At 42.9% G+C, this 215,335-nt stretch overlaps 2 protein-coding genes across 2 annotated transcripts; one reads left to right on the top strand and one right to left on the bottom strand.

Annotated features, from left to right (window-relative positions):
- Positions 1 to 2,486: 2,486 nt before the first annotated feature.
- On the bottom strand, positions 2,487 to 201,835 carry LOC145404654 (uncharacterized). Its single transcript, XM_080276185.1, has 22 exons — positions 201,733 to 201,835; positions 197,342 to 197,418; positions 194,030 to 194,140; positions 191,039 to 191,197; positions 118,716 to 118,785; positions 116,277 to 116,356; positions 66,056 to 66,100; positions 63,807 to 63,884; positions 56,505 to 56,625; positions 52,423 to 53,372; positions 49,372 to 49,527; positions 42,429 to 44,201; positions 40,880 to 41,059; positions 38,230 to 38,355; positions 37,292 to 37,485; positions 33,999 to 34,140; positions 32,423 to 32,548; positions 29,942 to 30,041; positions 8,678 to 8,759; positions 4,597 to 4,822; positions 4,263 to 4,406; positions 2,487 to 2,832 (listed from the first exon to the last, which is right to left on the bottom strand). Exons 1-22 carry the CDS (start codon positions 201,833 to 201,835, stop codon positions 2,584 to 2,586), a joined length of 5,292 nt encoding a protein of 1,763 aa, XP_080132311.1. The 3' UTR covers positions 2,487 to 2,583.
- Positions 201,836 to 202,665: 830 nt separating this feature from the next.
- Positions 202,666 to 209,449, top strand: roh (reduction of Rh1). Its single transcript, XM_080276539.1, has 4 exons — positions 202,666 to 202,734; positions 204,875 to 204,907; positions 208,058 to 208,260; positions 209,306 to 209,449. The coding sequence occupies exons 2-4, from the start codon at positions 204,879 to 204,881 to the stop codon at positions 209,371 to 209,373; spliced, it is 300 nt and encodes a 99-aa protein (XP_080132665.1). The 5' UTR covers positions 202,666 to 202,734; positions 204,875 to 204,878; the 3' UTR covers positions 209,374 to 209,449.
- The last annotated feature ends 5,886 nt before the right edge of the window (positions 209,450 to 215,335 follow it).

Here is a 215,335-nt window from a genome sequence, read left to right on the forward strand (position 1 = left end):
GGATATAAACCTGCACAGGCTCAATCCGACTGGAGCGTCTTAATTGCCCACTAAACCACCATATACTATAATTTGGTTATATGGCTACCACCCAGCATAGTAAATGGTTTCCTGGTTACAGGAAACCATTTGGCTCATCAATCAGTGTAGTCACCGGTAGATAAAAAGAAGTGGAAAGAATGAAGCAGAGAAAGACAGAGGAAGAAGGATGGAGAGAAGGACGGAAAAGAGAAAAGGGCCGGCACCCGAGAGCAGCACTACATAGAGTTAGTGGATGATGAGTGCCCCTACCAACCACAAAACTCAACGCCAACAGCATCTGGTGTTCCTAGGCGTTCACCCATCCAAGTACAGTACTAACCAGACCCAATGCTCCTTAACTTCACCAATTGGACAAGAAGCGGTGCATTCAATGTGGTATGGCCGTTAATGTAGCCAACTGCCTGGCAGACCAAGGTTACTCAGCTGTTACTTTTACTACTGCTACTACACTGATGTATGGTGCAGTAACCATACTGACAGAGGTATATACAAAGAATGTGGTTTCCACATTCTTTGGTCATACGTTTCAAATCTGCAAGTGTGTCCAGCATTCAGATACTTTTTGGTGAGTCTACATAACCACGTAACCCTTGCATTATGTGGCATAAGATACCTACATACAGAAGACCACTCTTACTCCGATACAATTGAAATACAAGTTATATAAGAGTAACTGCTGGGGATAAAGACTGATTAATATGTTGGTGAATCAAGTTGTCACGGAAGTATTTTTTTTACAACCCAGGATACGATCTGGATAACAAAAAACTGACCATACAACTGTTTTGAAGACATAATTATCTTCGTATATATTTACACTGCCACACCAGCATCAAATATATTAGAAAAAAAAAAAAACTATAATAATATGTTTAGCACCTAAAGTTCTATTACCAACATGTTATATAAAAGCCCTGCAGTTAAGCCAGTAAAACTTCTGTCTAACATACTGCATACATAAGAAAAAATAAAAAATAAACTTCACCAACGTATTCCTGATAATCAGTAATCAAAATGGTAATGTGATACTTTGTATGTACAATTTTCTACAGATGAATACTTTAACTTTTAACTAATATCGAACATGTACATATTTAGTAACACTGTGTATATATATATATTCGAAGTTCAACAAGCCAACAGTGTAAAAATCTCAGCTTGACTTACAGTTATCTTCACCAGCATTTATATCAACAGCTCCTTCACAAGGCACTGTATTAAGTGTCTAACTGGCCACTGGAGCAACAATATTTCATGCACAATTAACATTACAGAAGATGACCTGTGTGTGTCTGTGGGGTACTTATTAATATAGCAACTGTAATATATCAGCTGGAAAACTTTTTGTTCAGCAATGCATTTGATTAACTTAATAATACAGTACACACTGTGCCAATACTGTAATTGTCTATGTGTGGCATATTACTGAAGAAAGATAACATGAAAGTTCTTAAAGAACAATAAGATTCTATGTGCCCAAAATTTTTTTCCTTCTTAAAACTAACTTTGATTCTTCTTCACGTCAGTATCTGGGGCACTGAGTGGTCAACTAAGTTCACTTGTTCTAGAATTCAATCACACAGCCTTTTGTAAAGGGAAAGGGTAACTGGGACTAGCTAGCTGTTGCTGATTCTTAGACTTTTGGTGTTTAAGGTGATGACATAAATGCAGAATCCTCTTCCAACTCTGCACTGACATACAGTATGATTGTAGCAACTCCACTTTGTCTGTGTTGCAAGCAGTCTGCAGGACAAAAAGGGGCCAACCTTTCTCCTTTGATGCATGTCTCAAATTAGATAAAGACCTGTGTTCTGGATCTCCTTACCCTATGTAAAATGTGTAAAATTGGATTACAATGATAAGAATACCAATAAAAATACAATAAATGCTTCAGTTAGCAAGACTCCTAGAGCATACTAGAATAACCTTAGGTGCATGAAAAACATAATCTCTGTAATATAAATGCTAAAAATGTTAGGTTAGACAAGTTAGTTAGCAGAGTGCTATGTATAGCCTCATACCATCACCCACATATATCATCTTTAAGTTTTCAACACCAGTAAATCCTTCACAATGTATCAGGGTCACTATGATGAATACAAATAATAAAAACTAGCTGTGTACAGAATAAAGTCCCATTTTCCTCATGTGTAAAACACTGTGTACATTATATACATTCTCCTTCTGTTTTCCTCCTTTACATTTCTGTACCCTGTTCATCCCAATTATCAGTGGGAAACAGGGAAAGGACAATGATTATGATGAATTACATTTACACAGTATCCATTATCACAGTTTTTTATCTTGAGAAAGAACTGTTTCTCATGCCATCAATGGCACTGCACTGCACAGTATATGTGGCATTTGCTATTGCAAAGCATTCAATTAAACAACAGTAGTTTTACCATACTGAAACTAAGGAAAATAATTTCACAGTATGTTCTCTTAGATACTGAGAAGGAAGAAACATGTGGTGTATCATTCTACTAAGAATAAAGCTTTGCCACTACAACTCTGTCTGTTAATAATCTTTTGCATAACCTACTCAAGTACTTGTTTGTTGGCATTTTCATCATCTTTCACTGGAGTAAGAAGATTACTGAGGTATTTGGTGGTGGAGATTGCTGGTGTGGTGGTGATGGCAGGGATGGGGTCGGGAACAGGAGTGATGGAAGGGGTGATAGTGGGAAGGCTCGGGGTGGTAGAAGCAGCTGCCAAAAGGGGTGAAGAAGTGCGTGAATCTGAGTCAACGTGCCCACTGACTTCTCCAGTGCTGACAAATGGGTTGATCTGTGTAAGAAAAGCAAATCCATTACATTCAGCAAACATAATACACTAAGTTATCATTCATGATGTTCTTTTCTGCTACAAGTCCACAGCAACTAAATTACTGAAAAACTGCATCCCTGTACTGTATGAAAGTTCCACTGCTACCTTTTATAGTCTGCCAGTTTAACCCAATTTCAGTCCTGAATGTTTAAAAATAATGTGATATTTTGGAACACATCTGATTTAAAATGAGCACTGCTTGAGCTGAACATCAATAAAGAGAAATGTGATGCTGCCACATAGCTGTGATGTACTGTTGAGGCCCCAGAGGTTGATTTCACTGTGTTTGTACCAGACAGCTTTTTTTTTTGTTTAAGTCTCCAGCAATTACAGTTATGTATCTTTGTTAGGGGGAGAAGCTGAGGGTTGTATTGCACTGCTACAACATGGGAGGTGCTGGGGGAATGCAAATTTAAAAAAATATTTATTTCATGTTAGAGGCCAGATTTGACACTAACTGTATTTTGAACGTGGTGTCATTCTGGAAGAGAGACTGTGATGTCTGTGATGTGTCTTTGCAGAGGATGGATGGATGAGGCCTCCTCCATGGCCATCAGTTCTGTGTGGATGTGAAAGTTCAGACTATTGTGTGGAGTTTTCTGTGTGCATGTGAGCCTCGTTTCTTGTACATGTACAATGAGCATGTTGTGAACAAGAAAATATTTGTCAATTTGTAATTTTTGTGTTCAAGCCATCAACATTTGGGTGTGATGTGTTTATGCAGCATCTTCCAGGAAGTGTGCATCAAGTGTAGGTCTGTGTATTATGTGTAATGATTGTGTGCAGCAGCTGAGTTGCTGTAGCAATGCTTCTGTGAGTTGGGGGAATGTTGGAGGGGGCGGATATATTGTAGTTTCGAATGATTGGACAGGTGTTTGTGTAGGTGTTGCATCTGTCACATACCCATGTACTGTGGTGTTGTTTGATATATGGAGATGTGGTGCATGTGAGAAAGAACCATTCTCTGAAAGAATTATATTGAACAAATTTACGCATTCATCTTGTGTTTGTCATGTGTATGGAACAAACCTGGCAAAGGTACTGTGTCTAGCCCAGAATTGCTCTCATTGTCCCCAGCAAGTGTGAGGAGGAGAAAAACGAATGCCAGAGAGTCATCTCCCTTTGAGTAAAAAAAAAAAAAAAAAAAAAGCTCATGAAGCAGCTGCCCTCACAAGGGAGATAGCACCCAGCCAGCCTGATCAAGTTCCTCCTGGCAGGACACAGAGAAGGCTAGGCAAGTTTTGTTCCCAGGTCAAAGGCATAGCTGCTGCTCCTCACCTGGGGTGCACAGTGCCACCTTAGGATGGCTCTCCTCCAGCACTTCCTGGGAGGATGGAATACATTATTAAAGATGTTGACTGACTGACAGACATACAGTGTTACTGTCTCACCTTACTGGCTGCTTGAGCTTTAGCTTGTGCTTTTTTCTCAGCCTTCTCTGTGGTCTGCTGGGCCATCTGAACGGCAGGAAGGCGAGCCTTAGGCTGAGGGCTTGATTCATCTTCCAAGAATCTAATAAAAGCCTGCGACAGTGACTGTTGGGAGAGGCAATAAATCAATCAAAGTTCATACGTTATTTTGGGCCTATATACAAAGATACGGCAAAGTAACGACACTAATTCTTAATGTACCAGATTTTGTACCAATGATGTACAGATTTTGTATCAATGATGTAAAGAAAAAATAGTACACAATCCTTCCAAGGATATCTCATCCATCACTTACAGTGTGGTCGAGGACATCCACTTTTGATGTGACTCTAACATTGCTCGCAGGTGGTGCAAGGAAGTTAGCAATAGATGATAGCCACGAAGAGCCTTGGGTGTCCAGTCCTGTTCTGGCCCGCTCCTCCCCAGAGAAATCCAGTACCTCTGCTATGACACGTAACACTTCTGACCGCTTGTCTCCTGGGGTAGCAAAGTACCCCACCAGCAGGTTCCGCACCAGCTGCCTGAGGGTATACCAACACCATAAATTAACAAGACAAGTCAACAATCTAGTATAAGGTCAACAATCTAGTATTTAATGTATGTCAACAATTTAGTATTATATACAAGTCAACAATCTAGTATTTTATTCATAAACAACCTAATATTTTATACAAGTCAACAGTGTAGTATTTTACACCAGTTAATGCTACAAGATTTTATACAGCAAAGAGGAGTCATACCAGTCTGACTGTTAATACTGGTATCATTAATTCTCTCTTGGCTGAGTCCAGCTAGTCTATCTATCTATCTATTGCCAGACGCCTCAATCCCGTTTGGGGTGGCCACAAACAAATCGCCTCCAAGTCGCCCTGTCCCCCGCCATTTCACTGCCCTGCTCCCAACTCACACCCCCCTCTCTCATATACCTCTCCACCCCATCCCTCCATCTCATCCTTGACCTCCCCCTCCCTCTTCCCCCCTCCACCTCACTCACATACACTCTCTTCGTCAGTCTTTCACCCTCCATCCTCTCCACATGGCCAAACCACCTCAGTGTGTTCCTCATAACGCTTCCTATCACATCCACACCAACACCACAACGCTCCTTTATATCCGCATTTGTCAGCCTGTCTCTCCATGTGACTCCACAGGCTCCTCTTAAATAACTCATTTCCACTGCTCTCACTCTTGACTTGTGTCCTTCCAACAACGTCCAAGCTTCACTTCTGTACGTTAGAGTTGGTATCACAATACTGTCATGTAGTAACTTTTTCACTTCCATGCTCACTTCCCTGTTTCTTATCACTGCTTTCAAAGAACCAGCAACCTTTCTTCCCTGCTGTACCCTTTCAAGCACTTCACCCTCCAAACCTCCATCCTTACTCATCACACTACCCAAGTACTTAAACGTACTCACATTTTCCAGCTAATGCAAAGCAATATTATTCACCTCAAAATGAGCATCACTATGTGACCAAAAGAACTGGGAATAGTGTGCTGTGAAAGAGATTTGGTATGAGAAGCATTAGGGATGTGATATAAACCGGTAGGTCACAACTGTTTGGACATGTAGAGAGGATGGGTGAAGGAAAATGGCTGAGGATGGGCACAGGTATGAGGAGGTAAGAACGCCCAGGAGCAAACCAAAAGTCATAGAATGAGGTGCTGCATGGAGGCCTCCGGGACTAAGGATTCAGTAGCAAAACTGCACAGTTACTGAAAGGTGAAAAGACCTACACAAGCCAATAGGGTGGGGTGAAAACAGATGGGAGAGGCCTTCATGATGCAGTGGACTGATGCAGCCTGATGACGATAACCATGACGATTATTATGATGATATGCTCACCATCCACTCACTCAATGCAGTCCTGCTTTGGGTGTCTGCCCTTTCCTCTTTTCCTTCCTTCCTCTTACCATCTTTCTTTCCTTCATTCTTTCCTCTTCCTTCTGCCTATGGGTGACTTACATTCACTCCTCTGTCTTTCTTTCCTTCATCCTTTCCTCTTCCTTCTGCCCATAGGTGACTCTACACTGAGTGACAAGACAAATGGTTTCTTGTACACCACAAAACCATTTACTACACTGGGTGGTAACCATATAACCCAATTCCAGTGCCTGGTGGTTTTGTGCGTAATTAAGGCGCTCCAATCAGACTGAGCCTGTGTAAGTTTATATCCAAGGAGTGGCTGGGGTTTATTGTTCACATAATACCACTCTGGGATGAGTGAGGCTGGTCACTCTCATCTTAAATGTCAGGACCAACTTGCCCAGCCCCGGGCTCCTACGTTTCTAATGGGGCGGCATAGGATTGGATGATGGGTGGATGTTACTACAGTAATACTATTATAAAGTTGAAAAAACAACTTGAAAACTATATTTTTTCAGATGCTCAGGAGCATTTATTATGCTTTAAATTTGTTTTGCTCCTGATTGGGCCATTAATGTTAATGCAAATAATGGAAGCTAACAGTATACAACTTTACACACACTTTCAAGGACCACATACAAGACTGAGATGTGAAGCACCACCACAATAAAGACACTTACAACACATACAGGGACAGACTTTGGATAACAAAATGAAACACTCTCCCTACTATAGAAACAATATATCACATCCGAGTTGTCCTGGATTCCCCCTGCATGGGCTCCCATCCTGCCTAACATCCATTACAACTCCTTACAGACCATACAGAAAAATGCTCTATGTACCATCACTCATGGAGCCAATACTACTCCCACTGCCTCCTTACACTCTAACACAAAAGCCCTCCCTGTTGGAGAATATCCTGATAAGAGAGGCATACAGTTCTAAGCAGCAGCCTATGCTGACACAGAACACCCCTGTACTGAAGTTATATGACAAAGCCACACAATACAACCAGGCAAATAAAACCATCACCACACACACACTACCAGAACTTCTTCAACAACATCCCACCCTCAGACATTCCTACACTGAACAAGATCCACCCATCACATGTATCCTTAACCTGTTAACTGCTCTATACAGCCTGGGCTGTTCCGAGTGCGACTGCTCAATACAGCCCTGGCTGCGCGGGTGAATTTCGAATATTGTGCCATGGTAACCAAGGCCAACCCATGCAAGCATGTTTGAATCTACAAAACTGAAACCGAAAACCATATCCGACTGGGAATGAGATACTTCAATGTTCATCCATGGCTTTACTATGGTAAATATTGAGCTAATATTTCGTTACTACATGTGTTCTCTCAATTCCTAAGACAAAATTTGGCCTTAGGGAAATTTCATTTTTTCCCCTATGTCTGCGCACCACAGACACTTCCAAAAAACCGCCATGCGCAGTTAACGGGTTAAAGAGAGCTGACAGAGTTCATCTAGCTAGGCCTAGAACAGGACAGTACCCACCCCTCCTATGTTATTAGCTTAAGATTCATGGATGACGTTCCCCACTTGCAGACTAAACCCACGCAACATAACACGCATAATGGAGCACTGCACAGTATATGCAGCTAAGACAAAGATGCAATAACAGTGGTGTAGGAACCTATGGGATAATCTCATACTGATGGCTGTTTATCTGCAGTCAAAAGGTCTGCTGGTCAGGCTGACCAGGATTAGGCAACAGTGACAACAGCAGCAACACATATATGGTAATACTGGAAGGACACAAACAGTGAGGGTAGAAATGAGATGCAGCTACAAAAAGAGATATATATAATAAGGACACAAAAGAGCACTGCTGTGTGGATGTGGATGTCTATCTATCTATCTATTGCCAGACGCCTCAATCCCGTTTGGGGTGGCCACAAACAAATCGCCTCCAAGTCGCCCTGTCCCCCGCCATTTCACTACCCTGCTCCCAACTCACACCCCCCTCTCTCATATACCTCTCCACCCCATCCCTCCATCTCATCCTCGGTCTCCCCCTCCCTCTTCCACCCTCCACCTCACTCACATACACTCTCTTCGTCAGTCTTTCACCCTCCATGTGGATGTGCTGGGAAATATTAGAAGTACCATGCAATACTTTGGCCATGTGGAGATAATAAAGAATGAAAGATTGGGAGAGTGTGTATGCAAGTGAGGTGGATGGGAAGAGAAGGAGAGTGAGGTGGAAAATGAGAATGAGATGAAGGGATGGGTTGGAAAGGTATAAGAGGGAGGCTGGTGTGAACTGATGAGATGGCTGCCTGATGGTGGAGGAGTCAAATGGTGATGATCAGTGGGCATCCCTGCTGGGGTTAGGGCATGAGGTTGTGCAGGGACAGATAGATGCAATAAAAATCTGATAACATGCAGGCCTCCCGTACTGTAATAAATAAATCATATAAAGGTCAAATGTAAGATATAAAATAAATGTCAGTCAAGAATTAGCAAACAACCAACTCACTTTTCAACCTTTCCCTCTGAGGACGTACGCAGACAAGCCACTTCATCTCGTGCTCGTTTGGCCACCTCTTCCTGTGATGTCACTGTAAGAATCACACTGATGAGTACAATGACTAATGCAGTACAATGAATGAGGATACTGTACTGTCCTATCACTCTCATCCTCAACATGGTCAAGTAAAATATGACAAATGTACACATGTCAAAAATGAACACATTCAGCCAACAGATGTCTTCTGCATTTGACTCTGAATAATACTACACAATCTGATTCAGCTAAGGATATATCTTTTTCAGACTAAGGACATCATTTTAAATTGTATTCTGGCCATTACCAATGATTTTATTCAGTGGTGGCAAGACTTCTACTGTTGAAATGGTGAAATAAAAATAATGTACATAAATATTTACATAACCAATTGAAACACAAGCCTCTCTCTTTACTCACAATGACATATTCAGTAATACATAAATGGCCACATTTAAAAAGTACTTCAAGTATTTTATCAAAGGTAAATAAAATCATGACTCTGAAATCACTTATACCATATTTCTAATCTGTGGCAAGAAAAATACTTCAACTCTAAGAATCATTATATGCAGAGACTAAGTACATCTAGTGTATAATTATTACCAGCATCTGATTAATGAGCTCTTTTGCTATTTTGAATATATGAGGCAAATATACTGAGTGAAAACATAAACAATCAGTCTCGTATGCCACAACGTGTAACCAATGTCAATTCAACAAGTATTACTACAATAATGGTGATATAAAATGCATATATCAATTCACTAAATATTCCTATACATCAAAACAACACATAGTATGCATAAGCCATCAGAATCATGTTCTTCACGTACAGACCGGGTGGGATCATTTAAAGAATGTCCCTGATTTCTTTTTGAACACAGGGATTAATAAAACCATTTAGTTTTTTACATAAACTCTCTCTCTCTCTCTCTCTCTCTCTCTCTCCCCCATTTGACAAAGAGGTTGCCTGCAATGTAAACTGGCCAATCAAGTTGTCATATTCTTCAGGCAATACCTGTACAGGTACACAGACAGTGGGTATTTCCACCCTCTTGCTACCAGTCCTTTTATAGTTACAAAACTACCAATATGCACAAAATCATCACAAAACATAAATATGCAATCATTCAAATACATCAATAGTGTACAGTTCTATTGGTAAACACTTCATACATACATACATATAATCAACAAAATCAACATTTTGTAAACTAAGAACATTTCAAGATCAGCTGAGCTATGCAAATTTCCGTGTCCTCTATATTTATCTCCAAAAAGAACAGTATCCTCAAATGCGAATGAAAATTTTAAACTAATCAAATACAGCTGTGCAATATATGTGTACTGTAAAACCTCTTCTGACTGCAGTTACTGAAGTGCCAGGTTAATTTTGTTTATGACAAGGGATATAAACTTTTATCAGGTGATATTACTGGTCTTACATATATAATAAACCATATAATATGACCTGGGATTGATAACCCAAAACCTTGAAAATAATTTATATGAAATATTTTAAGACTTTTAACACTGTGAAAACTAATCTTACCTTAACCTACTTTATTTACCATACAGTATTATATCCCATTCTGAACCCAGATTAGAGTTCATTTCTTAGGTCCTGTTGTTTGCCTCAGATGCACCAGCAAATACTGTATCACCCTTCACTCAGCTGCTGTCATTGTGATATCAACCTTTTCAGTACCATGACATCAAATATTACTCTTGCTACCTCCAAACAGTTTTACTTAGGAACGTCCTATCATACTGAAGGACTTCGTGAAGGCTACATCTAGCTTCTACAGTTTGAAAAGTTAATCCCCCCCACACACACACACACACCATGCTGCTTATCAGCTAGAGTCAGTCCAACAACTATCAAATCACTGGGAAAAAGCAGGGGTCAGCCCTTGTCATACACTCCACCATACAAAAGTCTTCCACTCAGCTCAAACGACTGCCAGTTCCCTATCCTCATCACCTTTCATACTTCATTTTCCCACTCTTATTTCCCATTTCTATTCATCTTCTTGGCCTACCATGCCTCCTCCCACCTTCTAACTCACTCATATATAAATGCTTTTCAGCACTCTTATTCTCTCCACATAACCATACCATCGAACACACTCTCCAACTCATGTCCATAAACTTATCTTCACTGACATTTTTTCACAAATCACATTACTCCTTATCCTATCCACTCCCCACACACCTCACACATTCCTCAACAACCCCATATCTACTGCTTATACTCTTGATTTTTCATTTTCATGCCACATCAAGGTCTCACACCAATTTGCTAATGTAGGCACTAACACCTTTATGCAGGCTTCATACAGCCATCACACACATCCATTTATATCAAGGCCTCCATAGCACCATTCACTTTCCATCTCTGTGCTATTCTTGTTTCCTATGCACATTAACTGCAACTTACATCACTTGAGTCTGCTAAAAAATATAATTTTCCACAGTTTGTTTTGGTGCAAATGGGTGCTTAATGATTATACAGATCATGCAGATGCATCTGGAACTTTTTGAGCCACTATCCCTATATATCTTTCCTCCTCTACTCAGGCTGCATTTTTTTCTTCAATCCTTCCTGAAATCTGAATCTTGAAACACTTGCCCAGACTAGACTGTTATTGATATTGATACAAAAATCTGCACACCCAAACTTTTAAAAAATACATTTTCAACTCATCATGCTAAAAACATAAAAAATATATATACTTTTTTCACTGGACTAAAACCCAGGAATTTGACTGCCTAATACCTAAACCATGAAAGATTTGACTTTGTATTAACATACATGTACTACAATATGTTCTCTTTCGTACTGAGGAAGTAAAAAAAAAAAAAAAAAGAAAAAAGAAAAAAAAAAGTATGACCGAAAGTACCAACGCTGCAGTATATGGATTCTATCACCTTCATTATTCATAACTCTACTCCTTCCCTTATCACCTCATCTTGCTTTCTTCACCTTGCTCCAGAACAGTTTTTTTACATTCCTTACATCTTCCACTCAAGTTTCTTCAACACTCTTCAACCACTTTTACTCTCTCTTACTAATCTCTTCACCCCATTCCTCTCAACATACAGCTCTCTCTGGCATCTCTCCACATCCTCCATTCCTCTGCTTTCCACCCAATAAATATGCTATTCTTCTCTTCCACTACTCATTCCACCATGCTGCTCCTTTCACCACTGTATGTCTTCACCTCAACCCACACACTATCTCATATGCTGTACAGACTCCTTGTGAACATCTTACATATACCTTCCAACTCCTCCATCTGCTCCAAATCATACTTATCTAGTTGCTCCTCATCTTTCTGCTTGTACTCATACTCACCCATTTTCCTCTTCCTCCAGTCTTTCTACTGTCTTTGCAGCAATTGTTTCCTGCCTTCCTCTACCTATGTTCACCCACTGTTTTTGCAACTCCATCTTTCACCAATACAATGCAGTGAATAGACAATCCACTCCCCAAACCACTATACACTCTCGAGTCAAACACAAATCTTCTCACTTGATCATCCATACTGTCATTCAGATATTGCCTTGTGCTGACTTTTGTTAATCTTACACTCTGAAGACTTTCTCAACATGGGAGGTATGATACAGCTTTCAATAACCCCATCATAATTAAGTGGCTATTCTGAAGCTGGTTAACAAAACAGTAACAAGAATAAACTAAAATGTACTTCATTGTTCAGAAAGTCTTAACATATCTTAAACTTTCAAACTACAGAAAATCCTCATTACATGCTGTCTTTTTTTATGGGTGCTAATAACTTCAGAGTAAATTCTATCTATCTATCTATCTATTGCCAGACACCAAAATCCCGAGAAATTTGTTGTCTGGAAACCAATCACCAACATATTACGAGGTCTGACTGCATTTCTGCATTTCCATAAACAGATGGCATCCTACTCATGACCATGTAATTCACAGTCCATTCCTACATCCACAAGGCTGAAAATTATTAACCCACTCAATCATGTGACATGTTTTCTAGTTTATTCTCGCTACTTCAGATGAATTTATTCAGCTTAGACTTTTTGAACTGGAGGGGTTAGATACAGCATTCATTAATCCATTTACTATAAAAAATCTCAGCCAGGTTGAAGAAAATAGTCTGGAAAAAGCAAGAATACAGAACAAAATTACATCACTACACTGATGGGGAGGTAACTACCATTCTGCACTGAGACAAATTCAGTAAGTACAAATGTTCAAATTACTACAGGAGACATCAAAAGTACAAGCAAACTAAGCCCGGGAATATCTTTTTTATTTTTTTCTTGCCATCTGATGATTTAATTTACAACACAATAGAGTTTTTGAATCGCAAGGGTTAGATGTACCCTTATGAAACCCTTTCAATATTAGAAGCCCTTCTCAACCTGAATAAAATTATCTGGCAGCAGCAAGGGTAAACTAGAAAGGACATTATTCAGATTTAACAGGTTACAGACCAGTTAATACTGTACTTCCTTCATTCACACAAGCAAGCACTGATGGGAGGGGATGCACAATTTCTTAATTCTTTTGCTGCTATGGACTTGCTTAGGAATTTATTCTGACTTAGAGTGTTTTAGTAGGAGAGATTCACATTTCAAAGGATAACTGAGACAGTTTTGAGCCCTATGAATACTTGAATTTACCTCATCTAAAAAAATAATTTGTGGTAGCCCATGTAAAATATCTTTCTGCATCCACAGTAGGAAAAAAGGGTTAACATTACATTCAATGAAAGAATTACTTTGATAATACACAAAACATAAGCAATACCATACAGTATAAAAGAAAACTCACTGCTAAGTAGTGATGCTGTTGCAATGTGGCAAAAAGATGTCAGGCAAAAAATGAATGAATAATTATAAAACAGAAAATAAAAGTATGATAGTTGACAAAAGCGATGAGATAATTCAAAATGAAAAATAACCTGAAATATCAAATCAATACGGGGTAATATATCCGCCAAAAACAGAAATATAATTATTACTTGTAAGGTTTACTTAAAAAGAACACCACAAGCATTTCATATAAAAACCTACGGAAAACAAAAATGCTGTATAGTATGGGGTAAAAACACAAATACTGTAATATAACATGGCATAAAGATGGTGTGAAGCAGAAGGTAGGCTTGGTAGGGTAAGGGTGAGGGGAAAATGAGGGAGGGTGTGCAGGGGGAAGGGTGGGTATTACACAGCCACTGGCCCTCATGCACCCACCAGTACCTGATGTAATACTCACCCCCACCACCCTGCGCCGTGCACCACCTTTCCCTGTTGCCGCTGCCACTCTTGCTGCATCCTCTAGCTAGGCATAAGCCAGGTCAAGTTGGGCTGCCATCATGCTTAATGCTACATTCCTCTCTGGGATCACTCTGTTTCAAGACTTCACGAGAGATGCCTCAACTTCAGTGTACAATTAATGAACCATCCACAACATTATATACTGTATTTTTCAACAAACTATACACTTACTGACCATAAATATAACCATGAAATTCTATTAAAATGAATAATACAAAACTGAATTTAAATGTACTGACAACATTAAAGCAGTGAACACTAAAAAGAATTCTAGATGATGAAAATCCTGCACACAATGATAAATAAGACAGATCACTCTTTTCTTGGGTAAAACCAGAAAAAGTTACTGTGTACTTGTACTTGAAAACTGAAAATATTTAGAATTATGCTAACTACAGTTTATAAGTAATTTGCCTTCAAATGTCATCTTTTACCTATTTTCACATAATGTTAATACCTTAACTTTCAACATATAACAACTTAAAACAGATAAGTAAAAAAAAAAAAAACATGAATGAGGAAGTGGGCAGCTCTCGTGAACACCAGCCTACAGCCATGCGTCAGCTCAGAGGTACAGGTAATCCTCATTTAAAGTTACTCTACATTAAAGTTGTTTCATTATGAAGCTGCTGATGAGTTTCCACCTATTTTAAACTTACGCTGCTTATGATGGACTATGAATTGTACTAAAGTTAGATATGCATGTCTTTTATATATTTATCCCCTCAGTCACGAATGGACTAAAGAATCTTTTTGCATATGCACACTGTAGACTTCAAGTGAAGACTGCCTGTACCAACATGCTAGGCGCCAGGTTCCATTGGTCAGGTTGCCTGTCATGCTTGCTTACTTACCCACATTTGCACTTCTGACCTGATGACAGCACCTTAAAGTTCTTCACTACTTAAACTTACACACACTGAACCAACAATGTAGGTGGCATACTCATAAATAACGAGAAGAATCAACTATCCACTCTGAATTACAGTACTATTTTGCTTCTCAGTACCCACAAAATTTCAGGAGAAAACTGAAACAGGCAATTACATGCAGCTGAAGATTGAGAACCGTGCCTGATATTTTAGGGACATGGAAAATCAAGACTACTGTACTAAACCTGAAAAGCATGCCTCATAAACTACTGGAAACTAACAATGTTTTACATACTATCACTTGGTTTGCTGACAATAGCAAATTCAACTCTTCACATGTGAAATATAAAAGAATACCGGGCATTAACCAGTATATTATATCTATAAGTGAGGAAATAACACTCAAAGGGTTAAAGAATCAAGATAATACAATACTAACACTGTAGAGGGTCATGCTTTGCTCTGATATTTCAAAAAATTTGCCAACACTTCTCAGCCAGGTATGGTGATGAATGGTGTTGCAAGAAATATTTTTATGTGATCATTATATAAGATTAAGCACAAAACAAATAAGTATGAGAAAGAATGACATTGAAGGAATAAAAAACATAGAAGAATTAACAAAATGCTGGCAGACAATTATTGGCTAGCTTTTACTTGTAACAATACAATATCACATAGGAATAATATATCAAAGGTACAAGCCACTGGAAAGTAATGTTTGAAATGCTGTCAAATCCTAGCAAAAGTAGACGGCAAAGATTCAGTGATCAAAGAATCAAGAAAACATCCAATTAATACTATTATCAATACAGAAAAAGTCCAGCAGCAAGTAGTCCTTTCATCTTACATTTCATTCAACTCAGGAACAGCTTTGTATACTGAATGCATTATTGAATTATATATGCAGCCTTTTCAATCTGAAATCTCTCTCCTAAACTATTATTTAAAGAAAAGGCTCCAAGATACCAAGAACAATATACAGTATTGAAGGAAAAGGCTCCAAGATAACACGGACAAATATATGAAAGATGTCACTGTAGTCAAATGACCGGAGTTTTTACTTCCTGTATTGGAATGGTATGCTTCAGTAAAGCTTCAACTATCCACATAAGTGTTTTGTGGGATTTCTTAAGTAGGCAGTCCGCTATATATGTCAGGGATGTGTTTCAAAATATCATGGCTTCTAATTTAACAGGCTTTGCAAACTGGCAAGAACTGGCATATTTTTACATGCAGCAACGCAAAATATGATGCACACTCATTCCACAGTATATATACTGTTGATGGAGAGCCAAAAATGACAAAAAAAAAGTCAACCTATAACAAGGACTTTATATGCATATCGTGCAAGATCAAAAAGTTAAATTCTGATATGGAGACACTGCAACATCAAACCATTCAAAAAGTTAATTATGTGATAATCTACTGATTTTTAATGATCGGGAAAGTAAGAAAATAAGTAAGTTTGGATACAAGAAAAATTACATGACTTGTACTGCTAGTGGTACCTGAAGGGCAAGTCTGTATTATCAGACAATGGAAAATTAGTGCTTTGCTATACAGTATTATTTCCAGTACCATATGTCAGACTACATTAGTACTTCATTTTTTTTTATGTGTTCAACTCTGGGCATAGGCTTCACAGCCTGCTCTCAAGGCACAGTAGTCCTCCTACATACCATACACCTCTCTATATGTCATGGCATTAACTATCTTTCTTCTAAGTTATAAAGCACAGTGCAGTACTGCTACTTTTTCCTTGTCAAACTGGGTTATACACACATCTTACATCAGACTTTCAAGATGTGCAGATAAAGCATTAACCTTGGGTAATGCATACTGTAAGCCTGCACACACAGACATCGATATCTCATTATAAAACTCCAGTCAAATCCCAACTTGCCAACTTAAGACCCATGACCTCAACTATAGGTATGCATCCTAACGACATAGCCTACTGTAAAGACAGTGACATTACAGAAGTTTAATTTATTATTATTAGTTTCTTTTTTTGTGGTTGAGAAGATAAAGAGAAATACACTGAGGTGGTTTGGACATGTTGAGAGAATGGAGAATGAAAGACTGACTAAGAGGGTGTATGTAGGTGAGGTGGAGGGAGGGAGGGAGAGGGAGGGGCAGACCGAGGATGAGGTGGAGGGATGGAGTTGAGTGGTATATGAGGGAGAGGGGAGTGAGTTGGGGGGAGGGTAGTCAAATGGTGGGTGACAGAGCGACTTGGAGGCATTTTGTCTGCAGCCACCCTGCAGCCACATGCAATTAAAAGGCTAAAATGTGTCCCAATACAGTGCTCCCTCCTGTGACGCAGTACTGAGTAACACGGATTTGTATTTACGCAATAACCTACAGTGTGACCAAAAATATATATACCGTGGTCACAAACAGATATACCGCAGCAAGTTGTCGAGCATCAGAGCTCTCAGACGGCCCAATGAAAGTCAGATGTCGCAAGTGATGACGTCAGGAAAGCGGTGCACTCTGACTGGTCGCATGACATCACATCCATATGTACCCCCATTGGCCGCTAGGGGCATCTTACATTGTTTTCTCCTGTCTCGTGGCTGCATCTGAGGTAGCTACTCCCACAGTACAGAGCACTGTTACCTAAGCATTATGCCTCGCAGCCGACTGAAGCCCCAAAACAAGTGACGGCGCTTCACCTACAGCCAGAAAATGGACATAGTATGAGAGTTGGAGAACAGGAAGAGACAAGTTAACTTGGCAGACAGGCACAAGGTTAATGAAAGCACCATCAGGACAACTTGGAAAGACCGAGAAAAGATCAAGGCATACGTCAAAAGCAACCCCCCAGTGGCAGGACAAGCTGCAATATTGTTCTTGAATACAGCACTGAAGACCATGGAGCGACTTCTACTTCGGTATGTCAAGAGGCAGAGACAGAGAAACATCCCTACTAACGGCACCATGCTACATGATAGCCAAGCATTTCTACATTCAGGTATGCAGACGGCTAAACCAAGAGAACCCGACACCCTTCAAGGCCTCAAAAGGTTGGTTAAATTCTTTTATTGCGAGGAATGGGTCAAGGAATGTTAGTTTAACTGGTTAGGGGGCCAATGCTGATGTTTCTGCTGCTTCTACCTTCCTTGCATTTCTTAGAGATGTCATCAGAGACGGTGGGTACTCCTAGGACCAGATTTTTAATGCTGATGAGACGAGGTTTTTTTTTTGGGGAAAAAAAAAAATGACTACAAGGACTTACATCCAACGGTGTAAGCAGTAAGCCTGTGGTTACAAGGCATCTAAGGTAAGACTCACTCTACTCCTAACCTGTAATGCCTCTGGGATCTGCAAAATGAAACCACTTGTTATCTCACAAGCCAAGAAACCACACACCTACAGGAACTGTGACATGGACAAACTCAACATGCACCAGATGAACAAGATGGGGTGGATGTCGGGAGAAGTCTCTCAAATGGTTTGACAAGCGCTTCACAAAAAAGCGGACGATTTCTGCAAGTGGCACAACTTGGCATTTAAGATCCTGCTCCTCTGAGACAATGCGCCAGGTCACTCACCATTCCTCGATGATCATCACCCCAACATCAAGGTTGTGTTCATGCCTCTGAACACAACCTCACTCCTTCAGCCACTTTACCAAGAAGTGATCGCTGTGCTGATGGCAACCTATGCCTCGAAGACCTTCGCTATGCTCCAAGCTGCCACCAACACCAATGAAGATTTGGACGAGCTGGCAATTTCATCATATTCATCATGTTCTGAGTCACCCACCCCTGGCACGAGCCACGACTCACCCTCGCCACCTGCTATTGCTACCGCCACTGTCATGAAGCACTCTAGGAAGGCACAGTCTGTCATCAACTTTTGGAAGTCGTTCACCATCAAAAATAGTGTGGACACCATTGTTGAAGCCTGCAGTGAGCTGACACAGGCCACAGTGCATCACGCCTGGCACAACATTTTGCAAAGTTTGCCAGGCCGCAAGCTTGACTTAGAGACCGAGCCACAGGGTGTTGATGCAGCGGTTGACACAGCAGTGGAGACAGCAAGGATAGTCGCTGGCATGGAACAACTTGATGCTGCTGACATACAGGAGCTTCTTGCCCCAGACCCCATCATCATAAGTTGCCATGTGTTGTGCAGTATTCCATTATGTGGGATATGTTGTGTTAGCTTATTCTACAAACTAAGCATGTGTCATCTGTTATTTCACTCAACCCAAATCTAGGCTGTTACTAAGGAAAGCTGGGTGCTTTCCTCATTCAAACCTAGCTAGGTGAACTCAGTCAGCTACATTTATGTTTCAGTACATAACATATATCACACATGATTTCTACTACAGCAGACCCTTATTTTATGACGAACCAGTATGCAATGATCACTTATGACAAAAAAAAGTTAGGGACTTTTTTTCCACTTACAATCTCATTTTTGCTGAAAAGATCATTATGACCATAAGAAGCCTCACTGGTTAATGTACAATCACTATTTACGTAAACGTCACCACACAGACTTGAATTTGTTTGTTCCAAGACTGCCTTTGATCTCGGTCACTACTGGGTGTGTCAGAGTCAGTGATGGAACAATAATGTGGTGATGGAGTTCAAGCAGCAAGTGAAGTGCAGTGAAGTGAAATAACTACAAGCTTAGGTGAAGTGGAAACTAATTTTTAGCCATGTTGTCAGTAGTAAGCAGCATGTGATGTGTAGTGAAGCAAAATACATAGCACAAAACAGACATAGAAATACCGTGCAAATACAAGAGCATTATAGAGTTCTTTATATTTAAATGGGAAAAAATGGGAATGAGAAGACAGCCTTAATAAATAAATAAATAAATAAATAAATAAATAAATAAATAAACAAACATGGAAAATGTTAGAATGCTTAATACAGTGGCCCTTCAGTATGGCACTCCACTGTCCCACAACCATGTGCATGTGATGCCACTTGGTTTATGCATAAACATACATGAGCAATGGCCTGCCACAAGCCAGTCTCTCTTGTACTAAATATGCACAGCTAAATGCCTGCTTTCAGCTCTGCTGATTTCGATGTATGCATCTCACTCTCACTTTTAATGAATAAGAAATATTCTTAGTGCCTTAAGCTCCTTCTGTGGATAATAATACAATTTATTGGCACTCCATTTTCATCTCTCTGTCTCTCACTCTTAATGAATAAGATATGTTCTTAGTGCCTAAAGCTCCTTCTGTGGATAATAATACAATTTACTGGCACTCTATTTTCATCTCTCTCTCTCTCTCTTTTCACAAAGTATGGTGAGCATTCTTGGTAACTGAGCTTAAAGATGCACTTGCTGAACTAAGAGAACATGAAATGATGAACAAAAGTGGTAGAGTTCCATGCATGGCTTCACTGTACGAGTAGTCAAGAGTACATGTACTGAGTTGGGTAATGGGACATGCCAAGGTGAGCAATTCAAAGGTGAACAAACCTTTTGAAAATTTCATCGTCAGCTGATTATCAGAGTGAAAAACAAAGGTAGTGATATCCTGCCAATCGTGTCATCCATATCATTTATAAAGGCTCCAACATGCTCGCATGCATCAGCATTGGCTACCTAATGATGGCTTAACCCCTTAACCGCGGGGCGTCACTTTCGTGATGCTCGGGCACAATGGATCATACCGCAGGGCGTCACTTCTGTGATTCTGTGTTATTTTGAATTATCCCGGGCTTTCAAGTGGTGGCTTGTATCATCTGTCAGTACTGCCAATGTCCAACACTAGTCAGCACTCCAAATCTCATCTGTACTCCCATCCATTGTTGACATTTTAGCAATTTTACCCCCTTCCTAACTCCCCTCCCTACCTGCCCTCCATTATCCTGTCCTCTCACCTCCCAGGCCGTGCTGCGCTAAGCAAATCTCCACCGGATTTTTCCACAGATTTCATCCATTGAAATAAGCCCTATGCCCTATACTTATACAAAATAATATATACCAAAAAAAAATAAGGTAAGTGATAGTGTTATACACCAGGAATTGGCTACTTATCACCTGACAACACCTCACGGGCATTCATTCGCTACATTACCACGGTAATTTCCCCTTTGAATTATGCCTTGTAATCTATGTCTGTAATAAAAATATATATCAGAAAGGAAGGGAGAAGCCTAAATGACATTTACATTCACCTGGAACTACCTATTTCTTTACGTATTGCCGAGATTTTCTACCAATAATTTATTAGCATGTAAGTTAGCAGCTGTCAGCCTCGGTGTCACTGTCAACCCTTGCCTTCTCAGATAAGCTGCGGCATTTAGTTCCTTGTCATCTGCTGTGGTCAAAACATGTCGCACTCGCGCCCGCCATTTCTGCCGCTTCTGCGCCCATTGCAAAGGGCCCCGTGACCTCTACACCCATAAAAAGTCGTGAGGGAAGCAGGAAAGGACTAAGTGACTCTGCAGTGGCACATGAATTAGCAGAATTGTCTATGGTGATGATGGATAGTGATTTTGACCCTTCGGGTGAATCGTGTGATGAGCCAGGTGAGGAAATCGTGCCAGAAAGTGCTAGTACGAGTGCTTCAGTGTCGGAAGTTATCCCTAGCTCCAAGGGAAAGGAGCCGTTAGTGCAGCAAGGGAAGGAATTTGGGAAGGGAGTGAAAAGGCGGTGTGTTAGCCCCAGAACAATGGCCCCGTGTGACCCAGCCCACCATGAGTCCCGAGTTGATTCACCTCCCCGTTCCCCCAAGCCCCGCTTCACTCATTTCTTCCTCTTCGTCTGCTGAATTATCTCCGGAGTCTTCGTCGTCGGAGTCACCACCAGCATCAACAGTGAAGGCAGGCCGTAGAGGAAGAGGTAAATCCCGGACAAGTAAAAGTAGAGTTGGTACTAGAGTAAGGGCTGCTAGTGCTGTACAGCAACTCAGGGCCAGTGCGAGTGACCTTGAACGGGGTAAATCTGCCTCACAGCCACCCACCACCCTCACTCACCCTACACCACCACGACAGGGAATCCTGGACGCCTTCGCGTGGACGGAAGGGTCCGACTTTGTGCCAGAACATTTAGTTTTTGATGAGAGCTCCTCAGGAGTACAGCCTGCCTTCACTCTTGACAATAATGCCGAGTGTGTGGACTTCCTATTGGCCTTCCTAGATGACGAAGTCATGCAGCACATATGTGATGAGACCAACAGGTATGAATCACAACGTGCTGCAAGTGGTACAGGTGCAGCCAAGATGCAACAGTGGTCCATGCTGGGAGTGCAGGAGCTGTATGTGTTCTTTGCCCTCATGCTTCTCATGCCACACTCAAAGAAGCAGGAGTTGGAAGAATACTGGTCCATGGATCCCTTACTACCCTCACCCACCTTCAATTAGTACATGGCCAGAGATTGCTTCTGGAACATCATGGGAAACCTGAACTTTGCCGACAACAATGTACCTTCCCAAACCGACCCACTCTGGAAGATCCGGGAGATTCTGAGCAGAATGAAGGATAAGTTTATGTCATTCTTCCACCCCTTTCAGAAGGTTGTCATTGACGAATCCTTGGTTTTGTTCAGAGGACATCTTCGGTTTGTACAGTACATTCCAAGCAAACGCCATCGCTTTGGAATCAAGTTCTTTGTACTGTGCGACACAGTTATGATGCTCTACGATAGCAACTTGCATAATGTTGGTGATGCAACACGATGTAGGATAGGTGAGCGTATGAGTTCCTCACTCAGAGACGGCCAGTGGGAAAAGAATGAAATGGGTGTGCATGAGGTTAGTGACGGGTGCAGGGGAAGCACGAGCGTTTCTGCGCATCCTGGCAGGCGGGCAGGCTCAGCTGGCCACGGGAATGCGCTTGATTAAAACCTTTGGCCCATCACTCCTGGACGAAACATCATAGGACCCATTGTAAAACAGGGGTTTGGCCATCATTAGGCAGGGTAGGGTGGCATTTCTACCCCATCACTAATCCAGGGTATCACATATAGGGGTATAGTAAATTGGGGTTTGTCTACACAGTGCCACCCGCACAAGCCGCCAGTCAACTGTTTGAGCCAATATGGCCGCCCAGTGTTTACATGTACATTCACTGTGATCCTCTCTCTTTAGATACAATTTGTGCATGAAAGGTCATTGAAACACCACTGCTATAGCAAAAATACAGCGTAAGTGTGTAACAAATAGTTCCCTGTGCAATATTAAGGGATGTGAATTTTTTTGTGTGTGCAATATACAGAAACTTGTGACCTGGAAACCAAGTCCTCTGTGCATACACAATTCCTTGCAGTCAGCTGTTTGAGCCAATATGAATGCCTAGTGTTTATATTCACTGTAATTATCTCCTTCTTGATTCATTTCATACATGAAAGGCCATTCAAAAACCTATGCTATTGCCAAATAACGTAACAGTGCAAGTGCTTAATGCTGTAATTAGTGCAGTGTGCGATAGTAATTGTGACAACTTTCTGTGTATGAAATGCTGAAACCTGTGACTTGGAAATCATGTCCTGCAAAGATGCTATCTCTAACAGAAAGCATGGTGCTAATGAGGGCATCGAGGGCAAGCCTAAAAGTGTATTATTTATTTAGTTTTTTCTTTTTTCTCTCTCTCTCTCTTTTTTTTTTTTTTTTTTTTTTTTAAGGGTATGGAGTTATAAGCTCCCTCTCTACCCCAACTGAACCCACATTACATTGACTTTGCTGTACAACATATCGCTATGTGATGAGTTTTCACTTGACATAATCTCTCTGTATAGCATGGCGTGACTGTAATGTGCCACTACACATACGTAGCGTACTCAAACAACCAGCTTTGGTGGGTCAGAAACTAACTTTTACACTTATTACTGATGGCAAGCATCAAGTGAAATGCACTGAAGTGAAATAACTACCAGTTTCAGTGAGTTGGTAACTTTATTTTTTTATTCTGTTAGGTGGGCGACCCTTGGCCAAAAATGTATCCCCAATGAACCCATGTTATAAATGACTCTATACATGATAATGCGTTATGCAATGGAATTTTTTCAAATCCATCCTCATCAAGGACATACTGTACACATATTTTACAAAATGTGGTGCCTCTTACTTTAGTGGTCTGTATTAGAATGGTGTACTGTACTGCTATCTAGTGTGTAGTTTGGCCTCCTTACCTTAAATGTTCTAGATTACTGTAACCTAGCTTACAATGACATTTGGCTGAACTGAATCTTAGATGCTGTTTGTCTATACCCCAGCTCTTTAAAAAAAACATTCATGTTGCTGTTGTTGGGTAAACCTGGTCTGTCTGGCTGAGCAAACCCATCAATTGCAATGCCGTACCACAGTGAGGCATGGGGAAGAGTGAGAAGGTTTGGTTCCTGGATGAACGCTGCATCTGCGTTTCTCCACCCAGTTAACAAGAGCACCATAGTTGGTTCCACATCACCCTGTTATTTGGTTGTATGGCTACCATCCAGCATTGTAAATGGTTTCCTGAGTTACAGGAAACCATTAGTCTTGTCACTCAGAGTAGAACCAACTAAAATGGAAAGAGGAGTAATAAAAAGTGACAGGAAAGATGGGAGAAATAAGATGAGAGGAAGGAAGATGGAAAAAGAATGATAAACGTGAAGGAAGAAGTAGGCAGTACTACATCAAATGAGTGGATGATGATCACCACCACCTATCACCATCATGGAAGATAGTAAAAATATAATATCAGCATATATTGAGGGGAAAGATGCATTTTATGAATACACTGTTGTTACTTGAGGGAGAAAAACAAATAGAGGTGTGTAAAAATGAGGGTAAAGATTAATTTATGCAATTACTCAAAACACAAACACACACACACACAATTATACATATATATATATACAGTAGCCTCGCGTCCAACACGGTAATATTGTCATGCATGGGTCACGTGTTGGACCAAAAACATGTTGGACTAACAATAGAGCTTATGGGGAAAAATAAATTATGTCAGTAACCCTAAGAAAAGTCACCCTAAATACCTACCATATACCTTTACATATATTGGTACTATTGTAATTATAATAAATGGTACTGTGCTATGAATGATAACTAACCTTTTAGGATAGTGTTGGTGGGCTTGCTGGGAATGGAAGGTGGCATCCAAGGCTGTAGGTAGTCCTACTGGGTCCCCGGAGGATGGCTGCTGGCGTCACTAGCGGGTAATGGCCGTTGCTCCTCCTCAACCTCCCTCATAAATCCTTCGAAATCACACTCAGAATCACTATCTTCGTCCACAGCCATGGAAGGTCCTGCTTCTGCCTGTCCTAGCACTCTGTAATCCTCGGCAAAGGGCATGCTTCTCACACTGTTGCCAGAGCCCCGTCTCGTGATTGTGGAAAGTGATCGTTGTCGCTGACTCGGTAGAGAATAAGGAGATGCAACTTTGTTTATAAACTGGTACACATGCCGATGAGAAGGGTTTCAAAACGAATGATATTTATTCCAAAATATTAATATGTATTCAGTGTCAGGCTAAATGTTCAATGCTGTAGTATGATACATTCTCTGTCGAGTCGCCTGGGTTTTGGTCACACTGTTTTGCCCGTCGTATCCTCGGCAGGAATCCATCCAGATGAATTCCAAATGCCCGTGGTATCGTCGGCAATTTTACCACGTTACCGTTCCAATTTACCATCGTATCCTCGGCAAACCTGGTATGAAGTGCCGTGTGATAGCCTTCGGCTACCAGGATCTTGTCTTGGTTTTTTATTATGGTCCTCATGTTGGCTTCATTCATGTCGTAGGCCTCGGCAATGACAACTTTCCTCTCCCCTTTCTTCTTCCTCTCGATGCTTTCTAGCTTGGTGCCCTGAGGGAGGTGCCGACGCTTCTTAGGGTTCTCAGAAGGCTTCCTAGGCATCGTGAGCAGGGTAAAATGCAGTAACAAGGGCAGAAAATGCAGCAAGAAAAAAGCACCTTCCAATGCGAATTATGCGACTGAGTGGCACTGTGGCGGGAGAAATTTAAACAAAACATAACGTGACAGCAGAAGCGTTTTTAATTGGGCGGCATCACAATCACGTCACAATAGCGGGTGGGGAAGGCTACTTGATCAGAAGTTTTCATTGGCTATCATCATCATGGGAATGTGCAGTATGACTGTGTTGGACCGGGGCTGATCGTGCTAGAGGCGAACTCTGCGGATTTCACCCACTTCTCGGAGCTCTGTGCGTGTTATGCTAACACACTCGTGTTGCAGTAATTAAATCGTATTAAATAATACTAATTATTTGCTCTCCGTGCTGGACGTGAATCGTGCTGGACTAACGCGTGTTGGACGCGAGGGTACTGTATATATATGATGATGTGTGTGTGTATTTACCTATTTGTAGTATACAGGAATTGTGTGTGTGTGTGTGTCTGTGTGTGTGTGTGTGTGTGTGTGTGTCATATATTACATTATATAAGTACATACAGAAAGAGTGCTAGAGGGAATGCTTTCCATGCCCATATTGCACAATATTGCATTCTGCAATTACTAGTATGTCTAGACACTCAACAGGAATGCCCAGAGTGTAGCATTAAGACAAGGCAAAACGAAAGAAAAGATTTAGCCTGATTGGGATAATCTATGATATCTCAAATACCTGGAGAAATTCAAGTCCCTACTTCAAAAACAAGCCAATATGAAGCAAGGCTTACCTGTATTCATTAAAAAAAAAAAAAAAAAAAAAAAAAAAAAAAAAAAGCTTTTCTTCGTGTGTGCAGTGTAACCCTTCAAGAGCATGCAATGTGCAGTGCACTCAAAGACACACAAGACATGCAGATTAACCAGTGATGTCAGTTACAGTGATAACAGCCGAGTTAGTGGTAGTGGAAGTAGCAGTGATAGTAGAAGTATGTGGGCATGTTGGTGCAATCTCACCAGGCAGTCTGAGGTGTGAGGTCGCTCAGCGTTACCTTGTGAGATTACACCAGCAATGACCCAGCCACAGGTGCTGGCATGGCGCCAGGGCTGCCATCACCAGTGCATGCAAGCTATGAATGCCACATAATTGCATCTCAATCTGCGCAACTTCTTGTATCATATACCATGTGTACACTCAAGGGAAATTCTGTGTTATATAATCATTCATCACTTGGAGCCACTAAATGTGACTAAAATACTTGCAAAGCAAATGTCAGACAGTCACGTATCTGGTAAATGTGTGCAAGAGAGGTGAGGGTTAGGGGAAAAAAAAAAAAAAAAAGGGATAGGGGAGTTGATTGTTCCTACACTTCCTCTTCCTAATCACACCTCTCTCACAAGCAGGTATCAGACAAGTAAGTGTCTGGCTACTGCTTCAATATCACTTGGCTAACATTCAGTACAGTAAACCCTCTATAATCTGGATTAATTGGGGGGAATCCCATGTTGAATTATCCAAAAATCCGAATTATTGGAGCTCATACTTGCCCCTACCCCCAAATCACACCCATGCTCACTAAAACATGGCTTTCTCAGAAAAACATTGAACAGTACAGTATATTATTACTTTATACTCAAAGAGCGCACAATACAATAAATAAAATAGTGTCAATCCTTGATAATGAAGTCTTGCAACACAGTAGAAGAGTACAGTACACTTAACTGTACTGAAGGTACAGTTCTTAAAAATTACATTTATTACTACACTTATCACTACAAAAACTGTTCACATCCACTTATCACTGGAACCCTTTTTGGAGCTGTCTTGCTTAATTTGAATTTCTACCTAAATTAAAATTATTTGTCTGGTGATCAAAAAAAGATCCAAATTAACTGATTTCCGAATTATTCGGGTTAGAATTAAAGAGGGTTTACTGTAGTTCAACGTGGTGGGCAGGCATACAAAGCAGAACTTTCCTTGAGTGTACCACTCTTGTACTACTAAGTAACTGTATTTTAGATATCTTAACCAATCTCTTACTTACTTGTACTCTAGCGTAAAACATTTTCTTTAATTTCATCATTATCAGTCTATTACTATGCCATTAACATGCAAGAATATGTAAATACAATATACTGCTGACTAAAAGCATGGTGTAAGATACATCATGTAACAGAGTTTTTTATGTGCATGTGTGGAGGGGATGGTCTGGTTATGGCAGTCACCACTTGCTGGCCTCAAAATTACATGCAGTTAGTCCATATCAATGTTAAGTGATTAGCTGGGTTAGGTTAAGTTTGGTTAGTCATAAAGCCTGTGAACAATAAAATACTAAAAACCAAAGAAAGTATTTTTATGGGGAAAAAAAAAATAAAGAAAAAGAAAAAAAGAAAGAAAAAAAAGGGGACGTATACAAATAGACTCTATTGTTAGAACCCGAGTACTTTCCCTACTGCCTTTCTTCAAAAGACTGTCATACAATATTGTAAAAAATTAGTAATACTGTAATGATAATAATAATAATAATAATAATAATAATAATTATAATACCTGTAATAATACCAGAATAATAATAAAAATAACCATAAACTAATTTTTGAAAGACTATATCAGCACTTGTTAACCTGACAACAAACAGTCGAGGGAAGACTAAAATGACTTGTTCTTCAAGTAAAGAGAAAAAAAAAAAAAATGTGGAGCAAAGTATCTGAATGCCATGTTAAGAATATAAAATATAGCTAATGAATTTTCCATCTAAGTTCAATACTGATGCTATACAATACTTACCAAACAATAATGATGTCATGTCATCAAATCTGCCTTCTTAACTAAAAAAACATCATGTACTGTATGTCTATACTGGTGTTACATATTAAAACCTACAGGTATCATTCAGTTTCAAACAATTCTACTGCTAATAATGCAAATGAACAAGAAACTATCCAGCATATGTGCATCCTTACCAGTAACAGTTTGAACTCTGATACTATATTTATTAAAATGAAACTAAATTTAAAAATAAAAGTGAAAGCAACCAAAAAATTACAGATTTTAAAAAAATCATATACTGTATTTCAAATCCATCATGAATCTGCGTAACTGTTAAACCAAAAACAACAGAAAATAAAAAAAACTGAAGCACCATATAATGCCAAAAACATAAATCATAAAAAGGATCAAATTAATTCATATATAAAGTGAAAAGTGCGACCAACTAAATCAACACAACTCAGCTTTAAAAACTAGTAATAATAAGAGAATTACAAAAGCAAGCATGTGCCCCCACAAATGGGCAAGTGACATAGAAAATAAAACCGAACAAATATAAATAAACTGGATAAAACAAAAAAATGTGGAGCAGCAGCAGGTGAGGTGAGGTGAGCGTAGTGAGTGTGAGGGAGGAGTGTGGGGAGTGAGAGCCTCAGGTGGGTGGGTCGCAGTACAACACAATACCAGTTAGCAATTTGAGGCCTAACTCAGCCCAAATTTACCAGCTGATATTTGGTCGTGCTGTGTCCTCCTTGGCTTAGCTTAAATTGTGCCTATTTTTAATTACTGTCTCCTCGCAGGCAACGAACCAATCACCATGAAGGACTGAAAAGCCAGCAACCACATGCCCCGGTTGAAGCTACCAACCAACATGCTGCCGGCTTGGCTTGTGCAAAACATGTGGATTCAAACCTTTGATGCTAGGCAACTCACTTAAGGAAAACTGAAAAGGAAGCCTATACCCATATATATGTAGATATATATAAATATGCATAATTTTTACTTCATGCTGATGATGATGTAAAAATGGCAACCATAATAACTGTGAACATAATACCAATATACAAAGAAAAACCTCCACTCTTTTACAACTTGTCATGGATCAAGAAGATAGAAAAAACTGTAACTAGAGTATAATTTACAATACAAAAATAATGATACCAGTAAAGTACTTCCAGCTACCTACAATATGCATACATATATATTTTTAAATTCTTTTTAATTACTTACGATAAGCAAGGAAAACACACAACTGCAGTAAATGGGAAATCTATAATCGCTGGTGATTCTTAATTCACACAGTTAATAAGTCAACAACTGATAAGTCTTGAAAAGCATGCCAAATGCACACAGCATTTACAGTGAAATTCACAGCACTATAATACATGCAATCTAACTGGCTGAGATAAAACTGTAATATATAAGTGTTGGACTGACCTTGCGCCCTGAGAGCAGTAATCATTTGCTCCTTCCTGGCCAACTGTTCCCCCAGTCGTCCTGCGGCAGCCAACCCACCCTGTGCCTCACCCAGCTGACTCTGGTGCATACACACATAAACAATACTTAGCATATACACACAGTCATCATACAAAGTCATGAATGTGTCTAAAAATATCTCACACTTCTCATAAAAGTTACAGTAAGTCCCCATTGTAAGCCACCTTTCCTGACACTGTTTGCTACAACATGAGTACACTGTAAACTACAGAAAAACTGCCAATTAGTTTCTGTGCTTCCTTTACAGATTATTGCAACTTTCCCCCAATATATTGAAACAACTGTGTGGACATAGTGGTCATATTTTGGAAAACAGACACATCTGTTTACAAGTACAGTAATATAAAATGGTACATATAAACATACCTACCAGTACATATATTTAAAGAGTAGACCCTCACTATAATGGATAACCATATTTCACGGCATGTAAGATGCATTTTTTTTTCCTAAAAAATACACTGAAAAGTCCCCATACATCTTCAAAGATGAAAGTCCCGAAGTTAGAATGGATATTGCTTTAGCTCTATTCAAAACAACCACATACAGATAGTTATCCTATAAGCTGCCTATCATTGGTAGAATACACAATAATAAACATTTACCAGTAGTTGTTTCACTTCACTGTGCTCCACTTACTGCTTAAACTCCCACACGACAGTACTATTTCATTACTGACACTAACACACCCAACAGTGACCGAGTCTAAAGGCATCTTGGAACAAACAAAAGACTGTAAGCTTCCAAGCTGGTGATCATATATGCAACAATGCGATCATGTCTCAAAAAAGTCCCAACTTTTTAGTTATCATATAAGCAATTTATTGAATACTGGTTCATTGTAAAATGAGGGCCTACTGTCTTAAACCAACTTTTTGAAACTGAAATACAGTAATCATTCGTTTATCTGGACGCTCCGTCTCCAGTCATGCTCCATACACGGATGTTAGGCCTTGGCTCTATTTGGTCCGTATCTGGATTTAGTTGTTCGTACCCAGACGAAAAAGTTCCAGCATCGGTCGCCAGCCAGCCTAAAATGTCAAAAAGATTGGTTGGACGGCTCACTGGCCTCTGTCTATGTGTAGGTAATAGACTGTAACCAAAAAGCAGAGCAAACATGGCTATCCAGCTGCCTACCGAATGGTCAAAGTCCCCCGGCTGGCCGGACTGATCAGAAACTTCCGTCAGCAGGCAAGTAATACAGACCCTAACCCAACAGCAGAGCAAAAAAAGGCCGTCAGCTTCTTCACCTAACGGAAAATTCTGCCAGCATGTGAGTAATACAGACCCTAACCCACCAGCAGAGTAAAGCCACCCATCTGCCTCATCATAAAATGATCGGTCTACCCCCCTTTCCGATCCCTCTCCTGCCCTTGTCTCCCACCCATCCTCCATCACCACGGGTGACTTTTTTTTAGCTTTTGGCGATTGATGCAAAAACTACTGGTCACATCAAAATTCCGAAAACACCACAAGAAAACTCGTGAAATTCTGCATCTAAAAATATTGCTTTGCTCTTGCACGGTGCACAAAAATTTTGCACCAGAATGTGGGGTAGCTGTTTGAAGCTATTTTTACTCTTGGACAAGTATGTTGCTACTCCTCGTCCTGCCCTAAGGTGGGAAAAAAGGTCTAGATGATGATGATGACGATGATGATGGTGATAATGATAAACAAGGTCATTTCTCACTCCATATCTGTACTTTTACTCATTAGTTTTGTGTGTTTTTATTATCTTACAACACAAACACCACTGAAAATGATGGTATACAATTTATAAGAATATAACCAATTTCTGTGTGCAAATTAGGCCAAATTATGGTGCCTGGTAGATTAGTCAGTAGTTAAGGCGCTCCAATCGGATTGAGCCTGTATAAGTTTATCTCCACGGGGTGGTTGGGGTTTATTGCTCACGTAATGTCACTCAGGGATGAGTGAGGCTGGTCACTCTCATCTTAAATGTCAGGACCAACTTGCCTGGTCCCGCGATCCTGCGCTCCTCATGGGGCAACATAGGATTGGATGATGGATGGATGAGCTGCAGACATTTTGTGATTTTAGATACAATTTTGATGGTCTTGGCCAAGTATGCATATGTAATCCCTCTACATGTTGATACTACAGTACTGGACATAGTTAAAATCTAACTGGACATAGCTACTCTACTGTACCAAGTTCCTAAGGTATAAGTAGATTCTAATCTTTATCCCTTTACTTTAGAAGTCTCTTCTTATTGAATCTGCCTCTATGGCAGTAGCATGAATACCCTAAAATATATCCTTAGGATGAAGGGCTTAATGGAGACTAATGCTAATCAAGAAGATTAAAACCATTTGGAGGCTGCAAGAAAAAAAAAAAAAATCAAGGTAGAGAAGGTGCTAAAGAAGAAAGTATGATATATATATATAAGAGGTACAGTACCTTGAGTGCATTAAGTTGTGTGGTGAGCGAGGCTGTTCGTGCCTGTTCATCTTCCAGCTGCCGTCGCACGCGCTCTGTTGCCTCGCTGATTTCACGACTCTGGTTTTTCTGGAAGTCCTCTAACACCTGGATCAAAAACACCCCCAAATAAGTGAGTATATAAATAATAAAACAAGTATGAAAATTATTATCAGAAATGTTAACTCCTAACTATTTTTAATGAATTACTTCTGTCCAAACACACAGATTCATTGCCGGAGAAACTTGTCCCATGATGAATTATGATAATTTCAGCATTAAGCAGAACATGGAATGAAACATTATAATACATTAACCATCACCATCTCTGAAACCTCAGCCAAAATTTCAGTTACTTGCAACTCTTTTAGCTACCTACAGTTGTCGATATATAACCTCAGTCTGTCTGGCCCAGCAAACCCATCAACTGCACACAAGCAACCACTCCTTCAAAACTGTTCCATACAGTGAAATGATGCCCCCATGTGGCACACAGTGCCTCACTGTGGTGAAGCACAAGGAAGGGTGTGAAGGTTTGGTTCCTGTATGGATGCTGCATCTGCTTCTCTCCACCCAGATAACAGGGGGACCCCAGTAGGCTCCACATCACCTCATTTTTTGGTTATATGGTTTCTACGTAACAGTGTAAATGGATTCCAGGGTTACAGGAAACCATTAGGCTTGTCACTCAGCATAGAACTATCTGAGGCAGATAGAAGAGTAATAAAAAGTAACAGGAAGGATGGGTGGAATAGGAAGGGAGAAGGGCAGACATGGACAAAAAAGTGAGAATGGTGAAGGAAGAAGCCGAAAGCACTGTACACCAGGAAACCATTTCCTATGCTGCGTGGTAACCATGTAACCAAATTATGGCGCCTGGTGGTTTAGTGGGTAATTAAGGCGCTCCAATCGGATTGTCCTGTGTAGATTTATATACAAAGGATGAGTGGGGTTTATTGCTCACATAATGCCATTCAAGGATGGGTGAGGCTGGTCCCTCTCATCTTAAATGTCAGGACCAACTTGCCTAGCCCCAGGCTCCTACACTTCTCAGGGGCCAACATAGGGTTGGATGACAGATAGATAGATGGATAAACTTCCCTTCCTAGGAGTTTACTTTACCAGATAATTAGGCTTCCAACACTCTTCGCTACACCAGTAACAATGCAAAACCAGGTTCACATATGACACATTCTGCCCTCATTTTCTTCCTGTCACTCTCATCAAAAGACATTTACTCAATTCATTCCCAAAGGATGGAAAAAGAATATCCATCACACTCTGACATTACAGTCTAAGACAAAAGTCGTATCCCGATTTTTGGTGAAGACATCTGATAAAAGGCTAACCTTTAGGGCATGCCAGTCTCGAATGCGTTACTGGGGTAGGACTCTCAGATTGTTTCATGACTGACATTAAATCATTGGACAAAGCAGTGACACGACTTTTGTCTTAGACTGTACACAAGAAGTGGGGAATTATAATGATATCTGAATGAAGAACCAAAGAGACTGTAGATGCACATAGACCTGTGTGTTATGTGGGCACAAACACTAACCTGCTGTAGGGTGGTGAGTGACTGCTGTGTGGTATGTGCGGCTTCCTCAGCTGCATGGAGGCGATGTATGGCATCATCACGCTGCGCTGTTATGTCTCTCACCTCATCTTGCAGCGTCTCCACCTGCACACTTGCACGATGGCTATAAACACAGTAAAGTCAACAGTTAGTCTGAAATTTCACATAACACAGACGTGACAGACTATGTAAAATATAGAACTATATTTGCACATTTGTATGGTTGTAACCTACTATAGTAAATGGTTTCCTAAGCTACAAGAAACCATGCCACTAACTGTAGTAAATAAATGGTACACTTCAACTATACATTTATGATATTCCCACAGCCTAGCCACCCACACATACTGATTCATATAGAGATGGTATCAACATAACAACCAAACACCACACTGCTGACACAGCCTGTGCACTGCAACAGGACTACCTCGGCACAATGCACACTTGAGTCAAGGATAACAGGATCCCTCCAGCCAAATCCACCACCACACTTACTGGCAGTAACTATGAACCTGGTACTCCCTTCAAATCACACTTAACAAAGTACATGTGTCACATACTACCTCCACTAAGACCTTTGAAGTAACATACGATACTGAGACCATCATCAAGAGCCACATACAAGACATCACGAGGCTGTGCACCCCCAGATTCAATGCACTCATGCGTTTGGATGGTGAACTAAGTGAATTTTTCTCTTTGAAAGTTGGGTTGAAACAGGGATGTGTCATGTCTCCATGGTTGTTCAATCTGTACATGGATGGGGTAATAAAAGAGGTACAAGGTAGGATAGTGGATGTTGGAGTGGCCCTGGTGAGAGAGGATAGTGTTTGGAAACTCCCTGTACTGTTGTTTGCAGATGATACTGTGTTGTTGAGTGAAGACGAAGGGGAGCTGCAAGGCTTGGTGGATGAGTTTGGGGGAGTGTGTAAGAAACGGAATCTAAAGGTGAATGTAGGGAAGAGTAAAGTGATGGTCTCTGAGAGAGGTGAAGTCAGTGAATGTACAGCGAGGTTGGATGGTGAGGAATTGGAAAATGTGAGTACGTTTAAGTACTTGGGTAGTGTGATGAGTAAGGATGGAGGTTTGGAGGGCAAAGTGCTTGAAAGGGTTCAGCAGGGAAGAAAGGTTGCTGGTTCTTTGAAAGCAGTGATAAGAAACAGGGAAGTGAGCATGGAAGTGAAAAAGTTACTACATGACAGTATTGTGATACCAACTCTAACGTATGGAAGTGAAGCTTGGACGTTGTTGGAAGGACACAAGTCAAGAGTGAAAGCAGTGGAAATGAGTTATTTAAGAGGAGCCTGTGGAGTCACATGGAGAGACAGGCTGACGAATGAGGATATAAAGGAGCATTGTGGTGTGGATGTGGATGTGATAGGAAGCGTTATGAGGAACACACTGAGGTGGTTTGGCCATGTGGAGAGGATGGAGGGTGAAAGACTGACGAAGAGAGTGTATGTGAGTGAGGTGGAGTGGGGAAGAGAGAGGGGGAGGCCGAGGTTGAGATGGAGGGATGGGGTGGAGAGGTATATGAGAGAGGGGGGTGTGAGTTAGGAGCAGGGCAGTGAAATGGCGGGGGACAGGGCGACTTGGAGGCGATTTGTTTGTGGCCATCCCAAACGGGATTGAGGCGTCTGGCAATAGATAGATAGATAGATAAATAAGGGTGTGAGGATAAATTGTTTATGAACTACTGTACTGAGTGCGCAGGAATAGCATGGTGATGGGAGGGCTCTCACTGTGTGGCCTTGGGCGCCAAGGCCTGCCTCCCGAGTACTCACTTGCAGTAGGATGCAGCCTGCGTCGAATGGTAACGTAAGAGTTAACGGAGCCAAGCTCAAGCAACCGGATAATGAACAGGTCTGGATACTGCACATCCGAATAAATGAGGGATTACTGTATACATAACTGCGCATTATAGCATCCACAACCTTTGGAGCCATGGAACAAATTAAATAAATAAAATACTGCGAGTGAAAACTCAGTACACCTGTCTTCACAGATCCAAAATACTACTCAGCACACCACCCAAGAGAAATGAATGTCTGATTCTTAAGAATTTAACTTCATGTCCCCCTTGCTCGCTCGCAACATGGTTTTAGAACACTACAATCCACTAACACCTTCCAAACCAACTTCATTCAAAATGCATCAGATGTCTGCACAACCTTCTTCAACTGAAAAAACAACAATAAAGCCTTTGATTATACAATGGGTTCAAAGGGGATATGCTTTTAGCCAAAGGTCATCCATCCAACTAAGTCTATAAAGTTTCCAACTCAATGAAACTGATAGTTGTTTCACTTTACGACACTTCACTTGCTGCTTACCACCAAAAATCCATCCATCATCCAATCCTACACTGCCCCATGAGGAGCGCAGAAGCCCAGGGCTAGGCAAGTTGGTCCTGATATTTAAGATGAGAGTTAATTCTAATACTGTAATTAGTTTCCAACTCACCTAAGCTGGTAACTTCACTGCACTTCACCTGTTGCTTCACTCTAACACCACATTACTGTTCCATCACTGATACTGACACACCCAATGATGACCTAGCTCAAAGGCCATCTTGGAACAAACAAAACACTGAATGCTTGCATGTCAGTGATTCATCCATCCATCATCCAATCGTACTTTGCCCCATAAGGAACGTAGGAGCCCGGGGCTAGGCAGTTGGTCCCGACATTCAAGATCAGAGTGACCACCCTCACTCATCCCTGAGTGGCATTACATGAGCAATCAACACCAACCAACCCTTGGATATAAACCTTCACTGGCTCAATCCGACTGGAACACAATAATTACCCACTAAACCACCAGGCGCCAAAATCTGGTCATATGGTTACCACCCAGTGCAGTAAATGGTTTCCTGGTGTACAGGAAATTATTTGGTTTGTCACTCAGTGTACAGTCACTCACAGGCAGAAGGAGGACAAAAGAATGAAGGAAAGAAAGACAGAAGAAGGAGTGTAAAGTCACCTGTAGGCAGAAGGACATGGAAAGAATGAAGGAAAGGAAGACAGAAGAGGATGGAAGGAAAGAAGGATGGAGAGGAAAAGGCAGACACCCGACACAGCACTACATCGATCATGCAGGTACATATGTGACCATACATCGAAAAAAAGTTCTAGCATATTAGTTGTTTTATCAGCGATTCATCACATGCTGGTTCCCTGTACAACAAGGGTCTGCTGGGTATATACAATATTCTTAACTACAAGAGCATAATACAAATTGGTAACACTTGACAAACACAAAACAGCATACTGTACTTTGCATTTGTGTAAAAGGTGGAGTGGTTGGCAAGCTTTTCCTCCATCTTAGCCAGGGTGGTGCGAAGTGTTGCCTCCCTTTCCTCAGCCTTGAGAGCCTCACCAGTGTAAGTCTCTTCCACTGCCACCAAATGCTGCCGCAAACGCTCACATTCAGCAGACAATCGGCTCTCTCGCTCACGGACTGTGTTTAGCTGATGATGACAATCAGGCAAAGGTACTGGTATTAATCTCTTCTCCATCATGACATATTAGTTTAGTTTATTCTAGATACAGTACACTGTCATAATCTACACAGGATATGTTCCTAATACCAATTTAAGTACATGATCTTATTATGGATGAGTATGCAGTAATATAAACTTAACATCTCTCTTAGTAATGGAACTTATAATGCGACCAAGTACACTGTTGTAAAAATTGATCACATTGTGTTCTAAATAAGACCCAAAGGAAAAATATATCTTTAATTAGCTGTACAACAATTTTGCTCCATTTATATGTCATATTGTAGTCATAGTGACTTGAAATCATGGGGACATACATACTGTAAAATCAAATTAGTAGTATATCTTCTACAATGCAACTCTGAAGTTGCCATAGGAAAAAGAGATGAAAAATTACGGCCACATCTAATACGTGCCAAATTCATTCACAAAATGCTTTCATCAAAAATGTACTGCAGGGCTATTCAAGAGAGTTCGTCACACAGTGCATCAGTGCTGATGAAATTTCACTCATTCTATTTTCTCATCTGTTTATTCTTTGGTTTTCCCATCCTTTACATTAAGTTTCCCATATATGGTATTTGCTCACACTACCAAGTCTTTCCAAATAGAATTTGCCACATTGCCTCTAACATCAACAGTGTTTTTTAATATACCTTATTCAACCCACACCCATTATATATACTGTACAACAATGTATGTTATTCAAACCTCCTTAGCTTGGTCCTGGTACTGTGTGTTGAAGTGAGAATTTGCCACTCTCAGCTGATCCCGCTCCCCTTCTACGCTACTTAGCTTTGTTCGCAGTGCCTCAATCTCCTTGCGTAACCCTGATATCTGGAAAGGAAAAAGTAAAAAGTAAAGGTTGAGGCAGATAGCATGAGGTACTTAAGCACAATACTAAATTCTGTAACATATGCTTTTGAGTCCTTAGTGGGTTATTCACCCATTATCTTGGGATACAAGGCTACTGCATCACCCAGGTTAACAGTTTTATCCAACTGGTGTTTCCATAAGTACTCATTGAACCTAGCAACTCATAGAATGGATGGGCATCTGAGTTGAGTGGTGCCAACTGTCCGCACCCAGACATGAATCAGAGGATAATGCCATAGCCATTAAAAATACAACAAAAATAAATAGATAAATAAAACTAACAATAATCACCATTATTATCTCATCATCATCATCCAACCCTATCTTGCCCAAAAGAAGCATAGGAGCCCAGGGCTAACCAAGCTGGCCCTGACATTTAAGAGTGACCAACTTCACTCATTCCTGAGTGACATTACATGAGCAATAAACCCCAACCATCCCTTGGATATAAATCTATGCAGGCTCAATCTGATTGGAGTGCCTTAATTACTCACTAAACTACCAGGTGCCATAAATTGGTTATATGCTTACCACCCAGCACAGTAAGTGGTTTCCTGGTGTACAGAAACCATTTGGCTTGTCACTTGGTATAGAGTCACCCATAGGCAGAAGGAAGAGGAAAGAATGAAGGAAAGTAAGACAGGAGAGGATGGTAGGAAGAGAAGAAAGGGCAGGCACCCAATAGCTGCACTACATCGAGTGAGTGAATCGTCAGCACCTCACTACAGTACAATAATAATCTCTCTCTCTATCTATGGCCAGACACCATAATCCCGTATGGGGTGGCCAAATGACTTTGAGTTATTTGTTTTACGGAGAGGGGCACTAACCCTCCACCAACCCACTTGCTGACAGGTAGGGAGCACGTATGGTTTGGTTATATGGTTACCACCTAGCGTTGTAAATGGTTTCTTGGCTTACTGGAAACCATTTGGCTTGTTACTCAATGTAAAGCCACCTATAATGGAAAGAAAAACAATAAGAAGTGACAGGAAAGATAGGAGAAATAGGAAGAGAGGAGGGCAGACACAGAAAATAAATGATAAAGACTAAGGATGAAGTAGGCAGCACTATCAAGTGAGTGGAAGATGGTCGCCACCACCTACCACCAATAATAATAATAATAATAATAACAATAATAATAATAAAAATAATAATAATAATAATAATTCTACGATAAACTGTTACCAATACTAAGTGGAGGTTCTCTCTTATACCCTCAAATTATTCTCCATCCATCCATCCATCATCCAGTACAGAGAGTTTCCAAACACTGCCCTCTCTCACCAGGGCCACTCCAACATCCACTGCCCTACCTTGTACCTCTTATTACCCCATCCATGTACAGATTGAACAACCATGGAGACACGACACATCCTGTTTCAACCCAACCTTTAAAGAGAAAAATTCACTTAGTTCACCATCCACATGCACTGCAGCCTTAGCACCATCACACATACTCTTCACAGCATTCAACAACTTCCCATCTACTCCATATATTCTTAATACTTTCCACAATCCTTGTCTATCCACCCTGTCATATGCTTTCTCCAAATCCATGAAAGCCACATACAACTTCTTTCCCTTCTCTAGAAACTTTTCCACTAAAGATCTAAGAATGACTATCTGATCTACACAACCTCTTCCCTTCCTAAAGCCTCCAAGTTCTTCTCCAACTAATTCCTCTATTCTTTTTCTAACTCTGTTAATAAGTATCCTACCAGACACTTTTCCTATTATACTGAGAAGACAAATGCCCCTATGATTACCACACACTTCTTTTTCCCCTTTTCCTCTGTACAAGGGAATAATTATACCTAACTTCCAATCCTCCGGGACTCTACCTTCCTCCCAGGCCAATCTACACATCTTCCACATCCATTCTACTACTATCTCTCCCCCATGCTTCAGCATTTCACCACACACTCCATCAATTCCTGGGGGTTTCCCCAATTTAACTTTCTTCATTGCTTCCACAATTTCTATCCTGCTGATTTCTTCCTGTCTTCTCACCTCCCTCCTTCTCCCAGCCATTCCCCAGCCACTTATACTCGCATTAATTTCATCCTCTATGTTCAACAATTCCTTAAAGTGTTCTCTCCATCTGCTCACTTTTTCTCCCTTCTCCACTAGTAATCTACCATTTTTAGCTTTCACTCCCCTGCTAACCTCACTTCCACCCTGTCTTCTACTCTCTTCACCTCTTTCCAGAACATTTTCTTACAGTCCCTACACTTTACACTCAAATTCCTTCCAAATTCCTCATCCACTCTCTTCTTACTCTCTCTTACTAATCTTTTCACCTCTCTCTTTCTTTCTACATATAACTCTCTCTTCCGTGAAAGTTGATTCTGCAAATGTGGAGGGCCTGGTGTACGTGAAAAGTTAAAGTCAATATAACTACGACACACTAGTGAACACTGTGCTTGGATCAAAGGTTACACTCTTTGCTATTAACACTTTACTACCGAAGGGCTTTACTAACCTCAGTCTTGTGCATAATGCTTTCTGCTGCATTTTTCTGCAGTTCTGAGTTGGTTGTAGTAAGTCCGTGTAGCTGCTCCCTCAGTGCGGCCATCTGTGCTCGGACTTCAGTTAGCGTTGCCTCACTTTCGGCCAAACTGCTTCTCAGTTTTGTCTGCTCCTCACTATTCTGCTGTTTCATCTGATGACATGAAAAGGATGAAATCAACTTAATACAATAAGAAAAATACAATATGACACTAGGTACTAAACAAAATACCTTTTCAAAGCACTGTTGTTAACTATAAGATCCAGACGTCACCTTTTGCTCCCCAAACCTCGCCCCCACAACATCCCGGAGAGTGGTTAAAACCTTGGATCTGATCACCTCCCAATCATCATCTCTAGCTGGCCACAGACTGTCATCTCTTCCCCCTTGCCCACCTCACACCAGCTTCCAGAAGCATATCCACACTCAGATCACTAGCTGCTCCATTCAGTCCTTAAAGACAACACACAGCTGCATGCATGGCCTCCTGACATCCACCCTTCTGAATCCTATCTTCCTCGTGAGGACAGGGTCCACCTGGCCAGAGTGAGATGTGGGCACCATCCAGCCCTCTTAAGCTACCAGAAGAGGCTGGATGACTCCATCGCTGATGCCTGTCCAGGATGCAACACAGCACCCCATACTATTAGGCACATTATGGAAGACAGCATTACACACAATCACCTACGACAACAACACAATGTACACTCTTTGAGAGCTCTGTGGGAAAGACCAGTCTCGGCCATGGCCTTCCTAAGGGACTCGGGGCTGTTCGGCCAGACTGCCTAGGGAACAACTACTACTACTACTACAACACCCTACAAACCATACAGAACAAGGCCCTAAAAATAATCACAGGCTGCATAGCTACTACACCCACAGATCACTTACATCAAGAAACCAAAGTCCTCAAAGTCAAGGATCATCTAGACATGAGAGGCACCCAAATTCTTGCTGCAGCCTCCACAAACCCACAACATCCACTACACTACATGACAGCACATCCACACACACCAAGGATCATCAAAACAACACCATGCATACGATATCATGCACAAATACTGTCATCTCTTCCCCCTCGCCCACCTCAGACCGGCTTCCAGAAACATTTCCATACTCAAATCACTCACTGCTCCATTCAGTCAATGAAAGACAAAAACACAGGTGCATGCATGGCCTCCTGATATCCACCCTTCTGAATCCTATCTCCCTCGTGAGGACAGGGTTCACCTGGCCAGGCTGAGATATGGACGTCATCCAGCCCTCTTAAGTTATCAGAAGAGGCCGGATGACTCTGTCGCTGATGTCTGTCCGGGATGCAACACAGCACCCCATACTACTAAGCACATTATGGAAGACTGCATTGCACACAATCACCTACACCAACAACACAACATACACTCCTTGAGAGCTCTGTGGGAAAGCCAGGTCTCAGACATGGCCTTCCTCAGGGACTCAGGACTGTTCGGCCAGACTGCCTAGGGAACAACTACTACTACAAGATCCCAACATTCGTTATTACCTGTTCAAGAACCTGATTGAGACGTTGGATCTCTGCATGATAAGAAACACTCTCTTGGTGTTTCTGTGTAATGGCAGCAATCAGCTGGTCTCGCTCCCCCTGCAACATCACTGTCTGCTCCACTGCTGCTTCTTGCCCTGCTTCTGCTTCTTTCCTTCCTGCCCCTGCTGCTGCCAGGTCTGCCTCTACTTGTTTTCTCATGGTTTCTGCATTCTCAAGTTGCTTTACTAGAGTGTTCTTTTCTTGCAAAACCTTTTCATATATTGCCTTTATGCTTCTGTTCTCACTATCTGCTGAACTTGCCGTTTCCACTTTCTCTTTCTCAAGCTCCTCCACCCGGCAATGAAGTTCTGATAATCTTGCCTGTTTTTCCTCAAGTAGATGATCTTTTTCCTTCAGTGCCTGAGACAGTTTCTGAAATGTTACTTGCTCCTGCGATTTAAGCTCTTCGTTATCTTTCTGTAATTGTGCCACTAGGTTACTTTCAGCAGCTACTGTGCTCTGGAGATTAGACAGACTTTCTCTAAGGTCCATAAGTTCTTCATTTGCCTGCTTAAGCTTGGTAAGAGCATCATTCTTTTCAGCTTCAGATAACTCCAAAATCCCTTTTAGCTTCTGAATATTAGTTTCCTTGCTACTTACATCACCCATCATTTCTTCCACCCTTTCTCTTAGTTGAAAAATTTCCATTTCACTCTTTTCTAATTGGTCTTTAACAAGACTCAGTTCTCCTTCCTTTTGAGTTAACTCTGATGATTCTCTAGCTGTTGTGTCTGTTATCTGCTTCTTACTGAACTCTAACTCTTCATGCAAATTAGCATTCAGTTTTGCTAGCTCACTTATCTTCTCCTCCTTTTCTTTTATGGAATTTTCTAAAGCTGAGTATCTGCCTTTGATTTGTCTGAATATTTCATTTGTTTTTTCACCAGCCTTTATTTCAAATATCTCAGCAAACTGGTCTATAGTCTGTGAGAGAGCATCAATCTTGTCATCCTTGTAAATGAGTTGTGACTTAACACTGTTTAGTTCTTCCTGTTGTCTGATTTCTTCACTGTCTGTACCTGATGATGCTGAAAGTTTTTCTCTTAGGGTGGACTTTAGCCCTTCTAGTTCTCCTTCAAGAACCTTAATAGTGGCATTTTTCTCCTCTACAAGTGCATATTGAGCCAGTAACTGCTGACCAATGGACTCTCTCTCATGCTGGGAAAGGGTCATTTCTGCCTGCATAATTTCCATGCGTTGCGTCACGGAAGACATTTGATCTCGTAAAGTATCACGTTCATCTTGTAAAGTGACTGTGGCCAGGTCCATTTCTTGTGTAAGTGACTCTATTTGCATTTCTAGAGACTGTTTCTGACGTCTGAGTGCAGCTGCCTCAGTTTCTAGGTTGACAAGGTTGCCAGTGCGGCCTTCAGCCTGACGCAGCTGCCCTATAAGGCTCTCTCTATCTCCACGCAGGCTGGCTACCTCTGTTTCCAGATTACCTCTAGCCTCTGACAAAGCTTCCACTTGGGCATGCAATGCCTGAATCTCCCCAAGCCTTTCAGGTTCATTTCCTCCCTCTTCCACTTCTCTCACTTCTTGTGCCTCCCTAGCTTTCTCATCACATTGTTCTTCCTCTGTCACAGCCCCTCCCTCTACATCACCTCCCTCTGCATCTTCCTCCTCAATGGTGGGCAGGCCACGACAGCTGCCTTCAGGGGGTGGTCGCACTCCTTTCTGTACTTCCTCAAGTTGGTCCCTCAGGTCCTCACACTCACGCTCTAACTCACTCTGTCCATGAAAGAAACAAGTTTTGTACTTGGAATGAATTACAATACTGTAAAACACAGAGAAAAATATAACCTGATGAACAAGATTTTCACTATTACTGTAATCCAGGCAACTCCATTTTGCTCTACAGCAGATAGTGACAATTATTTCACCAGTTTAGGACTCCAGTAGCAAGGAATGACTGGCAAAATAAAGTATAAAATGCATTTAGTTTAACCATTTCACTGGCATCGTTGTATTTATGTATCAATATGAAAGAACTAATTAGGCGGGTTCTGAGCCTTTGGATCAATGAATCATTAAAACTCAATTACAATATAAATCTATATATCTACTGCCAACCACCTAATCCTCCAGTTTATCTTATGTAGCCACAGCAAACTGCTTCTGCACATCTCTTGGTTACATTTTAGCCACAATTTCCTGAACAGATTACTGTATGTCCTGATAGTGTAAATTGGAATAAATGAGTAAATCTGAGTTATAGACAGCATTTTTTTTTTTTTTTTTTTTTTTTTTTTTTTTTTTTTAAACACCAGGTATCCCCGAAGGGCTAAGGCGTTGCCCCTGGGTAGAGGACTTTTGGACTGGAGTGTGTAGCATTTTATGACTGGAAGCCCTTCCTGATGTCTACCAATGACCCTTGGGTGGATTCGATCCTGCGACCCTTCGGTCAGAGTGGAGCGCTCTAACCCACTGAGCCATGGCTGCTACAGCAATGAAATGCAAATAGACAATCTTTTTGCAACTTGCTGTTGATGTGGCTGCATTCAAAAAAGCAAAAAAGAAAAAAGAAAAGAAAAGAAAAAAAAGACAAGCTTATTATCATTATCTTCCTATTCTATTGCCTATGGCTTCATTGGGACTGATTCAACTTAGGCGAGACTTCTCATAGTGACATCTTTAACTGCCTAACTCAGACTGTGGATTGCCATGTACAGTTTTCATATCTGCTGCACCATGCATGACATCATACTGAACTTTTAGATGCCAAATAACACGAGAAATAACAATGTAAATCTCTGATACTGAATTAATATGAAGTTTCTATACTTCACCATGCATTACAAGATAAATGGACTCGTAAATGCTTAATAATACAGCAGAACTAACACTGTATGCACTTATCCCCTTCAGCTTAATGATTCCATTCTATTTTTGCTGCTTCCTGACAATTTTATTCAGTTTAGGGGGAAGTTTTCCATGGTAAAAGGGTTGTTGTTGTTGTTGCAACTCGAGGCTTATCTAAACATGAACCCAGTGGAATAGAGAAAACTGGCCAATTCAACAGGCCACTCCCAGAGACCTTTGGTTAGCGCTGGCAGTGTAGAATGACTATGAGCTGAATTTTGTGTTGATACTGAAACAGAACTGCCACCAGGAGTTTATGCTTCCCAACTACTGTTCTATACATAGAGCACCCTAATTCAACAGGGGTAACAAGATACAGTACTGTACAGTTAATCCTTGAGTAACGCGTGGTTCAGTGACACGTTTTTGTTATAACATGATCAGCATAATGTGACAGGTCATAATCAACATGGGGAACATCTCGAGCTTACGTGGGAAGTGTCAACTGGCCCTGTGACACAATTTGATGCCATATTTAATGCCAGTTCATCACAAGTTATTTACAGGCCAGACAGCAGGCCCCTCCACTGCCGCAAGATACATCCACCTCTGACAAATGATGCCACTGCATCAGACAAGGAGGCCAGCACCATTGTTTCAGCCCTGGACTTCAAAGGATTCGACTTTGATGTTGGAGAGGGAAGTGCAGGAGCAGTAACATCTCAACAATGACAACAATATTGGGATGGGGGGCAGGGGGAGAATGCCACAGAGCTATGCATCAACAACACACGGGTACCCAGCCTAACTTTTGTTTTTGTTATTGCTATTTTAATACCAACCATGTTCATAACTACAACAGTTATATCTCGTTCAGTGTTTTACCTGAGGGTGGGTATAAGTAGGGGATAATTTATGCGGGTAGGGTGGTACGAAGGGGTAAAAGTAAGAGTTTTGGAAAGTGGCCACAACACACTGTACCATTATACAGTACCCTCGCGTCCAACACGGTAATATTGTCATGGATGGGTCCCACGTTGGACCAAAAACGTGTTGGACAAACAATAGAGCTTATGGGGAAAAATGAATTATGTCAGCAACCCTAGGAAAAGTCACCCTAAATACCTACCATATACCTATACATATATTGGTACTAATGTAATTATAATAAATGGTACTGTGCTATGAATGATAACTAACCTTTTAGGATAGTGTTGGTGGGCTTGCTGGGAATGGAAGGTGGTATCCAAGGCTGTAGGTAGTCCTAATGGGTCCCCGGAGGATGGCTGCTGGCGTCACTAGCGGGTAATGGCTGCTGCTCCTCCTCAACCTCCCTCATAAATCCTTTGAAATCACACTCAGAATCACTATCTTCGTCCACAGCCATGGAAGGTCCTGATTCTGCCTGTCCTAGCATTCCGTAAGCCTTCACTGCTGCCAGGATCTTGTCTTGGTTTTTTATTATGGTCCTCACGTTGGCTTCATTCATGTCGTAGGCCTTGGCGATGTCCACTTTCCTCTCCCCTTTCTTCTTCCTCCCAAAGCTTTCTAGCTTGGTGGCCTGAGGGAAGTGCCGACGCTTCTTGGGGTTCTCAGAAGGCTTCCTAGGCATCGTGAGCAGGGTAAAATGCAGTAACAAGGGCAGAAAATGTAGCAAGAAAAAAGCACCTTCCAATGCAAATTATGCGACTGAGTGACGCTGTGGCGGGAGAAATTTAAACAAAACATCACGTGACACCAGAAGCGTTATTAATTGGGCGGCATCACGATCACGTCACGTTAGCGGGCGGGGAAGGCTACTTGATCAGAAGTTTTCATTGGCTATCATCATCATGGGAATGTGCTGTATGACTGTGTTGGACCGGGGGTGATCGTGCTAGAGGCGAACTCTGCTGATTTCGCCCACTTCTCGGAGCTCTGTGCGTGTTATGCTAACACACTCGTGTTGCAGTAATTAAATCGTATTAAATAATACTAATTATTTGCTCTCCGTGCTGGACGTGAATCATGCTGGACTAACACGTGTTGGACGCGAGGGTACTGAACATGCAAACATATTGTCTGAGTAACGTTTGAGTAGCATGGTCCTTGTCCAGTCCCTATCATCTGTGTTACTCGTTGACTGACTGTACTATACTGGCTTTTACTGATACCTTTCCTTTTCCTTTTTTTATGTTTCCAAAGCTGGGTATAGACTTCACAGCCCATTCCCAGGGCCCAGTAGTCCTTCTCTATACTATGCACATCCATGTCACCAATTCAGCGCTGACACCTACAATCCATATTGAATATATGCTAGGGCTGCCTATTACTGAACTGGTGTACAGTACTGATACAGTATTAGCAGGGGTAATTTTATGACACGTCAGTGGGTGATCTGGCACAGTAATCCCCCATTTATCTGGACATCCATTATCCGTATGATCCATAACCCGGACGCTAAGATATGGCTGTATTAAACCATCATACGTTAATTTTTCCATTTTATCTGAATAAAATGCTGGGATCCAGTTGGAAATTATGGCCGCACAAATATTTTGGCCCACACGGTCAGGAATAGCCCGGTGGTGCCGCGCTGTCTGGCTCGGTAGTTCACCCAGCATCTACTACAGACCCCCTCAGCTGTTCCCAGTTCCCACGCATAGATTGTGCAGTGAGCACTTCCTCTTGTACCGTTGTTATGGTGGCTTTTGTGGTTGTTCCCTACCTGCTTCAGGCCTTGCATACCTCTTTCTAAAGTGTGTGACAATGGCCCCTCCACCACAGAAAAGGAAGAGGGTAGTGATGACACTGGAGAAGAAGCAACAGATCCTGGGTAAGGCTGATGTGGAATGGTCGACTTCCCACATCTTCAAGGAGTACGACCTAGCCAGTTCAACCATACATGACATGGTAATTGCTTGGCTGTGGTTTATAGGTATGTCTGACCAGATAGAATAGTGTAAAACGACAGGAACAAGAGTAGTACGATGTACTGTTGGGGCCTTTTACAATGGCTTTCAAAGTTAGGTTATGTAAGAAGGGGGGCCAGGGGAAAAGTCCATTATCCAGACGGATCCACCTTCCGGACATGCCTTTGGGTCTATTATGTGGGATAAATGGGTGATTACTGAATATCAGTAATGTCTGGGAATATGAGTAGACAAAAATTTTCAACATTCTTTTTACATAATGTGCAGGAGGTTTCATCATTCCTTTTCAACTCGAAAATAATACTCTCTAGCTTATAACATAGATTCACAATTCTTACCCTACAATCTGTGATATTTTATTAACCCTTTCATGTCACAAATAGATCCATGGGTCCATTCTGAGAAATTGCATTTTTGACCAAAAAAAAAAATCAAGGTTTCTAAATTTTGACCAAAAAAATTAACAATCGTGCATAAGGAACTAATATGCATCTGTCTACAAAACATCAGGGCTCTACTTACCATACAAGAGCTGTCATAACAATGGGAAGTTGCGTAACAAGTGGTGTGTGGTAGCACGGCAACAGTACGTATATGTTTGTTTGGTCACAAACAAATGCATTTCTGCATGAAAAATTATACAGAAACACTTCTACTAAACCTAAAATCATAAATCTGTGTTTATTTTTTCTCCACTGGATTGTCTAATACCCAGGAAATGCATAAATAGTGAGAGACATACTACAAGATGAATTCAGGCTTGGCCCCTCCAACACACATCATTTGTGGCTCTTCCCAGACTAGAAATATTAAAAACTTGTGATGTGCACGTGTTTGGTGGTCACAGAGGGTGTCTGGGGAGTGGCTCGTATGCTGATACCATTCACCAGCTTCCTACCAGTTTTGAAACTCGCGCAAACATGGAGCCACAATCGTCGCCAGGAGACCCTGACTGATAAAGCCACGATAGTGGCCGGGAGAACTGAAAGGGTTAAAATCACCATCTTCACTACAGGTGTGAAAAAAAAAAGCAAAATTATGCATAGGATAATTACCATATGGTTGGCCACACTATCTTGTGGTAACTAGAATAAACTCCCAGCATAAAATGTCATCAGAATGAGAGGGGTTAAGGGCACACACAAAATAACTGTAAGAGTCTTAGTGACAATACGCTCCCAACTCACCCTGGCCATTTCTGCCTCGGTAATCAAATCTGTTTTCTCACGCAGCTGGTGTGTGAGTGATGATACATGGTGCTCCAGGGTATCTCGCTGCCACACTGCCTGACTAAGTAACCGACCCAGTGACCGCACAAAACCCTCATCACCACCATCATTGCACTGAAAGAGGGAATATGAATACCAATGTTTTAATCTCACCTATCCGAGGATGTAATATTTTACCTCACAAAGTTGTCCAAAATGAGATGTGCAATATCAGAAGCACATCTCTTAAGCAGCATGTTTTGACATCCTTATTTTTTCCCTATTAACCTGAATTTGCAACTTACATTGCCTAACCCATAATTTGTAACATTTGTAGCCCATGGACCCCAAGTGGTGCACAAAAACATAATTTTCTTACATCACTAAAAACTAGTACAGGTTTTACAACCATGATAGGAAAAAGAACAATGTTAAAGTATGCTTTTTTTTTTTTTTTTTTTTTTTTTAAATAACAAAACAGAGAAAAGAAAAACAAATGAATAAAAAAAAATAATAATAATCCATACACCAGATTATTGGTGTCCTCTGTTCATAAAATATCTGTAACAGTTAGACTTGAACAGCTGTAGGTTGAAGTTTGGAGGGAAACAACTCTGGGGAAGTGAGTTCCAAAGAGATGCAGTTCGTGGAATGAAAGAATTCTGACAGGCAGAAGTTCTGCAATATGGCTGAGTGACATTCCGGCCACGAGCGCTACCAGATGCCCGTGTAGCACGAGGGAAGGCATGGAGAGGTGGCACCATAGACACAACTTCATCTGAGCATTTGCCATAAAAATATCTGTAAAATAATGCAAGGGAGGCAACATTCCTTGTTACTTGTAGGGGAGGTAGTTTATTTGTAATGGCAGGGTTGTTAATAATTCTAACAGCTTCTTTCTGAACTTTGTCTAGTTGTTTTAATGCAACCTCTCCACATCCATTCCACAAGGGTGAGCAATATTCAAGCTGAGAGCGCACATGACTCTTATAAATTATAGCTAACTGCTCGTCTGTGAAGAAGATACGGACTCTGTACATTAATCCAAGTTTCTTTGAGGCGGTTTTAGCAAGTGATCTAACATGAGAGGTCCAGCCGAGGGTATTGTTAAGTGAGACGCTGAGAATTTCAATACTTTTGGAGATGGGAATATCAATAGTACCGAAGGTAATATACGAATCTGGCAATATCTGTCTATTAGTAAATTGTATATATTTAGTTTTACTAGCATTAAATGAGACAAGGTTGTTTTGTCCCCATTCACTGATCGTAGATAGGTCCTGATTTATAGAGATGGCTGTTTAAATTTGTGCTATGGCCGCATATGTTGGTGAAGAATAAGGCCGCACTTTCACTTCTCCGCTGACGAGCATCATTGGAAATTGCAAGAGTCACTTGATGGTGACCGGGAGGACCCTGTGCCGCCAGCCCTACCCTGCCAGTGGTGGCAATCCGAGGTACCACCTCATTTGATAGTAACATTGCAGAGGCCATTGCTAATGAGAGTGAATAGAAGGTGTGATATGTTGTGCACATGTAGGATGGTGTAGACAGTTGAAGGTAGAGGTATTATGAGAGCATGCTGGCCTACTCTCTGTGTAAATGAATGCACGGAAAATGTTAAGCAAAGGGAGATGATCAGGATCATGTCCTGAGGGCTGGTGAAACGGGAGCTCTCCCTATCACCAGCTTGCCATCCAACTCGGGAGTACTGTCCTGTTCGACTGGTGCTATGTCTAATATAAAGTCAATATAGCTTGTAGTTTCATCATAACAGGGTTAATTTCCAAAGTTTCTGACCAATGTTGAAAAAAAAAAAAAATTCTATTTTCATCAGACTCTTTCAAGCATGTTGAGATGAAAGAGCATATTTAAAAATGTGGGTAAGCCAACTGTTAGACAAATATCAACAATAGTATAGTCAGGCTGAAAATATCAATAATTTCAGGAGGGGACTATCTATCTATCTATCTATAGCCCGACGCCCTAATCCCGCAAAGGGTGGCCGCAGACAAAACGCCTCCCAAGTCGCTCTGGCACCCACCATTTGACTACCCTCCCCACAACTCACTCTCCCCTCCCTCATATACCTCTCAACTCCATCTCATCCTCGGTCTGCCCCTCCCTCCACTTCACCTACATACACCCTTTCAGTCAGTCTTTCATTTTCCATTCTCTCCACATGTCCAAACCACCTCAGTGTATTTCTCTTTATCTTCTCAACCACATCCACATCCACCCCACAATGTTCCTTCACTTCTTCATTCGTCAACCTGTCCCTCCACGTCACTCCATATGCTCCTCTCAAGTAACTCATTTCCACTGCTCTCACTCTTGACTTGTTCCCCTCTTGCAAGGTCCACGCCTCGCTTCCATACGTCAGGGTAGGGATCACAATACTAACATGCAGTGACTTCTTAACTTCCATACTCACCTCCCTATTTCTCATCACTGCTTTCAGTGTACAAACAACCTTCCTTCCCTGCTGTACCCTTTCACGCACTTCATCCCCCAAAGTTCCATCCTTACTCATCACACTACCCAAGTACTTGAATGCACTCACATTCTCCATATCCTCACCAACTAACCTCACTGCACACTCTGTGACTTCATTCCTCTCGAATACCATAACTTTACTTTTGTTTACATTAACTTTCAGATTCCTCCTCCTACACACTGTCCCAAATTCATTCACCAAACCTTGCAACTCTCATTCATCTTCACTCAACAATACTGTATCATCAGCAAACAGCAACACCGGAAGCTTCCAAATGCTTAACATAATGTCTGAATTAATGGCATATCTGTTACACTTAGCCCTCATAATCCTGACTCCAGCTTGCATGTCCAGCCACTAGTATTTCTTTATTACCTGCCCATTAAAAATACACATAAAAAACAACAGACATACAGCTAATCTACTGACCAGTATGTTGGAAAAGAGTGTCAAATTTTCGTCAGCTTTTTTACCAATAAAAGTAGACATAAATGAAAAATTTACACCTAGAATATAAAACAAACAAAACCTACCTGGTTATGGGAGGACAGAATCTTCTTCATCTCTTCAACCTCCTCTGCTCTGGTCTTGCGAAGGGCAGCCAGTTCTCCATCAGCCTGTCTCAGCTTGGCTTCCAATTCATTCAAGCTGGTCTTGGCTATGGTCAGCTCTTGTGTGTTGGCCTGCAGACGGGACTCAAGGATCTCATTACTTGCCATGGCATCTTCCAATGATCGGGCAGAGTCCCGTAACTGCTGTTCTAAGCTGTTTTTCTCTATTTCAGCAGCAGATAGTTTTTCTTCTAAAATTTGTCTCTGCTCATCATTTTCTTCTTTACTCTCTTTTGATGTAAGAGACACATCAGACATTTTATTCATGAGGGATCCCAACTGCTGGTTTAGATTTGTCACCTCCTCTTCTGCCTCCCTTCTCTTCTTCTCTGACAGCTCATATGACTGGCCAATTTCTGTCTTTGATACTTTGAGTTCATCGAATTCAATTTTCAGTTTTTCCAAAGCTGCTTGTAGTTCCTTCTTACAACTGCGCTCCTCCTCATACTTCCTGTGGAGATCTAAAAGCTCCTCCTGCTCTTTATTCTTTTCTTCCAACAGAGAACACTGCAACTGTTCTCTCTCTCTCACAATCTTGAGTTCATCATCAAGTTTTGCCTTGTCAAAGTAAAGTTCATCTCTTTCCTTCTTAAGCTCTTGAACAGTTCCCTCCAGATTTTCGACAGTGGATGACTTGGTATGCAATTCTATCTGGAGATTATGTAGCTGCTGTTCCATCTTTTGTTTGTCTGCTTCTAAATGCAGCAGCTGCTCTGCATGCAACTGCTTTTCTGTTAGCAGACACTGATATTGTTTTTCCTGCTGTTGCTTGTCTGCTTGTGCCTGGGCAAGAAGCTGTGTCATCTCATTATGGGACTCCCTCATGGCTTGAGCCTCCTCCAAAGCTTGAAATTTCTTCTTCAATATTTGTTCTGAAATGAAAGATATACAATACATAAACAAATATCCAAATACACTGCAAATAATTATCATCTTTGATGAAACTTTTATAACTACTTCCTTTTACTGCAACAGTATTAATATCACATTACAGTACAGTACAGTATAAGGTACTATTATTACCTGAGTATTAACATCACATTTTATGGTACCGGTACTATATTTCTTCCAGAGGATTTTTGCAAAGTTTCTTTGTTTGTATCATATTACTTTTAGATGTGAGTGTCTTGCCTTGAGAGTAAATGTAGAAGAGAGTAAAGTGAAGGTAATCGAGAGAAGTGACTCCCAGTGTAATGTTACAGTGACTGGAGAGAGACTGGACTTAGTGAGAAAGTTCAAGTACCTGGGTACAGTGATAGAAAAGAGAGGAACATATGCAAAGGAAGTGGAAAGTAGGGCGATACAAGGATGGAAAGTAGCTAGTGTTATGAAGGCCTTGATGCGAAATAGAGGCTTGAGTGTTGCAGCTGTGCAAAGCTTACATGAAGGAGTATTAGTGCCAACTATAACATATGGATGTGTAGCATTAAAATGAAAAGTCAAGAGTAGGAGCAGTGGAGCTGGGACTGCTGAGGAATGTATGTGGAGTACAAAGAGTGGGTAGGATACGGAATAATGTGATTTGTGAAAGATGCGGAGTGAGGAACTCTGTGGACACCAGAATCGAAGAGAGTGTACTGAGATGGTGTGGTCATGTGAAGAGAATGGATAACAACAGAGTCATGAGAAAGCTATATCTGGGCAAATCTGAAGGTGGGAAGAGGGTAGGCCAAGGAGAAGGTGGAGGGATATGGTGGATGAGTGTGTGTGGAAGAGATAAGGAAGTCAGCAAGCCCAGGGGACTGACAAGAGATCGAGCTGGCTGGATGTATGTTGTGAGAAGAAGTGCATGATCAGGGATTTGGCAATCATTTTTAACATGACAACGTTTGGACTGACCCTATCAGATACGTTAATGTGAAGCTACAGAATGTAGTGAAAGTTTTTGGGCATATCAGATAGAGCCAGGATTCCAGGGGCTTGAATGATGAGCGAAAGGAAGAGTGGCCCTTTGCACTGGGCAAACTTGGGCTGTCTGAATGTTGCTACTCCTCACCCTGCCCTAGGACGGGTAAGGAGGTCCAGATGATGATGAAGATGGGCTATGCATTACCATAAAACTACAGTACAATCTCTTTGTGATTAACACTTCCCAACTCGACTGCCTACTCACAAATGAAATGGGCATGATCTAGAATAAAGAAACAAAGTTTGTTTAAATTTGGTCATGACTAGCCCAACAGACCCATCAACTGAAGGTACGCACTTACCCAAGTCAGCCCATCCCATAGGTCCCTTACACCACAGATGTTGTGCATGTTCTTAATGTGGCATGTACTATATACAGTGCTCCATTATACGTGTTACAGTGTACAGACCTATTCTACAAGCAAGGCAAGGGTCATCTGTAATTCCGCCCAACCCAGATCTCAGCAGGTAACTAAGAAGGACTGGGTGATGTCCTGATTTAAGCCTAGCTAGGTGAGCTCAATCAGCTAGGATACCTCTGATGGGAGACTGTTTGTAGGGTGGCTTGCAATACAGCATTCTGATTGAAGTTTTGTACTGCCCTGCATGTGGAATGTGTATGTAAGTGTTTCTCTACTGCAAGTGTTGGAGTGTCTGGAGGTGGGATGTTACTGAAATGGGTCAATAGTGTTTAAGTGGTGACTGTATATGTGTATACAGTAATTATGTTGTGTGGCACTCATATAATGACAAGAGTGTTGAGCATCAGTGCTGGCTGCTGCATATAATGGTGTGCCTTTCATGTCAAGATATTCACTAACAGGGAGAACTTTTGACTTCACAGTGTAACTGAGCTGTGGGAGTGATATTGGTGCAGCCAGTGATGATACCAAGAGCACTGCTCTCTATGATCTGCAAGGTGCTGTAGTGGTTGTTGACCAGGATGGGTGGCCCCCACCCCCCTCAAGCTGAGGAGGCATAGGACATCACTGACCTGATGCACTGTCTGCAGAGTAGGGGGAGAGTTTCTTAATGTTGTCCAAAATCAGTCCCTGTAAGAGCCCAAAGTGTGTCGAGTCTGGGGATTTACTGCCTCTTGATGATACTTTGAAGATGAGTCCAGTGTTGTATCACTCCAAGGCTCCTACTGGTGGAGGTGTGTGGTACTGGCATACTGTTAAGTGTGATGCTAGGTGTGTAACTGTTCACAACTGCTGCTGTTGACAGGTGTATTGGGGGATATAGCTGGAGAGATCATCAGCCTGCTGTCCTCAACCCATGTCTGAATTGTACAGAGGTTGTCTTGTTGCGGTGTGCAGGCTGTGTCTACTACAATGTGGTATGTGGCTATTATGGTAATGTCATCTGCATATGAGGAAATGTTTGTGGGCAGTCAGGATGCCTGGATATCTATGAGGGACAAGGAGATGATGGTAAAGTATGTAAGGATTTTACAAGCTGTGTATGAGGGGACAAGAACCCAGGTCATAAGCAGCATGGGATTGACAAGACACATTTTTAGCCAGAGCTGGTTTACATTGACTGACAGACACATTTTTAGTTTAAAATGGTTTACACTGACTGAAAGACACATTTTTAGTTAGAGTTGGTTTACATCAGGGGTTTTCTTTAAGTCCTTCATAATACAATACAATTTAAGCCCTTGATAACATATAAGCCCTTTTAAGACTGTGCAGCAAAGAGTGGATTGTGGATGTCAACACTTGTTAACGATGAATATAAGGGAAAAAAATCAATAAATAAATGTTTGGTGGTATGGTGGTAGAGCTCTCGGGTCAAAACACAGTGTTGCTAACATCCTGTGGTTTGAGTCTCAGAGGTGACAGGTTTTTCTATCATGTAAAAATACCACCCAAGGCATTCGTCAGTCTCCTAACCTGAAATGTTCTGGACTACAGTAATCTAGCCTGGAGCCTGTGCAATATGAAGGGGATCATATAAGATTCAAAGTACCTGTTACCATTTGCCTTAACTGCATAGTGTATCCCAGAAGTCTTAGGATGCATGTTAATTTATAAATTAATGTAGCATAAAAGCAACAAACATGAAACCACTTCACAATTATATTCACTAACCTACTGCTGCTTGGTTCTGAGTGTCCAGTTCCTCCAGATTCTTCAGAAGGCGTTGGTTCTCATTCTCAAGTGCCAAACACTGCTCTCTCAGCTTATTTACCTGATCTGCTTCCATCTTTGTCTGTAACATTTATTATTCAGATAAAGACAAGTATGACACTGTGCTTCAGCTAGCTAACATTAAAGCAGGGAAATATGCTAAGGTCATTCAATCTCATACATTATTATAATTCACTCATATATCAGATGACCATAGTTCATTCATTCATTCATTGCCAGACGCCATGTATCCCAAACGGGGTGGCCAAGGACTTAGAGTTAATTGTTTTACAGGGAGGGGCACTAATCCTCCACCAACCCCACTTGACACGTAGGGAGAACGTTATGCCAACAGCATCTGGTGTTCCCAGGCGGTCACCCATCCAAGTACTAACCAGACCCAACATTGCTTAACTTCAGTATATTAACACAGTCAACCCTCACAATAACGAATACCAATATAGCGGATATTGGATTTAAATGCCACAAAGCCCATTGACCTTTCATTGGTTATAACAAACAACAAACAATGTCCATTAAATGGGATGTAATGGGTCATAATACATGTGTTTCCTACCCTTTTTACTCCAACCTGGTCTGTAACTGCCCTCACCCCATTGTAACTGCTGAGTTGTAATAACATACTATGGTAATACAGTAATACCGCGATCCCTTGCTTACAGTGCACTTGGTTACGGTGGTTTTTGTTGCCACTGCTAGATGAAAATCTGCACTCCTACTGTATCTGCTCTTTTTTTTTTTTTCTGTTAAAAAAAAAAAAATCTTTGTTATCAAGCACCTGTGCTGGTTTCTACTGACAATGACTGCAAAATCCATGGTTTCTGATGGCTCTGAGGGATTTAAAGATGAGGAATTCTCATGGAGTTAATCAGAGGCAGTGGACACCCCCCGAGTCTCTGAACCCCTTACTTCAAGCCCATTTCAGATCTCATTATGGTATGTGCTTCTTCCTTACTGTGCTTTTGTCATCTTTTTTTTTTTTTTTTTTTTTTATTACCTAACCATGCCTGTGTATATTTCTAATAATTACCATAACAATTTGTATGTATTTAGTGGGTATAAACTGATGTGTCTATCTATCTCTCTATAGCCAGATGCCATAATCCTGTAAGGGGTGGCCATTTGTCTTTGAGTTAGTTGTTTTATGGGAAGGGGCACTAACCCTCTGCCAACCCACTTGTTAACAGGTCTATCTATCTATCTATTGCCAGACCCCTCAATCCCGTACGGGGTGGCCACAAACAAATCGCCTCCACGTTGCCACATCCCCCGCCATTTCACTGCTCCATTCCCAACTCACACGCCCTTCTCTCATATACCTCTCCACTCCATCCCTCCATCTCAACCTCGGGCTTCCCCTCCCAATTCTCCCCTCCACCTCACTCACATACACCCTCCTTGTCAGTCTCCCACCCTCCATCCTCTCCATATGGTCAAATCACCTCAGTGTGTTCCTCCTAATGCTTCCTATCACATCCACATCCACACCACAATGCTCCTTTATATCCTCATTTGTCAGCCTGTCTCTCCATGTGACTCCACAGGCTCCACTTAAATAATTCATTTCCACTGCTCTCACTCTAGAATTGTGTCCTTCCAACAACGTCCAAGCTTCACTTCCATACGTTAGAGTTGGTATCACAATACTGTCATGCAGTAACTTTTTCACTTCCATGCTCACTTCCCCGTTTCTTATCACTGCTTTCAAGGAACCAGCAACCTTTCTTCCTTGTTGTACCCTTTCAAGCACTTCACCCTCCAAACTTCCATCCTTACTCATCACACTCCTCACGTACTTAAACGTACTCACATTTTCCATTTCCTCACCATCCAACCTCACTGTACATTCACTGACTTCACCTTGCTCAAAGACCATCACTTTACTCTGCCCTACATTCACCTTTAGATTCCGTTTCTTACACACTCTCCCAAACTCATCCACCAAGCCTTGCAGCTCCCCTTCGTCTTCACTTAACAACACAGTACCATCTGCAAACAACAATACAGGGAGTTTCCAAACACTACCCACTCTCAATAGGGCCACTCCAACACCCAATGCCCTACCTTGCATCTCTTTTATTACTCCATCCATGTACAGGCTGAACAACCATGGAGATATGACACATCCCTGTTTCAATCCAACCTTCAGAGAGAAAAATTCACTCAGTTCACCAACCACATGCACTGCAGCCTTAGCACCATCATACATACTCTTCACAGCATTCAACAACTTCCCATCTACTCCATATATTCTTAATACTTTCCACAATCCTTGTCTATGCACCCTGTCATATGCTTTCTCCAAATCCATGAAAGCCGCATATAACTTCTTTCCCTTCTCTAGAAACTTTTCCACTAAAGATCTAAGAATGACTATCTGATCTACACAACCTCTCCCCTTCCTAAAGCCTCCCTGTTCTTCTCCAACTAATTCCTCTATTCTTTTCCTAACTCTGTCAATAAGTATCCTACCATACAATTTTCTTATTACTGTACATTAAGACAAATGCCCCTATGATTACCACACACTTTTTTTTCCCCTTTTCCTTTGTACAAGGGAATAATTATACCTGACTTCCAATCCTCCGGGACTCTACCTTCCTCCCAGGCCAATCTGCACATCTCCACATCCATTCTACTACTATCTCTCCCCCATGCTTCAGCATTTCACCACACACTCCATCAATTCCTGGGGCTTTCCGCAATATGACTTTCTTCATTGCTTCCACAACTTCTATCCTACTGATTTCTTCCTGTCTTCTCTCCTCCCTCCTTCTCCCAGCAATTCCCCAGCCACTTATACTCGCATTAATTCCATCCTCTATGTTCAACAATTCCTTAAAGTGTTCTCTCCATCTGCTTACTTTTTCTCCCTTCTCCACTAGTAATCTACTATTTTTATCTATCACTCCCCTGCTAACTTCACCGCCACCCTGTCTTACTCTCTTCACCTCTTTCCAGAACATTTTCTTACAGTCCCTCCACTTTACACTCAAATTCCTTCCAATTTCCTCATCCACTCTCTTCTTACTCTCTCTTACTAATCTTTTCACCTCTCTCTTCCTTTCTACATATAACTCTCTCTTCCGCCTCTCAACTTCTTCCACGCCCCTATTTTTCATCTACTCACTGTATGCTTTCCTCTTTTGTGCCACAGCCTGTCTCACCTCGTCATTCCACCATGGTGTTCCTTGCACCCCCCTTCGTCTTCTCCTCACCCCACACACCACATCACATGCTGCACATATTTCTTCTGTGAATATCCTGCACACACCTTCCACGTCCCCCATCTGCTCCAATTCATATTTACCCAATCGTTTCACTACTTCTCTCATATATTCTGCCTTTTTCTCATCCTCTTGTAACCTTTCCACTCTCCTTGCAACTACTCCTTCTTCCTGTCCTTCCCTTCTTCTATTTCTCCATCTTGTTTGGATCTTGATACTGGCCACCACCAAACAGTGGTCAGAAAGTCCACTCCCCCAACCTCTATAAGCTCTTGCATCCATTACATATCTTCGATTCCTTTCATCCACACACACATAATCAGTCATAGCCTTCCTTTCATTCAGTTCACCACCCACTCTTCTCATCACTAGCCATGTATACCTGTGGATCATTTTGTGCCTGAAGAGGGTATTGGCTATCACCAACCCCCTCCCAGCACAAATGTCCACTAACGCACTGCCATTATCATCTATCTCAGCAGGCACACCCCACTCACCAACTATTCCATCCACCTTCACATTCCCTACTTTACCATTCATATCACCGATCAAAAACACTCTCTCATTCCTTCCAAACTTTTCCATACACACTTACACATTTGTCCAGAACTCCTCTCTCACTCTGCTTGCACGATCTTGCGTTGGCGCATACATGCACACAATCGCCCATATTTGTATTCCAACTTTCAATCTTACCCACACAATCCTTGACCCAACTGATCCATACTCTCTTATGCTCTTCTTCCATCTTTTACTCACAACAATACACACTCCTTTTGCCCTCTCATTCTCACCTACTCCTGCACATATGCCCCATCCATACTCCCATTCTCTCACACTCTCTCCTTGCCATTTAATTTCAGTTACTCCACATACATCCACTTCCGCACCCTCAAGCACCTGGACAATCTCTCTCTCTTTCACCTGATCATTCGCACCCCTTACATTCCATGTTGCGATCCGTACTATGTCCATTGTCCGGTCCTTGGTCGTCATCATTTGATCAGTCCTTGTCCAAGGCTTCTTGTTCGTTTTTTTAGTTAGCTGTTTTCCGGGGAGGGACATTAACCCTCTGCCAACCCTTTTAGTCGCCTCGTACGACAAGCAGGGATACTGGGGGAGCATTCTTGAAACCCCCCCAACCCCCAGGGGGTTATACTGTGCTATAATATGAAAGTGAAGGAGGGAGGGAGGGAGGGCTGAGAGTAGGTGGGCCTAGCAGCTAACAGGGCATTGGTGGGGAGATGCAGTGGTAGGGAGTAGAAGAGTTTTGATTGGCTAAGAAAAGGAGGGTGACTTCTAATGCAGAGTTTTCACTGGCTGGCAGCAGTAAGGTGGGTGTTCTCTCTCTCCATTGTATTCCTCCCCCACTATGGTGCCGATATACAAACGAGCCTACATTGCATTCTGTCTTCTAAAAACATTATTATGATCAAATGGCAATGTTGTGATGGGTTTCCCTCCAAAACCTGTCTGGCCTTCTAAGCTGCTGTGGCTCTCTGACACGTACCGCTGCTCACCCTTTCCTCTCCTCTCTGGTAAGTACAATTTATGGTGTTCTGAAGTGTGCATTATTGTAAAGTACAGTAAAGCCACAAGTTTAACGACACCTTCACTCGCAGTTTCATGATTAGCAGTGGCCTGCAAATACAGTAAGTGCTCACATAACGCACGATCCTTTAGCGCGAAGCTCACATAACACGGAAAGCAAAATTTGATGTCCAAATATAGTCACAACGCGAAAGTGATAGACATTACGTGGGCAGGGGAAGCTGCCCATTTTTTTTAGAACCATACCACGCAGCGATGAGATGACAGACATCACGCAGTCAGAGGCCTGAAATTATGGTTCAAGCAGTCATAACACGGCAAATTAGGGTCATAGCATGGTGGGAACAGACATAATGCAGCCAGTGATAGTCACAGCACAGGTTGCATCAGCCTATGACGTGAGGTTGTCACATGTCTGCACAGGGTGTCGTCAGGGTCCATTGAGCATGCCTGCCCCAGTTGAGCCTACCCTCTTCCCTCACTCATGCTGCACACCCCCCCCCCACGGAACCCAGCTCCACCTCCCCCCAGCAAGCCCACAACCTCTTCCATTCAAGGTGAGGAATCCTCCAGTGTTTGTATGTAATAAAGTCTTTATTAAGTTGGTATATGTCCTGAAATAAAAAAAAAAAAAAAGAAAACTGCCAAAAAAGGTGAACTTGGGGGTGGCTTGGGCACCACAAAACCCTTTAAACGTAAACATAGCCCTATAATGCGGAAATCTCATAAAGCGGGGCATTCCATGTACAATAATCCGGTGTTATGGGAGCGCTCACTGTACAGTGCAGGTATTCCCAAACATCGGGTTTCTCACAAAAACCCCTCTGACAACAGCAAGAAAACGTAAGCAAACCGCACACAAAGAAAATGAATGTCTCTTGTTTGCCCCGACTGCCGCAGAAGAGATGCAGCACAGGATGGATGTGTTGCGGTCAGAGGCAGAGGAGGGTAGAGGTGCCAGAGGTGGCAGAGTGCAGTAGCCTCACCACCTGCCTCGAAAATTACACCCCCTATCTCTTCCATTAAGAACCTCACTCCAGCCTTCCAAGTAAGTTTCCTTGCCTATTATGTACTTTGTATTAATACTAGTTTTTTTTCAGGTGTGATCAGCAAGTTTTACATTACATACATGGGTTTTAGGTGGAGTTGGAATGAGACCCAGAAACAATTAGCCTTTCCCAAAGGATCAATGTCCCAACTGTAATGGTTTCATGGTTTGCCGTACTTTTCACAACCAAGTACAGTAGGTGCTAAACTTGGGGCTTTACTGTACAAACGACTGTTGGATTCTGCTAAGGCATTGATGAAAGTGGATTGGAATGAAAAGTCGATTAAATTGTGTTACTAAACAAGAATTGATGAAAATGTGCATATTTTACAAAGCATAATAATCAAAACTAAAAGGAATCATTACTACAAAATATAAAATCCTTTAGACAATTGTTTCTTTCCAAGTGAAGTCTGGCCTTGCTACTATGTGAAGAGTTTTATTTTGTTCTGTGTGGCAAAGTTATCCGCAAGAATTTTGACTAATGAAAGTACAGTATGGTGTACAATGTACAGTACAGTATAGTGAAGTATGCTTCATTTTTCTGATGTTTTTTTCTGTTATTTTAATGTTTGTTTTATTTTGGGTGTACCTGTACAGTATTCCCCAATAATGTCTTTACATCACCTCCACCATCAACATGAAATGTGTTTTCAGACAGAAAATTGCAGGGTACTTCACAGTACATACAGTATTTCAAGATTAGGACTGTATTTTGGCTGTTTTTCAACGATTTATACTGTTTACAATGCATGTATTTATATACATTACTGCCGGGTGAATGACAACAGGTCTCCTGGGTGGAGGGACTTTGATACTGTATTATCCCCATCGTCAACATGATATTGCTTCTATACGGTACATAAAATTACAGTGTACATAACAGCACATTGCAGTATTTTACTATAATGAATATCTAGTAGCTGTTTTTGAAATTTTAAAGTGTTCTGTAGACGTCAGACTGTAGGTAGGTGTTCTAAAGTTGGGGGATTAGGGGCCTCTAGGGAAGGACTCTTGCATAACCCAGGATTTTGACAGTATCCGGCAGGCCTTTGACCATGTTACGCTGGATAATTGGGAGTTTACTGTACAGTACTGTACTAGCCACAAAGAAGTGCTGTGACATGGATGTGAAATAAGCTGCAAAAGGGCAAAATTATGGGCCAAGTTTAAGTAAAATTGATATAGTTTATATTTTTAGTACTAGAATATGTTACTGTACTCAATGATTTCCAAACATGTACTTGGAATCCCACCTCAGGCAGGGGAACCCTCAGAAATAATGGACTTTCAGCCTTCACGGCTCTGGTTTTCCCCCCATTAACTTATTAGTGAGGGTCTAAGATACTTTTAAATCAAAGCCCAAAGGAACAAATCATATAAAAAGGGGGAAAGTTACTGAAAAACATTCCCTACCTCTTCCATGGCTGCTTGGAGCTGTGCCTGAAGAAAACTGACTTTGTCCAGCAACTCAGCTTTTTCTTGATGCAGCACCTGTGTACACCAAAGGTTGGTTTTAACTTTGCTATATACTGTCATCTCTCCATCTTGAAGGCTAAGCTGTGATAATGGATTAATACTGGAAAATGATGCTGCCACAAGGATGTTCTACAGAAAAAATGTAACTAACTTAAGGGCTGTAGTATTCGAGTAATCTTTCTGCCAATGAGGAACATGGAACAAGCTATATAAGCATGAAAATCAGGCCCAAATAAACATAATATTATTATTATGACTTAAAATGCCAGAGGAAGGCTTTAGTTTCGTGCCTACTGACATGGTCATCACGACTAATCATAAATTCCTGCTGTCCCCATCAACCTGTAACTTCACACATGACGTGATATATGAATTTACATCCAGGTCTCAAGTATACCACAGGGTTAACAGGGACAAGAGAGAAACAAACTATGGCAAACTCTCAATTATCCATTGTCGCAATATCTAGCCCAATGCAATATCCAGTGCTGCCGTCTCAGCTCTAAGAAAGCAATATTCAGCAAAATTATGCAACATGCAGCACCAGAACGGGGCAGTACCAGTGGTTCTATGCAATATCTGGCAGAGGTGTATAACCAACTGGCTCTGTAATACTGTATTACTATACTGTAACATTATTTTAATTTATGCTTAATTTTCATCTTTTATTCATGGGAAAGTTATTGGGACAGAGGTTTGAGATGGACAATAATGCAATATCCGGCTCGACGCTGAATATTGAGCTGATAGTGGGTACTATGCAATTTCCGGTGTTCTGCTTTAACCGGCGGAGGGCTTGGCTGAATTACGCTGGATAACTGAGAGTTTACCGTATATCCAAAAGTCTGACCATCCTAAAAAACAATCTCAGGTTCATTCTGTTGCAGACTTGAAATGCTAAGGGATGCAGCATCACCTCTCCACATGCCAACTTAGCGTATTTTGTATTCAACAAAATCTCACTCAGTACTGTAACTGCTTGAGAGAGAGAGAGAGAGAGAGAGAGAGAGAGAGAGAGAGAGAGAGCAAATCTGCTTGTTGAGCTTTAACAAATTATACTAAACACAGTATGAAATGACCGTATCTTATGATAGAGTACGTTTCTTTCTTTCATTATAAAGAATGCTCGAAGAGAACACAAAATACATGAAGGTAAACATCACTTTATCATAAAAGGCATGATTCAACAGTTTGCTGGAACGTGGTATGTGGTTTGTTCTAGTAGGCTATTGTCATTAGCACAAACAATACAGCATCTCCTAAGCTGTAGAATTCACATGTTTAACCTCAATACACTACTATCTTTTGTTATCTGCATCTTTTAATTTCGAAACAGAATGCGCCAGTACCCTACATGGGGATGTTCAGAGGAGTAATGTAGAAAATGAAGAGAATAAACAGTTGAGTACGAAATGTTACGAATATCTCAAGCCATTAATAATCCGACCATTATTCTTGTTACGCAAGTGACATCTTAGTGTATAGGCTATACCGGTAATTATTTCCCAAGTATTGACGCAAACCCTAAAGAAACAAATGTAGCACCGTGGACAAGACAACTCTACACAACCACTGCAAACCACATGTGACGCACATATAAAGTGTGCAGTTGGAGCATTTCGTGTAACTTGGCTAAAAACAAAAAAGCACTTTCCCTTATCAGAACTGGTGTAAGGTACTCAAAATACTCCACATACCATCAATTCATACCTGTCCACCAAACACTAGACTGTATCAGTAAATCTGCTGATATTAATTATAAAAGATGGCTGGCCCAGCACCTTCTTTGTTCAGCTTGCATTAGATTATTTGCTCCCAGGTACAACAGCAAGGTATCCTTCTCAGTTTTCTTGTCATACTACGCATGGCATTGAGTACTGTATTATGAGAAACAATGATGCCAAATACTGTATGATCATCTTTCAGCATCGGATCTACTGCTGGCAGTGACAAGATGGGAACAAAACTTCATCATATGGGTATAACATCCATAGACTGTTCATAAGGATCAGGTACGGAATATACAGTATATAGATAAACAGATAGACAGATATTGATATAGATACATATATAGATAGACAGACAGACAGACAGATAGATAGATTGATAGATATAGAAAGACTGATTGATTGATATATACATATATGTCACTGCACGAAACATACTGATAACGCTGCAACAATTACCTCTTGAGAATCACGTCCATTCCTCGATGCCTCATCGTCCTCGCTCTGGAAAAAGAAGAACACATCCGTAATATATGAGAAATAATGTGTTTATTTATTCCATCCATCCATTCAACTTTTTTCCCTGCCCCATCAGGAGCGTAGGAGGCCATGGCTAGCCTACGCAGTGTAGCCATTTAAAGCCAGGGTAAGAAGTTCCCTTAGTGTGCAATAAACCCCAACACAACCTACGATGTATAGTAAACCTTGACGGGCCCCTTCCGGCTGGGGTGTTTTAACCCACTACACCACCAGACATCTCTTCGTTATAAAGTCACCACCCCATACAGTATATTATTTTCTGGCTTGTCACTGAGTGTTGAGTCACCTGGATACTCTACATCTGGTGAGTAGATAGTGTGTGCTCCCACAGATTCATTTGATACAGTACTATGGGCGACGGGGAGGAGAATGAGCGGTAAAAAGTAAACATACTGTACGGATATTAGAATACGTAGCGTCGTCACACCGTAAGGATATTAGAATAAGTAGCGTCGTCACACTTATCCTGTATACTAGTAAGCTACGCGAGAAAGTCGTTTCTTTAGCTCACTATCAATACCAACTACGAACCCATCACACTTAAATGGTATCAGCAGCATCTTCATATCATCCATACTCCCATGGGAAGGACAGCTCCACAGTTACAAGGACTCGAAGACTGCAACACAGCAACTAGGCTGCTTGCATCGCAACGAATGAGCAATATAAATCCTAGGACTCGCTGACAATTAGACAAGTACGAGTTCCTTACTTCCACTTAATTGCAAACAATACTTACTGCTCAGCTTTTTAGGTTTGCTCTTTGGCAGGTATATCTATATAACACCCAGCACCATAACCAATGCCAGACCTCACACACGAAGACAAGTACAACCATACAAACGTGTATTATATATATATATATATATATATATATATATATATATATATATATATATATATATATATATATATATATATATATATACACACACACAAAGTCATCATTTATACATTAACTTTGCAATATAACCATGACAAATACACATGCTAATATATATTTAAATATATATATGTAATAGGTCACCATTTACACACAACTTTCCCACATAATCACGAAAAATACAGATACTTACTTGTTAATGGGGTGCATTCCTTGTGGATTATAACGCTGAGAAGTATGAACCGGTATGATGCGGTAATATTATGTACGGACACGCAAGGTACCACAGGTATCAGCACTACCGGCACCACTAACGGGGAGAATGGTAAAGCAACGTCCTTCCCCAACAGCAGCCGGGCGTGGACTGATCTCGCAACTCACACGTCACGCGATAAGAATGGCCAGGAAGAGGAAGGGTGGGGTTCAGAGGAGGGATGGGGGGAGCTGGGGAGAGAAGCGGAGTGAGGAACCTACGTACTGCGTGGGGGGTGCTGACGGGAGGAAGGCCATTTTTCACATGACAAGGGTTAAACTATATTCTAGGACACCACTACGGATGTAAATGACTGATCTGAAAATAATCCAATGGATCAAGACAGCAGCAGGGAGAGAGATGAGACTGCAGCAAAACACGCATGGGATGGGGAAGAGCAAGGTCTAGTGAAATCATTAGACTTTGAGGAAGAAAGGGATTAGGGGTGATAGCAGCCAGACAGGCAGGCACAATGCGGGAGTCAAGGAGGACAAAGCGAGACGAGGACGATGCAAAAAAATAAAAATAATAATAATAAAATGGCAGCTGGATGATGATAATGCGGGAGGGAGAGAGGAAGGGAGGGTAATGACAGTAGCGTGGGGGAGGCAGGTGGAACGAGCCAGCATCACCAGCAACTTGTTAAACCACAAGTCCATCGCTGGTCTGAGAGCAAAAAGGCAGTCAACGCTATAATAAAACACGGCAATACACACACACTATAAATATAAATATATATATATATATATACAGACGCCCTAATCCGTAAGGGGTGGCCACACACAAATCGCCTCCATGGCACCCTGTCCCCTGCTGTTTCGATGCCCTTCCACCAACTTACACCCCCTTCTCTATATACCTTTGCACTCCATCCCTTCATTTCATTCTCTGTCTCCCACGCCCTCTCCCCCCCTCCTCCACCTCACTTATATACACTCTCCTCGTTAGTTTCACTCTCCACTCTCTCCACATGATCAAATCACCTCAATGTATTTCTCCTAACGCTTTCTATCACATCCACATTCACACCACAATGCTCCTTCACTTCCTCATTTCTCTCTCTCTCTCTCTCTCTCTCTCTCTCTCTCTCTCTCTTTCTCTCCATGTAACTCCACGTGCTCCGCTCAAATAGTGCATTTCCACTGCTCTCATTCTAAATTTGTGTCCTTCCAACAAGGTCCAATCTTTCCTTCCATTCGTTTGAGTTGGTATCACAATATCACCATGCAGCGACTTTTTTACCTCCATGCACACTTCCCTATTTCATATCACTGCTTTCAATACACCAGCAACCTTTCTTCCCTGTTGTACCCTTTCAAGCACTTCATCTTCTAAGCTTCCATCCTTACTCATTAGACAACTTAAATGCACTAAAAATTTCGATTACCTCATCATCCAGCCTCACTGTGCATTGAGTGACTTCATTTCTCTCAAAGACCACAACTTTACTCTTCCCCATATTCACCTTTAGATTCTGTTTCTTACACACTCTCCCAAACTCATCCACCAAGCCTTGCCGCTCCCCTTCGCCTTCACTTAATACACTACAATCTGCAAAGAACAGAACAGGACGTTTCCAAGCACTGTCCTCTCTCATTAGGGTCGCTCCGTCATCCACTGCCGTACCCTGTATCTCTTTTATAACCCCATTTAAACTAACAACCATAGACATGACACACACCTGTTTCAATCCAACATTCACAGAGAAAAATTCACTCAGCCCACCATCCACAAGCCCTGCAGCCTTAGCGCCCTCATACATACTCTTCACGGCATTCAACAGATTCTCATTTACTCAATATATTTTTAATATTTGCAGCATTCCTTGTCTATCCACTCTGTCATATGCTTTCTCCAAATCCATGAAGGCTACATACAACTTCTTTCCCTTCTCCAGAAAGTTTTCCACTAAATGCCTTAGGATACCTGATCTACACAACCTCTTCCCTTCCTGAAACCTCCTTGTTCTTCTTCAACTAATCCTCTGTTATTTCCCTAACTCTGCCAATAAATTTTTTTTTTTTTTTTTTTTTATGCGAGGAAGAAGGAACCAAAGGCCATGAGCCCGCAGTAACAGTTCCCTCCAAGAGAAAAACAAAATACAATAGAGAGCCAAATTCAAGATCCGATCATTTTGAGATGCCTGGACACACTGCGTTTGAAAGACTGGAGATCATAGGCAGGAGGAAATACAGACAGAGGGAGACAGTTCCAGAGCTGACCTGTTGCATGAATGAAAGACTGGGAGTAACGGTTAACTCTTGCATTAGAGAGTTGGACAGAAAAGGGATGAGAGTTTGCTGCCAGACGGGTGCTACGCGCCCGTCGTAGAGGTGGAGGAATGCAAGCAGACAGTTCAGAGGAGCAGTGACCATTAAAGTAGCGATAGAAAAGAGATAAAGATGCAACAGTGCGGCGAAGAGACAGAGGTTGAAGGGAGTCAGTAAGAGGAGGAGAGTTAATGAGACGAAAAGCCTTTGACTCCACCCTATTGAGAAGAGCTGTATGTGGGGAGCCTCCCCACATGAGAGTTGTACTCCACACAGGGGCGGATAAAACCCCTGTATAGAGTCAACAATTGTGCAGGGGTAAAGAAAGAGCGGAGTCGGCTTAGCACACCCAATCTCTTGGAAGCAGATTTTACAAGAGATGCAATATGATCTTTCCAAGATAAGTCCCGAGTAAATGAAACCCCAAGCATGTTCAAGGATGATGCAGGATTAATCTGAATATTATTAAACATTAGTGGGTATACCTGTGGAAGATTTTGTCGGGTTGATAGGTGTAAGAACTGAGTCTTAGAAGCATTAAAGACAACCATATTATTTTTACCCCAGTCAGAGATATGAGCCAAGTCAGACATTAGGTGTGCCATAGCCTCATCCCTTGTTTCTTGAAGTAACTGTTGAGATGGGCGTTTGCGGGAACCGAATGGAAAGGTGAAGGGTGGAGTCATCAGCGTATGAGTGGATAGAGTTAGATGTACAGCTTAGAAGATCATTGATGAATAAAAGGAAGAGAGTTGGTGATAGGACAGAGCCCTGAGGAACACCACTGTTGATAGATCTAGGAGAAGAACGATGGCCGTCTACGACAGCAGCTATAGAACGACCAGAAAGGAAGCTAGCGATGAAGGTACAGATAGAAGGATAGAAACCGTAGGAGGGCAGTTTGGAAATTAAAGATTTATGCCAGACTCGATCGAAAGCCTTTGAGATGTCAAGTGCAATGGCAAAGCTTTCGCCAAAGTCCCGAAAGGAGGATGACCAGGAGTCTGAAAGGTAGGTGAGAAGATCGCCAGTGGAGCGTCCCTGACGGAACCCATACTGACGATCGGAAAGAAGGTTGTGATAGGAAAGATGCCTTAAAATTTTTTTATTAAGAATTGACTCGAAAACTTTTGAAATACAGGACGTTAAAGCAATTGGACGATAGTTGGAGGGTTGGGAGTGGTCACCCTTCTTTGGGACAGGCTGAATGAGAGCAAACTTCCAGCAAGAAGGAAAGGTACAAGTTGACAGACAAAGGCGAAATAGTTTGCCTAGGCAGGGTGTAAGCACAGAAGCACAGTTTTTGAGAACAACAGGAGGGACCCCATCAGGCCCATATGCCTTGTTAGTACTGAGGCCAGTAATGGCAGAAAATACATCAACTGAAGACATTTTAATGTCAGCCATGAGGAAGTCAGAGGGGGAAGTGATGGAGGAACAGCACCGGAATCGTCTAAGGTGGAATTGGAGGAGAAAGTTCTGTGAAGAGATCTGCTTTATCAGTAGAAGAAATAGCTACAGAACCATCAGAGTAGAAAAGAGGAGGGAAGGATGATGAGGTAAAGTTGTTAGAAAGATTTTTGGCAAGGTGCCAGAAGGAGCGGGAAGAATTCGAGTTGGAGAGTTGAGAGCATTTAGTATGGATGAAATTATTTTTAGTAGAGCGAAGAACAGACTTAGCACGATTCCGGGCAGAAACGTAAAGATTATGTGATTCAGGGGTGGGTTGGCTCCGGTACCTTTTGTAGGCCTTCTCCTTGTTGCGGACAGCATTAGAACAAGCGTGATTAAACCAAGGCTTTCTTGCGTTAAGAAGACGAATGCCCCTAAGATTTCCACAAACTTCTTTTTCCCCTTTTCCTTTGTACGAGGGAATAATTATACCTGACGTCCAATTCTCCAGGACTCTACCCTCCTCCCGGTCCAATCTGCATATCTTCCGTATCCAATCCACTGCTATAACTCCCCCGTGCTCCAGCATTTCATCACACACTCCACCAGTTCCTGGGTCTCTCCCTATTTTGAGTTTCTTCATTGCTTCCACTACTTCCATCCTACTGATCTGCTCCTCGCTTCTTATCTCCCTCTTTCTCCCAGCCATTCCCCAGTTACTTATACTTCCATTACTTTCATTCTCTATGTTTAACAGTTCATTAAAAAGTTCTCTTCATCTACTCACTTTTTCTCCCTTCTCCAATATCAATCTGCCATTTTTATCTTTCACTCCCCTACTATCCTCTTCATCACCCTGTCTTACTTCCTTAACCTCCTTCCAGAACATATTCTTATATTCCCTCCACTTTACAATCAAATTCCTTTCAAACTCCTCATCCACTGTATTCTTACTCTCTCCTAATCTTTTCAACTCTCTCCTCTTCTCTATATGTAACTCTGTTCCGTCTCTCAATTTCCTCCACACCTCTGTTTCCCATCCACTCACTATATGCTTTCTTCTTTTGCGCCACGGGTTGTCTAGCCTCTTCTTTCCACCATGCTGTTCCTTGCATCCTTGTTCGTCTTCTCTTTACCCCACACAGAATCTCACATGCTGCACAGATTTCTTCTGCCAATACCCCAACACACACTTCCCACCTCCCCAATCTGCTCCCAATCATATTTAATCAATCGCTACTCAGTTTGTCTCTCATATTCTGCCTTATTTTTCATATTGCAACCTTTCCACCCTCTTTGTATGGGCAGCTTCCACCTACCCTTTTCTCCATCTATTCATCCATCGCACTTGTACCTCGACTTTCACCACCACTAAATGGTGGTCAGAGTCCGCATCCTCATCCTCTGTATGTTCTCTCATCCAACACATATTTTCTCATTCTCTCATTCACACACATACTGTATAATCAATCACTGCCCTCCGTTCATTCAACTTACCACCCATTCTTCTCACCACTCGACATGTGTACTGTGCCTATGGATCATTTTGTGCTAAGAGGGTATTGGCTATCACCAATCCCCTTCTCACACAAATGTCCACTAGTGCACGACCATTCTCATCCATATATATATATATATATATATATATATATATATATATATATATATATATATATATATATATATATATATATATATATATCATCTGTGTTGCCCCAAGAGGAACGTAAAAGCTCGGGGCTAGCCAAGTTGGTCGTGACATTTAAGATGAGTGTCCAGCCTCACTCATCTCTGAGTGGCATAACGTGAACAATAAACTCCAACCATCCCTTGGATATAAACCGACACAGGCTATATATATATATATATATATATATATATATATATATATATATATATATATATATATATATATATATATATATATATATATATAAAGGACGTTGTCAAGCTACAGATGTTAAAGCTGCCTAACTAAAAACGTCACCTCTGGATTAAAACCTGCTCGGGGAGGGAGGTGGCGTACCCCTCACCCCTCTATTTTCGGCAGACCAGCGATTATTTATAGCAGGGCAGGAAGGTGTACTAAGCAAAATAAATGGCTTAGGAAATGGTGTTAGGGAGCTTCCTTAACCGAGGATAATACAACTCAATGTGTGAGCAGCACGACTAATATGGAAAATCGTCCAAGCAGTGAAGTGGTGAGTGGGGGTCATTTTAACACTGACATTTTATTCTTACTGCAACCAGGCGATTTTCTTCACCGTTGGATCTCTCAGAGTGGACACGTTAATGAATCTAACCCTTCTAATCTGAAATGTTACCTCTGAACTGAACACGACTGTGGGGATGTAGTAACGATATACATGAGGCCGTCGGATTAAAAGGGCTATTCAGGGTTACATCTTGAGCTACAAACCACCAATTGGCAGTAACCAAGAGTAGTCGTAGCAATACCATTAACTCTTCACAACAATAACTCCCCCTCCCCCTTTTTTAGGATTCTTGCCACCCCCAGGGTTTTTATTATGTTTGGGAGGCAATTTATGAGGTGAAATGATAAGCTTCAGCCTTGACCTACTGCAAGTACCTTCTGTATCTGAACAAACACGTCTGGTGGTGGCAAGACTGAAACAGAAAAATTGTTTTAACACTGACACACGAGAGAGAGAGAGAGAGAGAGAGAGAGAGAGAGAGAGAGAGAGAGAGAGAGAGAGAGAGAGAGAGAGAGAGACATGTTTTTATTTTCGTGTGGGTAGCACAAGACGATTTTTATTGAAGTAATGAAAGATGTTTAGCAGAGAAGGGATTGGTGGACACTACATCTCTGACCTCTAACATTTCGACGTCATGGTACTGAAAGTAGAACAGCGTGAAAGTAGCAAGACTATAAAAAAGATATCATCGTACACTGGCAACACCCTTGGCTGCCAACTTCTTATTTTGCGTTATCCCAAAGCTAACGTGCGACGGTTTTCCTATGCTCATTAAAATCATCAGTAGGTAGTGAAAATAAACTAACACAGTGTGTGCCTGTAGTGAAGGGGTTAACACTGAAGGTCCTGTGATTCACTCTTACTTGAATATATTTGTCTGGAATCAGCTACGATTAAAAAACAAAAACATGAAAAGGCTAATGAAGGCAGTAATTACACCCAAGCTCTCATGAGTCACTGCTGAATAACTCTCTCTCTCTCTCTCTCTCTCTCTCTCTCTCAATAAATAGGTAGCATTATTCACACCACAAGAGGGTTAATAAGATTGGCTGTAGGTGCAAGAACCAACAAAAATGATAAAGAAGACGTGTGTGTGTGTGTGTGTGTGTGTGTGAAGGAAGTGTACATAAAGCCGTGGTATCAGCAGCTACACGTATAATCCACCTCTGACGGTTATTTCGTTATCTTTTATCAGACGATAAGCTTTCACTCTGACACTCCCTACTTCTCTCTCACCTTCCCTGCTACCCTATGTCCTGGTTAAAAGTTGCCCTTTTTTCATATTAACACTCCCAGGCGACAACCATTCAAAAACCAATATCATATGACGTTACACTGAAAGAGAGAGAGAGAGGCGTTCCCTTCAACACCAGGTCTTACATGTCAATTTTTTCTACCTATTCTGATCTTAACCTTTTCAATTCCATAAAGTGTTTTTCATTACCGTACACTTCCGCTTCCACCAAACATTTTTATTCAGACTGGGAGAGGCTTTGGGGGAAGGCGAAGCTTTCATTCACGAGAAACCTTTACTAACTTGAACAAAATCGTCCGGGAGCAACAACAGTAAGCCAATAAAAGACGTCCTCGCCCTGAACGGTTATACATCGCTATCGATAAAGCCGCATTTGCTACATCAGTCACTTCATAATATTTTTTTTTTTTTTTCACGTAGCTCAGTGGCAGAAAATACAATGTTACGGCTCTACACCCGTTCCACAACACTTTTTCGTGACTAACATTTTATTCCCGTGTTAATTTATTGTTACAACTCAGCACTGAAGGTATATAGATGGTCATTTAAAGCTAATTCAAAGGTGAAAGAGTATAGTTACCTGCCTTTACCAGCGACAGCCGTTAAAGACAATGTTGTGGTATTATGAAACACAACCCTGACAAACTACAGCTTGATTGTACACCCTGTACAGTATTTCTAGATGCTGCGGAGATTTCGTAGTGCCTCATTCTCACAGACATATTCTATCTACAGCATCTTTCTATCTTCTCGTGCGTACAAACTATGTCAATACTAGGAATATATAAACATTAACAAGAACATCAAGGAGTGATCAAAAGTGGTTTCCTTTGCCACTTGGAATACAGGCCCCTGTGTCGGCAGTATCTTCAGCCCCCTTACTAAACGTACGAGTGAACATTATTATCGTTGCTGCCACACGATTTTATTCACGATCATCCAGGTGGCGGAAAGATCAATATGGGCTGCACCTACTACCCCCTCCCCCACACTACCCCATATGTACACACACACACACTGAGAAACACACTGAGGTGGTTTGGCCATGTGGAGAGGATGGTGCGTGAGAGACTGACGAGGAGAGTGTGAGTGAGGTGGAAGGGGGAGAGGGAGGGGGGAGGCCAAGGATGAGATGGTGGGATGGAGTGGAGAGGTATATGAGAGCGAGGTGTGAACTGGGAGCAGGGCAGTGAAACGACGGGGGACAGGGCGACATGGAGGCGATTTGCTTGTGGCAACCCCTTACGGGATTAAGGCGTCAGGCTATCTATATATCTAAATCTATCTATCTATCTACCTAAATACAGTGTATATATATATATATATATATATATATATATATATATATATATATATATATATATATATATATCATGAGAGAGAGAGAGAGAGAGAGAGAGAGAGGGTCGCCTTCAATCAATCTCACACACCCTCTCTATTCTCGCTCCAGGATGTGTGTCGAGAGAGAGATAGAGAGAGAGAGAGAGAGAGAGAGAGAGAGAGAGAGAGAGAGAGAGAGAGAGAGAGAGAGAGAGAGAGAGTTTTACATGTCCATGCTTATCAGCCAAATCTATATATTTCCATCAGATAGTCATGGGTGTCCGTATGTCCCCCTATCTCTTCTATTATCACTTTAACTTATACCGGCATTTAGTGATTTATCGAGAGTGGTGATCGTGTAAACAGACACACAGCTGGAGGGATAAACAAACAGATATACTGTAGATATACTGTACTTTAAAAGATAGAATGATAGCTAGAAAAATGTGCTGTGTGTGTGTGTGTGTGTGTGTGTGTGTGTGTGTGTGTGTGTGTGTGTGTGTGTGTGTGTGTGTGTGTGTGTGTGTGTGTGTGTGTGTGTGTGTGTGTGTGTGATATACAGGGTGGTGCAAAAGTAGGTTGACATTTACCATTTATTCCAACACAAAAGACACACTTTTAGTCTCGTAAGTGTTCAAAGTGTCCGCCCTCACCAATGACACATTCCTGGAGTCTGTCAGCCACACTTTGACACACAGTAATGCACAGGTCCAGGTTTGTGGGGACATAATAATGTCAACCTACTTTTGCACCACCCTGTATATACACTACATACATACATACATACATACATATATACATATAGATAGATAGATAGATAGATATGTTTGTGTGCAAGTTTCAGGCTATCAGGTCAAAACGCGTGTGAAACACTGACAGACTCTCGTGGCTGGTATGGTGTAAGGAGCCGGGAGGAGTGAAGGCCACCTGCCATGGTCGCATCCATTCCATGCCTTTGATGGTTTCCAATCATGTATACCAAGAATCTCACACAACTTGATATTTTACGGTAGCCTTGCCTCGGGTCCCTGCTCTGCACAATGGGTCACATAGCAGTGGCTGTTGACTGACTGGCCGCGCAGTATAGATGTTGACTGAAGACTGGGGTGAACAGATGGGATCAATTATTGCTTCTTACCGCCTGCACATTGCATCACCACCTACTAATACTAAACACTAAACACTATCACTCTGGTCAGATGAGCTTTTAGTCTCACCGCATTTGTTAAGAATATCAAACGTTTCATCATCACCCTGAACTATTTTCCTCACCTAATGATCGAGTTGGGTGTAGTCAAGAAAAAATGATAAAGCACAATGACGCAGCATGCCCATGAAATTGGTCAGACACTCATTCACACACCGGTCTGGCCCAATGAATCCTGCCTACACCTTACAAACCAAGTTTTTTCATTCATTCATTGCCAGACGCCATGTATCCCAAACGGGGTGGCCAAGGGCTAAGAGTTAATTGTTTTACAGGGAGGGGCACTAATCCTCCACCAACCCCACTTGACACTTTTTGAGGGGGGGGGGGTTATTTGTCGATGCGCATCACATTACCCGCCAGAGAGTCAGCCCATCGACTATCAAGTCAAGATGGGGAGTCAAATCCTCGTCATGTGCTCCTCTGCACATAATTCATCCAACAACTCAACCCTCTATAAACACCGCAGTCTCATCAACTTCCTTACCTCGCTTTCTCACACTTTCATATACCATAATATCCACCTTCTCGGCGCACCATGATTCCTCCAACCTCCCACTCACTCGAGAGTACCTGTTTTGTGAAAGGTGTAAGAAAGTAAGTCTGCTGATAAGGAGGTGTGAGACAATATCGTTAAATGGTATGATCTCTGATGTGTAAAAATATTATTAATCATTTTACTCTGCTGGAAAAAGAATCGTCCGGAGTTAGCCTGATTATAACAAGAACACCTACGGTTTGTGGAGTAGCTGGACGACTGAGACGGGATTGATAAGAATAAGAAGGCTTAGAATTAAAATGCCCATCAACTAGAAGATGGTCATTAAGGCAAACAGTTCATGCTATATTCTAACCTGCCCCAAACTACGATATGCAGCTGTAACTTTATAATCCAGGTCCCCCCTTCAGTTACAGGTACGAAGTTGGGGTAGAGATGAATAACAAGACAGGGTGGAGTACAACTTACTCATCTAACCTCTTCACTACGACAATGAACTTTATATTTTATTGTTGGCACCGTCAGATAATTACAATCAGCACAAGACCCGTAGTTATGAGGCTGTTACATGCACCGCTTTAAACGAGTCAATCTGTCATGTATTTTACACCTTATTCTTCCACCTCTATTCGCTTTTATACAGCTGGAGGGGTTGGCCACAGCCGTCACCACTGAACCTCAGTCCCAAGTTGAATACAATTATCTGGCGCAGGAAAATAAATACGTCGTTGGACTGAAGGGTTAATTTCTTCAGTACGATAATGACTTATGTAGCTACTGTTCAGTATTCGAGGAGGGGGAGGAGGAAGAAGAAAAAAAAAAGAAGGAGAGGAGGAGGAGGAGGAGGAGGAGAAGAAGAAGAAGAAGGAGGAGGAGGAGGAGGAGGAGGAGGAGGAGGAGGCGGCGGCGCCGGCGCCGGCTGGAACTTGGGGCGTTGCCTAGTAACCGTTATAGAAATAATTTTAGTGATAACTGAAGTACTGCTAGGAAAATCTTTATAAAGCTAAGTATGGTATTATTTGCGTTTGTTGTGAATCTCTAGGCTACATGGCCTCATCCTGTGGTGTGTGGCTGCAGTGCTGCTGTGGTGGCTGCTGATACAGGATGATGATTTTATTCAGATTAGGAGAACCGTCTTCTTGTAAACGAGTTGGAAACGACGACATTATCCTTTTCAGTAAGATGATGTCAGAACACTTTAGTTTGTTGCCTCTATGCAACGTCACTCAGTTTCGGACTCGTAAAGAAGGGGTTGACTGTTAGGATATTTCTAGCTTGTAATAAATACACTGGAGTTACTACGGTATGTATAATGCAATAATGTGCATCCATTAAAAAAAAAAAGTGAAAAAGTTCTCGTCACTACCACGACAACCTTTTCTTAGTTTTACCACCACAAAATAGTTCTACCTGCATTACGAAGAGGTCCACTAGTAGTGATGAGATACAACCAATTAACTGAGTTACTTTTTTTCCCCAAAGCTTCTCGTAAACCCCCAATACGATGACATTATTTTTAGATCTGCTATTTCTAAGCAGTTTTATTCAGCTCAGGGACTTATGAACTGAGGGGGTTAGATACAGCCATCATTATGATCCTCGGTATAAGTGGCCTTTGCTAAGTTGAATAAAAAAGTCTGGAGCACAAAGGATAAGCTACCTTGACACGTCACGTTAGAGAAAGTAAAGACTGAAATAAACTCATCTGGCAATAGAAAAGAAAATGATTATGGCACTAAGAAGGTTAAGTGGACTGGGGGGTCAAGGGCGAGGAGATAGTGACTCACAAGATGAATACGATGACCAGAATGATATTACGTGGAGCTGCCTGGCATGGGACTTACTGCAGCTCTCCCTTTCTCTTGTTTCTTAATGTTCTCCTGAGTGACTGTTTTAAAGAGAAGTGTGAGGTGAATGGATAGAGTAGGTTATAACTAAAGTATCGGCTCCATGGCTCAGAGACATTGACGGTCAAGCAGGAAGTGTTAGAGGAGTGACTGTCAGGTGGCTGTGTGTGTGAGGTGGGCGGGATGAGTGAGCCTGTATGCCTGAGTATGAAGTGAATGACAGAGAGCGAGACTGAGCATGTGAGAGTGAGTTGGGTGAGTCAGTGTGAATGTGGGGTATGTGAGATGTGCGAGGAGAGTATGCGGCGAGTGGGTATGTGGTTAGCACGTGAGTCAATGTGAGTATGATGTGAGCGAGTGTGTGTGTGTGTGTGTGTGTTAGTATGTCCTGTTGAATACAGCAACCCCCTCGCCGAGCTGAGTCAGACACTATCACGTGAGACTCCCACTCTGCCACCACCACACACCACCCCTCGCTTCCCTTACCACCCTTCACACACCCATTACTCAGTTCTCACCCATCCCTTGCCTAAACCATATCCAGACCTCACTCACTCCTCTCCTACCCTCGAATCCCTGCACAATAAAAAAGGGATTCGAAACTACCCTTCACCAGCCCTCACCACCCCTTACCCTTACCTACCTCATACACCCCTCACTCATCGCTCATCTAGCCCTTACCAACCCATCATACAGGAATGGAAAGAGGGACGGAACGGGAAGAATCAGTGAGGAAGGGAAGGGTGCAAAGGTTAGGGGAAGGAAAGAGGTACGGAGCGAGAAGGGAGAGAGGGAAGGACGGAAAGGAAGGATTGAGGAATGAAGGAAGAGGAAGGAAAAGGTAGAGAAGGTGTTCCCAAATGAGGGGATTCACCCCTGGGGAGAAATTTGGACATTCCAGGGGGAGGGTGATAACAGATAAAACCAATATAGCCAAAGTAACCTGTTTGATGGGTTCCTGGTTATGGCGTTCATATATTTTATGGTCAAATTCTTCTGCACTTTTAATTTATGCTATTTAAAAGTAACGTCAGAATTATGGTCCACAAATAATTATAAGTCACACTACATAAAAGTACAAAATCTCTGAAATGTTCAGAAAACTCTGTAAAAATCTCATCATACCTCAGGATATTTTGCTGTTACACGTCCAAAAGTACCACAAACGGAGAAAATAACTACACAACCTAGAGTTATTAAACTACCAAAGAGAGAATACCTCCGTCTGGGAGTTGGGGGGAGGATTATCTAAGATTTTATGGCAAATAGGAGGATGACCTGGGAAAGTTTGGGAACCTCCGGCGTAGAGGCATGAAAAAGGGAGAATGGAAAGGATGTAGAAAAAAATAAATAACCGAAAGGAAGGCAAAATGAGAGGGAAGGGGAAGGAAGGGAAGGAAAGGGAAAGTAGTGATGGGAGAAGGTAAAGGAGGAAAGAATAGGTGTATGAAGAGAGAAACGTGAAAATGAAAGGAAACTGGAGTGAAAGAAGTGAAAAGTGGAGAATGGACAGGCGTAGGAGGAAGAGTACAGAAGGAAAGATGAATTGAAAGGAGAGGAAGAAAAGTGTGGATGAGGTGGAGGGAACGGAGGAAGTAAGTGAAATAAGAGTAAGTAATGGAGAGGAAAGAGATGAAGGGCAGGCGAGGAAAGGTGTGAGCTGCAGGAAGGAAAGGTGTGAGCTGCAGGGAGGTAAATACCCCACCACGACCACCTGTTGTCACCACGCTACCTTGGATCCTGCCTTCACCCACCTCACTCGCTGCTGTGGGGGGTGGGGGGGGTGGCAGAGGAGGAGGAGGAGAAGGACGAGGAGAAGCCTTGGGCGGGCAGAGTAACGAGAGAGAGGGGGGGGGGATGAAGGAGAAACTTGTGCGGAGGGAGGCTAGAGAGGTAAAGGGAAGGAAAGAAAGAGGGAAATGGAGTTAGCAAGTAGGAAAGAGTGTGCAGACTGAAACAGAAGGGGGGAGGAGTATAAAGGAGTACAAAGGAAAGCAAACAGCAACAAACCCTATGGTCCTTTCGAGGCTGTTTGAGTAGACTATGACTACGAGATCTAATTCTATATGCTGAACGACAAGGATAGTAAAGCAAGAAGTCTCCCCTCGCCTCCAAACCCTCCAGTTAAAACTGGCAGGGAAAAAGTGAGAAAAACCACCATGCAGCATAGAAAAACTGACATGGAAATATCATAGGAAAGACTGAAAGCGAAAAGTTACATTCTATAATACTTTATCGATAAGCCTCCAGTATGAATAACCTGAAAGAGAAAGTAGTAGAGTAAAATGAATACTCAAATAATAAATAACTACGGCATGGCATGTATGGGTACGTTCAGTTAACGGGGTGTCTGTAGACAGCGTGGAAATTGCACAGTGCACAGTGTGGATGTTCAGGGGTGGTGCGGCAGCCTTGCCTGACGCTTTTAAGGTAGGTAGCAGTCACTCAGGCCCCAGTTCCGTTCACTCCACTGAGACAAGGAACTTTCCCATGCAGGACAAGTACACAAATTTACTCCTGAAGCAGTGACCCCTGGTACATTAAAAAAAAATCCCGATGGTGGTCACTTAACTTAACAGGGACCCTCAGTGATCCACAGCCCATCACAGGTCGAAAGTAAGAGTAGTGACCGGTAACTCAGGGCTATCTGTGCATATCCAAGTGCATTTAATAAATACTATATTTGCATTTAATAAACTGATCCGGGCTCTGAGAGAAAAAACGTTCATATATACACAAGTGTTTTATTCGGGAGTAAACATATTAAGCTGGGGGTTAGAAGAGGGAGAGAAATGAGTGAGGAGAGGATGGAGAGAATGGAGAGATGGAAGAGGGAGGGGAGGGGAGGGGAGGGAAAAAGGGAGGGTGAGAGATATGTAAGAAACGAGAAGAAAGGAAGGCTGGGATGAGAGGGAAAACGAGGGCAAAGGTAAAGGAAAGAGAGAGTGAGACTACAAGGAAGGGAACGGAGATACTGGAGATAGTGGAGGGGGGAACACCGGGGAATGCTATTAATTATTATTATTATTATTATTATTATATTGTTGTTATATGGATATCAGGCTAGTCAGCACACGGCCAGTACAAAAACATTCACCTCATCCTGACCTGGTCTACCTGAGGCTGGGTGAGGCAGCCTATATACGACACACACACAGGGAATGGGTGGTGGCGGCGTATATCACTCTTACACTTCACCATTACAAGCCAGTGATGCCAGATTGCAAATCCCTTCATTATACGATGATCAGTTTACCAAGATGTCACTAAGCTTTTGCCACGAGTTAACTCCTTCCAGTCCGATAACTCACGATTTTATTTATTCCACACGATTTCATTCAACACAGCTCAGTTTCGAACAACAGAGGCTACATTGCCTTCATTAATTTCTTCACAACGAAGGATCCCTCCAAACCTTACTTATATCGTCAGTAAGTGAGTTTTTAAAGAAAGCACGTCAGCGGATTATAAAGGCGGCGTCCACAGTGGCTGCTTTTGTTGAGATGGTGCCCACGGAGGCCTTCACTGAGCTGCTCCCCCTTACACAGTCACCTATGCGAGTCATCGTGGACAGCACACAAATCATTACATTTGCCAGTCGTAATTGAATAAAATCGTCTGGGGTTAGTCTAAACAATTTCTAGCTGTACCAATAACAGAGAAGATGATCCTTAAAACTGTTTTAGATGCCTCTGACCGCTACAAGTTTTTCAGAACAACAAAATCCTCTGGTGGTAGTCTGAATAAAATACCCAAGTGTACCACCCGCGGGGAAAGGTTGACACGAACATTATTGTACCGGTTACCATGGAATCTGTATTGATCTCCTTACTTCCCCAGCCAAGCTTGCCACGCTGGGAAATCTTGCCGTTGAAAAGGAAGTGTGTTGGCAGGCAGACCAACCATTAACACCTTCAGTGCTATGGCGTATTTTCTTATATTCCTGATACACATTTATAATACACTTACAGAAAAACCAGCCAGCAGTGAAGAAGTAAATTATGGACGTATATTTGATTCCCCCTCAGTTCAAAGTCTCTCCTGAACTGAATAAAACAAGTCCCAGAGAGATTATATGCCACTTTGCTATAACCTGTAAATCTATCTGCTGAAGTAAAGGAGATATAAAGGATTTAAAGTTTCAAAAATAGAAAATTGGTCATAAGTCGGCCATCTTGGATTTTTCCCTCAAAAGACGCGCATGAACCTCCTACATGGCCCTACAATCGTAAAAAACTATCTGTTTATATATCAATTGCCAGACGCCTTAATCCCGTATACGGGGTGGACAGAAACAAATCGCCTCCACGTCACCCTGTCCCCCGCCATTTCACTGCCCTGCTCCCAATTCACCCACCCTCTCTCATAAACCTCTCCACTCCATCCCTCCATCTCATCCTCGGCCTTCCCCTCCCTCTCTCCCCCTCCACCTCACTCACATACACTCTCCTTGTCAGTCTCTCACTTTCCATCCTCTCCACATGGCCAAACCACCTCAGTGTGTTCCTCCTAACGCTTCCTATCACATCCACATCCACATCACAACGCTCCTTCACATCCTTATTTGTCAATCTGCCCCTCCATGTAACTCCACATACGCTCCTCTCAAGTAACTCATTTCCACTGCTCTCACTCTTGACTTGTGTCCCTCCAACAAGGTCCAAGCTTCACTTCCATACGTTAGAGTTGGTATCACAATGCTGTCATGTAGTAACTTTTTCACTTCCATGCTCACTTCCCTGTTTCTTATCACTGCCTTCATGGACCCGGCAATCTTTCTTCCTTGTTGTAACCTTTCAAACACTTCACCCTCCAAACTTCCATCCTTACTCATCACACTACCCAAGTACTTAAACGTACTCATATTTTCCATTTCCTCATCCTCCAACCTCGCTGTACATTCACTGACTTCAAAGACCATCACTTTACTCTTCCCTACATTCACCTTTAGATTCCGTTTCTTACACACACTCCCAAACTCATCCACCAAGCCTTGCTGCTCCCCTTCGTCTTCACTTAACAACACAGTATCATCTGCAAATAACAGTACAGGGAGTTTCCAAACACTACCCTCTCTCACCAGGGCCACTCCAACATCCACTGCCCTACCTTGTACCTCTACAAAACAATATGTGAAAATTCCAACAAAGGGTTTCTGAGATACCGCGTGGAATGGACGAACGGACGTACGGACTAAAGGACCTACGGACAGTCCACTTCGTGAGAAACGAAGTGGAATAACAATTCAGCCGTGGAAATAGCTGGGTTTAAAGCTGCTGTGATCAAAATTGTACATTAACCGCTACAACCCCAACACATCAGTTTTATTCTATTCTTGGTATTTATTGTCGATTTTATTCACACTGGGACAGATTTTTCGAGAACGGTGAGTTAGATACAGCCTTCACGAACCCCGTCACTACCAGGGGGATCTGAACTTCCTTCAGTCCGATGATGTATTTTTTACAGCCGACATTTCTGCCGGGAGCAATCAGCTGGATGAAATCGTCTGGTAGCAGCAAGAGCAAACGAAAAACATCATCCGGATTCGAGGGGTTAAGCTGACTAGGGCAATGTGACAACTGCAAGAATACATGACAATAAGACGTCACTGTAATGATGGGGTTACGACGAGCTTTATCTACATGCTGGTAACCTGGATGCAGGGTTGTATTAGGCCTGGCTATACATCACACCTTCAGTAGTACAGTGCAAGCGGGTATTTTTGTATGTTTGGGCTCCCGTCAGGTTATTTCATTCAGCTTAGGGGGGATATCTCGCGGTGAAACAGAAACATCTCCACGAACTTTTTCAGACAACAAGGAAAATTCTTGCTACCATAAGAGTTTTATTCATCTGATATGGAACTTCTCGTACCACCCTTTATTTATTTATTTTTTTTACTAACACAAAAAGTGGTTGCAAACAATCTGCTTTAAGGGCTTCAATACGACGTTTTTTTCTTTTTATTCTGTCTCCATTACCCGTCTAATACAATACCATTTCTATTTTATTCCTGGTCCCGGCTAAACACTTGTCTCGTACCCAAGTTACGTGTTGTTATGTGAGTCTAGTGTGCCTCACCCTTACTTCCTCATCTGAAATTTATATCTCGGTTCTGCGTCTTATTCTTCACCTCTCTCAACCAGCCACTTACTCTCCCTCTCCTCTTCCCCTCCTACCTCTCCTCTCTCATCCTTTCCTCTCCTCTCCCCCTCCTTCCTTCTCCTGTCCCCTTCCTTCCCCCTCCTTTCCCTTTCCTTCCCTCTCGTTTCCCCTTCCTTCCCTCTCCTGTCTTCTCCTCTCCTATCTTTAACTCTCACTTCCTCATTTTCTTTCTTCTCTCTCTCCTACCTTTACTCTCAATACCTTCCCTCTCCTTCCTCGCTTGTTTCACAAGGTTTCCTCTCCTCTCCCTCACCCCTTTCTCCCTCTCTCTACCACTTCAATTTCCCTCCTCCATTTTTTTTTTTTTAAATCACAGGTTTACTATGAAAAGAAGGAATTGGTCGGACACTGAGAAGGTCCAGTGGGGTGACACAGAAGTACAGTATCCCATTACCCTTACTATACTTCACTCACTTTAACTTGGCTCAAACTTTCGTTCTCTGAAGATTATTTTACACAGCGCAGTGGCAGAAAAAGACAACACCGTGGCATTACATCTTTTCTGTGGTATTACCTCTTCATGGCTGGCATCATATTCTAATGTTAATCTATTGTTATAATTCAGAATTCAAGGCTGAAGGACGGTAATTTTAGGCCAAGGTAAAGTGGACAGAATATAGCTTCTTTCTCTCTCCTTCCCTCCCTGACTTTACTTTTCTCTTTATCATATTTACCCCCTCTCTCTCTCTCTCTCTCTCTCTCTCTTATCTATCCTGCCTTCACCTTCCTCCTCTCCACCCCTCACCTTCCTTTCTCCACTCACCTGTACACCCACACCACCACGCCTCACTTCCCCACACTTGTATCTTCACACCAGCTCACTTCCTTCTTCCATACCAGTGTGTGTGTATCCTGCCTACATACCTGCCTGCCTCCCCACATACCTACCACCCAACACACCAAATTATCGGCCTCCTACCTGCCTGCCCGCATGACTGCCTGCATGCCTACCTGCTTACCTACTAGCCTTCCTGCCTCTGTCATCATTCTTTCCTACCTGCTTACCTTCCTGCTGCCCGCTACCTGCTTGCCTTCCTGCCTGCTTGCTGTCTGCCTGCCTGGTTATCAACCAACCAACTACCTTCCCCACTTTTCTACCAGTCTACCATCCTATGAACCAACCAACTAACCAGTCAAATAACCTACCTACCTACCTACCTGCCTACCTACAACAAATTTACCAAAATAATTATCTATTTTCCCACTCCTAACCCAACCAACCAACCTACCGCACACCCATCTTACTCGTACCTACCAAATGACCAACCAACCAACCAAACTTCCTACCTCATTACTAATACCTCTACATCCATCAATAGATCAACCAAAAAATCTTTCTACATACTTATCTTCCAAGGTGCCTGCCTCTCTGCCTACCGTTCCTATCAACCTATCAACCACTATCCAGACTACCTACCAACCTTCTCTCCTCCCGGCCTTCCATCCCATCTACTAACGAAACAACCAAACCACTAGCACACTACCTCTGCCAAATTACCTGCCTACCTATCAATATACCTACCTGCCTATTTACCTGTGTCTGCCTGCCCGCCTGCCTTCCTACCTATCAATATACCTACCTGCCTATTTACCTGTGTCTGCCTGCCCGCCTGCCTTCCTACCTACCTGCCTGCCTGCCTGCCACCCACTGTGCCTCAGCAAACAGTGGCCATAAAAAGCCTCATACCCGCTGTGCTGGGGACGCAGCCTGCCTCACACACTTTACTCTCCTCACTCTCAATCCACACTTGTCACTCTCACACTGACACTCCTCTCACTCTCACACACACTATCCTCACTCACTCCACACTTGTCACTCTCATACTCACACTCTTCCTCACTCTCACTCCACACCTGTCACTCACACTGACACCCTTCTCATTCTCACACACACTATCCTCACTTATTCCACACCTGTCATTCTCACACTTTTCTCAATCTCACTCCACATTTGTCACCACCACTCCACAATTATCACACTCACACTAGCACACTATCCTCACTCTCACTCCTCGAGTGTCACTGTCACACACTCTCCTCACCCACACACTTTACTTTCCTCACCCACACACTTTACTTTCCTCACCCACACACTTCACACTCCACATCCACACACTTCACACTCCTCATCTACACACTTAACACTCCTCACCCATTCACTTCACTCTCCTCACCCACTCATTTGACTCTCCTCACCCATTCACTTCACTCTCCTCACCCACTCATTTGACTCTCCTCACCCACACACGTCACTCTCCTCACCCACTCATTTGACTCTCCTCACCCATTCACTTCACTCTCCTTACCCATACACTTTAATCTCCTCACCCACACACTTCACTCTCCTCACCCACACACTTCACCCTTTTCGGTCCCTCATTCTCCTGTCATACACTCATCACCAAGCTATTTACAATCATACTCTCAACCTCTTCTCACGTAAGTCTCATACTGTCATTATCAAACTCTCACTCTCATTTCCATATTCTAAGCCTCTCATCATGAAAGGCAAATCTTTTAATAACCATGCTCATATTCTTACCCTTATCCTGTTACACTCTCCTCTGTAAGTCTTGTATTCTCATCAAGCTCCTAATCTCACACATATTCTCACCCTCTGCTCATATAAAGTTCAAATTCTTAGCAAAAAACTCTTCCAACATAATCTCAGCAACTCACGATACTCATAATCATCACTTATAATTAAAATCATATTCTCACATATATTCTCAGCCTCTCCCACAAAGCACACATTCTCCTCATGCAACACACACTCCCATCCCGCGGCCATCGGGGTCTCAGCATGTCTCTCAAGTTAGTATGATGACTCGCAGCTGTGTCCCTCTTCTCACCAATCACTCATGTTTATTCACACCACACATGTTTTACTCACAACATATTATTCACCACAGTTACTTATACGTGTTACTCTTCTTACTCACCACACATGCTTCTCATAGTAATCATCATTCATTACTCATTTTACTCATTACTCACCATTCCTTACTCATTACTCAACAAACAATATTCTTACCACACACTATCACTGATTACTAACACTTACTATCCATCACACTTGCATCACACATTATTCATCTCTGGTCGATCACATAATTCCTCGTTACTCACCTTACTCATCACAATGCCACTCATTCATCACAGGTTATTCATGTGAGTCATAACACAAGGTTCATTCAATTATTCATCACTGGTTACTTACAGATTTTACTCATCATACACCCCTGACTCACCAAACATTTATCAAGAGTTATTCACATTCACTCAACCTCGTCATTCATCCCACACGTTACTTATACATGCTAATCAATTTACGCTCTTCACTAGAATTATTCATCACATATTTCATACATACAACAAACATGCTTCACTCTGCTCACACTATTCAACGCACGTTACTTCTTACAAAACGTACAAATAATCCTTCCTTTACTTCCGATACTACTCACCACACACTTTCTCACAACACCACATCATACCACCCTCTCACAACAGCACGCTATACCCTCCCACACCGCCACACCATACCATACCAATCTCTCACACCACACCACACCACACCACACCACACCACACCAAGAGCATTCAGTGACGAACCCTAAAGCTCCTACATCAAGCCTTTTTACACTTGGCTTCTTTCCAAACGATTTAGCTTAGCTAGGGGGGGGGGGAGTTTGAACTGAAGGGGGTACATCATCTTCCACTAAACCCTTCACTACGACGCGCCTCCCCTCAGCTGGATATAATCGTTTGGGGGCAGCAAAAATACACTACAAAGGAAGTTATGGGTCTGAAGCAGTAAAAGCAACACATCCCTATCATCACATAACATTACACACGATACAACACACAATGAAATTCTATCTCTCTCTCTCTCTCTCTCTCTCTCTCTCTCAGCAGCGTAATGTAGGACAATAAAAAATACTGAAATAACGTCACAAAGGCGAGGAAGATTGCCATGTGATAGGAATGGAAATAGCCCAGTGGATGGAGTGACAAAGGGGCGAGAGGACAACCTAATATTGTTTCCCGTACAAAAGACGCTCTTCCGGTTCACTACTCTCTCTCTCTCTCTCTCTCTCTCTCAACACACACACCATATCAACACTCCCGTCTGCCTATTTACCTTTTATCTCCCCATAAACCAATTTCCATATGCATCGCTTCAATCAGACACACACTCAGGCCAAACCACGGATTTATTTGTCGCTTTATGAATTCAGTGCCGGCAAATCTGTCTCTAATAACTCAGAATATAATCCGCTATGCACATAATATAATGGCGTATCCAGCACTGTCGGAAGGGGGGTTCTATTACATGAACATCCTCGTAACAGAATACTTAGAGGGACGGGATGAAAACAGAAAATAATATAAAAACAAAACAGCTGTATAATTTTACCTGGAATGTCTAAAAAAAAAAAAAAAAGTTAACAAGTCTCAATGCAGTGCTAGGGGAAGGATATAAAGCAGAAGTGGCCTCTTATTTTGTCATGCGACTACTGTAAGGGATATACGCTGCAGAAGAATGTAAATATCCAGCCAGAAAGGTGCATGAGATGCTACTGACGTTATGTCGAGGGGAAGTTGAAGTGAAAGTTTAAACATATATATATATTCTCCCGTATTATCTCACTGGGCTCTGGTGATCGTCAACAGTTTTCTTGTGATCCTTTTCATATTATTGTATCTTACCTTTCTCAGTGTGTCCTACGTCTATGGTATCTGTTTTTAATTTCAAGGGACTTCTTACCCATTTTTACAAGAGAAAACGTACTGAGACGACGACGACGACGACGACAACGACGATGAGCAGGAGGAGGAGAACGAATCTGTGTGTGTGTGTGTGTGTGTGTGTGTGTGTGTGTGTGTGTGTGTGTGTGTGTGTGTGTGTGTGTGTGTGTGTGTGTGTGTGTGAATGTCCTGGGAGGAAGGAGGTGAGACACCCTGCCTTACGCACAGCTGAGCCAAGGACGCATTCATGAACTTTCTTGAGCTAAGTTACGTATAAATCATTTTTATCTTACATCCACTTTCAAACATTCACCTGTTATACAATTCACAACCAAAGTAAAATGGATATTACTATGAAACATGATATTTAATTTTTCCGCCATAACGACACGGTAATCACTGTCCAACACCCTTTAGTAATGCGTCCCCCTATTCACTCTTGGTCTGCTGAACCTTGTTACGTCTTCTATTACACTCCTGATAACGTTAGACGATCACATTCACCTTGAGAAAGACACCTGGTTGCGACGGCGTAGGAAACAGCAGTTTTTAACCCCTGCAGCAAGAGGTGCTTCCTAAGTTGAATACGCATCTGACGACAGCAAGAACAACTACAAATGTCATCATATCTACGCGTATGTTCGAAGACGTCTTTTCTTACACGATTCAATCAAACAAATAAATTAAAGGAAAAGGACCATTCGAACTGGAGGGATTAGATACAGTCTTTGCTTCAAAATAATCTTTCTAAGCAATGTTTTCGACACGGCAAGAACAACAAATATTTAGAGTCATCGTAGTGCAGTTGACCAAATAAATCCCCGGTGACGATCAATTCTGTTCATTTTTGTGCCGCATGACGATCTGGCTCACATGGAAAACCTCTACTTCGTGTGTCGCGGAGGAGAGAGAGAGAGAGAGAGAGAGAGAGAGGAGGGGGAGGGTTCTGGTCGTAATGAGCGTAACCCCGTCAAAAGCTCTCTCTCTAAAAATTAACAAAATAATCTGGAGGTGGTCAGAATTCAGTACATTAGAAAATACGTCATCTAGAGCATGTATCCTCAGTGTTCCTGTTCAGCCATCAGTGCAATTGGGGACCTGGATGTACATTTGATGGTTGCTCCTCGTGCGAGACGTGGGGGACGAATGAGCCTTAGCATAAACTGACTACACAGCAATGACCAGAGGAGTGGCAAGGCGTAAATGCTAAACTTTCTTCTTTTCGTCATCAGCCTGAAGGTGTTATGGGCTGGCAATTTCCATCTGTTATTTTAGTAGCTTTCGCAGTATCGGTAAAACCAAGGGCAACATCTTTTCATTGCAACAACAAAAGCTCGTCATAATCTGCGGGAAACTCTCTTGCCTTGTGATGCTAAAATGGTCACTTGTATCGCTCCAACTAAAATCATCAAGTAAGTCTCTCATGTTAGGGACAAAACGATTTAATTCAGCTGAGAGGGAGTCATACGAGCCTGAGTGTTTATACTCTCACCAATGACTTTCATGGTAGGGACAAGTTAATCTAACATGCAGCTAATGCCGGAGGATCGTACTGTACTGAGTTAGTCACAGAAGCCTCTTAAGGTCGAAACAACTCGCCTTTAACTGGGTGTGAGTCACTGAAGCCTGAGTGTTTAAATCTGTATGTCCTGCTGAAATTAACGCCTCAAGAAAATGAAGTCAGAGAAGACCTAACATTGTCGCGTTGGCTTCAGTGACAAGCTTAGGATCAACTTCTTGTCGTAACTTCATTGGGTTTCGCAAAGACTGACATGGAGACTACGAGGCAGAGTAGAATTTGGTCGAGTCTTGTTTTTCCTGAAGAAAAACAAATCCGAAGTACAAAGAGAAATGATGGTGAGTTTCTGAATGTGGCCCTGATAGGAAATCTGATGAAGTGTTATTTGGTGTATTGCTGCTACGTCCACACGGTTATATATAACATAAGGAATGCCTCTGGTACTGAAAGCTTAAATGTAGGCTGTATCTTGCTACTTCAGTTTAAAAATTCTCACCAAGCTGAATCAAGGCACCTGCAGTAGCCACAATACAATATACAAGACGGCCTAGGGACAAAAAAATAATAATAATAATAATGTCGGAAACCAACTGAGTGATGAAACACCGATATAGTCAAAGTACACATGAATATTTCGTAAAACCTCTTACATTGCGATTTACTTTGCACATTACATCCCAGTATCCTCCGGTGTGTTATTGATGCAAGCTACGTCCATATTAAACCGAAATCAGTAACGTATACGAGAAAGCGTAAAATACAAAACAAATCGCTGAGGAAGTTGAGCTACGAAACCTGCAATGCTAACTATAATAGGGCCCGTAACTACTTCACTACGATTACGTATGTTTACTGGCTTCTTGCTTGCTCCACACGATTTTATTTAACCAGAAGGACCTCTAGAACTGAAACGCTTTTGCCCTGCCGTCCCAGTCTCTTATAAACTGTATTAAATTGTATGAACATAGCAGGAAGAGAATACGGAAAAAAGGCCTCGGGTTCAAGGGGTCAGTCGTCATCATCATCATCGTCATTATGCAGTGTCTATTATATCATTACTCTGTGCTGTGTTGCTTTACAATACCACTATATCCGTGTTCCATTGTCACTCCAATCTGCATTTCCCCTCTTCCGCTCCTCTAGCCCTATTCTCTCTCTGTCTGTCTCTCTCTCTCTCTCTTACACACACACACACACACACACACACACACACACACACACACACACACACACACACACACACACACACCAACTGGTCTTCCCTAACACGTGTTCCTCAACTATTTCATAACTTCTCACGTTCCTTCCAATTCCTCCAGAAATACAGCCACACTTACGGGCAGTCTTCTACAATATTCTTTCAACCTCACTATTAAATGCTCGTACTCTAGGCTTACTACTTCGTCATTCTCCTCTTTGGTCTGTATATTACTATCATCTCACTTGTTTACCTTCCTTTCTCCACTATTAACACTGTTCTATACTAGAAAGCTCTCAGAGAGCGCATACCTCCGCCAATGCCATTGCAAAATCCGGATCCGGATCCGAATCCGCCCCCGAATTTAATAAATTCTTTCTTGGCCTATGACTCACCCTTACACAATATTTCACTGAAATTAAATGAGAACTTTTGGAGATATCGTGTGGACAAACAAACAAAAAGACAAACATAGGTGAATACATAACCTTCTCCAACTTTGCTGGCGGAGGTAATGATATAGTTTCCCTATCTCCCTGTGTCTCTATTACTGCCATGTTTCCCATCATTCCTCTCTCTCTCTCTCCACCGTCCGCCAGCGTCACATATTGTTCCCGTAAAACTGTCACATCCGCCCTCAGCCGCAGCAGCGCCACCTGTCCCGCCTTCCTGTTGGGCCGCATCTTTCCCAACATTTTTACCAGCCGTCATAAAAACTAGTGCGCGATGAAATGCTGCTTTATTCCCGTCAGCTTAGAAGGCTTTCCATCATCTCTCCCTCAGGTAATTACTTTATATATTGCACCTTCAACACTTTAACTCGATAACCTGCATTATTTTCTCTGTCTTCTTTTTCACTCACATTATATATATATATATATATATATATATATATATACTATACGATCTTTTCATGTCGCCTGTGCTTCCTGCAAACAACAAATCCTAGTTACCATATGAAAGTACCAAGTCTTCTGTTCTTCCTGCAACAAATAAATCTTAGTTACGAAATAAAATTACTGTTACTTTTGCGTCCTGTCCCCTGCCATTATTGGACATCGTAATGGCAGGGCGACATGGAGGCGATTTGTTTGTGGCCACCCCATACAGGATTAAGGCGTCTGGCTATTGATGGATAGATAGATAGATAGATCTTTTTCCGAACCTCAGTATAAGCCTCATGTGGGCTATAGTTTGTTCATATTAAGTACTTCATTTAATGACGTATTTGTATATTCTCGGTAATTCAACAGGTATACATTAAGTTCCAGCTCGAAAACTCTCTCCTGAAGTGAATTAAATAGTCTATACAGAGCAAGAACAATATAACAGATACGTCATCAGACTGAAGTGGTTACGATAACAAATTTTCGTCCTCTAGCATCCTATTTTCCACAGGTCAGTGAGGCGGTGGCAACAAACGAATCGCCTCAGGGTCGCCCTCACATCCCTCTGTCTCATATACCTCCCCACTACATTCCTCCATCTCATCCTCGGCCTCCCCCTCCCTCGACCTCACTCACATACACTCACCTCATTAGTCCCTCGCTCTCCATCCTCTCCATATGGACAAACCACCTCAATGTATTACTCCTAACGTTTTCTATCACATCCACACCACAACGCTCCTTCACTTCCTCACTTGTCAGTCTGTCTCTCCATGTAACTTCACATACTGTACTCCTCTCAAATAACTCATTTCCACTGCTCTCACTCTTGACTTTGTGTCCTTCCAACGACGTCCAAGCTTCACTTCGATACGTTTGAATTGGCATCACAATACTATCATGCACCGACTTTTTTACCTTCATCCTCGCTTTCCTCTTTCTCATCACTACTTTCAAAGAACCTGCAACCTTCCTTCCTTGTACCCTTTCAAGTATTTCATCCTCCAAATATTCATCTTTACTCAGTACACTACCCAAGTATTTAAATGTACTTACATTCTCGCTTTCCTCATCCTCCAACCTTACTGTACATTCACTGACTTCATTTCTCTCGAAGATCTTAACTTTTCTCTTTCCTACATTCACCTTTAGATTCCGTTTCTCACTAACTCTCCCAAACTCATTTACTAAGCATTGCAGATCCTTCGTCTTCACTTAACAATACAGTATCATCTGCAAACAGTATAGGAAGTTTCCAATGCTGCCCTCTCTCATATACAGACTGAACAGCCATGAAGAAATGACACATCCCTGTTTCAATCTAACATTTAGATGGAAAAATTCGCTCAGCCCGCCATCCACACGCCCTGCAACCTTAGCACCCTCATACAAATTCTTCACGGCATTCAACACCTTCCAATTTACTCCATATATTCTTAATATTTTCCACATTCCTCGTCTGTCCACTCTGCCATATGCTTTCTCCACATCCTCAGCCCGCATACAAATCCTTTCCCTTATCTAGAAACATTTCCACTAAAGACCAAGGGATGAATATCTGATTTACACAACCTCTTCCCTTCTAAAACCTCCCTGTACTTCTCCAACTAATTCCTCTGTTACTTCCCTAACTCTGTCAATAAATACCTTACCATACATTTATATATTAACATCTTATTATAGTTCAGTAATCAAGATGGAGAAGGTAATTTTACACCAAGTAAAGGTGGACAGCGTACGATGATCAGATACACACACACACACACACACACACACACACACACACACACGAGAGAGAGAGAGAGAGAGAGAGAGAGAGAGAGAGAGAGAGAGAATTGAAATCTTACCACCCCTTGACAAATTACATACACAGTGAAGGAGTGAAGGAAACCTGAATCGCAGAAAAGCTATCACTAACATATGGAGAAAAATAGAGACAGGAAGGCAGATACTCTATATGCCTCCCTCCCTACTTCCCTCCGTTTCCCCCCCCCCCTCCCGTCTCTCAATGTGGTAATGTTGGAGAGATAGATGGGGTTGATACAGGTTAACCAGACACTCTGCACCGATACACAAAGATAAGAATCAAATACCCTGTGTACACAGGACATAAAATACATGTTATCAGCGTTACACAAGCAGAGTATGGTACGTACAACTGACTCACACACTGACACACACCACAAGCTTTTCCTGGTCAAATAATAGTAATGCAAATACTGAACACTACTATCAAACAAACAACTATTGATTCGTTACACAAATCGTACGACTGCTAACTTCACAATGTAATTATATATATATATATGTATATATATATATATATATATATATATATATATATAGAGAGAGAGAGAGAGAGAGAGAGAGAGAGAGAGAGAGAGAGAGAGAGATACAATATACAGTATATATAATAGACAGATATATATATATATATATATATATATATATATATATATATATATATATATATATATATATATAATACAAACTTCGTTAAATATGAACTACTAAAACCCGTGGTCGTTCTCCATAATTTATTCTTGCCATCTGCAGACGATTTTATTCAGCTTGGTAGAGACTTTTCGACCTGGAAGTGACACCATTAAGTCACACAGCGTTTGAGACTTTACCTAAGCTCAATAAAATCGTCTGATGGTGACGAAAATACACCAACTAACAACACAAGTGAAATTAGAAATATATGTACAACTCTAACACAACATTATTCGCAATCAAATAACCCACTCAGAGTGACGGAACCTTACCTCACTTCTGCCACCCAACTCCCCCCCCAAAAAAAAAGGTTGTGAAGTGATTAATGGAGATAGTGTTCTAAAACCGTCAATACGAAAGGCCTCTCCTTGACTAACTATATTGGTCTGAGAGTAGCCAGAAGTAAATAATAAAATGTCATTACCGCATTAAGCTTTCTCTTTTCATGTGAAGAGTAACATCAGTTGAGTTACAGGTGTATGGAATTATATTTACAAAAACAGATGCAAAACAAGCAAAATGCATGAAGAATTGCAGATCTGCATACAAATTTCAAACATACAAAACAAACTGGTATAAAAAAAAGCACAATACATGAAATTTTACACGTACGCACCTTAACATTCTAAAGCTCCTGTGACTGGCTCTCAGCGGAAATAAGTCGTCCAGAATTCGCTGGACCACAATATTAGTCATCGTTATTAAGTACAGGGAACAGTATCAACCTTCACGCTCATACTACCCACTCTTGGCTGAATTAATTTGTCTACGATGAGTTAAAACAAAATACGTGAAAGACGCGGCAATGCGTATACTCGTACACACACGTGTAAAATCTACAATAAAAAGAATTAGAAAAATACGAATAGGAATAAATGTGTTCGTCAACCACAGCGCCTTAACAATCAGCCGACAAATATATCCGTCAGAGAAGAATAGGTGGAACGACCTACTATACCGTAATCCTGCCTGGCCTGATTTCCAACAAATTACTCCAGTGGCGAATTCAGTATACTTCACATCCACCCAGGCCCTTCACATCCTTTCAGGCACAGTCAAGTCAGTTGGGGGGCTTTCACTTTAGGAAGTTATGACCATTCTTACGAGTTATTTCAGACACGTTTATAAACTCGTACAGGCAGACCAATTCTGGCCCAGTCCCGTCAATGCATGTTCGGTCAGGTCAAGTTAGGTCCATTACGATCGGTTCAGGGCCATTCAGGTACAATTAGGTAAATTCATGACATGGTTCATGAAGCCTTTGCACACGCCTTCATCTGGCTCAGTCACAACCCTTCACGTCAACTGACGTTCATTTAGGTCACAGCAGGTCAGTTCAACAATATACAGGCCACTTGACGTCCATCATTCCTGGCCCTTTACATCCACTCTGACCCCGACACCCAAAGTCCGGGTCAGTTCAGAGTCATCCGGAGCCAACCAGATCCATTGTACAATAAGGAAAATCAGTGTCACAGCGCCTAAGGAAGCCCTTCACATCCATTTCGGCCCAGACCAATAATTTCAAGTCAGCTTATGGCTATTCAGCTTCGGGTCCTTTAGAACTGAGAAGGGCTGGACGGAATGGACTGGGATGGTGGTGGTGGTGGGGCACGATAGGGGAAGTACATCCTGTGAATATGTTTGTTGAAGGTGGCATGAAGTCCACTCAGCATTTATTCAAATCTGTATTGAAATGGGTGGCGATAAACTGTCGGATGCACACACACACACACACACACACACACACACACACACACACACACACACACACACACACACACACACACACACACACGTGGGGCGTTAACAATAAAGGATATGAAAGCGTTTACATGCTTGGGTGGGAGTTATCATACCATTCATTGTTAACTCTCTCTCTCTCTCTCTCTCTCTCACACACACACACACACACACACACACACACAAACACACACCGTTCATCCCTACCTATGAAGTTTTCATTATATTTTTACCTATGTTATGATAGTCTGTCTCACCTTTTCCTGTCGACTTCAGTTAAAAGGATCGGTGGATGGAGGGCAGCCTTCATGTTATCCTTATTGTTGTGGTTTGTTTGTACGATTCCACGAACTAAATATAATGGTGTGTCGTAACCTCCGCTGAAGTGGTGGTTATGCCAGTGTGTTAAGAGTTGCGGTGCCCTAATAAAGCTGTCTTACGTAAGTTGAAATAAAATACATGCAGGTATATTCGCAGCCATGACCTTAAACTAACAGGAATGATATAACAGCTATTGTCTTTCTTACAAACTGCCTTATAATAACGAACAGGTTTCCCTTCCCTCTCCCTACCCTAACTCTTTCTCGTCCTTTCATTCCTTCCCTCATTCCTTTCCTTTTCACACGCCATCTACCCTTTCTCCCTCCTTCCCTCCCACCCTCTTCCCTTCCTTTTCTTCTCTTTACTCTCCCTCTCTCTCTTACTCTTTCTCTTCTCTCCCTCTCTACTCTCCTCCTCCATTTTCATTCTCTCTCTCTCTCTCTCCTTCCCTTCTCTCTCTCTCCCTCTCTCTCTCTCTCTCTCTCCTTCCCTCCTCTCCTCCACACTGCCTCACTCTCTTCTCTACCTTGCCCTTCTCCTCCCTCTCCCCTTCCTTTTTTCAACCTCCCTCCCTTTTCTCTCCTTCCTTTTCCTCCCTCCCCTCCCTCTTCTCACCTCCTTCCCTTCTCTTTTTCCACCCCCTCTTTGTGTGGGGGTGAGGGGGAGGGGGAGAGGATGGGGTGAGGGGAGGAAAGTGAAGGTGGGGGAGAGGTCATGTAGATTCATAAAGTAATTGTATACCAACATAATTGCACGTGTAGTTATGTGCGTATGTACCGTATGCGTGTAAGTGGATAGGGGTGTGGATGTAAGTCCTCCTAGCGATGTGGGTTAGTGTACAGGTGGATAGTAAGTTTGGGTGTGGCTGTGGGAGTGGGAGTGCATGTGGGAGTGTGGGTGTGGGTACGAAAGCGGGTGTGTGTGGGTGTGGGTATGGATGCGGGTGTACGTTAGTGAGGGTACGAATCAGGTGTGGCTCAACGAGGCTCAGAATGTGGGTGAGGGTACAGGTAAGTGTGGGTGTGGGTGAGGATGTAACTGAGGGGTCAGGGTGAAGTGTGCGTGCGGGTATGGCTAGAAAGTGATTGGGCTACAAGACTGGACTGAGTTTGGTTGTGGGTGTGGGTGTGGGAGTGGGTGTGGGTGTGGGTGTGGATGTAGGTGTGGGTGTAGGTGTGTATATGCAGATGTGGGTGTGGATGTAGGTGTGGGTGTGGGTGTGAGTGGGTACAGGTGTATGTATGACTATGTTCAAAGGTGTTGCTGGCGATGATGATGTGGGTGTGTATGTAAGGGTGTGTGTCAGGCGTGGGTGTAAGTGTGGGTGTTGCTAATACAATGTTTAACAAAGGAAATAACAAGTTGACCCGGATGTCCCTCCCTCCCTCCTTCCTTTCCTCCCTTCCTCCCTCCCCTTTTCTCTTCCTTTCCTTCCTCCCTCCCCCCCTCCCTCTCTTTTTCCTCCCTCATACCTTTCACCTTTCTCTCTCTTCTTACCTCCCTCTTTCCTCCCTTCTTCTCTCTCATTCTCTCTTCCTTTCCTTCCTCCCTCCCCCCATCTCTCTTCTTCCTCCTCCTACCTTTCACCTTTCTCTCCTTTCTTCCCTCCATCTTTCACCTTTATTCCCTCCCTCCTACCGTTCACCCTTCTCTCCACCTCCCTCCCTCTTTCAGTCCCTACCTCCTCGTCCCATTTTTCCCTATGTCTTTCATTCCTCCCCCTCCCTCCTCTTTTTTTTCCTCTCTTTCCACTTCCTCCAGTTAGTTTCCCTCCACTTCTCTTCCTTCAACCTCTCCTTCTTTTACCCTTTCTTCCTTGCTGTTCACTCCTGCCACGCTCTCACTGTGTTCGCCTCTACTATTTCTTCCTATGGCCTCCTGTGTATCAGTATCAACCCTCTCTCTCTCTCTCTCTCTCTCTCTCTCTCTCTGTGCTCAGGTGCATATTGAAACAGAGAGAGTGAGAGAGAGAGAGAGAAACCTTTGCAAATCTCCGCATCAGTCATTCACATCAGATAGGTCATGAAACGCCTGTCTGTCCCTCTCTCTCTTCCATCACCATCATCCTACAATATTAATAATTTACTGGCACTGGCTGTTTGTCTGTCAGATCTCCCCGGACTGGATTTACACAGCGATGATGGCGATACACTGCTATTTTATCCACTTCCCTTCCCGCTCCGACACAACCCGGACATGAGGTCATTCTTAGGGTTCACACACACACTATACGGTAGAACACACCACACTGACCCATGCTGGTGTGTGTGTGTGTGTGTGTGTGTGTGTGTGTGTGTGTGTGTGTGTGTGTGTGTGTGTGTGTGTGTGTGTGTGTGTGTGTGTGTGTGTGTGTGTGTGTGTGTGTGTGTGTAGTTGATTCTATGAAATGCTATGGGTGTGTCAGGTTAATATACTCTCTCCACTTTACACTGTCTAAACTGCAGCCACTCATCTTCAAGGCTGAACCGCATAAAGAAATTAACTCTAGAATATGAGGCTATTGACAGTGATTTGTGCAGACAAGCAAAGCAGATGCTGACAAACTTTGATCCTGCCCTGTGACCTGTGACCTTTAGCTGAATGTTCTCAAAACCGAACCCCTTCATCCTTGGCTTACCCTAGACCCTTCCACCAATGTTAGTCTAAATCATATAATACTATTTGAACTAACTTTGCCATGCAAGCTTTATCTCTGACCTATTGGTCTTAAACATCTTTGGTCAACCCTTCAACTGACTCATTACATTGTCACCAACTTTGGTTGAAATCGGATCAGAACTGTTTGTGAAAAGTAGTACGCTACAGATTAAAGCTCTTGAAATACATACTTATATAGTTAGTCAGTGACACAGTAACATGTTGAGATGTTTCTTAGTAACACGAAATGATATGAAAAAGTTATAGGGTCATAGATTGCTTTCTTCAGCCATTGAGTTTCAAGACAGAAAAAGGAGGAATAGGCTATCTTTGTCAAGTTACAAACAAGCAGGGTGGATGCGAGGTTCCTGGTGCTGCTGCCTTTACATGTCACACCCTGGTCTGGTCTATGATAACCTGTTCAACATAAAACCTCTCATAAAACTTGCTGTGCTTTTTATATATTCACTTCAGTACAATGTCTTCTGCATTCTATTCCTGCTACCACCTGACTTGCCTCAGCGTAGGAGAGATTTTTCCAAAAGCAGGTGTTACAGACAGCCTTACTAACCCTTTCACTACGAGAAGTCTGTCCTAAACTGCATCAGATCTTCCTGTTCAATGACCAAAATAAAATAAATATAAGCCATAAGCTTAAGGGATTGGTTCCAGCTAAGCAACACTTAAACACACACCATGAGAAAACTACCAACATCAAACATACAGACGCCTGGTGGTGTAGGGGTTAAGGCACTTCAACCGGATATGACCAATAAGGGTTGAAATCCAAGGGAAGGGTGGGGGATATTGCTCATACAATGCCACTCGCGGAAGAGCAACTGTTCACTCTCACCTTCAGTGTATGGACTGAGTAGCCAAGCCCCGGACCCCTACGCTCCTGATGAGGCAATATATATTTGGACGATGAGTGGGTAAATGGGTGAATATTTGGACTACCAACATCTCCCTACAAGCATACGTAACGTGATGAATTAAAGTAGACATAAATACTGATCCACTGCATAAAGCTACAAATAATAACGACAATGAACAATGACTTTCGAAACCCTATCATGCCATATATTTAGCCCAACAAATTTTTTTCAGATTATGTTGGAAATTCAAAACTGTACGACTAACAACTGGATTGATATTTCTGTCCACGACTGTACATTCACGATCAATATTTCTTTTAACTGTCGGCGAATTCGTATTAATGAAGCGATTTTCCACCCTATTTTAACCTTTCGCTCTGAAAGGGGACGCCTGCATGTGGTGGCACAGGTAGGGTACATCCGGTCGGCTCCGCTGCCTGGGTATCTAAACGTCCTCCGACTACTTCCTTATTTTCCAAAGGAGGATGGTGGACTGCTTGAAAAGGACTTCAGCCTGTAGTCCACTAAGTTCACGTTTGAAATGAACTCACTATAACAAAAACATTAACAATTACTACTATTACTACTACTACTACCACCAGTATTAATTTGATGACTTTTTCTTACACCCGTGCTCGCAAAGCAAAAAACCGGATGTTATGTTTTGATCAGAGAGAGTGTGTGTGTGTGTGTGTGTGTGTGTGTGTGTGTGTGTGTGTGTGTGTGTGTGTGTGTGTGTGTGTGTGTGTGTGTGTGTGTGTGTGTGTTATTCCTCCTACCTCCTGACAATATTAGTTAGCTATGGGCAGAACTCTCATAGTACAGAGGTTAACAGAGTTGGTGTCACACCCCTCTGAAGGCAGCCACAATAAAATATGACACAAGTTCTCGGCCTGAAGATGTTCACTCCTTTAAGCCAGTCACTCATTTTTTTTCTCATTTTCATCTCGCGCTCTCTACACGCTATTTATCAAGACTACGAATCTGCGAACTGAAGGGGTTATATCCAGCCACCATGAACGTCACCTCTAATATGCGGTACTCACCATAACGCCTCTTCTGCTTTATTATGGCCCCTTCCACACGATATTTTCCCGGCTCACAAGGAATAGCCTTTAAAATGAATAAACTGATGCCCGTGTAATTGTTGGCATAGCAGGCCTCGTTGTAACTGAAATGTATGTGTGATTTACTGTACACATTACATTTCAGTATTCTGCATGTTACTGGTGCAAGCTATGTCGATATGAAAACGATCATACCATACACGAGAATGTCATGGTGTATAATAAAAAAAATAAAAATCTATCTATCTATCTATTGCCAGACGCCTTAATCCCGTTTGGGGTGGCCACAAACAAATCGCCTCCAAGTCGCCCTGTCCCCCGCCATTTCACTGCCCTGCTGCGATATCTCCACATACACTCATTATCCTACCATACATCACAGCCTGCAGTACCACCTACAGCCCTAGATGTTTAGTTTATTGCCGATAGCTCCTGACACGTTTATTCTGTCTAAACATATGAAACCTTACATATAAGAATGGTCTACCTTCCCGGTGGCTTTAATTTCATATCTCTTCCCCAGCCACCCATTTAGCCTTTTTAATGCAAAGAAAGAGCCACATGCTGGAGGCCTGGAAGAGGTTGTTCTTGGCAAAAAAATAAATAAATAAATAAATAAAATAATAATAATAATAATAATAATGGAAAGATTTTTTTTTTTCTTCAGGTTTAGGTTAGTTGGTTCTTGCTGCCTCCAAAGGACTTAAATCAAGATCTTATACTGAAACGGTATACCAAACTCCGATGGTTTAATAAGCCTTTCCTAAACAGTAAAAAACGGCTCACATAGCAGCAAAAATAATTTATAAATGGCATCCTGTGGCTGAAGGGTTAAATATCCCCCTGTATGCTACCGATCCAAATGAAAACGATTTGAAATACTGAAGTTAATATGCGTAATGAATAGCTAGGAAGACTTCTGTCCAAACAAGAACATACTGTCTGCTGGCCTACACTGAACACACACACACACACACACACACACACACACACACACACACACACACACACACACACACACACACACGATAAGACATCACCATCATCATCTGCCTCAGCGTAATCAATTTATTACATACATGCTGTAGGGATGTGTATTATCTAAAAAAATATATATATATGAAGAGTGCAGCAAAAAGCAAGAAAGAGCTAAAGTAAATAGTCTACACATCCAATCAATTACCATCCAAACCTTAGAAACTCTGGGAATCAACGTGCACACTTCACCCCTTCACTACCATGACAGCGTCTGCATTTCGCCACCACAACAATATTTAACTCAACTTAAGAATGGACCCATGAGTTAAAACGTCTTCTAGATTTCCTTCTTCATTCTGCCAACTGATTTTCTTTTATTCAGCCGATCCGTTCAGTAAGATATCTTTTTGTCTCCACCAACACGATTTGCTCATCTATGTGGTTAAGATAATGGTTACAACGATCTACACCGACCTCCATAACACCACGACCACATATACTTTAGCTAACGTCATACATTCTTATTCACCTTAGCCAGCATCTCTAGCTTCGCAGATCCTCAGAAATACGGCATCACGTAAACATACACATACATACACGTACATAAAGAACATCAAGGTACACGTGTAGAGGATACGTGGAGGAAGAAGCGTGTGCGTGCATGTGTGGAAATACATGAGTATGCGTGTGCACGTGTGTTTTATGTCCGCGGAGCCTGTGTGTCTGTGCATGTCTGTCTGTATGTCAGTGTGTGTGTGTGTGTGTGTGTGTGTGTGTGTGTGTGTGTGTGTGTGTGTGTGTGTGTGTGTGTGTGTGTGTGTGTGTGTGTGTGTGTGTGTGTGTGTGTGTGTGTGTGTGTGTGTGTGTGTGCAGCAACAAGTGTGAGGCAGTGCAGCACACCTGACACAGCTGTTCCTACACCTGTGTCTCCCCCCCACGCCTCCCTCTCTCTCTCAAACCCTCGCTCACCTCTCTTTCTCTCTCTCTCTCTCTCTCTCTGGCATATCTTCCACAACAATTACTACAGTGATGGTCCTCGTTGCGATTTGTCCCTGATAATGTTGGTAGGTCGATGGATGATGGTAGTGGGTGGGTGGATGGTGGTAGTGGGTGGACGGATGGTGGTAGTGGGTGGACGGATGGTGGTAGTGCGTGGATGGTGGTAGTGGGTGGATGGATGGTGGTAGTGGGTGGATGGATGGTGGTAGTGGGTGGATGGTGGAAGTGGGTGAATGGAGGGTGGTAGCGCGTGGATGGTGGTAGTGGGTGGATGAATGGTGGTAGTGGTGGTGGCAGTGGGTGGAGGGATAGCGGTAGTGGTGGTGGTAGTAGTTGGTGAAGGGATGGTGGTAGTGGATGGATGGATGAATGGATGGTAGTAGTGAATAGACAGATGGCGGTAGTGGATGGATGGTGGTAGTGATGACAATGATGATGGGAGTGATGATATTAGTGGAAGGATGGATGGACGGATGATAATAATGACAGTGGTTATGACAGTGATGATGACGGTGAGTGGATGGATGATAGTAGTGATGATAGCGATGGTGGCAGTGTGTTAATGACCGGTGATAGTGAGGATGGTAGTATGTTAATGAATGGTGGACGTGGCTGGACGATGGCAGTGATGGTAGTGCTCGGTGGATGGATGGTGGTATGGATGATTGTGGTGGTGATGGTGGTGGTGGGTTAATGGTTGATGGCAGTGATGGTGGTAGTGTGTTAATGAATGGTGGTAGTGGGTCGATAAATAATGGTGGCCAGTAACATGGGAAAAGGTCGACACATAGAGGCAGACGCTGCAATATACGGGATGGTGGTGGTGGTGGTGGTGGTGGTGGTGGTGGTGAGGTGGGTCAACGGGTGGAGGTAGGCAGTGATATGGGTGAGGGTGGTGGTGGGGGAAAATGTGGTGATAGAGACAGAGTGGAGAAGGTAAGGAAAAAGAGATACTGGAGGTAGTGGGAAATGAGACAGAGAGTTATTCCTGCTATAATCAGCCTATCTTTAATCAGTTTAGGAGTGTGCAATAATAGTGAAGACAGTTTGGGGGCCAAAAAGTGACGCCTTCAGATTCAGAACGTTACTTCTAAGCAGGAATTAAATAAAAAAATATATACATGACGTCGTGAAAGGAAAGGAGTAAGTCTGGTGTGTGGGGAAGGTGGTGGTGCAGGGCCGAAGGTAAAGTGATAGGGAGAGTACACTTATATTCTGAAGGTGTGAGTGAGGGTGTGGGTGTGGTGTAGGTGAGGATGCGAAGGTGTGTAGGTGTGGGTGAGGGTGTGTGGGTGTGGGTGAGGGTGTGTGGGTGGTGATGAGGGGCACACTTGATAGATTTCTTTTGTCTGAGCAGGTTTCATCTATTTCGACACAGTAGTATGTTTTGCGTATATACTTGATCATAATAAATTTTGTACCGTACTCTTTTTGTCAATAAGCTTAACTAAACTGATCTGTAGGTTTGGGTGAGGGTGAGGATGTGTAGGTGTGTGGAAGGATGTGTTGGTTTGGATGTGTAGGTGTGGGTGAGGATGTGTAGGTGTGGGTGAGGATGTGTAGGTGTGGATGAGGATGTGTAGGTATGGGTGAGGGTGTGCAGGTGTGAGTGTGTAGGGATGGGTGAGGGGGTGTGGGTGAGAATGTGTGGGTGTGGGAGAGGGTGTGTGAGTGTGGATAGGGGTGTGCGGGTATGGGTAAGTGTTGTATGGATGTATATGTGGGCGTTGTGGACTTTGTTGGTGTGGGTATGGCTATAATCAGTACAAGCTTAACCCGTTGAAAGCCATGACGTTCTTTCTATAAAAACCTTGCTGCCTCCACGGGATTATGTTCAGCCAAAGAGACCTCTCACACTGAAGGAGTTAACCACTTCAGCCAGGCGACGCTTTTTTGTTAGTATATTGTTATGACTATTTACCTTCAGACTTTCAGGACGGGATGGGGTGCATACAACTTTCACTTCCGTCCTGGATGTTATAAAAATATGAATAAGTAATCGCCTAGAAGAAAAAAAAAAAAGTTTTCTGGTCGAAGGGTTGAAAGTTCGACCCATTCCTGCGAGACTGCTTGTGATATGAGAAGATACGAGAAACAAAATGACTGTTTATGAGAATGAAGACAAAATAGCTCGTGTGTGAGAGAGTGTGTTTGTGTGCACATTTGTTGGTACGAGTTAGGTAAGCGTTGTGGTCAAGCAAAGACGCATCGTCACCTATAGATTCAATAAAGGTGGTCTGCAAAATAACGTCATTTCCTTCGGTACGTCTGGCAATTCTGAATACCAAAACACTCTAGTTGATGACATGATATATTACTTTAATAATGGATGCTGAAAGAGGACAGAGTACAATATATTACACTTCTCCCTCTTGTGCTTCAAAATGTAAATATAATCAGAGTAATTATCAATTATTTGGTTGACTGTACATTAGGAAACAAAACCTGTGAGACGTGGTGACATGAAGTGAATCAAAAAAGTCTCTGAACTTTACCATTCTTTCCAGTTTGAAACAGTGGACGAACTGTTTAAAATTACCTCCCGTAAGTTTTAATGCATACACCATGAAGAAGGAACTTGCACAATCTATGAAGTACACTATCCATTCCGAAATATTTACCTTAGAAAAAAATATTACCCGAACAGCAACAAAGCTCATCATGAAACCACCCATCACCTGGTGGACGATGGTTTTTGGATGGGGTATACATTTAACACATAGGCCAGAGCTTTAATATACTGTTTTGTATGTTCTACTGCAGACACAAATACCGATTCACTTCAATACGATAAATAACGAGAGTGAACAATAACTTTTGAAACCTAGCTCTGCACTCTTCGGAACGCAGCAAATTTTTCAGGATAATGTGTAAGAGTTTCATATAATTGTTCATCTTAAAAATGGAGTGATATTCAAGACCGCAACTGTACACTCTCTACCCTCCTCCCCGGCTGTAGGGAATTGTTGCCAGAGTCCCACATCCTGCCAACCCTGAGCTTTTCTAGACTGCCTGAGCATGTGTTATGACCAACTGTTCCACGTGCAGCCCAACAAAATTTTGAACTACCACCTACACACCAAACAAAAGAAATGAGTTGGGCATGAAATCCTGGCTACGAGTTCCCTACAGCCAAGGGTAGAAGCTGAGGTGTGCACAAACCACGGCTAACTGCTGTAATCCTCTTTCGGTAACCGTATATTCTATTGTCTCGTCACCAATTAAACTAACATACTTGAGTCAGAAGGAGAGTTCCATATTTTACAAGCATAGGTACAAACATCGCTCAGGTCTAACTGCACCGAACACTGAGGTCTCCATACTTTTTTTCACAACTATAAACTCTTTCAGGTTCTTATGACTTCCTCTCCGCTGAATACAGTCGCCTAACGTTTGCTGTAATGGAACAGTACCAACCATTCAAAGTTACTGATGGACGGCATTTCAGTCACCTATGACTTAAGAAATCGCCTGGTGTGTAGTGGCAATCATGACAGGGTTAAAAGGAGTGGTTGTAGAGACAGACAGGTGTGCAGTGATGGTGTGATTCCAGTGTTGGTCAGTGTCACGACGTAGGTGTGTGTAGTAGATGCATGACTGCCACTGTAGCTAAGGGGGCGTTGAAGTTGGTGTAGGATAGTAGGTGCTGGTGCTGGAGAATTAGTGTTGGTGTGTAGGTGTAGGTGTTGGAGTGCAGGTGTTGGTGTTGGAGTGTAAGTGTTGGTGTTGGAGTGCAGGTGTTGGTGTTGGAGTGCAGGTGTTGGTGTTGGAGTGCAGGTGTTGGTGTTGGAGTGTAGGTGTTGGTGTTGGAGTGTAGGTGTTGGTGTTGGAGTGCAGGTGTTGGTGTTGGAGTGCAGGTGTTGGTGTTGGAGTGCAGGTGTTGGTGTTGGAGTGTAGGTGTTGGTGTTGGAGTGTAGGTGTTGGTGTTGGAGTGCAGGTGTTGGTGTTGGAGTGCAGGTGTTGGTGTTGGAGTGCAGGTGTTGGTGTTGGAGTGCAGGTGTAGGTGTTGGAGTGCAGGTGTTGGTGTTGGAGTGCAGGTGTTGGTGTTGGAGTGCAGGTGTTGGTGTTGGAGTGTAGGTGTAGGTGTTGGAGTGAGGACAGAGATGACGGAGAATAGTGGTAGATGAGTGAGAGTAGATGCAGAAGAACGAGCGTAGGTGTAGATGGAACAGAGAGACTGAGTGTGGATGTAAGTAAAGCAGTGTAGGTGTAGGCGCAGGAGTGTACATGCCAGTGTGTGTGAGTGTGTGGGTGATGGCGGCAAGGGGTTAATGAGAGGCACAAGTGTTAGAGGGGGCAGTTGTACGAACACATGCACTGCTTTATTAGACGTGGAAGGTGTCTGTGTGGATGGGTGTTGCTGGGGGGTGTAAGCCTTGCTGTGGGTGTAGGTGAACTTGATGCTAGTGTGGATGGCGCGGCTGTGGGAGCGTAGGTGTGGGGAAAAGATGTATATTAGATAGGTAACTGTGTTGATGGGTGCTGATGAGGTGCGGAGTATGTAGGGTGTTTTAGGGTGGGTGTGGGTGCTGTTGAGAGGGTATGTAGGTTAGCTGCTGGGGTGAGATATGTGGATGTACTGATGTTGGCGGGAGTAGTGGTGTATTAATAGTACTGGAGAGAGTTAATATGCTGCAGTTGTGGGAAAACGTGTACCAAGAGAGAGAGAGAGAGAGAAAGAAAGTGTGTGTGTGTGTGTGTGTGTGTGTGTGTGTGTGTGTGTGTGTGTGTGTGTGTGTGTGTGTGTGTGTGTGTGTGTGTGTGTGTGTGTGTGTGTGTGTGTGTGTGTGATGAAGTTGTAAACAAGGAGGAATGTGAATGAATGTGTAATGCAAGAGAAGATTAACGGTATAGGTGTAGTGGACATGTTGGTGAGTGTGTGCATGAGAGGTGAGGGTGTAGGTGCAGGTGTAGTGGACATGTAGGTGAGTGTGCATGAGAGAGGAGAGGGTGTAGGTGTAGGTGTAGTAGGCATATAGAGGAGTGTGCATGAGAGGTGAGGGTGTAGGCGCAGCGGAGATATAGGTGAGTTTGCAAGTGAGAGGTGAGGGTATAGGTGTGATGGAGAAGCAGGTAACTATGCAGGTGAGGGTGTAGATATAGGTGAAGGTGTAGGTGTAATGACGATGTAGGTGAGTGCAAGTGAGAGGAGAGGGTGTAGTGCAGGTGTTGGTGCGGGTGTAGTAAGAGTATCACCACAAATTTATGACATAGAGGTGCCCGCACCTTGAGAGTGTGGCGAGTGGGGAGAGCATGGGAGGGGGAGGTGAAAGAGAGCGTGAGGGGAAGGGGAGGGGAAGGAACACGAGAAAGAGAGTAGGGGGTAGAGGGAGGACGCAGGAGGGAAAAAGCAGACAGGAGAGGGTGTGGAGGCAGGAGAAAGAAAAAGCTGAGGGGAGGGGGAAGAAGCAGAAGAAAAAAAAAAAAAAAGGATGGGGAATTAGGAAGGAAGCAGAGAGAGAGAGAGAGAGAGAGAGAGAGAGAGAGAGAGAAGGGGAAGAGGACAAAAGAGGGAAGGAGGGGAGGGGGAAGCAAGCAAGGGGAGAAAGAGCAGAGAACGGGGGGCGGGGGAAGTTTGGGAGAGGAAACATGGGGAGGGGGAGAGGACGAAAAATGCAGTGTAAGGACAGACGAAGAGGGGAGAAGGGCGAGGGGGAGAGCAGTGTATGGTGGTGGTGTGAGGGGTGGGGGAGGAGTGACGAGACAGGGAGGGAGGGGTGAGGGGTGAAGAGACAGAGAGGGAGGGGTGAGGGGTGAAGAGATATGGAGCGAGGGAGGGGGCAGGGGTTAAGCACTCCCCCTTCTCACCCCCACCTCCCATACCCCCATGATGAGGCGTTTTGCATGTGACAGGCAGCTCTCACATCCACTTCCTGTAAGCCAGTGCTCATCATTTACACCACACCACCACCACCACCACCACCCAGGCATCCACCGCCGCCTTGCACCACATACTGCCTTTAGGACGGATACTGGACACCATTCCACTATAATCTCTTCATTACCACACGTCTCCCCTAGGCTGATTTAATCCCTTTAGTCATGTCATTTATATTTTTTTCCTCCTACTAACAGATGTTTTTATTTCATTTACTAAGGACCTGTACTAGTTAAGGGGATAATGAAGGCTCTATATAACCCTTAAAAGCCTCGCCCATGCTGACAAAAAAATAGTAAACACATTAAAAGGGCGTAATGGAACTAAATGAGGTTACACCGTTAGGAGATGACCAGGAAAAAGAGTGTCATCTAATAGTTTAGATCTAACTCTATTCTTATAACAAAACCCCCCTCATTGCCACAGATCTCTCCTACTCCAGCAGAATCAATGAAATACAAATACTTCGTGCTGAAGGGCGATGTTTAACCTCTTCACTATGGATGCCTCCCCTAATACGATAAAAAACACTGGTCTGACGGCATGAATAACAAATGATAAAAGACGTAATCACACCGCTGGGGTTAATGCTGACTCTTTTTATAACACCTTCACTGGCGTAGGTTTTTCTTAGGGTGGAAATAACGTCACCTAGCCTTACCTACTTACCACAATCAACACTGACTCAAACACTCACTGACTTAAACACCTTGGACCACTAGGCATACAAGCACTCACCAACATATCAAACTCCAGCTACACACACAACATAATATCCAACATCTGGAAGCATGGCATTATCATCACTATACCTAAACCCAAAGAAGACCCCACGTTACCCTCCTCACACCGCCCCATCACACTCCTCTGCACCCCCTCTAAAGTCACTTAACGACTGGTACTACAACTAGTCACACCTCACATTCCCCTAGCCCAGTCACAACATGGCTTTAGGCCACTACACTCCACAAACACCCTTCTTACAGACCTTACACAGAGAGTTTTCAATGGCATGAATTCAGCTAGACCACCACACAGAACACTCGTAATCTCACTAGACATTAGCAAAGCTTTTGATGCCATCCCCCGCCACAACCTCTCAAACAAAATACTCAAACATGCACAATAAGAAAACGATGGCTGGCAAACTACTTAGCAGGCAGATGTGCACACGTAACATTTGCCGGTCAGTCTTCTAACATAAGAAACTTCACAAACGGCGTCCCCCAAAGATCTGTTTTGTCCCGTATACTCTTTAACCTAAACATGCATGACATACCCACACCCCACACACCACAGATACACAGCTTCCTATGCAGATGATATAACACTTACATGTACGCACCAAAATGCAAACACAGTTGTACACATTATTCAACCTTACCTAAACACACTACACGAATGGTTCACCACAAACAGGCTCAAAATAGCCCCAGCCAAATCCACAGTGACCCTTCTCACAAAATGGACAGAAGAACACAGTCACATCCCACACCTCACCATAAACAACACTCCCATACCACACACACACACACACACACACACACACACACACACACACACACACACACAAAATCCTTGGTGTAACATACAATACATCAATGTCATTTAAACAACACATCACAAACATTAAAAACAAAATAACACCAAGACTCAATGATCTGAGGTCACTTGCCCATACTTCGGACACAACAAAGAAACCACCACCACAGTATACAAACAATACATACGTTCAGTGATGAATTATGCAAGCCCTGCCTGGGCTTCTAACCTCACCAAAACACACTACAACATTCTACAGACCATACAGAACAAGGCCCTAAAAATAATCACAGGCTGCACAGACCACCTACATCAAGAAACCAAAGTCCTCAAAGTCAAGGATCACCTAGACATGAGAGGCACCCAGTTTCTTGCTGCAGCCTCCACAAACCCACAACATCCACTATATTACATGGCAGCACATCCACCCACACCAAGGATCATCAAAACAACACCCAGCACACAATACCATACAAAAATACTGTCATCTCTCCCCCCTCGCTCACCTCAGACCAGCTTCCAGAAGCATATCCACACTCAGATCACTCGCCGCTCCATTCAGTCACTTAAAGACAACATATAGCTGCATGCACGGCCTCCTGACATCCATCCTTTATAGTTGCATGCACGGCCTCCTGACATCCATCCTTCTGAATCCTATCTCCCTCGTGAGGACAGGGTCAACCTGGCCAGGCTGAGATGTGGGCACCATCCAGCCCTCTTAAGCTACCATAAGAGGCTGGATGACTCCGTCGCTGATGCCTGTCCAGGATGCAACGCAGCACCCTATACTATTAAGCACATTGTGGAAGACTGCATTGCACACAATCACCTACGCCAACAACACAACATACACTCTTTGAGAGCTCTGTGGGAAAGCCCGGTCTCGGCCATGGCCTTCCTAAGGGACTCGGGGCTGTTCGGCCAGACTGCCTAGGGAACAACTACTACCACTACTACTACTACACTCATCTTCACTATTCTAATCCTAACGTAACCTAATCCTAAACTAACTTAGCCTAACCTAGCCTACCTTATCTCAATCTAACCTGCCTACCGATCATAAACTAACACTGACCAATCCTTCAACATTTCAAAATACTCATCTTTCCTACCCTGATCTACGTGATGAAGATGGGAGAGGAACAGCGTCACACGGAGGTACCGATAAAACTAGGCAGCTCCGCGGTTTTACAAAGGAGAGTAATCAACAGACTTATGTACACCGTCTCAAAAATTTTTCGGCACCCCTTGCTCTGATACCCTTCGCAACGATCACTGTTACAGACGGCGAGAATACGTGTTGTGGTTGGCAGCCTGATACCTCTTTCCTTCTCCCACTGGATTTCATCACTAGCAGACGAATTAACACACACCAGCAACATAGGGCCAGGGATACCAAGCACGCACCGTAATGCAGGAGTTGATTCAGAATGCCTCGTGTGGTGTGGCAGAAAGTATCATGCCTTAAGGCCGCCGAAAATTCTTTTATAGCCTGTACATTCAGCTTCATTCCTGTACCCGTAAAGGAAAAAAATGGTGACCTGCAAAAGGGCAAGTTCAGTATGATGGTCCACCGGGTTAACGTCAAGATGAGCCTGGGACACCACCACAACCACCACCACCAACACCACTACCACCACCACCACCAACAACACCAATCTTATTTAACCTAAGCGAGAGTAATTAAATCAAACCTAACCTAACTGCCCTAACCTAAGCCTTACTCATTCTTCGACACCTCAAAGCAGAGAAATAATCATCATCACAACCTAAACCCTACAGTACCCTAATCCAACCCAGCCAATCGGCCACATACTATTCCCAGCCTTTCCTTCTGCTGTTCAAAGCTGTATTCATCTTCGTAATCCCAGCCCCATTTCAATATGAATAAAATGAAGCAGGTAAGATCAAGACAAATGAAAACACATAATTAGATCAATAACCATAAAACTGCAATACAGATCACCCACACGCAATACTCCCATCAGACAATGACCTATTCTTCATCACCTCAAAATAACAAAAGAATATTACATTAAAGAAAACATACAGAAATTAATGGGAGCACAAAACTACAGAAGAAAAGTATCACAGGAAAACGGTGCAAAGAGCAAATAGGTAAAAGGTACACATATTATTAACACAGGATCGACATATGAAAAGTGACAGAAAATTAAGAGCCGTATCGATTTCCAAACTAAAACTAACATACAAAAACCAGGGCACAAAAACTAATACGAATGCAGACTTACAAAACAGGGGCATATCACGAAAATAAATAAACAAATAAATAAATCAACTCAGAGCTGTTTATGTATGAGAAATTCCATAAAAGGTATATCCAATCGTGTTCAAGTGGGAAAATTTGGTGAGTAAATGTGGTAATGGGGGTACCTGCTGGCGTGTAAGTGCGGGACAGGACATACATGCTGGTGTGTAAATGTGGTAGAGGGTATACATGCTGGTGTGTAAGTGAGGTAGAGGTTATACAAAGTGTGGGATAAGGTATACATGCTGTGTGTAAGTGTGGGAAATGTTAAAGTCAAGAGGTGAATATGGAACAGGTTAATTTCGTGTCACTGTGGAAACGTGTACAGCTGCAGGTATGAAGGTAACTACAGCATTCAAGCGTGGCACAGTATAATGAAGACGTAGGTGAGGGTGTATGTGTGGGTGTAATGATGTGAATGTTGTACAGGGACCTTTTTTACACCTTACTTATTCCTGTGTGGAGTATGCCTCTGGACGTGGATATACTAACAAACTTACTATCAATCAACAACCTCTCCTAATTATGATCTGACTTTGTTTCCTGGAAGGGCAGGGAAACCATCAGACAAGCGCATAATGGCCACGACGTGATTCACAAACACACGTCTCTTCAACTGCCTGTTACTTGTTCTTGCAGGATGGACAAGGTAATGATGGTACACAATCGTCCCATGTATTTTGTTTTTCCTTCAGAAACAAATCTGCGGTACGATATGATATTTACTGGAAGTCTTTTTGTGACCCTGGCGCCTCATTCCCTGTGGAGGGGACGACGTTGCGGCATCCAAGCTTTCGTTCCTTTGGCAGAGTGTACGTGTGCCACAACACAGCCATCATTTTATTACACTAAGACAAACTCTGTGTAACCCCTTTAGGATTTTTTTTATCGTTTCCACTATATATCGCCAGACGATTGTATTCTGCTTAGCAATGGCATCCTCTGGCTGAAAGGGTTAAGGAAGAATACAACTGAAGGATTCAAAGGTCCCAGTTCATATTTATATATACATACATTTACGTACACACACACACACACACACACACACACATATATATATATACTGTATATATATATATATGGCAGTAAATAACATAAAAACATGAGGCGAAATTACAAGTTCTACGACCATTTCCACCAAGCAAGCATGTGTAATGAGCAAGCATGTGAACTTAAGCACGCAAGCTCTTACATGTATGCGCATTTGAGCATGCGTGTGTGTGTACATGTAATCTATGTACTGTATATATTTACGTACCTACATACGTACATGCATGTGCGTGTGTAGTGAAGAACCACATGCTGTTTGTGGCTGTGGACGTGTGAATGTATTGTGTATGTATGTACTAAAACTCCCAAACACTTACAGTTGTTGGTAGGCTAGGTGTGTGTGTGTGTGTGTGTGTGTGTGTGTGTGTGTGTGTGTGTGTGTGTGTGTGTGTGTGTGTGTGTGTGTGTGTGCGCAATAACCACATATATAACTTACTGTGTGTGTGTGTGTGTGTGTGTGTGTGTGTGTGTGTGTGCGCGCAATAACCACATATATAACTGTGTGTGTGTGTGTGTGTGTGTGTGTGTGTGTGTGTGTGTGTGTGTGTGTGTGTGTGTGTGTGTGTGTGTGTGTGTGTGTGTGTGTGTGCGCGCAATAACCACGTATATAACTTACCTTGCTGCTTGCGGGTGCGGACGTGGGTGTGGGTGCGGGTGCAGACGTGGGTGCGGGTGCGGCCTCCCCCGGCTGGCCCCCTGCACACGAACACATATTACAGTCATTACCAGTACACCTGCAACCACACCTGCCTCACTTACTTAAACTCACCACCACCACCACCTCAAACATCACACACCTCGCTTCATAACATGTGGTGCTAATCTTTCATTCCTCTAAGAGTTATCAGAATTAGCACAGCCTGTACACGTAACACCTTTATTCCACCTAGTTAACATGGGCACCATAGTAGGCTAATCATTACCCCGTTATATGGTTATATGGTGACCACCCAGTGTTGTAAATGGTTTCCTAGGTTACAGGAAATCATTAGGCCTGTGCTCAGTGTAGAGCCACCTGAGGTGGAAAGATGAGTAAGAAAAGTGACAGGAAGGATGGGAGAAGTAAGAAGAGAGGAAGACAGTCAAAGAAAAGAATGATACAGGTGAAGGAAGAAGTAGGCAGCACAACATCGAGTGGATGACGGTCGCCACCACCTACTACCAAATATTGGTAGTAAAGTGGCAATATTGGCAGTAATGGTGGTATCATAGATAGTAAGTGGTATTTTTGGCAGTTCTGGTGGCATGGCTGGCAGTAATGCAAGCCGATAGGAACACTTTTCGAGGGGCGGGGGTCCTTCTTTGCTGTATCCGGGCTTGCATAGCAGCCAGCTGGCCAAAGGTGTGCTGCTTGCTTGCTATGGGGGCCTGGATGTATGCACAGGGATCCTGAGAAGCAGCACAAAGCGTCTGAACAACGGAAAATGACTTTTTTTTACACTGATATTAAAAAAACAGACCGTGAGAAAATGAACCTTTGGCCAGGTGAGGGGAGGGGAGTCGTGCGACTCTTTCAACCTCCACCCCCCCCGACTACTGGCCCGTAATGATGGCAACGGTGGTGGGAATGACAGCAATAGTGGTAATGTTAGTCCATCTATAAATCCATCATCCAATCCTACGTTGCCCCAGGAGAAGCGTAGGAGCCCGGGCTCGGCAAGAAGGTCCTAACATTTAAGATGAGAGCGGCCAGTCTCACTCATCCCTGACTGATAGTACATGAGCAATAAACCCCAACCATCCCTTGGATCTAAACCTACACAGGCTCAATGCGATTGGAGCGCCTTAATTACCCACTAAACCACTAGGCGCCATAATTTGGTTACATAGTTACTACCCAGCGTAGTGAATGGTTTCCCGGTGTACAGGAAACCACTTGGCTTGTCACTTAGTGTAGTGTCACCCATAGGCAGAAGGAAGAGGAAAGAATGAAGGAAACAAAGACAGAAGTAATAGTGGCAATGCTGGAAACGGTGGTAATGGTGAAACTACTGTTAGCAGAAATGGTAACGATAATAATAATGATGGTAAAGTTGGTAACAGCACTGATGGGAGGAAGAAGCAATTACTATAAGAGGTGATATCATCATCATCATCATCTTGACCCTTTGCCACCCATAGATAGACTTAGGTTCAATCCAGAAACAAAGACAGCGAGAGTACAAAAGCGTAAGAATTATCAGTATCACAGCAAAGAGTGATCCAATGATGGTAAAACGTGCTGCGGTGAAAAGTGTTTTGATGCTCGTAATAATGCTGGCATGAGGACTGAAAAGGTGGTGATATTTTGGTAGATGCTGGCATAGTAATATTACGAAGAGAACTACAGTAGCAATGACCCTAAGGAGTGAGGTCATGTAGGTAATGATGTAGGCAAAACGTTGTACGGTGAGGGTTAAAAGGTACATGATGGTAGCGTATGCAATACAGGGAGGTTATGTTGGTAGTAACAGCAGCAGACACTAGAAAATAATGAACATAAGTGAATTAACGCTGACAAAAACGTAATCAATTAAACACTGACGTAATATTGGTGGCAACGATGATAACAGTAACGCAATGAGAAATAAAGTTACAATGAATCTGAAAGTGATATAAAGCAGGTAATAATGTCAAAAAGTGAGATTATGCTTCAAAACTGATGTGATGTTGGTAAGCAATGTTGACTGTAATATTAGACTGAGAAAAAAAGTAACACTGAACACATGAAGATATATATTCATTCATTCATTGCCAGACGCCATGTATCCCAAACGGGGTGGCCAAGGGCTCAGAGTTAATTGTTTTACAGGGAGGGGCATTAATCCTCCACCAACCCCACTTGACACGTAATATATGTTTGGTAATAATGCTGGCAAATGCGAAGCGACAAAATTAAGGTTCAAGGTGATACAATGACAAATTATTCTACTGCCGGTATACACAGGTGGAAGGAGAAATGAAGCAATGATTACCACAGAAGCGAGATATGATGGTAATAACACGGGCAAAAACTAAAATGTAATATCATGATGACTAAGGCAATGTTGGCAGTAATGTTGGTAGGAAGGCTGACCTGAAGGATGTTGGCTGGCGTGCTTAAGGGCCTCCAGTTCCGCCTCCAGTTCCTCCACCCGCCGTGACAACTGCAAAAACAATAACAATCATCATCACCAGCAGGACATTTTTTCCCTAATACGGATGGGATCAGGTGGGATCCAGGAAAGAGAAAGCAAAAGGAAGAATTACAACAACATGCCCAGTGAAATGGGCCAGATACTCATTCACATGTCATACATATTTAAACTTCCTCGATTTGTACTCTTGTTGGCTACAACTTCCATGCATTATCTATATATAATATATATTTAACATATATAATATAAGGTCTCTCTCTCTCTCTCTAAACTTCCTTGATCTGTGTTCTTGTTATATTAAAGAATACTAATACATCACAACAACATTCTTAACAATATAAGTCCTGTGTACATTACATCTTTATTCTAAAACATTTTACAATAACAATCACACTCCCAAGTAAATGATAAGAAGAAGAAGAAGACGAGAGAGAGAGAGGAAGAGGAAAGAAAGGGGAAAGAGTGGGGGGAGAGGAAAGAGAGGGAAAAGAGGAGAATGAAAGAGGAAAGAGGCAGATATGAAGAGGAAAGAGAGAGGGGGAAGAGGAAACAGGGAGAGGCAGTGGAAGGAGTACGAGAGGAAGAGAATGGGGAGAAGAGGAAGAGGAAAGGGGAAGGGGAAAGAGTCAGGAAGGAGAGTTGTAGAGTCGAGTAGACGGGAAGAGGAAATATAGAGGGAATGGAAACAAGCAAAGGGATACAGGAAGAGGGGACGAAGAGAAGAGGTAAAGGTGGGGGACAGACGTCATGAGGCGCCTGTCCATGGTGCTCATCTCCCTCCCTACCTTAGGCCTTTGAGCTGCGGGCAGGCGGCTTGAAAGTCAGCAATGCTGACCACTCAACCACCGCGACTAAGAAAGACGGAGAGGAATTACAGAGAGAGAGAGAGAGAGAGAGAGAGAGAGAGAGAGAGAGAGAGAGAGAGAGAGAGAGAGAGAGAGAATGACTAACATAACAATGAGGCTGCTAGAACGAACTTGCAAAACAACGCTCGACCTGTATACTAAATAATGAGTCTTATTAACTGATGATAATATGCCATGATGATGATGATGATGATGATGATGATGATGATGATGATGATGATGATGATAAATGATAAAAAATGCTACTGATAGTGATAAGACGAAGATGATTATGGAAAAAAAAAAACTACTGCTAATGATAAGAATATAACATTGATCACAACGGTAAGTGTGTGTGTATATATATACTCAAATATTTACATGTTACATATCACTATAACGAGCACAACTACCGATTAACAAACAGTACATTATAACAGAATCGGTTTAATAACACAAATATACCATTACTATCACCAGATTTACCTTCACCAGCAACCTAGCCATCACACACACACACACACACACACACACACACACACACACACACACACACACACACACACACACACAAAGGAATAATGGGATTCCTGGTATAACAAGAGCAGAGTATGCAAAATTGTATTCTTGTATGTACGGTGTGTGTGTGTGTGTGTGTGTGTGTGTGTGTGTGTGTGTGTGTGTGTGTGTGTGTGTAACGCTACCAGCAGAAACGAGGGTGGTGGGAGGACGGGAGGGCTGTGGGATAGGGAAGGGGGTGGGGGGAATATTGGAAGGAGGGGATGGAAGAGAGGAAGAGGTAGCTGGGGATGAAACTAATAGGGGGAGAGGAAAAGATGGATGGGGGAAGGGTGAGGGAGGGAAAAAGGTGGAAAGGAGGAAGAAGAGATAAGGAGAGAAGAAGAGAGACAGGGAATGGAGAGGGAGAGAAGGAAAAGAATGGGTGTGGAAAAGAGACAATACAACCATGAGAGAGAGGGAGAGCAGAGGAGGAGACGAAGAAGGGAGGAAAAAGGAGAGAAGGAAGGAGGGAAGAAGGTAGAAGGGATGATGAAAAAGGGGAGGAAAGGAAACTGGAAGAAGAGAAATGGGGAGGAAAGGGAAAGGTAGGAAAGGAAGAGAGAGGGAGGAAGAGTTAAAAAGTGTAGGGAGAAGTGGAGGGAAGTGGATAAGATGGAGGAAGAAGGGAAGAGGGGAAATGAAAAGAAAAAAAATAAAGATAAGGAAGGCGGGAGATACGGTGAGGGAAGATGGAAGAGAGAAGAAAGAGAGGAGGAAGTAGGAATGCGGGAGAGAGAGAGAGAAAGAGAGAAAGTAAATGAGCTTGGGAGAAATGAACAGAGTGAGAAAGGTAAAGGGCATCAGGGGAAGGATGAAGGAAAGGGAAGAAGAGAAGGAAATCCGGGAAGGGGGGAAGGGGGCTGAGGAAAGTAGGAAAAGGAAGGGGGAAAGAGCCACAGGAGGAAGGAAACAGAGGAAGTGGGAGCTTAGGGGAAGAAGGAGGAAAAAATCGTAAGAGGAAAAGAATATTTGTGACGAAGAGGAGGAGGGAAGACGGAAAGAAAACAACAAGTGAGTAAGAGGAGAAAAAGGAATGGGATACAGAGGGAGGAAGGAGGAACAGATAAAGGGGAGATGGAAGGGAAGTGGAAGGAGAAAGATCAATGCAAAGGAAAGGAGAAACGGGGGTGAGAAGGAGGGGAGAGTGGGAGTGAGGGAAAGTGGAGAGGGGGAGAGAAGGAACTGAGAAAAGGCGACAGGAAAACGTAAAAGGAAAAAAGGGGGCGAGGAAAAGGAAATAGAAACAGGAGGACAGGAATGTAAAGGGAGAAAGGGAAAAGGGAAGGAAGGGGACTGTGTGAATGGAGTAAAGGACAAGAGGAAGGTGTGAGAAGGAAAAGGGAATGTGCTGTTGAGAGAGAGAGAGAGAGAGAGAGAGAGAGAGAGAGAGAGAGAGAGAGCAGGTGATGTTGAGTATGTACAGGTGTGCCTTAAAGAGGGGGTAGGGGAGGAACCCTTATGGTCTCTCTGTCTCTGTCTCTGTCTCTGTCTCTCTCTCTCTCACTTTTCACCATTATCTTTCCTGTGTGTGTGTGTGTGTGTGTGTGTGTGTGTGTGTGTGTGTGTGTGTGTGTGTGTGTGTGTGTGTGTGTGTGTGTGTGTGTGTGTGTGTGTGTGTGTGTGTGTGTACCACCCCTGCTATATTATTCCTGCTTGCATAGGTCCTCAACTTCCTTTCTAAATACATACTTGCTTACTTGTTTACATTTACACCTGCCTTCCTAACACCACACCTGCCTGCCTACCTGCCTAACTCCACACCCGCCTGATCGTACTTACATCTGTCTGTGTGTAGTTATATTTACATTTGTCTATATTCTCATCTGCCTGCTTGCTTCCGTATCATTTTGTCTGCTTTCTTATATTTTTCTGCTTAACTTTGCTTCTCCATCTACCCGCTTGCTTATATAGGTAGATTTGTTTGCCTGTCTTACTTCATACCTAGTTGCGTGTGTGCTTCATAACTTGTCTTATTCCAAAACTCCCTCGCTAACTCCACAATTACTAACTTGCACAAATCCACACCTGAACTCCACACTGACCCCCTGTTTACCGGAACATCTGCTTGCTTACCTCCCTACCCTTCTCACTCCACAGCTGCCTACACGCCTTCCTCTTAAAGTAATTACACAAGTGCCTTCATGCCCAACGCCACACTTCCTAAACTCCATCTTTGTTTCCTGCCTGCTTCTACAACTGCTTTCTGGTTTGTTTAATGCCATAACTGCCCACCTACTTGCCCACCGCCTCATTTCTCTAACTCCACACTTACTTATGTGCCTGTCTGTCCGTCCACTTATTGCCTCTAATTCTACACCTACCTACCTACATGCCAAACTCCACATCTGCCCACCTCCACACTTAATTCTTGTGAGCCTGCTTGCCTTCCTACCTACCTGTCTTCCTATCTTCACACACTCTCAAATTCCACAACTGCCAATCTACATCCCAAGCTCCACAACTGTCACTTTCCATATTTGCTTCCTCCCTGTCCGCCTGTACAACTGCTCTCTGGCCATCACATCTGCCGTGCCTGTCAGTTTACCGCCCCCCACACCTGCCACGTGAACACTTGTCTCGTCTCACACCAACTTTCTACGAACAGCTCACCTCAATTCACTCTCTCACCACAACTAACATCAGTACATCAAAACTAACATATCTGTGAGGTTATATGAAGCATATTATCACCACCACCATCATCCATCATCTCACCACAACTGTTATCTTGACAACAAAGCATTTACTGTCCTCCTCCTCCTCCTCCTCCTCATCATCATCATCATCATCATCATCATCATCATCATCATCTTTTCACAGCTACCAGTGCTCTATTCATGCTACCAAAACTAACAGCCCATGAACGCATTTAACGCCTGCATCATCACCATCATCATCATTATCATCCTAATCATCACCACCCTGCCACGGCTACCATAATTATATTCAATTTAGCTACACTAACATCACCATCATCATCATCATCATCAGCAGCAGCAGCTTACCATTTCTGTCATACTTACATACAGTTTAGCTAAACTAACATGCATCACCATCATCATCATCATCATCAACCACACTCTTAGTATACACACGTTAGCAATATAAACACACATACCTACAAAATTTACGATACATTCTACAATTACATATAATGTACTTTAACAACCATCATTTTCTCAGCATTTACAATAACTTCCATAATAACAAGATATTCTACAGCTGTCTTTTTAACATTTACGATACATTACACCAATAAAGTGTCTTCCAAAACTACAACCTCTTCACGATTACAAGCTTCCACAATCATCTCTTTCAGATTTTCAGTACATTACACAATCACTCCAGCCTCTGCAGCGACCATCTCCCCGACCATTATAATATCTTCCACAACCATCTCTTACATTACACAATAACACAACACTCCACAACTCCACCATATACAATACCTTCCACAACCATGAGCTTCCAAAATTTCCACTTTCTCTGCTACAACAATTACAACAATCCAATGTTAGAAGTTACCATAGCTACAAAAATGTTGGTGGATTGTGGTAGCTCTGGTGGGTGATGGGAGATTGTGGTGGATGGTGGTAGTCTTGGCTGATTGATTATTGGCAGGTTGTGGCTGAAGAAAGCAGGGCAAACTGTGGTGAAATACTGAGTGCTGGTGCTGGACTGTGGTAGGGGCTTGGTTATGTACGATGGTGGTAGCTTGGGTTGTGGTAATGTTGGTTACTGACACACTTTGATGGTTTAAAATGTGGTAAATGTTTGTTTGTGGTAAACTAGGGTAAGTCAGGCTGTGGTAGATGGTGGTGGACTGCACTGGGGTGGATGGTGGTGCGATGCATTGTGATGGATGGTGGTGGGTTGCATTGTGGTAGTTGGTGGTGGGTTGCACTGTGGTAGTTGGTGGTGGGTTGCACTGTGGTAGATGGTGGTGGGTTGCATTGTGGTAGTTGGTGGTGGGTTGCATTGTGGTAGTTGGTGGTGGGGTGCATTGTGGTAGTTGGTGGTGGGTTGCACTGTGGTAGTTGGTGGTGGACTGCATTGTGGTCGTTGGTGGTGGACTGCATTGTGGTGAAAGGTGGCGAGATGCACTGAAGTAAATCACGACAGGTAAGCCTTTGTAATTAAAAAAAAAAAGGGGGAAAAACGAAAAAGAAACCAGCATGGTGTTGATGGACACTCATTTCTTTCTTCAACACAAGGGCATCGTCTGTATTCAACCCAAGCGGCTTCCAAACCAATTTATTCAGGTAATGCAAACATCACAACACTAAATGGAGTATCGAATCCTCTAGTCATATTTCCAGCTGAACCTTATCGTGTGGAGATGGCAAGAAGGACGTAAAGAACAAAAATAATGATCATATTGTAAGGGTATGTTCATATGGTAAAGGTATGATCATATTGTAATGGTATGATCATATTGTAAAGGCATGATCATATTGCTGGTACCAATACTGAGGTCGTGTGGTGAGTGGTATGAGACTGGATGGTGTTGTGGTAATGGTACTAGGCGATGGAATATCATGTCCGTATTTACCGCTGCCGCCATTACCATAACAAACAGCACCACAACTATAGTAATACACAATGTCAACACTATAACGGAGAACAATGACCTCTTACCCCCATTTTCACTTACCCCCCCCTCCAAATCCTCTCTCTCTCTCTCTCTCTCTCTCTCTCTCTCTCTCACACACACACACACACACACACACACACACACACAACCTCCTTCTTCATCTCCTTTTCACTTTACAAACATCCTTAGCAGCCTTTTCAGTGGGGGTAGTCTTTTATAATCTTATCTCTTGTTATTTTATCTTTTAGTATCATTCCTCCCACTACAGACGAATTAGCACCCCTCAGTATAGAATATTTAACCTATTCATTGCAGTGCTGTGTATAATATTTTTTTTTCGTGTACTATATATTCTCCGTATCTTCCAATGATTTTATTCCATTTTCAAACACCCTCTGGAAAAAATAACGACAGTACAATAAAGAGACGTCCTCGGGCTGCAGGGATTTACCGTATCTTATACTATCTCCTTCGCTACAACGGTATCGCTTTTGTTTTGTTTTTGTCAAGTGTGTGTGTGTGTGTGTGTGTGTGTGTGTGTGTGTGTGTGTGTGTGTGTGTGTGTGTGTGTGTGTGTGTGTGTGTGTGTGTGTGTGTGTGTGTGTGTGTGTGTGTGTGTGTGTGTGTGTGTGTGTGTGTGTGTGTGTGTGTGTGTGTGTGTGTGTAAATAATCCCTCAGTAATATCGCAGAGTCTACACCCGTTTATCCCTGACAAAAAATCATCATTCACTCACTCATCATCTAATAATTATATGTAATAATTTATACAGTAATTTATACGAGGACCTAAATTTTTTCGCTGTCATATATTTCTTGAGCAGAGATAACATTAGCATTGTGAAAGTGCTAAACACCATAACCCTTTCAACCAGATACTCTACAGTTCTATTATCACCAACCCCAAACGATCTGGTTCAGACAGCACGTAGACAAAGGGCTAAGAATATTCCGTATAATAATTTCACGGCGTAGGAAGAACTCCCGTATTATATCACTCGTATCTGGTTAGCTTCTCACGATTTTATTAAATAACAAACAACAAACGCGCTTGAAAAGTTAATAGCCGCCTCTATACATGTAGATGATTTGCTATGGTACCTCTTGTAATAATGCCCAGGTTAACAGTTAGTGTACAGCACAACATCACCAATAAAGGTGACTGTGGAAGTGGAAACGAAAGAGTGAAGATTATGTTGACTAGCATCTTACTAAAAAGCAGAGATAGTTGAGGCGGCCTGAAGTAATCTTTTTATGCTACCTTCAGTACTGCTGATTTACTTTCCCTGAACTACTTAATTCCATCAGTACAATAATGCCTTATGTGTTTCGGTACTGCTACCATCAGGTGACTTCATTCACCTTCTGAGAGAAACCTCGTAATAAAGGGTATAGCAACAGTATCCATTAACTCTTTTATATCCATGGCGTCTTTTAACACTGCTTCCTCCACACAATGTTGCTCAATTTACGACTGCCTTTCACAAGATGAGTTAGAGAGGACCTTTCATAGCCACTTCAAAGCCAGATGTCTTTACTGAACCGAATACAATCACCTGGAGGAGATGAAGAATGCAAAGAAATATTTCGTCCGGCAGTAACAAGAAAATGGTAATATATCACTCTCTCTCTCTCTCTCTCTCTCTCTCATACCTAATTAACCTAGTCTCTATAGCTCCAGCCTGTAATTCATTTTCCACTTTCTCTCACCCCCTTCACCCACTCACCCTGCCTACTCTCCCAATAGCATTTCCTTTCTCCTCGTCTCCCCTCCCCCTTCCCTTCTCTCCTCTCCATCTCTTACCAAGTCACTTCCTTCCTCCTCTTCCCATACCATAGCTCTCTCACGTTTACCTTTCTCTTCTGTATCTCGCTACTCCATCTCTACCTATCGTCAACCCTCCTCCCTCACCCCCCACTGGCTCTTCCACACCCTTCTCTTTCCTTCACATCTTTGCATTCTTCATCTCCCTCCTTGTCTCCTCTCTCCACCTTCCCCCCACCCCCTCATACTTTTCCACCCTCTCTCCACTCTCTCGTTCCTCACTCTTGACTCACTCACTGCGGCACACCCTTCTCGTCTTGCCCTCACGTCGTTCCTCATCTTTCCCGCCTTGCATCACCCAACCTGCCGCTCACTGACTCACTCATAACCCCCCTCACCTCTCACCCTTCCACGTCATGCCCGCACCTCATCTCTCACCTCACTTCATCACACTCCCACTTCCCTCTCTTTACCTCACCTCTTCTCTCAACCTCACATCTCACTTCCTTCCTCACATTCCTCCCATCTTTAACTCACTTCATCCACTTCCTTACCTACATCCACACCCCACGCACCCCACCTCATTCCTTACACTCCTTCCCTTTCCTCACTTCTTTCCTCCATACAATCCTCCTCTCCTCCCTCGTCACTGCTCATCTTCCACTCATTTCTCCCCTACCTAACCTTCCCCTCTCCTCTCTCTCATCTCAGCCCCTCACATCGCTTCCCGCTTCACCCTCACCTCATCTTTCGTTAATCCCAATTCCTCACCTCACACTCATCACTTCGCTCCTACACATTAACCTTTCTCCCTCTCTCTCTCTCTCTCTCTCTCTCTCTCTCTCTCTCTCTCTCTCTCTCTCTCTCTCTCTCTCCAACCATACGATTTCGTTCAGCTTAGGAGAGACCCTTGGGGGGAAAGGGTTAATATTTACATGGCAGCTGAAATAGTTTGGTGGTAGTTGAGAGAGAGAGAGAGAGAGGGAGAGAGAGAGAGACAGACAGACAGACAGACAGACAGACAGACAGAGAGGAAATATGAGATGCAGGTTCGTATACACCTTCCGTACAGTCACCATCATGTTAGCTATTTACTGTGTGTGTGTGTGTGTGTGTGTGTGTGTGTGTGTGTGTGTGTGTGTGTGTGTGTGTGTGTCCTATTCTACCACTGCTACCCCTTCCCTCCAACCCCCCCGCCTCAAGTGTTGCGTCTCCTGGTCTCCCTTCCACCACTATCCTGATGTGTGTGCAGGAAAGCGCTGTGTTGTGGCAAGAGGAGTCGTTACTGAGCAGGCACAGAAACGCCTTGTGGTCCTGTTGTCCAGCCCACCCCCAACATGATGCGGCGTGAGGCAACCGATAGGGATTTTGCGATAGTTAGCTAGCCAGATATATAGATAAACAGACAGACAGGCAAACAGCTATGGATGTACTCACGACAGATAGATATTTATGGATACAGGAAGACATGGGCAGACAGACACATGCATAAGTAGAGACATGTTAACCAACTTTTTCGATAGAGACGTCACCAAACGTTAGAAATTCTCGGGTGCCTTTATGTATAGTCCTATTCTGACTGACTATACCTTGGCTGTGAAGTGTTGGTATAAACTAGTAATCTTGTACACTGAGAGAAATAAGTACCTTCCCAGTTCCGTCTTATGAAAATTTACAACTGGCACACTACAATGAAAACCCAGTCTCTACCAGTGCATGTTTCAATTGGTCTGACTTTCCCACTATGTATTCGTCAAACTCTGGGAAGATCCTTGCGTCTTTCTCTGTACAAACCTTAGGCTCGACAATGTTTACTAATATGAAACCCACCGCCATCTCTCTCAATTTTTCCTGCTACTGTGTAACGATTATATTCATCTCAGTCAAGAGCTACCGCAGTGACGGAGTTTCAAGCAATTTCCATGAACCCATTCAGTATGATGATATATTTAATGCCTGCTATCCACTAACGATTTTATTTAGCTTAGGGCAGATTGTAAGCACATCAGTAAAAGCGATTGTCTCGTCACTACGATTGCTTCCCTTTGCCTAATTCGAATCACGTGGCGGTGACAATAAAGCAAACAGGTAGGCATTCCTATGCTGAGACGGCTACAGTCTGTAACCCTTCACCGCCAAGGTATTTCCTGCACACAACTTAAAAAGCGTCACCCTACTGAACGAACCAACCTCTTCATTATGATGACGTATTCCGTTACCTCCGACAACGACGTTGGATGGAAGTTATGTATTCGCCCGCATATGTCTGACTGTGTGTGTCCAAGATGTATCAAAAAGTTGTTATTGGATATCAGTGAAATCGGGTGGACAGGTGGGCAGTGGGTTGAGAAAGAGTTAATTAGATTGTGAGGTGGATTCGGATCCGATCACAGGAATAATTCAAATATATTCTTGGCGTTGGCGGTGGCATGCACTCTCTGAGTCTGTGTAGGCTAACAGGGCAGACTGAAACCGTAATATAAGCTGCCTATGAACGACCGTGAAGGCATTCGTGTAATAAGGAAGACGAATTATAGCTGTAAGCCATTAATTTTACCGGCACTGGGCCTCTGTGAGTGCTTTTTTCCTTTAATTATTGCTACCACCGTATGATTTCCTTTACCCCTGGAGAGACTTTCTGAACTGCGAGGGGTTACATGCAGCATTACCATCTCCAGGTCAAAGGTGCTTTCTTGGGTTTATCAATATCGTTTAGTACAGGCGAGAGAGAGAAAAAAAAGTCATTGTACTGAGGGGATTAATGTTTATGTGAATCTGCCCGATCAAAGAAAAACACCGATAGCACTGTGACGAGAGAGAGAGAGAGAGAGAGAGAGAGAGAGAGAGAGAGAGAGAACAATGGTAGGGTAGTGGCGGAAAAGGTGTGTTCCACCACTGCGTTAAATTGTCCCGTTTAATCTGATAAGTCAACAACAGCAACAGTGGTAGGTGATGGTGGTAGACGATGCAGGTGGCTGGTAGGTGATGCTGGTAGGTGCTTGGGGATGGTGGTGTGTGGTCTGAGATGATGGTAGGTAATGGTAGTACGTGACAGATGCTGGTGGGTGGTTTGTGATGCTGGTCGTGATGGAGTATGTCGGTAGGAGGATTACGGTAGTGGTGGTAGTGGTGGTGGTAGGAGAGGGGTAGGTAGTGGTGGTGGTAGGAGAGGGGTAGGTAGTGGTGGTGATGGCTGAAGGGGAGGGTAAGGTGGGCGGTGATGGTTGTGGCAGTGGCAGTAATGGTAGTGCTGATGGTAAAAGAGGGGGTTGGTAGTGGTAGTGGTGGTGATAGCGGGGAGAGTAGGTGGGGCGGTGAGTGGTGGTGGAGGGGGGAATAGTAGCAGATACTGGTAAACAGAAGTAGGTGGTGGGATATGATGGAAGGTGGTCAGAGATCATGGTAGACTGTATCAGGGAATAGTGCATGGTGGTAGGGAGTGTAGTGAAGAAGGAAAATGATAGCTGGCGGTGGATGGTGGTAGGAAATTAGAAGCAGGTGGCTGGTGGTAGAATATTAATAGCAGTTGGATGTTGGTTGTTGCGGTATTGGATGGCATACAGATAGACGATTATATTCAGCTTTGTGGAGTCCACTGTGGTGAAGGTAATAATGGTGGAGGGAATCGCTGTGACACTGACGAAACTGGCTGTGGTGAGTGATGGTAGTTGTGGTAGATTGTGGTTGCTGGAATTATGATGCTGGTGGGAGCCGTGGTTCATCGTGGTTTTAGTGGTAGATCATGGTGGTGTCAGCTGTGGTAGACTGTTGAACCTAGAACTGTGGTGGTGGTAGTTATATTAGACTATGGTAGTGGTGGCACATAACGCTAATGGTTGCTGTGGAAGAATGTGGTACCTGGAACTGTTGTGGTGACAGCTGTGGCAGACTGTGGTGGTGACGGTTGCGGTAGTTTGTGTAGCTGGGATTGTGGTGGTCTGAGACGGATTGCGATACTATTACTACAGTGGTGGCTGGTATTGTGGCGGCCGGAATTGCTGTGAAGATCGAGTGTGGTAGTTGACGGTGGTGGTGGTGGTGGTGGTGGCGTTGGTAGTCGAGGGTGGTGGTGGTACTTGTGGGAGGTGGAAGTTGTGGTGAACTGTGGAGGTGGATGCTGCGGTGAATTGTGAAGGTGGCAGCCATCATAGATTGTTGCGGGGGCAGTTCAAGTGGACTGTCGTAGGCCTAGTTGGAACTGTGGTGGTTGTGGTGGTGGTGACAGTTACGGTAGCTGGAACTGTGGCGGTGGTAGTGGTGGTGGTGGTGGTAGTGGAATGTGGTGATGGTGATGGTGGTTGACTGCCCGAAGTGTGTCGTTCCTGGTAATTGCAGTAGTAATGGTGGTGGTAATGGTAGCGGTGGTAGCAGCGATATTAACGACTAATTACGGACGGTGGAAGGTGTGGCAGCGTTGATGACAGATACCAGGGCGATGGTGGTAGCTGTGAGGTGACGGTGGTAGCTGTGTAGTGATGGTGGTAGCTGTGTAGTGAAGGTGGTATTTGCGGTAGTGTTGGTGGTAGTTGCGGCAGGGCTGGCAGTACTTTATACAGTATGTGTGGCAGAGATGGTATGTGTGGTAGAGGTGAATAAAAAGACAAACATGACGGTTGATAATAATGGAAATGATGGTGGTAGTTGTGGTAACTGTGGTAAAGATGAAGGCAATAGTGGTTGTGCTGCTGATAACTGTGGTAATGATGGTGGTAGCTGTGGTAATAATAGAGGTAGTTATGGAAATAACGGTGTTACAGTGGTAGTTGAGGCACTGTTTGTAGTAGCTGTGGTAGTGTTATGGTAGTTGTGGTAGAGTTGGTGGTAACTGTATTGATGATGGTTGTAGCTATGGTAGTAGCGAAGATGACAGTGGACGTTGTAATGATGTAGATAGTGTTGGTCTTGTTGATTTATTTCTACACAACTTATAACAGTACCCGGTAATGTGGCAATAACTCCTTCACCTTGAGTACGTTTCCCAAAATGTAATCGCACGAACACCAGTCAATTCCAGTCAACAAATTCATTTCCCTCACTTTACGAAAGATCATTTAGGTTACAAAAAATCCCTCCACGTAAAAATGTATCCCCTACGCTCAATAATATGGCAAGGATTACAAGACCAAAAAGAGTAGTTACGATACTGCTGGGGATAGCAGTGGTGGTTAGGGTAAAATATTCATAGCTATGGTACTTGGGAAAAATGCTGAGTAAAAAAATGGTAGTATTGATATTTTACAATGGTAGGTGTGGTGTAGAAGCGTATATAAAGAGGACAGTTCGTGGTGGTGGTGGTGGTGGTGGTGGTGTGGTGGTGGTGGCTGTGGCATGACAGTGGTGGTTGTGGCATGACGGTGGTGGTGGTGGTATGATGGTGGTGGTTGTGGTATGATGGTGGTGGTTGTGGTATGATGGTGTTGTGGTATGGTGGTAGTGGTGTGGTATGATGGTGGTGGTTGTGGTATGATGGTGGTGGTGGTGGTGGTGGTGTGGTATGATGGTGGTGGTGGTGTGGTATGATGGTGGTGGTGGTGGTGGTGGTGTGGTATGATGGTGGTGGTTGTGGTATGATGGTGGTGGTTGTGGTAATGATGGTGGTAATGAACTGGGGTTATGGTAGTGGTAGTGGTAGTTATGGTAGGATTGTGGCCGTAGTTGTTAAGCCTACAGTGTTGGTGGTGGTTCTGGTAATGCTGGTAATTGTGGCAGCGATGGTGGTAGTTGTGGCAGTGGTGGTGGTAGTTGTGGTAGCGATGGTACTTGTTCAGACAGAAATTTATAACAGAGCAACAGCTATGGTAGAGGTGATTTCAAGAACTATGGTAGCTGTTGTGGTATGCTTGTGGTAGTGATGATGGTTGATGAAATAGTAAAAATAACCTGAGATTTATAGCAGGACCAACGCTGACGATGATAGGTGTGGTAGTGAAGATTACAGATAGTGGAGCGATGGTCGTGGTAGTGGTAATGGTGGTTGTGGTAATGATGGTGGTGGTTGTGGTAGAGGTAATGATGGTGGGGGCTGTGGTATTGTTAATGATGGTGGTGGCTGTGGTAGTAATAATGATGGTGGTGGTTGTGGTGGTGGTAATGATGGTGGTGGTTGTGGTAGTGGTAATGATGGTGGTGGTTGTGGTAGTGGTAATGATGGTGGTGGTTGTGGTAGTGAATGATGATAGTGGTTGTGGTGGTGGTAATGATGGTGGTCGTTGTGGTAGTGGTAATGATGGTGGTGGCTGTGGTAGAGGTAATGATGGTGGTGGTTGTGGTAGTGGTAATGATGGTGGTGGTTGTGGTAGTGGTAATGATGGTGATGGTTGTGGTAGTGGTAATGATGGTGATGGTTGTGGTAGTGGTAATGATGATGGTGGTTGTGGTAGTGATGATGGTGGTAGTTGTAATGATGGTGATGGTGGTGTAGTGGTAATGATGGTAGAGGATGTAGTGGTGGTAATGATGGTGGTGGTTGTGGTAGTAGTAAAGATGATGGTAGTTTGGTACCTGTAATAATGTTTGTGGTTGTGGTAGAAGTGATGATGGTGGCAGTTGTGATAATAGTAACGATGGGGGTTGTTGTGGTAGTGGAGTATTGGTAGTAGTAGAAATGACCTTGGTAGCTGTGACAATGGTAGTTGTGGTTGTGGTAAATGATGGTGGCAGTGATGACAAAAAGTGAACGATGGTGGTAGGTGTAATAGACTTATGATACTGATAATTGTGGTTATGAATGTGGTAGCTGTGGTAGTGTTTCTGGTAACTAAGGTAAAAGCATGGCTGTGGTAGTGATGATACAAGCTAAGGAGGTGGTAGCTGTGGTAGCGATAGGTGGTAGTTGTGACAGTGGTGGTAGAGAGGATGGCAGCTGTGTGGTACGTGTTTCAGTTCATCTTATTATTATTTTTTTTTTTACAGATGAAGTGGAAGGAAAAACAAAATCAACTGAAAAAACTCATCTAAGGTAAAACAACTGCAAGTAAACCTGATGGTAGTTGTGGTAGCTGTGGTGGTAGTTGTGGTAGCGATGGTGGTAGTAGTGATAATGTTGGTGATTGGTGGGACAGATGAAAATGAGAACAGGAAAGATGGTAGTTGTGGTAATGATGGTGGGATTTGGGAAAGTGATGGTATGTTTTTTATTATTATTATTCTTATTTTTTAGTAACAATCTTAGCAACAGGTGTAAAGCATTAAAGTGTACGAAAAGTTGATGGTAGTTGTGGTTGTTATGGTGGTGGTGGTGGTAGTTGTGGTACCATTCGAGAAAACTGGCACAGCTGGATATAAACAGTAATGACTACCATACTGAAAGGTGTGGTAACCATGAACAACCGTACGGGAAAGTGGATGCAGTTGTGGTAGCGATGGTGGTGGCTGTGGTAGTGCTGACGATAGTTAATGTGATGGCATTTTTGAAGATAGTAATGATAATGATGGCAAATGAACAAATATAACGAAAAATTGAGAATAGTTGTGGTAGCGACGGTGATAGTTGTGGTAGCGACGGTGATAGTTGTGGTAGCGACGGTGATAGTTGTGGTAGCGATGGTGATAGTTATGGGTGTGATGGCAGTAGCTGTGGTAGTGATGGCAGTGGCAGTTGTGGTAGCAAGTGTGGTTGATAACATAACTGGACTGGTGTAGTTGCAAAAACCACAGTGGTAGGCGTAAAAGATACTAATACACGCCCAGGAAAGCTGATCGTAGTTGTGGTAGCGATAGTGGTAGTTGTGGTAGTAATGGTAGAGGTGGCGGGTGGAAGCGAGGTGCCACAATGAAGTGCCAGTATGCCCAGGCATCCTCGACTCTGCCCACACATACCACACTACCACAATTACCACAACCACCACCACTGACCCTGCCACACCACATCACCACCACCACCGCTACTACCAACATTTTATATCACATCCACCACCACTACTACCAACATTTATACCACTACAGTACTACCACTGCTACCAACATTTTACAACCACATCCACCACCACCACCACCACCACTACCAACATTTTACAACCACATCCACCACCACCATTACAAACATATACATCACTACACTACCACCACAACTAACAACATTCATATCATACCAACACCACTGCTACCAACATTTAACACCACATCCACCACCACAACTACCATCACTTACATTGCTTCACCACAACTACCATCACTTACAATACTTCACCATAACTACCACCAATATTTACACATTACCACTATTACTATCAACATTTCCACCATCTCTACTGCCAACATTTACACCACTTCATTACCACAACTATCAAGAACGTTTCCACCACTATTACTACGATTAACACCACTTCCTTACCATCGCTACTTCCTTACCATCACTACACCACTAGCCCACCAACATTATCACCATTTTCACCACTATCATCACCCTCCACACCAAACACCACCACCACACTACACCAGGAATACAACCACTACAACAGCCACCCACCCCCTCACCCACACCAGCCGCTTTCCACCAGCTGAATAAAATCGTCTGAGAGGAATAATGTTCAAAAAGACGTCCTCGTACTGAAAGGATTAACTTCATATTATATCCCGTATTCTACATGACTTGAGAGATTTCGTAACACCTTTTCTTTGCGACTTATTTTGCACAGTACATGTTTATATTGCTGTTCTTCGATATCATTTGCACTGACAACATATATAAGGCTACTGATGTGAAAAATGCAGAATAAATAGCTTGGGAAGAAGTGTTACGCAAACTCACTTAGAATGCGACCCTGTTATCCACTACCACCATTATTTATAAAAGCAACAATAATCCTTGACTTAAACTTAATATCACCACAGCCACTCACCTACCACAAATACCACTTCACCACCACCACCACCACCAACAACAACCAATAGTCACAATTCCGTTAACTACAGCTCATCATGGTACTGACCAGGAGCCTGTCAACCAGTCACAACTACCACAACTACAACTATCTTTCACCTTACACTCGTACCACTACTACAACCGCAACTACCACTATCAACCACTCAACTACCACAACTATCACCTTACGCTCGTACCACTATCACAACCACAGCTACCACTATCAACTAATCAACTATCACAATTACAACTATCTTTCACCTTACGCTTGTACCACTATCACAACCGCAACTACCACTATCAAACAACCACAACTACCACAACTGCACCTTTCACCTTACACTTGTACCACTATCACATCCGCAACTACCCCTATCAACCAGTCACAACTACCACAACTACAACTATTTTTCACCTTACGCTCGTACCACTATCACAACCGCAACTACCACTATCAATCACAGCTACCACAACTACAACTATCTTTCACCTTTCACTCGTACCACTACCACAACCGCAACTACCACCATCAAACAACCACAACTACAACTAACTTTCATCTTACACTCGTACCACTACCACAACCGCAACTACCACCATCAAACAACCACAACTACCACAATTACACCTTTCACTTGTACCATCATAGCAACCGTAACTACCATCAACAACCACCACAACTACAACTATCTTTCACCTAACACTTGTACCACTTCCACAACCGCAACTACCACCATCAAACAACCACAACTACCACAATTACATCTATCACCTTACACTCGTACCACTACCACAACCGCAACTACCATCATCAACCAATCACAACTACCACTATCTTTCACCCTACACTCGTACCACCACCACTAACTTACCACCATCAAACAGCCACACCTACCACAACCACAACTACCTTACACCACTACCACCACCACTAACTACTACGATCAAACAACCACAACTACAACTTTCACCTTACACCACTACCGCTAACTACCACCATCAAACAACCACAACTACAACCATCTTTTCCCTTACCTCCCTGGCTGTCAGACGTAACATTGCGATAAAGTCTTTCAGTACAAATTATTTTACAGTTTCTCCACCAAGTTATTTATTTATTTCTGTTTTTTTCAGATCAGGAGACGCCTCGGGATGAAGGGGTTGTCTTCTTTTTCTGTTCAAAATCATCAAGTCTTTTTATTTTCGTCGTGTGTGTGTGTGTGTGTGTGTGTGTGTGTGTGTGTGTGTGTGTGTGTGTGTGTGTGTGTGTGTGTGTGAGAGAGAGAGAGAGAGAGAGAGAGAGAGAGAGAGAGAGAGAGAGAGAGAGAGAGAATGGAAAACAAAGGGTAATGAATGATGAAACAGGAAATAAAGCACAGTGAATGGCATACAGATACAGAATGAGAAATGAGGATGGAGGACTGGGAGGGCATGGAGAAGACAGAATGGGGAAGAGGAAGTGATCAGGAAATGAACGACAATGGGGAAGAGAAGAGGATAAAGTGATGCATGGAAGAGGGAAATGAGGAGGTGAGAGGATGGGAGAAGAAGTTTGGGGGAAGGAGTAAGAATGGGAAATAGGGAGAAGTACAGAGTAGGAGGAAAGGAACTAGGGAATGATGGAGAGAATAGGAAAAAGGGAGAAAGGGGATCATGGATGGAGAAGGGAGAGAATTAACAGGAAGGGAGGAAATGGGGAGGAGGGAAAAGAGCAAGGAAGAAAAATTACCCTGAGTCAAGGAAACAAAGATATAAAAACAAATGTAATAAAGCTTCAAGGTGAAAGAAGGTTTGGGTGACACGTAGAAAAATCACCATCTATGTGAGAATTTGTAGGGTAGGCTGTGGTCAATGTTGGTGGTTGTGGTAGACAATATTGGTAGGTGGTGATGGATTGTGGTAGACTGAGATGGGTTGTGGCTGTTCCGGTGGATGGTGGTAGCTGTGGTGGTGGATGATGGTAGTTGTGGTGATAAGGGTAGCTGTTGTGATATGATGTTAGTTGTGGTGATATGATGATAGTTGTGGTGGTGGATGATGGTAGTTGTGGTGGTGGATAAAGTAGTTGTGGTGGTGGATGATGGTAGTTGTGGTGGTGGATGATGGTAGTTGTGGTGGTGGATGATGGCAGTTGTGGTGATATGAGGGTGTTTGTGGTGGTGGATGATGGTAGTTGTGGTGGTGGATGATGGTAGTTGTGGTGATATGACGGCGTTTGTGGTGGTGGATGATGGTAGTTGTGGTGGTGGATGATGGTAGTTGTGGTGGTGGATGATGGTAGCTGTAGTGGTAGATAATGACCGGTGCCTGTAGTGGTAGTAATGAGAAGCAGATAATATGATGTTTAATATTAATAACAAGGCTGATGATGGTGCTATGTGGTGGTGCTGGAAGAGGTAAGAGTTTATAGTAATGGTGGCAAAGGTGGCGCAGATTGTGGTGATGGTGGTGGTGATAAGAATGATTTGGATACCGTAGTGGTGTCAACGTTTAGGGTGTGGATGGTGGTGACAGTGTAAATTATGGTGATGGTGATGATGATTTATGGTGATGATGGTGGTGACGTTGGTGTGTGGATGATGACGAAAGTGGTGGTGGTGGTGGTGGTAGTATTGTGGATGATAGTGATGATGATGATGGTGGTGTTGATGCTGATGATGGTGACAGTGTGGATGATGATGCTGGTGGTGTGGATGGTGATGGTGGTATGGATGATGGTGGAGTGGATGATGATGCTGGCAATGGTATGGATGATGTCAGTGGTAGTAGTGGTGTGGATGGTTGGTGGTGATTGTGGTGTGACAGTGGTGGTGGTGGTGGTGTGACTGGTAGTACTTGTGGTGAAATAGTGATAGTTTGATGATGGTAATGAGGTGATGGAGGTAGTGGTGTGGAAGGTGATAATGTAGATGATCAAGGTGTGGGATGATGGTGGTGTGTGGTGTGTGGTGGTGTGGTGATGGTGTGGGTGATGCTGGTGTAAGGTGTGGTGGTTGTGTGGGCGACGGTGGTATGTGGTGATGTGGTGATGGTGGTAAGTGGTGTGGGTGATGGTGGTATGTGGTGTGGAGGTGGTGGTGGTGGTATGTGGTGTGGTGGTGATGTGGTGAGATGGTGGTGTGGTGATGGTGGTATGTGGTGTGTGGTGGCGTGATGGTGGTGTGGTGATGGTGTGGGTGATGGTGGTGTAAGGTGTGGTGGTTGTGTGGGCGATGGTGGTATGTGGTGTGGTGGTGATGTGGTGATGGTGGTAAGTGGTGTGGGTGATGGTGGTATGTGGTGTGGTGGTGGTGGTGGTGTGGTGGTGGTGGTGGTGGTGTGGTGATGGTGGTATGTGGTGTGGTGGTATGTGGTGTGGTGGTGGTGTGGATGGTGCTGGTGTTGGTGGATGGTGAAGCAATCAGTTGTGGTGTCTGTGTATGGTATGAAAAATTACGCTACCTTTTGTGTTCGTGTGTGCGTGAGGGTGCGTGTGCGCGGCGGTGTGTGTGTGTGTGTGTGTGTGTGTGTGTGTGTGTGTGTGTGTGTGTGTGTGTGTGTGTGTGTGTGTGTGTGTGTGTGTGTGTGTGAGAATACACAATCTACTGTACGTGTTTGTGTGAGGGTGTGTACGTGTTGAACAAGTGGGAAACAAAGGGTGGCAGGAAAAGAATGCAATGATGGAAAGAAGGAAGGAAAGGAACAACAAAACTAAAGAAACAGGAAGGGAGGTTGACGGAATGGGAAGGATGGAAGTAGAATACGAGAAAGATGGGGAAAAGGCGCGAGAGAAAGTAAGGACGAACGGAGAGAGGAAAGGGACGGACAAGACACCCTTTAAAAAAAAATAGAAAAGACACAGAAGAAAAACACAAATGAGTAACAGGAGAAAAAAAAAAGATGGAAGGATGGAAGGGAGGCCATGGAAACAATATAATAATGACAAAATAATAAAAATAGGAGGAGGAGAAGGAGAAGAGAAGAAAATAAAGGAGGGGGAGGGAAGGCGGCGAAGTGAGTGTGTTCAGTAGTCAATAATGTAAACACGCCCTGCCTTCCTCCTTCCTTCCTTCACCCTCTCATGCCATCACTCAAATTTTCTCTTCCACCTGACTTTCCTTTCATCTATTTTTTATCTCTTCCATCTCTCCATCTAACCTTGTCTTTCACCTCTCCCATTATTCTTTTCTTCCAGTTCTCTCTTGGCTTCCATCTCTTCATCTATCATTTTTTTTTTAACTCTTTCTTTCCTTCGTCTCCATCTACCTATCTTCATTCAACCCCCAGCCACTTTCCATTTCTTTATCATTCTCTCACTTATTCTCTCATTTTCCATTTCTTCGTCTTTTTTTTCTCTTCTTTCATCTTCCTAACTTCTTTATTTCCTCTGAACCCTCACTCTTTCCATGTAGTTTTCTTTAATATCCTCTTTCCTCGAATGAAGTTTCCTTTTCTCCTATTCACCGAGCTTTCACTTCTAACTCTCCTCCCCCTCCCTTCCTCCCCGCTCTTAATTCATTCTCTCTCTCTCTCTCTCTCTCTCTCTCTCTCTCAGTTTTGCTATGATTGTTAAACGAGGACACCACAATATTAAGGATCATTTATGGGTTGGCTACGATGATGGGATTTGCTCAGCGTGCTTCCCACATCACACAGAGCAGTCAGGTGCGGCACAGGGAAGCCAGGCACATTCTGTTTTTCTCAGGGGAAGCAGAATTTGTCCTTATAAAACTGGGTGCCTGCCTACACCTTCGCCCATTTAGATTCAGTAACACGACAGTCCTGCTTCTTATTCACTCGCTCCCTCACAATAAGCAGAAGAAAACTGAGGGTAAGTAGGGAAATTGAGCACTTGGAGGGATAGTGGAAGGGAGAGGGAGGGAGGGTGAGAAAGGTTGGCAGGGAGAGAAGAGGGGGGAGGGATGGAAGGGCGGAACACACGGGGGAAGGGATAGAGGAATGGGTGGTAGAAGGGGGGAATACGCGAGGGGGGAGGGATAGGCAAGGAGGAAGGATGGATAGGGGAATACACAAGAAGGGGGGGATAGAAGAGGTAAAGAGGTGGGGGAAGAGGAAGGCAGAGAAAGGTGGGAGTCATAGGAAAGTAAGAATATACAGAAGAAAGGAGGAGAGAGGGGGAGATGGATGAAGGAATGAAGGGCTGGAAGGAGGGGGAACAAAGGAATGAATAAATGAATTGATGAATGAAGGATGGATGGATGGATGGAAGAAAGAGAGGGAGGGAGTGAAGCAGGCAGAGAAAGAAGGGAGAAAGGAACTGGATGAACTGCAACAAAATAATAAATAGAGAGGGTTAAGGACTGAGACTGAAGGAAGAGATAAAGGGAAGGAGGCATGAAGGAAGGAGGCAAGGGAAAGAAGCAGAGATAATAATAGACAATGTAAGGAAAGTAGTGATAAAACCAATGAAAAATAAAGAAAGATATAAAGAGAAAAGGAGGGAAGGGAGGAGAGGGTAGGGAGGGGGAGAAACGGAGGAGAGAAACGGATGGTAGGAAGACAATGGGAAGCCACACACACACACACACACACACACACACACACACACACACACACACACACACACACGAGAGAGAGAGAGAGATGAAAGGTAATAGGGAGGGAAGAGAGAGTAGGGGAGGGAGGGCTGGAGGAAAGGGTTAAGAGAGAGGAAGTGACACCTCCCCTCACACAACCTGTTACCCCCACCTGCACAACCGGTTCTGGCAGGGGAGGGGAAGTGGCAGGAGGGGAAGTGGCAGGAGGGGGAGATGTGGGGGGGGGAATAAGAAAGAGGAAAGGAGGGGAAGGGAGAAGATGGAAGCGAAATGGAGGTAGGAAGGGAAGGGAACGGGAAGCAGAAAAGAGGAGAGGTGAAGAGACAAGAGGACAGGAGGGAGAAAAAAAAAAAAAAATAGCTGAGAGGAGAGAAAGGGGTAGGGGATGGAGGGTTAGAAAGAGGAGAGAGGAAGGGGCAGGGGATGGTGGGTTAGAGAGAGGAGAGAGGAAGGGGCAGGGGATGGTGGGTTAGAGAGAGGAGAGAGGAAGGGGCAGGGGATGGTGGGTTAGAGAGAGGAGAGAGGAAGGGGCAGGGGATGGTGGGTTGGAGAGAGGAAGGGGCAGGGGATGGTGGGTTAGAGAGAGGAGAGAGGAAGGGGCAGGGGATGGTGGGTTAGAGAGAGGAGAGAGGAAGGGGCAGGGGATGGTGGGTTAGAGAGAGGAGAGAGGAAGGGGCAGGGGATGGTGGGTCAGAGAGAGGAGAGAGGAAGGGGCAGGGGATGGTGGGTTAGAGAGAGGAGAGAGGAAGGGGCAGGGGATGGTGGGTTAGAGAGAGGAGAGAGGAAGGGGCAGGGGATGGTGGGTTAGAGAGAGGAGAGAGGAAGGGGCAGGGGATGGTGGGTTAGAGAGAGGAGAGAGGAAGGGGCAGGGGATGGAGGGTTAGAGAGAGGAGAGAGGAAGGGGCAGGGGATGGTGGGTTAGAGAGAGGAGAGAGGAAGGGGCAGGGGATGGTGGGTTAGAGAGAGGAGAGAGGAAGGGGCAGGGGATGGAGGGTTAGAGAGAGGAGAGAGGAAGGGGTAGGGGATGGAGGGTTAGAGAGAGGAGAGAGGAAGGGGCAGGGGATGGTGGGTTAGAGAGAGGAGAGAGGAAGGGGCAGGGGATGGTGGGTTAGAGAGAGGAGAGAGGAAGGGGCAGGGGATGGTGGGTTAGAGAGAGGAGAGAGGAAGGGGCAGGGGATGGTGGGTTAGAGAGAGGAGAGAGGAAGGGGCAGGGGATGGTGGGTTAGAGAGAGGAGAGAGGAAGGGGCAGGGGATGGTGGGTCAGAGAGAGGAGAGAGGAAGGGGCAGGGGATGGTGGGTTAGAGAGATGAGAGAGGAAGGGGCAGAGGATGCAGGGTTAGAGAGAGGAGAGAGGAAGGGGCAGGGGATGGTGGGTTAGAGAGAGGAGAGAGGAAGGGAGACTGAAAACAGAGGGAGATGAAGGTAGGAGGAGAGAAGGCAATGGTAGGGAGAAAGGAGAGGGTCGGGGATGGGGAAATAAAGCAAGGCAGGGAGAAAAAAGGGAGTGCAAAGGAGTGCGAAGGAGAACACAAGAAAGACAGCAAACAGACCTGTTGGTACTCTCGTGGCTGTTCGGTACAGGGGAGGCTATCACCAACAAATCTGCTCTATCAGCTAAAGACAAAGAGAGAAGCGAGAAGGGAAAAGGAGAATGGGGAATGGAAATAGTGAGGGAAGTGGAGGGAGGAGGGAAGAAAGGTCAAGAAAAAGGATAGGTAAAAGAAGAAAAGGGATGGGGATTAATACAAGTTGGTGGAAGGGATAGGCAAGGAGAGAGGGGAGTCGTAGGGATAAATGAGGAGGAGAGGACAGGAGGGGATGGATACGTGAGAGGACGAGGAGACAAAAGTGAAAGAGAAAGGAGCGAAAAGGGGAGGGAGGAGGAAGAGGGAGGAGAAATGGAGGGGGGGAAGGATGGGAGAGGAAAAAAGAACGAGGAAAAAGGAAGGACAGAGAAGAATGAGGGTTTTGAAACAGTAATGGCGAATGAGCTGGAAGGGTGGAAAGAACTGATGAGAAAGTGAGGAGGAGAGGAACAAGGAAGTCCGAGGGTAAGGAAGATAAGGAAAGCGTTAAGGCAAAAAAGAAGGGCGTGTGATGAGAAACAGAATAATCTAAGAACACAAAAGAAATGGAAAATGAGGAGAGGACAGAAGAGACAGAAAATGGGGAGGGGGGATGGAATGAAAACGATTATGAAAAACTATAAAAATGATGGAATCAAAGGAAGATAACAAAACACCAGGATAGAATGAAAATAAAAGGGAAGTTGAAATAAAAATATAAGTGACGGCAATGACGACAGAAAAATATGAGAGAGAGAGAGAGAGAGAGAGAGAGAGCGCAGGGAAGAAAGAACACGGTGGTGGTGGTGTGCGTGAGGTAGAATATCAGGTGTCTAAAATCTTACACGTACACAAAAAAACGCACACAATGTAAACGTACACAAGCTACCATTATCTATCTCGCCACTCCCAAGGCCGCATGCGGAGAGGTCTCGGAAAAACTGTCTCCACGCAGATTCCATCCCTACTAAGAAACGACTCCCACTGCCATCACACACAACCTCCCTTACATAATGCCCATTCTAACATCACACTGCTCTTGGTGTTCCTCTTGCGCACATCACATCACACACACACACACACACACACACACACACACACACACACACACACACACACACACACACACACACACACACACACACACACAGCCTTGAAATTTACGAGCCCTCATCTTCGACAATGACTACCTACAGTTCACAAAACATACAATATTTACTCTTTACGATACTCCTCTATGTCTTTCCCATACTCTAATATTGACATTATACTACAATACTTTAACTGACCCTTGAAAATGCTCTTACAACTGTGGAGAGAGAGAGAGAGAGAGAGAGAGAGAGAGAGAGAGAGAGAGAGAGAGAGACAGACAGACAGACAGAGAGAGAGAGAGAGAATGAATGATGGGGAAAGGAGGTGAGGATTAGGGAGGGAAAGGCGACAGAAGAGAACATAAGAAATACTGATAAAGGTAGAACATTAGGAAAAGAGGCAAGGAAGGAAAATTAAGGTGGGGCAGAGGCAGGCAGGAAAGATGGGAGACAAGTAGGAAATGAGACACAAAGAGGAAAGTAGGAAATAAGGATGGAAGAAAGATAATGAAGGGTAGGGAATCAATCTGTGACGAAATGAGAGAGAGAGAGAGAGAGAGAGAGAGAGAGAGAGAGAGAGAGAGAGGTGGGGGGAGGGCTTGACGTGTTGTTAGGGGATGGCTGTGGGAGGGCTCAGCGCACTCAGCACTATGACATCTGTCCTGTATTCAAGCTCCCCTTTAACGATGTAATTATGCTTAGAATGTAGTTTTCGAAGCAGAGGTGTTTTTAACCAGTTCAGTCCAATGACGTCTGCTGGCGACAGACGCCTTCACTTGGTGGCACCGATACAGCCAGCCAGCTCCACGGACTGGTTATGCAAGCCATTCAACTCCCTATATCCATCCGTCTCCCCGAAAGGAGGATGGTGAGGTGGAGAAGAAGGGTAAGTTCAGCCCGCAGTCCACCGGGATCACATTTCAGATAAACATGTGGCTACAACAACCACTACTACCAGTCTCAGAATGTGTTTTTCACGTATTCCTGCCATCTTCACACTATACTATTCAGCTTAGGAGATTCTACACAAGCTGGTTATAGCCATCCTTCATTAACCCAGGCACCATTACAAGGCGCGTCTGAAAATTAATTATATCGCCTGTGGGTGGGAAGAATAAAACAAGCATGACGTCCTCAGACTAAAGGGGTAAACAAGAAAGATGGAGCTAAGTGATATGGGTCAATGAGATGACGGGAATGACGAATGGCAATGAGGACAGTACAAAAGCTTGTTATGTAGTTAGGAAATAGGCGGGGAAGAAGAGTGTTCCAGATTAACAACATCAGAGTAAGGATGTCATTTGGTCTCCACACTATGGGGGAGACCAACTGCATTTCCTCAGTTTATTTACTTCTTCTTTTTTGTATATATATCTTCCTTTTCTCTTCCAACCACTTTTCAATCTGTTGCTGTTTTATCCAATTTGCTTTAATCCTGACACAATGGTGGCATGAACGAATACTCTCTTGACAATTTTCCATGTTTTAGACCAGGTCTTTTAAAGGTATACGGTGACAAGCATCAAACAGACGCATTTTGGGATCCTATGTTCTCGTATGTCCCTTAATCATCATGGCAATGTACAAAAGTATATCAGTGTACTGCACCTGTATGGAGAGCACCCTGCACTGCCTTGGGAAAGTGGCAATCCTTAATTTATGGTTTAGTCCTGAAGTCTGCTGATGACCTTATTCTGCTGAGGATTAAGTGTTAGAACTACAAGGACTGGCTTTGGCTTTCAGTTAATTTAGTCAGTGCATATTTTTCTTATTGTTGCTATCTCCACATAATTTTATTTAGCCAAGGATAGACTTTTGGAGATGGGCTGGGGGGAGCAACACTAAAACTCCTGCAAAAACTGGATGGCTTAAATATACCAGTAGTGCTAATTAACCCTAAGATATAACAGGTCTTCGCTAAGGAGGGTAAAATCGCCAGCAGGTAGCAAGAAAAGGCCGAAACAATAGGTCTTAGGGGTGAAGGGGTTAACCTCTGGGAGTGGCTGCCAGTGGGGCCAGACTACACAGAAGATAAGAACACGCAACACACACGGGGAGCTGAGGGTAGTGGGTGGGGGCACTGGAGAACAAAGGCAAAAGTACTGGGCAGATACCACATTAGGCTATTGTAACGTGAGGCAACTGGACTAAAAAAACAGGAAAATGACAGATAAGTATTTTCATCTTACAATCCCACGAAGTGTTAAAGGAAAAGGATACTACACTCATAAACACAATTTCAGTGAGTGGGTTTAATTCTTACACACACACACACACACACACACACACACACACACACACACACACACACACACACACACACACACACACAACTTCAGTGTCAAACCACGCAGCCACACCTTCCGTCTCGTACTGCACGGATACCTTCTCAACACCCTGTACACGTATCAAGCGAAAGAAAGAAGAAAAGTTTGACGGCTAAAAGGAGAGAAAGCGAAATAAGTTGGCGGGAAAAAAGCTGATGCAGGCCGTCAGGAAGAAAATTAAACTGCAGAAAAAGAAACGGAGACAGACAGACAGAGGTGGAGGAAACAGAAAAGACGGGGAAAACAGTACACAATGAGGAGCTGGCACAGAAACAGGAGACATGTATACAGGCAACGGTGGAGGCAACAGGGATGGTGAACGAATTATGAAATGGTGACAGAAAAACAAACAATGGCTAGAATACGACAGGGATGTTGGAAGCAGAAGAACAGTGAAGGAAATACGGTACTGAAATGATGCAAACAGGCACAAAACAGTAGAAACAGGTACAGTAACAGGAAACTTTTGTTTTTTTTTTTAAAGTGAGAAGAGGTGCGCTGACAGAAAAGGAACACGAGCTAGACCTCATTAGATCATATAGCCCTGCTAGGATGACGGGAGAGCGCTACCCCACCCAGGACGGCAGCCACCCGGGCGGGGCGCGAACTGTCGACCTCACGATCTCGAGCCCGACACCCTACCTCTGAGCTACTGCGCTCCCCGGTAAACAGGTGGAGAGACGCGTGGACGGGTAGCCGGAAAAATATGAAACACAGAGAAATGGAGGATAGAGGCAGGCACTTCATAAAACAACAAAACATCATCATACTGAAGGGGAGAACACTTTCAGTAGGGAAAGAATTTGCAGAGGTGAATAAATTCTTCTATATGTAGCAACACTAAACCAATAAAGACGTCAGCGTATTGGAATCATTGCTGGTTATCGTTTTTTTTTTCCTCTCTCAGTAGATGACTTTTTTTTTTATCCCTCTCAGTAGAAGACTTTTCTTATTCTTCTCAGTAGATGATTTTTTTTTTTCCCTTTCAGTAGATGGCCTTTCTAAGTTGAAAATGTCTGGCGATGGGAAGAATATAGTAAAAAATATCATCGTTATTAAGGTCGTGTCCTGTGATCTATTTTGCAATTTATTCTTGTTAACACCGTACGATTTTACTGAACTCAGGAAAGATCTCATAATGTTGCTACCGTTCGACACTCAGGCGAGATGCGATGGTGTGGTGCTGGCCAGAATCAAATACAGGCGTCAATGTACTGCAGAGGTTAGCGACCGGAGGCAGTGAGACAGGAAGGGTTCAGACAGAGACACACAATGACACAGAACAAAGGATACAGAAAGAAACAGGGAACAAGTATAAATAGTGACAACGTGACACAAGACACAGAGCAAGACACAGACAACAAGGTAACAGATAAGAACAGTGTGTAAAAAGAGACAGACTCAAAACATAGTGTGGATGGTGTTGACAGAAGGGCAATACTTAGCTACAAATACACAAACAAAAACAGCAACAAAATCACAAGAAAATAACAGAGACCCAAAGACTGATAAAAGAAGACAATCAAACAACATTCATATAGAGATAACAAATAAAAAGGATACCGAGAAAAACATATACGAGAAGACAGTGAGAGAGGAAAATACGGAATGATATATAGAGAAAGAAGGCGTACAACTGAGAGAAAAAAATAAGACAATTAAAAAACAACAATGACGAATTCTAAAATGCAAATTACAAAGACATACCCTAAGAATAACATGCAGAGAGAGAGAGAGAGAGAGTGCCTTATCCTCCGCCTCATCTCCACCTCCCGGATGTGTCGTTTCCTGTACAACCTCAGCCTCCACCCTCAACCTCAGTCAACAGCTGTCAACCTCATCCTCAACCCCCACCAACCCCTCCCTCAACCCCTCTCAGTTCCATCAATCCCTGTCAACCTCACCCACAACCAGTCAACCTCCCTCTCAACCCCTCTCAACTGCACCTCAACCACTATCAACCTCTCCCTCAACCCCACCCTTAACCATTGTCAACCTCTCCCTCAACCCCTCTCAACCACTGTCAACCTCTCCCTCAACCCCTCTCAAGTCCACTCTCAAGCTCACCCTCGACCCCTGTCAACCTCACCCTCAGCCGGTCAACCCAACCCCTCTCCACCACAACCTCAGTCCCTGTCAACCCGTCAACTCACCAGGGAGAGAGAAAGAGAGAGAGAGAGAGAGAGAGAGAGAGAGAGAGAGAGAGAGAAGGGGGGGAACATGGAGGAGGAAAGAGAGGTAGTCAGCAAGTTTGACACGACAGGGATGAAAGGAGGAGGAAAAAGAGGGGGGAGGAGAAGAGGGTGAGAGGGGGAAGAACGAGGGGGAGGAGGGGAAGAAAGAGGAGGGAAGAGACGTGGGGAGCGGGGAGAGAAAGAGGAGGGAGAAGCGGGGGGGTAAACAGATAGGAGACAGGAGAGGAAAAGCTGGGAGGGAAAGGAGGAAGGAAACAGGAGGGAGGGACGAAAGAAAGGAGAGAGAGAGAGAGAGAGAGAGAGAGAGAGAGAGAGAGAGAGGAGAAACATGGGAGAAATGATGGGAAAGAAATAGACGAAGGAGAGAAGGCAAAAGGAAGAGGAATAGCAGAGAAGAAGAATGACGACAACGAGATAAGGATGACAACTGCGATTAAAATAAAGGGAGGGGATGAAAGGGAGAGAATAAAGGGAGGGACGGAGGAGGCAGAATAAAGGGAGGGACGGAGGAGGAAACAAGACAGGAGGAGGAAAAAAGGAGAGAGGAGGAAAGAAAGGAGAGAAAATGAGCGATATAGAAAAGTAGGAACCAATATGGGAAGGATGGAGGAAAGGAGGGGGGAGGAAGGGGAGGAGGAAAGAGAAGGATGGAAGGGAGATAAGGAAATAAGCAAGGAGGAGGAAGGAGAGGAGAAGAAATGAATGAAAAGACGGGATGAGAATGAGGAGGGAAAGAGGAAAGCAGGAAAAAACATAGGCTAGGCATGAGGGAGAAAAAGAGGACAAGACAAAGGAGAGAAGAGTAGAATAGAAGAGGAAGAGAATTAACAGGAATAAAAAATAATTAAAAGAGGAAGAGAGGAAGAGAAGTAATTGGTATAAAGAGAGGAGGGATGGAAGGATGAGGGGGGGGATGGATGGAAGTAGAGGAGATGAATAAAATGGAGGGAAATGAGAAAAAGAGGGAAGAGGAAAGGAGGAACCTAGAAAAAAAATAGTTAGGATGGAGTAGAGGAGGAAATAGACACAGTTAAAAGGCAGGAATGTAGGAAAATAATTGTGTGGGGAAGAGAAATAGGAAAAAAATATAACGAGAGGGAAGGGAAGGGAAGGGAGGCTGGGAGGGGAAGGGAGGAGAGGAGATAAGCTGACGGGAGAGATGCGAGGAGAGGATACAAGACGAACTGGAAACAGGAAGAAGATCGATAAGGAATTTGTAGGGGGAAGATGAAAGGAGGGAAGACACAGGCAGAATAAAAGATAAATTGAAGGAAGGGGACAAGGAAGGAAAAATAAAAGGGATGGATGAGAGGAACGAAGACAAATAAAAAGTGGAGGAAAATGGGGGAAGAAAGAAAACGGAAAGAGGAAAGAGGAAAGGAAAAAGGAAGAGACGAATGGAGAAGAAGAGGAAAGGAATGGAAATTATGAGAAAGAGAGAGAGAGAGAGAGAGAGAGAGAGGGGGGGGGGACGAAAGAGAGGATGAGAAAAACAGCAAGATGAGGTTGAGAGGTGAGAATGAAGGAAGAGAAGAAGGTGAAGAATGAAGGATGAGACGAAGGTGAAGAATGAAGTTAGGATCACAGAGCAAAGGCATAAAGCAACGGGAGACAGGACGAAAAGAGGAAAGCTGGTAGATATGAAGCAAGAACAGAGGGATGGAAGAGGAAAAAGACAAAGAGGAGAGGAGGAAGGCAAAGGGAAAGAAGAGGAACAGGTAATGAGAAAATGGGGGAAAAGGCAGATAGGCGAGACAATTATTGATAAACAAAAGTATGTATGACAGGGGTAAAGGAGGCAACGAGACAGGTGGGTTAACATTAAGAAATAAGAGGGAAGGAGGGGACGGGAGAGGGAGGGCGAAGAAGGGACGAGGAGGTGGAGGAAAAATGAATAAGTAGAGATGAAAGGAGGGATGGAGGAAGAAACATGGACGAAGGAAGAGATGAACAATAAACAGGAAGGGAATAGGAAGAAAATGACAAGAGAAGGAAGGTAAAAAATGACGAATATTATGAGAAAGGATGAGAGGGAATGAAACAAACAGTGAAGAGGGAGGAAAGACGACGACGAAGAGGGATAGAGAAAAGAAAGGGGGAGAGGAAAAGAAGACAGAGGCAGGAGGGCAGGAATACTGTTCAATATGATGCAGGTATGAAAGGAGGGATGGAAGCAGTGAGAGAGACACTGGGGGAGGAGGGGAGGGTGTAAAATGCGCAGTGTCACAATACAAACATCATTCTCCCCACCCTAGCATGTCTACACAAACACACATTCATACACACAAATAGTCACACACACACACACACACACACACACACACACACACACACACACACACACACACACACTACTCTCTCTCTCTCTCTCTCTCTCTCTCTCACACACACACACACACACACACACACACAAGCCACAAGCATTAAACACACACAGGCACCTATGCTCGTCAGTCCAAGCACATCCACTTACAGTTTACACAAACGCTCCCACAAATGATACGCTGCTTCACACACACACACACACAATGATTCATATAAACCAATATTGAATGTAGACAGATACGCATCAAGACAGATAGATGGATGGAATGACAAATATAAATAAACAAATAAAGAGATGGCTGGACAGGGTAGGGTGAGATGTATGTATATAGACAGGTACAGATAGATACAGCCAGACAGAATTGCAGATAGATGCATCGACAGATAAATATTAGTTCACAAAAGTAGTTCTTTACCCATCACTTCAGGTACACAGTTCTTTATAACATGCATTTTTTTTTTATGTGTCCGACTCTGGGCACAGGCGTCACAGCCTGCACTCAAGGCCCAGTAGTCCTCCTACATACCATACACCTCTACATGTCACCACTTCGCCGTTAACACCCACCGTCCATATTGAATACATGCTAGGGCTATCTCATACAGGACTGATGTATTGGTATTAAAGGGGTTATTTTTACGACATGTCGGCGGGACTTCTGGTAGATTGGTAAAGTCTGCTTTTATGAAATTCAAATCCTTAAACTGTTCCCTGCCCCAGCGGGGATTTGAACCTGGGTCCGGTAGGACTGCAGGCCACCTCTCTACCGATTGAGCCACCGCCTCCCCCAAATATGGATAATATTCCCTACTCTACTACAATCATGGATGGTAGAGCCAAAGACAAAACTGGCTTCGTATTCCACTTCCTGTACTTCACACTTCTGGCACGTCCGTCACGTTCTCCCTGACGCATCCCATCACACAGCCACATGTATGGGCACAATAATATACCAAGCCTCTCCCAGCTAAATATGAGGCACCATGGGAAAGTGGTGAGTTGTATTGGGTGAAGTGTTTGGCACATTAACCTACTGTACGTAATCGATTTCCACATCTACGCATGATCTAACTGGACTCTATTACATATGGGAATCTCCAGTATAGGACGCAGAAGACTGAATCAACCTTCCTCCATGCTGACAACTTTGAATCACGACGTAGCTATAGTTAGAGCAATCCATGTGAAATTCAGGATGCATAATAGGATACGTTTATGTGTCTGTTCGTTGTGTAACACCTACAGAATGTCCTCTTCTTTTCCCCCAGAGTATTCAGCACAGGAGGAACCTCTATTAGTTAAATCGTTAACGAAAGCTATATCTATCCCCTGCCAATGAAAAAGTCTAACACCTGGAGAATGTAATAGTCTGAGGACACTACGCCTAGAATATAAAAAATTAGGTTATCGGTTTAAAATAATTAATTAATATCTGTTGGCGTAATGTGTGTGTGTGTGTGTGTGTGTGTGTGTGTGTGTGTGTGTGTGTGTGTGTGTGTGTGTGTGTGTGTGTGTGTGTGTGTGTGTGTGTGTGTGTGTGTGTGTGTGTTTCAATAAAGTATTTTTTAAGGCTATCACCAGACGGCTGTATTCTAGTTGTAAATACTCTTTAATGGTAATGTGGTTGTGGTAATCCCAGCAATATGTGGACCCACCTCCCAGATATCCATCGGCAGGAGTAATTTTACCGCTGAGAAAATTTAAGAATGGCTCCAGTGCAAATATTACAAGGATCACCCACGAGGGGAAATCAATATGAATTTTGTAATAATGGATAATCACATAATAAGTGGGCCGTAAAGACTAAATGCAATGATCAAACAACCGCTGAATAAGGGCAAAAACTAGACAGGCTAAGGTGGTACTTACATCCGTACACCAAGCACTGCACAGCTAATTACCTGAAACGATGCAAACCGTGCTATATTAGACAACAATATTTCATTAAACATGCATAATTATGTCATAATCGTATATAAAAATAAAATATATACAAATTACCCTACATCTGATAATATAGTTTCCCTAAGTACAGCAATAACTATGGTGGTACTTATGTATTGTAAACTGATATACAGTATTAATATATATATGGTAGGGAATATCTGCTATATCAACCCCTTAACTCCCATGAAGCATTTCTTCATTTGCTCTTGCCATCTCCCAACGACTTAATTTAGCTAAGGAAAGACATTCCGGACAACACTGCACAAATATAGCCATCATTCACTCCACTACTAATAGAGTTCATTCTTGTGCCGAAAGACCTGTCTCGAGGATGACTAAAAACAATACATCATCCAGCTGAAGGGTTGAGTTCAGCCTTGTACCCATACCACACCGAATCACTGTAAACACAAGTGCTGAGGGTGACGTATAGCCACAATGAAAGCCACTGTGCTGTTGGTTCAAGTCAGCACCCCAGGTTGAAGCATTTGTGAATTCTGGAACAAACTGATTCATTGGATTTGAATTTGGAAATCAAATCATCTACCTCCCCCTATGTACTCATCTTCACTACAGAAGCGATTATGCACACTCATCTCTCTCTCTCTCTCTCTCTCTGTAAACTTGCAAATCATCCTGTTGGTAGTCTACGCTTCGTGGCCGAGTAGGTAGGTTGGTGGGTGGATGGATGGGTTGTTTGGGAGGATAGGTGGGTGGGTTGGTGGGTGTGCAAAGAATGGGTGGAATGGACAGGGTGGGTGGACAGGTGGGGCGGGAGGAATGGGTAGTGTGGGCAAGGTGGGTGACGATGTGGACACGCAGCGTGGGTAGAGAGGATGGGGTGGGTGACTGAGTGGGTAGGCGGGGGTGAGTGGGGTTGGGTGGGGTGAAGAGTGGGTGGGACGGGCGGGGTACAGTGGGTGAAGTGTGATGGTGCACGGGCAGGGTGGGACGGGTATACAGGGTGGGGTGGGTGGGTGAAGTGGGTAATGTGTGTGGGTGGGGCGGGCCTAGTACGATGGGCTGGGTACGTGGGTGTGAGGGCAGGGTGGGTGAGTATACTGGGTGGTGGGCAGGGTGGGGTGGGTATACTGGGTGAGGTGGGCAGGGTGGGCTGGGTATACTGAGTGAGGTGGGCAGGGTGGGTGAGTATACTGGGTGAGGTGGGCAGGGTGGGCTGGGTATACTGAGTGAGGTGGGCAGGGTGGGTGGGTATACTGGGTGAGGTGGGCAGGGTGGTTGGGTATACTGAGTGAGGTGGGCAGGGTAGGGTGGGTATACTGGGTGAGGTGGAAAGGGTGGGGTGGGTATACGGGGTAGGGTGGGTGATGAGAGCCGAGTGAGGGTATGGATGAGATGGGTAGGTATATGATAAGGATAGTCTAAGGACTTCCCACACCATTTCAACATCATTACTTCGACATAAAACAGCGTCAACCTCACTATCATTTCAACGTTAATACCACACTATCTTCTCCCTTTCTGCCATTACCTTTCTCTGCCTCAGTGCCGTAAAGGGTAAATTCTGCACGGCAGCAACAAATGGCGTTGTTTTACACTCATTGGCTAAATGTACCCCATATACTGTAATTCGCTGAACTAGGCAGAAAAAAAAAAATCATAATCCATATATGTTTTTGTATTATAAGCGACGAGTGCATCTTTATTAATAACCACTGCTTAGTGGAAATAAAGTATTTGAATCTGAGTGCTGGTGTTCCAATATGGCGGCCAAAATCACAAGCTCGCGGCGGAGATAGTCTTCCATACTATACAGCTCAGTGATGTATTGAAGATCCATGAAGGAAATAGATCCATAGCAGAAAATAGGCCAAGGGGGAATATTGTCCAAGGAGCATATTGATCCAGGGTAGAAAATGTAATCATGGGACGAAAACAGGTCCATGGGGGATACAGGTGGACACGATAGCCCACATGACGTATCGCTGGAGACGGGCTGTTTGTCACTATCTTCCCAAAGCAATCACTACATATCTTCATACAACAATGTACACGGAAACGTTCCTTAACGCAGTCAGTAAAGGTAGTTACGATAAGGAGTAATATGTAGCTAAATTCTACAGATGATGACCTAGTATAATAAACATATGCGTTACCTATCGCGATACCGACTAAGGTGACAACTGATGCAATGTCTAAATGACCAATGAGGTGGTTACTTCAAGTCTGAATTTTCCTACATCAAACATCACACCAGCAACTTATGCATTAAATGTTCAGTTTCTGAGAACCACATGTGATTCATCTGCACAATGAATGCATACTCGTTATGTTGGAATTTTGTAGTGGCTTCACGAAAATTTCCCCAAAGTAGTTAACCTCTTCACAATAATGACGTACTTCTAATTATGGTCCTGCTAGTCCCTCATTACCTTGCTTTGCTGGCCAGTGCTTTTTCGAACTGGATGAGTTTGACATAGTCTCTCTCTCTCTCTCTCTCTCTCTCTCTCTCTCTCTCCCAGTGCCTCACCCTTCCACCTAAGCTCCGTATCTCTTTAAGCTTCGTTATCTTCACTTTATCTACCTGCCACTCAGTCACCTTCTTACACTCACTCGCTCGCCCCTTATCACCTTCTCTGATATCGCAACTTTCTTTCATCTGCTTCCTCCCTCTCTCTCTCTCTCTCTCTCTGTCTCTGTCTCTCTCTCCACCATAATTATTACCAGAGCCACTATTAACCTCTAATCGATATTTGCATCTTCGCAACCGTACTTATCCACCACAACAGGTCGACCACAACTACCTAAACTACCAAACTAAAAGGATGACAACTGATGGTGCCTACCCTCATTACTTCCAACATTCACTACCACCATAATCAGCAGAGCAAGAACGACCACCACACTCGTTACAACCATCACACCCATCACTACCACAACCAAACAACCACCACCAACTTTTATCTCATTACCACAATCATACACACCACTATGACAAGAAACACATCACCACAACCACAACCAAACGCACCACCCCAACCACGTACGCCACAACCACAATGATACATGTTACTACCACAGCCACAACCAGCACATCCATCAGTACCACAACCAAAACAATGATACCTACCACCACAGCCATTTATATCATTACAGGAACACACATACCTACCACAACCAACATAACTCCACCACCACTACCACTCAAACTCCACAACCGTCACACATACCTACACACATCTCACCCGTACCACAATCACACTTACCACTACCACCACCATAAATACAACTACCACCACCGCCACCACTCCCATTACCACTACAACAACCATCGATACTACAAACACCACATCTAACCTACCATTCATACCACAGCCACACTTACCATCACTGTCATACCAAGACCACCACACACACACACACACACACACACACCTACCACCAGCACCACAACGAAACCAAGGCGTTTATACATACAGAGAGTCATCATTAGCTTCCTACGACACACACCGTTCCTCCCTCTTGCCACTCTTTCACCTCTCCTCTCCTCCCCCTTGTTTCTTCCTATTTTCTTTTTACATGCTCCTTTCTCTCTTTTCCCTTTTATATTATTCCTTATCCATACACCCGTCTGGCCATAATCGGCATAAAACACCTAAGTATATTCACAGCAGCAAAAGACAATCATTTCAGCACAAGGACGTCTTTTGTTTTTCATTTTCGTTACCACAAGACGGTACCTATCGTTTTGAGGCAGATGTAGCGGAGAGGTTATAGTCCCATTCACTCATTCTGTACAAGGATGTTTGATTATACTTGCTACCATCAGAGCATTAATTCATCTCGGGGGCGCATCGTATAATGAAAGCATCTAATTTTCCTCGACATTTCCTCCTTAGAGTGGCTGGACTTCCACCACTTTCCACATTCTTTTTATCAGATTAACTTATTCATCCCTAGATCATATTTTTAACCACTTCAATACGAGACCTATTACTGTTTTCTACGTCATTCCACACTACTTTATTCATCTTAGCAGGACTTTTCGAATCAGACAGGCTGGCTAAAGAGTTCATTACCTTCATCACTGGTACGAGTCCTATCTTAATTAATGAAGTTATTTGGCGGTAACAAGAATAAGATTTGCAAATGACGTGCGTAAAGATATACAATCAAACTGAACTGGGTTAATATATTCTTAACTCCCACCGACCTCTTTTCATTTAGCTCACGAAGGCCACCTAGTGAGGAAGGAGTTAATTCAAGTACACCACACACTTTCAGTTGTCAACGTTTCCCCAAAGCTGTATAAAACGGCCCAAACGTAGCAGCAAAAACACGTCAAAGTCAGAAAAGGTTAATATGTTCTTTGGCACAACGAGGAGATTTTTAAAGTCAGTTCCGGACAACCTATTAGTGACGATAATGACATCCAGATCTAATCCTTCCTGTTTTAACAGTACCCCAAAGGCTAATGAAATATCTGAAGCCAGCAGGAATAAAACACGAAAGATATCATCCTCGTGAATGGGTTAACCTTCTTGCTTTATCTCCACACCTGAAGGCAGAGGCGTAGAAGCCACCAGGTTACGTGTACAGGATGACGGTGTAAGGTGATGAGCGTGTGACGTGCATGACAGTGTGAGAGGGTGTGGGGTGTATCAGGATATAAGGTGTATGAAGGCGTGAGGTGTATGAGGGTGCGATGTGTATGAGAATGTGTAAGGGGTTGTATAACATCATGTACAGTAACAGAAGGTGTGCGAGGCGTACGGGTGTACTATGAAAACATGAAAGAAGGTATGCGAGACTATAAGAGGATATGTGAGTGTGAGGTGTCAGCCGGTATGCTGGTGTGGGGTGTATGAAGTGTATGGTAGTGTAGGAGGGTGTGCGAGAGTGTAATAGCAGGTACAGCAGGAGGGAGGGTGTCTGTGGTGGTCGTGTGCCATGACAGAATTACTTCAAACGACTATCATCATCATCATCATCATCATCATGCAAGGTAGCTGTAATCACACCACCACCACCTTTCAACCCCCCCCCCTCTCTCTCTCTCGTTCCTACAACATTCTTGCGCACACACACACACACACATACACATCAACAACAACATCTAATTACCACTTTTATTTCCAACCACCTTACCCCACATATTTCTCCCCCATCATCCCTCCCCCACATCACACTCAAACCTCATCACCTCATTCAATTTATTTCTCGTCATAACCCTACCATCACCCCACACTTGAGCCCTCTCCCCACCCCAATCAGCAGACTGAATGCTCTCCCCACCTCACGAACACCACACACTGTATAGGTACGTTTTTCTACCGTACCACCTCATCCCACATACTTCACCTGTTAACCCCACCAGCACCCTAAGCCTTGAGCCTCCACCCCAGCGCCAGCCAGGGTCGGTAACTGTGTTTACAATACGGAGCGTGACGCGGCTGCCACAGCCCTACCACAGTCACCACCAACACTGCTTACTCCCCTACTTGTCTGCCTGCTTCCCTGCCTCCCTGCTTCCCTGTCCGCCTGCCTGTCTACTTGCCTTCCGCAGTCACCACCAAGCTTGTATATCCTACCCCTCCTCTGCATTCACTTATCCACCTGGGAATATGCCTGCATCTTTTCTTTCCTTAATGCCCCAACGACCTGTAGCAGCCTATACAGCATCCTACCCGTATCCCCGACAGCACTGGAGAATTCCAACATACTTGACTTATCTTACGACTAATCCTTCTGTTTATTCTGTTAATCTCTTCTCTCCCTAGGGCTTGTCCGACCACAATCCTATTACCTGAACCTGATGGACCCTCCCAGGAAGCGGCGCTTGTGGCACTTTGGAGCTGCTGATTGGTAGGCCAAGGCAGTACTTCTCTGACTTTCCCTGGAGTGATAACTGCTTCCATGGCCGACAGCCATCTAAGTTGCCTCGCGCATTACGGAGGTTATAATGAAAAAACAAATGATTTGATCACACTTGCTTTAATGCCGGCCACAACAAGGAGGCCTACAAAAGGTACCGGCGCAAACCCACCCCTGAATCCCATCTGTTTTATATTTCTGCCCGGAATCGTATAAGACTGTTCGTCGCTCTGCTAAGAACAGTTTCATTCTTACTATATGCTCAAATTCTTTCCAGTTCTCCTTGCGACTTCCCTGTCTGTCTACGCTTGCCTGCCTGCTGGTCTACGCCTGCCTGCCTGTCTCTGTCTGCCTGTTGGTCTACGTGTGCCTGTCTGTCTCCGACTGCCTGCTAGTCTACGCCTGCCTCCCAGTCTCCGTCTGCCTGCTGGTCTACGCGTGCCTGCCTGTCTGCGCTTGCCTGCGTATCTACGCCTGCCTGCCTGTGTGCTCCTGCCTACCTATTTGCTCAGTTTTATCAGTTTGTCCAAACTACCTGTCTGTTCCTATCTACCTGTCTACATTCTTACCTGTCTGTCTCTGACTATCTGTCTACCTGCCTCCCCATCTGCTAGGTCTACCTATTCAAGGTAAGAGCGACTCGCAGTACTGAATGAGTTAATGGGGACTTTAACTGTGATCGACGTAATCCCTCTTAGATTCCGGAAAGTCATCAGGATATAACAAGAATAAATGTCAAAACACTCCTCCGTATAGTTGTCTTTTACCTTGTATTCTCGCTACCATCTGACAACTTAGCGGAGACTTTTGAAAACACAGGTGGCAAGTATAGTTTCTTCAAAATCCTAAAACAAACTAATAACAAGAAAAAGAAATCACTACTGAAGAATCTAACCCATTCAGCAAGATGGTGTTTTTTTTGTTTTTTTTTTAATCAACTGCTGGTACCGTCAGATTATTTTATCCAACTTACTCCTGACGCCAACAGTAAATTATCTACCGGTATATAATTACAGTCTCGCTATCTCTCGGGCCGCCACTTTGTACACCTTAAGACAGGCCACGTAGCGAAATGTTAGAAAAACCCTTAATCACACCCTTCACGACGATGACACACCCCTCCTGGCGAAATGGCTGACCTCTTCCATCCCATCACATGCGTTTATTTCTGTTCTTCCCTCAAGACGTCATGAACAAAATCTCTCCAGACGATTTTATGTAGTCTGGGATACAGCCCGTCATAGAAAAAAAAAATCCACGCTGAAAAGTTGCCTAAGCTGAAAAAAGATCCCAGTGGCAAAAACAGAGAAATACGTCATCGGCTTAAAGGTGATGATAAGTTTTAATTTACCTTTTCCTCCTCGTTTCTAAAATGTCACTGAGCTCAATACGTCTGTCTCTGTTAATTTTCAGCGTTGTAGTTTCCCTGCATTATGGATTTACCTACATATATAACCCAGACTGCAGTCCTGACACGTGCATCATTCATGGCACACCTCAGTACTGACGGAATTAATGAAGACAGATAGAGGTGGATCGAAGAAGAGAATAAAGGATATATAATGATACTTCTGATATATGATAGATGGCGGACAGCAAAATGATAGTCATGAGAATAATAATAACAGATCGAACAGGGGAAAAGTAAGGTAGATAATGGTACTGTGGGTATGTGAAAAATAGTTCAAAGTCGAATGAGAGCAAGGAGAATAACAGAAATAGATTGAACAGGCAGACTGATAAGACAAATACAGTGATGAGAAAATACATACATAGATGAAGGTACTGCAAGAGAGTAGCATAACAGGTAGAAGAAGGTAGACAGACAAGGCAAGAGAATAATAGATGAACGAAGACAGACAGCAAACAGAAGTGATATGCGAGTATGCAGACAGGTAGCGTGCGAGGGGCGAAATAAACATGAGGAAGAGAACAGAAATGCAGATCGACAGAGCAATGAAGTAACAGACAGACAAAGCTAACAGAATCTGAATGTAGACGGAGAGAAAAACTGTATATACAAAAGGAGAGAAGATGGAAAGAGATGGATACAGAGAGGATATTGAAAGCTGACCGAAAACCACGGAATAAAAATTAAAATATCGATCTGCAAGAATATTAGTGAGATCGTGTAAAAAAAAGATAAAGAGTGGGGTGGATAAACAAAGGTGGTCATCCCAAGCTCCGGCAGGGCAGGGTCTGACGATCTGAATTTCGTTATAACGTACTCTACATATTTTCCAAATCCATCAACATGTCACATAAGCACACACACACACACACAGAAAGTGATGATGATGATGAGCAGGAGGCAAGTTAGTGACACAGTACGGTTTACAAAGGTTCTACTTCAAAATCTGCAACGGAAATTAACAAGTACATTAACAAGAAACCTGACAAGACAAATATTAATCTCGGTCACCTGATTATGACATCTGCTGGAAGGAGACAAATTTACTTAGCTTATGGGAGCGGCCTGATCGATGCAGATGGTAATGACAGTTATATCCGATCCTTCTGACTGCAAAAGAGTGTGCCGAGGAGAATATAATCGTGTGGAGATGGTAAAAATGAATATAAAAACCTGAGATTGATGTTGGCAAGTCTTTCAACCAGAGAACGTATATATTCTTGCTGATGCCCGACGACTTTTTCAGTGTAGGGGAAACTATTCGTACTGGAGGGGTAACATAGAGGCAGATCGAGGCCCTACCACTATCTATCATTCTCTTGGCAATCTACTTACCTTCATCTATCAACCTCTCTACCTCAGTGTACCATGCCACACATCCAGCACCATATCCATCTTCATCTACCAACCTCTCCATTTCAGTTTACAATACCACACATCCAGCCCCATATCCACCTTCATCTATCACCTACCATATCTTCTATCAGCATGTCTACCCTTTACCTATCAACATACCTAGAACACATCTACTTTCAACCATCACTGCTGTGTATCTGTTAACCAACATAATTACCTTTACCTCAACATATTCACCTTCATGTACCTATCACCATATCCACCTTCATTAATCTACCAATCTATTCACTCACAACATAGCCTCCTCTATCCGCCTATCATCCTATCCACCTTCAATTAGGTATGAACATATCCAGGTGCAGCATCTACCAACATATCTATCGTTGTGGCAGTAAGCTATAGCCAAGAGGACACGGCCGCAGTGAGTTAATTGGCAACACTGTGCTGAGTGTTGATAAAACAGTGGTCACTCGCTACACCCCCACACCACCAACTACACCTCCACTACTCTCTTCTCTCTCTCTCTCTCTCTCTCTCTCTCTCTCTCCTGCGTCTACATCACACTCAAATACACTCACGTCTTCAGTCTGGCTACATCGTCACAACTGATACAACATCACAACACCCATCTACACGTGCCGGCACTCCCGTTCTCTACACTCTCTCTACAACTTACCGCACAGCTACACCCTACACACCCTCACTTGCCGCCGCTGTGGTCGAGTGGTTTAGTTACGACGCTGCCGGCTCCGTAACACCAGGGTTGGCATCACGGTGTGGGCAGCTGGCGCCACCCGACTCAGAGGTGGTAGGTAAAAGGAGTACCAACGGGAGGTAACTGTGGTAACCTGGATGACGAAGTGGCCTTGTTACCCAGGATACTGGGTAAATAACCCGCCACATGCTCAAAGGCCTAAGTTACGAAGAAGAGCACTGTGGCTAAACACACCGTGACGTCTGCCCCTACCTTTACCTACAAATCCTCAGCAACACTCAGCATATATCAATACATCCACCTCGCTGCACCTACACTACACCATCAATTCACTCTCACTCTCCCTACACTCCCTACACCCAATCACACAGCCCATCACCCTCGTATTACAACTACTGCATCCACGCCACACTTCATACACCCTCCCCTCACTTCACCCAACTACACCTCACCACACTCAACAACTGTGTACGTTTTTTATAATATCGGTACCCACGATCCACAGAACAATTTACGGCACACCTCCCCCCGTACACCCTCACTGTCCCCACTACACCTATGCTACAGTATTATTAAAAACCCTACGTCCCTGTGGGAAGTCTTCTTGGTTTTGTCAATATTATTCATTATTATTATTATTATTATTATAAAACTGCGATATTTCAAAGGCTCTTTGGCACACAGCCTTCAAACTTGGTCAACTCAGTCGGACAGCTGTCGGCTTCTTTTGCCCATAAACGGTGGCAATCCGTCAACCGTACCTCCGGCTATTATCCGGAACACATTAAGGTGAGTCAGCCACGCTATCTCAAGAGTCGCTTATACAAGGAGGCTGAAATTTTACACCATAGCCTTAAAGCAGCCACAGTGCGAAAAGTAGTATGGTTCCAGTCGGTTATTCTCTGAGTCTGCCTGGTGTCAAAAACTGGGACTGTTCTGGATACTCGGATGTCAACTGAGTTCCCATGAAGCATTAATGCTACAGCCACCAAACCTGGTGGACTTATAGACTGTGATGACCTAAGGTGACATGCACAAGATCAATGACCTTGACTCGACATTCTTCTTACAAGATGAATACACAAGGGACTTTCATTAACTAAACCACACCCCATTCATGACCAGTTTTTTAAGTAAATTTCCAACTGTCCTGTAACGTGGGCTATGTCATGTCTTATTCACTGCCAAATATTAAAAAACTCAGAGCTCCAGTGTCCATGTGTGTGTGTGTGTGTGTGTGTGTGTGTGTGTGTGTGTGTGTGTGTGTGTGTGTGTGTGTGTGTGTGTGTGTGTGTGTGTGTGGCGTAAATTCAGACCACGTCTCTAACTACCTGATAAACATCACGCCCTCATTAGTGCATCCTTACTCTATACTTCTACACCTTACAAACACTTGTACGCTACATATCTAACTATTTTACACACACACACACACACACACACACGCACGCACGCACGCACACGCGCACACACACACACACACACACACACACACACACACACACACACACACACACACACACTGGTGCAGTGGTAACGTTCTCGCTTGCCAACTGGTAGAAGGGAGTTCGCGCCTCGCTCAGGTTGCGAAAAGTTTCACTGACGAAGTGGGTGGTTACTGTCCCCCTAGAGCAAGGGGACGGGTGTGTGCGTGTGTGAAGGTCACAGCCTTGCCCTTAGATCGGACTATATGAGCTCTGAGCTCACTTCCGGGAGGGTAAAAGCTGACGATCACGACCATCAAGTGATCCTGACCGACCCGGTGAATTACACACACACACACACACACACACACACACACACACACACACACACACACACACACACACACACACACACACACACACCTCAATCACTCACGCAACCCCTCACTCTCACAATAGACACACCGTATCCTCGAATTTCACCACCTCACACCCCATCTTACACTTGCACCTACATCACACACCTACTGCACACCTCAAACACCTTTCAGTAACCAGATATCTTCAACACTCCCAGCAAATCCTAATAATCCCTCCAGCTTCTCACTCACCCGAACCACACTACTGCTTTCACAACTCACCCCATCCACCTCCTTTCCACCTCTGCTGCCTCACTCTCCCTCACTCTCCTCACCCCCCTCCATTCTCTTCCTCTGTCTTCCCGTCCTACATTCCCTCCTCTCAACCCTCCACTCCCTCCTTCCCCACCTCCACTTCCACCTCAGCGTATTTCTACTCTAAATTCCCTGTCTCTCCCTTCATACTCCTCTCCCCCTTTGTCTTCTACCAACCTCCTCTTATCCCGCAACGATATCCTCTTCCTTCTTGCCCTCCTTTCTCAAACTCTCCCTTCCCCCCCCCTCCCTCTCTCTCTCTCACCTCGGCCGTCTCACAACACCACGCCACGCACTCTAATCTTACATGCCATCAATCATTTCCTTAATATCTTGGCATATTCTTCTCGAAATGTATTCTACACAAATTTCCGTCGTCCTCGCTTTCTGCTCCTCACCTCTACAACATCCATCTCTTTTTTTCCTTTCTCGAAAAATTAGAAATATATATTTTTTTGTTTCCTATCTACACGTCGAGAATCACAGGAATAAGCTTTAGTCTCACTCTCCCTCCCTCCCTCCCTCCCTCTCTCTCTCTCTCTCTCTGCACACCTTTCCTCCGTTCATCTAAACACACCTTTCTTCTGTTCCACTGCATAAACTTTTCTTTTGTTCCTGTAATTACATTTTTCGCCCGTTCCTCTATGCACACACTTTTATGCTGCTCTTCACATTGTGTTTTTTCTGCACCTGTAAACAGAACTTCTCATCTGCTCATCTACCATCTCTTGCTTCTCTAGTCTACACACACCGTTCATCTGCTGCCTTTTTCATTCCTCAACATTCAGTTTCTTTATGAAGTGTGTGTGTGTGTGTGTGTGTGTGTGTGTGTGTGTGTGTGTGTGTGTGTGTGTGTGTGTGTGTGTGTGTGTGTGTGTGTGTGTGTGTGTGTGTGTGTGTGTGTGTGTGTGTGTGTGTGTGTGTGTGTGTGTGTGTGTGCTGCGGGAGTATATGGTGTGGAAGCGTGAGGTATAACTGTGTAGGTGTAACTGTGTGGTGCAGAAGTGTAAAGTGTAACTGTGGCGTGTGGCAGTATGTGGTGTGGTAGTGTAAGCTGTGGCAGTATGTGAAGTGGAAGTACAGTATGTAACTGTGTGGAGTGGTAGTATGTGGTGTTGTACTGTGAGCTGTGGCAGTATGTGATGAGAGTGCTATGTGCCAGTTTTTGTCGAGTACGCGAGAAGTGTGGTAGTGTCGTTTGATAGTATGTGGTATGCTAGTGCGTGGTGTGGCAATAAGAGGTGTGCGTATGATGTGGTAGTGTGTAGAGTGCGAGGGAAATGTGGTAATGTCTTGTAATATTCTTTACGGTACATATCAACATTTTTATTTTGGTCATCTTAAAAGGCATTCTTTCATATCTTCCTTAACAAGTTATTTTGCTACTATTTTTTTCTTACATGCTATTTATAAGTTCTTGTTTATACAGAAGGAACAAACTGCACAAAGAACATACAAGGTCATGGCTGAGATTCACAAGCAGGTGATGCATTCCAAGTCCCAACTATTTCTTTTAACAGGAAGAACTAGAGGCAAGTAGAGATTTTGAACTTTCCCTCTCTTATCCTCCCTAGGAAAACCAATCCACATTACGATTGGGAACTGACTAAGCTCGTGAGTCTGGCCCTACCTACTTACCAGATACATAAATTAACTAGTAACGAAGAAGTGCTGTACAGCCTCCTACGCCGACGAGAATACGACCCCAAGAGGCAAATGAACAGCCTCTGCTTTGTCTACTCATTCACAGTTTTTTCCTCTGAATCGTCTCACTTCTTACCTTCACCTCACCAGACATGTTCCTCATCTCATCACCTCCACTTTAGTCTTCTCTCACTTCACGTGCCTCGCATAACTTGCCTCTTTCTCTTCCTCTACACACACACACACACACACACACACACACACTAGGAAACGTAATTTCTTCTCCTTTTCCTGAATACACCCTTCTACACACACACACATACACACACACTAGCAAACATTTCTTCTTTTCCTGAACACATCTTTCTTCTGCACACACACACACACACAAACACACACCTGTACGTCTCCAGCACCCGACTACACCACTTCTAGCCCTTCTCATCACCAGCCACATCCAAACACCAAGGTCGGTTCAACTACTGACCATAAACACGGCCATTTTATCTTCATCGGACACACACACACACACACACACACACACACTCTCTCTCTCTCTCTCTCTCTCTCTCTCTCTCTCTCTCAGCCACTTCACTTACACTCTCTTCCTTTCACCAAACGAGGTTATTTAACTCGGGAATGATACACAGTAGACAGATGTATTGAAAGCAATTAGTAATCGTCCTGCATCAAAAGCATCTCCTAAATGCTAAAACAAATACAAGCGTAATATAGGCGGGAACTTCCGGGCCCTTCGCTTAATGGACTTCGAAAAAAAAAAAAAAAATGATGAGGTGTGGTGTAGTGTGGTGTGGTGTGGTGTGGGTTCGCAAAATTCGCTAAAGGTTACAGGAGTGAGGCACCTTAAGTCCCAAAATCGTTAATGAGAGGCGGACAGACGCTCCCTGCAACGCTCAAACATCTTATAATGTTCTGTAATTAGTGACAATACAAATGTCACCGTTATTCAGCGGTAATTCCTGCCGGTCCTCAACACTCTCGGCTCGTGATTTTTTTTTTTTAATTCTTTCGGTTAATTCATTCATCATCATCATCATCATCATCGTCGTCGTCGTCATATCATCGTCGTCGTACCATCATGATCATGATCATCATCATCATCATCATCGTCGTCGTACCATCATCATCATCATCATCACTATCATCATCATCGTCGTCGTACCATCATCATCATCATCATCATCATCATTCATCATCGTCGTCGTCGTCGTCGTACCATTAATCCATAATTATAATTAAATAACGACGTGACGTGACGCCGACTACAGTGCCTCTGTTAAATCGGTGGAAGTGCAAGTGCGGCGTCCATCCAGGAACCAAACCTTCACACTCTTCCCCGCGCCTCGTTGTGGCAAGGCACTGTCTGTTGCAAAAGAACATGAGTTCACTGAACGGGACGGTCGTACAAGGGCCGTTGTTTGCCTGCAGTTGATGGGTTGGCACGACCAGACAGATTGAGGTTAATCAACAACAACAGCAGCAACTTCAGGAGGCCATTCCCGACCTGAATATCGTCATCATCATTGCCAGACGCCATGTATCCCAAACGGGGTGGCCAAGGGCTTAGAGTTAATTGTTTTACAGGGAGGGGCACTAATCCTCCACCAACCCCACTTGACACGTCCTCGGTATAAAAAAAAAAACTAACAGCTCATCGTACTGCAAAGGCTGCTGGCATGACTTCTAACCCTCCAGTACACTTAACGAAAGGTGAATACAATGGTGTAATGGCAGCCTGGTTAAAATGAGGAAGGCTTCATTGGTGTGACTGGGTTAAAATACATAAATAAAATTATTATAAATATATATATGCAAAACAGACAACTAGGGAAGAATGGTATGACACGGTCTTAATCGACGAGAAAATACGATCCATGGTACACACACACACACACACACACACACACACACACACACACAACCCTCATCCAGGTACCTCTATATACTTTTACATACTGAAATGGCATAATATCAATACTCTCTCCCTCTCTCTCTCTCTCTCTCTCTCTCTCTCGTACTTCCGTTGTGATTCTTCTCATACTTTCAGTTCCGTCCCTTCTGTCTCTCTCTCCACTTCTCATTTCTGACTTCCTCTCTTCCTACTCCTCCTTCTTCCTTTACTTTCCTTCTGTTTTCCTCTTCTGCCTTCTCTCTACCTTTCATTTTCCTCCTTCCATTCCATTCCTCCTCCTCCACCCTTTTCAGGACACCACACAATTCACAAAACCAAAGTGTGGAGACCTGTAGTATTTATTCAATTTCTTTCTGATTTTTTTTCTTCCCTCTTTCTCTCAAACACTTTTTTTTTTTGGGTGCTATTCCTTCATTTCTTCACCAATTCACTTCACTCTTGGCTCAATTGTTCCTCGTACAATTATCCCAGACACCATGTTTTTTATTCAGGCCTTTTAAAGGGTTTCCTGAGGTCAAACGAACCTTATAAACACAAATTTGGGGATCCTATGTTCTTATAATGTCCACAAATCATCATTGCAATTTGCACACAAGTCACTGTAGTGTAGCTGTGTGGAGACCATCCTGCATTCCCTTGGCAATGTTGGAAATCTTTATCATCTTTTTTATTCGCCCTCCCCTTCATTTCTTTCCCTATACCCCCACCTACCTCATATCCATTCGTCGTTCTCTCCCCCTCCCTTCTCTCTTTCCCCTTCCATATTTCTCTCCCTTCCTTCCTCTTCCCCTTCTCCCTCCCTCCCTCTATATTTTCATCTTCTCCCTACACACTCCATTCCTTCTTTCTCTCTACCCCTTTTCTCCCCCCTCTATCCCTCGTCTCTCTCCTCTTCTCCATATCCTCCCATTCTCCTGTCACATGGTCTTCCTCTTTCCCTTCTTCCATTCCACCTAAACCTCCCTCCCTCTCTCCATTCCATCCACCCCTCCCTTCTCTCCATACCACCTAATCCTCCTTGCCTCCTCCATTCACCATACAGTATCCATCCATCCATTTTCCGATCCATTCCACCCAACCTTCCATCCTCCCCTCCATTCCACCTACCCCTCCATCTTATTCTCCATTCCACCCAATCCTCCATTCCAGCTAACCCTTCATCCTCCCCTCCATGTCATCTACTCCTCCAATCCCCCTTACTTTTATCTACCCCTCCTTACCCTACACCTCCACGTCCCCCCACTCGATCTAACGTTTCCTCACTCCATTCCACCTAACTCTCACATCCTCCAATCCTCCTGCCCCTCCGTTCCTCCATTCCACATACAACTCTCTCTCCCCTCTAAACCCTCTCCCTGTTCCCATTTGCCCCCCTCAGTCCCTTCTCCCCCTGTCCCCTCCATCCCTTCTCCCCCTCTCACCTTCATCCCTTTTCCCCCTTCCCCACCCCTCCCTTTTTCCCCTCCCACTCAACCATCTTTCTCCTCCACTTCCATCAAATCCTATCGCCCCTCCCCTCCAATCCCTCACCCCCTTTCTTCATTTCCCTCTCTCTCTCTCTCCATTCCCAATTCCCTCTCTATCCCTCTCATTCCTCCATCCATCATTCGCTCCCTCCCTTTCCCAACCCTTACCCTCCCCCTTCCCTCCGTCACGGCAGAGGAAGGTAGGGAGGGTAACTTACAGACGCTGGAACTAAAGGGAGGAAGGGTGGCAACTCGAGCACGGTAAGATGGGGGGACTCACTCACTCACTCACTCTGTGTGTGTGTGTGTGTGTGTGTGTGTGTGTGTGTGTGTGTGTGTGTGTGTGTGTGTGTGTGTGTCCAGGAAGCTGGGTATATGAGTCTGTGAATGCTGACTAAATCGTAAAGAGTTTGTGGTCGAGACAATTGGACAAAATGTGGGAGTGAGTCAGTGGGTAAGGGAGTGAGTCAGTTAGTGGGTGTGGGAGTGAGTCAGTCAGTGGGTGTGGGAGTGAGTCAGTCAGTGGGTGTGGGAGTGAGTCAGTCAGTGGGTGTGGGAGTAAGTCAGTGGGTGTGGGAGCAAGTCAGTCAGTGGGTGTGGAAGTGAGTCAGTGGGTGTGGGAGCAAGTCAGTGGGTGTGGGAGTAAGTCAGTGGGTGTGGGAGTGAGTCAGTCAGTGGGTGTGAGTAAGTCTCCTGGTACTAATGGAGTTTATAAAGCTCTATCTTAATCCTCTAGTTGGGAAAAAATCTCTCAAGTTTAAGAAAATGGTCTGGAGATGGCATGGAAGTACAAAATATCATTGTCCTGAAGGGCTTCACGAACTAAATAATGTTTTTCTTCTACTAAAGGTGTTAAAGGTGTTAAGATAGTCATAACCGTACAGAGGGTGTTATCCATGAGACTGCAGCTGATACACTCTGGAAATTCATTCACGATATCTTCAGACGATTCTAAATCACCTGCGGAATATCCCATCCAACTCTACTGATCCTTTCACAGCCATGAACACATAGGACTTTTATTCCGGCAAGCACCTGACGACTTTGTTCAGTTAAGAAAAATCTCAGCAGTAAATGCGTTACAACATTTAATATGAAAGAAGTCTTGGTACTGAATGAATAACCACTTCACTACGATGATGCACTTTTTTTTCTCGCGGCCTTCAGATGCAGTAATGCAGCTTATGAGAGCTTTCTGAAATGAATGTGTTGGAGACAATCATCATTTACCCTACTCAATATGACAGGCCCCGCACAAGTAAATACAAACTCGCCTGTAAACAACAATAATATCGTTACCGGATTACATGGGTTACAAGAGCATCGTCCCGCATTTTAGGTGAACAATAAAGAAACTCGTACATAATATTTAGAAAATGTTTCTTTCGCTGCATGGAGTTTGACCGTCATGGTTCACCTTCTCGTTACTTACCGTTATGATGCTGAGAAATGTTTATATCCACGACCGTATTCTTAATTATACTGCTGTTACCACCACACGATCGTATTCATTCGGGAGAAACTTGATGTCCTGGGGTAATGCAGGCTAACTATAACTCTTCAAGGTACAAAGTTCGAAGTAAAAAAAAAAGGGGGGGGGGCCACAGAAAACCCGTCCCCGGCAGTCATTTTAGTTCTGACGTATAAACACAACAGGATATTTAGTCACTGATGTCACATATCAAATTTTGAGTAAATCGGGTGAAAACTGACGATTTTATGCCCATTTGAAATTTTAGGCCCGACCTACCTGACACTGCCCCCCCTACCGCTAACTGGGGGGTGACCCCCTGATGTAATGAGGCATGTTATTGGATGCAGATTTGAAAGATGCACCTTTAGGTTTTGGTTTCATGTCAATATGACGAATCAGAAAGGAGTTATGGCGAAAAAACTTTTTTTGTTTTTACATTATTTGGATCTACAGCCTAGGCCTTGGCCCAATTAGGCCCAAAATTTAATCAGGTGATCAGAAGGTCATAGCCCATCATCCCTGTAATTTTAGTAAAAATCGCACCAGTAGTTTTTGCGTAAAGTTGTTAACAGACAGGCAGACAAACAGACTAACCGAATGAAAACAATACCTGTCCCCGAACCCCTCCGGGGCGGGGACGGGTAAATTACAGGCAAAAGAAGTACTCCAGCGGACTCAGAGGGTGCAAGAATTCAATAAAGATGGCACTGTTTTGGCACAGACGATTTCTTTCACATCTGGAAAAATCTCGAACCGAAGGTGTTAACAAAGGCTGCATCTAACCTCCATGTCCATACATTGTGTTCAAATCTAAATCAAAGCATCTGGAGACAGCACGAATAATATATGGAAATGTCCTTGTAGTGACGCTGTTAAGTATAAAGATATAAGGGTGGGAAGCAGGATACGATGGTACTGTACACGGTACTGATATATATCTTTCACGGTATTACTGCCGTTTGGGTTCCTTGGAAAAGATTCTCTCTCTCTCTCTCTCTCTCTCTCTCTCTCTCTCTCTCTCTCTCTCTCTCTCTCTCATGCATTATCACTACCTCTGTTCTCTTGCTACTCTTTCAGGCTTCCTATTCTAGTTTCAGCATTCTTGCCTTTTTCCACCAATGGTTTCAATGTCATCAATTTCTCTTATATATATACCTCATGTATATGTATGTATGTATGTTCATCTTCCATTCCTTACCTCAGTTTCACAAATTAACATAATCTTGTTCCTTGCGTACCCTCTTTCTCTTCACCCAAGTATTCACTGTTTTTCCTTTCCTCTCATTACCACCGTTCTCTCTTCCATACCTCACCTTCTCAGAGGAATATAAGGAAGAAAGTTGAATAAGAAGAGAAGAGAGGTTAGATAAGGACTGACATGATGACAAGTACAGATGAGGAATGTGAGAAAAAATATCAGAGAGAGTCAGAAGTGAGGAAGTAAAGTAAGGTAACTAAGGAAGAGTAAAGCAGGGCAAAGTACAGTAAAGCATGGTAAGGTAAGGAAAGGTAAGGTATGGTAAGGTAAGGTAAGGTAAGGTAAGGTAAGGTAAGGTAAGGTAAGGCATGTTAAGGTAAGGTAAGGTAAGGTAAGGTAAGGTGAGGTGAGGTAAGGTAAGGTAAGGTATAGTACGGTAAGGTGCGGTTAGGTAAGGTATGGTCAGGTATGGTATGGTAGGGTAAGGTATGGTAAGGTAAGGTATGGTACGGTAATGTATGGTCAGATAAGGTATGGTAAGGTAAGGTAAGGTATGGTCAGGTAAGGTATGGTATGGTAAGGTATGGTCAGGTAAGGTATAGTATGATAAGGTATGGTCAGGTAAGGTATGGTAAGGTAAGGTATCGTGAGGAAAGGTATGGTCAGGTATGATAGGTAAGGTATGGTAAGGTATGGTCAGGTAAGGTATGGTCAGGTAAGGTATGGTCAGGTAAAGTATGGTCAGGTAAGGTATGGTCAGGTATGGTAAGGTACGGTCAGGTAAAGTATGGTCAGGTAAGGTATGGTCAGGTAAGGTATGGTCAGGTAAGGTATGGTCAGTAAGGTATGGTCAGGTAAGGTATGGTAAGGCAGAGCAGGGTTGGGTAAGGTATGGTTAGGTAATGTACGTTCTGGAGAAAGAAGCAAGAAAGAGGAATGATGCAGAAGGTCAAAAATCCAGAGATAAGAGGAAAGAGATGAGGTAAGGAAGTAAAACAAAAATTTAGAGTGAAGCGAATGTGAGATGGTACAGAAGGACAGAGATGAATAATAAGGAAGGTAAGGAAAGGAATAACACAACGACGAAGTAAGAAGGGGAATGAGAAGGGGATGCAATAAAATCACGTGTAGTGTACCGTCACCAAATAAAGTACTTGAACTCCTTCGTCCTATTATTCCTTCAGTCTAGTAACATATTTTCCATTAAATTCTTGCTTTCGTCGGGCACTTTTACCCAGCTCTGAAGATACTTTTAGAACCGGAAATGTAATACAGTATTTAATTAACATCTGGAGTAGAAAGCCCCCCCCCCCAAAAAAAAAAATAATAATAATAATAAGTCACCAAACAAGGAATTAAATTGAAGGAACATTTTTTTCTCTGCGTTTCACTTTCTGGTAATTTTGAGTGACGAAAAACTCCAGCAGATAAATTATCCTATTCTAACCCCTCTGCACGATGACCTAACAGTTTACTATGGTACAGTCTTGCTATTTCCTGACAATGTATTTACGTTATAGGAGGTTTCTTGTAGTGAAAGGTTAATTAAGGTTGTGTGTTACCCCTCAAGTTTTAAAATACATCCTATGATTTTTAAAATACGATCAGGAGATTGCATGAATTTACTAGGAATGACTTACTCGCACTGAAGGGATTAATGAATGACTGGACATATAGTACAGTCTTTCAAAGCTCTTTTTGGTGTGACCCTATTTCTAGGTGGCACAGGGGACTTCATAGCACCTTTCCCTTGGCGGTTTATTTTGCATAGTGCAAATAATATTCTCTAATATGTTAATGATACAGTTTTAATATCGACAGTCCGCACCAGTGACATACAAGCGGGAATTATGGTGCGGGAAGCTAATAAATCATTGAGGAAGAGGTATTATAAAATCCCTAAATCCACTTAGAATACGACCGACAGTCTCAAGTACCTCCTTCGCTAGAACAGATCCTAAGGTGAAAATAACTCATCCTGAGGCGGCACAAATATAATATTACTAGATATCCTGACAGTGACCTGTACACTCGGTGCGTACGGGGGAATTACAGACAAAAGGTGGTGTTCCTGTCGCATACATTTGTCTACTGGGGTACACATGGGGCAAAGGCTTGTCTTCCATTTCTACCTGTCCTTTCCTATGCTGGCCTTTTAATATTCCTAAGTATAAAGAAGCTCTGTATGCTTCTCTGCCAACTGTTTGATACGATACGGCAGGGAGGAAGCGACCAACATGCTTTCGGTGTGTTGCTGAGGGTGTCACACTGTAGGCAATTATGTGTCTTTACTATAGACTTGTAGAGGCAAGACAGGCAAGAGAAACAATGAGGGAGGTGAGGCAGGGAGGGAGGTGCGATAAGGAGGGGGGTGAAACAAGGAGGGAGGTGGTGCAAGGAGGGGAGTACAATAAGGAGGGAGGTGAGGTAAGGAAAGAGACATGAGGCATGGGGCGATAAATGAGGCAAGGCGGGAGGGGTTAAGGCAGAAGGAGGGGGTGGTGGTGAGGTGTTATAAAGATAGAGATAATGCAAGCGCCCACACCTTCCTATCAGCACCCTAATCTCTCTCTCTCTCTCCTAAGGTCTATCCATTCAAATCTATCTACGTACTTCCTCCTCTCCATGCATGCCTTCCTACCTGCTTAAGCCTACTTACAGATTTACCTGTCCACTTCTTCCTCTTCCTTCCTGCTTACCTACCTGCCAGCCTACCTATCAGTGCACACCTGGCTGCCTATCTTTCAATATGTCTTCCTACCGACCGACCGACACACCAATAAATCAGGATTTCTTATCTGTCTCATATCCTCCCATTTTTTCTGCACCCCCCCCCCTCTCTCTCTCATCACTGATTCAATTCCTTTTTATCTTAATCTCACATTTTTCTTCCTTCTTTCTCTCTCTCTCTCTCTCTCTCTCTCTCTCTCTCTCTCTCTCTTTCTCTCTCTCTCTCTCTCTGCAGGGAAGAGGGGAGTGAAAGAAAGTGGAATGAAGGGAGAGCAAACGCAGAGAGGTAGAGTAAGGGGAGGGGAAAGGAACAGGAAGAGGGAGGGAGGGGATAGGAATAGGGTGGGGAGGGAGGAACAGAGAGAGAGAGAGAGAGAGAATATGCAGTATGGAGAGGGATGAAAGTATAGGAAGAAAACAATAAGGTAAACAGAAAGAACAGAAAAATGAAAGTCTGCACAGTATGGGTAAAAATATTAGGCAGGGCGGCCCACTGGACACTGCTCGCCTCCCGCTCAGTGTGTGCCGTGAGCTGGGTTTCAATTCAGCCGTGGATGTCATCTAAACCAAGTATTGAACGGCATTTTCTTACCTTCCTGCTGCCTCTACATGATTTCACACAGCTCAGATGTTTATGATTAGTGCGGTTCGATAGAGACTTTAAACAGTTTAACTATTACGAGATCTTACGGTGAAGAAAATCGTCTGGTGGTCGACTAAGAAACAAGAAAACTAGGTAATGGTACTGTAGGTGTTGAAGATGGTGTCAGTATACGTAATAAATGTGGCAGGAGTGATGTGGAGAAGGGGAAAGTGTGGACTGAGGAGGAGGAGGAGGAGGAGGAGGAGGAGGAGGAGGAGAAGGAGGAGGAGGAGGACATCGGGAGGTGAAGAGAAGAGGGAGCAGAAGACATATAGAGGAAGCATGCATCAGACGGAGGAAAACATGAATGGATGAACGGAGGGAAGAAAGCGATGGAGGAAAGCAGAGAAAACCAGAAAGATGGAGGAAAATGGGAGGAAAGATGATGAACAAAAAGTGGCCGGATGGAAGATGGGGGTAACGCGGAAGAAAGATGGGGGAAATGAGGATGAATGAAGGACTGAAAGGCGGGAGGAAGAAAGGGGCTGAGAAATGGAGAAAGGAAGAAAGTTGGAGGATAGGTGAGGCAGAGAAGGTAGTGGGAGAAAGATGACAGTGGGAGAAAGATGACAGTGGGAGAAAGATGACAGTGGGAGAAAGATGGGGGGAAGCATGGGGAGGAAAATTAGAAGCAAGGGAAGATTATGGGCGATGAGGAAAATGGGAAGAGAGGATGTGGGGGGAAAGGAGGAGGGGAGGAGAGGGAGAGGAAAGGACTGAGAGGTGATAAAAGGGGGAGAAGGGGAGGAAAAGGGGGGTTAGAGAGAGAGAGAAAAAAAAAAGATAAGGGAATACTGACGTGGGGAGAGGGAGGTGAAAAGGGGGGGTGGGAGAGATGAAGGGAGAGAAGGGGATGATAACACGCGGAGAGGGAGAGGAAAAGTTTAAGGCTGAGAGATGGAGGAAAGGAGGGTAAGGCAGGGGAGGGATGGAGGAAAGGAGGGTAAGGCAGGAAAGGGATGGAGGAAAGGAGGGTAAGGCAGGGGAGGGATGGAGGAAAGGAGGGTAAGGCAGGAGGGGTGGAGGAAAGGAGGGTAAGGCAGGGGAGGGGTGGAGGAAAGGAGGGTAAGGTAGGAAGGGTGGAGGAAAGGAGGGTAAGGCAGGGGAAGCGCGGAGGAAAGGAGGGTACGGTAGGAGGGGTGGAGGAAAGGAGGGTAAGGCAGGGGAGGGGTGGAGGAAAGGAGGGTAAGGCAGGGGAGGGGTGGAGGAAAGGAGGGTAAGGTAGGAGGGGTGGAGGAAAGGAGGGTAAGGCAGGGGAGGGGTGGAGGAAAGGAGGGGGGTAAGGAGGCACCCTCATGATCGCTACCATGAATACTTTATGGCTATAATCAGATAACACACTTTAACTCCCCAAGCCCTCTCTCTCTCACTCACTCTCTTTCTTACTCTCACTCTACATCATTCTCACTCACATCCATCCTCATCCTCTCTCTCTCTCTCTCTCTCTCTCTCTCGACAGAAAAACAAGACGCGATATGGGAATTTAAAAGAAAATGGGACGCAGAAAAGTGGAGCGAGATACGACTGAAAAGGGGGAAGGAGAGGTGGAAGGGAGGAAGGTGGCGATGGAGAAGAGAGGGAGGAGGGAGGAGGAAAGGGAGGGGGTGAGGAAGGAGTAGATCCGGGAGGAGTGGGAGAGGGGAGGGCAAGAGAAGGGAGAGGAAGAACGGGAGGGAAGGAGAGGTAAAAAAAAAAAATGAAGAGGGAGTTTAGGAGGTATGGAGGAAGAGAAGGTTACGTAAGACTGGGAGATATGAGGAAGGGGAGAGAGAGAGAGAGAGAGAGAGAGAGAGAGAGAGAGAGAGGAGGGTAAAGGGGAGAGGGGTGTACGTATCGACTGGGGCCTCAACAACACAACACATCACAACGCCTCTGTACATGGATGTCTGTGTACGCGACTATGTATGTTTATATAGTGTACGTACAGCACATGCCTTTATGTGTGCACGTACTTGTGTGTGGGTACGTGTGTCTGTATAGTACATCACGTGCCTCTATGTATGTGTCGGTATATGAATGTTTGTTTCTCATGTCTACACTGCATGTCTCTGTACGTGCCTGCGAATACATAAATCATTTACATCTAGTGCCTGTGTACGATATGAATTGTAAATGTCTGTCTGTCTGTCTGTGTGTAAATGTCTGTCTGTATGTATGTATGTCCATGTGTATGTATGTGCCTATAATGTATGAGCCTACGACTGTCTGTGTATGTATGTATGTACGTTTGTGACTGACTATGTATATGCATGTGCCTATGACTGTGTATTTATGTATGTGACTATGTGTATGTATGTGCCTATAACTGGCTGTGTACGTATGTGATAATTACTGTATGTGTATGTATGTGCCTATGACTGTGCATGTGCGTAAACTAAGTACGTGCCTACGACTGTGTATGTATGAGGCTATGACCGTATGAGTATGTATGTGACAATTACCGTACGTGTATGACGTGCCTATGATTACGTATATCGTGCAGTAAGGGCCTGGGTCAGAATAAATAGACGTGTTTACCCTCGTCACCGCCTTGACGGAATTACTTTCATGCTAATACCACTCAATCTGAATCAGCACAGGGAACATATTTTATAGTGACGAGTTAAATGAAGAGGCTTTTAAACCCTTCAGTTCGGAAAGTCTCTCCTAACCAGAATAAATTTGTTTGTTGATGGCACCAACAATATAAACCATAAAATGACTGGTTAAATGAGAAAAAAAAAAACCGCTTCCGTCCTATAGCATCTTATATTGGCTACCACCACCGTTTGAAAAAAATAAATAACTAAATTAAACTCTCTATTAGCCGTTTCCACAGCATGACGGCTATGATGATTATCAAAACTTTGTTACGTCGGAAGTTTGTATTCAGCACGATGATGGGGGTCAGTGGAACCTGTATGTAACCCTCCAGTTGGAAAAATACCTCAGTATGAATAAAATCGTCTGTATAGAGCAAGAACATAATTAAAACATGATCGTACTTATGTCACTGCTACTCCAGACGATTTTATTCCGACTAAGGAGTACTTTTCCAACATGTGGAGGTCGATGGAGCCTTCAATAACCTCTTCACATCTCTCCTAAACCGACAAATCGTCTGAGGGCAGCAATATTAACGAAGTCCTGGGGTTGAAGAGGTTAATAACTGTGAAGAGTATGCATTAATATGACGTCATAAGAATACAATGAACAATGTAAACACTTCATTATTAACACTGTAGCCCCAGTACGTAGTGTTTACCTTGTGCTTGCCACCAACCAACACATATAATTCAGTTTAAGGCTGGCGTGCTGTAATGACGGGGATGGGAGGGCTCTTGTATAACCCAATGAATTCGAAAAATGAAAAATAAAATACAAAAAACTATCCCCAGCTTCAGCAGAATCACCAGGAAATAACATGAATAAAAATGACCTTAAACTGAAGATGTTAATCCACTCACAAGTACTTGGCACTATTGTTTATTTTGTTCACACCAACACCAGATAACTGTTTCCAGTAAATATATAAATAAATAAATCAGTTCTCAAAGCTTAAATATTACAAGTATTGCCATTCATTCTTTGATCATTTTAATACATTTGAATATTTTACTTCATCTAATACCAGACGATTTTATTCAGCACAGAACCCTTCCTAGTGGGGTAATCACAGAAACGGGCTATAATGGTGCTAGCAATAGATGAAGGGGTAGTGTGTGTGTGTGTGTGTGTGTGTGTGTGTGTGTGTGTGTGTGTGTGTGTGTGTGTGTGTGTGTGTGTGTGTGTGTGTGTGTGTGTGTGTGTGATGGTGGTAGTGGATAATCATGGTGGTACTGGATGATGATGGTGGTAGTGGTTCATGATGGTGGCAGCAATGGTGGCAGTGGTTAATGATGGTGGTAGTAATGGTGGTAGTGGAAAATCATGGTGGTAATAATGGTGGCAGTGGTTGATGACGGTGGTAGTAATGGTGGTAATGGCTAATGATGGTGGTAGTGCATAATGGTGGTAGTATTGGTGGCAGTGGTTGGTGATGGTGGTAGTAATGGTGGCAGTGGTTGGTGATGGTGGTAGTAATGGTGGCAGTGGTTGGTGATGGTGGTAGTAATGATGGTGGTAGTAATGGTAGTAGTGGTTGATTATGTACAGTTAGTAGTGGGGGCAGTGGATGATGGTGGCAAACGCTGACAATTTTGGTATAAGTGATTTTCTTGGTTGATGATGATGATTATAATGATGATGATGATGATGATGATGATGGTGATATGACAGTATTTGTTGTAGTGGCAGCCGCGACGTTAAAGAATACAACTACAGCAGATACTGATGTTAATGGTGATATGAAGCAGACGATGGTGATGAGGGTGTGGTGATGACGGTGACAGTAGGATGGTTCGTGTGGTGACAAGACTAACGCTACTGGTGATGAGACAGGTCAAAGGGATGATAATGATGTGGTAGTGAAAACGATAACGGTGACGGTAATAAGTGATGATGATGATGATGTGATGGTGGTGGTGGTGGTAGAGCAGAAGTGTTGGAGGGAGTGGTGGTGGCAGTCAGTGATAATGGCAGAAGTGATGAATGATGATGATGATGATGATGATGATGATGACGATGATGATGACAGATAATAACAATAATAATAAAGAAAACGGTTTTGGTGGTGGTGGTGGTGGTGGTGGTGGTGGTGGTGGTGGTAATGAAAATGATGATGGTGGTGGAACTAATAATGTAATGCTCTTGACGGTGGCAGTGTTCAGGACAGTGAAAGTTTGATTGATGATAATAAGAGTGATGGTGATGTTCTTAGCGATGATGATATTGCTAGTGAAGATTGTGATGATGATGATGATGCTATTCTGCGGAGATGAGATGTGATGGCAATTATCCTACTACTACTACTACTATTACTACAGAGGAGGAGGAGGAGGAGTTTTATGAAGTTTACAGATTACATACAGCATTATATTATTTACAAGAACATGCGTTATTACGGAAAGTACAGAATAACACACAGATTCTCCGCTTTGTATATATGCTGAGTATTGATGATGATGATGATGATGATGATGAAAGTGGTGATGGTGATGATAACGGTGGTGGTGGTGTGGTGTGGGGGTAGGTTATCAGTTCGCAGCTCTCCCTATCTTATCGCCAACACACTCATAAAGCATTGGCGCCCACCCTCTCTACCTACCTCCTCCCTCTTCACACGCTCTCTCTCTCTCTCTCTCTCTCTCTCTCTCTCTCTCTCTCTCTCTCTTCTCCTCCTACCCATCTCTCTATTAATCCATTCTAAATTCCTCACCTTCCTTTCTCATTTATTCTAATTTTTCCCATACATCTTCCAGTAATTCTCTCACCCCAGTCTCCCTTTGCCTGATGACTCTCTCTCTCTCTCTCTCTCTCTCTCTCAACATACAGCCTTCTTTTTAGTTATTTCGTTTCCTACCACCATTTTTTTTTATTGATCCTTCCCCTCCATCTCATCTCCTTCGCTTTACTTCTCCCTATCTTTCTTATTCTCCTTCTCTCTTCCTTTGTCGTTTCTGCATCTACATTTCCCCCCCACACCTTAATGTTATAGTCATCTTCATCCCTCTTCAATGCTTTACTAATTTCTCAACTCCATTCTTATACGGTCTTCCATTTTCCTCCTTTTATCACTCTACACATCCGCTCTCACTATCTTTTCCAGTTATCTCTCTCTCTCTCTCTCTCTCTCTCTCTCTCTCTCTCTCTCTCTCTCTCTCTCTCTCAAATTTCCGCTCTTCCCATCTATTTTTTTACTCTACTTTCTCCCTCTCCCTCCTTTCTCTAACTATCTTTATCCCTCCTTCCCATTTCCTACTTCTCTCCCTCACAATTTCCTCCCTCTCTCCCTCCATACTTCCTCCTCCTCTCCCTAACCACTCCCCCCTCCTTCCCCCAATTCCTCCTCTCCCACACCACTTCCTTTCTCTCTCTCTCTGTCTCCAATTTCTCTTCCTCTCCCACTCTACTTACTTCCTTTTCCACCACAAACCCTACCTCCTCACTCCATTCCATTCTCCCTACCCGTTCCATACCCCTCTCTCTCTCTCTCTCACACACACACACACACACACACACGTTGGCAGTGCTAATACCATCCCCTGAAAATATTCCTTTTGCCCTCAATAATTGTCAGTTCCTTGCTCCTCAACTACTCTACCGCAGAGCACTTTGGCTTAAACACCATGTGACCACTTATAGCCAACTCTGGTTTGTCACAATGGTAGCTTATGAGTATACTGAAGAAACTGCCGTGTACGCTTAGATGCAAAAGGCCATCGAGGACCTGCGCTTTGTAACCTACAGGAGAAACAAGGTATTTAACTGTAAGTCGAGCCTACAACAGCCAATGCAAGTTACTGACATTAGGAAGAACAGTGCATACATGCTTGTGTCAATGTATCAAACAGTGTGCAATATCATGTACTGATAATTATGCATTAAGGTGTACTCCGTCACTATAACGATTATTCACTTTTGAACATCACAAACGATTAACAAGTACCTAATCTTTCTTTAAATGCATGTGCTGCCTGAGAAAGGAATAAAATTTAAATTATTTTCTCCCTGTCCCTCTCTCCCACCCCATTTCCTCCTCCTCCTCCTCCATCACCCCCCCCCCCTCACTCGCGTCCGTTACAGCCGGCTTTATCGCGGCCCGTGATAACAATTCAAATATTTGCCACACTAGCATTTCCCGCTCTCTCCCTCTCTCTCTCTCTTTCTCCAATTATATTCTCTCCTGAATAATCACATCTTTCCTCTTTTCCTCTTTTCTCATTACCCTTTCCCTTTACATTCTCAAGTAATTCATGTTAAACTGATCTATTATTCATTTGTTTTCCTTGCCTTACTTTAATCACCCTGCTTAAGAAATTATTTTTAGTGGCAAGCAGGATGATGATGAAATGGAATGAGTCGTGATGGTGATATGATGAAACATACTGCTCTCTTCCAAAAGTGCCAGTAACTCTCTCTCTCTCTCTCTCTCTCTCTCTCTCTCTCTCTCTCTCTCTCTCTCTCTCTCACCCTTCTTCTTCATTCCGTCAATACTAACACTACCTATATCTTCATTTCCTTCTACTGCTTTACTTACTGCCTGTTCTTCTTCCTCTTCTCTTCCATTCCTCCCTCACTACTTTCCTCCATCCACCCGATAACAATATACACCTTTTCTACCTCTACTTCCTCCCCCTTTCCCCTGCTTGTTGCTTGTTCCTCTCTCCCTCATTAGTTTTCTCCAATCAATCAATACTTACACTCTTCCTACCTGCTCCTCCTCCTCTTACCTGTTGCTAGTTCCTCTGCTATTCCCTTCTCTTCTTAACTTTTCTCACTGCTTTTCACCAATGTGTCAATATTCACTTTCTACCTACGTATCCTCCTCCTCCTCCTTTTTACTTGTTACTTGTACCTCTCCTCTCTAATACACCTTGATTTCCAATGCCACTTTAATCAGCTCAGTCAGTGCTTGCAGACCTACAGTATAATACATTGTTTTTATCTATACTACTTCCTTCTCTTCCTCCTGCTTGATTCTAGCTTGTTTCCCTTTACTCCTCATACTCATATATTACACTATCCCCTCCTCCTCCCCCCCCCTCGTTACTTTTCGTTACAGTACACATAAATACGCTCTTCAGTCTACCTACCTCCGGCCCCTCCTCCTCCTCCTCCTCCTCCTTACTTGTCGATACAACCTCTCTCTCTCTCTCTCTCTGTGTGTGTGTGTGTGTGTGTGTGTGTGTGTGTGTGTGTGTGTGTGTGTGTGTGCCGAGAGCGCTTGTCCTCATATTTTATCACACATACAACAATGGAAGTGAAGGAGGGAGGGCTGGAGAAAGAAAAAAAAAAGTGGAATGAAGGGAGAGGAGAGGATAGGAGAGGAGAGGTGAGCAGAGGAGAGAAGAGGAGAGGAGAGAAGAATGAATGAAGCTGGGACGCATATAAACAAATAAAAGGAATGGAAAGGAAAGAGAGAATGAATAACAAAAAGACAAGAGAGGGAATATCCAAAGGGAAAGAGAAACAAAAAAAAAAGACACAAAGAAGAAGGAAAGCAGAAGGAAGGAGGGAAGGCAGGAAGAATACAAGAACACAGAATGAGAAACAATGAACAAAGGAAAGCAAAGGAAAGATGGAAGGAATTCACGACAAAGAAACGAGCTGGAATATACAGACGAAAAACAGAGAAAAGGGAAAAAAGTAAATGAGCGAGAGGCAAATAAAAGAAGTAGCCAAAGAATGAAAGAATGGAGGGAAACAGAGAACTTTAAAGGAAAAGAAATGAAGGAGGTATGAGCACCAAAGGAACATGAGAGGAAATATAAGGGCAGAATGAAATGGGAGAGAGAATGATGGTATAATGAGTCATGAAAACGAGAGGCTAAAGACAAAGATTTTAACCTTTTCACTGCGAGACATTTTCCTAACCTACACAAAACTCCATGGTGGTAGGAAAAAAATGTATTCTGTATTGTTCAGGGTGATTTTTTAACCTCTTCATCAACCTCTGCCTAAAGATTATACAAAAAATCAAACACTAGCAGTATTAAAACCAGAGACTGTTGTGGAGGCGTTCATGAAGTGTTCCCAACCCGTTCATTAAACCCTTGAAGCTGGATCTCGTCTACTGGGGGTTCATTCTTGCTGTTATGATACGATTTGATTCAACTCAGGAAAAACACCTGTACTTAAAATGTTTATTAAGGCAGTATCTAACCTCTCCAGTACACAACGCCTATCCTCAGCTGAATAAGACCTTGAGATGGCGTGGAAACAACGACAAAGACTTCTCGGGCTCAAGAGGTCTCAACTCAGGTGAAAAAAGTCGTCTGGTGATAGCATGAAAGAAGCATTATTTTATCACAAGAAAGGTCTTCCCTAGGCTGAACAACACTGCCTGCCAGTAACAACAACAACAAAAAATGTATAAAGGCTGCAGCATCGTACTCAGAGGGTTAATGTAGATTCTTTCAAACTCATTCAACCAAAATTTCACTGTCTGGCGGTAGTCGCAGTGTAAAACAAAAAATAAGGGAGGGGAGCAGAGGAAAGAGAGAGGGAGACAGAGGGCGGAGGAAAGAGAAGGAAAGGCGATAGGAATACAAAGGAATACAAAGAAAACAACCAAAGACCTCTTCGTCATATTAAAGTTGTTTGTTATAGGGAAGGTTATTGGTAATGTACCCATGAGTGAGACAAGGATAGCACAGGGGGGAGAATGGAAGAGGCGAGGGAGAGAAGAGAAAATAGGGAAGGAGAGAAGGGATGGGAGAGGAGGGTGGATGGAAAGAAGGGGTGACAGGGGAGGGAAGAGGGAGAAGAGAGGACAGAGGGAGATAAGGAAGGAGGGAGGTGGGAAGAAAGGGAAGGAGGGAGGTAGGAAGAGAGGAGGGAAGGAGGGAGGTGGGAAGAGAGGGAAGGAAAATGGGAAAGAAGGAAAAGGGGTGGGTGGGATGAAGATGGATGGGATGGAAGTGGGGATAAGGTGCGAGTAGGAGGAAGGAAAGGAAATGGAGGAGGAGTTGGAGAGAAGGAGGGAGGACGGGAGCAAAATGAGGGTGTGAGGCCCCATGTCATTATCTTATCTTAATCTACCTCTTATCCTTTATCTTCTACCTCGCCCTGTCTCACCCTACACTAAACCCTCACTCTACCCTCTAGTTATAAGCAAAATAATAATAATAATAATAATAATAAAAATGTGACTGAAGTATTGCCATGCAATACAAAGTCCCCTGTCTCAATAACTCTCTTCCTCTTACAGGCTCCCTTCAACCTCTGTCTCTTCGCCGCACTGTTGCATCTTTATCTCTTTTCTATCGCTACATCAATGGTCACTGCTCCTCTGAACTGTCTGCTTGCATCCCTCCACCTCTACGACGGGCACGTAATACAAGTCTAGCAACAAACTTTCATCCCTTTTCTGTCCAACTCTCTAATGCAAGAGTTAACCGTTACTCCCAGTCCTTCATTTATGCAACAGGTCAGCTCTGGAACTGTCTCCCTCTGTCTGTATTTCCTGCTTCCTATGATCTCCAGTCTTTTAAACGCAGTGTGTCCAGACACCTCAAAAAGATTGGTTCTTGAATTTCTCTCTCGTATTGTTTTTGTTTTGTTTTTCTTGGAAGGAACAGTTTACGGACTCCTGGCCTTTGGTTCCTTCTTCCTAGCATAAAAAAAAAGAAAAACGTAATTAACCTTGGGAGCAGATGGCTGGTTGTTCAGCACGACACACTGTCATGGTATGGGGAACAATTGTGTGAAGTTATATCAAAATCTGTCCACGCACTTGGAAGTTACACAGCGGACGCAGATGTATGTATGGCTGTTAAGTATCCGACCTTGTTTGAACCCCAAATGTGACCTTGACCTTGGGAGGAGATGGCTGGTTGTTGCGCGCGACACACCGTCATGGTATGGGAACAACTGTGTGAAGTTATATCGAAATCTGCCCATGCACGTGGAAGTTAAAGAGCAGACTCGAAATTGCGGACGGATTGACGGAAACTGCGCACACCTATAGTCCACAACCAGTTTGACAGTCAGAGAACTACTAATGAAATGCCGAGAACTCAGGCCGCGAGCAGTCAATGCACAGCGTCGCTCAGTAAGCCTCCACTAAGCCCTGCGCACAGACTCGCCATATAACCTCCATGACTTTCCTAACCCAAAAAGTTCCTTGTCCCTTAATACTGTATCACTGAAAAAGATTTGGTCAAAAACCATCAAGGGGTTCAGGAGATATCGCGCTCACAAGGATAAATTAAGTTGACCCCATATGACCTTGCTGACCTGATCAGTTTATCGTCCCTTCATACTGCATCACTGACAAGAGTTTGGTTGTAATCTGTCCAAGGGTTCAAGAAATACTACGCCCACATTTATAAGTCGACCCTATGACATTGACCTTTAACCTCTTGATCAAATCAGTTCATCATTCCTCGTACTGCATCACTGACAAAAGTTTGGTGGAAATTCGTCTAAGAATTTTGGAAATATCACACTCACAAGGGTATTACTGAAGCACAGACCCAAGCAAGTATGAACGTATGCAGAGACAGACTGCCTCCACCATCATAGGTGGGCGGAAGCACAATAATAATAATAATAATAATAATAATAATAATAATAATAATACATCCATACATCCATCATCCAATCCTACGTTGCCCCATGAGAAGCGTAGGAGCCCGGGGCTAGGCAAGTTGGTCCTGACATTAAAGATGAGAGTGATCAGTCTCACTCATCCCTGAGTGGAATTACGTGAGGAATAAACCCCAACCATCCCTTGGATATAAACCTGCACCAGCCCAATCCGACTGGAGCCAGGCGCCATAATTTGGTTATATGGTTACCACCCAGGGTAGTAAATGGTTTCCTGGTGTACAGGAAACCATTTGGCTTGTCACTCAGTGTAGAGTCACTCATAGGCAGACGAAAAAGGAAAGAAAGAAGGAAAGAAAAACAGAAGAGAGAGTGTAAAGTCACCCGTAGGCAGAAGGAAGAGGAAAGAATGAAGGAAAGAAAGACAGAAGAGGAAAGAAGGAAGAGAGGAATGGACAGACACCCAAAGCAACATTACATAGAGTGGTAATAACATTAACAGAAATAATAAAAAATATGAAGATGCAGGAATGACAGTGTGCCAAAAATCATCAGCTGAGGCAGTAAAGCAACATGTAATCCCATCTCATTAATTACACCATTACCACGACATTTTTCAGGTGCAATTATGCTATACCATAATAGCACGGACTGGAGTTAAAATAATATATATATATATATATATATATATATATATATATATATATATATATATATATATATATATATATATATATATATATATTGTAACGGCTGTTGCTGTCCTCCATGCTATTTATTTGGTTTTACTCTTATGCAATAATTCAGATGCCTCACAGCTGTTTGAAACAGTTCAGAAGAAACCTGATCAACTTTTCGAGTGCTTCAAATCTGGTTTTCTGAAGGGATCCAAGGCTTCATTACCACGTCTTTGAAGCTACAGCTTGGGACATAAATTTGCCGGGAAACCTGCTGGGGGCAGTTGATCAGCAATGTCTGGACTGATCGGCTCACTGCCCTTACTCTACTTTGCTCCTCAGCTGTGATTACCCTGAAGTACCACTTGTATTGTGTATTGTGTATGGAGAGACTGGGACTGATTCTGTGCTGCTTATCTCGTGTGAGATTCCGTCTGGACCACCACACAGATATGTATATGATGTGAACACTTTTCATGTTGACAGGTTAACTTCATCCAGTGGTGTGAAACTTTGATTTGTTTCGCTTTTGTTCTGTACAACTTTTGGGGATATTTAATGGGTTGGTTTTGTGTAATATGTAATGTAATATTTTTGTAAATTAAAACTTAGATATTTTTTTGTGTTTACTTAACTGGAAAAGTTATTTAGATCCGCAAGGAAATCCTTCATACCTGGGAAATAAGTACAATGATTGGAGTGAACTGCTTTTGCAATATTGTAGTTCCGTATCCCTAGACCAAAGAGACAGCTTAATAATTACTACCAACTACTAACCGTAAATATAAATATATAAATATATATATATATATATATATATATATATACAGTACCCTCGCGTCCAACACGCATTAGTCCAGCGCGGAGGCCAAATAATTAGTATTATTTAATACGATTTAATTACTGCAACACGAGTGTGTTAGCATAACACGCACAGAGCTCCGAGAAGTGGCCGAAATCCGCAGAGTTCACCTCTAGCTGTGAGGGTATTATTCGTACCGCCCTCTGCCTACCGGCTCATAGTCGTGAAGCTCATGGGTCCCTACCCAGGGGGTCCCAACTTTATTAAGACTTTAAAATTCCCAGTTCTGTTCAACTCTGTGGACACTGGGCTCCAATAGGTTAAAGAAACTCAAAGATTTGCCAGTCATTAAGCCACTGGATCCCAGAGCTGCTGGGCGGGGCACTGTGCTGGGAGGGTACTAAGCATACCGCCCTCTGCCCATCACCTCATAGTCGCAAAGCTCATGGGTCCCTACCCAGGGGTTCCCTACTTTGTTATGACTTGAAAATTCCCAGTTCTGTCCAAAACTGTGGACACTGGGCTCCAATGGATTAAATATATATATATTTTTTCAATACATTGATATGCGGAGACCAGTGGAACAAAAGGATGACAGGCCATAATGGGAGTCTGGATAATAGAGATTGGTGCCATACTCTGTTGAAAGCTTTAAAAGTATGAAAGGATACTGCATGGGTTTCTCCATGTTATGAACCGAGTGATAGATTCTATGAATATTAAGACTAAGTATATCAACAGTGGATCTTTCATGGCAAAAGCCATATTGTCTGTCATTAATTAAATTGCTGGACTCAAGATATTAAAAAAATGTGCTTATTAATCACACTCAAATACATTACCAAGAGATGTGATACCTATGAGTCTGTAATCTGAGGGATCTGAGGAACTTCCTTCTTTGTACTGGGGTGAATGCTGACTACATAATGAACAGCCAAATGTACCAGTAATAAGTGACAGGCTGCCACTAACCCAGAAAGGCCTATCTATCTCTCTATTGCCAGACCCCTTAATCCAGTGAGGGGTGCCCACAAACAAATCACCTCCATGTTGCTCTGTCCCCTGCCATTTCACTGCCCCGCTCCCAGCCCACACCCCCTCCCTCTCTCATATACCTCTCCACTCCATCCCTCCATCTCATCCTTGGCCTCCCCCTCCCTCTCCCCCCTCCACCTCACTCACATACACTCTCCTCATCAGTCTCTCACTATCATCCTCTCCACAGGGCCAAACCATCCCAGTGTGCGTCTCCTAATGCTTCCTATCACATCTACATCCACACCACAACACTCCATCACTTCCTCACTTGTCAGTCTGTCTCTCTATGTCACTTCACAGGCTCCTTTCAAATAACTCATTTCCACTGCTCTCACTCTTGACTTCTGCCCCTCCAACAAGGTCCAAGCTTCACTTCCATACGTTAGAGTTGGTAATACAATACTGTCATGTAGTAGCTTTTTCATTTCCATGCTCACTTCCCTGTTTCTTATCACTGCTTTCAAAGAACCAGCAACATTTCTTCCCTGATTCACCCTTTCAAGCACTTCACCCTCCAAACTTCCATCCTTACCCATCACACTACCCAAGTACTTAAATGCACTCACATTCTCCATTTCTTCCCCATCCAATCTAACTGTACATTCACTGACTTCATCTCTCTCAAAGACCATCACTTTACTCTTCCCTATATTCACCTTCAGATTCCGCATCTTACACACTCTCCCAAAATCATCCACCAAGCCTTGCAGCTCCCCTTTGCCTTCACTTAACAACCCAGTATCATCTGCAACCAATAGTACAGGGAGTTTCCAAACACTGCCCTCTCTCACTAGGGCTGCTCCAACATCCACTGCCCTACTTTGTATCTCTTTTATAACTCCATCCATATACAGACTGAACAAGCATCGAGACATGACACATCCTCGTTTCAATCCAACCTCCAAACAGAAAAATTCACTCGGTTCACTATCCACACACACTGCAGCCTTAGCACCATCATACTTCCCATCTACTCCATATATTCTTAATACTTACCAAAATCCTTGTCTATCCACCCTGTCATATGCTTTCTCCAAATCCACGAAGGCTGCTACAACCTCTTATCCATCTCTAAAAACTTTTCCACTAAAGATCTAAGAATGAATATCTGATCTACATGACCTCTTCCGTTCCAAAAACCTCCCTGTTCTTCTCCAACTAATTCCTCTGTTATTTCCCTAACTCTGTCAATTAGTATCCTACCATACACTTTTCCTATTACACTAAGAAGACAAATGCCCCTATGATTACCACACACTTCTTTTTTCCCCTTTTCCTTTGTACAGGGGAATAATTATACCTGACTTCCAATCCTCCAGTAATCTACCTTCCTCCCAGGCCAAGCTGAACATCTTCCACATCCATTCTACTACTATCTCTCTCCCATGCTTCAACATTTCACCACACACTCCATCAATTCCTGGGGCTATCCCCATTTTAACTTTCTTCACTACTTCCACAACTTCCACCCTACTGATTTCTGCCTCTCTTCTCACATCCCTCCTTCTCCCAGCCATTCCCCAGCCACTTATACTTGCATTATTTTCATTCTCTATGTTCAACTATTCATTAAAGTGTTCTCTCAATCTGCACATTTCTTCTCCTTTCTCCACTAGTAATCTACCATTTTTATCTTTCACTCCCCAACTAACTTCTTTGGCACCCTGTCTAACTCTCTTTACCTCCTTCCAAAACATTTTCTTACATTCCCTCCATTTTACACTCAAATTCCTTCCAAATTCCTCATTCACTCTTTTCTTACTCTCTCTTACTAATTTTCCTCTCTACATATAATTCTTCCATCTCTCAACTTCTTCGACGCCCCTGTTTCTCATCCACTCACTATATGCTTCTTCTTTTGTGCCACAGCATCTCTCATCTCTTCAGTCCACCATGCTGTTCCCTGCATCTCTTTTTGTCTTCTCTTCACCCCACACACCACTTCACATGCTGCACAGATTTCTTCTGTGATTATCTTGCACACACCTTCCACGTCCCCCATCTGCTCCGATCAATATTTACCCAATCGCTCCTCCACTTCTCTCTTATATTCTGCCTTTTTTCCATCCTCTTGTAACTTTTCTACCCTCCTTGTAAGAACTACTTCCTCCTGTCCTTCCCTTCTTCAATTCCTCCATTTTGTTTGGACATTGATTCTGACCATCACCAAGTGGTACCCAGAGGGGTACCACCATAAAAGGTAAATGAGGTTACAACTTCGGTAACTAGCCACACAATTATTACTCTTAAGTGATTCAACCATAAGTAAACAGAGCCGAAGACCAAGATGAGACTTTCACGTTAATAAATTTCACGAAACGCTACAATAAATGTTAGATGTATCCATAATGGAACAAACATACATACATTGCAACCTAAATATTTTTGCAATCTTACATGAAGATATTCTGCACTTATATTATCATAAATTAAACCTGAAAAACAAACACATCATAAGTTGAGACTGAGATGACTTTCTGTAATTTTTCGCTACATACCTTTTGGTTCAGCTGCTCCTGCCTGGCAAATTCTTGCTGTTGCTGTTGCTGTTGTTGCCGTTGGTGAAGTTTCTGCTGCTGAAGGCCAGCTCCACCACCACCTTCACCAGCATCCCACACCCATTCCGATGTTCTCTCTCGCAGCTCTTGAAGCTCAGTCTGCAAATAAAGAAATTATTCAATATAATCATTATCCTAATCCTACATCATTATCATCATCATTATCCTAAACTTTCATCATCATCATTATCCTAAACTTTCATCATCATCATTATCCTAATCCTACATCATCATCATCAGCCTCATCATTATTCTAATCCTACATCATATCATTATCATCATAATCTTCATCAACATTATCACTGCCATTCCTTAACATCTTCCTGTCCAAGACTGGAATGAAGTAGGCTAGGGGAGGGGGGAAGGAAAGTACGAGTAGGGAAATAGGAGAGTCACTGCTATACACACTAATCCTACTCCACACTAGTAAATAGGGTAAGTAGAAACAAATTATTTGAAGTGTGTTGTATAAATATACTCAGTGTGATTTAGTGATGTATCGGATATCCGCCTCCGCCTCCGCGGAGCCTCCGCAGTGAAAATAATGTCCGCACTACTATCCGCATCCACGTCTTCAGACAACAAAAGCTCCGCATCATTATCTGCCACCGTGTTTTTAGATAATAAAAGCTCCACATAATAATCCATCTCCACGTCAAAGAACCGCAGAGGTTGCTGATCTCCGCCCATCCAATATTTCTCCTTTCTCTTTTTGTCATAATTCTTTTTCTCTCTCCTTTTCATCCAAAACCCTCTTCTCCATTCCTCTCATCTACCAGTCCCTCCCTCCCCCTCTCTCTCTCTCTCTCTCTCTCACAATAGTTACAGGTGCTATGTTAATATACAGTACAGGCATATCAGGACTAAAGCCAATACTATTTCATAGTATGACAAGAGTTTTGTTTTTTCTTTAAAGTTATTAATTTATCAAAAGATATACATTCCTCTCTTCTTTTATTATATCTCTTTTATTTCACATTCCACACCTCACCATAAACAACACTCCCCTACCACACATAAACAGACCCAAAATCCTTGATGTAACATATAATACATCAATGTCATTTAAACATCACAAACATTAAATATAAAACAACACCAAGACTTGAGGTCACTTGCCCATACAACATTTGGACATACTAGAACACCCTACAGACCATACAGAACATGGCCCTAAAAATAATCACAGCTGCACAGCTACTACACTCACATACCACCTACATTCAGATACCAAAGACTTCAAAGTCAAAGATCATCTAGACATGAGAGGCACCCAAATTCTCGCTGCAGCCTCCACAAACCCACAACATCCACTACACTACATGGCAGCACATTCACACACATCAAGGAACATCAAAACAACACCCAGCACACGATATCATACACAAATACTGTTATCTCTCCCCCCTTGCCTACCTCAGACCAGCTTCCAGAAGCACATCCATACTCAGATCACTCGCCACTCCATTCAGTCATTTAAGACAACACACAGCTGCATGCATGGCCTCCTGATATCCACCCTTCTGAATCCTATCTCCCTCGTGAGGACATGGTCCACCTGGCCAGGCTGAGATGTGGGCATCATCCAGCCCTCTTAAGTTACCAGAAGAGGCTGGATGATCACTGATGCCTGTCCAAAATGTAACACAGCACCCCATACTATTAAGCACATTATAGAAGACTGAATTGCACAGAATCATCTGCGCCAACAACACAACATACACTCCTTGAGAGCTCTGTGGGAAAGGCCAGTCTCGGGAATGGCCTTCCTTAGGGACTCGGGGCTGTTTGGCCAGACTGCCTAGGGAACAGCTACTACTACTACTACTACTGCTACTACCTTGGATTCCTCCTTCATGGTACAGTTTACATCAAAGTCTTTGGTATGGTGCTCTGTCAAATGCCTTCTTGAAATCCAACTACAGCAGATGCTGTCTACCCAGCCATCTCTTCTCTGCAGTGTTTCTGCAGCTCTATTATGGCAGCTTAACAGATGAGTAACACACAATTTTCCCTTTCTAAAACTGAACTGTTTTTCTGTTATCATACAGTACTTTTCCAGATGAACCCAAATTTTCCGTAACAGCTTTTCTTATACCTTACTCACAACACTGGTCAATGACTCTGGTCGGTAGTTAAGTGTATTTGGTCTATTTTCTTGAAAAGAGGAACAATGTTTGATTTCTTCCAAATATCAGGTAGTTTACCTTGTCTTAAGGATTCCGTGAATATTAAATGTACTGGTCAACTTGGCTCTTCTGCACATTCATGTAATAAGCAACTTAAAATCTCATCAGGACCATTAGCTTTTCCTTTGTCTAATTTACTCACCTCTTCTGATATACGTATTGTTCCAATATACGTATTTTTGTTAATGTGTGTGTATGCTTGTTCATTTTCATCTCTCTCAAATAAACTTTCTTCCATTAAATCTGATTGGAATTTTTTGTTTATTCCTTCACAAATAGGTAGATAGATAGACTTCACAAATATCTTCTTCATTAACCCCTACACGCCGGCTGATGTGTATGGCTGTCATGATTTTGGGGATGGAGTATCGCCGGTTGACATGTATAGCCGCAAGCGTCTTCCTGCCACCCTTTGAATTTTAACTTATCCATACTCAATGACAGGACCACCAGGGGATGTGGGGATACTTTCATTTGAAAGAAAAAGAACTGGTAAAAACTACAACCCATTAGAGTTCATTATGCTCTCAGCGTAACGCAGTTCCTCACACCACAACACATACATCTTAACCACCTCACTATAACAATAATAACCTCAACAAATGATCCAAGGGAGTACCCACCTGTAGTGGCATTTTCCAGCAGCCCACTGGGTTCACATCCTAATGAGCTTTTGGTCACAAGAACAACAAAACAAAAACTACAAAAAATGAAAATACTGTATACCCTTGTGTCAGTGTACCTGTGTTTGCTGAAGCTGTGAGCGTAATGCAGCAGTCTGGTTTGCAGTGGCAAGGTGTGACGCATGTAGTCGTTCCTCTACTTCTTCACGTGCTCTCCGACTCTCATCAAGCTGAAGGAGAACATGTACAGTAAGTCTTCATAATGTGTCCCGTTTACACTCTTTCATGCTACCACATCCATACAAAATTGCAGAAAAATGTGGGTACTCATTCTTTTACCCGTTCTTGTATTGCATGATTGTCATCAAGACTGAAGCAGACACTGGCTCAGTGTGGGTACAGTTGTACAGAGTCCTCACTGTATGTTAGGGATATGTCCTCAAATACCACAAGTTTTTCCACACATTCACTATTGCAAATGGGGTGGGGGGGATGGCAAATCAGCTTTGAAAGTATCTATGAAAATTTTAGTAGTAGTGGTAGTAATAAATCTGTAATACTGTGTACACACACACACACACACACACACATACACACACAGTTGTGGAATAGATACAGAAGAGACAATAGTGAGAGGGGATACAACAACTATAAACTGGCAAGAAATGAATTCACAAGAATAAGGAGAGAAGCCCAAATACAGTTTCAGGAGGACATCATAAACAATAGCAGCAATCAACCAAAGCTATTTTACAGCTACAAAGCAAGCAAAACCAAAGTAAAAGATAAAATACAATCCATTACGGATGAAGGGATCCTCTATACACAAGACACACCAGCAGAACTACATTTAATTCTAACCAAAGAACCTGATGCAATTGAGTCTCTGAAGCATCTGTGTCCAATAGGAAAATGTGATCATGTAGTGACAGAGTTCCAAATGATGAAGGAAATGAGGAGACATGAGATGAGCTATACAGGCATAGAAGATACAACTTTGGGAAAGCAAACTTTTCAAGACTGAGAAACTTTTTGGAGAAGCGGACTGGCGAGAATTCAAGGAAACAAGAGAGATACAGAAGAAGTGGGATATCTTTCTAGACTTCTATAACATAGGTGTGGAAAAGTATGTGCCAAAAGTTGACGGAAAAGAGAACGGGAGAAATTGGGGATGTCCGGAAAATGGGCGTCTGGATATTACAGGGATTACTTACAGTATATAATAATACTGTACTGTTCACTGATAAACATGTCTATTACTTACCTTATTGTGGTGAACACAGCTGAAGTGGTCAGGCAGTCCAGACTGCTTCCGGCTTTAATGGACTTTTTCCGTTAGATAAAAATTTTGTCTGGTTGCTCCTCGATTCTGACAAAAGTGAATTCCGGTCTACTGAAGTCCGTTATATTGAGGTTTTACTGCACATATGGAAGTCACTAAAATGCCTCCTTATAGCCAAAACTGAAAATTGCCTAAGAGTTAGCTAATGCATCAGCTAACACAACAGCTGACATGTCGAATCAACTCAAAATTTCAAGCTGAGCAACTTTGTATTTCATACCAAAATTACTCAGGGTTCTCCAAGAGCAGATATTCAAACTTTTCAGGGTTCTCCAAGAGCAGATATTCAAACTTTTCAGGGTTCTCCAAGAGCAGATATTCAAACTTTTCAGGCTTCTCCAAGAGCAGATATTCAAACTTTTCAGGGTTCTCCATAAGCAGATATTCAAACTCTTCAGGGTTCTCCAAGAGCAGATATTCAAACTCTTCAGGGTTCTCCATGAGCAGATATTCAAACTTTTCTTGGAGGGGAAAAAAAAAATTGCCTAATACTGTAGCCCGCTAATGCTTCAGGTGAAATACCAGCTGACGTGTTAAATCAACTCAAAATTTCAAGCTGAATAACTTTGTATTTCATAAGAAAATCACTCAGAGCTCTCCAGCAGCAGATTAAAAAAAAAAAAAAATCCCCCAGGTGTACCGCTTATAGATGTGTCAGCTTTACTATAGGTAAAATCCAAATATAGGATACATGCCAAAATACTGCATTCACTCTGCTACTGCAGATGTCTATGTCCACATCAACAGAATTTTAAACAAATACCACAATTCTCTCCTCTCTCTCTCTCTCTCTCTCTCTCTCCATTTTTTTTTTTTATTTAGTTGCCATCCCACTCTGCTTTCTCATTTTTCCTCTCCCTTCCTACTCTTCACATCCCTCCTGCCCTGAGTATCAATCAAATAAGCTGGAGTGTCACCTGTGAAGTGCTTGATAAACACAAAGCATTATGGCCCCAGATAATGATTAATCTCCCTCCTCCCTTCCCTTCCCTTCCCTCACACTTCACTTATACCCTGCCTTTCTAGACAAACTACAAGACAGATTGGACAATATACCAATCATCAACACTGACAAGCATACCACAAACTTTAGCAAGATCATACTTACCACAGACAAGCATCATACTCCACGAGGCACCAAAAGACACTACAACCTGAACTTTACACGGGAGATTGCATGCCTCATACAATGACATGATTCTCTCAAACACAACTCTCCCCTTCCATACACACAAGGACAGCACCACAAGGCTCCAGCAATTAAACAACAAAATTAACACATTGAAAACAGGAAACTGGAAAGCCTTTGTGCCAACACACACAACTGCACAAATCCCTCTCAGCTTTACAAAACACTTAACAGTATCACTAAATCACATACAAGCACCTCCAAGACCCATGCCACCATCACTTCCAACATCCAACACATACTTCCTTATAAGGAACAGGCAGACGTACCCATAAACCACCACGTAAACATAACACACCAACATGCACTGAGTAAAAAAAAAAACAAGTTTCTCTGCATAGCCGATCCTTTCAACTTGACCACAATACAACCCTCTTCACTCCAGAACAGGCACATAAAGCTATCACGAAAACAAAGAACTCTACAAGTACAAGGCCAGATGGCATCAGCAACCTACACCAGAAAAACTTACAACCACAGGGAATCCAAGGCTTCACAAACATCATCAACTATTCATATGCACATTATGCTACTACCAACATCTGGAAACATGGAACTACCATCACTTGCCTATATTAAGGACCCAACAAACCTTTCCTTGTAGTCTCATAAAAATACTCTGCATGCCATCAAAGATAACCAAATGCCTAATTCTTGACAAAGCACACCTTATGTCCCCCTTGCTGCCTCACAACACCTATTGAACTGGGCAAACTTAGGCTGTTTGGACACTGCTACTCCTCACCCTATCCTAGGGTTGGAAAGGAAGTCCGGATGATGATAATGATGAAGACATATTCTTTTTGGCAATGAACAACATCCTACCTCTCTGTAAGGTAAAATCAGACAAAAAACGAATACATGCAACTGTACAGGTATAGTACAGCTCACTTTCCATACCTCATGTTTCTGCAATTGACAAAGTGCCTCCAACTCCTTGATGCGGTCACGGGGGACAATCATCTGACTCTCATCGCCTGCAAAAAAGAAACAGTTCACTGCACTTGTTATAGTTACTATTACAGTATTAGCAGAGAACATAACCTGCAAGTCCCATTGGAATGTTACTGCCAAGTAACCCCAGTTTGTCTGGCAGAGCAGATCCATCAATTACAACAACCATCCCTGCAGGGCTATCCCATGCAGTGAACCAAGTGTTTCCTTGCAGTAGATAGTACCTTGCCACAGCGAGGTAAGGAGAAAAGTGTGGAGGTTTGGTTCCTGGATGGACACTGCATTTGTGTCTCCACCCAGTTAACGGGGGCACCACAGAAGGCTCCACATGATCCTTATTATATGATTACCACCTACCACTGTATATGGTTTCCTGGGTTGCTGGAAACCATTGGGCTTGTCACTATATGCAGAGCCACCCAAAATGGAAAGATAAGTACAAAAAAGTGGCTGGAGGGATGGGAGAAATAGGAATAGATGAAGGCACACACAGAAAAAGAATGATAACAGTGAAGGAAGAAGTCAACAGCATTACATCAAGTGAGTGGATGATGGTTCCAACCACCTACCACCATGTGTTGGAATGTAGCACCCTATAGCAGTAGGTTATAGGAACTAAGTGTACTAGAAACAGAAGGGATTACTGAACTAAGTTACAATATTTGAAAACCTAGAGACTATGTGAATGCTGAACCCTGCATATTTTTTGCTATTAAAGGATCAGGCCAAGATACCCAAAAACATGCCTAAAGGCACACCCACCACAAACTGACTTAGGACCTACACACAGAATTGCTATTGGAGAGTCGTCTGTCTTTGCTTTGTGTTTCCACCTCTACCAAGTGAATTTTTTGGGCAGGAAGCAACTGGCAACTCCTCTGGTGTTAGCGGGAGGTGGTGAAACACTGACCACGTCAGGTCTTGCTCAAAAGCAAGAGTGGGAGTTTATGATCCCGTCGTGCCGAGCTTGCACCTCCCTCTTCTTTTGTATGCATTACTGTTTGCCCTGTTGTTTTCCTAGAGTCAAATTGTCATGCCTGGAAAGTACTGCTCAAGGGATGAGAGGATCCGTATCACTGCATGGAGCAGGATAATGTCCCTATCAACACGATCTGCGAAAGTACTGGACAAACAAAGTTGACCGTCTTGAAGATTCTTGCTGCAGAGAGTGGCCTGCCACCTGATGTTGTACCAAGGAACAAGCATGACGGTGGAAAGAAGAGGATGACTTCCAGAGGTACAGATACGCTTCCGAAGAGGGAAGTAATCAAGAATCCTCGACTGACAGCAGCAGAATTGAAGAGAATGCATCCCCAGTGTATGTGAGTAAGGTGGAGGGGAGGAGAGGGAGGGGGAGGCCAAGGATGAGATGGAGGGATGGAGTGGAAAGGTAGCTATATGTGAGAGGGCGGTGTGAGCTTGGAGTGGGGCAAAGGAATGGCGGGGGACAGGGCGACATGGAGAAAATTTGTTTGTGGCCACCTCTTACAGGCTTAAGGAATCTGGCAATAGGTAGATAGATACATGGTCTGCACCCCAGTTGTCTGAAATATTGCCCAGTCTCAGCTTTCCCCTTGTTTTTGATATTTCAAAAGTCTGCCAATACTGGTAAGCTGCCACATGACTGGAAGAGATCCTATATTCAAAAAAGGCTCTCGGCACAAACCTCTTAACTACAGGCCTATTATCCTAACTTCTGTCTGCCGTAAAACTCTTAAGAGAATTATTGCAAAAGCACTGAACAACTACCTCAGTACTAATGCAGTGTTTTCAAATGAGCAGTATGGATTCAGACAGTGCAGAACAGATGACAACCAACTGTTACTTGTATACAGCATAATGATGCTACAGTGTGTTTGGATGCTAGGCACGTTGTGGATGTTGCCTTTTTTCACATTAGCAAAGCCTCTGACACTGTCAACCATTTATTACTCACAGACAAGCTGAGGCTACTCTGGGTCAGTGGCTTCTTGCTGACCTGGATCTCTGACTTTTTATCCGGCTGCACCATGCAAGTGTCTGTGTCCGGCTGAACCAGTTCCTCAAGAAATGTTCTCAATGATGTTCCCCAGGGATCTGTTCTAGGCCCCTTGCTCTTTCTGGGATACCCGGTATATAAACTTTCTACCGACACATATACGTTCCAAATGCAAATCGTTTGCTGACAACGTGAAGATTTACCTCAAGTTACTTCAGAACACCTGTTCCTTGTGAGCTGTAGATATAAGTACTTGCAAGAAGGACACAGATATGGTGTACAAGGTCACTGAGTCATAGGGTTTACATTTCAATCTCAACAAGTGCACTGTACTGTGATGTCAGAAAGGCCCAGTAGATTGGAACTCCACTGGCTCACTGCAGCATTATCACATGAGCAACACCAGTCTCTCTGTAGAAACTACACATATGGTACCAGTTAAGACTGGGTATCTTGGCAGACTGTTCTCTGAAATTTCAATCATACATAAGAACTACCGAAAAAAAGGCAGTAGGCCCGGCAAATAATTTCGTTTTCGTTTTTAAAGGCTCCAACATGCTTGAAATCCACCCTCTTGTCGTGACCGAGATTTTATGCTGACTCTGTTCAAATCCCACATCAGACCTCTCCTGGACTTTGGCTCCACTGTATGGAACACAGGGTACCACGGCAACCTGAGGCTTCTGGAGTCTGTACAGTGCAGATGGACTAAGCAAATCAGTAGCCTGTCTGAACTCAGTTATGCTGACCATATGAAAAATCTGGACATGTATTCTGTAAAAAGGGGACCGATCGGTGCTGACCTTATTCAGTGGTGGAAAATCCTTCATCACCAGTCCTCAATTGCACAGCATGAACTTTTTTCTCTTTCTTCATTAACTCACACTAATGGCTAGAGAATCAAAGTGGCCAAGCCTTGCACTTCAGCCGAGTATAGACGCAGAATTTTCAGTATCAGATGTATAGACCTCTGGAATTCTCTGTCAGATGATGCTGTTAGCTCTGACTCAGTCATGTCATTTAAAAAGTCCCTCCATTCACAACTAGGTCACATCTTGTTCGAGTATATTGAATAGCTATGATTCATAATCTGAAGTCCTTCTAGCACTGTAACTACCCTGCATATGGCAAAAAACCCAGCCCCTACTCTATTATCTATTCCGATGACAATGTGTATAGGAAATGGGGCTCGCATGCCAGCAGGTATGGGCTGCCCTAATTCTTGAAAAGCAGATTCCAACCAAGCCATACTGTTAAACTGTAATGGGGATGCCAACCAGGTAAGTGAACAGCATTTTAACCCATTTACTGCAGCTGTATCATATATATTTGAGTTCAAATGGCTCTGACTGCAGCTGTATCATATATATTTGAGTTCAAATGGCTCTGTCTGCGGCTGTATCATATATGATTTTCTGCTTTCAAAAATTCCACCATCAGAAAAGGCATGCAACAAATCAGCTAGCAACTCATGGAACCCTATAGAATATTGCCATACATAGATTATGCATTTTTACGAGGGGCAGAGCTCAGATCAGTTACCTACAAAATGCCGAAGGTAATGGTACGAAATCTTCTCCATGCCGCCGCTAGTAGTAGCCCAAGCAAATATTCGATGACATCTCTGGATGAGTGTAGTGATGATAATGATACATTGTTACATGACGACAGTGATGGTTCAGATGCTGATTTACACCTCATCTGATCGCAAGATTGACACTGTTGACACAGCGCAAGCATAACACATCGTTCGCCTGGCACCACCGCACTGGCAATGTTTATTACTTCACGGACCCGTTTCAGAGGTTATTTTTTTGTTTGCTATATTGTGTTATATACCATTGAACTCAGTACTTTTTTCTCTATCTTTTGACAGTATTGTTTTTTTTCTAATATTTTTTCTAAATATCTGAAAACTGCCACACACAGGAGGTACATGTAAACAAACACTGACACAGTGAATCAGCTAAGATAGTGTACATCCGTCTTCTGCATACCACACGATGGCATTCATCTGTCTTTGGTACCAAAAAAGGGGGAAAGAAAGGCTGCTTTTTAAACTCTTTCCACCACTTTTAAACGAAATGGAAAACATCAAAACTTGAAAACACATTCACTAAATACTCAAAGAATCCCATGAAGGCCTTTGTTAAAAAATAAAGAATACATCAAGTTAAAGTGGTCTCATGTCTCCATGAAGATTTCAAAAAATAAGAAAGGCAGATTTCTATCGTAATATAAAGAACATAGATAAAATTACAACTTATTACTTGGGCTACAGTACATGGAAATAGTATCCATCAATTCATATTAAAGGGCATGACAATTATAACAGTAACATACCCAACTTAACACTTACCAATATCATCCAGGTCCTCTGAGAGAACACTGCGAGTAATTGTTGACAGCTGGCCCTTAATACTATTGAGGCCATCATTCAGGTTAACCCCCAGCCAAGACATGTTAATGGCCTGTGCAACGATCTTCTCTATTCCTTGCTATTCACTACACAAAAGGACAGTACAAGTAGGCTCTTGTGTTTCACTACATTATTGTGAAATGATTGGCCTGGATGAAAAAGATATTTCTGTGTGTGTGTAACTAATAACCTTTCTGTTCCTTGGAAGGCTTATAAATTTTGCATATCATAAATGGCTAAACTAACTATTTCATTTCACTGAGAGGTAAAGCAAGTAAATGCAAGTCACAAATAAACAAACTCCACTTCTGCCAACTGGGCAATGTTTTGATGTCATCTAGTCTTGGGATTACATCTTGAACTAAAAATCAAAGTTGTCATAATATTTTACGTATTCATATACTGCCATATAACTTTTCCAAATAGTGCATAAAATCACGAGCGTGATATAGATAGCATACAGTCGTATCCATAATATCATATTGTAAAGATGTGGTCACCAAACACTCCCCCTCCTAAGCAGAAGTCCCAGCCCCCCAACCCCCACCCCAACCCCCACCCCCTCTGACTACCCCTCAGCCCTCTAAGTATTCGTATACTACCACATAATTTTTCCAAATAGTGCATAAAATCACGAGCATGATATAGATACAGTCGTATTCACAATATTGTATAGATGTGATCACCAAACACTTTCCCTCCTAATCCGATGCCTCAGCCTCCCCAACAACCCTGTACCCCCCCCCCCCGACTACCCCTCAGCCCACCTTAACCCCTCCAAGAGTCCCCCTCCTTCCACTGAGTTGGATCCCCCTGCCAACCCCTCCCTCCAGCCCCCACATCCCTCGGCCAAGTCCCTCCCCCCGTCCCCCATTCATTACCATTACCGACCTCTGCCGGGGCCTGCATCAACTAGTAGCAGCCGGGTAGAGGAAAATAAGGGTGAGGAGTGTGACACATTAATTCTTTTTCATGTAGGCCTATTGTTGTTTACCTTATTTCCATTATGCATGTATGAGGGTGCATGCATGTGGCATATTATAGCATATGATTTCTTATGAACAGTATTCTTATGGTAGAAGAACAACGAAAAATTTCAGCAGACGATCAGGCGGATCAGCTGGCTGCTATTAAAGCTAATGGAGAAACGGGATTATATATAAAAAACGGAAGATTGTGCAAAGTAAGAGAGGACAGAGGAAGAGAAAATTAGAACCATGCAATGATACAGTACAAAAGGATGAAATCAGAAAAAAAAAATGATATGGGGTAACATTTAAGTTAGTTAATATACAGGGGTTAAGTAGACAAGGTAGTAGAGGTACCGGTACAGCAACCCATCAGAGAGTCAATATATAGTATGTCTGACAAACACAGCAAAAATATAATAAAATTGAACTAGATAATAACATAATGAAGCATGAGAGAAATAAAAGACAAAAAAGGAGGAGGTATAATGGTGCTGTATAAACAAAACAGTAACATTAATCTAAGAAAAGAAACTGAAAAATAAGGATGTACTTGTACTAAAGGGAAAAATATTAGATCTAAGTATAAGAATAATTATAGTATACTTTTCTGTAATTAGGACAGGAGACAGAACTAGAAATTTCTCAATTAAACAAGAGATAGGGAAAAATATGAATGAGGCAGAGGATGAGGCTGTAATAGTCATGGGAGACTTCAGTGGGCATACAGGTATGTTAAGTCATCAACAGCTTGACATGAATGGAAAAATAAGCTTGGACTGGATAAATGAATATAAATTAATCTTTTTTAACTGCGACAATAACTGTACAGGTATTTACACATAGTTTAGAGATAATCAGTGCAGTGTAATTGATAACATACTTGTCAATGGGAAAATGTACAACTACTTCCAGACCATGAATATAGACGAGTAACAAGAAACTATAGATATCACGGATCATAATCTGATCTGTGCAAGGTTTATAATAAAAAGAGAAAGGCAAAACTTCAACAAACAAGGAAAGTGGGAAACAGTGGAGTATTATAGGATAGATATCACCACAACAGTATGCAAATAGAGTGGAAGGAAAACTTAATAAATTCAGAGTTACCAGTATAACACAAATGAATACATTAATAGAAGAAGCTGCCAGAAAAATGCTAAAAACAAGCTATAGAATAAAGTTATTGAAAGGGAAAATAAATTAAGGGAGCCTGTTTGGATGAGCAATGATATAAGAAAGGAAATAACGGAGAGGAAAAGATTGAATAGGCAAAAAAAGAGAACACACAAAATCAGGAAGAAAGAGACAGAATATAATTATGATCTCTATAGGGAACAAAAACAGAAGGTGCAAATCCTCATTAGAAAGATGTTTAAACATGAACAAAAGCTCACCAAAGAAATAAAAGAAAGCAATGAATAGGGTAAAAAATTGTGGGAGGCTGTTAATAAACTAAGGGGTATTGACAAAAAATTAGACAAGTTAGCAATATACAGCAAAGAAGGTAACAGACTAAATGATATACAGGCTAGTGGTTTAGGGAACACAAAGCTTTGTCCGGTGTGTAATTTTTTGCCACAGCCGTAAACTGCTTTAGTTACCTTAAAATTTTATGGCAGTCAATAGCTGATATCATTATGGCATTAGAACACTTGATAATAACTCTTCCCTTTGCATTTACCTTTCTTCCTTCACCTTCATATTCTGTGATGTATTATTTGTAGCTTTTTAATAATGACAATTAGTATAAATATCATAGAAGAAAATATTCACCTGTCTTTTCCCAAAGTAAAATGATAAAGAGATGTGAGTGTGAATAAAGGATGCCTGTAGTAGGAACGAACATTTGTCGTTTTCCCTTAATGTTTAGCCATTGTGTATGATTTTCCATGATAGAGTATTTTGGATTACAATATCAAAGTATACAATGTTAATTTATGATTATTTTCAGCATACATTATTATATATCAAATGTAATTAAGCATATGAATTAGATTGCTGTATTTATTATGCCCTTGGCCTTGTTGAATTATTTGTACTTCATTATCCTTTGTCATCATTTACTGTATTTTATAATCATTATCCTTTTGTATTTTCATGCCCTCCAGGATAATGGCTGAAGTCAAAGCTGATGCTAAGAGGTGGGAGAATAATGTATGGCATTGATACTGGTTTTCTGTTTTTGCTTCACCCACCTTAACAAATGCTCATTTGTGGTAATGGTTTATTATACAGGATCACAGTATGTGAAATAGCTGAATTGGTAAGTTTGTATAAAACTGAATTTGGCAAAAGAGTAATGGATAAGCCTTGTTGCTACTCGTTATTGGTTTAATATATTTTGAAAAGTTGAAGACAGTTTTTGTTTTTCTGGATTTAAATTTTAACGTACAGGCCTACCGCAGTATCTGGCAGTGTTGCGTACCATTGGGAGTGTTCTGTCAGCAAGTATGTCATATGTGTGATATCGAAGAAATTTTCCCGATAAGATACTGAAGAAAAGCCAGAGATGCATTCCAAGCACAAGTGAGGGAGGGTGGGGAGACTGGGAGGGGGACAAAGAGGGATTGGGGAGTGAGACGAAAGCCAAGCTGCCCTACTACCCTCCCCCCCAGGTTCTCTCTCTCTCTCTCTTTCTCTCTCTCTCTCTCTCTCTCTCTCTCTCTCTCTCTCACAGACACACGTGGGAGACAAGTTGGGGTGGGGGATGGTGGAGAGATGGAGAGGGAACCAACCAGGGCTGGGGGAGGGAGACATGCTTGGCAGTGCTGTGTGGCAGAGGATGAAGGAGGGACGGGGAGGGGGGGAAGGAGAGAGGGGATAGAGGGAGAACTGGGAGAGCCTCATGCACCACCACATACACGTTCAGACACGCTTGTTTCGAACCCAAGGAGGGGTCGAGTGTTTGGACTAGCTCTCTTTTGTATTTTGTTTTTCTCTTGGAAGGAACAGTTATTGCGGGCTCATGGCCTTTGGTTCCTTCTCCCTAGCTTTAAAAAAAAATAAATAAATAAATAAAAAAGACGTACATACGGATTGTGGGAATGTTTCCCCATTTCTTTTGTTTGATCTAGTGAATTGTTGGTTAGCGATGCACCGGGTCTCGGGGTGTGCCTGTATTGGTATTCGTACATGGCTAAAACATAGGCTGCTGTGCAGTACTGGCTTCACCATTGTGATCCTGTAATGTATATATTTCCCAGTAACTATTTTCCTCAGGTACTGCCGTATCTATATCTCATCACCCATTTTTTTTACCATTAGAAATATTTATTCAGCTTGAACAGTTCCAGTGATTGCTAACAAATGTGCAGTGTACCTGTACTTGACATGAAATTTCATGCTTAAATCATTAATAAATTTATGCTCATGAAGTGATGAGAATTTTGTATTGTAGTATTTGTGCTTTCAGTACGTGCTTACTGGTATGCATTTCTTAGTTACAATAGTTGGCTTATTAAAAATGAATGCTTTAAAGAAATGCATAGGCTATCCTGCCTACTTTCTGCACTCTGTTGGATTTTAGAAAAGTAATCCCTCTAATATCCGAACATCTCCATTAACCGGACATAATCATCCCAGGATCCAACATTCCCAAAATGGTCCGGGGGGGGGGGAGGGACGAATTTTTCCCGCCCGTAATTTGAACTTGCCGCGCATGGCACGGGACAGCTTTGTTGTGGCGCGTCATTCCTCCGACGTCCGATAGAGCGCCGTTGCATCCTTCCCACTTTCTGCCAGTCTCTCGCCGCGAGTGCACGCTCGTCATCATGGCTACCCACGTGCTCACTTTTGTGGTGGTGCCTTACCTGCTGCAGGCACTCCTGCTGTTCTCGGGCCTCCTATTAGTGTGTGTGATGATGGCCCCGCCGCCTGAGAAGAGGAAGAGAGTGGTGTTGACTTTGGAGAAGAAACGGGAGATATTGGAGAAAGTAGATGCGGGGTGGTCTTTTTCCCGCATCCTCTGCGAGTTCAACCTGGCCCGTTCTACTTTGTTCGATATCAAGAGATCCCGAGACAAACTCATGCAGTACACGGCTGACTTCTCGTCATCATGACCTTCTAAGCTGTACATCTAACCCTGTCCACTCATACGCTGCACCTTTACCATTTGGTTCCTGCAATGTCCATCTCAGCAGTTACTTCAGCAAACAAGGGATGAGGCTATGGCACACCTAATGGCTGACATGGCTCGTATCTCTGACTGGGGTAAAAATAATCTGGTTGTTTTTAATGCATCAAAGACTCAGTTTTTACACCTGTAAACCTGACAAAATCTTCCACAGGTATACCCACAATGTTTAATAATATTCAGCTTAATCCTGCATCATCCTTGAACATGCTTGGGGTTTCATTTACTCGGGACTTATCTTGGAAAGATCATATTACATCTCTTGTAAAATCTGCCTCTAAGAGATGAGATTTGCTAAGCCGACTCCATTCCTTCTTTACCCCTGCACAATTGTTGACTATACAAGGGTTTTATCCGCCCCTGTGTGGAGTACAACTCTCATGTGTGAGGAGGCTCCCCACATACAGCTCTTCTCAATAGGGTGGAGTCAAAGGCATTTTGCCTCATTAACTCTTCTCCTCTTACTGACTCCCTTCAACCTCTGTCTCTTCATCGCAGTGTTGCTTCTTTATCTCTTTCCTTTTGCAACTTCAATGGTCACTGCTCCTCTGATCTGTCTGCATGCATTCCTCCACCTCTATGGCGGGCGCGTAGCATCCATCTTGCAGCAAACTCTCTTCCCTTTTCTGTCCGGCTCTCTAATGCAAGAGTTGACCATTACTCCCAGTCCTTCATTTATGCAACCGGTCAGCTCTGGAACTGTCTCCCTCTTTCTGTATTTCCTGCTTCCTATGACCTCCAGTCTTTCAAACGCACTGTGTCCAGGCATCTCAAAATGATTGAATCTTGACTTTGGCTCTCTCTTGTATTTTGTTTTCCTCTTGGAGGGAACAGTAATATTGTGGGCTCATGGCCTTTGGTTCTTTCTTCCTAGCATGGAAAAAAAAAAAAAAAAAACGGAAGCCATTTGGCCCGTAATTTATTGTAACATCATCTGTAATAGCATGTCTGTCAAATGAGTGGATGGTGGGTGCCTCCACCAGCACTATCTCAAACTACTGTGGTTTTTAATTTTCTCAGTGTCTTTGTATGCATATTACAAGCTGCTATTTAACAAGATCAGCAGACCTATTTATTTCATTTTTGCCATTAAAATATAAAAGTAATGTGTGAATATTAGTATTTGAAGCTCATACTAAAGTTTTTTTTCTCTTGGTAGTGCAAGCAGCCCTCTGGAGGATATAGTGTCCCGCCTGAAACCAGACAAGATGAGTGGTCGGATGATGAAGTACCCCTATACGTTTACGGCCAAGATTGCCCACTTTCCCTACCAGTTATATACCAAAAATGTCTGGATTCTCAGATATTTTGTATTTGGTATTGCTGCTTCACTTCCAGTTTTTTACAAATTCCAGAAACTGTGTATGTATATTCTGTATATTTTTTCACAGTTATGAAAATTACATTTTCATCTGATGTAGTAGTAGAAGTAGTAGTAGTTGTTCCCTAGGCAGTCTGGGCTAACAGCCCCGAGTCCCTCAGGAAGGCCATGGCCGAGACCGGGCTTTCCCACAGAGCTCTCAAAGAGTATATGTTGTGTTGTTGGCGTAGGTGATTGTGTGCAATGCAGTCTTCCATAATGTGCCTATTTAGTATGGGGTGCTGTGTTGCATCCTGGACAGGCATCAGCGACTGAGTCATCCAGCCTCTTCTGGTAGCTTAAGAGGGCTGGATGTTGCCCACATCTCAGCCTGGCCAGGTGGACCCTGTCCTCACGAGGGAGATAGGATTCAGAAGGGTGGATGTCAGGAGGCCATGCATGCAGCTGGGTGTTGTCTTTAAGTGACTGAATGAAGCGGCTAGTGAATAGAGTGTGGATATGCTTTTGGAAGCTGTTCTGAGGTAGGCGAGGGGGGAGAGATGACAGTATTTGTGTATGGTATCGTGTGCTGGGTGTTGTTTTGATGTTCTTTGGTGTGGGTGGATGTTCTGCCATGTAATATAGTGGATGTTGTGGGTTTGTGGAGGCTGCAGCAAGAAACTGGGTGCCTCTCATGTTTAGGTGATCCTTGACTTTGAGGACTTTGGTTTCTTGATGTAGGTGGTCTGTGGGTGTAGTAGCTGTGCAGCCTGTGATTATTTTTAGGGCCTTGTTCTGTATGGTCTGTAGAGTGTTGTAGTTTGTTTTGGTGAGGTTAGGAGCCCAGGCAGGGCTTGCATAATTCATCACTGAATGTATGTATTGTTTGTGTACTGTGGTGGTGGTTTCTTTGTTGTGTCCAAATGTTGTATGAACAAGTGACCTCAAGGCATTGAGTCTTGGTGTTATTATTTTTTTTAATGTTTGTGATGTGTTGTGAAATTTGTTTGAAATGAACTCTGAACTTTTTCCTGTTTGAGTAGTACTGTGGTATATTATAGAGGGATCATACAAAGCAATTATTAATGTATTGTACTTCTTTTTCAGCTTGCTCACCTGAAAACAAAGCCAAATTTGAAGCAAAGAAAGCTGCAGAAAGAGCTGCCCACCACTAACAGGGCTGTAGGTAGCCCCTATGAAACTGTTAATTGAACATCCCTGCTACTTGTGTATATGGATAATAAATTGTAGATAACACTTAAATGTTTCTCCTCCTGCTGTGTATGTTTTAAGGCAACACTCATGCAGTTTTGTTTTGTTTCATGGTCACAGGTTTTATTTATAAAGAATCTTAACCACTTTACAAGATTCACAAGTTTGTAGAGAGGTGGTATGCTGTCCCAGAGGATGTTGGTTCAAATCCTGGCTAGGGTAGGGAACACTGTAAGGCTGACTACATCAAACCCTATCATAAGACCTGCCAACATGTAAAATCACTCTTCCTAATACCAGTACACCAGAGTGTATGACAGCCCTTGCATGTATTCAATATGGACGGTGGATGTTAGTTCCAAAGTCATTACGTGGAAGTGTAGGGTATGTAGGAAGACTGTTGGATTGTGGGGAACAGACCTCTCACAAGGAGTGTTGGCAACACTAAATGTTAAAGTTGGAATCTTTACAAACTGCACAGATTGAACCGTAACCAGCTGGGAGTGCAAAGAAACCATCAGACTGTGAATGCAAAGAAACATCCTGGCCTACATGAGAGAGCAGGCATAGGTGAAATTTCAGGTCATCACCGGCAAGAGGAGCAGAGGCAGGAACAGGAAAAATGTTTTGTCCTGGTAGGCAGACTAAAGAGGTCAGGTAGGGTAACAATAGAGGGATGTGGATGAGAAGAGAAAGACACTGTGTTGGTATGGGGAGCAGGTACAGGTTTGAACAGAAATTGCAGCCATATAAGTGAAGATTAACTTCATTCACCTCCCCCCTCCACCCACCATGGAGTCCAACAAGAGGAGGTCAGGTGCCAGGGATAACACCACTGGCGATCCGAGGTATGGAATGAGTATAAGCAGGTAACCATCAAGGGACCTGGACAAGGGTGACTCCAGGACTCTAGGAGCCACCAGGCCCTCTGGTGCCCACTTGACCCCAGCAAATGCACGACCAGTCGACTGACCTGGTTGGGCCCAACCAGGCTGCCCGTCTAACCAGAATAAGGAACCAAAGGGGTCCATTGCTAGCTGCAAGGCATACCATATAGCTTCGCTCAACCTCCAGGAGTACCATCTCCCGGCATACCAGGACACCATGCATGGCAAATATGTGAGGTGGGGGTGGGTTGGAGGGGAGCCTGATGGAAAATGTGCAGAGACAAGCAACATCACCAGCAGGCCTCCTCTACCAGTGATGCAGGGGGTACGCTTAGGAACGAGGCTGACAAATGTCAAACCCTAAAAAGGTAGGCACGCCACCAGAGTAGGTGTCACCGACACCCACACTTCAAGCCCAGGCAATGATAGGAGACAGGGAAGGAAGAAGCAATAGTAGAAGATAAAGAGCCCTGCAACATTAGTTGAGGCAGTGACAGGGACCCAAGGAGAGGGGAGACAGCAGAGCAGAGGAAGAGACCCTGCTATGGCTCCCACACACATTGTCCCGATCAACGTCTTCAAAGCCCCCCCATGACAACAGCAAACAAGGAAATGGGGGGGATTTAGAAATGGAGAAGTTATGAGAAAAACAGATGTGAGAAATAATGACAGGGTTGGTTAGTATTTATAAAGGATGTTTTTAGTATTTATAAAAAAAAAAAAAAAAAAAAAAAAAAAATGTGCACTTAAGCCTTGGCAAAACCAAAAATGCATTACACTTACAAGCTGTTGGCTCCAATAATAGTTTTGTGGGTCATAGCATGTACATGGCGGCATTGTATTAGTTGACTTCCAGTGTAGTGCAGTGCTTGTAAAGCAGGAGTGGGGAACCTTTCTCCCATTAGGATATTTTTAAAATCATGCGCAGGCCATACAAAATTATTAACTTAAAATCAACTGTAGCCCAGTTCATAATTATTATATATATATATATATATACTGTATTCGTTCATGAGTTTATAAAATTGCATTTATGAATGGCCCCGTGGGCCTGATCAAATGGTCATCATGGTCATGCAGGCCTTATACTGCCCGGAGGCCGGATGTTCCCACCCCTGTTGTAAAGCATGCTTAAAACTAGGACTGTTATATTCAGTGAAACTGGTGGTAAAAGTAGATTTTGGTTGTGAACAATATGCTCCTATTTACATGTACAAATACTACTGTTATTCCCATGTAATGTTACTCATGAATCTTCTAGGTCAAGATATAGCAATAAATGTCACATTGCTACCATATTAAAAGATGTAACATCAGGTAACAAAAAGTTTTCAATCAAGGAAAAGAATGGTCACTGTTGATCGGACAACTGATTTTTTTTTTTTTTTTTTTTAAGCTGATACTTGGACAATGGCAGTACAGTACGGAACATTAAAGTACAGCACAGGAACAGTATAACATAGTCCATTGGCTATCATTAGAACTCATTCCAACCCACATACACCTACAAGCAACAGTAAAGAGGTTAAACTAATATGAAGCTTTAGCTGTACAGTACTCCAACATCTTCAATCTGAATATTTTAGCATGAAATCCACCAATATTCAACAGGATTCCTGCTACTGCAATATCTATATTATTTTCATGTTCCATGAGAATTCTAGATAATAATACATCAATTATATTTTTCAGCATGTAAACTTAAAATTAAGCATGTGCATGAATTATATTCGATATACCACATGTAGCTACACAATTAATATACTTTAGTTAACAAAAACAGACAAACATTTCCAATGACTGAAAAAGCTTATAGCATCCACACCAGTAAGTTTTGCACAGTACTGAATTTTTCGCTTGAAACAAGTAGTAATGAATATGAATAAAGTATGTGCCGACACAAGGCACACTTAACTCAGTATAAGAATTAACTGAAACTTTCAGAAGAGATATGGGAAAAAAATGCAACTTAACTATATTTCTTGCAATGGAAATCCCAGGATTTTAGACCCAAATTTATGAATTAGATGATGAACAAAGCACTTCAATCTGACAGCAAGAAACACTGATTATGTAATACCTGGATCCAGTACCAAAAACTGATTTTTCTACAGTAATCCTGGAAAGCATTACTTTACTTTCTCTTGTTATATCTTCAAGTTATTAAAGTATTGATTAGTTAATAATAAGTATATTTATAGAATGACAGGGAATCGTCCAGGGTGCAAATTGTCCTGACAGGAAATCGTCCATGTTTTGACGGGGAATTATCTGACGGGTGAATTGACTTGACTGAATTTTCTCGGAACTATATCATCGTATGCTTCATATACTGTATGAATAAAAGATGTTGATTTTCATTCTCTTCTTGACACATGCCACATACGATATTAGGTTAGGCTCCTGCTTTTTCTTATAATTTTCCTTCACTTCTAGCATTTTGGTTCACATCAAAAATATTATCTTTACTTGTTTTGGTTGGAGTCTGGCCCTGAGAGCAAGTCACATACGATATTGGGTTAGGTTCATACTTTTTCTTATAATTTTCCTTCACTTCTAGCATTTTGGTTTGCATCAAAAATATTATCTTTGCTTGTTTTGGTTTGAGTCTGGCCCTGAGAGCATCGAAATATGTGACTTTGCATCGAAAAGTAAGGTAGGCAGACCACTCTGAAATGCATCGAAATTTGATTCATCGAATTCTGAACTGTCGAAATTTGAGATTCCACTGTATATATATTTATATACCAGTATTACTGGCTACTTATGGCCTTTTTTATTTGAAACTTCAAATCTGATTTTTTTTTTTCTTCTTGCAACCTCAAGATTTTAATAAACTTAGGAATGATCTATGCCAATTAAAGAATTAATGAAGGCATCATCTAACCCATACAGTTCAGGAAGTTTATCAACATGAATAAAACAGTCTTGAGAGAAAGAATAAAAGTATAGTAAACAGATTTTTTCAAACAGATTGAGCTACGAGACAAGGAATATTACATTTCGTAAACGTATGTTTTTGTTGTCAAATGATGTCTTCTGCATATTTTGTCCCCAACTACAGAAAGTTGCCTAGATCCATATGGGAAAAATACAGAGCTGCAGTAAGTAATTAAAACATGATATAATGACATCTACATTTTCAACCAGGAGCTACCATTAATGTCTGTGGAGTGGGTGAAGAATCCCCACACCTTGAAAATTTTATCCTGTGTCAATACGTTTCAATAAATCATGGACAACTTTCTACAAATCTACTTTCAGTGTTAGCTTCTTCTCCGTAAAAATACAAGCATTATTCAGTTCTAATAATTATGGGTCAGACTTTTCCTGTATTCAGTTATTGTAACTAATCAACTATAATGCAATAATCATGGAAAAGTTGATTTTATGAAAATATAACTACTTTATAACTATAAAATATTCTTTGGCTCTTTAATACTGGTCAGTATATATTCACCTCTTGTGACCAAAAAAACATATCACAGCTTGAGCAATGTGCAAGCTATATGGTCAGATTTAAAGTATCAATGGACACTAACACCTTATACACAAATACACAACTATTACAACCTGACCATGTTTGACATCACAAGTAATACATACCAGTAACAATACTAAACATGCACCCAATACATCCTTCAACACATCTTCTGTTAGGCAAATGAAAATAAAGTCATGCTACTTATATGAAAGCTTTATCTCTAAATTCAGTCTAAAATAATGCTGCTTTGACTTTAGTACTGTATACAATACGGTACTGTTGCAACTAAAGAATTAAAGCTGAACTTTCCACCATCACCATCAGCAACTATCTCCATGATCTGAACTGGAATTACAACATAACTACCAACAATAACCAACAGAACTCAAGCAGCCAGAGCAATGGATCTGAGGTATGTTAGTTATTAAGGCAGAAATGTGTTTGTTTGAATGACATAACTGTACCAACAATAACCAACAGAACTCAAGCAGTCAAAGGAAGAGGTGAAAGGTATGTTAGTTATTCAAGCAGAAATGTGTTGGTTTCACTGGTATAACATTTTAACTAATCAAAACAATCATTTACTACATTATCAAAATTACCTTCTAACTATGATAACATACTGCTTGAAAATCATTCCATTCTGTTAAACTAATATTACCTTCCAACCATTACTCAAAGAAAATACTGATATGCATGTTGGAAAAAAAAAAAATACTGAGTTACGCGTTATTGCACAGGTTATTTTCAGATTATTTATCAGTTACTTCACAAATCAACAACTCTTTGACTAAAACTGGCTTTTGCCTGTAATATCAATCATAAGAACTGAATTGAAATGTTGATATGGTACAAGTTCTCCCAGCCTCTATAGTTGGCAATAGAGCTGGGGCATTTTCTCGACAGGATAAAAGTGTCTGACTCCACCGAATCCGATGGAGAGTGGAAAATGCAGCTCAAGTGAATAGCACTGTGGGTAAATACAGGAAAATGTGATTTGTTGCACCAAATGCACAAGGTATATAATAATTCTAAGCTGGTGTCATGGATGTTTTCAATAGTACAGTCAACTCTCTCACTTTCTTCACATGCATTACATTACTTTAGCCAGGCTACCATACAACTATTTTGTTTTGTGGGAAATTTTTTGTAGTGAAATGGAAGATAGGCAGATAATTACCACAACATACGGACTGCTTGAAATCGCCTTGGTTGGATAAAAGCCTTGAATTAGCCTGAATTAAATACCCACATGCATCCATGGCCAGGAAAGAGTTTGTTGCCTGCACTGATTAAAACCTACACAAGTGTTTCATTCTTTAATATGCAAATATTTGGTGCAGCACTGAAGCAAACCACACTTTACTTGATACTGTACATACATTTCTGCACTGAACATAAAACAAAAGTTTAGTGGATGCATTTAGAAGACTAGTTATCATGCACAAGACACCGTACAGTACTTACTTCAGATATGTATAAGGACACCTTCCTGATATTATCATCAGTGTAGTAAAAGGTTTGAAACTAAGAACTTTTAGGCAACTGACACCT

Source organism: Coenobita brevimanus, chromosome 7 (assembly GCF_032717465.1).
Source record: "Coenobita brevimanus isolate Jiangsu-jjx chromosome 7, ASM3271746v2, whole genome shotgun sequence".
Classification (NCBI taxonomy): Eukaryota; Metazoa; Arthropoda; class Malacostraca; order Decapoda; family Coenobitidae; genus Coenobita; species Coenobita brevimanus.

What these genes read in the sequence shown, in the direction of transcription:
- LOC145404654 (XM_080276185.1), bottom strand. Translation starts at nt 201,835, where the DNA reads ATGTCTTGGCTGGGGGTTAACCTGAATGATGGCCTCAATAGTATTAAG. An exon ending in CGCCAGCCAACATCCTTCAG is followed by an intron (nt 116,357 to 118,715) that starts GTCAGCCTTCCT and finishes GTTCGTGTGCAG; the next exon opens with GGGGCCAGCCGGGGGAGGCC. An exon ending in TCAATCAGGTTCTTGAACAG is followed by an intron (nt 41,060 to 42,428) that starts GTAATAACGAAT and finishes TCATGTCATCAG; the next exon opens with ATGAAACAGCAGAATAGTGA.
- roh (XM_080276539.1), top strand. Translation starts at nt 204,879, where the DNA reads ATGGCTGAAGTCAAAGCTGATGCTAAGAG. An exon ending in GTCAAAGCTGATGCTAAGAG is followed by an intron (nt 204,908 to 208,057) that starts GTGGGAGAATAA and finishes TTCTCTTGGTAG; the next exon opens with TGCAAGCAGCCCTCTGGAGG. An exon ending in TTACAAATTCCAGAAACTGT is followed by an intron (nt 208,261 to 209,305) that starts GTATGTATATTC and finishes CTTCTTTTTCAG; the next exon opens with CTTGCTCACCTGAAAACAAA.